This window comes from Mus musculus, chromosome 10, assembly GCF_000001635.26.
Source record: "Mus musculus strain C57BL/6J chromosome 10, GRCm38.p6 C57BL/6J".
NCBI lineage: Eukaryota > Metazoa > Chordata > Mammalia > Rodentia > Muridae > Mus > Mus musculus.
The window spans coordinates 108,040,838-108,316,749 of record NC_000076.6 but is presented as its reverse complement, the minus strand read 5'-3'; the positions used below and the strand labels follow the sequence as shown (position 1 = coordinate 108,316,749).

The window sequence follows — 275,912 nt, the reverse complement described above, 5'->3', positions numbered from 1 at the left end:
AGCACCTCACCGGCTAAGCTACCTCCCCTGGTCCCTTCCAGGATGCTTTTATCGGCAACTATTCTACTATAACTTCAGAGTATTAGAAACTAGTATTTCCAAAGCTTCTAGAAGGAAGTCTGACTCCATCTTCCAACAGAAATTGCTCCTAGTTTTAAGACAATATGTAAGCCGCATAAAGCAAGAGTGTATGGTCCTTTTCTCAAGGAATGCTGCGCCATTTTTTTCCCCTATGAATTGTCAAAATATCACTGCAAACTTAGTTATAAATCTGATTGGCTAGTTGCACATAATAGAATGGCGTTCCCATTGAGCAATGCAAGCTGGGGTGGGGAGAGGGAATCAGAGTAATAGAGGAAGAACTGACAGTTAGCTCAGCTTTTGTTTTGTACGGATTAAGGCAGGGACTTCCTTGTCACTCTGACTCAGGTAGGTTGAATCTGTGAATTGTCAGGGAGTCTTCTGGAAAAACTGGTCTGTTTTGGGATCTGGTGCCACTTTGATTTGGTTTGATCTGTTAAAACCCATAGCCAGGTCTCTCCGCTCAAAACACTGTCCTCAGAATTCCCAATCAAGCCACGTTGCTGTAGGTGAGTAGACAGAAGTGACGGCCCCACCTTCACAGAGCACTGCAGTTGTGGCTAGAGAAAAATCTAAGTTGAAAGACAGGGTAGTACCCAGCTCTGGAATGAAGTAAGAACTCACTGCAGGTGGGAGCTCGGAACAAGGAAAGACAAGATTCACCAGGAATGAAGAGACTCTTCAAGTAGACTCGACTGGCACGGAGTAGAGAAAGGGGACAGTGGAGCCCTTTAGAACCTGGCATTGAGGATGTGGTGAGGTCACAAGCTCCCGGGCTCCGGGGCAAGGTGTGAAAGAATTTTATCCCCTCCCTAAAATGTTCAACTCTGATGGTTTACTTCTTGGGCTTTTTCTGCCAATTAATTCTGCCTCAGAAGCTTCTGTAGTCTTCAATTCATTCTCTAAACCAGATTTGTTTTGTTTTTGCTTTGTTTGTTTGTTGGTGGTGGGTTTTGTTTCTCCTCCTCCTCCTCCTCCTCCTCCTCCTCCTCCTCCTCCTCCTCCTCCTTTCCTGGTCTCACTCTGACCTTTTTTTTTTTTTTAATTTATTTATTTTATATATGTGCGCACACTGTAGCTGTCTTCACACACACCAGAAGGGGGCATCTGTTCCCATTACAGATGGTTGGGAGCCACCATGTGGTTGCTGGGAATTGAACTCAGGACTTCTGGAACAGCAGTCAATGCTCTTAACCGCTGAGCCATTCTCCGACCCCTAGACTGGCCTTGAACTCACTTGCCTCTGCCTCCCAAGTGTGGGGATTAAAGGTGTGCGCCACCAACTTTTAAAAAGTGATTTATTTTTCTTTTAAGTGCATTGGTGTTTTGCCTGCTTGTATGTCTGTGTAAGAATGTCGAATCACCCGGAGCTGGTGATACAAAGAGTAGCGAGTGCCATGTGGGTGCTGGGAATTGAACCTAGGTCCTCTGGAAGAGCAGCCAGTGCTCTTAACTGTTGAGCCCTCCCTCCAGCCTCTTAAGACAGAAGGTTTTAAAGTTAGTTTTTCATGTGTTTTTTTTTTTAATGTTTTATAGGGTCTAATATTCAAAGCTACAGGGAGAAAGTGGGGGTGAGGGAATTCCACTCCTGATGGCCAGGTATGTTGTTGTGTTGCCTCACGTGAGACAACCTGTGGACCACTTTCCTGGGTGTTCTCTCAGCGAGTCTCTGGACGGCCCCACATGCGTGCGCTCAGACTTCATGTGTGTGTTTATGCACGGTACGCATCCATTTGTACACGAAGGATAGATTGCCACTGGACCTTCTTTCCTTCACTTTAATGTAGATTTTTGGAGCTCTTTCATCTAGATACATTCTGTATTCATCTGATACGCTCCTGTGTAGCACAAACACATGCCGGATACTCACCGGCACTAACGATGGAACACTGGATGAAATCCACAACATGTCTGCTTGCACAGAGCTTACATTCCAAGAGAGGGGTACAAAGAAGACTATCGGTAAACCATGAAATACGTGGACAAGCATCATATGGTGTCAAGGGAATTTCACTGATAAAAAGTTCACTTTATCGCTCCAAAACAGCTCACTGATGGACACCCATTGGTGATATAATTTTCAACCGCCAAGCATAGGAAGGGATTTGATACCATGCTACCCAGCCGCACACTAGCTTATCAGTCCTTAACCGGCCCAGACTCAAAATTCCCTGTCGAGAAAAATGGCCCTGAAATTGTGCAAAGACTTTCATTTTCATCCCCACAAATGCCTTAAAAATAATAGATGTTAAAACAATCTGTTGAGTGAGTGATTGTTAGGTAGTTAGCGTGCCCCGTGTGGTTTTCTATCAGTGAAATGTTGCAGCGTCTGCAGAGTAAATAAATGATGGTTTTAGTCAGTCTGGCACACACATCTTTTTTTTTTTTTTTTTTTTTTTTTAAAGTTCATGAATGTGGATAGTTTCAAAATGCCCTATTACTACCAAAATATCATGTTTATAAATTGCTAAAAAATTGGATTTATACTGAAACCCTATCAACCATTGTGGTTAAAATGTATTCAATCCTCTGCAATTTAATTTTTTTCCCTCCCTTTTAAAACATTGCAAAGGCAAAGCGAGCTTCTAAACCTGTTATTTATTAACAGCACACATGCTGAGCTAAGGACATTTCTAATGCCCCAAATTGCTGACTTTCGGATGTTTGGGCCTCTGACTCTTCTTTGAAGTCTCAGTGGAGGGGTAAAGAACTGAATGCATGTGACATTATATGCGCTACACGTGACAGCAGACGACACAGAGAAGCATCATCGGCTGGAAAAGACTATTCAGAACAATGCCTCTAGTTTGAGTCTCCAGCACTTTAGGTATTCATTGTATATGACCCATCCCAAAGAAAAGGGGCTTTCATTCTATGAACACAAATGATAGTGAGTCCTCAATTCGATTGGCCAACACTTAATAATAGACAATAAATGAACAAACTGAGAGAAGACCCCAGTTTAGAGTTTTGCCTTACCTACTATCTCTGAAGCTAAATTTGTAGGTTTCAATTATTGATGTCTTGACTAAGAAGAAATATTTCTCAACACCTGACATTTCCCCTTAAAACAAAAAAAAAGCATTCATATTTGCTTTCTTTCTTAACATCTTCAATGATTTAGGGAAACTTCAACACCATTAAGAAATAAGATGACAAAACACAGTAGAGTTTTATGAGTGGCACATCACATAGCTGGTCATTAATATTCACTTAAGGAAAGCACCTAAGTTCTCCCTTGAGTGGAAAAAGCTGGAGGAACACAGGACTTACCTAACATAGGACTTCTATAATCAATGGCAAGCAGGTGTCAAGCATTGTCTTGACTGGCATATTAGTGTTATTATTTTGGTGTATAGGTGTGTGTGTGTGTGTGTGTGTGTGTGTGTGTGTGTGTGTGTGTGTGTGAGAGAGAGAGAGAGAGAGAGAGGTTTGCCTATGTCCACGTGTGTGTGGGTGCACGTGAATGTGCCTGTAAGGAGGCCAGAACCAACTTCTGATGGCCCCTTGCTTCTGCTCACTGTAATCACAGAACCAGGAGCTGGCTAGTGTGACTAGCCTGGTCAATGATCCCCAGGGAGCCTCCAGTCACTTTCCCAATGCTGCGATTCTGAGTGTGCATCTCTACATTTAGCTTTTGCTTGTGTGCATAGGATCTGACCCCAGGGCCTTATACTTGTGTGGCCAGTACTTTACTGGAGTGAGCCATCGTCCCCTGATGCCCCCTACCCCTAGTCTCTTGTTTCTGTTTTGCATTAACAGTCTGAATCCATCTTGGGGGTGGGGGATCAAGCACTTGATAGTTCTGGAGGTCCATCGCTAAACTATTTTACCTGTTAGGCTTGCCACCCTGCTGCTGCAAATACTACTTGGTTCCACGGTCATTTTAGAAATAAAATCTAGCCCAGTGGGAAGGCCCACTGTGCTTAAAGAAATATGACTTCCATGTTCTAGACTTCATGAGGCAGTGGGTCTCATAATGAAACATGGAGTCCAAGGTTTTGTTTTGGGGTGTGTGTGTGTGTGTATGCATATATCTGTGTGTGTGTATGTGTGTGTGTGCATGTGTGTGCACATGTGTGTGTCTGTGTGAGTGTCTCTGTGAGTGCCTGTCTCTGTGTGTGTGTGTGTGTGTGTGTGTGTGTTTGAATTGAGTCTGTGTTTGTTTGTCTGTGTGTCTGTGTGTCTCTGTGTATCTGTATGTGTGCATGTGTATGTGTGTTTGTATGTGCATGTGTATGTCTGTGTGTTTGTGTGAGTGAGTGTGTGTATATGTGTATATGTGTGTCTCTGTGTGTGTGTATGTGTGTGTGTGTGTGTGCCTGTAGCCATCTAGAAGCCAGCAGAGGCTGTTTTCTCCCACTTTACAAGGCAATGACCAGTGTTCTGGGTTCTTGCTGGTTGCCGGGGAGAGCTTTATATTCAGTGTCTGTCAGTGGTGAAGATTTAGTAAAAGGAAATGGGAAAGCGAGGGAGAAAGGAAGCCACGGCAGCAGTTACGGGGCTCAGCTTAAAGGACCACATCCAAGTCCACTGCAGCAGCAGACTCAACGATCTGCCAGGTCAGACCTACTCCTCCTCCCTCTGCTCTCTCTAGGTTTTCTTCCAAATTCACATCTCATGGTATGCATCGCACTAAAATTTCAGAAGAAGGACTTTATCATCAGATTCAGAATCACCATCCTCCAGAGGGCGACCCTTATCTCCAGTTTCAGCTACTCCATAGAGGGGTCAGAGGGGTCAAATATTTTGACCACGATATGCAGTTAATAAACAAGTTATTTAACACCAATGTAAATAATGCTTACCCTAATTTTATAATATTTACATTATAATATTATACGATTTCTGTTATTAATCAATTCTCTCCTTTCCTGCTCCACCATACTCACTTAAAAACTGACAGCAGTGCCATGCCGAGTGGATTTCCTAACTCTCGGAGTTGTGAAACCCTTGATCCATATCTCTCAGACTTTCATATGCATGCAAATACCTGAGAAATTCTGCTTAATATGCACAGCCCGGGCTGAAGCATCTCTGTGGTAAAGCACAGTTGGGCAAACACAAGGCCTGGCCTTCAACCCCCAACATAAAACAAATGGCAACAATGAAATCCACCCCCCAAACACACAGTTGATGGCTTTCTCCATCTTTGTCTAAATCTGATTTGATTTTCTTCCTGGAAAATTGTTCATCTTGGGCTGGAGAGATGGCTCAGTGGTTAAGAGCACTGATTGCTCTTCCAAAGGTCCTGAGTTCAAATCCCAGCAACCACATGGTGGCTCACGACCATCTGTAATGGGATCTGATGCCCTCTTCTGGTGTGTCTGAAGACAGCTACAGTGTACTTACATATAATCAATCAATCAATCAATCAATCAATCAATCTTTGAGCCAGAGTGAGCAGGACCAGGGTGAGAAAGAAAAACAAAAAACAAAAGAAAATTGTTCAATCTCCCCCAAATTATGCTATACAAAAGGTATTTCATATGTGAATGATGTGCCTACAGAGAAAGAAAATAAAATATCAATACCAGCAGCAAAGGAGACAAACCATCAAACACACTATGCACTCAGGTTTGGGCATGTATTCAAACCATGAAAAAGATCTACCTAAAATCAATGAAATGTGTATTGATATCTCTTTGTATCTAGTCAGAATCCCAGGGGTTACAAGAGGCTGCTCTCTCCAACCCCATGAAACTCTCATACCTTCTTTTATTTTGAAAATTCATATTTATTCTAGCCAGGATAGCTTCATGGATGAGTAAGTCATCTTCCATATTAAAAAAAAAATTTTAGAAATCAGGGTTGGGTCCATAGTAGTCCTACACACCCCCATCACTACAGTCCTTCTGCTTCCTCCCCTGTTTAAACTTTTCCCTCCATAGTATACATCTTCTTTATTTTCCTTTTTACTATGTTCTACTATTTGCTCTCCCTACCATGATGGCCCTTTCTAATCTCCTGGTGTCCATGAGTGCTCTATTACAAAACAGAGGTTGAAGAGAGTAACACTGCATGGCTAGATAATGCTGATCCCAGAAGCAGTGTGTTAATAGACAAAACTTCAAGACCTAGGTGTGGGATATCTCTGGAGGAGTTGGTTAGGGTAGCCCCAGATAGCTCCCAAAAGAATACAGGCTCTTAGCTGTCCACCAGAGTTAGAGAATAATATCCTTTTACTGACGATAACATGCAGGTTGCAAGTTGCAGAGAATGTCACCTGGGACTGAGCTGGAAACTTCCCGTTGGCTAGCAGTCAAAGTCATAGAGGGTGCCGTGTAGGCTCCTGGAGGGTAAAAGATATCGTGGGTCTTACCTATCTGTGAACTCTGTGAACCACAAAAAGAAAAAGCAAGCTACCAGAAAAACAAACGTATACAGTTGTGCCATAATTGTTATGGGGATAACCACCTCTGGGTGTGAGGCTTATTCCATGGAAGGGAACCTGTGCCTGACACTGAGGAGGTTAGAGACCCATATTGGGTAGCTAAATTGTTACAACACAAAACTGTTTTGTAAATATGTATGCTGTCAAGTACTTTCTAAATATGTATGTTTAGTCCCATATGTATGTTTAGACCAGCGCTATTCTCAGCTTCATGCAGAGAAGAGTTTTGTTACGGACTCAGGGGCGTGTAAGGTGCTAAGAATCAGTGAGAGGCTAATACTTAGCCATAAACAAGATGTTTACAGCACCACCTCTAAGGCTGAGGGAACGTTGCAAAAGAGGGAGTAAGACACATGTAAGAGTACAGGAGAGATGGCTCAGTGGTTAAGAGCACTGACTGCTCTTCCTAGAGGTCCTGAGTTCAATTCCCAGCAACCACATGGTGGCTCACAACCATCTGTAATGGGATCTGATGCCCTATTCTGGTGTGGCTGAAGAGAGCAACAGTGTGCTCATATACATAAAATAAGTAAATCTTTTTATTAAAAAAAAAGACTCATGTAAGAGTTGGAAGATAGGGTGAAAGGCTGTGAAACATTGTCTTCTAGCCTTGATGAAACCATTGCAACCATGAACTGATAACTGGTTACTTACAATGGACCTGCACTGGGAAGGCCCTGTCAATAGTCATGGAAGTGGGTGGACTTGGAGGGTGTGGTGATTTGAATATGCTTGGCCCAGAGAGTGGCACTATTAGGAGGTGTGTCCTTGTTGCAGTAGGTGTGACACTGCTGAAGGAAGTGTGTCACTGTGGGGTGGACTTTGAGACCCTCCTCCTAGCTGCCTGAGAGAGAGATTCAGCTTTCTCCTCTTTGACTTCAGAACAAGATGTAGAACTCTCCGCTCCCCCAGTACCATGCCTGCCTACATGTTGCCATGCTTCCTGCCATGATGATAACTGGCTGAGCCTCTGAAACACTACTAGAAGTAAATGTTTCCCCTAGTTTGCTTCAGAAGAAACTCTAATAAACTCTAATCTCCTCTTCATAACTTCACCTTCCTTTGCATTATCATCTTTATTTCCTTTTCACCTAGTGTTGGGTGATAGTAACAGAACAACTTTCAGTAGTGGTTTCTCCTTTTCCTTTTTGGGTCCTGAATATATCACATTTACTTTGAGACTCAACTCAAACATTGCTCCTCCAAATATAACCTTTCTCTGATGTTCTTCACGCCCATTGCCTAAGGACCTAGTGCCTCTCTGTACTTAGCCGTCATTATGGTCTATAATTATCAATATGTCTTCACTGAGAAACTCCAAGTCAATGAATATATCCCGTACAGTGCCATTCCCTGACTGTACAGCATTATATAGTACCACATAAGGACCTGATACACAAGAAGGCCCTTAGCAAATGTTTGCCAAGTATATAAACAAGTCATGGCGATATGAAAAAGAACCACCCTTAATAAATATAAGACACATAAAGGTTATGAAATGTACATCACTTAAACTTTGAAGAACAAGTCATGGCCAAAAGCTAGTCTTGGTCTCTCTTATGTTCCTTAGCCCACGGCGTAAAGTTTAGTAGTGAGGTGTAAGGCCCCAGGGCAAGAAGCAATCAGTTAGTTGTTCTCCATGTACACTGTTCTTTAAATTCTTTTAAGGCCAACATAGATCTTTTTCTTTTTCATTTTTCATGTTATTGTATCCTAACATCTCACAGAGGGCCAGAATCGTGTGTATACTTAAGATACACTAGTCCTGGCTGTCCTGGATTCACTTTGTAAACCAGGCTGGCCTTGAACTCACAAAGATCCACCTACCTCTGCCTTTTAAGTGTTGGGATTAAAGGCATGCACCACTATATCTTGACTTACATTTCAACTCTAAACTGATCAGCTTCCAACCAGAATGCTCTTATGGGATGTCTTTTAAATAGGAAGAAAAGACCCAGCATATTTGCTAAGATACACCCGGGAATCTGAGGAGACATATAAACAGACTATGAACTACAAAAGACCAGACCTGAGCTTTTTTTTTTTTTTTCAACATATGAGAAGTGTTTATCTAGAAAGACACGGCTAGAGATCTGCCTGTGCAGGAGAGAAGAATGGATTGAAGGATGATATCAAGGCTGTCTGCTTGATTAATGGGAAGGGCAACATCGGCTATAGGAAAGGTGCTTTTCTATAACTGTAGAAATGGATACACCACCACGTAACACCTCACTGGGCAGGAATGCATTTGCCCCGAGGCTCAAGAGCTTGGCAGCTCTAAAGCCACATGAAGCATTTCATTGTCTTGTGATTCACCTTGCTGGCACAGCTTACATCGCAGGCAATTAAAGAGCAGCGCCTGTTTCCATACATCAGAGACACGGAGGAACACGGGAGGCAAGTGGCTGCCACCCGGAGGTCCCTTCCACAAGCACTGGCTTTGATTACAAAGGAATACATCCGCGCGGCAGAGTTATGCTTTCATTATTTGGTCTTATTTAGAACAGGGTTCCAATCCATAGCCTAGTTTATTGTACTTCAAGTCTCCCTTGTGAAATCAGCATAATATTGACCATTTACTACATCTGACCACGGGAGAGCAGCTGCCACGTGGTAAAAGGCTAAACCATATTTAACAATGGCCGTGGAGTTTCAGGCTGAAAGGCTAACCTTTACTACTTAGGATGAGACCAAGAGTCTGTTCTGCCCTCATCAGGAATTCTTGAAAAGTAATGATTGCTTTCCAAGCTGATCCTGACCGGTGGCTTCAGTTTGCTCTCTTTGGTAGGGAGAGACTATTATCTCAAAGAAGAGATTAAAAGGAACATAAATAAGACATATTTCTTTACTCATCCTACTGACTGCTAACCAAAAATCCGGTGCCTTTTATAAAACAAATGAACTGGTCTGAGAAAGAGGAAAGACAAGCAGAGCAGCCAGAGACTGTGGGAATCAAGGGATTATCCCAGCACCAGCAAAGTCCATTAAGTTTTCTTTTTATTTCATGTACTTCAGATTGTAGAGATGCCCGACATACACTAATTCCATTGGCACACACCAATGGATAAGGACATCTCAAGAAGACTGCTTCGTCTAACCAAAGGACTGGGAGACAAATAGCCTAGAAAGGAAGACCCTTTGGGGATCACGAAACACCGTAGGGGCAAAAACCGCCTCCAACTCCTATCCAAGCAAGAAAAAGATAAAAGTGGAGACAGGAATTCCATCTTCTTCAGGCTGAAGTGAAACACTTCAGAGCTCTCAATAACATAGTGTAAGAGAAATCTAGGCTGGGGCTAGGACTCATGATCCTCATTAGGCCGCAATGAGTTCCCTACCCCCAACACCCCATGACACTGAGGCTCTGGGCCTCCTCTGCCCATGGAAAGACAGGGGTGCCTGGCCCTCCACACTACGGTGGTGTTTAAGGAGACCTAGTAGGGCAGAGCAAGACTCTCACTAGTGCCTAGAGCACGAGGGCCTACAAGTAGCTGCTTTGAAATATTTGCCAGTTGGGGCTGGTGAGATGGCTCAGTGGGTTAGAGCACCCGACTGCTCTTCCGAAGGTCCAGAGTTCAAATCCCAGCAACCACATGGTGGCTCACAACCATCCGTAACAAGATCTGACCCCTTCTTCTGGAGTGTCTGAAGACAGCTACAATGTACTTACATATAATAAATAAATAAATAAATAAATAAATCTTTAAAAAAAAAAAAGAAATATTTGCCAGATCCTTCTAACCTATCTGACAGGTGAGGGCTGGCAGCTGTTGACTCTCTTTCTTTTTAGTTGAGATTCAGCTCTTCCCGGTTCTTAGTATGACTTAGTGTAATTGTGTTGTTGTTGTTGTTGTTGTTGTTGTTGGAATGAGGACTATTGGGTTATTAAGATTCTGCATCTGGGGGTTTGTCCTAGCTAGCTCTATCAGCACTGCACTTGCAAGGGAAGATGGGTAGTGCCAAACAATTCAATGAGCCATTGCAGACATACGAGAGAGAGAGGGGGGGGGGAGAGAGAGTGAGAGAGAGAGAGAGAGAGAAAACAAGAAAGTTTTGGTGAAAAAAATAGAAGATATGAGAAAAAAACAAATGGAAATTTTACAACAAAGTCCAATAGAATAACTTAAACAAACTCATTTCCCAACAGTTAAATGCAGATGATAAAACTGGAAATGGGAACAACAGAAAATGTCCAATCTAAATGGCAGGAAATGTAGACCAAAAAAATACGGACAGTGCCTTAGTAACCCAAGCAACCAAGGAAAAGAAAGATTTAGACCGGGTGGTGGTGGCACACCCTTTAATCCCAGCACTTGGGAGGCAGAGGCAGGCGGATTTCTGAGTTCGAGGCCAGCCTGGTCTACAAAGTGAGTTCCAGGACAGCCAGGGCTATACAGAGAAACCCTGTCTCAAAAAACCAAAAAACCAAAAAAAAAAAAAAAAAAGAAAGAAAGAAAGAAAGAAAGATTTTACATTTATGCATTCTGATTTCCAGAAGGAAAACATGAAAAATGAACAAACAAACAAAACTTCTTCTGCACAAACACCCCGCTTGCATCTAGATAGCTAAAGGTGACCCCAAGAAACCAGAGAGAAACTGCCAGTCTCCTCTCTTGTGAGGATGTGCAGAGACAAACATACAAAGAAAACCCCAGACATTCCTGTAAATCTCACTGAATTTTCCCAAGAGACGATCTTACATGTAGAAGATATCTGGAAGAGAGAAATCTAAACTAAATTAAATGTCAAAGTTAGGTAAAGTATGTCACAGACAGAAAATGGAGGATTGCAGACACATTAAGTAGTGGCGGGGATGGGCAGGAGTGGGGGTGGTATGGGGGGGGGGGCAATGGGGGTGAAGGAGGAGGAGGAGGGGCTGTGAGAAGGAAATGGGCCAAGCCCTCTACACAACATCTAAATTCTCTACATTCTGTTCAAAATTCTGCTGTAGGATCAAATCTACCAGCCTGGAATCTCGTTTAGAGAACTCACTAAAGCCCTGGCTGAGACGTGGCGCTTCCAGGAGGCTGTGAGGCAGCTGCACATTACAACAAGGCTAGGGAGAGAGGCAGCAAGGCTAGGGAGAGAGGAGACAGGAAACATGATGTAACCAAAGCTGCAGAAAGCGAACAGTGAAAGAGGAGAAAGCAGGGAGCAGTGGGAAGAACCAGAATCCTGTATATCTGGGCTGCAGAGATGGCTTAGTGGTTAAGAGCACCGACTGTTCTTCCAGGGGTCCTGAGTTCAATTCCCAGCAACCACATGGTAGCTCACAACCATCTGTGATGGGATCCGATGCCCTCTTCTGGTGTGTCTGAAGACAGCTACAGTGTACCCAAATGAATAAATAAATCTTTTAAAAGATATATCTGGAAAGGAAGAAAACAAAAACCAGTTTCCAGACCCCAAACCAAACCAACCAACCATAAAGCTCAGAGAAGCAGAAAGACAATGGAGACCAGAAGAGGACCCAGGCTGAGCCCCATTTCCCAGTGAGAGAGGATGGCGGTCAAAGCCAAAACTACAAGGTAAACCTGGAGAACGCGGCAGCCTTGGTGGTAACGCTATCAAAGCACAAGGAACCGAGCCCCCCATCAGTCCAATAAACAAAAACCTCAATAGGTAGATGAAATAATAAGGAGGAGTTAATACAAGGTTCAAGGTTGATTCATGTAGTCATAAAGAGAAAAATAAATTATGATCATACCATTAAGGACCACATTTAAGAGACCAAACCTACAATGCAAATTTCTGTTACAGAAAAAAAAAAAAAAGGAATTTAAAATACAGACTAAAGGCCTGGAAAATGTACTCACTAAGGTTACGGTCCCCTAATCTCTCAGCTCTAAGGAAAATAAAGGACGATCAAGCGGCAAGAGGCATGTAGAGCAGAAGGTCGGCACGACCAGAAGACTCACCTCCACACATCATCTAATGCTAAATGTGAAGCATGAAGAATGGAAGCTGGCGACAGCAGAGACCAGCCAGCTATGGGCTCAGCGCTCAGTCTCCACATTAGCCCGAAGGTGGGTCCCTCGCACCCTTTACAGTCCTCTTCTCTGGTGCTTAAACTTCTCACTAGTCTACTTCTAACCCTTGCTCTCTCTGTGGCTGTATCTTGTGACTGTCTTCCATTGGGCCACCATGGTATAGTGTCATTGGCTACTGACGTGTGTGTGTGTGTGTGTGTGTGTGTGTGTGTGTGTGGTTTCTTGTTTCCAACTCCCTAGCATGGCGTCCTCTCAAGACGGTGCCTGCCAAGTTACTTAGAAAGGCACTTATCATAACAGAAATAGACATCACTGCAAGAATACAGGAGGACATGGAGTCATGTATCTTAAGCCCAGAAAGAAAATAATTATTGGTGAAGATGAGTATATACAACATTAATCCTCAAAATAAAAGAGAAATAAAGACTGCCCATGTTAAGCATAGACCAAAAGAATTACAACCATTAAACCAGCATCGTAGAAGATACTTAAAACTGCACGTAGTAGCGGTAAAAATATGTACACAACCCAAATACAACAGCAGAGAAAAACCAAAGAGCCAGATGTGGCAGGGCGCGCGCCTTTAATCTCAGCACTCGGGAAGGAGAGGCAGGGGGAGCTCTAGGAGTTGGAGGCCAACTTGGTCTACACAGGGAGCTTCAGTCCTGCCATGGTTACGTAGATAGCGAGACCCTGTCTCAAAGGAAGACAGAAAGAAAGGCATCACATTACACAATAAACCTCACTAGAGAATAAGCAGACAGGGAACAGGAGACACTCAAATATTGCTAGTTCAGTAAGGCAGCAGGTCTGCGAGATGAACACATACCCCAGAAAGCACAGAGTGGGAGCGGAGAACCAATTCCTGAAAGAAGATGTTCTCTGACCTCCACAAGTGGATGTGTGTGTCTATGTGCATGAGTACTCCATATATATATATATCCGCATATCTGGGTCGGCTCGGTGGCATGCAGCCTGCCTGGCAGTCTGATGGAAGTCTTGGGTTTGATTCCCCAGGCTGCACATGGAAACAAAATCCTAAGAGCACACTCTGTATATGACAGTATGTGACATTCCTGAAATGACATGGCTGAAATGTAACAAATGAGTGATTCCCAGCGATAAGAGAATGCATAGAGAAAGAGGGAAATTCAGTGACTTGTGTGGGGTGGGGCTGTCTGTGTCTTGATTGTAGTCATCTTGCCCTGGGCTGCACGGTACCATGGGAGCAAACCAGAGCGATGCTGCCTGGGATTCTGCTGTGTTCCTTTCTGTCTCTGTGTCTGTCTGTCTGTCTGTCTCTCTGTGTCTCTCTGTCTCTCTGTCTCTCTCTCTCTCTCTCTCTTTCTTTCTTTCTTTCCTTCCTTCCTTCTCTTTCTTTCTTTCTTTCTTTCTTTCTTTCTTTCTTTCTTTCTTTCTTTCTTTCTTTCTTTCTCTCTCTGTTTCTCTCTGTCTCTCCAACATGTGACTGTAGAATTTCCTGAAAATAAAAAGTTTAGGGCTGGTGAGATGGCTCAGTGGGTAAGAGCACCCGACTGCTCTTCCGAAGGTCCGGAGTTCAAATCCCAGCAACCACATGGTGGCTCACAACCATCTGTAATGAGATCTGATTTCCTCTTCTGGAGTGTCTGAAGACAGCTACAGTGTACTTACATATAATAAATAAATAAATCTTTTAAAAAAAGTTTAGTTACAAGAAGTTTAGTTACAGAAGGTCTGAGTTCTGGTCAATGTCTAGGTGATTTATAGAAAGATATTTGTCCCTGTGTCTTGGAATTGGGCAAGAAAAGTTGGAAAGGGCTTAAACTCTAAGACCTAGTGCTACAGACTTAAACATGAAAGAGTCCTGGAACAGACAGCTCTCAGTAATCTTATGCTTCATTGGTCTCTAAATTACTATTATTATTGATTTGGCTGTAATTTGGTTTTTGAAATATGTTTTCCAGATATTGTCAGTGAGCATTATTTTTTTCTTTCTGTTTTCACTTTAATATTTACTCATTTTAATTAAAATTTTTGTGTGTTTTTGTATAGAGGTGTTCAGCATACATGTATGTCTGTATAACCTATTGTCCATGGAAACCAGAAGAAGAGGGCATTGGATTTTTTGGACTGGAGTTACAGACGGTTGCAAGCCACTGTCTTATGGGTGCTGGAAATCGTAATTGGGCCCTTGAAAGAGCAGCTAGTGCCATGCACTGCTGAGCCAGCTCTCCAGCACCTAATTTTTGAAAATATATATTTTAAATTAAAATATATCACTTCTCTCTTAGATTTTCTCCCTCCAACCCCTCCCAGTTGGAGGCTTCTTTTAATGACTGTTATATGTGTGTGTGTGTGTGTATATATACACACACACACACACATATATACACACACATATATGTCACATACTTATATATACATATACACATATGTACATGTATACACACAAACACATATATACACATATACACACATACACACATACATACACACACATACACACACACACATAAATGCGACTTGCTGGCTCTGTTTTTGTCTGTGTGTATATGTTCCCTGTTCTTCCAGGATCCAGCCCCATTTCCCTTCCTTATGCCATGTTTTCTTCTGACTCCATCTTACAATTCCGAAGCCTTCTGTAGGCTTCAGCAACAAAAGGTTTTGGTGTTTGTTTGTTTGTTTGTTTGTTTGTTTTTGTTTTTGTTTTTTTACTTAAGGGATTTAAAATCAACTCCTCTGATCCCAGTCTGTCATTTTTATTAACCAAGAAACAAAGAAAAGTGAATGCTGTGATTGATGGAGGATGCTGAGGCCCCGGGTTGTGGGTTCAGGATCAGAGCAAACGCACTTCATCCTCAGGCCCAGGCCCGTGGGTTCTCTCTTTTCCCTACTAGTCACAGTGTTTTATATTTTTATTGCTTTCCCAAGATTTTCAACCGTTAAGTATCTCCTTAAGTATCTAGTAATTTGCCAGAGCAGCACTCTTGACCGGTTGTGTCAGGCATATTATTATCCAATCTTAGTTGTCAGATGCGTGGAAAGTGTGGACTGGAACACGGTTTTTTTCTTTTTTCTTTTCAAGACAGGGTTTCTCTGTATATAGCCCTGGCTGTCCTATCCTCGAACTCAGAAATTCGCCTGCCTCTGCCTCCCAAGTGCTGAGATTAAAGGCGTGCGCCACCACCGCCCGGCTGGAACACGGATTTTTAACAGGTGGATACTGTGTGTGTGCGCGTGCGTGTGCGTGTGCGCGCGCAAGGAGCGTCTTTAAAAACTATAGTTTAACGCAGAGGCTGAAAAGGCCTGTTGGCGCCACCTTGTGGCGGGACTGAGAGCTATGCCCAGCAGTAATCTCTATATAATCAGGTCCTTATCATTTCCCTTTCACGGTGTTGGAGGTTTAAAAAAAAAAAAACAATACTTTTCTCTAATAAAGAGAAAGAGACTGACTGTTGGTTTAGCCACATCTTTATCTCTTTTCATTAAAATATTTCTTCTTGTCAGAAAAACAAAATAATTTCGCATACACAGAGCCTATGAGATGGCTCAGTAGATTAAACAATGCTTGCTGTACGTGTGACCTATGTTTGATATCTGGAACATGCATAAATATAGACAGAGAAAACAGATCCCACAAGGCTGTCTTCTGAACCTCCACACAAATGTGTCACCCGTCCTTCCCAACACACACACACACACACACCCCAATACACAAAACAAAAAAAAAGTTTTTTTTTTTTTAAAAACTGTATTTAAACCAAAATTATTTGTTACACTCAATTCTTAAACCAGACTAGCAAGCTCTTCCCTAGTACAATTCTGTATGGTTTCTGTAAAAATTAATCGCCAAGTTCCATGTGCTTAAAACTACCATCGTGTGTTGTTTTGTTTTGTTTTGTTTTTTTAAGAATAATTCACCTCTTTGATCTTGATTTTCTTACTGAATCAGTCACTATTCTGTGAAAGAATATTTGTGGTTATATTGTTTCCCTAATATGAAAATATCTGCAATTAGAATTAAGTGCGTAATTTAGTCCTTAGGAGGTTCTTAACTGTTTGAAGTTCCTTATGTAAGTGCATTTCTCTCAGTGAAGCAACCCTTGTCCTAACATCAAAGAAACGATCTGACCAGAGCAAACCTTTCACTCCCGCTTCTGAACACCTAAATACTCAATTACGTGCACACCCGCACCATCTGACGGCCGTGTTTCTCTCCTGAGGGGTCATGAAGGGTGTGAATCATAAAATGATTTGTTTGCTCAGGGTGTTATTAACTGTAGAAACTGCTGGACTTCTGAAGCGGCCCACTCATCAAGGCTCTTTCCCGAACGATTATGACAGCAATGACTAAGTACGCAAGTGCACAAGGGTGCAGACAGGGAAGGACAAGCTGTTGATCAGTCTATGCAGGGAACAGACAAGCTACAGAAAATGGCGTTTTGTTTTGTTTTGTTTTTCAAGACAGGGTTTCTCTGTATAGTCCTGGCTGTCCTGGAACTCACTTTGTAGACCAGGCTGGCCTGGAACTCAGAAATCTGCTTTTAATCCCAGCCCTCATGAGCGGAGGCATAGGGATCGATGCAAGTTGGAGGCCAGCTTGATCTACAGAGAAAGTTCCAGGACAGTCAAAGCTACACGGAAAAGCCCTGCCTTGAAAAACCAACCAACCAACCAATCAACCAACCAAAAACCAAAATACAGTCACAGAGAGGCATGCAGCAAATGACAGGAGGACAGAGAAAGGGGTCAGGAAAACAAGACACCATTATGGCCAAACAGAAGGTCTGGGGTGATGCTTGAACAGGTTGCACGAGCTTGGCTAAGCAAGAACTGGAAAATTACTTCAAGGGTCTAGTTAAACATTTCAACCCAGAGCTGATGACTAGGGTTTGATCTCTGAACCCACACTGGAGAGAGAACCGAGACTCTTGAAAGGTGTCCTCGGAATGCCACGCCCATGCCGAGCAAGCCTTGCCCCACCCTCATGTAAATCAATGGATAGCTGTGCTTCCAGTTGCTCCTCCCTTGTTTTGTTGTTCTTGTTTTGTTTGTTTGTTTTTGAGTCTCTCTCTCTCTCTCTCTCTCTCTCTCTCTCTCTCTCTCTCTCTTCCCCCCCCCCCCCCGCCACTATGTCTCACGATGTCATCCTGACAGTTCTGAAGCTCTCTATGTATCCCACGCTGACTTTCATCTGACAGCCGCCATCTGCTTTTGTCTTCCCAGTGTGGGAGTCAAAGTCAGGCACACAGTCACATGGCCGGCTCGTGCCTGAACTTTTAAACAATCAGCTAGAGGTGTGTTTTTCAGATTGGTGGGTCAAGAGTTACTATAAACACTTACGGATACAGCTCATGTCCAGTGGGGGTGGGATCAGAGACGAGATCGATGTGTACCACCCGTCATTCACGTCAGGAATATTAAGCTCTTCATGAAAATCTTCACCAAACGGCTTGAAGACCTGCCGGATCGGACAATTGAAACAACCTTCAGGATGGCTTTTGTTTTCGTTTTGCTTTTGTGAGACAGAGTCTCTCTAAATAGCCCTGGCTGTTCTGGAACTCACTTTGTAGACCAGGCTGTCCTCGAACTCCGAAATCTGCCTGCCTCTGCCTCCTCAGTGCTGAGATTAACGGTGTGCACCAACAAGCCAGGCTAGCCTCAGCATGCTTTTGTTCAACGTTCAAGAGACTAGAGGGCAGAAAGGGGGTTTGGGAGGAAATACACCTGATTTTCTGTTGATTTCTTGAAGCTTCAGTAAGGTGGACACCGTTCATCCCTGGCCGTTTTGGGTTTCCCTTAGGAGCTGGGGAGCCAGTCCAGGCCCGGTGCATGCTGGGCAAGCGCCGTTCGCTGTAGCTAGCCCGCTTCGTGGCGGATGTCTTGATGCCTTCAGCTTACAAGTTCCATGTCTTCCGCTGTAAAGTGGTGATGATCTCTGGTCTTTGAGAGAATTAAACCATATGCTGTGCACAGGGCGTTTACCAATGCCTGCCTGCCCGCCAGAAGGTTCCAAGTCCCTTTTTTCTTGATGATTCAACCTACCAGACATGCTTAGCGAAGCAACCAGCCCGGGCCTCAGACTTCGGTTTCCTAAGTTGCATAGACTTGCTTTAGCAAAAAAAGCCACAAGTGTTTTTTTTTTTTTTTTTTTTTTCTTTCCAAACAGCTTTCATACATAAAATTCCTAATACCCAGAGAATCTATTATTATGCCTAATTATAACAAGTCGATTTTGTGCCAGTCGTACATATTTTTAAAATCTAATAATTACAGGACAGTGAAGCTCATTGTTCCATTTCAACTGGAACTTGCGAATTTTCTTAGTTTGGGGCCAACATCAGAGAATTTTTCCTAAAGAGTAAGGGGCTATTAAATATGTAGTTACAAAAATAACCCTTCTATTTTTGGGCTCAACATCAAATGTGAAATGGGGGTTCTAAAGATATTTGTATATCAAGAATATATTCCTGCTACTATTAAAATTGGCAAAGATGGGAGGATACCGGAGGTACTTACTAATGAGTTTACTCAAGACTCAGTAACCTGGTGTTATGACTGTGCCACGTCAGGAAACATAAAGTGTGTTCATTAGCAAAAACGGGATCCATCAACTGTAGATCAGTGATTCTCAACCTGTGGGTCCTGACCCCATTGGGGTCAACTGACCTTTTCACAGGGGTCACTTATCAGATACCCTGCATATTAAATATTTGCAGTATGAGTCATAACAATAGCAAAAATTACAGCTATAAAGTAGCAACAAAATAAATTTGTGGTTGGGGGTCATCATACATGAGGAACTGTATTAAAGGGCTACAGAGAGCCACTGGTGTAGACTTATATGTCATATGCTTAGATATAAGTCATAATATAATATTATACTATTATACTCTTAGTATATAATATTATAATCTTATGTCGACATTTCTTGCTGATGGATGACCATTTCAACACGTGCTGATGAACTCAATAAAAATAAAAAGCGGCCCGGTGGTGGCGGCGCACGCCTTTAATCCCAGCACTTGGGAGGCAGAGGCAGGGGGATTTCTGAGTTCGAGGCCAGCCTGGTCTACAGAGTGAGTTCCAGTACAGCCAGGACTACACAGAGAAACCCTGTCTCAAAAAACCAAAAAAAAAACAAAACAAAACAAAAAAAATAATAATAATAATAATAACAATAAAAAAAAAGCTGGTCTAGTGGTAAGCGGTAAGTGCAGGTGTTTTTAAAAACATCACAATATACAAAGTAAAGTATAACCTAATTTCTTTAAAAAAACATTTAAAATGTGAAGTACTAGCTTTAGACACAACTAATACCTATGTATGCCTATTAAATGCATAGTGCTGCCATTTAAAATTTATTTCCCTCATTAAACTAAGTCATTAACAGATTTTTGTGGTTCCCCTCCCCACTCCCCACCCCGAAATTCTTTAAAAAAAAAAATTAAGCCCATCATTTTGGGCACTTTTTGTGTGCTTTCTGTGGGATTATATGACTGTTGATACATATCTAACATTTCTCTTACGTATTCAATCAGTAATGGGTGTTGTGGTGGTTGGAATAGGAATGCCCTGCTCCCCCAACCCCCAGAAGCTCATATATTCGAATGCTTAGGGCATGGCATTAGGAGGTGTGGTCTTGTTGGAGTGGACGTGGCCGTCTTGGAGGAAGTGCGTCACTAGGGGTGGGCTTAATGGTTTCAAAAGCTCAAGTTAGTTCCAGTGCTCTCTCTTCCTGCTGCCTGCCTATTCCGATGTAGAGATCTTGGCTACCTCTCCAGCACTTGGTCTGAGTGGTGTCACTTCACAACAACAGAACACCGACTAAGGAAATTTGGGGTTGCCTGTTTCTGATACGGTCACGGCAGTCGATGGATGAGTCAGGAGAAACACTCGGAAGGGTGCCGTGTTCCTCATGTGCAGCACGGTGACTGTGTTCTTACACCCCTCTCTGTCCCCGGCTCAGGGGACAAACAGTACGAGCCCAGAACTTCCAAAGGTTGCTGCAGTCCCCAGATCTGGATGTGCTGAGAGCTAAACCCCAGTTACAACCACTGGAGTGTGCAAGGGATTTCTGAGGCTGCAAAAATGTAGAGGGTTTTTTTGTTTTGTTTTGTTTTTTTAAATGTATTTTTATTTTTAACACCATGATACTTGCATACAACAGGCTGTGACCGCGTTCACCTCCCTCACGACTCATCTCTCTCATGCTCGCCCACCTATTCTGCCCTGTTAGCTCTCCACTTACAACAGTGTCCTTCCCTCAGGATCCCTTCCTCCCACCCCCTTCCCTCCAAGCCCCGTGCACGCTGTCATAGTTGTGTGTTCATGTTTGCTGTAACAAACTGTTACATTCAGAATGAAATACCCCAACATGCTCACTTCCATCATTTGGTTCCATAGTCTATTCTACCATGTTCTCCGGACCTCGGAAGGGGGGACACACAGATGTCTTGTTTGGGATGATGACTAATCTCAGCACTTGGCCCTCTTTAAGTTTTCCTCTTTGACCAATTTGCTCACTGCTCAAAAAAGCTTCTACTGCAAGACTTTGTTTCTTTCGCTGGGCGGTGGTGGCACACACCTTTAATCCCAGCACTTGGAAGGCAGAGGCAGGCAGATTTCTGAGTTCAAGGCCAGCCTGGTCTACAGAGTGAGTTCCAGGACAGCCAGGGCTACACAGAGAAACCCTGTCTTGTGTTTCTTTCACACTGTCTCATTAGCAGACAACCTCTCTGGTCTTAAAGGGGACCACCCACTAAAAGACTCTTGCCTCTGTCTCCCAAAAGCTAGGATTACAGGCTCTATCACCGCACCCAGTTTTACGAAGTGCTTGGGATGGATCCCAAGGTCTTGACTATGTTAGGCAAGCATGTCACGAAGTGAGCTACAGCTCTAGTCTCTTGATTTTCTTTTCATATCACCACGGCCAATATGGCATCCACATCTTTGTTAGCATTAGAACCCTTTGTCTAGCCTGTGAGTTTAGCTACCAAAAGTAGTGGCTTCCTCATGTCAGGAGTGGTGTCTACACATAGAAAGTTTGGGTTTCTATTGCTGTGAAGAGACACCATGGCCAAGGCACCTCTTATAAAGGAAAAAAATTGGGGCTGGCTTACAGTTAAGAGCTTTTATCTATTATCGTCATGGTGGGGAACACGGCAGCATGCAGGCAGACATGGTGCTCGAGAGGAGCTGAGCGGTCTCCACTTGGATTTGCAAGCAGCAGAAAGAGAAAGGGAGCCACTGAGCGTCTGAGACCTCAAACCCCATCCCCTGAGATGTACCCCTTCTCCAACAAAGCCACACCTACTCTGACCAGGCCACACCCATTCCGACCAGGCCACACCTCCTAATAGTGCCAATCCCTATGAACCTAGGGGGCCATTTGCATTCAAACCACCACAGAAGGTTTCAATTAAGTATGAGGAAAAGAAAGAAAGAGGCAAGGGGCCAGGGGAGGACTGTGAACACGGAGGCCAAGTCTGTGTAACCTGCCCTCATTGCTCAGTGTCTTTCCTTCACTAACAGGGATGTATTAAAACACTTAACCTGAGAGAAAAACCCAGGAAACCAAGAGATACTCATTAAATTAACAAATATCCAGCAACGACCTGTTTTGCCAGCTTCTGGAAAATGCACCCATGACCACCAGGACTGGTGTGTGCTCACAGAACTCAGAGTTGAGCAGGGAGAGAAGCACAGGTCAGTTAAGAGAGAAGAGATGGGCTTTATTAGAGGTTGGAATGCTCAGACAGATACCCGAGAGGTGAGTCAGGTATGTACAAAGGGAAAGGGAACAAGGAAACGAAGGGCGAAGGCAAGGAAAGAGAGCGAGGCAGCTTCCGGGGCTGGATCTCTAGATTCTGTCTTCTAGGTGCTTATAAATGAGGTGGCAAGACGCAATATGGGCATTTGAGGTCGTTTAAAAAAATTATGTAGGGGCTGGTGAGATGGCTCAGTGGGTAAGAGCACCCGACTGCTCTCCCAAAGGTCAGGAGTTCAAATCCCAGCAACCACATGGTGGCTCACAACCATCTGTAACAAGATCTGACGCCCTCTTCTGGTGTGTCTGAAGACAGCTACAGTGTACTTACATATAATAAATAAATAAATCTTTAAAAAAAAATTATGTAGCTCTGGGGAAAAGATCACCAGTTACACACGGAGACTGTCAATCTCATCTTAAAAAGGAGAGGAATGATCAGGAATGTGGCCTGACAGGGCCTGCGTGTCCTCAGGGAGCAGACAGGACGCAGTGAAGCACAAGGGAAAAGGCCGGTTGGGACTTGCAAACTGGTAGCTGCGGCCGTCTAATGAGGTAGACTCTTAAAACAAGGGGAGAGCGAGCGAGAAGGTTTGGTAACCAGTTTACAAAGAGGTCCTTGATAACAAACCTGAAGAATTCAGGCTTTATCTTGAAGATGATTTGGGGACAGTAAAAAATAGAAAGTGCCAGGAAAAGAACCTATTTCAAGAACGTGTACAAAGTACTGCACTCCCTCGTGATCATGAAGGCCGCGTAGGAAGGAAACATTTTGGGTGATAAAAAGAAAGCCTGGGGGCTGGTGAGATGGCTCAGTGGGTAAGAGCACCCGACTGCTCTTCCGAAGGTCCGGAGTTCAAATCCCAGCAACCACATGGTGGCTTAAAACCATCCGTAACAAGATCTGACTCCCTCTTCTGGTGTGTCTGAAGACAGCTACAGTGTACTTACATATAATAATAAATAAATCTTGAAAAAAAAAAAAAAAAAAAAAAAAGCCTGGACACACCTGGGCAGGGATGTTAGCGCTCACCAAGAAAGATGCCCAGCAAATGCGTTTGGAAGCAGCAGAGGCAGAATGTCTTGCATAGGAAGTGAAGACAGTAAACTGTGCAAGAGCAGAGCTTGGGATTTCTTTTTTCTTTTTTCTTTCTTTTGGTTTTTCAATACAGGATTTCTCTGTGTAGCCCTGGCTGTCCTGGAACTCACTCTGTAGACCAGGATGGCCTCGAACTCAGAAATCCGCCTGCTTCTGCCTCCCGAGTGCTGGGACTAAAGGTGCGCGCCACCACTTCCCCGGCGAGCTTGGGATTTCTTGTTTTACTTTACTTCTCTCCAGGCGACGCTCAAAAGATGCTCCAGAGACTTCAAGAGCTTCTGAGCTTCCTGCAGGCTGAGCTTTTCTAGGTCATTAGACGGAGGTATCTGGATGTGGTATATGTACGTGTGTGGAAGCGTTTCTGTGGGTGTCCGGGGAGACGAAAGGGGAACTCTGGGTACTCTCCTCCTTTGCCTTCCATCCCACGGGTTTTAGTGCTGGAGACAGGGCCATTTCACTGAACTAGGAGCTCATGGATTGTCTAGGCTGGTCAGCCACATGGATCCATCTCCATCCCTTTGCTCCTGGGGAGCAGTTGGCTCCGGTTCATGACCAGCCTATAGGTAGGTGCCCGGGATCCTAACTGGGGTCCTAATTCCTGTAGAGCAAGCGTGTTACCCCCTCCCCCACCTCCCAAACCTTCTCCTTGGTGAGCCTCTCAACTCATTAAACATCTCATTTGTTCATACACCAAGATTGTAGCATTTAGAATTACTCAGAACACAGTTCTTCTGAGTGTCCCCTTTGCTTTTCATAAGTAGCTTAGATAAACCAGTCACAATCTGTGTGGTGATGATGATGATGATGATGATGATGATAATAATAATAATGATGATGATAATAATAATAATAATAATAATAATAATAATAACAAATACTGTATCAATAGTAAACTGAATAGAGAGCTTTGCACAGAGGAAACGGTCAGTAAATATTTGTTACACAAAGGACTACAGTTTGCTGGTTCTTTACTGTAAAAAAGTAGAGCAGACTCTGGGTTTTCTGATTATAACATTCTTCCTATTGTTTCTAACTCTAATGTGCTTTCCTGACCAGTTATGGGAAAAAAGGGAGTGGGAAGACTCTCACCACAGGCATTAAGGAATGTCTCAGGATCTCCAGTGCATCCCATCTAGGCCCCGGGCTACCACACTGGAAAACACTGGAATGTGAAAGTCACCCATCTTGTGTGTTCCAGGGGTGGGGTTGAGGATGGCGGGTGGGGAGATATTTTAGAGCTACTGCCTTAAAAAAAAACCCACTCCCAAATTTCCACCCTACAACTTTATTCCTCTCCTTTTTTATGCCCCTTTCTGAATTTCCTCTAAATGTACACAGTAGTGGTATTTGCACACTAGAGTACTTTAATGTAATGCCAATTTGGAAATTTAAAGTAAAAGTACAAACAAAACACACTCAGCCCTCTTGGGTAGGTGAGTTTACGACAGAAAGAATTCAGCAGTCATCTGAGGCTAATTGCCTTTGTATAGGGCAGGGCTTGTTTCGTTCTAACGCCCCAACATCTCTCCACCCTTCTAATGATCCTGTGCCTGAACCAACAGCTGACCGGAAGATGACTCACTTCGTCACACAAATGCCTGTACCCATCCTACCATCTGGAAAGCTCTCTACTCTAGGCTAATCCTATCCACCAAAATACAGGGTTACGTTAAAAACTGACGACAAAAACCACAGAGGAAAAACGAAATAAAAAAATTACTACCGACAAAGCGACTCCTATTCTCCCATGCTTTTTCTCGTTTTCAAATTAATGGAGAAAACTGTAATTTTGTCTTTAATGGCATATCATGTGATCGTTGATAGATGTGCACATTGTGTAACGTGTCAGGAGACTTATCGTCTTCCCAAACACTGACCATTTTCTTGTGGCTGAAGTGTTCCTTACAGTCGTGTAAAGTCTACAGGACCCCCTTGCTTGCCCTTCTGTAACCAAGCACCAGCGTGGATCTTCCTTCCTATAGAACTCTACTCTTGCTACCTAGGGACCACGATCTTTTTCCTCACTGTTTTCTCTTCTACTTTCCATTTTTTCCTTTTAAAAAGATAGGTTTTGGGGCTGGTGAGATGGCTCAGTGGGTAAGAGCACTGACTGCTCTTCCAAAGGTCCTGAGTTCAAATCCCAGCAATCACATGGTGGCTCACAACCATCCATAATGAGAACTGACGCCCTCTTCTGGCGCATCTGAAAACAGCTACAGCAGCTCTGCTGAGCAAGCGGAGTTGACCAGAGCAAGTGGGGCTGATTGGAGTGAGCAGAGGTCTTAAAAATTCAATTCCCAACAACCACATGAAGGCTCACAACCATCTCTACAGCTACAGTGCACCCATATACATAAAAAAAAAAAATAGGTTTTTGTTTTTGTTTTTCAAGACAGGGTTTCTCTGTATAGGCGTGGCTGTCCTGGATCTCACTTTGTAGACCAGGCTGGCCTAGAACTCAGAAATCTGCCTGCCTCTGCCACCCAAGTGCTGGGATTAAAGGTGTGCGCCACCACCGCCCAGCTAAAAAGATAGGTTTACATTATAAAAAATAATACCAAGGTCTGGGTTACGGGACAGCGGCTCTGCATTTTATATGACACTAAATGCCCCCAGCTATAGATTCTGGACAGTATTGGAAAGAATAACTGAACTGGGTGTGGTGGCACACATCTTTAGTTCCAGTATTTAGGAGACAGGCTGGAGGATCTCTGAGTTTGAGGCCAGCCTTGTCAACAGATTGAGTTCCAGGAAAACCAGGGCTACACAGAGAACCACTGTCTCAAAAACCCAAAAGAGAGGTGTGTGTGTGTGTGTGTGTGTGTAGTCTCTTTATATGTCCTGCTGCTTCAAACTTCTGGACCCCATCATTCCTTCTGTCTCAACCCCTCAAATAGCCATGATTATAGGCACAAATATGCCAGTGCAGCTAGCCATGTAAATATGTTTGATGTGTCTTAAACGGGAGAGAAATGGGTGCTGGAGCCCTGCAGATGATCGTCTGGAGCTACGACCAATCTCACCCATTTACGCAAGGCAAGACAGTCATCCCCACTTCCTAGGTAGTCCAGAGCGGAAGAGACTGACAAGCGCGCACACGGGACGCACTTAGAGGTAAAGGATCTCTGGAGCGTGGGCCACAGTTTGTGATTCTATGAGAAAAACTTTCAGCCTCCTCTATAGTCACATGCCCAGTCTGAGTACATGAAAGTTCCAGTTGCTGCCAAGTCGCCGAGTTAGCCCACGTTTTCCTTCTTCTGCATCTGCAATACCTCGCTGTGGTTTTAGATTATATTTCATTACAATGAGCTTGGGCAGGAGTTATATGAGCCTTTGTAATATTTACCAGCCACTGAATTTTGTTTGGTAAGATGTTCCAGCAAATCTTATTTATTTATTTATTTATTTATTTATTTAATGTATGTAAGTACACTGTGGCTGTCTTCAGACACACCAGCAGAGGGCATCGGATCCCATTACTGATGGTTGTGAGCCACCATGTAGTTGTTGGGAATTGAATTTAGGAACTCTGGAAGAGCAGCCATCTCTCCAGCACCCAGCAAATTCTTAATATGTCATGACTACACTAATCAGTTATAGCTTTGCCAAGATCTCATCCTAATGATCTCAGTGGGTCATTGTTTTTTTTTTTTTTTTTTTCCTCCGTCGAAGAGAAGAGCCAATTCAAACTAAATTAAAGCATAAAGGCAGCTCTTGGGTGGGTTCACTGGTCCGAAGGAACAAGGCCGATAAGGTTGCCATGCAGATAGGGAGAGAGAGAGAGAGAGAGAGAGAGAGAGAGAGAGAGAGAGAGAGAGAGAGAGAGAGAGAGAGAGATTGAGAGAGAAAAGACAGGCAGATGGAGGGAAGTTAGGAAGGAGGGAGGGAGCGAAGGAAGGAAAAGCAAGCATGTGTGTGGGGTGAAGCAGGGTGGGGGGGTGGGGAGGGATAGAGGGAGGACCAAAATATCCAGATCATAGTGAACAGCCTCTGGTTGAGAGAAAGCCCAGCCTCTGGCCTAAACTGGAAAGTTCAGCATAGAGGGCAGAGTATGACCTGTAACTGGTAGGGACCGAGGGATCATGGGAGAACCTGGAGGCCAGGTCTGCGTTAGTCTGTTAAACAGGCCCCTTAACCTCTTGCCTGGGTCTGAATCCCAAAAAAACCTCCACGTTCATGAAGGATCCTCGCCTCGAGCGCTTCTCTTGTATTTTGACTTTAGAGTAACAAAAGCTGTGTGCTATATTTTATTTGAAATACTGAGGTTTTACTTTCCCATTTAACCACATAGTTTGTCAGAATTTATTTCTGCTTGTAAAATAATTCCGATAAGGGTCAGTAATGTTATTATTTCCCTTAGGTAATCCAAAGCCCTCAATCCTTTCTTTTTCCCCCCTCTATCGACTTCTGATGTTATATCCGTGCTTAGGTTCCTGGAAAAGTCTGGGTCCACCTTGGAGTCCTCTATCATTTACATAGTTTTCTAAATGGGGTGAATTCAAAATTTCTTTAAATAATCTTATTTTTAGATGTCTTGGCTGTATGTTTGTATGTGCAGCACATGCATGCAGTGTCTATGGAGACCAGAAGAGGACACTGATCCCCTGGGACTAGAGATGGGGTTGAGTGTCCATGTTGGTGCTGGGAATTGAACCTGTATCCTATGGAAGAGCAGCCAGTATTCTTAACCACTGAGCCATCACTCCTGCCTCAAAATTGCTCTAAGCACTATGATTTTGCAATTGTCAGCGTGAAGTTCTTAGGAGAAGACTTCACAGTATTATTCAAAACTGTTTTGAATAACTAAAGCAGTTAAGAAAAGTCTTGGCACTCTGCTCATGCATATATACTTTTTATCATAGAACTGAAATTCTTTACTTTGAGCTATAATATAGTCCCTGAATCTCATATATATATATATGTGTGTGTGTGTGTGTGTATGTATGTATGTATATATATATATACACATATATATGTATGTATGTATGTATATATGTACATATGTACATATACATGTATATACATATATTTAAAAAACTTTATTATTCTTCTTTATGGGTTCCTCCTCTTTCTGCTACCTAACATTTGAATCTCCTCTTTCCAAGATCTCAATCAGTCTTGGTCTCAAAATCTTTTACACACACACACACACACACACACACACACACAAATCAAACTCCCAATTTAAATCTCCAGTTTGGGACTGGAGAGATGGCTCTGCAGTTAAGAGCAATGACTGCTCTTCCAGAGGTCCAGAATTATTCAATTCCCAGCAACCACATGGTGGCTCACAGCCATCTGTAGTGGGATAAGCTGTCCTTTTCTGGTGTGTCTGAAGACAGTGACAGAGTAGTGTACTCACATATATGAAATAAATAAATAAACAAATAAATAAATAAAATTTAAAAAAATCTCCAGTTTGGGTTTGTATTGAACTCAGCATAAGGGTTTTGGTGTTTAATAAATTCAGCATTAACATGTTCAAAGCTTCCTGATTAAACTTGTTAAGTCTGTCTTAACAAATATGGTGAGCACACTTGAAGGGTTAAATCAGAGTGATTGGGTTTCTTTTCAACTATGCTCATACTAGCCATTCTTTGCCTGTTCCCTTTCCTGACTATAGCCTCCTCCTTTTGGGAGTTCATCGTTTTATTTGGATTTTCTGCTACTACCAAGCACAGAACTTCAATCCACTCTTGCTCAGAGTAGTGTGTTGACCAAGCTGTACACAGTTCCAAGAGATAACAAAACAAAGCCTGCCTCTGCCTCTCAAGTGCTGGGACTACAGGCGTGCGCCACCACACCGGGCTGATTTTTTTTTTTTTTTTTCATTAACTATATGAAGTGAGGAAGACCACCTGCAATGAGAGAATGAGGTCACTGAACAGAGAAGGGGGTGAAAGGCAGAGGTGACAGTCAGCAGATGGGATTTTGACCAAGGACAGAATGAATCTGAGTGTCCCAGCCACCCCTATCCCTGAAGCTTCACCTATAACTAACTTTACCATGTAATCTATATTATTATTTACTCCATAAGGTTGGTTCCTTCTATAGGAACCCACTGGAGTTGAGGGGATTAGCTGCACTGTGAGTTAATGAAGAAGGACCTTGAACTTCTCCAACCACATTCCAGAGACCAAGGTCTAGATCACTATTGTTTTGCAAATGAGGGAACGGATCCACCCTCAGCAGCTGGAGATGCCCTTTGCGCCTTCCGAATCACAGCCATTGACAATTTTTTCCCCTCCCTAATTCTTAGTTCCATTTCTAAGGATATAGATTTGAAACCTAAGGCCAGCAGGTCTTACATTTTAGCTTGCAATATGATCCTCTGGGAGTCTTGTTGAAGACTGTTAAGCTGTCTTTGTCTTTGGACCTGACAATGTGGATTCCTGACAAATTCCTACATAAAGCCGCTACTGTAGGTCTCCGGTGGGCATTTAGAGAACTAGCAGGTTCATATGCTAATAGGACCTATTTAAATATTTTGCATAAATATCTACACTAACCGGCATTGAAGAGAAAGGAAGATTGATCTCTCGGGTAGGGCAGTGACCCAAGGCAGCAGTTCTGAGAATGTCCTTGCTGGAGGCCAGGTACGCAACAATAGAGTTCCTCGTTATCACATCCCTTTGTCTGGAAGGCGTGACCAAAACTGAAAGGCTCCTGGTCCAGATAACAGGAATAATCAATTTACCTTCCTCCCCAATTTCTGCCATAAGACAGAACCCCTTAGCCTAGAGCCCAATCAATGGCGCCCAATCCCTGGAGACCAGCTCCTGCCATACTGGAGGAACATAGTCATCTCTCTCTTAAGGTCCCAGCTATGAATCTATAAATTAAAAACTGCCTTTCTGTTGTCGGTGGATCTCATTCTTTAAATTTTTGAGGAGACAAACCCCTCAAAGCCACTGATCAGAGTCCTTTTCCTGGCAGTTGAGTTTTTCCAGAAACATAACCCCACCCTCAACCATGGGCTAAGCTCAGCAATCCTAGTGAATCCTGTCACAAACCATGGCCGAGAAGAGGAATATTCTAGATGCAGACGAGAATCTACAGTGTGCTGTTCCCCAGTGTGATGCTCTTTACACAATTCAGGAAGCCTGAATCTCACCAGAAAGAAAGGGAGTTATTACAAATAAATCATTTCTCAATGCTTAATTTGCATATGGCCTTGATTTTAGGTTACTACCTCCCACATTGGGGGTCCTAAGATATTTCTTTTAGAGAAAACCTTCTCTCAGAGATACAAGACTGGCTACCGTTTGAGACATCAAATGTATGGGACAGCTGTCCAGCTGCCTATCTGTCCCAAAGGAAAAGACTTTGCATTTGTCTGCAGCAGTTCTTTACACTATCAGGGGCTACAGGATGTGATAGGATTGAATGCATGATGCTTAAACTATTGCCAATGACTGTCAACATTTAATATCTATATTACAGATCTTTTCTGGCGATTAACACTGCGCATCTACACCTTGTAACTGACTTTACTTTGGGACTCTCCATTCCTTTGGAGAAGAGACAAGTGACATCAGCATACAGTACACTTTAAACTAAGATCTCCGGAATAGCAGCATCCCCACCACCCAAGAATTTGATGGAAATACAAAGTCCACATCTGGGTTCCAATTGTCTGGGCAAGTTCGGTAGGAGCTCAAGAGAAAGCGCTTCTGCTAGGAGAAGGGCTAAGCTCTTGGGTGAAGATGGTGACCACACACACACACACACACACACACACACACACACACACACACACACACAGACAGACAGTGCTATCATCTTGGTTGGAACTGTGTCATACACACTTGGAAGCACACTGTTATCATCCAGCTTTTCAGAGCAGGAATAAGACATGATCTGAACATAGCTGATACAAAAATGCCCACAAGCAGCTAAGAAAATGGGTCAGTGGGTAAGAGCACGTATCACGCAAGCAAAACCTGAGTTTGGATCTCCGGTTCCCACGTAAAAAGCTGAACGTGCCTGTAACCCTAGCACTGGGCTAAACAGTGAGTGACAACTGTCTCAAAGCAGTAAGGGGGAGTCACAGAGGAAGACACTCACTTGATGTCCTGGCCCGGCCTCTGTATGTGCACATGCATGCACCGCACATATAAATCCACACAAAAAATAAAGCCCATGTAAAGTAGATTAATAAATCAATGAGAAGAGCTGCAAGACCTGGTAAGCTTCTTTTCTCCCTCTAATAATCAAGTTCTTCAGTCTTTGTAGTAGTGCTGGAGGCGTGCCCAGGGCCTCACACATGCCACTGGACAATGGCCCTAGCTTCTAATTTCTGATTGGCTGTTAGGATCGCTGAATTAAGTACCTACTAAGAGGCTTCCACTAGGTTTTCCTAGAAAATTACTCCTACCAACTCGCAACTCAACAATCTTATTAAAAACATCTTTACCTTTATATATTAATATATTTATATAATACATGTTATATATCTTTACATTATATATATTTACATATGGGCAGTGATGGCACACACCTTTAATTCCAGCACTTGGAAGGCAGAGGCAGGTGGATCTGAGTTCAAGGCCAGCCTGGTCTAGAGTGAACTCTGGTACAGCCAGAGCTACACAGAGAAACCTTGTCTTGAAAAAAGCCAAACCAAACCAAGCTAGCAAGCAAGCAAGCAAGCAAGCAAGCAAGCAAGCAAGCAAGCAACCTCCCCCATTGGCAAATTCACAAATCCTTAGGAAAATGTGAAGGCTTTCTGAGGAAACAGGCATGGCTGCAGGGTAAGCACAGCCTACTACGTAGTCCGTGTCTGGGTGGGAAGCTGCTATCCATTCTTACTGCCTCTCTGAGTGCAATGATTACTCCTCTGAGATAGATCACGAGTCTTACTGAAGGCAACCCCAACCACCAGCTCATCTTAACGCCTTAGTTTGTGATTTCTCTGCTGGAAATGGCTTTTCTCCCTGAAACTGGAACAGTTTAATTTGAATTAAATTCCTTGCAGTTTTAATTCTAGTTATATTCGCGGCAAGGCTCTTCTCTACTTTCCCCATCAATTACAAAACCTCTTATTGGGCCGTTTACTTCTGAAGTTAACCATACTTCTAAAACACCATGTGCTTCTCGATCTTCCTGTTTCCCATTTAGCCTTGGATGTATCCTCATCACACAGGCGAGTGCTTGGCCTGTAAGTAGTAACAAGAGATTATTGAATGGCTGAAACAAAGTCTGCAGGGCACACTTATTTTTATGTATGCCTTGCAGTTTGGGTGACAGAATCTGGGGTGTTGTACGTGCTAGGCCGGCATTCTACTATTGAGTTATACTCCCAGCTGGCAGTTTTAATTGAACAGCTTGTTTCATATACATTTAACATCATTTTTCAAACTCTAGATGCCACTGCAGAGGGTGTATAGCTCAGGGACAAAGCATTTAGTGCATGGGAAGTCCTTGATCGGCTCACGAATGCACAGACATCCACACAGGCCAGCCAAGATTTTTTTTCTCCCACAAAACATACATAACTGAATTATTTAGCTTCACTATTTCCTTAGAACATTTTGTCACCACCCTGTGTGTTTGTGCTTCTGGTTTTTCTTCCACCATGGGACCAGGGATCAAACTAAGCCACTTCCTTCTTAAAAGATCTAATCAAGGGACTATGCTAAATATTGACATTCAAGTCCTAGAAAAAAAATAGTGAAACCACCTTAAAAAAAATGTCAATGGTATGGAACATAGAAAACTACTAAACTATCATTTCCTCCTACCCCTTTCTGCTCTTGGCCTCAGTAAAGCAATGACCAGGTATCAGACAGTGCAGGGTAAGAATGAGGTGGGCGGGACTCAGGGTCCAGACAATGGAGAGCTCACAGGTAATGAAGGAGGCAAGCAGTTCCTATGGGACAGGCTGACTTGAAGGCTACCAAAATGACTTTTAGTTTAAGCAGCATTTTTTTTGATAAGCCAATTCCATCTATAAATTAATTAAAAATAGGACACGGAATAGCAATGAGTAATTACTTGTCTTTTGAGACAGGGCCTCACTGTGTAGTCTCGCCTGACCTGGAAGTCACTATATAGACAAGGTTGGCCTCAAACTCAAGAGATCTACCTGTCAGTGCCACCCCAGTGCTGGGATTGAAGGTGTGCACTGACAGGCAGGTTCTCTTTTGAGTTTGAAGAGTGGCAAACGATGATTAATAAAACACTACAGCCTGTTCTACCCACCATGCCAATTTGCATGTGACAGCTAGAAAAGTCCTTGTGTGTCTCTGATGACAGCAAGCTACTGGGGCTCATACAAACACTCACAGGTCAGGTTGGTGTCCTTGGAATCCTTTGGGACAGGTGTGGTAATATGGTTACAGGGTCTCTCTCCACTTTTCTGCAATGGTGCTCAAGGAAGTTCTCTGAAACCCGCCTCTTGCCATCTTTCTCTTACCAGTCTCAGAACAAAACAGATGTTCATGGTGTATTATCTCAAAATTCTCTCCCAATATATTCCAGTCAGAAAGAGTTGTATCAAACCTCCTAATACTACAAGATATCTAACACTGACATTTCTCAAGGGAGGCTAGGATCTGCATGTAGAGATGACTCAATTCAAAAATCCATTATGTCAAAGGTTTGCAAGCCAGCTCTCTTTAAGTCTTTTAAAGCTTTTAAAGTTTAGTTCAAATTTGACCCGCTTAAACTGCTTTATTTTTTATTAATTATAAACACAGGACCAAAGTTGTAAAAACTTAAGTGCATGTGTGTTCATGTATGTGCAATGTCTGTGTGTGGCCAGATGACCACCTTAAGTGTCACCCTCAAAAATGTCAAGTGCCTTCTTTGAGGCCTGAAGCTAACCGATTAGGCTAGACGGGCGGGCCAGTGAGCCCCAGGGCTCTCCCTGAAGTCCCCTCTCCAGCTCTGAGATAACAAGTGGCACCATATTTGGCCTTTTACGTGGGTTCTCAAGATAGAACGCAGGTGTTCCTGCCTGTGAGGCACTTTACCCTCTGAACATCTCTCTGGTCCACATTCTAACCGCTGAGGGACATTAAAGCACTAACCTGGACTATAGAGTTATCACAGTAGCTCTTTTCATTGTTGGACAGGGTAGCAATACACTTAAAATTAGGTTAATACACATTCTTTCAGGTGCACTATAACTACGCTAGAGCCCAAGTAAGACACATTTATTAAAAACTACGGGCTAGGTACAATCTGATCAGGAACGATCTGATCACAGTCCAAGAACCATGACAAAGTAGGCCAAAGGTCCTGATGTTGTCTAACACAGCCTCAGGGAGGCTGGTTTTGAGTCCTACAGTGTGTGTGTATGTGTGTCTCCTATGAGCTTATAGAAATGCTATTTTTCTTTTTATATATTTGGCATTCTACACACATGGTCACTGACAAGAAAACATACCACGACTATCAAAATTGCCCATCTTACCATGGAACGTTAGCTTCAACTGACAGCTGAAAAAAAATTCTTTTGGAAGACTATGAAAAGAATCTTGCCAGGTATGGTGGCGCACACCTTTAATCCCAGCACTCGGGAGGCAGAGGCGGGCGGATTTCTGAGTTCGAGGCCAGCCTGGTCTACAGAGTGAGTTCCAGGACAGCCAGGGCTACACAGAGAAACCCTGTCTTGAAAAAAAACAAAACCAAAAACAAACAAACAAACAAAAAAAAAAAATCAAGAATCTTTTTTTTCCCCTACACAGGAATATGAAATCTTTTACAAGCATTATTTACTTTTGGCCAAGTTCAGAATCTGCATCAAGGAATCAACTAGCTGTTTGAGTACTACACACATAAATCTACCACTCAAATGCTATAGGTTATCACATTACAGAAATAAAATTTAGCCCTTCTGGACTTTGGGTTCATACACACACACACACACACAGGCACACAGTTTTAGTACTTTGTAATCTGGTTATTTTGTAGGCACAAAATAGCAATGTAACATGTATTATTTACTCCAGAAAAGACACTGCCATTTACATGGAAATTAGGCAGAGATGCTTTCCAAAACCAAACAATTTAGTATGGTGATACTGGAAGAAAATAAGTAATATGTCATTCTAATCCTAGTATTTCTGCACAGTATTACTTATATGTATGTTATCCCTGCTGCACATCTGTATTCAGGAAACACTTACATAGCAGAAAACAGAGTCATAGAAAAGACTATCAGCTATCTTTTTTTTTTTTTTTTTTTTTTTAGATTTATTTATTTATTTATTATATGTAAGTACACTGTAGCTGTCCTCAGACACTCCAGAAGAGGGCGTCAGATCTCGTTACGGATGGTTGTGAGCCACCATGTGGTTGCTGGGATTTGAACTTCGGACCTTCGGAAGAGCAGTCGGGTGCTCTTACCCACTGAGCCATCTCACCAGCCCCGACTATCAGCTATCTTTTACCTTTGTAATAAGTTTTCTATGGGAAGACAGGTCTGGTGGACAGTTAATACCTGCTCCTAGCATTTGCTTTGTGTGCTACATATAAGGTCAAAGAAAGTCCACAGAGCTATGTGGCCTTTAGGAAAGAGGGACCTTCACAACCAAACACAAGGAGGAGCCAGGGAGACTCCACAGAGGGGAAGGAGGACTGTGGGAGCCAGATTGGTCAAGGACACCATGATGACTGAAATGAAAAACACAAGATCCTGTATGGGTCTGAGCTAGGTCCTCTGCATGTATGTGATGGTTGTGTGGCTTGGTGTTCTGTGGTATTTCCAACGTGGAAATCTTTCCTCTTACTGGGCTGCTTCACCCAGCCTTGATATGAGGATATGTAACTAGTCTTACTGCCAGGCCTCGCGCAGTGGATATGCCTGGGACCTCTGCTCCTTTTTTCTTTCTGGAAGGGAAACAGAAGAGGAGCTGACCTTGGGGAGAAGGGAGGAGGGAGAGACTGGGGGAAATGGAGAGAGGGGAAACTGACTGTCAGTTAATGTCAGTTTCAATTTATGAGAAAAGAATAAAAGTTAAAAAGAACGTAAAGCAAAGAGAAGAATCTGGCTTTCTGCACATTTTCTCTTGGCATCAGAAGCCATGGCTGTCTCAGGTAAGGAAGACTAGCCAGGAAGACTAAATGGCAATACAATGTATTTTCTCTCTTGCTTATCTGAGACAGGGCCTCCTGTCGTCTAGGCTGGCTTCAGGCCTGCTGTGTAGTTAAGAAAAACCTTGAACACTCGATGGACCTTCCAGCCTGTACTGTTCAGTTGCTCAGCTTGTAGGCACGTGCTTCCAGGCCCGGCCGTGGAAATAGAGTTTTGGGTAAAAGAAGCCCAGTGATGAGCGACCCCCACATCACTCTTCACGGGCATCTTCTCTGAGATGCGTCTGCAGATTCTCTCTCCCCTTCCCTTGGCTTTCAAGACAGTCGTATCTGAAATGTTTTTCTTCATTTTAAAAACAAGAGCAACCCAGACAATGCTGTGAACAAAAATACACAAAGTGCTGGAAATCCAGAGAAAAGAACATGGTTTACTTCAGGTTCCTGCCCAAAGGCCCACATGAGAAGTTAAAAGCGCAACTCAGCCACCTCGAGCTGTGCGGGTGGACTGAACCCTCGAGAAACCCAAGATGGAAAATAATGGTAGTGGAAAGGATTTAAAATTTCAGTGGAATAGTATCTTTGTGTATGTTCTTATGCCTGAGTCTAGAGCTAAGGAAAAAACCAGAAGTTTAGTTTTTAAACACTGCAAATGTTTATGGAAATGGAATCTCATGCTACAAAGCAACTATCTTGAATCTTAATTACCATTATTTTTGTCCACTTGGCATAAAAAAACTAGCTCTCAGATTCTGCATACAGACAGCTTTATGTAAAATACATAAACATTTGTCCAAATTGGTACACAGATTGCATAAATATGGCAGTTAAGTTCGCATTTACAGATGAGCATGTACATTGCTGTGCAAATTATCACAATATTACAATTTCAAAAATTATTCAAACTGTTATCCAAGTAAAGCATTTAGTGAAAAAATACCCATGCAGAATTTAAATATCTCAGAACAAGATTTAAACTGTTTTCATTAAAAGTTCACACATTTAAAATAGTTTTATTCATTTTATTTGTATATGTCAAAATACATTTTTATTTCCAAAATAGTGGGTTTTGCAACTAGTTTCATGCAGAAATAAGGTCTGCTCAGTCCTACCAATAAAGTCAATATAGCACAGTAGCTGTTCAACTTTAGATACAAAGAATAAATAACCTAAATACAAAACACTAAAATATTAGAAACACGCATTTACTCATTCTTCTCAGGCATCCAGACTTCACAGATACAAACCACAGCATGCCTAACTGTTGTGCACCCAGAACACGCTGCAGTCACTCACACTGATCAACTAGCCGCATAGTTTACCTCCTCACTAGACCGTGAAATACTCTGTTTTCAGACCCACCATTCATACAGTTCAAATATAACCAAAAATAAATCCTCACACCTATCCTTGTACCTTTAAAAGAATCCTGAGCTTGGTAGTAAGAGTATAACCTTATATCCTCATAAAACCAATCAAGAGAGAGGACTTAAATTCTACTTACCAAAACACCCTTTCCCATCCCCGAAGTAATCTAAAATAGGCAGTAGAACACAATGACCTTTTAAAATGGAAGGGTACAAATTCACATTTAATATAGTATACAATACACTCAATAATACAGTCAGCTACTATACGCTTTAAATGTACAATTTATTCGAATGGCTGAACTGTTCAATGGTTAAGGAGACAGTTATGTGCCAGGAAGATGTAATATATATATATTTTTTGCATGGTTTGATGAAAATATAAAAGTTATTTGTCCAAATAAAAGCCACTTTCATTATGGACTTCATTTTGCTTAGTTTTTTCCTTAAAAAAAGGCCACTGAAATGTATAAAAACGGTCTGAACATGGTGGTGGGATCAGAGTTGATGCCCCCTCACATGGCAATAACAGTGCACTTAACACCACTCACAGATTTAAGTCTGCAAAGGATCTCCTAGCACTACTGTGGCTAGCACAACAGTTTCAGACAGCACTCAGATAAATATAGGCGTGTGAAATGTGAAGCGATTCTCTACTTTGTAATCAGGTCTGACTACTACCGAATGAAAAAAAAAGCAAAGCAGTTTACAGTAGAAAAGCTTGGAAGGGGAGGTCCCATAAACCGCAGAATCTTTCAGGTCCTCCTGCCCACTGTGAGCGAGCTCTGCTCTAAAGACCTTTATGGAGTAGCCCACTGTGCACTGCAGACATCTGAATTAAGAAAATAGTCAAGCATGCCATGTGGTGGTCTAAAAATCAAAACAATACACTTATTTATATATACAGCGTCACTCAGTACCTGCTAAAATGAATGTGAAAAGTACAGCATCTAGCATCTTATACTACAATAAAAAACAAAAAGTGACAGATGAGGGCAGAAGATAGGACTGGAAAGATCAAATTTCAATGGACGTTAAAGCACTCATGTAAGAAATAAATGCGTATTGCACAAACAGTGACAGCAAGTGTCCCACCACAATTCAGTTCCAGGTGGGAGAGAACACGTCAGCCTAACACGTGACAAGACGCTCAGAAGAGCCAAGTTTTCTGTAAATGAGAAGGCTGTGAACATAGAGAGACTCTGACACATGAAGAGTTAGAAGGAAAAAAAAAATACAAACCCAAACTCAGATGGAAAGCAAACAATTTAAATATTGAGAAACTAGAAACTGTGGCACATCAAAAAGAAAAAAGAAAAAGAAAAAGAAAAAAAAAACCCAACAACAAAAAAACCTGTTGACTAACTGTCTTCTGTGAGAGCTGGAAGTTTTTGTTGACACAAAAGTATTTATATACAACTAAGGCTTACGGGTTAAATATCTGAGGCATATCTGGCCTTGAACACTTTCTTTATTTGCTGGAGCTGTAAACAAGTTTTCTCAGTCATTGAAAAAAAATCTTCTCAGCAGCTGCTTTAACATGAAACAATGGTCTTGATAACCAACGGGGTGGGCAGAAAATTAAACGAAACAAAACTCCTAGATAAGAGGGCGTTTGGCAGGATATCGGAAAATGACAGTCTCCCGTGAGTTCTTTCCTCCGGCGTCCAGTGACTGCCACTGTGGTCCACTGGGGAGTGTGCAAGTCCTGCTGCTTTGCTTCTCTGCCTCCTGTCCTACTTGGAAAGTTTGCTTATAACTCTGATCAAGGCTCCATTTTCATCCTTTAGCCTCTGGTTGTCTGCCTTTAAGTCTGGTAACATCTATGAGGAGACAAACAATACAAGGGAAGAGTTCCATTTCAGTACAAAGGACAAAGCGAGCTTCTGCACAAATGTCACAAAGTCACCACAAAACACATGACCAAGCTTTGTCAGTTAATGTGTTTCTAAAGCCTAAGACATATACCAGAAGGAGAAAACACTGCTTATAAGCTAATTAGTTTGATAAACGATGGGATGAAAGTTTAACTCTCAAAATTATCCGCTTGAGTCCACTAGACTACTGGATTTTGACTCGCAAGCATGTTGTATTAGAGCAGCCGTGAAATGGAGCCTGTTGTTAGGCAGAATTGTATCGTAAGCTCCTTCCCTAGCTCCTGACAGCACTAAGCCAGAGGACACTACCACTAAACAAAGACCCCAGCTTAACTACAAAAGCCAGGACTCCTTCTGAATATAATAGCATTTCTTAAAGAACTCATCTACAGGACCCAAGTCTGATGGCCTAATAGTGTCTGATCAAAGAGAGGCACGCATTAAATGGAAATCATCAATGTATATAGAGTAGTATATATTTAAAAAAAAACAATTCAATATTCTCTTGCTGCACAGACAAATTGAAGGCGAGGGTGATGTTAGAAACTACATTAACTTTCTACTGAGGGCAACTGAAACTATGCACTTTGGCAGACTGACTAGGAAATGAAATAGTTTTTATTTTGGACATTAAGATGTATTTTCCAGAAGTATTTAATTCTTTTTTTTTCTTTCTTTTTTTTTAGTTTTCAGAATGTCCTGTGACACTGGTATATTAGGGAGAGCAAAAATGGAACTTGCAACACTACTCATGCCAGCCACACCTACGAGAAGAGTGACCCCTACAGAGAGCCACACATAGTTCTCCCTGAGCTCAGTGTCCAGGGGTAATCCAGAGCCTCGAGGCTGCCATCGGGACTGTAACGGACAGTGAAGATAGGATGAACTGAGCACAAGTGACACTATTTTCTAAGGCAGACATAGTTGGCCCAATCTTTAGGTTAATTTGGATGTTACTTTGTATTTCATAAATGACAATAAATAGTAGATATATCTAAATTATGTTTGAAGCAAAAGAAATCTGAGTGGGCAGAGGAGTCTTAATTCCTAACCCAGTCCCTAATTTTACTGTGGTTTATCAGTTGTGATATACAATTAGTGATAATTTTAAAGTTCTGAGAAGCCATGCAGAGTTAAACAGTTATGTATGTGATAGTTCTACACACATGTATTAATTTGTAGTTGTGAGCTTTTACGAAAACACGCTTACTAACAGACACACCCGCCTGGTCTACCAAGGAGCAATGAAGAGACTATGAATTACAGGCTCACAGGCTGCAGATGCCTACAGAACCCTGAGCGCTTGGCTACCACTCTGGTCAAGGCCCTATTCTCAGCCAGCAGCCTCTCATTTAGCTCCCTCAGAGGCTCAATTTGGTTTATTTGGTGCAGGCTCTGCAGGAATCAGAACATAAAGAAATAAGAATAAAAAATAAGGAAATACTCAAAGGTACAATAAGAACAGATAGAATCATAGGAAATGAGCTAAAAAACTGAAAATTTAAAAGAATACTCCAACACATTTAGAACAGTAAACAATTTACTGCTAAAATTCCACATCAAGCTAGGCAATATATATCAAAATACAAGAGACTTGCTTCTATTTTTCAAAGCTAATTAAAAATAATGGTCTAATTACAAACTATTTCAGTGAAATGTTTAAAATTTGAAATTCTAATTTCATAAGCATAATTCTGAGGTGCTGATAAGGGTATCATTATCTTATACTATTAATTATGTGACATGTTATATATGTGTACACACACACACACACACACACACACACACACACACACACACACACACACACACAAAGTGATAACAGTTAATCAATTAACCACACCTTTTTATCCCTCTGCACTGTTCAACATTAAAAAAAAAAAAACCCCAAAACTCACAACCAGAGGTGAGTTTGATTCTTCTGTCTGTCACTCTCAGCTCATGATTTTACTTTAACCCCGAAGACTGAATGACCCTTTAGGGCTGGCTGGTCTACAACTGAGTTATATTCCCAGCCTCAGTATCTTTTTTTTAAAGGTTTCTTTTTAAAGGAGATTTTTATCTTTTCTTGTCCCCCTCTATGGTTTACCCTCAAAGAAATATTGAACTACAAAAGGAAATGTGCAACGCAAATCAACCTTACATCCTGTAACTATTTAAGTTTTTTATATCTGGATATTAGAAGCATCATACAAATTGGTTAGTAATTCCAAACCCATGATCACCATATGAAGTGACTCCCACCTTTAATCTCAGTACTTGGGAGGCAAAGGAGGATCTCTGTGAGTTCAAGGCCAGCAAGATCTATATAGTGAGGCACTGCCTTTAAAAACCAAACCAAACCAAACCCAACCCAACCCAACCCAACCCAACCCAACCCAAACCAAACCAAACCAAACCAAACCAAACCAAACCAAACCAAACCAAACCAAACCCACTGTCACACACAGATGGTGCTGGCTAGTTTCAGGAGATGAGATGACAAAACAGACATGAATGTTAAGGGAGTTTGTAGAGAAAAAAAGCAGGAAGAAGGTGGGGGATGATCGTAACCAGAATGAATTATATACAGGTATAAAACTGTCAAAAAATTAATATAAATTACACGACTGCACTGGCAAAATTACATCTTGCACTGGCAAGATGGCTCAGGGGGTAAAGGGTTTGCTCCACACCGGATGGCCTGAGTTCAACGCCCAGGACCTATATGGTGGGAGGGGAAGACCGACTCCTTCCTCTGACTCAACACTCACGCATGGCGTGCACATCCATACACATATAAACATAACACATAAACAAGTAAGTGGGAAACGTAACAAAAATGTTTTAGGTTTTAACTCCTCTTGTAGATTATTAAGAGCTGGGCTTAGGAAGATAAACCTGACCTAGAGAATTTACAAGTGACCGTCAGAACGGAGACCACGAACAGGAGGCTAGCAGTGCTTCACAGCACGGCTTACTTACTTTGAGCTCTTCTTCCATTTCAGATATTCTTCTTTCTAGAGCTCTTCGTTCCTAGAGCAATGAAGAGACCAGTAATTACTCAATTATACTCACACTGTCTTGTGTACTGTGACATGGTGACACTTGAGCATTAAACATAAAATCAAGAGCAGTGAACAAGAGATGTGATGCTGGTGCTGTGTAGGAGCTTTCCAGAACTGGGGAATAAGCTGCAGATCTTTGAAATTACTTCCCACAGGCTTTCATTAACGCTCTGTCTTTCTAGTAGGGTGTTATACAACATATCCAAATGGTTGTCTTTCTAGTTCAGATAAACTTAGGGATAGAGTAAGCCAATATCAAGGCTGAAGGCTATATAGAAAAGAACACGCACACACAAAGATGCACTTATACTACAGTGTCAGGAGCAGAGGAGCAAGAAGCAACCGTGCCTAAACTATGTGCGCTTTACACTTACAAACGATCTCAGAGACTCATCTCTTCTGCTCACAATGTTTACTGTGAGTTAGTTATTCAGTTTACTCTACAGCTATACAGATTTAGTCAGAGGTTGATACAGTGTGTAGCATTAATGCGGTGAATATAGGACAGCAACTACAACATTTATTTTTCAATTCATTTCAAAGAGTGGCAGGCAAAGCCAACACACAATGTATTATTGCAGTGTCCTGTTTTATTTTCCCTTATATGAGAAGCATTTGTAAAGTGTTAAGCGAAAGCAAGCAGCAGTCATGGATGAACTGTAAGACTGGTCAGGTCATACCGCCCAGAAGATACTGACTCTTGCCGGCCACCTTTCAGATACAAACCATTTACATTTAGTTTAACAGCACTGAAACTATCTCAATGACATTCTTTCCCAGATTAACAATTAATGTTAATATTTAGTAATGTCATACACTTATTATAATGTCAATGTGTTTAGAGCATGTGTTACTTTATTAAAGACCTTCTAGCTAAGAACATAACAATGACAAATTCACATAAACCACTGTCCTTCTCAAAACACCAGCAAAATAGCTTCATATTTGATCCTTACAACTTTGTAAAATATGTGTGTGTATATACAAAACACATACATACATACATATATATATATACATCTATCTATCTATCTATCTATCTATCTATCTATCTATCTATCTATCTATCTAAATCTTGTCTGGACTGATAAACAATACTCCAGCAAACCTCAATTTTACTAGGTATATTTAAGGTTTTAAGTCAATTAAAGGGTAAGCCTGGGACACTCTTTCCAATTGCCTATCCTACAAGCTCAAGGAAACTGTTAAAGGAAAAACCATACATGTAAACTGCTTAGCATCGAATCTGCCTTACACGTGGAGGACATCAAATACATGTTGGCCACCTCTAACATTAATCTGCATGCTAATTAAACCACCAAGGCCTTCTAAGCAGGAGTGCATGAGCTACTCTGTAATTATCTGCATTTGACAAGCAGCAACAAGGTCAGGTGAGAAGAGCAGAATATAAATGTATGCGCATCCCAACGACAGGCACGAAATTAGCAATTTTGTATACTCGACCATATCACTGATGTGTGTTCTTTCTTGTGCTTAAATTTGTTTAATAATCACTGACTTTGTAAGAAATACTCTTTAAAAAGTGTTGCTCTATTCTATTTCACAATATTTTCTATATCAACTATTTATACAGTTAGAAGAACTGATCTTAGTCACTCTATCTGTTTTAGGGATAAAATTCAGTGTTACATTTAAGTAGATATACAGCAATACAAACAATATCCAATAATATTATATTTAATAAAATACATGATTCTGAACTTTTAGCAACTACTAACTACATCAATCTTTAAAAAGGTGTCTAAATACTATTTATAAACTTTGCTAAAATTATAATAAAAGGCGAACTACTGTACAGAACAATTCAATAAATATCACAGATGTTGAATGTAGTATATTTTATTTTATTCTGTACCATTTTAGTATTTTTTGTGAAAAGTCAAGCTGGTAATTAAATAAAAATGTTGGGGAAGAACAATGCTTCCACATCAACTGCTTCTGCTACTTATTCTTTGACTTACGGAATGAACATCACGGTTCCTGTGATACACCTTGTTCTTCCACACCTGCAAGCCTAGCTGCCACTCACATGTGCTGCATTATATAGGTTCCTTTCAACATCTGGATCACTGTTAGTCTCACGTTTCAGACTATTGCTACGGTCGTGTCTGGACCCCGAGCAATGATAACAACTGAGAGAAGTACAAGTGCAGACCACAACCAACCAAAATATTGTAGAAAAAAGAAAGGGATAGAAGGACTTCCTCTATCAACATTTCCTCTTGTTTGGAATACCCAACTACCATCCTCAGAGACAAAACCAAATCTACTGCTGCTCATCCAAACACTACTAATTCAGGAAGATGGACACTTACCCTTTTTTCCATCTCCAATTGTGACCTGTCAGCAAATCGTTCTTGTCTCTGTAATAAAGAAATTAAGAAAACAGATGAACATGCAATAAAGATGAGGGATACAATGTAACTCTCCACTGAGATGTTGTAAAAAAGTAACAATTTTCAGGTGGCATAATCCATATTCAGGTGGTATAATAGGCAAATTTAAGTAAAGAGATAAAAATTTAAAAAGGGTATGTGCTGAAATGATAAAAGTGACGTTTAGGAACGGATGGTCATTTTACACAGAGTGTGAGAAGGAGCACCTTCAAGGGCATGACAAGTACCACAGCCTTCCCGCGCATGCTCACTGCCTTCCTAAGCCATCAGGAATAGCACATGTGACTGACCACATTCCAGCCCCCCAGCATAGGAGGCGGATTAGCAGGCTGGATGGCTCTGTAGGAAGCAGCTGGATGACAATGCCTCAGCCGGTCACTCTGAGATTTGCCTCTCTGACTTCAGAATCAGAAATCTGTATGTATCCACGACTGCAGAACACCACTTTTCTTTTCTTTCAGAGGCAGACTTAAACACACTTTGCACTACTGAGCTACATCTTCAATACCTGCAAGCCCCAGCTCTGAGGCATTTTCTATCAGCTCGGGACCTAAACTATGCAGAAGACCATGTCCAGCTAGTTATTTTACCAAGCAGGTCCAGACGGCATGAAAATTATTATCGATTTTCCTCTCCTACAGAGTTTGAGTAAGAAATAGGATTAATCAGAATTAAGCCGACCAGAAAAATGAGGTGACAAAAGGACACACAGAAAAGGAGGAACAGAGAGAGGTAAGCAAGGTCAGCAGTGAAAACCCGCCTCAACTGATTCACCATGCAACAGAGAGAGCGTCATCAGTCCAGGTAAACAGAGGTGGTGACTTTACTGAGAAAACAGGACCAAATCCCTAGAATTATAACAACATGTACCTGCTATATGCTCAAAGGCCTGGTACTTATGCAGCCTGAAGGGCATTTGAGTTATTTCAACACCATACTATGAAGTGTGCTACTGCTTTCTGTCTTCCTTTCTGTTTATCTTCACAATAAACCCTCTCAAAAGACTGCATGTTTTAAATGACTCTGGAATTTAGCACAGCATCTGTTGTGTGCAGACAATTGCTTTTTTCCCCCCCTTTTTTTGGTTTTTCGAGACAGGGTTTCTCTGTGTAGCCCTGGCTGTCCTGGAACTCACTCTGTAGACCAGGCTGGTCTCGAACTCAGAAATCCGCCTGCCTCTGCCTCCCAAGTGCTGGGATTAAAGGCGTGCGCCACCACGCCCGGCTTAATTCCAAGTTTCTAGGCACAAAAATCTGAGCTTTGTCATCTCTAAGCTGCTCCACAGAAAGAAGTCAGAAAAGAGTAGACATTATCAGGCATAGAAGAGCTTTCTAACGGGAGAGAGGGGGTAGAAGAGAGAGGGCGAGGGAGAAAGAGACACACAGAAAGAAGGGTGGGTCTGAGCTCCTTCAGAGGTCAGAAGAGGCTATCAGATACTGCACCTGGTATTTACAGATGTGCGTGAACTGAACTGTGAGACCTTCAGTATTAGGAACTGAATTTGGATCCCTAGATTAGCAGGAAATTTCCTTAATTGACGAGCTCTGATCACCTTTACTTGAACAACAGGAACTCTTTACAGCACATACTCTTTACAATTTTGAAAAAAGCTTTACATCTATGGGTGTTTTCTGCACATGTATGTCTGTGCCCAAAGGTCAGAAGAGCACATCAGATCTCATGGACTGGAGTCAGAGACCACTGTGAGCCACCATGTAGATTAGTATTTCTGAGCGTTCCAAATGCTGTATATATAACAGTTCCCATGTGGTAACCCTCACCCATAAAATTACTTTTGTTGTTACTTCACAACTGTAATTTGCTACTGTTATGAATTGTAATGTAATTATCTATGTTTTCTGATGGCTGTAGGTGACCCCTGTGAAAGGGTTATTTGAAGCCCCTCCAAAGGGGTTGCGACCCACAGGTTGAGAACCTCTGATATAGCTATTGGAACCCAAACCTGAGTCCTCTGGAAGAGTAGCCAGTGCTCTTACCTACTGAGCCATCTCTTCAGCCTCATATACTAATTATTATGAAGAAATATGGGAGGTTGCAGATGTATGCAGCTCTGACAGAGGACACTTAAGTGTCTTTAGGGTTCAATTTTTTGCATCACAAAAAACTTTTGAATTCTTTCTATATGACATTACTTCTGTATTCTTATATTCCAGAAATCAGCTAACTGTTAATAATGTTGATTCCCTTTTATTCCTAAATAAAGCATTATAAATAACAAATATACTCAGAACTAATATTACACAAAAATTAGATGTAAAGCTTTTAGGTCACCCTAAGTCACCCTGTTATCTGGAGAAAAAGGTACAAACCTGGGTAGCCTTTTCCAACTGCAACTTTAGATCCGTTAGTTCCATATTTGTATCATGTAGCTGTGCTTTTAGCTTTTCATTTTCAGCTAAAATTTGTTCATAAAGCTAGAAAAATTAATGAAGAACAGATTACTTTTGTTGTTATGCTGAAGAGACCTCAATGACTACAATATTAAAATGAAAAATTAATGTAGATGTTTACTATAAAGAATATGCTGACAACATATTCTAATTATTTAAATATATACAAGTTGCTTAGAAGTAACTTGCAAGTTTGAGGACAATAAATAGGAAGACTGTGTCTAAACAGCAATACATAGGAAGACTGTATCTAAACAAACAAAACATCAAATGAAAAGATAATGAAACAAAGGATGTGTGTGCATAGACTCATACTTCGTCCTTCCGAATGGCCCTTTTAAGCTCATTCCAGCAAGACAGACACAACAAATACAAAGCCATAGGTATTTTTTTCCCTCTCTAAGACATGGCTATTTATATGTTACCTACTATTAGCTGTTAGAAACTAATAAAAAATAAGTTATTTCAAAATATTGATTTCTTTATAAGCAAGTTTTTCAGAATACTGTTAAATTATAAATAGTATACACAAACACAATGTACAAAACACAAACTAAGTAACCCACACACCTTTTTGAAGTCAGTTGAGTCATCCTTTTCTAGCCTGCTACTGTAAGGTTTTCTGTCTTCTAAGTAACTGTATGAAGCAGAGCGACCCAGCAAGGAATCATACCGATCACTTGATGATGTGGAACTGCTGTCATACCTTCAAAAGTTGAGTTGAAAACAGAGACTTCATTATAGTCTTCTACAAATTATGTTAGTACACATTGATTATGTATCCATATCCTTGATATTCCCAGTTGATAAGTAATGGTCTCTGTAAGGTATTATCAATTTGTGATATATAATAAATGCAAAGTTATTCTTGCTTTCTACATACAAAAGGCAAAACTTTTCACATTATGCTAAATTATTTAACGTTTTAAATGACATTTTCATATTTTATCATGCTATAACAATTTATACCATGATTCACTACAGTCTAGCTGGCGACACCTTTCCTTTTTTGGTGGTATATAGTAATATTTAAAATTAGTGACATCTTAGATTTGATGAGATAATCAGTGAATTTTCTAAGTGTTACTAATGGGTTTGTCTTAAAAAGGAAGTGTGCTATCAGACCTGTGAATTCTTTTGTTATTTGGTTCAGTTCAAAGAATCATCAGTACATAAAATTTATTCTCAGTCTCACAAGGCCTTTGGTCACCAGCTGTGGGCAAGGGAAATGGACCAAGATTATAATCAAGGCTAGAGTGACTGTGAGCTAGATGATGTGAAAAATCCCTCCACTTAGCCATTTTCTTAAAGGAGAGGATGTTGAACACTAATTCAATATATTTCTGGCCAGGTGTGGATTTTCATGGGTCTCTGATGTTAACAGTGAGATTGTTAGTGATGAAATAAGAAAAGGAGCTCATTCGGGAACAAGCTTTGTTCACAGGAACTTATCATAATGACCATGAATTAAAAGTGACGCACGCCCCTAACACAGAAAACTAGCAACAGTGATTAGGTCATCATACTTCATTTTTAAAAAAATTGTGTATTTTCAAAAATTGCTCTTTTGTGTGTGTGTGTGTGTGTACATGCCACAACTGCATACATGCACAGGCAGAAGACAACTTGAGAGAGTTGGTTCCCCTTCCACCGTGTGGAATTGATTCAGCTCGTTAGGCTTGGTAGCAAGCACTTCAGCTGCTGAGCCATCTTGCCAGCCTAGGCCACCTACGATTTTTCAGATTTATACTGCCCATTTAATGCTATAAATCTACAAAATCATTAAGCACCCAGCAACATATTCTTTTATTAACAGTAAAAATGAGAAAAAAATATCAGGAAAAAGATTAAACATACCTGGAAACAGAATCCGTCTAGAAAGTAAAAAACAAAAACCAAAAAAGCATATTAAACTTTATTCTTTCATTAAACTGTTAACTGAGATTTATAGGAACAACTAAGGTAACAATGATGTTCACACTATTAAACTCATTCAGCATGCATGCTTACTCTTAGAATGCTCACTCTTAGGGAGACTTTAGAACACAGACTCACTTTATATTTTTGCATGTTTAAAACGATACAATCTCATCTGGAAACATTTCTGTTGAGTGTACTTACTGTTTAAACAGGAAACTAAAAGGACGAAGAACTATCCATTGCTTATAATCAGCAGGAGAAGGGGACAGCAGTACAAGTTTACTTTGTGACACTTTGAGGCAAGCACTTGATTCATTCTTATTTTTAAAGACATTACAATGAGGCAGCCAAATGGCTATGTTTTCTATAGAATAGTATATATACACTATTTGACATTCTAAACTCCTAGATTTATATTAAATATGACTATTTCCAGCACGTATCACTGATGTTCCTATCTTCCTATCAAGAAATGATTGCTAAGATAAATAATTGGGATTGTACTGGCTTTTTTTTTTTTTTTTTTTTTTTTTTTTGGCATGTCAACTTGACACAAGCTGGATCATCAGAGAGGAAGGAGCCTCATCAGGTGAGGAAATGCCTCCATGAAATCCAGCTGTAAGGCATTTTCTCAATTAGTGATCAAGGGGGGACGGTACAGTCCACTGTGGGTGGCGCCATCCCTGGTCTGGTAGTCCTGTGTTCTATAAGAAAGTAGACTGGGCAAGCCTGGGGGAGCAAGCCAGTAAGCAGCATCCCTTCCATGACCTCTGTATCAGCTTCTCTGCTTTAGTATCTGTCCTTCAATCATGAACAGTGCTGTGCAAGTGGAAGCTGAGTAAACCCTTTCCTCCCCAGCTAGCTCTTTGGTCATGGGTTTCACTGAAGCAACAGGAATCCTAAGACAGAGATGAATGTAGATGTTTGGGGGGGGGGGGGGAATTTAACTTCCTCCCTTATCACTTAATGTATAATTTTCCATAAAATAACCATTCAGAATTGGTTTGTTAAAACTCTTGAGTTTCAATATTTGTAATTTTCTACAAGTTCTAAAATTACTATGTTCCCCCAGAAATGTTTAATTTTTTTCAGACTAAAAAATGGTTTACTAAAGTCTGTTCAAATTTCCTTTGTAAAATTAATTTTGCCCTTGCTTTCATTTACTTATATTTTTATTTTATTGACTTAACTCTTCAGTTTCTAAAAAATTTAACAACTTTTAAAAAACCTTAAAATTTAAAGATATTAAATTCTATAAAATCCAGACAACTAAAATATGTACACGGCACACTTATTACTAGTTTTGCTGACTGAGTCTTGCAATCAAAAATCACTCCAATTCTATGTCTTTAAGAATCACGGTGTTACCATTAATTATGTTTTAAGCTAAATTGTAACTTCCAAACTCCATAAAATTGTAAAAATTGTAAATTATTTAAATGATGTAGAATACTAGTATTACGTACGTTTGCAATGTCGTGCGTGAGATTCAGCACACACACGACCACCTCCCCGCTGCTCCTCCCCGTCCTGGAGAGCACGAGCTGAGTTTGTTTCTCGAGTTGGACTTTGTTAGACTGCGCAAGTGCAACCACAATTATGTTTTTCTTTGTCTTGCTTACTTCATGTAGCATGACCTTAGTCCCTATTTAAACTTTCTCTAAAATAAAAATATCCTTTATAGCTTTTTGAGAAGTTGACATAAATAACTACAGTATGTGCGCTTCTGTGCCTCTCGTCCAGTCCCCCAGACCCTAGACAATGACTGGTAATGATTCTGTACATCAAACTGCCAGAAAAATCATAGGAACCTTTGCATATGCATTGACTTTCTCTATTTTCAATATTTTATTTTTACAAGCAATGTTGCAATGTATTTTCTATAAAGTTATCTTTATATATTTCATTTACAACCTTGGGAATAAATATCTAGAAGTGGAAATAATAAGCTTAAAAATCTCAACATTTTTTTCTTTAAAAAAGATGTATGCATGTATTATATAATAGTACTCTGTTGCTGCTCCAAACACAGCAGAAGAGGGCATCAGAGCCCATGGCTGTGAGCCACCATGTGGTTGCAGGGAATTGAACTCAGGAGCTCTGGAAGAGCAGCAGTCTTAACCTCTGAGCCATCTCTCCAGCCCTGAACATTTGAAGGCTTCTGATCTGTATCTTTAAATTAAAATCTGATACCAATGCTGCTGCTTTGTGTGTGTGATGGTAGTGGTGGGGTTCTCTTCTCCCACCCTTTGGGTTTTATGGATCAGGGTCAGGCTACCAGGCCCACGTGGCAAGCGAGTCCCTCTGCTCCACTTCTCTCCTCAGTACTAACTTTCTCATTGTGCTGGCTGTCTACTTGCTTGCCTAAGGAGCAAAAGAACTGGGTCAAAATAAGTATACTTGGGCCTAGAAGCAATGTCCATTCAGTCGCCTGAGCCAGGCAAAGAGCTGCTAGTTTACACTGCTTCATACTCTCGAGAGCCTAAGGCAATGCTTGCACGCACGCACGCACGCACGCACGCACGCACGCACGCACGCACGCACGCACGCACGCACGCACGCACGCACGCACGCACTCCAGCTGCTCACCTGCGTCTCTCTCTTGCTGGAGCCGTCCTCAGTGTCCGATTGCCGCTCTTGCTCATTTTCATCACTCTAAAGCACATTGTCAGATTGCGTTACAAAAACAAACACTCGAAAAACAACAACAACAACAAAAAACAAAACAAAAAACAAAGAAACCAGACACACTGAAAGCTTTATATATATTTTTTTTTAACTTTTGGAATTTAAAATGATTCTGCAAAAATTATACCATGAGAGGCAGGCGGATTTCTGAGTTCGAGGCCAGCCTGGTCTACAAAGTGAGTTCCAGGACAGCCAGGGCTACACAGAGAAACCCTGTCTCGAAAAACAAAAACAAAACAAAACAAAAAAAATTATACCATAAAGCTTTTATGTGTGTTCAAACCTTCCTATATTAAAATCTTTAAATCTATTTTAAATCAGAAGCTTTATTTTTTTTAAAGATTTATCTATCTATCTATCTATCTATCTATCTATCTATCTATCTATCTATCTATTTATTTAATGTATGTGGGTACACTGCAGCTGTACAGATGGTTGTGAGCCATCATGTGGTTGTTGGGAATTGAACACAGGACCTCTGTTCACTCCTGTCCAAAGATTAATTTTATATGTAAGTACACTGTAGCTGTCTTCAGACACACCAAAGAGGGCATCAGATCCCATTACAGATGGTTGTGAACCACCATGTGGTTGCTGGGATTTGAACTCAGGACCTTCAGAAGAGCAGTCTTAACCGCTGAGCCATCTTTCCAGCCCAAATTAGAAGTTTTAAAGGAAACAAACCAATTTGCTTTTTTCCCTGTTGGCTCCTTACCATTCATTCTCACTGAGGCATCATTCTCTCCCAGCTTTCAAAACTTTGTTGTTTAAAAAAATTTTTTTTTAAAGGTTTATTTATTTATTATGTAAGTACACCATAGCTGTCCTCAGACACTCCAGAAGAGGGTGACCCCTCTCCTCTTCTGGATCTCATTATGGATGGTTGTGAGCCACCATGTGGTTGCTGGGATTTGAACTCAGGACCTTCGGAAGAGCAGTCAGTGCTCTTAACCGCTGAGCCATCTCTCCAGCCCTTAAAAATTTTTTAATCTACTTTTAATTTCTGCCTGTACTTTGGAAGCTGGAAGTTATACTTTTGATATAAGGTTACTTTAGGATAAACGTGTATAATTTCCTAAACCTTTATTTCTGGTTTTATGAATCTAAAAGCAAAACCAAAAAATCAAAACCAGCCACATACATCCCTGACTATTGTCCTAATGTACTGTATAGCTCCCCCGCCCCAAAGGCAGACTTTGTTAAGGGTAAGAGCAACCTGTGGAGATGTGTAGGTTATTTCAACTGGGTGACTTTCAGTGGAGGAATATATACAGTTTACAGAGGAACATTTTTTATAGCATTTAAAAGAAATGTACTGCTAGATATAACAGCATAGGTGTACTTCAAAAACATAATACAGTTGTATACTCAAATGCGCTTACTCTTGAAAATAAGAATGACAAAAACTGAGAGAAAATATGACTTTGTACTGCCATTTTATGCTGTCATGAAACTATACACTTACTAATTATGTTTCTAGATAAACTTCATTTTTGGATTGAGACTCTACATCTATTAATAACAAAGCATTTATTTGCCTAGAATGTATAATGTAATCCTCATCTTGCCAAATAAATTACTAAAAATTAGAAAAACTACCAAGAAGCTACATTTAAAAATAATTTTGTTCCCTTAAAACTGTTATATTAATAACAGTTATAATATATATGTATTAATATTCACATTAACAGTGCCACCCCACATTATTCCATTTGCTAATAAATAACAATATTAGGGTTATAATCTGAGATCTAGAAAAAGAAATTTATTTACTTGTGGTACTGGGAATTAAGCCTACAACTTTGCACCCACTGGGCAAGTGAGGCCTATAACCCTATGTTGAAAATTTTCCTTTTCGCAGGATGACTGTAATCTTGCATTGTTTGAAAAAAACAGGTTCTTTTATGTACACTTATAACATAAAAATAAGATTAATGTACAACACGGAAAGCATTTTTCTTTGAAGGTCTATTAGCATTTTAAAATAATGTGTACACCATAACCAATAGCCATTTTAATTATTCCAAAATTGGAATAAAATTTCTGATTCAGGTAGTAAACACACACACACACACACACACACACACACACACACACACACATCTAGCTACTTGGTGACTGTGTTTATAAAGCATTAAAAACTCAATAGACTGCTGATTTAAACCATGTATCCTCTCAGCAATGTAAGGAATTGTGAGCAAGTACTTCTGGGAGGTAGTGTTTCTAAGAGGGCCTCACATCTTGTGTCCAGAAGGAGACTCCAGTAGACCGTCGCTTTTCTCTGGGTCGCCGTCGTTCTCTGATTGACTTAGGCTGTGACTTATCTTCCCCTTCTTTCTCCTCTTCTTTTTTCTCTCCCTCTATTTATGGATTACACAAACGGCATGATTGCAATTTATCCTGACAATGTTTTTACAAGCATACGTCAAAACAGCTCTAGAGCCGGCTGGATGGTGCAGTGGGAAAACAGAATGCTGCCAGGCCGGGGACCCACGCAGCGGAAGGACAGACTCTGACAAGGCACCTTCCGACCTCTGCAGGTGTGTCATCGCACTTACACACACATATGCCCCCGCCTAGCATGTACAAAATAAATAGTGCTCTAATTTTGTTAGCCTCTTTTGTAAAGCTTAGATTTCTTCAATTAAAATAATGTTTGTCCCCATCAGTACTCCTATATGTATATTTGGTATAAACTTGCATTTTAATTTCCCATTATGGCACACGTTTAATGATCATGAGAACAAATTATCTCTACATTCTTGGTGTTCAAAATAAACCATCCGTAGAGACATATTTGTTGTGTAGAAAATGGCTGATCGGCTGATGGGCAGGCAGGCTCGTCATTGTTAACAAGTTACTCGCAGAACTCCCGTGCAAGAGGAGAAAGCACACAGAAGCACACAATGGGCCATGTAGCAGTAGCCCTGTTGCAGCCTCCAGCCTCCACCATGTCTTCTAGCACCTCACTGCTATCCTAAGGGCAGATGCTTTCTTCTGAAAAGTTATCTTTCATTAAATGCAAATCAACATAAACACGTTAGTCTTAAGATGTCCGTTTCTCATCTGTAAATGGCCTCTGCACTGCAGGATTATGAGGACTTTGAATGTGCTAGCAATGCAGACAGGAACAGAACACTAACGACTGCACACTGTTTCTGCTCAGCACATCAGCTTACGATGGACGTCAGCTGCATTACTAATTAGAGAGACCGGCTCTCAGGATTACTGGAAAGAAAAGGTGGTTTCTTACCTCTCTCGTTTTCTTTGGCTAATCCCCGGGAGTAGGCAGAGGTTATACCTACAAGACTGTTTGGCCTGTTGAGCTGACTTGAGGCATAGAGTGTGCTGCCTAGAGTAGAGAGTGAGGACGACGACGGAGCGCTTGAACTTGAAGTTGACACAGGTCTATAACGTGTGTAAGTCTGGGAAGCATTAAAACCCATTTGAAATATTAAAGACACATAAAACACAAACTGATTTCAAAAGAACAATATCGTTCTCATCATGCCAAAGCTGTCAGACTCCAGCCTACGCCTCTCATGCACGCCACACTGCTTATGAGACCATACATCTCAGCACTGTGAGAACGCTAAGAGCCAAGCAGACCAGCTGTGCTGCCCACAGCATTACCTCATCGTATGTTCTTGAATACTTTTGTTTATATTCATCTTCTCTAGATGCTTCTGACTCCTTCTTTTCTTCTTGTTTCTCTTTATCCTGCTTTTCCTTTTCTTCTTTTTCTTTCTCTTCATTTTCTTGTTCTCTGGTTCTCGTAGAACGACTTCTTCCTATTGTTTTTTCAGCTTCCTGAAGATCAGTCAGTGTTACCCCCTGCACTCAAAAAAGGCACACATTGTGATGCCTATTAGTGGCCATTTAAAAAGAGCACTTTACAAGTTGACACAGCAAATATGAATGTTATTTTTACATAGTGAATCACATTCATTTTATGAATCACAATAATCATAGGAATTGGGGAAGTTATAATTATAGGTAAGAATCTGTATTCAAAAACTAACAAAATAGTAAGAGATGGAAAAATCTCAATACATGTATCTAATTTTAGAAGAGGAAGAGTCAATCTATAGAATTTAGATAATACACTATATGCATTCATTTTCACACATTAACTCGAGGTTTGACACAATCTTCAGTGTTCAGGTTGGACTCCTCAGAACAGGCTGGATGGGAAGTAGCTTAGGACCCAGCAACCACACCGCTTTACAGGCCAAGTCCAAACAGCTGAGCCCGTGCTACTGAGATCTCATGAGGAGGAAAGGCAGCCATCATAATCACAATGAAGAGTAGGAAGCGAGTTAGTAACTAGCCAGAGAGACACTTCTCACATCTCCCATCTGCTGTTTTCTATACTGAGCACTAGGCCTCTTCTCCATCATCACTACACATTCATAAGACTTTAATAATCATAAGGTACCATATGGCTGGGTGGCAGCGGCAGGGGGATCGTTTGAGGCCAGCCTGGTCTACAGAGTGAGAGTGAGTTCCAGTAGAGCCAGAGCTACACCGAAACCTTGTCTCAAAAACCAAAAAAAAAAAAAAAAGGGAAACCTTATAATACATGCTAACACCTATGAATATGTTCTGTGCCAAAAACCAAATTAGGAATAGGGGATTAAAAAAACAACATTCAAAGAGACAAAGGATACTGATTAGATGTAATGTGATACCTAAAGTATATACACAAAAGCTATAAGAGGATTACTACATCATCCTTATCTCTTCTGATTTTTCCCCCAGAGTGAAAATGAAAAACCCACTTATTAAGTATATGCTCTCTATATTGTACACATTAGATATACCTGTGTTGACCGTCTAGACTGTCTTGCTTGTCTAGATCTTGCTTTTCTTTGGGATTCAGACTCTTCGTCCCTAACAGGAGTGAGGTATGACCTACAGTAATAAATAAAAAACTGTTAGTTGGAGAGTCAATATTTATGAGTAGAAATACTTATCAATGTTTGTGATTAAAACAAGCAAGCACAGTTTTTAATGGGTTAAAAAAGTATCTTCAGAAAATGTTTGTACCTGGCTTTGAAACTCACTAATGCAATTATGACCATTCTCATTCAATCTTTATTTTATGTGTATAGGTGAATTATCTATATGTACGTCTATACTACTTGCCTGCCTGATGCTTACATGACCATTGGGTCCCTCTGGGAGGGCTATGAACCACCACGTGGGTGCTGGGAATTGCAACTGGGCCTGCAAGAAGAATAAGTGCTCCCAACCACTGAGTAAGCTTTTCAGCTCATTTCTTTCTGAACAGGAACCAGTTATACTTAGTATAGCATGTTGACTTCTCCCTTTCTATATTTAATGGTCTTAATTTTAAAGAAGCAATGAGAGGACTGAAGATTATGTTTTACTCCATTAAAAGAGATAAGAGATACAAGCACTTCATTGGCACAGAACCAATTCACAGGAACAGAGAGGTTGACTCCAACCTCTAAGAATCACCTCATTCCATGTTACCTCTCTAGTGGCCCACAAGTCCACTACTAGCGCTGCCCACTTAACAAGCCAAGTTCTGTTATTTTTTATTATATAAAAAAGGAAAGGAGGGCTGGACATGTGGTGGCCCATGTTCTTAATCCCAGCTCCTGCAAGGCAGAAGGAAGCATTTCTCTGTGTGTTTGAGACCAGCCTGGTCAACAGGGCTATGCAGAAAGAGGCTATTTCAAACAACCGAACCAAACCAAACCAAAAAACAAACAAACAAAAACTGGGAGTGAAGGTTTTATCTTTTCTATAACTAAAATATTTTTAAGTACATCTTCCTTCACAAACCTGACTCCAAATCCCTTATGACATCCATTTTGGCCTGTTTTGCTTTGCTGTAACAGTGTTAAATGACTTGTGCAAATGTCTGACTTAAAGTCTTTACTGTAAATGTCGGAATGTCTGCAATGACATGGGGACACTCTTCACAGTCCTATTACTATTTACAGTTAGAGTAGAAATCATAGTTTTGTCCACATTTTGAACAAAACCCTAGGAATTTCAAAAGGAGACGAAGCTTTGCCTCTAGTAGCCAGGGTTACTTGGGGTAGTTCCACCATGACCGCTTTTGTCACTGAACTCAGCTCTGTCTGAAGACATTACAGAATTCTCTACTTTCTCTGTAAGGGTTAGTGCACCCCCGCCGTGCTCTCCAAGACCAGTTATGGTCTAGCCAGCTTTCTTTACTTGAATGCTCCTCTTTACAGGGGCTCTGTCAGCTTTCCTGCTCACCTCAGCTTGTTAGTCACTGTTCTTTAACAAGCTCTGCAGTCAGCTGTGGGTTTTATGCTGTTTGTCTCTCTTCTACGAGCCCTTTAAACTCAGAGAATCTAGTAGCGCAGATTCACACTCCATCTGCAGTGGGTTCCCCCTCTAAATCCTTTAGAGGGCCTCAATTCCTTTCAAACATTGGGAATGTATTCATTACTGTCCATATTTCTGATTGTTTCTGAAGTCTGCTGAGACTAGAATATATGATTAATTGTTCTTAGCATCTGTTTTCTCAGATAAGTACTGGCAGATGACAAATTAATTTCTTACAGGGGCTTTCAATCTCGGCAGTTAGGGGAAACTTAGTTTGAACTAAGGTTAGGGTGAGAAGACTGCTTTCTTGTTGCTTCTGTGATTACAGAAACTGAGAGCAAGTCAATTAGGATGGGTCAAATATGGTCACTTTTTTTGGGACAGTGAGCAAATTTATAGAAGGGCAAAATTGTACCACAGCAGTTAATTTGACAAACTCACACAAACTCACCTTTTATTTCATAAGCCTGGATTATTTTTTAAATTCACTTCCAAATTTCCATGAATGTTAATTTCTCATAACTGTTTGTTAAGGAGATAAACTACCAGTTGAATGGCTTGTAAAATCTGTGCACTTTAATTTTATATGCAAAATATCTGTTTCCAATTAGTATAAAACCATGGCCTTTTAATCAATTCAATGTTTTTGTTTTAATTAGATTTATTCTACAAAGTTTTATTCATTAATTGAAACAGATTTACTTATAATGGTATTTTAATTTGTCAACCATACTCTATATTTAAAAAACTGAGTAACAGCCTTCTTATTTCACACTTAGCTTTTTTCCTTTCAGAGAAAATATATTTTTGTTTTGTTTTCTTTTAATAGAATTTTTCTATGTAGTCCAGACTGGCTTGGAAATCACTATTTAAATCCAGACTGGCCTTAATTTTGTGGCTTTTCTGTCTCAGCCTCCTGGGTGCTGGGATTACAGGATGATCCATCCTGTCTAGCCCGGAGGAAATATAAAAAGACAATGGAAGAGAATAACTATATAAAGCAATGGTTCCATGTAAAGACAGTATTACTGTAAGGTGCTCCTGTGCATTTCAAATGATGGTAAGTAACAAGCACTTTCTCTGAGATCATCTGCTATTATAGTCTACCATCTGATGGTAGTTTTTCTCTACTGTTAAAAAAACCTTTATTCATCAGGGGGCTAAAAGATGACTTATGGGTTAGAAAACTTGGTGTGTAAGCATGAGGGCCAGGGTTCAAATCCTTGGCTCCCACATAAAAGCTGGACATGGCCACACATGCTTACAACTCCAGCATTAAGAGTTGAGAGAGGCAGATCTTGGAAGACAGAGCGTGTTCACAGAAAAACTGTTAAGAAAGCATGCAGAAAGGTGTATGTGCACAAGTATGCATGCATCTACAAACACCACAGATATACTACACCCCACCCACCCACAAATAAACTAATAAAAAATTAAGGCATTGGAATTTTTAACTAAAAAGAAAGGAGGAATTCGATACAACCCTGATCAACGAAGACAACTGAATAGTGTGCTACATAACTTCATTAGATCTTAAAGTACCTAATAGGATAAAGAAATTTTTTCAGTCACAATTTATTATCTTTTTTTCCTAGCACTGATTACCAACCCTAGGACTGCACACCTGCCAGCAAGTAGTCCTTCCATCACTAAGCCAAACTCCTAACCCTGCCCACTATATATTTTTGCCACTGTGTATATATTTTAAGACAAAAAAATATGTATTTCAGATTCTCTGGTAGAATTTAATGAAAAGATAACCAGAAAAAGCAAACAATTTATAAAAATTTCCAGTTAACTATTTCATGTGGAAGAAAGTCCAGACACTAAAATTACTTTAGGTATTACTGAAAAAGGACAGACTCTCTAGAAATATGAAACAGAAACAAGGTTAAAAGACACAACCACGGAAGGCCTTCAGTAGACTCACTTCCAAGCCAGCCTTCAGTAGGAAGGTGTCTCAGAAATATAATACCTAGGAGTTTACAGCAAAGAGAGGTTCAGGGTGCAAGGCTAATATGAGACTGCTATTATCTCCTGTAATTTCTGTGAGAGTGGCCAGATGCACCTTCCCCAGCCCACAGCTGGGCAAGGCCCCACCCCGGGAATGGGATTTAAGCACAGGCAAGAGTAAAGAAAGCGGAGCATCCAGGAGACGACAGCACAGCAGACACACACAGTGAAGGAACTGCTATGTCTGCTGACTCTTACAAACCCTTGTGAGAATGGCACAGGGAATACAGGACTTAAGCCAGTGGTCAACATGGTGTTAATCATCTGTGCACCTCTCCAGACCTCTCCCATTGACGCAGATGATGTCGGTGGGTCTTTATCTGTCACCATACAGATGGTGACAGCCAAGGGGCAACTACTGCCAACACCCAGAGACAGATAAGAAATCTAGGAAGAGATTGGATGAGGCCCGAAGGCAGACAGGACTGCCAGGCAGCAGAAAACGTGGGAACTAGATGAAGGGTCTGAAAACCAAATGAAAAAACCTAGAAAGCCAGAGTGTAGTAGGCTCTGTAAATTCTCTATGAAGGAACCTGGCTTTACTTCCATGTCTTTAACCATAACTAGGATTCCACCCTAGTAACGATGCTGGTACACGGAGATGACTCTTTTAAAGCTTTTTTTGAAGGCAGTACTGAGTTCGAGGCCAGCCTGGTCTACAAAGTGAGTTCCAGGACAGCCAGGGCTACACAGAGAAACCCTGTCTCAAAAAACCAAAAAAAAAAAAAAAAAAAAAGGCAGAACTGTGATAGTGTTTAAGCAATACAGACTGTTTTCAGTTTTAACAGAAAAAAAGATAAACATTTTGTTTCTTATGCCACTAAAATAATCTTTGGTGAATGTAATAAAGATTATTTATTTATTTACTTATTCATTTTTAAGGATTTATTTATTTATTATATGTATGTACACTGTAGTTGTCTTCAGACACCCCAGAAGAGGGAGTCAGATCTTTTTATGGTTGGTTGTGAGCCACCATGTGGTTGCTGGGATTTGAACTCAGGATCTTCTGAAGAGCAGTCGGTGCTCTTAACGACTGAGCCATCTCTCTAGCCCAAAGATTATTTTTTTAATCTTTAATATCCTCCACTAAAATTAAGACTAATTTTTAAAAGCCATACCCTCCTCAATTCTCTTCTTAAATGCAATCAATAAACCTGAGTACTACAGCTGTCACGGAATACACAAGGCACTGGTTTTGAGCCTAGCTCTGACGGGGGAGGAAAGACGGGAGGAGAGAATCATATTTGATTCTAAAATAATTGCTGATTCTGAGGGGATATTCATTGCATGCTGTCACTGAGACTTTTGTTTAAATTAAAAGCATGGAATCTTAAGAGATAAAACGGAGTCTGGACCTTTCTTTCCAACTGCTGATTTATAAGTAATTAAGATACAAGTGTCTCGGGCCGGGGGGTTGGGGGGGTTGGGGAGTGGTGGCGCACGCCTTTAATCCCAGCACTTGGGAGGCAGAGGCAGGCGGATTTCTGAGTTCGAGGCCAGCCTGGTCTACAAAGTGAGTTCCACGACAGCCAGGGCTAAACAGAGAAACCCTGTCTCGAAAAAAAACAAAAAACCAAAAACAAACAAACAAACAAAAAAAACAAACAAAAAAAAGATAAGTGTCTCCAGTGTAACTCAATGGTAGACAGAAGCCCCTTGTTTGACCCCCAGTGAAGAAAAAGAGGAAGGAAGCAAAAGGAAGGACGAGGAGGGAGGAGGTAAGGAGCTGGAGGGGGAAAGAACTGGGAAGAAAGGGGAAGACAAAAAGAGTGAACCTGGGACTGATACCTGAAGCAATGGCTTTACCACTAAGCTACACGGCTAACCTTATATAATCTTACAATGAAAATTAAACACAAAACTGTTTAAAATACATCTATTTCCTTTGTAACAAGAACAATTAATCTTGGTATGTTGTAATATATTTTCTCCCAAGTCTTCACAACACATGTGCTCTCGAATGCGCACGCGCACACACACGCACACACACACACACACACACACACACACACACACACACACACACACAACACTAAGATAATTAACATCTAGGAAGACAGTTGTCTGGCTTTGCCTTTATTGACCCAGACATCAATTCTTTCAGAGATGACTAAAACGCCTAACTGCTAATAACTGCTAGCTGTGCCCATTTCCCTAGGCTGGAGTCAATACATGACATTTCATTTATTAGCCTATTAAGATGATTGGTCATTGTGGTGGTTTGAATGAGAATGCCTCTTAGGATCACATATTTTAACACTCCGTTCCCAGTTGGGAGAGCTGCGTGAGGGGGCTTTGCAAGTCTGCCCTTCTTGGAGGAAGTATGCCACTGGTGATGGGCTCTGAGATATTAAAGACCCTACCATTCCCAGCTCTTCCTCCTTCTTATGCTGCAGTTCAAGATGTAAGGAGCTCTCAGAATCACTCTCTAGCCACAGCTGCCTGCCGCCTTTACCCAGACATTTATGGACTCTAACGCTATGAACCTATAAGCAAAATCCCCTTAATCTTTTTTTAAAAAAGAATTATTATTTTTTTTTGTATGTGAGCACACTGTATAGATGGTTGTGAGCCACCATGTGGTTGCTGGGAATTGAATTCAGGACCTCTGGAAGGGCATCTTAACTGCTGAGCCATCCATCTCTCTGGCCCACCCCCTTCTTCTATAAAATGCCTTGGTCATGGTATTTTAGCACAGAAACAGAAAAGTAGTTACTAATACATATCACATTTCCAAGAATAACAAAACAAACAAGCAAAGAACACAAAATACCAGAAACTGGCCAAGCATATCAGCAGAAACTAGTACTGAGAGGACCTGTACACACCTGCGTCTCTCCCTGACCTCGGAAACAGTGCCAGCAGTAGTTGTAGTCAGGGTGGTGGTGGAAGGAGCTGCAGCATTTACAACAGTTGGAGCCACAGGAATGGTCACTGCAGTAGGAGCACTGTCCTTTTCTTTCTCAGTACTATCCTCAGCCCACAAACGATTTGAGGTACTATAGCATCATAAGCAGCAACACAAAAAGAGAAAAGGAAAACAGCTAAACAACGAAAGCCATTTCTAGAAGCTGAAAACAGGTGACCACAGGGATGGATTTTTTAAAAACACAAGATTAGTAATCAAACAGCTCACGCAGAGCTGCCAAAGAAATAAATTTTTATTTTAAGCAATATGATTTAAGACCTTAATATTTTTTCCCCAGACATGCATAATTGCTTGTTTTTTGTTTTTTTTTTGTTGTTGTTTTTTTGGTTTTTTTTGGAACCAATTTTTGCTTAAAAACAATTTTGACATGGTAAATAAAAAAATCCAGAGCCCACATTTGTCTACACAACGATGCATGCACGCACATAAGCACACAGTAGACCTGGACACAGACCGTCTCTGTGACTCACCTGCTCTGTGTGCCTGCGGAGGAGGAACCCGGGGGAGTCTTTGCAGCAGTGCTTGTGCTGGAAGGGAGGCTTCTCTGAAGCCCCGCTGCAGAGGTAACTGTTGGTGTTGATGTGGTGCTTGGAACACTACAACTAATCAAATCATCTTGTCTTCTACCAAAGGAGCAACTAAAGGAAAGAGGCATTTCTATGTAGGATGTGTCTGTATGTGGACGCTACATTCACTATCTCAGATATCACACAACTGCACACAGTAGAAAACAAACTGTGCTCCTCATCAGACCACCAGCTCCAGCACCAAGAGTTGGACCTACAATTGCTAGAGTATAGATTCATTTTACTGATTTGATGGTGTAGAATTTTATGCCTCCTCCTCCCAAAGCCTTCAATAACAGTCAACACTGAACATTTTCAGAATATGATAGACCAAAAATGGTCATGCCAAGCTGGTTCTAACAAAAATTGTGGAGTGGATTCATTCAAGGGAAATAAGGCATATGGCCCATCCGAAGAAAAGTTTTTTGCAATGGGTTAACTCCTCAGGAGCGACCCGTGTCTACGTGTATGTGTTCATATCTTATTCTTGCTTTCCACAAAGAAGTAGAACTCTCCTAGTCTCCATTATAACAGCATTAAGATTCTATGCTTTCATAGCTGAGTTGTAGTCCAAACAAATGTTCCAGATCATAGACAATAGCTAAATCGATTATGACAATATCCCATTTCAGACAATTTAGTCAATCATAAGAAGTTCCATTAAAAGTGCTAAAAGACATTTCATAATATTCCAAGTTTAATTAAATATATATGCAGAGGATAAGTTAGAATAAATCCACACCATCTTTATATTTACTGTGTCTCTAAATTAAATTTAGCACACAAAAAAGATGTAATATTTTAAAAAGATTTGCATAACTGATATTAAATCAGCGGCTATTTTTATAAGGACATAGAGAAGCCACTTATAAAGTACATCATACCTTCTATGGTAAGTGGATCCTTCATTGATCGAACTATTCTTTTTAAGATCATCTTCCCATTTTCTTCTTGTGTAAGAACTACTTGTTCGCAAACTTGAAGACTCTCTGTGGAAACAACAGCCTTCAGATTCTGGTAGGTAATTTTAGAAGAAGGATAAGAAAGGTATGTACTAGTGAAAAAGAGTAGATGTAAGGAAAATCCCATAGGGAAACTTCAGGATAGTTACCAAAAAGTGGGAGGAATTTTAGTTCTAGGAGTCAGTATATAATCCTAAATAAAAGCATTTAGAAGCATATTATTTATAAGACAAAATACTGTGATTCACAGCATAAGACAGATATGTAGGCATATATTATAAAATGACAAAAATATGTTGAGAGCCTATACAATATATAAAATGTTAGCTGAAAAAAATGAAGATACATAATTAGACACTAAAGCATGACTACAAATAAAAAGTTCTATAACACTTGAGAGTAAAAAAAAAGAAATTAAAAAAAAACAAAACAAAACCAAAAACACCCCAAAACCCAGACAGTGACCATGCAGTGTTTCCCTTTTCCTTCCATCCTCCCCTCCCCCCTCCTCCCCGCCTCTCTTTTTTTTTTTTTTTTTTTCAAGAGAGGGTTTCTCTGTGTGGCCCTGGCTGTTCCAGAACCCTGAGAGACCCCCCTGCTCCTGTCTCCTGAGTCTGGCTGGGTTCCCCTTTTGTATGTGTCTGAACCTATTTGTGTGTCGTCTGCTTTTGCTTTCCTTGCCATTCAGGAACACACTAAGCCTGCATGCTCTTGTCCCGCAGGACTGTGTACCTGGTGTTCTGCTGGTCCCGGACAGCCCTCTCTCTTCCTGAAAGCTCGCATCAGTCCTCACATCTAACACCAATGCGAACACTGCAGACTCTGCAGGGATGCACACAGCCGCCTCTCTGCACTCACCTGTTCTCCTTCTCTTCAATGTCAGATGTACTGGCTAGTCGTCTCGGGATTGTAGGGGTGACATACGCAAGTCTCGTTCCTTTGTTATCTTTCTCCTGACAACAGGAAAGTCATGAATGACAAAAGGTGCGATGAAAACATGAAGAGGCTTTAACACGTCTGTGACCGTGCAGTCCTTTCCCAGTTTAGCTCCTGAACTTTAATACTCATACAAGTCAGCGAGGTCCTCCAAAAGCAATGAACAACAGCTCAGCTCCGCCAGCTCCCTTTCCTGCCCCCCTAGGCTAAAGTTAGAAAATCACTTACTTCAGGAAAGGAAGAAAGATCCTTTATTAATGACTTTTTCTAAGGTTTGTATAAAGCTAATGTAGTAAGTTAAAATCCATTTATTTCTGTTGAAGACATAAAGTTCAAATGCAGTTCAACAAGGAGCCACTTACAACTCTGACAATCCATGCTTTCAAATATTAAGGTATTCTAAACAGACATTATCGAAATTGTATTACTGCGACGTGTGGCTGAGAGTATGTAGTGTTAGCGACACTTCCACACTGCCAATATACTTGGCAATAAAGTTATAAGAAAGCAAAGCATTAAAGTGAGTGGGAAAGAAACCTCATAGTAGAATGTCTAATATAAGGTAACATTCAAAAGAAAAATGTATTGAAAAAACTTAAGTAGCCCAATCACAGGCAATTCAGTAAGAGAACAATTTTGGTTGTACCTGTTTGATGCAATATAAACTCTTTCAAAATATAGTTAAATATAGTTAAAAGTCATTAAGACATACTTGTATAAGATAAAAAAGGTAGCTTGGCAATTGCAAATAATAATTGAATTTAACTTGATCATGCTTACATGCTAGAAAAAAAAATTGCGTTCCTTAACTCCGGGAAACTTACTCAATAATAAATAATATAAACCTGTTCATTCCCTAGAGCATTCTACTCAAAAAGCATGATTTGGAGGGCTGGAGAGATGGGTCGGTGGTTAAAAACATTCGATGCTCTTGCAGAGGAACTGGATTTGGTTCTTAGCACCCACACAGTGGGCCTACAACCATGTGTCGCTCCAGTCCCAGGAAATCCAACATCTTCTGACTTGTGTGAGTATCAGGCACGCATGCGGTGCACTTCCATACATACAGGCAAAACACTCACATGTATCAAATAAATAAATCTAAAAAAATATCAAGAAGTTTTAAAGGCTTAGTATCTCCTCAAATTTCTTGTTTTATGCAAGCACAACTGCTCTTCCAGGTACTCACAAGACAGGAAGGAGCATTCTATATTCTAGAGTCGGTGAGTGAAGCTGATACCCAGGATCTAATGGTGCTTACTAGAGCGTCTCTCTATTACCTTTTCTTTATTATCCAAAGAGGACGAGAGTCTCGGACTGGAAGCCGACCGCATCACCCCTGCAGTGTCTTTCTCCTTCTGGGCTTCTTTAGACGCACTGATTTCAGCCAGGGCACCGTAACTGCCAGTCTTTCGAAGCCCTAACCTCCAGGATGCAGGAGACTCATCTTTTCTTTCCTCTTCTTTGGGAGAAATTTTTGTAGTCGATATTGGAAACTGGTTTTTATTTCATAAAAGACAAAAACAAGTTACTAAAACCAATTATTCCTTAATTTAGAGATAATTAATTTCAGATAATGTCTAAAATTTTAAGTGATAGTTTTGGGAGAAAACACATTTACTAAGGTTAAGGTCGTAAGGCAAAAATCTAAACCTTAGAGAGTAAACAGATCGCCTTTCTAGAGGTTAGCTTTATAAACACACACTACACACTTCATATCACACAGAAGATGATGATGCAGATACAGAGAACAATGAGCACACTGTAAGGACTTGACCCATGCATCTTTGGAACCCACACTCATGAAGCTTGTTATGCCGTAACCCAGATACTTGCACTCTTGCACATAGAAGTGCCTCACCATGGATTTTTCGCCCTTACTGGGCACCAGCACAATGCCAGTTTTGCGCAAGCCCTGCCTCCATGATGCAGGATCTACTGACTCCACAGGCATGAGAGAAGCAATGAGATCAAACTAAAGCCAATTAAAATAAGAAGGGCAAGAGATACAGATTGAAAGTATGAAGACAGAAAAGGGAGGTGAAAAGAAAAAAAAAAAAAAATCAACCACACTTTTTTCCTATATTTCAACTTTATAATAAACTAACATCCAGTAGGAGTGTGGTGGCCCGACAATTGAAAGCCACTAAAACAAGTCCTAGTTTCCTCAAGAGGTAATTGGGAAGAATCTAATAAAGAAAATTCTTACCCAGTTAATGGCACACAGAGCAATATAGCACATGAGTGAAAAATTAGTACATATGGACTTTGTTTTCAGTGATTTACACACCCTAGGTGAAAATTTAATTTTCTAAGTAAACTTAATTTAGTAGTATTTTAAAATATTTTAACTTTAAATTTACTGTTTATTCTTCCTAATAAACATTAATCTGCAATTTTAGTTACAACATATTTTTATGCATAATTATTCTACTTCCCAGGGTTTTCACCAATATATTAGCTATCATGCTTAAAATACACTAGTTATTATCATTAAATAATTTACTTTATCAACTTCACCTTTCCAGTTCAAGAATTTTAATGCTCAATGCACAGAGAGAAGACTATATCAACTAAATATAACAAGGTATTGTTAATTAAAAAGAAAAATCTTTTGCATGCATGGTCAAAATCTGCTCAAACTGCAGGTTAGCAGATCTTTAGTGATAGTACCATGGTGCCAGGGACCACTTTTTTACAATATTTCTGGTAGCTTGTAATCATTTCCATCAAGAGTCTACTTAGTTCACATGACCCCAAATGCATCTGGAATTATTTCAGGATGTCAAACAAAGTAACAAGAATTGTACAGAAGGTATACTGTAATCTTACTGGAGTAGCTAGTACACATCCCAGTGCACAATCCTGTCTCTGCCTCTCTACTGCTGGATCATCAGAGTGTGTGCTGTTATGTTTGACCACAAGTAGCTATCTATGCATTTTGGCAACACGCATGCACACCAAGCTACACTCTGGGCTTTGCAAAACATTGATCATATGTAAATGAGCATCTTATGCTCTAATAAAAGTTTATTTAGGGGCAATGAAATCAAAATGTGTCAGAAAGTAGCATATTACGTATTTTCCCAAGTATTTAAAGATGTTAAAAACATTCTCTGCTTGTTTGCTATGTAAAAATAGGCATATTTTGTGAATTCCTGCTCCAACTGCATCTCCTGCAAACTGAAATGTTTTTCCACTGTGACTAAGCAGACAGCAGATACCATTTACGTGTGTAACATAGGCCAGCATGTAAGAGATGCCTGCTCCTATTTCTAAGCTAAGTTCTCATAACTCTGTATGAGTTATCTCAATATAACAATATTACAAGCACAAAAAAGAAATGCTACTATTGCTCTTTTAGACTTGACTAAACCAGAGCAGTAATAGCAATTTTAAAAATGACATCGCTATATTTTAGCAGTTGATTAACTCACTTTTGATAACCTCCCATTATATACATTAAGGATTTAGATCCAAGACCTGGTTCAAATATGTAAAAGTACCTTGCATTTTGATTGATACATGAAGAAATGTACTGAATACACTTAACTGTAATCCTCTGCTTGCACATTTTCTTCTTTTGCTTTTATAACAGGACACCCTATCTACACTTTCTTAGTCTTCAGACCACGTCTGGTTTTTTTTCTGGCTAACAACCTGCCTTTGCCTACTCTTTCAATTCAACTACTCCAAGAGTCTAGTCCCAGGTAGACTAGGCTACCTTTGTTTTTCTGCCAAGGATTGAAATTAGTTTCCTCTTTCAAACTAAATATTAAATTTATTAAACTTATTCTAAAATTTCCTATTCTCTACTCTAACCCAACCCTTAAATTACTAGCCTTAAGTCAGTCTATCTATCTATCTATCTATCTATCTATCTATCAGACTACTTACAATTGCATTTGGACCTTAAACTTAACATGTATCAATCACATACTTTGCCTTATAAACTTCACCAGCTCTATTACTAGTAACAGTGCTATTGTTATTTCCTCAATGTCCTGTGTGTCTTCACACTAATGTTCTTTTGACATTCTCTTTTATTGATAAGCCAGTGACCGTGTCTCTCACTGTCCTTCTGTGTTTTTAAGGCTCAAGGCTGTATCTTTTATCTCTAGTTGTATACCTATCATTGTGGGCAGTGTTTCCTCAGGACCTCATCCCCATCACCCGTCCTCACACAGGAACCTCCAGAGCAGCCTTACATAGAGAATGAACTCTCGCAGCACTGTTCGCACATTTACTGGGATTTCTTACAAGGAATAATTTATAAATTATTACTCTAAAAATGAAGGCATTCCATCATTTACTCCCATTTTCTGGTTTATTCTGTATATATGTACCATGACACTAAACTTCCTCTCCCTAGTAGACACCATGCCTGCATACTCACTGTTTCTCTTGTCAAGTTATGCAAACTTGGTAGCAAGGTGCTGGCTAGTCATCCCTTAATCTCTCTCAAATGCTTTCATTTCATGACTTAAAACCGAATGTAATTTCCTCACCTTTACATAGCTTTCTACACCAGGACCCTTATATGGCGGATGGTATATAACCCACAGCCTAAGTCAGTCTTCATATAATTAGTGTTCTGCTCAGCAAACTAAGTAGTCAGTGAACCAGAATAACCAACTCTGAGAAAATTCTCAATTTTTACTAGCTAGGAGACAAATATAATTCACACTTACTTGAAACTGTGAGTTGTTGGAATCCTAACAATACTTACTTTAACTAGAGAAAGTCGCAATTTATTATTAACTGACGATTTAAGGTCTAAAATCAAGCTGAATTTTTGTTGTTGTTTACCTTCAGCATGTGTGTGTGTGTGTGTGTGTGTGTGTGTGTGTGTGTGTGAAATACTGAGCATCATGCACACTGGGAAGAGCTCTGTTACTAGGCTACAGTCCTAGACCAAGCTGATGGTTTCCATCCTAAGATGCCCACAGATTATCAGCTGGGCATTACTCACAGGCTTTTTCTCTTTTAGTTTGGGTTTATAATTTAAGGCAAGCAAACTGAGCACATCTATCTTTAGCTAAATTAACCTTGTATACTAAAAGAATAGAAGTGACACGCAATGCTGTGTTATATGCGTCCATCTGGGATCTAGTCCTTGGAGTGAGTGCACCCAAATCCATAGTCTGGGCTCTGACAGACAAGGCTGGACAGCCTAAGATAACTCTGCTGAAAATCTTTAAGATGTACTTGTAAACTCACTCATAAGTAAATGTGAATTTGCTAAATCTCTCTTCATGTTTATAGAAAAAAGTGAAAAAACACTAAGTGCTAAATTAAAAGTGTTATGAAGTCTAAATATTGATATGTATACATACATATATATATGTATATATATATGTATATATATATATGTAAGCATATCATACTGTAAGACTCTTCTATCAGCAAAAATAATTCAGATTTTGAGTACCTAATGTCTTTAGTTTTGACATAATTGGTTATAAAATCTTAAGAATTTGAATTCAAAGAATGATCTTCAAAGAAGTCACATGATGGTTGAAATCTGAGAACAGAGATTTTCTAAATATACAAATTATAGAAGTAGACGTGTGTGTCTAGTTCAGTTTAATTACAGACTCATGCCTAAGATTTGCATGAAGCTTCTTTCTTTACAGGAGTAATATTATGCCATCCAGGTAACACAGATACAGATTACTTTCAGCTGGTGACTAAGTATCAGCTGAGAAGTGAGCTAAGTCCAAGGCTATACTCGAGAAGAAGATAACAGAACACAAGAAGTCTACTGCCAAATTTTTTCCTCTTTATGAAAGGGATTGCTGAGTCAAATTACCAAAGAGAGCTGGTTTCTTGCCCAGACATTAGCAGGGGCTTATGAGAACTTGAAATAAACCTAGGATCTTAATAGACAATAAATCAAGAGCTAAATGAAAGAGACACAAATTTAGTATTCTCGGAAAGAGTACATGACAGTTTTAGAAGTAAAATAGAATATAAATATAGTTCAGATAAACTTTCCTAGTAGTGGTTATAATGTGACAATAGTCTTCAAAACGCTGCAACTCTGTGAGATCATTTCATATCAAGCTATGTAATTACAGTCATGAGAACAAGAGTTCTAGAAGAGTAAAGAAGGCAACTCCTGTCAGAAGCTTTCTGATGTTCAAACTATGCACCAGTGACATCCATATATTTCTAGCATTGAAAATCTCTCTCTCTCTCTAAATCTTTAAACTTTTTCTTTTAATAGTCCAGACTTTTATTCCTCCGACTGTTGCACATCCCACTCCACCCCACCCCACGTCTTTTCTTAGGTTGAGCTTTATTTTTTTGCTAGTATAGGGGATTGAATCCAGGGTTTCATGACTCCTGGACAAATACTCTATTACTGAGTTACAGCCCCATACCTCAGAGTTTTAGGAGAGAGTTATACTGACTCTTCAGGTTTAAAAAAATCTCCTATAGTTACAATTAAAAAATTAAAACCACATTTTAACCAACTTGCATATGACAATACTGGGTAGAAACACAGTGGGGATGAAAGCAGAGCATGGTGGCGCACGCCTTTAATCCCAGCACTCAGGAGGCAGAGGCAGGGGGATTTCTGAGTTCGAGGCCAGCCTGGTCTACAAAGTGAGTTCCAGGACAGCCAGAAAAAAAGTCCAATCTCAAATCCCTTCAATCTAAACACTGCTAGATGTGCAACAGAGATACAACCACCAACACCACGTCCGATACTATTTGAAGCACAAACTGGAAGACCTGCACACATACATATATATTAATTAGCACAGATTAAATTACTGTTATGTAGATTATACAGTATGCACTATATCAAAGTTAACTCTCCTAAGCACCATTACTTTACCATGGAAGCAAGGGATAATGCATTTGTACCTAGGAGATACACACTGACACAGTCAGGATGAGGTTTAATGGTGGCCGCAATACATTTTTACATGTTCTGGAGAAAAACAATGCCTGCATATTCAGAGAGGCACAAGCCAGCTCACTAAAGGTAAGTCAGGCCACAGAGGAGAAAGCTTTGTGAAGAGACTGGAAGGCTAAGAAAAGCAAAGCAAACAGCTCCTCATCACCCGCTTGAGAAAGAGCAGCGCAGCACTGGGAAAAACCAGCTTTGGGGTAGAATGGAGGGGGATGGGGGAGCCAAAGGCAGCATTTGGGATTCCCTTCAAGCCGCTGTGCTCTATCTCTCAACCAAATTGTACAATAGTAACTCTATCTTTGTTCTGTTTGGTAGGAAAGACAACTAATTTGCCCAAAGTGAGAACAGCTAACCCAGGGAAAGGGCTGGCGTTCTAACACGATTTTACTGGTCTGAGAGAGGCATGTCAGGCACCTTGTATGAGATGGGGGAAAAAATCTAGATTCTTATTTTCCCCTGACTTGTGGGTCTCCACTGACTTTCTATGCTGTACTTTCTGGGGTGAGAAATTATCAGTATACACGTCTAGTTAAAAGAGACAAAGAATATAAAACTTAAATTTCTCAAAATAAAAGCCTAATGGAAATAAAAACTACCACAACCACCAATTTAAATACTATGAAGCTTTTTTGATTTCCTGCCATACTTTAGTAACTAACATTTATTAACTATTCATTATAATACCAAATTACTATCAATTGTAAAAGGCAAAAAAAAGTCACTATACCATGGCTCAGAGGTAATTCCAAATTAAGAGCAGAAAAATATGGTATGTTTTGACAACAACTATAAACATTGAGAACTATTTTATTCAGTGAGTACAAATGGCACTTAAGCAGAACACACGTATGTTTAACACCAGAATGTCGGCTTACCTTTTTAACAGGTGATGTAGGGGTCCCCTGGTTGGAAGACAGAGTAGGTGCTGTAACAGCTGCAGGGGCTGCCTGCGTGCTGGAAGTATGAGCATTGCTTACAGAAGCCATGGGCTTTGTCTTATCTATTCAAAACAAAACCAAAGTTATCAGTGAGATCCTACAGGATTTTGGTTTCTGTGGCTCTTATTACTTTTTGTAAATAGATTTAAAAAAAAATTATTTGTTTGAGTATATGTTCACATATGTAGAGGCCCAAAGCCAACACCATGCAAATTTCTCAGCAAATCTGAAGCCTACCAACTCTAGTTCCTTTAGCTAGCTAGTTTGTCCCAGGAATCTGCCTCTGCCTCCTGAAGCCGGGCATCCCAAGTACCCACCATGCCTGCCTGGCTTTTCTCCTATGGGCTGTGGAGCTCGAAATCCTAGTACTCTGACTTTTTTTGTTGTTGTTGTTTTGTTTTTCGAGACAGGGTTTCTCTGTGTAGCCCTGGCTGTCCTGGAACTCAGAAATCCGCCTGCCTCTGCCTCCCAAGTGCTGGGATCTGCTGAGCTATTTCTTCAGCCCAAGCAGAAGGTTTTAAAAGAGTTTTTAGAAATCTGCCTATGTATGCTAAACTTTTAATAACCTTAAAAACAAAACAAAACCCAAAACCCATTTGAGAACCTAACTTCTATAAACTAGAGGATGAAAGTCTAACTCACATTTCAACTTTGAATGCTTAGCAATATCAATAGAAACCCTACAATAGCTATGAATTTTCTAAGTATTGAGTAAGTAACTATTACTGAAGACCATTATTTCAAGAAACCTAAAAAAATACTTTTGACAATTAACTTACGGTCATGTCAATATGGCTAAGTGTTCCAAAGAATATGACTTTCTTGCTTCTAAGAAATTTAAAGTTAAATATGAACAATTTCATCTTTCTAGAAATAACCTACTCAGCTAATATGGTTGTCATTAAAAAAAAAAAAAAACCCTCTGTGCCTCTATTTCCAGCCCTGTTGTAGGCACTGAGGATAAATCAGTCAATGAAGGAAAGTATCAGCTATCTTAGCTGCATTGAGTTTCCTTTCTAGGACAAATGATGAACTCACATGCAACCATCCAGCTTGGTATGTAACTATCATCAATTCTAGGACTCTTGTCCCACAGCCCAGTTGCTATATAGTACTTTAGTACACTGTAGGAGTATATACAAATTGAACATCCACTTTAAACCCTCATCATTGCCTCTTTGGAAGGAAGGAAAGGAAAGCTAAGATACATGTTCAAGAAAACTGTATACAATATCTTCTTCATATTTTATTAAAATAAAAATTTGAAGTATGATTGAGCTTCAAGAACTATTACATGTGAAGTCTTAGAATATGAAATTTATTGTTTTATATACTTTGCAGTATCTTCAACTGTCTTAAAACAACAAGTTACTCCATAGCCCCTCAGGAAAGGCTTGTCTCAGCAGCCCTCCTCCTCTCCTTGGCCACCTTAGGGAAAATGTGAGACGTTTACAGAGCCAGCCTTCTAGGCTGGTGAATCACAGTGAACAGAAGATGTGCTCTTGAGCTGAGGGAAACCCGGACACTCTATCTGCGCCATCCTATAGGAGTCCCAGAACATTCTGAAGAGCCTCTGCACCTTCTTCAAGTCTAAACACACCACGGCAAGAAGCAGAGGAGCCCCAGCCTCCTGACAAGTCCACAGCAACAAATTTACAGGTTACCAATAGAGACGCAACAGGTATTATGAAGCAAACCTACACCAAAGCTTAAACCCGAAGCCTATTCTTATCTTACTCCCAACTACAAGCTCAGTACAACTACAATCAATGCACCCTTCCCATCTCACCTGTCTCTGCCTCTGACTCTGAATCGTCCTCCTCGTCCTCCTCACTGGAACAGCTCGACTCGTCCTTCTTGCCTTCTTCCTCCTCATCAGCCTTCTCATGCTCCAGAGACTCGATGCGAGATGCATTTTTCTCTGGCTCAATAATCAACGTTTCCTTGCTGCGATTTCAAACATGAAAGGTTCAATAGCATTAACCCGTTCATAACAGTGAGAAAACCTGCTTATAATTTACTCACTTTTTTCTTCTTTATAAACCCTTTTTAAAAAATTAGATATTTTCTTTATTTACATTTCAAATGTTATCCCCTTTTCTAGTTTCCCCTTGGAAACCCCCCTACCCCCTCTTCCCTTCCCCTGCTCCCCAACCCACCCACTCCCATTCCCAGCCCTGGCCTTCCCTACTTTACTCACTTTTTAAAAGCCTTCTGTGGTTGATTGTTTTCCATATTTGCTGTGGACTCGATCAGTGGAGATTTCTTATCCCGCTTCTCACTATGGAGCTTTATTCACAATTATGTGAAGAAACAGGAAGGGTGGCATGAAGTAGCAAAGTACAAAGTACAAGGAGAACAGAGTTTTAAAAAGTGGCATTATAAAAAGATCTAAATTTTAGCTGCAAAGGAAAAGCTTGAAAAACACTTGGCAATTTGTAAACAACACCACAACCCAGTAATTCTAACCAATAATAAAAAGAAAAGCTTAACCCGTCTAACTTCAGTTCACAAAGAAGTCAGCGCCCACTGACTACGTAAGGTGGGTGTTGACAGGAACTTATGTAGAATCCGTTTCCTAGTTATGAAGTTCCTTATTTGTTTGGGCCTGCTATTATAAACTCAGTTTACTATAACACCACTAAGCATGTTGTCTTAGGAAATTAGAAAAGCATGCTATAAATACTCAGTTTTTTAGAAAGCAAGACAGAGAAATAGGCAACCAATATTATGAGCGCCCAGCAGCAGCAGCCCGCATTCAAGCCCACTGTCATTGTGTTTGATTACGAAGGTAAGAAGTAAGAAACATTACCAGAACACCGAAAACGCTTGAAATTCAAAGCTATAGAGAACTCATTAATATAAGTATTTTTAGCAGTTAAACATACCAGAGTTTGTTTTTTTTGCAACTCTTCTAGATATCCCAAAATGTCTTCATCTGCTACATCAAAGGCTGTTTGGCCCTAGACAGGAAATGAGAAGTAGCCACAGTAAAAAGTCAATATACCATAAAATGACATCAACAATTCTTACTAATTACACAGCTATCTAGGTAAGTGTGCGTACACTCACACATTGCTGTTTGTGTAGGTATATATGCATGTGTATGAGTGTGCTCTATCTTACAGACAGGGTCTCTCGTAGGCCTGGAACTCACCAAGTAAGCTAGGCTAGGCCAGTGAACCCAACAGATCCACTTGCCTCTGCGCCCCGGCTCTGGAAATAAAAGCACAGGCTGCCACACTCAGCTTTTATATGAGTTCTGGGAATTGAACTTGGATCATAAGACTAGCAAGGCAAGCACTTCACTGACTTCAGGTATCTCTCCAGCCCCAAGAATCACGTTTGATGGAAGTTAAAAATGATAGACTATACAGGACTCCAAGGACACATGAGAAACGCATGTGAGTATGCCTTCCATATACTTTAGGACCAGAATGCGTGCATTGTTTTGAGAGTATCAACAGCTGCAACTCCCTTGCTACAATTTAGAAGTAAAATTTCACCACCCTCAAAAGAATAAGTGGATCCTTCTTGTACCATCTTCCATTCCACTTAAGCCACCTTGTATCTATCTATCTATATGCTGATCAAACACTTTACATGGATCAAACTGAACAACTCTCTGCTAGAACTCTTTGGGATAGGTTTCTTTTACCTCACATGCTGTGAGACTCATCTGTGTAATGACATGTATGACTACTTCACTCCCTTTTACTGGGAAACACAATTCCCTGCCTCGGCTCATTTTGCTAATGTAAATCATTTGCTTTGGCTTTCCGCCTAACGTAAGCACTGCTGCCGGCTAAGAGCAGGCCGCTCCTGCAGAGTGGTGACTGCCTAGAGCTCCAGGTCTAAGGGCTCTGCGGCCTACACTCAAGCGCACCTGCACTCAACTGCACACACAAATTACAATAATAAAGGCAAATGAAGCACCACCACGAACAAAACAATTCTGTTTGTGGGCTACTCCCACGTTCAAAGTGGACCGATGTGGTAACTCTAGGATTTGAGGCCTTTTGACTTGATTATCTTCTAAAACTTGACTAAAGATGTATGGATACGTGCAGGTGTACATGCACTGTGTGTGTGCATATGCAGCAACCGCAATGATCAGTTTTAAAATTACTTCAAAGGATCATTTGTCAGTCTACTTTTATTCCCCGTGGTAACAAAATTCCCCATTTCTGCCTTAAAAGCTAAGAATTAAATTGAGTTAAAAAAAAATCCTGTTATAAAACAACTGATCCAAATTTTAACGTAGTATGTTAATTTCAATTTTGTATTTCTGTACAATTCAAAAATTTTAGAAACTCTTCTAACTTAATGCAACTTTTATCTAAAATCATATTACAGACTCAAGATCATGCTCTTATGGTCAAATAACTCAATTACTCCTTAAAATTTACCAACTCGTACAAATAAAATACCACCCTGAACTTTTAAATTGTAATTACATTTTTGAAGCAGTTAAATAAGAAAGGGTTCTTTTAATAACCAAGGAATTTCTCTTTTAATAGTTAGAAACGGGGTTCCCTTACTAACCTTTCTTTTCATTTTCTCCTTTCATTAATGACTCTGCTTTGCAAACAGCAGCTCATAGAGAATGAAAACTCAAGTAAAATGTGGCCTATACACAGAGAAAAATTTCCAATGTAAACTGCACACCTCTACCACCCAGCCACACGTACCAATCACATAACCACGACTGTCATGCAATCTGAAAGACACTAAGAAGCGGAAGGAGACTGAACACTGTAACTCTCCCCACGGGCTCTGGCTTCACTACTGGGACGCAAGCACAGGAAAGCAGCTCAGTCAGGTAGAGCAGCTGGAAACAACCAAGGACGCAGTGATGAGACACTGGGAAGTAGGAGCTCGTGTCAAAGCAAGGGAACAGAACAAGCTGCTTGAACATCAGTTCAATATACCTACAAGTTAGCGAAGCCACAGATCTAGCAAGAACATGGCTTGATTTACTTCCCCCTCGCTGCAGTTTTTTCTCAGCTGTTTTAAATGAATTGCTTTTGCAGACCTAATTCTTTTAGTCTTTGGTGGAACTAGTAGTGAAGGCAGCTGGTACAGAACTGATGATGCTTTCCATCGTTCAGATGGAAAGCCCGAGTGTCTAGCTGATAGAGAACGGGGAACATGATCTAGCTCTGTACTGCTGGAGCCTTTAATTTGATTTCATAGCAAGAAACAACGAGGTCAGGCAGGGTCATAATGGAAAACAAACACCACTGCTCAGTAGTGGCAGAAACACTTAAACCTGCACAGCATCAAGCTAGTAACATATTCTAATCATTGTGCATTAACAGAAATTCCAATAAGAAAAGTATTATCCTTGATATTAAGGAAGAGACAATAGGTACATACTTGTAAAGAATTATTTTAATAAGCCAACAAAGCAAAATAAAAGCTTTTATATTTAAAATCAATATTAAGAGCTAAAATGATAATTTATAGTTTGCCAACAAGTTAAAAAGTTGAGAAAAAAAATTCTATTTACTTCTAGAACATCAACTTCCATGTAGGAGTTTTTATTGATTGTATAGAATTTATACATTTCTATATTAATATTATTTCCACATATCATATATTCCTTGTGTATGGTTTGAACATGCATGTTGGCGTGTGTGGAGGTCCTAACCTATGTTTCTGACTGTTAGTTAATTCACATAAATACTCATAGTACTTAAGAACATTTACTTTGTTTTCAAAGGTTTGGTTAAAAGAGTACTAACAAATGGGACATGTTGAGATGACTCAGAGGTTCAGACCACTGATTGCTCTGATGGGAAACAAGCTCAAATTTCAGAACTCTCATGGTGACTCAACTATCTACAGCTCCAGTTCCAGAAATTCCAACTACTTCTTCGGGCCTCCTTGTACTCTGTGCATACACGTGTACAGACAAACATGCAGCAGAGTACCCATGCATAGAAAATAAAGGTAATTCTTTAAAAGGCACTAACTAAAGAATGAAATGACATGATAAATTCATATAGTAGGCTTACACAATTGGCTCAAAATGAGTTTTTTCTACTTAAATATAAGATATGCCAAGTATGGGGGTTCACCTCTATAATCCTGGCAGTAGAAAGTCTATGGTAGAAGAGAGGTCAGCCTAGACACAGTGCGTGGAAGATAGTCTTGAGCTATTAGAGAAAACATTTTCTCAAAAAGAAAGAGGTTCTGGAATTGGTGTCACATGCCTTTAATCCCAGGATTTGGGAAGCAGAGACAGGCAGATCTCCATGAGTTCAAGGCCAGCCTGGTTTACACATTGAGTTCCAGGACAGCCATGCAGAAACCCTATTTAAAGTAGAGGAGGGGGAGACAAACAGATACACCATGACATACTATTTTTTTTTAATTAGGTATTTTCTTAATTTACATTTCCAGTGCTATCCCAAAAGTCCCCCATACTCTCCCCCCACTCCCCTACCCACCCACTCCCACTTCTTGGTCCTGGCGTTCCCCTGTACTGAGGCATATAAAGTTTGCACGACCAATAGGCCTCTCTTTCCAGTGATGGCCGACTAGGCCATCTTCTGATTCATATGCAGCTAGAGTCATGAGCTCAGGGGGGAGGGGGTGGGGGGGTGGAGTGGGGGGTGGGGGGGTGGATACTGGTTAGTTCATATCGTTGTTCCACCTATAGAGTTGCAGATCCCTTTAGCTCCTTAGGTACTTTCTCTAGCTCCTCCATTGGGGGCCCTGTGATCCATCCAATAGCTGACTGTGAGCATCCACTTCTGTGTTTGCTATTTTTAAGTCCAATCAGTAGAAATAAAGCAGACTGATTAGCGAGATGGTACTGTTGCAGGGGCTGGAGAGATGGCTCAGTGGTTAAGAGCACCAACTGCTCTTGCGAAGGTCCTGAGTTCACATCCCAGCAACAACATGGTGGCTCACAACCATCTGTAATGGAATCTGATGCCCTCTTCTGGTGTGCCTGAAGAACAGCTACAGTGTACTCACATACATAAAATAAATAACTCTTAAAAAAAAAAAAGTAAGTACTGTTGCCTTGCAGAGGCCCTGACTTCTGTTCCCAGCATCCACACGGTGGCTCACAACCATCTCTAACTCCAGTCCAGAAGACCTGACAACATTTTCTGACCTGTGCAGGCACCAGGCATGTGTGTGGTGTACATATATACATATATGCAGGCAAAACATTTATATATATATAAAATAAAATGAAAATCTAATAAGAAAAAATTAAGCAAAAAGAAAAAACAGAGAAGACAGTTTAACTCACAAAGGAAAGTTATGTAAATATTGAATTCTTTAATAAAAACTTTAAAACTATGATTAAATACAGTACAAAACATTTAGAATTCTATCTTATGTCTATTATAATGTTTTTAAAGTCTTACATTTTTAAAATAAATTATTTACGATAAGAGTTTGAATATTTTATAAAAGAAATATTGGTACAAATAAAAATAAACATTGTAGAGAAACAGAAAACTAAAGAAAACCCCTCACAGGGAGGCTTTAAGGAAATCATTCAGTACACAATCTCTGGGGAACTGGTGAGAGGGGAACATTAAATAATAGATCTGGAGAGGGTGGGACAGGACAGAACACGTGACACACTGATCTCAAAGTCATGTATAGAGAGCCATTAACCACATACAAGTTTATGCTGATTAAAGAAACTGCTCTAATACTAATAAGAAAACTCAATGTTATGAAATAAAATGATTTTATTTTCTTGTCTCCCAATGCATAATTATGAGTTATACCTAAGAAGAAAACAAATACAGGCCAAAGGCAAAATTAAATTATTTTTCTCATACAGATTATGTACTAAATATGTCTAAGGAGACCACCAATCCAGCCAGGGAAAGAAAATATGCTCATAATCAGAAGTTATATATTCTTTTTGGAAAACTATTTCAATCCATTAAAACAAAACAAAACAAAACAAAACAAACAAACAAACAAAAATCAAAAAAGCTCCTACCCCTCCCCTCTAGTGTTCTTGGAAAGTCACTGATACTAACTAAATCAACCAATTATCAGCACTAGCAATGTGAGTGAATAGGCAGTCTGTTAGGATACTGGAGGAAAGCTGAAATGCAGGCCAGAGTTCAGATGGTAATAGACAGAACACATACTTTAAGCTTTCAATTGTGAGTATGTGAAACCTGTTTACCAATATGGAGTAGAAGACTAACTAGCATTTCTGGTAAAAAGATACTGTTAGAAAGGGAAAAGTGATCCAAAAAATTTGGTAACTTAATTCTATAGAAATATGATGTATAGCACAGCATGTATTTCTTCCCTCATTTCCTTTATCCAATTATGGATCATAAAGTAAATAATTTACTCATTGAATTTTCTTATAAACGCTGAACCTCAATAATCTCTTTTCACTATCCACTGCCACTTAATCACTGTGTGCAGGCTATAAGAATATCTATCATAGCCAGGTGGGGTACTGAAAGCCTGTCATTTCAGTACTTGGGAGCTGGAAGCAAGAGAATCAATACAAACCTTAGCTACATATGGAAGGTAAGGTCAGCTTTGTATGAGACCCTGTCTCAAAACCAACCAACCAGCAAACAAGCCCAAGCCCTAAAGACTATCAGAAACACCCTGGTACACTGTTCTAGCTTCTACAGACGACAGCAAGCATTTACAGACACACATAGTTTCTTAATTTATGTATATCTAAAAATATAGTAGGTATGCAAGAACTCAAATGCTTTGCACAAGTATGATACTTGTACGATTACTCAAAGAATCCTAAACTCTGTTTTCTGCAGAACAGAACCATAAACAACTCATATGGAAGATAAAACTGCTTAAAAGTTAGTAAGTGAATTAATGATGGACAGTAGATAGAGATCACATGATTTATAATCTCTTACATGTGGCGTTTAAAGTATGTTTAAAAGGCCTACCACTTTGTTGACCGTCTCCATATCACACAGATTGTCCACTAAAATCCGACATGCTTCTTCTTTACCCCAATGAGCTGCAGCATGAAGAGGTGTCCAGCCATCATAATCTTTAATATTAACATCATAGCCTGCCTGTATTAAAAGTCTAAAGAAATTACAGTGAATTAGATAATCATTAAAATCTAGAAATTAACAAACATAGTCAGAAGCTTTCTACCATGCAATTTAACCACAATTTGCAGTTTAATTCTTTTGAGACTTCCAATTCCTCTGCCTCTTAATGAATTAACTCGGGCAAGTGGTAAGTAATCTACAGAAGACACTCTTGAGTCACTGCCACAAAAAGGAGGTTTTAATTAATTCCTAGTGATCCTAACTTATAGTTTGATATGACACCGATTAATTTTTGTTAGTATCACTTGCAAGTAAAAAATTTCATGGAAAAGCCCAGTTTTAAGCTTAAGCACAATGGATCAATGTATATATAAAGCTTATTTACTGCAAGAGCTATCTTTAGGTGTCCAGATAAAATATCATCTCAGGCCAGATGTGGCCTAGAAGTACACCAGAATCCAAGGGGCTTATTTTGTAAGACTCGGTGACTTTGCACTGGAAGAAATGGTTTATGGAAGCCTGGTGAACCTTTATGATCCGCTATCAAAAATTTCAAAAGAAAGATAATCTGACGGTTAGAAACAAACAAAGCAAGACACATATTTCAAGGGCATCGAGTCATAATTTTGCAGCAGTAGAAAGCAGATATCCACATCACTAACAAGCTATAAAATAGGAATAAATTTTAATACAATGCAAAGTTACATAAATCAGCATGCCCTTCTATCTGTATATGGCACCAACCTTTGTTTCACTCAAAAATTATGTTCTCATAATGAACCTATAAACTGCACATAGCACAGCCCACACACAGGCAAACAATGCTTTACATCAGAAATCTGGAACACTTTTACCTGACTGTCCAAGATGGTGAACTTGAGAAGGTCTTCTTACCTACAGGAGGTGGTAGTGACAGCTAATATATAGTCACCTCTATTTGTTTACCGTTAAGAAGTGAAGGTTGTGTGTGAATGCTCATATCTGTAATCACTGCACTTATGTGGCAGGGGCAGGATGACTGCTGCCAGCCTGGGTTACAGAGTCAGACTAGGTATAACAAGCCAAAGCATGAGACATAGAAATCAGCTTACTTATTAATATCTAGTCACAGCAGTTATTTACAAACCCAGCCTAGTAACAGAGCCATCCTAAGAACTTGATTTAATAAAAACTATTCTCTAGCTTAACTAGAGTACTACTGAATCCGTACATTCAGGCTCTGTCTATCTACATGTATTTGGTTGGTTTTGAGACTGTCTTTGTATATCTGACAAGCCAATGATGACCCTGCCTTCCGTTCTGTAGTGGAGGGAATGCAGGGATGTACCACTATGCCAGCTACTTTTATACACAGGATATCGGCACAAAAATAATCTTTATAATAATCCTATATGCTGCTTATACTACTGCCTGGTACCTGTCTACAGACTAGTATTTAAAAGCAATGATCTAAAGAACAGGCTAACAAACCCAGAGATTTATGTTAAAGCACATCTCCACTATTGTATGCATGACCTGAGATTTTATTAATAGAGCGGGAATAACACTAGACTATTAGATACTAAAAACATATCCTTATTAGGGACTATGAACTTTAATAATATTAATCTCCTGAGCAACACATACTTGGGAGGATATGTAGAGGGAAGACTTAAGCAGGAGTATACATCTTCTTCAACAAACACATTCTTTACATGTTCTATGAGGACACTTAGGAAAAAAGAAAGAAAACAAACCAAAATGAAAGAAAGAAAGAAGAAAGGACAAGAAGAGCACCTCCACTCAAGGAGTATCTGCGACGGAGAGAGTGAGAAGCAGCAGCCCTGCGGGCAGGGCTACGGAGTTACAACGCTGGAGAGGAGGAAAGGGCACCAAGATCAGCTGGAAGGAGCCGCGTAGGGAGGCAGGGAGGGGACGCACAAGACTCCACTCTACGCATTTTATTTGTCTAAGCACCAAACACACTCGAACACAAACACACACTGAGACACACAGAACACAGAAGGAGGACATTTTCTCAGGATGAACGTCAATAATTAGCTTTACTTTACCACGTTAACGACACTAGAGATTTTAATAATCCCATGAGATGTTTCATTACAAATCTAATATTTAAAAATGATACTTATTCTTCACTTGATTGTTATTTCATAATAATCCTAGCACTCTTTCTAAAATATAAAAGAAAATTTCTCACTTATGTTTTAATTGCTACAGAGCCTTCCAGGGAATTGTGTACCATGACTTATTAAGTCATTCTCCTCTTATTACTAGTTATGTAGCATACACCTTTATTCTTATGTGTGTAAGAAGATCTGTAAGAACACTATTAGAAGTAGATCTGCTGAGGTAAGGAGTATGTTATTTGGTTGGTAACTTACCATAGTCATATCACTTGTTAATGGAGTTGGGAAAATATGGAAAAGTTTTAGACTAGAAAGAAATAGGTTGGGATAAGAAGACTAATTAAAGCTCTTTACCACTAAGAGAGACCTGCATTACTGAAGGTGAAATTAAAATGGCCAGGCAATCTGGGAAGGGTTCCTTAGTTATTTGTATTGAGAGGAAGGCCCATCTAGGCACAAGCGTGTGCATGTGCACACTAACATAAAGGAACTCTGTTGCAAAGAAATTAGCTGATCACTGTACAGTGTCATATAGTCACAGATGTTTATGGATTAAAATTTAATATCATAGTGTACTGGCTAGTTTTGTGTCAACTTGACACAGCTGGAGTTATAGAGAAAGGAGCTTCAGTTGAGGAAATGCCTCCATGAGATCCAACTGTAAGGCATTTTCTCAATTAGTGATCAAGGGAGGAGGTCCCCTTGTGGGTGGTGTCCTCTCTGGGCTGGTAGTCTTGGGTTCTATAAGAGAGCAGGCTGAGCAAGCCAGGTGAGGCAAGCCAGTAAAGAACATCCCTCCACAGCCTCTGCATCAGCTCCTGCTCCCTGACCTGCTTGAGTTCCAGTCCTGACTTCCTTGGTGATGAACAGCAGTATGGAAGTGTAAGCCAAATTAACCCTTTCCTCCCCAACTTGCTTCTTGGTCATGATGTTTGTGCAGGAATAGAAACCCTGACTAAGACACATAGTATTAGCAATTTGAATTCTAGTGTTTTTATAATAAAAAAGCAAACTATTCACATATTGTTTTTATTCTCAACATGGGAACTGCCAATGACTCGAATAATTATCAGTGTGACAGGTAACATATAATGGTTTGTTGACACTTAAGTCCAGATTATGAGAAAACTGTAACTAAAACATACAAACCAAGAGAACAGAAATATCCAAAATTTGAGAAAGAACTTTAGAAACCAAATCAATTCTATTCAACATCGTCTTCCAAATAGTATCTGCACATATTTTAAGAAAAGGAGTAACAAAATTAAGAAAAATGAAGTATAGAAACTGTAAAAAGTAGTACGTACTTTAACACTTCTGTATAGCCTTTGGCGGCCGCCACGTGGAGTGCTGTGCCCCCGGACTTTGCATGCCGGACGTCACTGATGTGGCCGCTGTTTAACCACTGCCTCGCGTCTCTTAGCATTACCCGCTCCTCCTCTTTCCGAGCCGCTTCTATATCAACACCTTTGGAGGAAAAGCCATATAAACATTATTTTCATTTTCCTTACTGGAGAATATTCTTCTTCCCAGTTCTACACAGTGAAATAAGATTACCAAAAAATTAATGTTAAAAAAAAACCCTAACAAACCATGGTTTTAAAAAGAATAGTTGCTGATTATTTGTTTAATAAAGGAATGTGAATACAACAGATATTTCATTAGCCTTCTCAGTCAATTATTTAGCTTTTGATCCACAATATTATTTTGGTTATGGCTTATTTATTTATTTATTTTTTTGAGACAGGGCTTCTCTGAATAGCCCTGGCTGTCCTGGAACTCACTTTGTAGACCAGGCTGGCCTCGAACTCAGAAATCCGGCTGCCTCTGCCTCTGGAGTGCATGGCTTGTTTTTTAAGACAGGGTCTCACTGTGTAGCCTCTAACAGTCTGTACCTAGCTTTGTAAACCACGCTGGTCTTGAACTCAAGAGTTAACTTTAATGCTGAGATTAAATGCGTGATACCACATCAAGTGTGGTTATGCCTTCTGATTGCTCTAAGCACTTATTAAGGTGTAGCATCCTATGGTCAAAATAAAAAGGTTTTTGAAGAATTATATATAAATAATTCTCAAACATATATTTTACCAAATCTCTCTCTCTCTCTCTCTCTCTCTCTCACACACACACTCTCTCTCTCTCTCTCTCTCTCTCTCTCTCTCTCTCTCTCTCTCTCTCTCTCTCTCTCTCTCTCTCTCTCTCTCTCTCTCTCTCTCTCTCTCTCTCTCTCTCTCTCTCCTCTTGCTTGCTCTCGTGAATGCATCAGGCCCTAAACTGCTTTCTCTTTCTCTCTAGACACCTTTTCTTTTTTAGTAGGCATTTTCTTCATACAATCAGTACTGTCTAAGTCATAGAGAAATTATTTCATTTCAAAGTATTATAAGTACTGTCCTTGGCTAAGGTGATAAAAGCAGGAAAAATACAAAAATGAATAGAATTTTTTCTTTACAATTTTCAAAGAGCTCTATACTTTGAGGGGGAAATTTAATTATTAAAGATAATGGTGAAACTCCTAAATGATCTTATGTTTTCTTAAAGTTTTAATTAATGGTTATTTAATATATGACAGATATTACAATGTATTTATATGCTATTGTACTCCAGAAGACTGAGCTTATAAAAAGTAGATATATTTCCTTATTTGGTACCTCTACCATCTGGCAGGATATAGGAAATAATCTTAAACTTGGTAAGCTCAGATAAGCTTAAACAAGCTTGGTAAGAAAATAGTTTCTGAGTGAGTGAATAAATAAATGAGTAAAACATAACAAGCCTTTTATCCCCCTAGCCAGTATCTTTCTCACAATCCTTATTATATACCCAACTGTCCGGATGTGATCTTCCCATGCATCTCCCGCCCTCCCTCCTTTCCATCAGATATGTGCTAAGTGCCGATTGTGAGTCAGGTGCTTTATGAGGAGTGGGAGCTGCTTTTCTAAGGCAGAAAATGTTCTGTCTGTGAAGAAAACTGGAACAGGGCAAAGGTGACTGACATTAATGAGGAGGAGCTATTTTATTTGCTGGTAAGGAATAGTCTCTAATAAATGACATTAAAGCAAGAAATAAATCAAGGGATGCCACATCACTGTTTGGAAAAAAGGGAAGAAAGTACTCAGGCTCTGGGGTGGCAATCTACACAGGAGGCTCTGTTCACATGGAAGCCAGACTTTCTATAATGAAGACAGTGAGCTGCATGACCCAGTCTATGTTAATTTACAAGTTCACTTAAGCTGAACAGGGAAGGTATGGAATGGCTGGAGGCTATTACTGTAACTCAACCAGGATAGGGTATTTAACTAGAGGAGGAGGAGGAGGAGGAGGAGGAGGAAGAGGAGGAGGAGGAGGAGGAAAGGCAGTGAAGGGTTCATTCTGGTTGCCTCATGGCAGAGCAACAGAATCTGCTATTAGTTTGAACACAGATTTGAATTCAGATACAGAAGAAAAAGATGTCACACATACACAAAATAATAAAATATATTTAAGAAAGAAATGATTTTAATTGGTGCTAGGGCCAAATAAAATTGTGTAGGCTTTACTTTTAAACCTAGTGATAGGTTAGCATCATGGCCGTGGGGGAGATTTATTTTTAAAGACCTGGTTCTATTTTAGTCATTTTGTAAGTTAATTTTATATGTATAAGTGTCCTTCCTAATAGAAACCCAGTTAGAGATACAGAAAACCATGAGAAGAAATACTGTAGTGCAACACTGCGCCATGCGCACCTCAAGCTCAGTGAGGAAAGCCGACCAACTGCCTGGAACTCGCTTGCTGCTTGCTGCCTGTCTTCCATTTCCAGTGTCACTGTTATCCAGCTCCTTGGCAGTCACTGCCCCTTTACTGCACGCCTAGTCCCCATTCATTAGCTAAAAGACGCGGAGGTGCCATCTCCTAGACTGTTGTCTGACAGTTCCTATCACTAGCTCCCTTTACACTGTACTTTGATCATTAACTCATTCCTTCCTTCTGGTTCAACCCCTCACTACTGCCAAACTGAAATAGCCCAGATCTGATGATTTCCTCTTAAACTGTATCAGTGTGTGACTATCTCCTATGAGACACAGGTACACGTCTGTTAGGTAGCAGATGAAAGCCTTAGGTCTAGACTTGCATTTTTACTTCATCTCTAGTCTCCCTCCTCTACCTCAGTCGGTGTGAACAATCTGGCCTCCAACTAGGTTCCCAGGTGTACCGTGCTCCCTCTAAGCGATTATCTCCTGCACAAATCAGATCTTTATTTCGATTGCCTAGGAAATGACCACTTCCCAGGATATACCTGTTTTTAGAATCTCTTCTTCTTTTACTAAGTCAAAGCATTCAGATTCATTTTAGTGTTCATCTAGCTCTATGGCTAGCTTTACAAATCGACCACTCCCTTGCTCCTCAGCAATTTCCTCAGAATTGAGAATCCAGGAGGCTGAGGAGATACACCAGCAGAAACTCTCAGCACAATTCTCAAGATCCGTGTCCAGTTTTACAGGGGCAAACAGCTGCTCAGGGAAGAGACTGAAAAGTTGTGAGAGGCAAGTCCAGGGGGCCAATGGAGATACCTGTGAAGGGTGCACACTGCCCCCAAAATTCAGCTTTCTTAAGTGTCACCCTTGTTAGGACAGGCTTCTCAGTGATAAAGTGCCCTTGAGTCATTCCTGTTCCTGTTAGCAACCCCTCAGCCATGCTCCTGTTAGCAAGGCCAATAGAAGCTCCCTGGCTCACTGGCTGGTCACTGTGCAGTTCTTTCTTTGGTCTGACAGGGGCTTCCTTTCTGTAGTGAGTAGATATGTGTGTGCTGCATCTCCCTGTGAATACATTTCTCACTCAACATCTCTTCTGCCTCCAAATCTTGCCAAAACAATCCAAGGTTAAGGTCCGCTGTGGAGGGAACCTTATGTAATATCTTAAGGAAAGACAGAAAAGAAAACCCCTTCCTATGTTTTTATGTACGTGGGTGCTGTGCCTGATTGACTGTACGTGTACCACCTGTGTGGTAGGTGGCGATGGAAGTCAGAAGAGGGTGATGGAGCCTAAGAACTGGAGTTCCAGATAGATGGGAGCCACCACGTGGATCCTGGGAACTGAACGCAGGCCTCCGGAAGAACATCCAGTGTTCTTCTTAACCACTGAGCAGTCTGTCCAGATCTCGCTGCCCTTATTCTTAAAAAATACTTTAAATGTAACTTATGTTTAGGTCATCAACATTTAAACCAAATCTATGAATAAGCCATGCAACTTAGGAGACCTGTTTGCAAATTTCAGAGCTTTGACAAGCTGACTAGTGATGCTGGGAAAGCCATACTTTCTTTGGCTATCAGTTCGAAAGGATAAGGACTAGAAATGAACCCAGGCTGAACTGGGATTCACTAGCTGGAGGGGAAAGCAATGCATGCTATGCTTCAGATTCATGACATGAGGTAACCACAGCACCTAACTCACAGGGTTATTCTGAAAGCCAATTCTGAAAGCCACTCGCCAGGTTTTAGACCAGGAATAAACACAAAGAAGCTGGCAAAAGCAACAGTTCTAAAACCCTGACTCTGCTTTTCTTTTATTGCCTTAGCAGTTAAGAGAAACAAAATCTTATCTATGTAACTGGCCCTTCCCTCATCTGTCCAAGTAGAAGATAAATTTAGTAGGATATATTAAAGTGATTAGACTAACAGCGGTCACAGCAAGCTAAAGGTAGTGAAGTTACACAAGAATGCAACCAAGCCTCTCAAGCAGAATAAGATAGCTAACATTAAAAAACTGATCTTTGCTGGCTGGTGGTGGTGCACATATTTAATCCCAGTAGTTGGGAGGCACTCTAAATTCGAGGACAGCCAGGACTACACAGAGAAACCCTGTCTCAAAACAAAACAGACTCAACCAGACCCAACCAACCAACCAACCAACCAACCAACCAACCAACGAAACAACTGACTAGTCAACAAAACAAACCAATCCCATCTGTAAACTTCACTGAAAAAAGAACAAAATTACACGAAATATGAAGCAGAAATTCTTTTAGCGTGTGTTTAATCATTACTAGTTTTGAAGACAATTTACTTGAGCACTATTATTTATTATTCAAATACAGTAGCTTAAGATGGCACAAGGCTACACTCTGAAGGGTGAGACAGGATCGTATGTGTAAGAATGTAACGCCAGACTGGGCTACATACCAAGTGAGATACAGGCCAGCATGAGCTATAACAAGATCCCATCTTATAGCATTAAGAAGTTCAAGAACTACCTAACAACTTGAGGTGGGGCCAGGGAGAGGCTCAGCTGTTAAAGTGGTACTCGGTAATCCTAGCTGGAAGGGCAGAGACAAATGAGTCCCTTGTTCTTCACAGCCAGTCAGCCTAGCTAACCTTTTTGGCCAGCTCAGGCCAACCAAACACCCTGCCTTAAAAATGACTGACAGTACTGGCAGTGAGGGGGATGTAAAAGTGAGTAAGTAAAAAGAACAAAATAAAATTAAATTAAATTAAAAGAAAGAAATGATTGACAGTGCCTGAGGTGTTACACGTGAGGATATGCATGCTCGTACCACACACACATTTTTTTTTAAAAAGATTTATTATTATATCTAAGTACACTGTAGCTGTCTCCAGATGCACCAGAAGAGGGTGTCAGATCTCATTACGGGTGGTTGTGAGCCACCACGTGGTTGCTGGGATTTGAACTCAGGACCTTTGGAAGAGCAGTCGGTGCTTTTAACAACTGAGCCATCTCTCCAGCCCCCCCCCCCATTTAATATTTTTAAGTTTTGTGTATAAGAATTCTGATACCAAGGTAATTTGCGCAAGTTACGGTGGTATACATCTATAATGTCATTGCTCAAGAGTCCGAGGGAGAAGAATGCTGAATTTGAGGTCAGCTTGGGATATAGGGCAAGAGACTAGAGGCATGAAGAGATAATTCAAGAAAGTTTATCTGATAGAGGTATGTTTAAGGTGTTTTATTAGACATTATTAAAACCTAAGATTCAACTATAATTTTGTTTCTTTAGAATTGTTATTTTATATAAACATAGTATTACCACTGTAAGAATAAAATGAGCACCAAAAATTACTTTCTTGGACATATTCTAAATAAAACACAGTATGTTACAATGGCAGAATGTAAACTGTGCATATATCTGTGTAAGTGTAAGCTGTGCGCACACATGTGCATGCACATGTACCCATGGAAGCAGCTGCAGTTACCGTAGCTCAGAGATGCCTGGTGTGGGTGACGGGAACAGACTCTGGTTCTCCAGATGAGGACTTTAACCTGCTGAGTCATCTCAAATTCAATGTACCTTTTCACAGTTTGGAGCAGACCTATAGCATTATCAGTTCTGCCTGCACCTTGGCCAGCAACCAAGCTTCAGTTCCTCATCTGTACAATGGGGTTAGCAGGAACTATAAACAAACACCCCAGAGCAGGTGAGGATGAAATGAAAGCATGTGCAGAACGTCCTGCAGCCAACTTCTGCACCGGCAGGGGTTCATGGCTCTGCATGGTCACTGTTAGCTTCTCTGTTCCTTTCCTTTGCCATCTCAAGACCTGTTCCCAGAATTCCTCATGCATCTTCCAGCTCTAGAGCCACCGTGACATCTCTCAGTACCATCAGGGTACCACACACCTTTACCTACACGTCCTGGAGCGTACTACAAACCTAGTGGATGCCAAAGGAAACCGATAATAGTCCCAGCATCAGTTCCACTGCCGAGCTCACTAGCAGTGTCAGTAGTGTTACCAGTTGTCTGTAGTAACTGCTAACGAATGTTAAACAAACAACAACATGAAAAGACTTACTTTATTTAAAGAATTATCACTGTTTGGCAGAAAATAACAGTTTTCCATCTGAATTCTCCTCATGGCAAAATGGACAATGAAGTCATTTTTGCTTGGCTGCATACTGTAGCCCACACATGGAATCCCAGTACTCACGAGTCAGAGGAAGGGCTGTGAGCTGAGGCCACTTGAGCTACAAAGTGAGGCCTTCTCTCAAAAAAGCAAAACCAAACCAGAACGGTTATTTATTACACATCTCTTCATTCAGATTCCTCAGCTCGAGAAAACCACATGATGGAAATACTCATGCAGAGCACAGACACCTACAGCCTTTCTGTGTGCTCCAGCTTTTGTTTTTGTTTTTGTTTTGTTTTTGGTTTTTTGAGACAGGGTTTCTCTGTATAGCCCTGGCTGTCCTGGAACTCACTCTGTAGACCAGGCTGTCCTCAAACTCAGAAATCCACCTGCCTCTGCCTCCCAAGTGCTGGGATTACAGGCATGTGCTACCACTGCCTGGCTATTTTTTATTAGATATTTTCTTTACTTACATTTGAAATGTTATCCCCTTCCCTAGTTTCCCCTCCGAAAATCCCCTATCCCCTCCCCTGCTTCCTAACCCACCCACTCCCACTTCCTGGCCCTGGCATTCCCCTGTACTGGGGCACAGAACCTTCACAGGACCAATGGCCTCTCCTCCCACTGATGACCAACTAGACCATCCTCTGCTACATATGCAGCAGAGCCACGAGTCTCTCCATGTGTTTTCTTTGATTGGTGGTTTAGTATCAGGAGCTCTGAGGGTACTGGTTAGTTCATATTGTTGTTCCTCACATGGGGCTGGAAACCCCTTCAGCTCCTTGGGCACTTACTCTACCTCTTTCATTGGGGACCCAACTTGTAAGAAGGACAAATGCTCCATTATGTTCACAGATGCCTTATTTATAATAGCCAGAAGCTGGAAAGAACCCAGATGTTCATCAACAGAGGAATGGATACAGAAAATGTGGTACATTTACACAATGGAGTACTACGCAGCTATTAAAAACAATGAATTTATGAAATTCTTAGACAAATGGATGGATCTGGAGGATATCATGCTGAGTGAGGTAACCCAATCACAAAAGAACACATGATATGCACTCACTGCTAAGAGGATATTAGCTCAGAAGCTCAGAATACCCAAGATACAATTTGCAAAACACATGACACTCAAGAAGGAAGACTAAAGTGAGAATACTTCGATCCTTCTTAGAAGGAAAACAAAATACCCATGGAAGGAGTTACAGAGACAAAGTTTGGAGCAAAGACGGAAGGAAGGACCATCCAGAGATTGCCTCACCTGAGAATCCATCCCATAAACAACCACTGAACCTAGACACTAGGGCAGATGCCAACAAGAGCTTGCTGACAGGAGCCTTATATAGCTGTCTCCTGAGGGGCTTTGCCATATATATACACACACACACATACACATATACATGCATATATATATATATGGATTTTATTTAGCTGTACTGAGGAGTAAAATTAGGAAAATTACAGGAAAATAGGCAGATCTGGAAATTATATTAAGCTTTGAGATATCTTCAGAAGGGCAAATACTATATGATGTCTCTCCTATGTGGATCGTAGCCTAAGTTTTACATGTTTACAAGCATGGTATGTACAGGTATGGGTCACGACATTCTAGGAGGGAGAAAGGCATTTATGGAAGGAGTCTGGGGAAGGTAATGGAATAAAGGATGAGAAGGTGGGAAGTGCAGGAGATGTAAGTGTGTGGGGACTCAAGACAACGTGTATAGGACTGCCTATAGAAGGCATGCTATGAAACCACTGCTTTGTACTTTACTTCAGATATATTCCTCAGTTTTAATGGCTGTCCCTTATTTTCTTCTTTTTTTTTTTTGAAGCTCCAGAGAAACATTTATTTACATAGCAATAATTAATATTGTAAGGGACCTTATCTATTAATTCAGGAAGGTCACCTAAGGACTTTTCTAGATAATACTTTATTAGCCGAATAATTAATTTTTTGTCCATTTTTTATTAGGTATTTAGCTCATTTACATTTCCAATGCTATACCAAAAGTCCCCCATACCCACCCACCCCTACTCCCCTACCCACCCACTCCCCCTTTTTGGCCCTGGCGTTCCCCTGTACTGGGGCATATAAAGTTTGCAAGTCCAATGGGCCTCTTTCCAGTGATGGCCGACTAGGCCATCTTTTGATACATATGCAGCTAGAGACAAGAGCTCCGGGGTACTGCTTAGTTCATATTGTTGTTCCACCTATAGGGTTGCAGTTCCCTTTAGTTCCTTGGGTGCTTTCTCTAGTTCCTCCATTGGGGGCCCTGTGGTCCATTCAATAGCTGACTGTGAGCACCCTCTTCTGTGTTTGCTAGGCCCTGGCATAGTCTCACAAGAGACAGCTATATCTGGGTCCTTTCAGCAAAATCTTGCTAGTGTATGCAATGGTGTCAGCGTTTGGAAGCTGATCCTGGGATGGATCTCTGGATATGCAATCACTAGATGGTCCATCCTTTCGTCACACTTCCAAATTTTGTCTCTGTAACTACTTCCATGGGTGTTTTGTTTCCTACTCTAAGAAGAGGCAAAGTGTCCACACTTTGGTCTTCGTTCTCTTGAGTTTAATGTGTTTAGCAAATTATATCTTATATCTTGGGGTATCTTAAGTTTCTGGGCTAATATCCACTTATCAGTGAGTACATATTGTGAGAGTTCCTTTGTGATTGGGTTACCTCACTCAGGATGATGCCCTCCAGGTCCATCCATTTGCCTAGGAATTTCATAAATTCATTCTTTTTAATAGCTGAGTAGTACTCCATTGTGTAAATGTACCACATTTTCTGTATCCATTCCTCTGTTGAGGGACATCTGGGTTCTTTCCAGCTTCTGGCTATTATAAATAAGGCTGCTATGAACATAGTGGAGCATGTGTCCTTCTTACCGGTTGGGACATTTTCTGGATATATGCCCAGAAGAGGTATTGCTGGATCTTCCGGTAGTACTATGTCCAATTTTCTGAGGAACCGCCAGACTGATTTCCAGAGTGGTTGTACAAACTTGCAATCCCACCCACAATGGAGGAGTGTTCCTCTTTCTCCACATCCTCGCCAGTATCTGCTGTCACCTGAATTTTTCATCTTAGCCATTCTGACTGGTGTGAGGTGGAATCTCAGGGTTGTTTTGACTTGCATTTCCCTGATGATTAAGGATGTTGAACATTTTTTTCAGGTGCTTCTCTGCCATTCGGTATTCCTCGGGTGAGAAATCTTTGTTCAATTCTGAGCCCCATTTTTTAATGGGGTTATTTGATTTTATGGAGTCTACCTTCTTAAGTTCTTTATATATATTGGATATTAATTAGTCCCCTGTCCGATTTGGGATAGGTAAAGATCCTTTCCCAATCTGTTGGTGGTCTTTTTGTCTTATTGACGGTGTCTTTTGCCTTGCAGAAGCTTTGCAATTTTATGAGGTCCCATTTATCGATTCTTGATCTTACAGCACAAGCCATTGCTGTTCTATTCAGGAATTTTTCCCCTGTACCCATATCTTCGAGGCTTTTCCCTACTTTCTCCTCTATAAGTTTCAGTGTCTTTGGTTTTATGTGGAGTTCCTTAATCTGCTTAGATTTGACCTTAGTACAAGGAGATAGAAATGGATCAATTCGCATTCTTCTACATGATAACCGCTAGTTGTACCAGCACCATTTGTTGAAAATGCTGTCTTTTTTCCACTTGATGGTTTTAGCTCCCTTGTCAAAGATCAAGTGACCATAGGTGTGTGGGTTCATCTCTGGGTCTTCAATTCTGTTCCATTGGTCAACTTGTCTGTCGCTATACCAGTACCATGCAGTTTTTATCACAATTGCTCTGTAGTACAGCTTTAGATCGGGCATGGTGATTCCACCAGAGGTTCTTTTATCCTTGAGAAGAGTTTTTGCTATCCTAGGTTTTTTGTTATTCCAGATGAATCTGCCGATTGCCCTTTCTAATTTGTTGAAGAATTGAGTTGGAATTTTGATGGGGATTGCATTGAATCTGTAGATTGCTTTTGGCAAGATAGCCATTTTTTACTATATTGATCCTCCCAATCCATGAGCATGGGAGATCTTTCCATCTTCTGAGATCTTCTTTAATTTCTTTCTTCAGAGACATGAAGTTCTTGTCATAAAGATCTTTCACTTCCTTAGAGTCACGCCTTGGTATTTTATATTATTTGTGGCTATTGAGAAGGGTGTTGTTTCCCTAATTTCTTTCTCAGCCTGTTTGTCCTTTGTGTAGAGAAAGGCCATTGACTTGTTTGAGTTAATTTTATATCCAGATACTTCACTGAAACTGTTCATCAGGCTTAGGAGTTCTCTGGTGGAATTTTAGGGTCACTTATATATACTATCACATCATCTGCAAAAAGTGATATTTTGACTTCTTCCTTTCCAGTTTGTATCCCCTTGATCTCCTTTTGTTGTCTAATTGCTCTGGCTAGGACTTCAAGTACAATGTTGAATAGGTAGGGAGAGAGTGGACAGCCTTGTGTAGTCCCTGATTTTAGTGGAATTGCTTTAAGCTTCTCACCATTTACTTTGATGCTGGCTACTGGTTTGCTGTAGATTGCTTTTATCATGTTTAGGTATGGGCCTTGAATTCCTGATCTTTCCAAGACTTTTATCATGAATGGGTGTTGGATTTTGTCAAATGCTTTCTCAGCATCTAACGAGATGATCATGTGGTTTTTGTCTTTGAGTTTGTTTCTATACTGGATTACGTTGATGGATTTCCGTATATTGAACCATCCCTGCATCCCTGGGATGAAACCTACTTGGTCAGGATGGATGATTGTTTTGATGTGTTCTTGGATTCGGTTAGCAAGAACTTTATTGAGGATTTTTGCATCAATATTCATAAGGGATATTGGTCTGAAGTTCTCTATCTTTGTGGGGTCTTTTTGTGGTTTAGGTATCAGAGTAATTGTGGCTTCATAGAATGAGTTGGGTAGAGTACCTTCTGTTTCTATTTTGTGGAATAGTTTGTGAAGAACTGGGATTAGATCTTCTTTGAAGGTCTGATAGAACTCTGCACTAAACCCATCTGGTCCTGGGCTTTTTTTGGTTGGGAGACTATTAATGACTGCTTCTATTTCTTTGGGGGATATCGGGCTGTTTAGATCATTAACCTGATCTTGATTCAACTTTGGTACCTGGTATCTGTCTAGAAACTTCTCCATTTCATCCAGGTTCTCCAGTTTTGTTGAGTATAGCCTTTTGTAGAAGGATCTGATGGTGTTTTGGATTTCTTCAGGATCTGTTGTTATGTCTCCCTTTTCATTTCTGATTTTGTTAATTAGAATGCTTTCCCTGTGCCCTCTAGTGAGTCTGGCTAAGGGTTTGTCTATCTTGTTGATTTTCTCAAAGAACCAGCTCCTCGATTGGTTGATTCTCTGAATAGTTCTTCTTGTTTCCACTTGGTTGATTTCGCCCCTGAGTTTGATTATTTCCTACGGTCTACTCCTCTTGGGTGAATTTGCTTCCTTTTGTTCTAGAGCTTTTAGGTGTGTTGTCAAGCTGCTAATGTATGCTCTCTCTAGTTTCTTTTTGGAGGCACTCAGAGCTATGAGTTTTCCTCTTAGAAATGCTTTCATTGTGTCCCGTAAGTTTGGGTATGAAGTGGCTTCATTTTCGTTGAACTCTAAGAAGTCCTTAATTTCTTTCTTTATTCCTTCCTTGACCAAGTTATCATTGAGAAGAGTGTTGTTCAGTTTCCACGTGAATGTTGGCTTTCTATTATTTATTTTGTTATTGAAGATCAGCCTTAGTGCATGGTGATCTGATAGGATGCATGGGACAATTTTAATATTTTTGAATCTGTTGAGGCCTGTTTTATGACCTATTATATGGTCAATTTTGGAGAAGGTACCATGAAGTGCTGAGAAGAAGGTATAACCTTTTGTTTTAGGAAAAAATGTTCTGTAGACATCTGTCAGATCCATTTGTTTTCATAACTTCTGTTAGTTTCACTGTGTCACTGTTTAGTTTCTGTTTCCATGATCTGTCCATTGGTGAAAGTGGTTTGTTGAAGTCTCCCACTATTATTGTGTGAGGTGCAATGTGTGCTTTGAGATTTATTAAAGTTTCTTTAATGAATGTGGCTGCCCTTGTATTTGGAGCATATATATTCAGAATTGATAGTTTCTCTTGGAGGATTTTACCTTTGATGAGTATGAAGTGCCTCTCCTTGTCTTTTTTGATGACTTTGGGTTGGAAGTCAATTTTATCAGATATTAGGATGGCTACTCCAGCTTGTTTCTTCATACCATTTGCTTGGAAAATTGTTTTCCAGCCTTTCATTCTGAGGTAGTGTCTATCTTTTTCTCTGAGATGAGTTTCCTGTAAGCAGCAAAATGTTGGGTCTTGTTTGTGTAGCCAGTTTGTTAGTCTATGTCTTTTTATTGGGGAGTTGAGACCATTGATATTAAGAGATATTAAAAAAAGTAATTGTTGGTTACTCTTATTTTTGTTTTTAAAGTTGGCATTTTGTTTTTGTGGCTGTCTTCTTTTAGGTTTGTTGAGGGATTACCTTCTTGTTTTTTTCTAGGGCGAGGTTCCTGTCCTTGTATTGGTTTTTTTCTGTTATTAACCTTTGAAGGGCTGGATTCGTGGAAAGGTAATGTGTGATTTTGGTTTTGTCGTGGAATACTTTGGTTATTCCATCTATGGTAATTGAGAGTTTGGCTGGGTATAGTAGCCTTGGCTGGAATTTGTGTTCTCTTAGTGTCTGTATAACATCTGTCCAGGCTCTTCTGGCTTTCATAGTCTCTGGTGAAAAATTTGGTGTAATTCTGATTGGCTTGCCTTTATAAGTTACTTGACCTTTTTCCCTTACTGCTTTTAGTATTCTATCTTTATTTAGTGCATTTGTTGTTCTGATTATTATGTGTCGGGAGGAAATTTCTTTTCTGGTCCAGTCTATTTGGAGTTCTGTATGCTTCTTGTATGTTCATGGGCATCTCTTTCTTTAGATTTGGGAAGTTTTCTTCTATAATTTTGTTGAAGATATTTGCTGGTCCTTTGAGTTGAAAATCTTCATTCTCATCCACCCCTATTATCCGTAGGTTTGGTCTTCTCATTGTGTCCTGGATTTCCTGGATGTTTTGAGTTAGGATCTTTTTGCATTTTCCATTTTCTTTGATTGTTGTGCCGATGTTCTCTATGGAATCTTCTGCACCTGAGATTCTCTCTTCCATCTCTTGTATTCTGTTGCTGATGCTCAAATCTATGGTTCCAGATTTCTTTCCTAGGGTTTCTATCTCCAGTGTTGCCTCACTTTGAGTTTTCTTTATTGTGTCTACTTCCCTTTTTAGGTCTAGTATGGTTTTGTTCATTTCCATCACCTGTTTGTATGTTTTTTCCTCTTTTTCTGTAAGGACTTCTACCTGTTTGATTGTGTTTTCCTGTTTTTCTTTAAGGACTTGTAACTCTTTAGCAGTGTTCTCCTGTATTTCTTTAAGTGAGTTATTGAAGTCCTTCTTGATGTCCTCTACCATCATCATGAGATATGCTTTTAAATCTGGGTCTAGGTTTTCGGGTGTGTTGGGGTGCCCTGGACTGGGCGAAGTGGGAGTGCTGGGTTCTGATGATGGTGAGTGGTCTTGGTTCCTGTTAGTAAGATTCCTACGTTTACCTTTCGCCATCTGGTAATCTCTGGAGTTAGTTGTTATAGTTGACTCTGTTTAGAGATTGTTTTTTTGTGATTCTGTTACCGTCTATCAGCAGACCTGGGAGACAGACTCTCTCCTCTGAGTTTCAGTGCTCAGAGCACTCTCTGCTGGCAAGCTCTCTTACAGGGAAGGTGCACAGATATCTTGTGTTTGGACCTCCTCCTGGCCGAAGAAGAAGGCCCAAAACAGGACCTTTCCCAGAAGCTGTGTTGCTTTGGCAGGTCCCAGAAGCTGTCAGCTTCTGTGGTGCACACTCTCACCTGTGCAGACTAAGTTCCTAAGTTTGGCAGAGGCCCGGATTCAAGGTGGTGCCCGCTGCTCCTGAGGCTGAGGCCTTCTGAGCCAGGCGGACACCTGTCCTCTGGTCGGGATGGTGGCTGGCTGTCTGAGGCCCGAAAAGGGTGCTGCCTCAGAGGCTCTGTGGCTCCGCCTGTCCCAGAAGCTGTCCGGTTCTGTGGTGCACCCTCTCACCTGTTCAGACTAATTTCCTAACTGGTTGGGACGGTTGCCAGCTCTGTCCCTCATTTTCAATAAACCAGTAGTCACACAATTTCTCTTATTCTGAGGACCAAGAAGATTCCATTTCTCTTGACTTACCTAGTTTCTATTCCTTTATAATCTTTATCTTCTACTTCCTGATGAAGCATACTTCAGCATAAGCCAACTCTTTAAAACAACATCCCTTATCTTTTCTCAATTATTTAACTTTAGTATAACAGTTTTGATAAAACCTGTATGATCATTGCCTAAATGTGGAAACCATACAAAGTAATTTTATAAATACATATTTTACATTTAAAAAATGTAAATATTTTATTATGGCAAAACACACATAGCAAAAGTTCCCTCTTAAACACGCGTCTGTCTTTTGTTTTGCAGTGGTGAGAACAGAGACTGGAATGTTTGATATACTAAGTGAATACTCTATCCCTGACTGCACTTCCGTTCTCTTTTTGGACTAAAATTATTATTTTTAAATTCAAGCACACCTGACACAAGGCAGACATTTTGTGTAGGACTGAGATAGTTTTAATAGATACACATGTTTACGGAGGCATAATCGCAGTCAAGCTAGAGAACAATGCTGCTACAGACATGGGGACACACACATTTATCTTTAGGGACTTTCTTTTGTTTTTGGACCTATTTCCAGAAGCAGAATTACAGTATTATATATGTGTTTTAAACCTTCCATCACGAGACACATCATTTTGTATACAGTTCAGTATTCTTAGAAAATCCAGTGGTGCACCTGTTACTAGAATCAAGTCTATAGATAATCCTCATGACACCTGAGGCAGCTCTGTACCCATGAGCAACCACTCCCTTAGACAGAGATACCTCTAACTGTGTATCTCCCTTGTACCTCTCTCCAAACTCACATATTCAACTACCTGAATGTCAAACAGGCGCAGCAAAATTAACATGCTCGTCTGCTGCAGCTTTGAACACATCAAGCTCCTCCCCACCCTGTGCTCCTTGCTTCCTCCACCAAGAATTCTCTCTTGCCAGATCATGGCTCATTTTCTACCCTCTATCATATCTCAGGGCACACCTCCTATATTAGTAGGTGTTTACAGCCATCTTGTTCATATGTACAAGACGACACATCTATCTGGTATGTATTCTGACCTTTTACCTGCTACTCCACTCTAAAGCTATTCTATATATTACTATGGCCCATGTTTTATGATATACACTCATTTTAAAAACACTATAATAAAGATGGAGAGAGGAATTACTTTTTTCAAGTAGAATCTTATACATACAGTTGTTAAAACAACTCTAAAATTTATTTAATTATGACTGTCATGCAATGGCAACAAATACCTTTCCCAGGAATGTCATGGATGATATTCTGAAATAGTTCTGTACACATTCCCTTTATATTGCTTTTTTTATTACCTTGCCGATTAACCTCATTTTGAAGTAGCTCTTCCATCGCCTCCTCCTCTGCAATATCTAAAGGTGTGTCTCCTTCACTGTTGACAGCTCCTACATGTGCTCCTTGACCAATCAAAAACCTGCAAAATGAAAAGGCTGGTTAAAGGAGTATCTCTGAAGTGAAACATGCATCCAATGAATAAAGTTCTTATGTCATAACAACAACGGCAACAAAAATAAATATACACATTATTTAAATGTATAAAATTATCACAGAAATTTAAAATTTCTACTTCTTAAGTTTAGTACACACTTGCTTTACTAATAAAGTGTCAAGTTTTAATATTAGAAAGCCTTCCCAGCACAGCATCATTGGAGTGCTCACCATCACCTCCGCTGAGACTTCCACTTTCCCATTTGTTCTGCTTTTCTAACTGAGCTTCATGCTCCTGTCACCAGTCATATGGAAGGTGGGTTTTATTTTGTTGGGCATTTTCCCTTGAGAGAGTCTTACTATGTGACTGACCTTGAACCATGAATCTAGCCTCACCTACCCAGTTACTAAAATTTGAAGTATATTCCGCTATGATGAAGAAAAGGTTTGATATTTATTAATAAGCAATAATAGTTACTGTTAGTAAATAATAATCTGGAGTAGAACTCAGTAAGCTCATAAAAAGTCAGCTGATGCAGATTAATTAAGGGAGGTGAAGAAAAGAGGATCACTGCAAGTTCAAGGCCAGCTTGGGCTAAAATGAGACACTGTATTAAAATAATTAAAAAGAACAGAGTTGGCTAGTCAAGAGCTGGTACTGCTCTCATAGAGGACTAGAGTTTGGTTCCTAGCTCCAATTTTAGGAAGCTCAAAACCATGTAACTAGGGAGCTCCAAGAGAGCTAATGCTCTCTTCTGGACTTAAAGGGTACCAGTGCTTAGTATCTACTCCTGGGAAAGAAAAGATTAAAATAAAATAAACACTGATGGCTGGTGAGATGGCTCAAGGCTAAAAACACTATCTGTCTTCCAGAGCAGCCAGCCCCCATATCCATAGGAACTCTAGTTCTAGGGGAATCAGTGACCTCTTCTGGCCTCCACTCATGTAGTGCAAAGATATAACACAAAGAAAATACCCATATAAATATTTTTTTAGTCTTAAAAAAGAAAAATATATATGTAAGGCTAATTACTATTTTAAAATTTATAGCTGTCACCAAGATAAGCACTACAATGGCACCTAACATGTTAGAACAAACAAACGTAACTAGGATAAATCTATTAGTTTTCTATTATTTTGGTAAATGGATTCTAATATTTACAACTGTATATTTTATGCAACAAAAACTTATTTTTAAGAAAATACAGAAGTCCTTAAACTTGCCAAGGGAATCTAGATGTAAAAAGATTATTATTTTCCTTGTATCAAATGCATACTTCCTAGAATTCTTTATTTATCATTATCACTCATGTCACCATCCAACTTAAAATTCTGAACAGCTCAACTAGCAAGGATGAATGTCCTCCAATGCTTTACCCTTGCCTTCTTACACAACCTCATTCTTCTTGCAGCATACTTTTGCTTTTTTCATATATAAATAGCCCTTTTTTCTGTTTTCAACTAATTTAACTTATTGTTTCTCACTACATATAAATAAATACTCACTAAGTTTTTTTGATAATGTGCTAGGGCCATGAGCATTCTAGGTTATTGTCCTATTTTCTCAGGCGCAGTGCCAGGAGCCTTAAAAAAAATACATGTGTACGTTGGGAGAGGGGAAAACCATTCGTCTTACACCTTCCATTACTATAATGTTCCTTACCATCCTCCCCTACATATAACCACTATCAACAATATGCAAAAATCTTTCAGTACTTTTGTTATGAATCTATGTGTATGTAAACATTTATACACAGCTACTTCTGTAAAACAAAATTAATGAAACTATTCTAAGTGAAAGGGAATGTAAGATCGTGTCTCCATTTAATACTACCCTTTTAATGAGCATGCTCTTGAATGGGCACTTGATATTACCAATCTTCCCACTATTGCCAACATGGAGATACAATCCCTTGTCTTTGCTTTGATTTGTATTCCTAATTATATAGGAGGCTAAAAGTTGGCATTTGTATTGACCCTTCTGTGAAATGCTCTATTTACATATTTTCCTTGTATTTTTAAGGTTGTCAATAATTTAAAAATTACATTAGTCTGATATATGTCAGCAATAACAATAAAACCTTGTCGTAAAGAAATAAGCAATAGCAACAAACCGTGAAGCTGTGTTAAGTCTTAGAATGATGTGTTATTTAAAGAATAAGTTGAATATTCCTTATCCAAAATGATTTGGATTAGAAGTGGTTTTGAATTACATACTTTGGGAGTTTGAAAACGTTTGCATTATATCTAAGAAGGTATTATGACAATGCACATAAGGCTAAACACAGAACTCATCACTGACTCACAAATCCCATGGCTTTAGCATGGCTATTCAGAGACCTGGACCTGAACACAAGGTCAGTGTGAACTCTGTACCTGGTTCAGAGTTTTTTTTTTTTCCTTTGTAAAGAGAATTATTTTGGATTTTAGATTTGGAGTGTTCTACCTGTAGTAAGAAATCTGACTGGCAATAAAGAAAAGATTATCTGATGACTGTGTAAGTACCAACAACAAAATGAACAAACTATCACCAGAGGGTAAAAGAGAATAAAAGGCACCAGCATTGTATAGCATAAAGTATTATCTAGAGAAATGGGGACCAAAGACATTTTCTTAGAGTAACTGAAAAGACCAATCATCCTCTTAAACCTTTTTTTTTTTTTTTTTGGTTTTTCGAGACAGGGTTTCTCTGTGTAGCCCTGGCTGTCCTGGAACTCACTCTGTAGACCTCGAACTCAGAAATCCACCTGCCTCTACCTCCCAAGTGCTGGGATTAAAGGCATGCACACCACTGTTCGGCCCTCTTAAACCTATATCACACGTATACACATTAATAGCCATAGAAAAAAATGAAGACTATGTACATGTGGTTAACAGGAACTACGCCTAAGAGGGACATGTAGGAAGGATCCATATTGGTTGCTTTGAGTATTGATGAGGAAAGTTTTTTGTTATACAGGCTTTCTGATATTTATCTTTTAACGTGACAGTCAGTGTACCTGATATTTTTAAAGTAAATACATCCCAAACTTTTTTAATGGAAATTCTATAAAGAGATTATATTTGAATTCAGGTATTTTTTTTAGTTCCATATCTTTAAAGAATGTAACTGAAAACTAAGAAAGTATTTTCTTAAATATTGAAAAAAGATGAGTCTAAAGCAGAAAATACGAAGGTAGAGTGAGAAACTGTGTTTTGTTTCAAGATAGCAAGAAAATCAACTTGCTAGGCAAATTTCAATCAAACAAATAAGAATACTTATGTTAAAAATGCTTCTGTTGGAGTGTTAGAAGTCACTCAAAGGACATAAAGACTAAAAATAAAGTGGTATAACTGAAGTGTTTGAAGAGTGAGCTTTATGAAACAAAAATTCCCATCAAAACCAAACAGTCAAAGCACACAAGCATGCTGGAAGGAAACTAATGAACCTAGTGAAAGTCAAGTTCCATAGCTGCCAGAATCAGTAGGCCCAAGGCTAAGTGAAAAGTCCAGGGTAGGAGGTAGATATGCTCGCATTCAGCACGCTCGATAAAACTAGATAGGATTCTAGGCTAGAACTATCATTTACAACTATAAATACTTACAATGAGTCTCGTGGCATTAATTTTGATTATGATTTAAAAGTTGGCCGGGCAGAGGAAAGTGCTACTCTTTATGTTTTACAGAATTTGAGTTTGGCTCTCAACTGTAATACCTGTTTGACATTCATTAGTTTCATATTCTCTCTCTCTCTCTCTTTCTCTCTCTCACACACACACACACACACACACACACACACACACACACACACACACACACACACATTAAAGTCTCTGGTTAGTTTCAGTGGTAGCTATAGTGATCCCAACTTCTGTATCCTAAGACTTTTGTAGATATCATCAATGCTGAATCCTAGCAGAGCTAAAGTGAGCCAATGGACAAGATCAAGCTAAGCTGTAACACTCTTCCATACAGAGGACAACAGTGAAAAGTCCTTTCAGATAAAAATAAGCCTACATTTAAAATGTACTGTTTCAATGAGCAAAGAATACACTGAGTTAGTTACAAGGATGACATATGAGACTTGAAATCCAGTATGTATATTATAAAATTCTATTCTATCTGCTACTGTACCTCTCACTGGGACCTCAAAGGAGATCAACAAAATCAACTTTCTAAACCTAAATAAACTTAACCTTAATTCCCCCAATTATAAACGCAAGAGGGAGGCACAATCTTGTTTTGGCTTTAAGTGCAAACTTGAAAAGCCAGACTATCTTGACTCAAAACACTAGCTGTCACTTCCTACATGTGACTTCTTTCTGACTCGTTTTCCTTACTTATTAAGTAAAATTTATCAATACAAGGATATTATTATTCATCAGAATCTAAATTTCATAGCTCAGAAAAAATAATATAGATTAAGTTACATATTCACAAACTTGGGGCAACATTCTATTAAAACTCAATAGTATTTCTATAAACAGCAAATGTACAGTTATGTGGGATGAGGAAAGGCTGCACCATTTGTGGCCATGTTTTATTATATCCAAGGTCTATACCAAAGTTGTGAATTTTATTTTCCTTGGAATTTCAGGGATTTGGGACTGTGAATGAGGCAACTATAGGATAGTGAAAATGAATTTTCATGTGATGATAAAGCCAACAGAAATTATGTTAAAGCGTTGAAAATAGAGAAACGGCCGACACACAGTGAACACTGGGCAAATGTCGGCCATTATTATCACCATGACAACCACCTCTGAGTTTCCTTTCTACTTTCCTATGGGGGGGGGGGGCAGTGAGTCATTCTTATCACTTCCAATCTCACTGGCCTGCCCTAGTTAATTGTTCCTCCTCCCTAGTCTGTCAAAGACAGTATCCCTAACAAATTGGACTAAATACGTACCCTACTGAAGGACAAATTCATACAGCATAGAAATCTCTGCATGCTGTACCTGATACTTTCCATAATCTAGTGTCTTTAAGAAAGCATAAGTCCAAACATCTACCAGCCCTTATATCAATACAATCAAGACCAGCATTTACATGGTAATCTCCCCCAACCGACAGTGGACCATAAGATACAATACATTTATAAAACCTCATGTCCTTCCACACCAAATAGATAATTTATAAAAATTTACTCATCTTGTAGTGAAGATCAAACCTTTTCTTTGCATGTTTCTAGTATGGTGCTTTTCTTAAAACAAAACAAAACAACAATAACAAAAACCAAAACCAAAACAAACAACCCCCACAAAAAAACCTCAAAACCCCACACCTGTAATGCTTTAGCTATGCATTCAAAGCAGATATTTCAAATTACCAAGCAAAGCCATCACTACACATAATCCAGTTTTGTCTTTGTTCAATTCACATCTCCTAGTTGTTTCACCAACACCTGCGTGAGCTGCAGTAGGACTTGCCTTTGGGTCTTTCCCAAGTATTCGACTTAGTTACTGTAGCATCATCCCATTTCATGCATGTTTCACCTATCTGGGACTGTCCCAACTAAATTACATAATACAAACAGGCTTTAACTGGCTAAGAATATAGAACTAACTTTTGATAAGTTGGCAATCCACCTGAGCATGGGGTTTGCCCTGGAGTGTGGTTGATATACAAGTGACAGTTTATGGGAGAAAACTGATTTTCCCCTTTGCCAGCTGGAATCAACTGCATGGCTTCTTGGTTAGGGGTGGGACCCCATGTTCACTTCCCCTCAGGGCTATGACTCCATCTAGATTAAATCTGTGTAGGATTTGAATGTCTCTCATGCCCTGAGGTAGTTGGATGATATACAAAAACTTTAATGTCATTTTTATTGACTTTTTTCCCTTTAGCATTTATTAGTGTTTTGCTTATTTATTTTTGCTTTTGTGTGAATTTTTGTGTTTTCTGAGAAAGAGAGAGAACATAAGGATGAAATTATGCAGTTGTTTGAGTAGGAAGCCGGGAAGGTCCTAGGAGTAAGGGGAGAAAAGCATGATTAAAATATATTGCATAATTTTTAAAACTAAAACTAAAAAGTTTAAATATAGCATTATTTTTTAGACAGAAGAAATAAGCAGACCAAAAAAGGACGATACCTACCTGGTCTAAAGGCTCAACAAGGAGACCATAATAGATACAAAATTGCCTAGAGAAGGGGTCAAAGATGGAGCCAGAAAGTTATGAGTGATGAATGGCAGACAGATACTCTTATAGGTCACTTATCTTTCTACCCCGACTGAACACAGAACGAATGCACTAGAGGCTCTGAATAAGACTGTGGTATTCCCTGCATACATGTAGCTGATGTGCAGCTTGGTCTTCATGTGGGTCCCAAACAACTGGTGCAGGGGCTATCCCAAAAGCTGTTTCCTAAATGTGGACTATGTTCTTCTAGCTGGGCTGCCTTGTCTGGCCTCAGTGGGGAGGAAGCACCTAGCCTCCCAGAGATTTGAAGTGCCAGGATCAGGAGGGGGACAGCAGGGGCCTCACCTGCTTTGAGGAAAAGGGGAGAGGGATTGCAGGAGGGGCGTAGTGAGCGGGGTGTGAAGTGAATAAGTAATGTTCCCCAGCTAGAGCTATTGTGTAGAATCCTGCCTGCTACACTGAGCAAAACACGAGAGAAAGATGACAGCTTGGCAGGAACTGTACTACCCAGGAGACAGCAACAGTGCTCCGGACTAGAGAAACAGGAGGAGGTAAAAGTAGTTAGACAGTGGACATACTTTGGTGGTGAAGCTACAAAAATCTTTAAGATTTTCGTAGATGTTATGGATAAAAGTTCTAAAGTCCTAAAGAACCAAGCCATAACTGAACCACCACAAATCTCTAAAAGTCATAGCCAAGCCCTTAGTGATCAAGTGAGAAAGGAGCTTCTTCCATAATACAGGGTAAACTGTTCATACTAGAAACTTAGTGCTACTCAAGATAAAAGCATTTCTTAAGCATTTACACTGGAAGCTTTAAAAAGGAATATAGTAATAAAACTAGACAACTAAAACATTAAATCACAAAGTATTTTTAAATAACCACAGAAATCCCTATATTCTCACGAATTAAAAGAAGGCAAGTGTCAAGGCTAAGGGTAAAATTATCTAACTAAACGATGTTCACCGGCTAGTTAAGTGGGACAGATACAACTGCGACATATATGGCCATATACACCAACAGAACAAGCATCTAATCTACTCTATATCTAAATATGAGCAACTTCTACAACTTTTAATTGTCACTTTTTAAAGTAGAGAGTGGAGGAGAATTTGTGACATTCTGTCACTTATGCATAAAGGGAGGATTACTTATTTTCACTGATATAAGAGGATATCAAGAAAAAAATTTATAAATGGATATCCATAGTGTATAGGAGGAAATTATGTGGTAGGACACTCATTGATATTAGAACTCGGTACTTTATCTAAATAATAAAATTACAACGAAAAATAATGTAAAAGTAAACTTAAACAAAGAACCAAACGGCCCTATCTACTTGACAGTACCTCCACGAGCAAAGGAGTGCTTCAGCTGGAAAAGGTGCAAGAACACACACAGGCTGAGGGTGGAGACTTTGGGGCCAGCCAGGCTATGTAGCAAGTACTAAGCCAGCCTAGGTGATACAATAAAATTTATCTCAAAAACAGAACAAAAAGCCATTCAATGAATTCACAATTAGAATACCATAAAGACAGAAAGACAATACCCAAAAGAAACACTGTTACCAGTGGTGGACACTCGGTCTAATGTATGTGTAATACATGACAAAGTTCATTAGGAATGATGTGTTATTTTGATCCCATAATGCCTGGCAATGAAGAAAGGGCTAAAGATTAACACCTCTACTGATTATGAACTGAGAAACTACCAATCCAGTAGTAATGTATACTCTCAGAACACATTACAAAAGAACAGGGCTTCTTCAAGAATTGTGGTATAATTTGCTAACCAATTAAGGGCAACTGACAAGAGGCTGCCATCAGCACATCAAATATGTTCAAATGTATGAGCTTCAAAAGTTGCTTAACTTGAAAAACACTTAGTCCTTGCTGAAGGGTTCTCAGGGGACCACTCATTATGTTTAAAAAAAAAAATCAATATAGGTTCTTTTCAGCTCCTGACAATTATAAATAAGGCTGCTATGAACATAGTGGAGCATGTGTCCTTATTACAAGTTGGAGCATCTTCTGGGTATATGCCCAGGAGTGGTACAGCTGGGTCCTCAGGTAGTAATGTGTCCAATTAACTGAGAAACTGCCAAACTGATTTTCCAGAGTGGCTGTACCAGCTTGTAACCCCACCAGCAATGGAGGAGTGTTCCTCTTTCTCCACATCCTTGCCAGCATCTGTTGTCACCTGAGTTCTTGGTTTTAGCCATTCTGTGTGTGAGGTGGAATCTCAGGGTTGTTTTGATTTGCATTTCCCTGATGACTAAAGATGTTGAACATTTCTTTAGGTGCTTCTAGTCCATTCGATATGCCTCAGTTGAGAATTCTTTTTTTAAATTAATTAATTAGTTAATTAATTAATTTATTTTCTAGACAAGGTTTCTCTGTATAGCCCTGGCTGTCCTGAAACTCACTCTGTAGACCAGGCTAGCCTCGAACTCAGAAATCTGCCCGCCTCTGCCTCCCGAGTGCTGGGATTAAAGGCGTGCGCCTTCTTTGCTTAACTCTGTACCCCATTTTTAAAAAAGGGTTATTTGGTTCTCTGGAGTCTAACTTCTAATATCCAGTATATATCGGACAGAGGTGTCAGATGTAGGAATGGTAAAGATCTTTTGCCAATCTGTTGGTTGTCCTTTTGTCCTCTTGACAATATCCTTTGCAAAATTATGAGGTCCCATTTGTCGTTTCTTGATCTTAGAGCATAAGCCATTGGCATTCTGTTCAGGAATTTCCCCCTGTGCCCATGTGTTCGAGGCTCTTCCCCACTTTTTCCTCTATAAGTTTCAGTGTATCTGGTTTTATGTGGAAGTCCTTGATCCACTTGGACTTGGGCTTTGTACAAGGAGATAGGAATGGGTCGATTTGCATTTTTCTATATGCTGACCACCAGTTGAACCGGCACTATTTGTTAAAATGCTGTCCTTCAACAGAGGAATGGATACAGAAACTGTGGTACATTTACACGATGGAGTACTACTCAGCTATTAAAAAAGATGAATTCATGAAATTCGTAGGTAAATGGATAAAACTAGATAATGTAATCCTGAGTGAGGTAACCCAATCCCAAAAGAACATTCATGATATACACTCACTGATAAGTGGATATTAGCTCAAAAGCTCCAAATAACCAGGATACAATTCACAGACCACATGAAGCTCAAGAAGAAGGAAGACCAAAGTGTGGGTGACTCGGTCCTTCTTAGAAGAACAAAATACTCACAGGAACAAATATGGAGATCAAGTGTTGAGCAGAGACTGAAGGAAAGGTTACCCAGAGACTGTCCCACCTGGGGATTCACCCATATTCAGTTACCAAACCCAGACACTATTTTGGATGCCAAGAAGTGCAGGCTGAAAGGATCCTGATATGGCTGTCTCCTGAGAGGTCCTGCCAGAGCCTTACATATACAGAGGTGGATATTTGCAGCCAAATATTGGACTGAGCACCAGCACTCTATTGGGTCCCCAATAAAGGAGTTAGAAAAAGGACTGAAGGAGTTGGAGGGGTTTGCAGCCCTACAGGAAGAACAGCAATATCAACCAACCAGACTCCCCAGAGCTCCCAGGGACTAAGCCATCAACAAAGGAGTACCCATGGCTCCAGCTGCATATGTAGCAGAGAATGACCTTGTCATGCATCAATTGGAGGAGAGGTCCTTGGTCCTATGAAGGCTTGATGCCCCAGTGTAGGGGAATTGAGGGTGGGGAGGTAGGAGTGGGTGGGTGCAGGAACACCCTCATAGAAGCAGGGGTAGGGAGGATGTGATAGCATATTTCCAGGAGAGAGGGGAACTGGGAAAGGGGATAACATTTGAAATGTAAGTAAAGAAAATATTCCAATAAAAAATCAATATGGGAGCACAGTAGCCACAGAGAGGAAATAAATGAGGCCTAAGTAGAAAACATCAAGATGACACAGTTCTAAAATTAAAGAGATACCCAATACTCCACCAGAAGGCTCTTAGATTCGATAAAAACTATCAGCAAGATAGCAAAATATAAAAATCAACATAAAAGACCAACAACATTACTATACTTCAATAGCAAATATTTAAGAAAGCAAAAATACTTCTTCATAACTGCCTCCAAAAATAACCCCAAGCAAACAAACAAACAAAAACTCTAACTGTAATATACTAGACCCACTGAAGGCAGTGAGAGGATTCCACAACAGCAACTGTAAAACAGTCAGACAAACTCTAACTACAATACACCAAACCTACCGAAGGCAGTGAAAGGATACTACAATAGAAATTGTAAAACAGTCAGGAAGAAAACAGACAGACATCAGAAGATGGAGAGATCTGCCATGCTCATAAACTAGAAACATGTCATGCTGCCTAGCCTTAGGTTAACTTGACACAAACTAGAGTTACCTGAAAGGAGGAAGCTTCAATTGAGAAAATGCCTCCCTAAGATCCAGGCATAAGGCCTTTTCTCAATTAGTGACTGATGAAGGGAGACCCATCTATTGTGGGTAGTGCTATCCTTGGGCTGATGGTCCTAGGTTCTGTAAGAAATCAGGCTGAGCAAGCCAGTAAACAACATCTGTTCATGGCATCTGTACCAGTGCCTACCTACAGGTTTCTACCCTGCTTGACTTCCTGCCTGCCCTGACTCCCTTTGGTGGTGAACAGCAATATGGAAGTTGAGTAAACCCTTTCCTCCACAGCTTGCTTTTTGGTCATGGTGTTTTGTTGCAGCCATAGAATCCCTAAGACAAGTGTATTATTATAGAAAAGGACACACTACCAAAACAACCTATAGATTATACACAACTCATCAAAATTCCAGGGTTATTCTTTATAATTATAATAATAATACCCTTAATATACATATAGAAGCACAAAATGCTTGCTCGTCAAAGCAATGCTGAGCAAAAACAAAATGCTGGAGTAATGTATTAGCATACCCTACTGCAATTATATTACAGAGTACACCAGCACAAAACAGACACAGAGGTCAGTAGAACAGAGGAGTCAAGCCAAATGTAACCACCCGATTTTGAAAAATACTCCAAAACATAAACATTGAAAACAACCTCTTCAACAAACAGTGGCCATGGTGAAATTGTACAGCCACCCATATAACAGAATGAAACTGGGTCCCTATTTCTCACCCTGTGTAAAGACCAAATGGGCGCAGATCAAAGATCTGCCTAAGTAAAAGAGAAAACACTTAACAAATGGGAATAGGCTCAGATTTCCTGAACAGGACCCCAATCTCTCATAAAATAATACCAACAACTGACAAATGGAATTCCATTAAACTACAAAAGCTTGTGTTTAGCAAAGGAAATCATCAAGCGACAGCCTATGTAACAGGAGAAAAAAGTTGTTAGCTTTCATTTTTGACATAATTAGTATCTAGGCCACAAGGATTAAAAAAAGAACTATACAAGAAATCAAACAATCAGTACATGGGTTAGTGAAAACAGAAGACAGTTCCCAGAAGATGAAGTATAAATGGCCAGGAAACATTGAAAATGTTATTTTCACTAGCCATCAGAGAAATGCCAATCACAATCACAGTGAGAGTCTATCTCATCCCAGTGATGATGGCAGTCATTAAGAAAACAGTAACAGCAAATCACGGTGAGGATGTGACAAAAGAGAACCCTGATATGCTGCTGTTCAGAATGTAAACTAGCATAGCCACTAAGCTCTCATATCCATAGGGGTATGGATCTAGCACATACCCCTGCTATACCAAAAACTACAAGTCACCTGCGTTGGCTGGTTTTTATATTAACTTGACACAAGTCAGGGCATCTAGAAAGAGGAAACTTCAATTGAGAAAATGCTTTCATTAGACTGGCCTGCCTGAAGGCATCCCAGTGCAGCATTTTCTTAATTAGCGGATGATGGGGAGGGCGCAGCCTATTGTGGGTAGCACCACCCCAGGCAGGTGGTCCTGGGTTGTATAGGAAAGCAGACTGCACAAGCTAAGAGTGAGCAGTACTCCTCCACTGCCCCTGTTTTAGTTCCTATCTCCAGGTTCCTGCCTTTAGTTTCCTCAATGATGAAGTGTGACCTAAGACTTGTAAGCTGAAAAAGTCCTTGCTTTTCGTCAAGTTAGTGTTTTATGACAACAACAGAACCCTAACTAATACACCAATGTACCAATATGATACTGGCACATAGATGTTTATTGTAGTACTGTTTACAATAGCCAATTTAAATAGTCCAAGTTATGGACTCCACCTAGGTGTCAATCAACAGAGGAATAGACAAAGAATGTAATTAATATATACAATGGATTCTTTTTTAGCCATAAAGAAGTGACTTCTGTAAAATATGAAGAAGGTAATTTTTATTCTTAACCCTTTTTAAATTAAGCTCTTAAGATGTGGCTGCATAAGTCATAATTCTGGAACTATGGTAATCTTTTACATGTAACTAAAAACATACCAAATGACTCAGCAGGTTTATGACTCAATCAAATCTATGCAAGGAAATTATATAGAACTGTTATTGCTTTTTCAGTCTCAAAAGCTGTATTTTAAAAAGTACAAGCATTAGCATTTGAAGAAAGAGGTTGAGTTTCATTTTACCAGAGGAAACAAAAAGATAACTATCAAAAGATAATACACGCCACGGATTTCTTATGTGCCATACTGTACTGTGTGTACCAGTATTTCTTATGTGCCATACTGTACTGTGTGTACCAGTATTTCTTATGTGCCATACTGTACTGTGTGTACCAGTATTTCTTATGTGCCATACTGTACTGTGTGTACCAGGTCACCCTAGTTAAGCCTCACAACAGTCCTATTATCCCATCTTAGAGAAGAGAAAACTGAAACTAGAAGACTGAGCCTGCCCAAATCACAACTCGCAGGAATTGGCGAGGAAGCACTTGTAATCCATATTAGCTGACTCAAAGCCTAAGTACCTAACTTTTACATTATTTTTGAAGAAAAAGTAACAGTTAGCATGCCAGGCATGGTGGCGCATGCCTTTAATCCCAGCACTTAGGAAGCAGAGGCAGGTAGACCTCCATGAGTTCAAGGCCAGCCTGGTCTATAAAAGCGAGTCCAGGACAGCCAGAGCATTGTTACCATAGAGAAACCCGTCTCAAAACAAACAAACAAACAAACAAAAGTTATTGAATTTTTCTATGAACTGATCTAAGTAGCAGAGGTACTTAGTAGATGTCTAAGCACAAAAAAAGTAAGGACGTAATTTGTAATTTTGGATAGCCAGTATTTGCAATAGCAGACAACTTCTCATCAGGTGGTACTGAGGAGATAGTTCAATGTAGTGGCTGACTCATAATTCTGATCCCAAAACTCAAGTTTAAAAAGGCAAGTTCGGGGATATAGAGCACTGGGGATATAGAGCACTGGGGATACAGAGCACTGGGGATATAGAGCACTGGGGATACAGAGCACTGGGGATATAGAGCACTGGGGATATAGAGCACTGGGGATATAGAGCACTGGGGATACGGAGCACTGGGGATACGGAGCACTGGGGATATAGAGCACTGGGGATACAGAGCACTGGGGATATAGAGCACTGGGGATACAGAGCACTGGGGATATAGAGCACTGGGGATATAGAGCACTGGGGATACAGAGCACTGGGGATATAGAGCACTGGGGATATAGAGCACTGGGGATACAGAGCACTGGGGATATAGAGCACTGGGGATATGGAGCACTGGGGATATGGAGCACTGGGGATACAGAGCACTGGGGATATAGAGCACTGGGGATATGGAGCACTGGGGATACAGAGCACTGGGGATACAGAGCACTGGGGATATAGAGCACTGGGGATATAGAGCACTGGGGATATGGAGCACTGGGGATACAGAGCACTGGGGATATAGAGCTGGGTCATCCTCATCACTCTGTGGCCAACCATGTCCTCTACTCACCAACTTCCAGACTAGTGAGATGCCTCAAAACCATGGTGGAAAGCATCTGATAAACCCCACAAGTTGTTCTCTGTCCTCCACATACATACACACACATGCACACACCGCCCCCGGCTTCCTCAGTTTATAGATTAAAACATAAACTGAAGCCTCTAATAGATGCAGAGCAGTTAGTGGCAAACACAGCAGAAAGTTGAAGTCATATAGATCTTCTAGGCCTAGCTATTACACTGTATCATACCCATGGAGAAAACGGAAAGTATAGGGAGATAACACAATGAAGGTTTACTAAAAGTTATTTACAATAGCCCCCTCTTTTTTCTTTTTTAAAGATTTATTTATTATATGTAAGTACACTGTAGCTGTCTTCAGTCACCCCAGAAGAGGGCATCAGATCTCATTACGGACGGTTGTGAGTCATCATGTGGTTGCTGGGATTTGAACTCAGGACCTTCGGTCAGTGCTCTTAACCACTGGGCCATCTCTCCAGCCATTTAACTGCTGAGCCTTAACTGAAGCTTCCTGTTCTGTAGTTTCAAAGCTGCTGTCAAGCACGGTGTACACAGTAACTGGTCTTTTCCTTTCTTACTTTGTCATGTAACTTTTATGAAAGCATATTATAAAATGTTCTACTATCACAATTCGTGTTCATTTTATTGTGCTTATGTTATCCTAACTAGTATTTGATAATCTCTGATATAAGAAATAGATTATACAATAACATACATAGTAATAAAAACTAATTTAATGAAAATACATTCAATGTGTCTACATTCCCCCATTAAATGTTTGAACAAAGTACTCATACATAAAAGGCAGTTGGGAATACAGTCATTCTCAATAAATATTCTCTAATATATACTTCCAGAAAATGCTCTTAAGAAAACCAATTGGAGAATTATGTATAACTCTCTCTATAGTCCCTAGAGCAACACAACTCAGTTAAGAACTATTTCTTTCCTCTGATATTTCATGATTATATAGGTGTGCACAAGACTGTTAAATACTAATCCTGCATAGTTCAACAAGACTATAGCCATCTCAAAAGAAAATATGGAGAATGTATACATTACTGATTTTAACAGAAAATTCAAAAGGCCACAGCAGTGAGCAATTCAGTATCTGTGTAAGAATTACTTGTTTGCTTTTCTGGGAAGAATTTTCAAGAATTAAGGTAATATGATTAATCATTAACAAGGATTGGGTTTTGTTTTGTGACAGTGTTTCTCTGTGTAGTCTTGGCTGTTCTGGAACTCCCTCTGTAGACCAGAACTCAGAGATTCATCTGCCTCTGCCTCCTGAGTGCTTGTGCCACCATTGCCTGGCCATTAAACAGGAGTTTTATAGAATCTATTTTTAATATTAGCGTAAAACTGAAACACAGAACTGGCTTACTCTGCAATATCGAGATATCCACAGGAAGCAGCTGCATGGAGTGGTATCCAGCCTTCATTGTCAGGTTGATTGATATTTGCTCCATTTTCTACCAGAAACTTCACCATATCAACATTGTCATCAATGCAAGCCTGAAAAGAAATTAGAAAGCATGACTAGAAAAAATTTGAATAATTTGATTGTCATCAATAGAATAAAATTCTTGTTTATGTATCTTTAAATATATTCTATATAAATTAATCTGTAGCAATCATGATTGTGCAGCCATCAAACAAGACAATGATACTGTATTTTAAGAGTCCCTCCTTCAATACATGTAGTAGTACTGCAGGTGACTAATCTTTATGTGAACCCAACCAGAAAAACTACTATAATTCACTACAATGGAACAGAACACCACCACCAAGCCATGCACGCTGGCACACGCCTGTTGACCTAGCATTGGGAAGATAAAGGTAAGTGGGTACCAACAAGGTTGAGGCCAGCCTCGTCTACACAGTGAATTCAAGATCTGGCTCAACAACAACAAAAAGGCAAATATACTTAACAACCAACATAATATAACTAAGCAGTTATATTAATATCATTACTATAGCAGTGATTTCCAAAAAGTGGTCTATTAGAAAATTAGGGAAGGGGGTTAGGGATCCAAGATCCTTTTAGGAAATTAACAAAAATATCTTCAAAATAGTATCAATATATTACTCTTCCTTGTACTTTATTGACAAGTACATTTGGAAATGCAAAAGTGATAGTGATAAAAACATGTGTACCATAGGCACCAGCCAAGGCAGTGGTGAATACAAGTTACCTCTAGTAACAGGCATCGCACTGACCAGTAAGGACTCACGGTATATTTTTGAAGCTGCTCTTAATAATAACTGTCCTTGATAAGGCAGTAAAAAATGTAAATTATATAGAATCTCAACTCCTGAATACATGTTTATCTAATATTCTATGGAATAAAATAAGAAGTACAGATTAAAGTCCTTTTCCAGACAGGACAGGTATCTGGAGGAGAAGCATTTATACCAATGATAACTCGCTACTTTTCCAATGAGTATTAATTACTTTACCAAAATGATGAGCTGGAATGAGTATATGGTGAATTTGATTTCTAGCAATCCACTTTTTTGAAAATTAACATAATTAGTCTTTCACTTCATGAATACCAATTAATATCAATTAGACATCCAAGTACCACTCCACCCAGGCACACCCTAGGCTCCAGCCTACAAGGATAATGGAGTACCATCAATAGCGTCAGGGATTGGTTCTTGCCCATGGAATGGGTCCTAACCTGGGCCAGTCATTGGCTGGCCATTCCCTCCACCTCTGTTCCATCCCTGTTCTGTACATCTTGCAGGAAGGGCACATCCTGGGACAAAGGTTTTGTGGGTGGGTTGCTGTCCCCATCCTTCCACTGGGAGTCTTGCCTTGCCATAGACAGTGGTCACTTCAGGCATTAATCCAATAGGATAGAAAAATGGGGAATAAACTTAAACTCACTGGTACAGGAGACAACTTTCTGAACAGAATAGCTTGAGCACTAAGATTAATAAATGGGACCTCATGAAACTGAAAAGCTTCTGTAAGGCAAGGACACTGGCAACAGGACAAAATAACAGCCTACACATTGGGAAAAACTCCTCACCAACCCTACATCTGATATATTTTGGAGATATCTATCTATCTATCTAAACTACAACTATAACTCAATAAGTTAGACAATCCAATTAAGACATGGCATACAGAGCGAGACAGAGAAGTCTCAGCAGAGGAATCTCTAAAGGCCAAGAAGCAACTAAGATGGTGGGAGTGCAAACTTGCACATCCACTTTGGAAATCAATTTGGTAGTTTCTCAGAAAATTGACAATAGCTCTACCTGAAGACCCAGCTATACCACTCCTGGGCATATACCCAAAAGATGCTCTACCATCCTACAAAGGCAATTGCTCAACTATGTTCATAGCAGCTTTATCCATAATAGCCAGAAACTGGAAACAACCCAGATAGATGTCCCTCAACGGAAGAATGGACACAACTATTATAGTTTTGTTTGACACTTTAAATCCTCATTTCTAATATATGAGTCTGCAAATATTAGTACAATCTCACTGACTCTTCAAAATGTCTTAAGCGTAAGGAAGGAAGTCTGAGAGGCTGGAGAGGGCTCCGAGGTTGAGAGTGTTCCTGCTGTTCTCACTGAGAAGCCAGGTTCAGTTTTCAGTACCCACATATTGAGGCTCACAATCATCTGAAACTCCAGTTCCAGGGAATCCAAAGCTCTCTTGCAGCCTCTGAAGGCACCAGGTCCACACACGGCACACACATATACATAGAGGCAGGCACTTGTACAAGTTAGCAGCGTGAGATGACCTGTACTTATAGTCTTGACACTGGAGAACAGAACGATAAGAGGATCACGAATAAAGCCAACCAGTGCTACAAAGGGAGATTCTAGCCAGTTCTTCACCAGTGTCTGCTCATACTTAGGAAAAGAAACAATTTTCTGGGAATGAAAATAGAACAGCAGAATGACTGAAATGGGAAAAGAAAAAAAAAATAGATCTGAAACCAATAAAACACAAAGTGCTTCTTTTCTAAGCTGTTTGTAAGTAAACTTTATTATTGCTGACATCAACATAATTTCATAGTTGCCTTGTGCTCAAAATGACCAACGAAAGCATATATATCCTATATTTCACCATGAATATTTTTCCCACTGCGTTTTGAGCAGAATCATGGGGTTTCAGTGTCCCTAATGCTGGTATCTAACATTTTATCTCTTGAGATGTTATCTGCTGATGCAGACAGTGGAGAGCACCATTACACAACATTACATATTCCTAGGCTCCTGGCTTGGGTACGCACCACCTCTAATAGGCTGTAACTGTAACGGCGCTCCTATATCACAACCACTAAGTTAAGTGTCATTTTGTTTTGCTACTTATGTAAAATGACAGATCAGTTAGATATGATGCAAAATGACAGATCAGTTAGATATGATGCACTTAGCAGAAATGTGGAGAACTTTTTAGTTCATCAATCCAAGTTGATACTCGAGAACCATGAATGAGTCTCTGTAACTAACATACTAAGTCCAAGTTTGCAACCAGTTTAGGGATGACTGATAATTAGATATAATGAGCTAGTCCTATATGGGAGAACTTCACAAATATGTGGCACTTCAAAAGTGAGTCTTTCCTTAAATGTCCATTTTTGATTAAGTAATTACGCGTGCATGCATGCATTCATACATGTGTGTATCTGTATGACTCTCTGTGTATATACCTGCAGAGGCCAGAAAACAGCATCAGATGCCCCGGAGCTGGGGTTATAAGCTGTCGAGAGCTGCCTAATAAGGGTGATGGAAAACTCTAGTTCCATGTGAGAGCAGCAGGCATCCCTAACTGTTCAACAATCTCTCCAGCGCCTAAGCAATGACAACAAATCAGTTTCAAGGATTTTCTAGTGGGGGATGGGAATCGACTACAAGCCTCACACATGCTAGGGTTAGGGTTAGGCACTGAGCTCCAAGTACCAGCAAATGTCTGCTTTTTTTTTTTTTTTTTTTAAGATTTATTTATTTATTATATGCAAGTACACTGTAGCTGTCCTCAGACACTCCAGAAGAGGGAGTCAGATCTCGTTACGGATGGTTGTGAGCCACCATGTGGTTGCTGGGATTTGAACTCCTGACCTTTGGAAGAGCAGTCGGGTGCTCTTACCCACTGAGCCATCTCACCAGCCCAAATGTCTGCTTTTTAATAGGACCTTTTCTGGTCTCCATTTAAAAGTAGCAAATTCCTGCCCTACCATTTTACTCAACGCCATTTATTCCAGGGGACGTGGCTCAGCTGGTGAAGGGCTGCCCGGCTGCACCAGCATGTGAGCCTGAGCTTGCGTCCTTACTCCTGTGAGAAGCCAGCACACAGGTATGCACCTGGACCACACTAGCCAGCAAGTGGAGGCAGGAAGATCCGGGGACTGAGAACAATGGGCAGCTCACCGAGATCTTGTCTTAAGGAAGGAGCAACAGAGAAGACAGACAGACGGCACCAGACCTCAACCTCTGACTTCAACACACACCTACAGCCATCGTCCACAGTCATATGGGCACTGTATCTTAATACTTCAAGTCAAAGGATGAGGCTGACATTTACATAGCACTAAAGTTCCCAATCATGTTAAAATTCATATATATCCACGACTCCCTTCTCTGTTTTATATATAATACTTCAGAATATATTCTGAACACAAGAGACCATAAATATTTTGTAGCAGTTATTATTAATTTAAACTTGTAGAGGTTTTTGTTTTGTTTTATGGGCACTGGTTAAAGGTAGCAAAATTATAAATTTGAGGGCCACAGCTATGTAAAATATAGGACACAGCTATTAAAATAAAGAAGTGATAGAAAACTTTATCATGCTAGGAAGTACTTTACAGAATGCTATTTGAAAAGAACTAATGACCCATGTTGACTTACTGGAGATATTCTAACATAATATTCAAATTCCTAAAAAATCTTCACTTTTTCAAACTTTGTTAATTTCCATTCTGATTATCACCAATACCAAATATGAATCCACTTAACAAATGTTTATAATACAAACACAATTATGGTTTTACAAATAAATCAATCAAATAAGAAATAGCTCTTTATAAAAGGATACACTATACTCCTTCAGTGACAATGGCTCAATTTAACAGTGCCGAGAAGCACAAGGAAAATACAGAGCTTTAAAGCAGGCATGTCACACACAATCCCATCAGCATCTCAGATGATCACCAGGAACAGCATAAAGACGAGAGGCTCTCTCTATCTCTACCTCTCTTCATGCTTTCATTCATTTCATTCTAGACAGCAGCAGCAAATAACAAGGGTGCAACTAAATTAAGAAAATTTAATTTACTTTAAAAAAGACAAAAGAAAAAGGAAGCAGGTCTCACTTTGTAGCCTGGTAGGTCTGAAACTTCCTATGTGGACCAAGCAGGCCTGACTAAACTCAGGGGCCCACATACCTTAAATGCTGGAATTAAAGGCTTATGTTGAAACCCTGAATAAAAAACTAAACAAAACTAAACTAAACTAAACAAAAACTATAAAGGTTAATGACAAGACTACAGGGCAAGAAAAGCCACTCATGGGGATGAAAATTAGAGTTTCACGGTGCAGATTGAAGGGGAATATGATTAATTCTGAGTATATGAGCTCAGATATCTGGACACCTATCTAGCTTGCAAACTTTTAGGTTTGGCAATAAAAATGAGCTAAAAATAACAGATAGGAAATTACCTAAACTGAGGTAATTCTTTAAAATAATGGAATAATTTAAAATTTAAAATAATAAAACAAATGATTTAGTCTTAATTAAAATAAATGAACAAACAATTAAAATAATGGAACTTGAAATAATTGAAGAAAAAAGTAATCAAAAAACCATAAGCAGAGGAGAGACTAAACTACAATCAGCATATTCAACTTATAATAAAGACATCTGTCATGTTTTATTCAGTTAGTAAAGCAAAATATTTTAAAAATAAACATAAAGAACTTGTAAATGAACACCTATCACACACTAAAATTAACCTGAACTAAAATCTAAATGTCTCAATAAACTTCTCTACAATTAGAGAAGCCATTTGGGACAGAATCTCATTTTCCTACAGGAGAGACCATACAGCTGAGTTTAAAGTAAAACTAACTGGGTAACATCCTTGTATGTAACAATTATCTGAGGCAGATACCGCAAAGGTACAGTTAACACTTTTTTATAAATTTTTTTTTTGGTGAAAAAGATTTATTTTCAAAGTTTCTCCATTTAATGAAGGCTACTTAAAAAAAACACTACCACACAGGAAATATCTATTCTACAATAAATGAAGCTCTGACATTTTAAAACATGTGTATGTTTAACTCAATACAATATAAAAAATAGCAGCATAAATATATAAAGTAATTAAGGCTAAAAATCTGTTTATCCTTTTATTCTATTCATAAGTTAAAATGTTTTAACATGAAGTAATGCTAAAAGCATTATCACAAACTTGTATTATATCTGCATTTCAAATTCAGGGTGTAAATTGTTCAAAGTGTTGCCCTGAGCATTTAAAAACTACACATAAGAAACTGCCAAGGCATTCTCATAAAAATATTGTTGCTAGAAGAACCAAGAGCTAACACATGCAGCACATTAAGAGACACATGACTTGCAGACTTAAAATATTTTACTAAATTTGGTCAGTTATTGAGCCATACAAGGTAAGAAACAGAATGAATCAAATATATTTCCAAAATCTTAATAGACATGGCTTAAGTTTTTACTGACTGCACACCCAGTGAGTGTAATTACCAACAGTGAGTGGCTATGGAGACATCACCACCCTTTTAATTCCAGAGCCAGGCAGTGCAACAAACTCACGTACCTGTGATTTCTGCACTCACTGTCTTACACGTGTGCATGGGAGAAGTTGGAAAGTTTGAAAGCAGAGTTACATAAAGAGGCTACAGAAAAAGGTCAAAGCTCTAAAGACAAATTTTGTATTGAACCTGTTTAACTTTGATAATCACTAAATTGTATTGCTAAAATAGGTCAAAACCAATGTGTTTAGCAACCACATAGTTTAATGAGGTAAAAATCACAATTACAAAAACAACAGTATTTGAAATAAACTCTAATACTGTTAAATTCCTTTTTACTATATACTAAGATATTAAATCCTCCCGTTAAAATTTTCATTTTTTATATTTAAATTCAATAAAACCATTTCCATCTTTAAATTATAAAATGATATTAAGAGTGGAAAATTGCCAAATTTCTTTTAGTACCACTAAAAGAATGATTTCTAAGGGGATGGGGAGGTTTTAAGTGGTATATTAAGAGCACCTTAGAGATTCCAAACCTCCTTCAAACAGACTCCTATAAGTTTAGTCATGCAAATTATGAGGGAAAAAGCAAAGCAACTGGAAAATAGTAGTTGCATATGAACGTAATTATAGCAATTTAGCATTAAAATTTAATTACCAGCAATAATTAAAATGCTTATGCCTAATCATTAGTACCAGTTAGTGGCATGTAAAAAGACAATGTGAAAACAAAAACTCTGTATGAGTCTTATAAAGAACAAAGCCCTACTGATAGAAACAGCAGTCTGGGGGTATGCTAGGAACCAGTCCATATACCCGTGTGACACACAGTCTGTTTCAAGAGGAACTGAAATGTCATTGTCCAAGTCACGGTTTCACTCTATTTTAAAGTACAGTGAGACATTTCAAAAGAGGAACTGTGAGTTAGCCAACAAGGTCTCCAAGCAGTGTTCTTATGTTAGCACTAAGCACCCGTGGTCTTCCACCGAGGATTGACAAATGAGCCAGCGTGGGAATCTAGAGAGGCCATCGCTACATCTAACTATGAAGGCAAGGGGAGCTCTGCACTGCTGAAAGCTTAAGGTTCCTCAGCTTCTCTCTGTCCAGCCCTTTAGGAGGTGCATGGAATAAAAACCCTGCCCTTTAAAGGCCAGACAGCCAAACGATACAATGATCAGGACAGTAAGTCCCAAACAGCCACCAGAACGATGAAGTCAAAAGAAACGCCTTGTTCAGAAAAGGGAAAGTTCAGCTTACATCCCCTAGAAACCACCGGAGTGCCTGTCAAAGACAAGACACTATAGATGTGTTAGTGGAAGGAACCAGAGACGGCAAATACAGACTATTTAAAAAACAAACAAACTGATAAGAACGTTTTACAAAGCAAAACCCAAGTTTCTATGAAAAAAGTAATTTAGGCACTGCTCAAACATTCACTCAGTACTATCTGAATAAGAATACCTCAACACTGGAAGCAACAAATATCCAAAGATTAAAACATGTTCAAATCCAACTTAGTTTTCTTCCCTTTATTGATAAGGATGTAGAAAGCTGGAGTTGAAGCTAAATTTTCAGAGGATAGGTAACTTTCATTTCCAGAATTAGTAAGGAAACACCATTTCTTCAGAAACTTAAAATTCTTAGAACTATGAAATGAATCAAATTTCAGAATTATTCTCTCACTAATAAATTTTCTAATTTTGCACTCTGTACAAGTCAAAGCATGCATTTTGTAGAGCTGAAGACTAGCACTAGAGGGCACATTCTCCTTGTTTTCCTTACTGCTTAGAGGAAGGTCCACAAGTACATAATAAACACAAGAAGTGAATCACACTAAAACACTAACCTCCTTAATAAGTAGGTACTAAAGACCTAGTGTGTAAATATGTACATAAAATTATGTTCAGTACTATCTGAAAATCTCAAACATGTTGTTTTACTATAGCTTCATATATTCACAAAACCTACTATGCAATTTATGAGAAATAACAGACACGTCAGTATGTGATTAGAGCTGTGTTAAAGCAAACTGATGGTACAGAACAAATCTTACCCCAGGTCTCAGTACTACTGGACTGTGCAGAAGGCAGGAAGCAAACACAAGTAGCCATTTCTTTGATGAAACTGATTTTAGTATTCACGATTACAAACTCAGCTACAAGAATTTACTAAGTCAACTTACCAATGAGAAAACAACATTAGTTTCAGGGGAGGAAATAAAAGTGTCTACCATTTTATTCTCAAGCAATCAAAAGAAAAAATAAAACAGGCTACAGAAAAATATGCAGTCTAGTGACACAAGTCCTATCAAGGCCAAGGTGGAACTACAGAGCGTGTTCTAGACCAGGGTGAGTAAGCTTTAAAAGCCTGTCTCAGAAAGAGAACCGAGAATACAACTCAGTGGTAGAATGAACACTTGGCCTCGCATTCATTAAGCCCTGGTTTCAGTTCTTAACATAGCCAAAATTATGCATTGAGATTCAATTCTAGGCATAGATTTGACAAATGAACATAAGTCTGAATACATACCAAATGATTAACTAACAAACATCTTTAAATCACTGAACTGTTTTCAAAAATGTCTTCTGTTTACTGAGAACATAAAAGTTCTTATAGCTTTCAAAACATGTAAATCATAGATCTTTAATCATCTAATAGCTTCTAAATGCTCTTCAATGTTCAGCAGACCATAGGAAGCACAGTTTCCCCCCAATTCAACAGTTATCAAGTGTCCACTGTGGCCACAGTGTTGCCTGCTAGGAATCCAATGGTGAAGAACACAAGCTAGATTTCTGAACTCAGGAAGAAACAAATGCAAAATAAAAAGAGCTACTGTAAATTATATGGACTAAAATATTAACCTAGATTTAGGGGCACAAGGTGAGGGTGAAACAAAATCTTTCACAATGGTCCCAGCATTTCCACCTTAAGGACTTCTTAAATCTATTAAAAAAAAAAAAAACTCACTGGATTTATAAACTCCGATACCTGTGGTAACTGATTGAGAGGAACAGATGAGATGACAAGGCATAAACAGCATATTTAAAACATACTCAGTCAAGATTGTATCACAGTCCACTGAACATCTTCAAAATAGAAACACGTAAGAACAGGGGCTGGAGGGATGACTCAGGGGTTAGGAGCACTGACTGCTATTCCAGAGGACCCAAGTTTGATACCAGAACTTACATGGCAGCTGGCAACTGGCTGCCATTAGAGTTCTAGGACCCCTTTAGGCACTAGACACATACATGGTGTACAGACATATGTGTATCCCACAATAATCATACATATAAAAACCACAACAAAAGGAATCAGAAGCATTATCTTAAAGAAAAGGAAATAAATAGACCAAATGTAGTGTTCTATGCAAACAAAGAGAATGAAAAGAAAACTAACCCAAGCCTTTCAGGAGGCTGGAGGCTTCCTAGCGGCAGAGTTGAAGCCACTCTTTACTTTCAGGAGGCTGGAGGCTTCCTAGCGGCAGAGTTGAAGCCACTCTTTACTGAGCCTTCCTTCCAAACAAACACCAACCTTTCCACAGCGCTTCTGACTAGGCTAGAAGCTGTTCTGAGTACTTCACAGGGTATAAGGACTTTATCCCCATAGCACCCAATATTTAAGAACTATTATCATTATGATCACGTAATAGCTGATACCTAGCAGGACTGAGATTGAAACTCACAAGTCTGGTTCTACTACCTGTGTCTCTAACCAATAGGATATACAACTGACTAAACATTTGTTGCAGCACAAGGCACAATAATACCCCTGAACAGTGTGGTCTATGAAAACTTCAAATGAATATGCCCTACCTTGACAGGGCAGTTCACTCTAGAAACATATTCTTTCATGCTCACAAATGTGCAAAACAGGCATGCACAAAATTACCCATGAAAACCTGGTAAGTTTCAATACCTTTAAATAGTTAATTTACAGACTGTTATAGCTTGTGTCATCTTGATAAAGACCTAAACAAACCTGGTGTCTTAGTCAGGGTTTCTATCCCTGCACAAACATCATGACCAAGAAGCAAGTTGGGGAGGAAAGGGTTTATTCAGCTTACACTTCCATACTGCTGTTCATCACCAAAGGAAGTCAGGACTGGAACTCAAGCAGGTCAGGGAGCAGGAGCTGATGCAGAGGCCATGGAGGGATGTTACTTACTGGCTTGCCTCCTCTGGCTTGCTCAGCCTGCTCTCTTATGGAACCAACACTACCAGCCCAGAGATGGTCCCACCCACAAGGGGCCTTTCCCCCTTGATCACTAATTGAGAAAATGCCTTACAGCTGGATCTCATGGAGGCATTTCCTCAACTGAAGCTCCTTTCTCTGTGGTAACTCCAGCTGTGTCAAGTTGACACAAAACTAGCCAGTACACCTGGGAAGAGAATCTCAGTTGAGGAATTACCGCCGTCCAAATGCTCTGTAGGTATCGTCTTGGGCGCTAATTGATGTGGGAGGGCATTATGGACCATTCCTAGGTGTAGGATGTACCAAAGAAAAGAAAAGTAAGAGCAAGACAGTAAGCAGCATTCCTCCAAGGACTTTAGATCAGTTCATGTCCCCAGGTTTCTGCCTTGGATTCCCCTTCAGCCATGGACTTGCTCTGTAAGGCAAGTAAGCCTGCTCCTCCAAGTTGCTTTTGGTCATAGCGTTTCTCACAAATGACGGAGAATCAAACTAGAACATATCTGTCATCAATGAAGAACTAATTTATGGAGTAATTTAAAATAAATTCAGACATATTACCAAGTGAAAATCATAAGTATAAACATGAGTAAAGTTTCTAACCAGTGTTAAAGATAAAACCAAAATACTATATGTCTCTATCTATCTATCTATCTATCTATCTATCTATCTATCTATCTATCTATCTATAAAACATGTAAGTTATGTCTGAAAGAATAATATGACACAGTAGGATATGGCTAGACCAACTGCAGACCACACAAGGTGGTGGGAACTGTCACAGAAGGAAGGCTTTAGGGTAATATATACAAGAGGGCTAATGACTTCCACCCTGTTTCTGTTTTCTTCAGCAACTTCAAGGTGAAGAAAACAAGTGAGCTACAATGATTTGTCATACAGAGAACTATGATGAAAAGTTTGTGGCACATACCCTAGGTCTCACAGCTTGGGAGATGCACGAGAGAGACACCACTGGCTACACAATGAATCTCAGGTCAACCTGGGCTATATGAGACTGTCTCAAAAATTCAAAAGATGAACTGGAAAACTATATACCCTATGTTTTTGCTGATTTATTTTCCTTGAATTATTTGCCTAGCATTTAGTACAATTCTATTCTAAGCCTAACTATATCTGAGAGTTCTTGAGTCTGAAGTCCAAGACCAAGGCCTGGCCAGATTCAGTAACTGGTGAGGACCTGATGTCTCCCTAATACATGACATTTTTCTAGCTGTATCTTCATATTCTGGGACGACAAATAAACCCCTTTAGAACTCTTTATTGTCAAAATGTATCCTGTTACAATGTTTATTTAGTATATCTTCTTACTATTATAGGAAATTAGTTTGTTAATAAAGAAATTGGCATGGCTGGGAACATAGCCTGTTATCCTATCATTTGGGAGATGGAAGCAGAAAGATCAGGCACTCAAGTCATCCCTAGTTACATAACAAGTCTAAAACAAGCCTGGGCCTGTTACAATGAGGAAAGACAAGTTATAAAGAAAATAACACCTAAGATTTAATTATCTCTTTATTCTTTATTGTCTTTGGCAAAATAAATGCTTTTTTGTTTAAAACAGAATGTGTGGTATACATACTTCTTAATTAAAACATACCAAAATGTTTCTGTAGAAAGATTTTGAAATGTTTCCTGATAGCAATTATAGATAATATTTAATGGTAACTACTGTTGCATTTTAGTATCAATCATAGAATTTGGATCAATGCTGAAAAATGGTTACAACACATAAGAACACTTACAAATGAATTCCAAAACATCACTTTTCAGAAACTTATCTGTATTACTATAAAGTAAATGACTATTGACAACTCTGAATCTCTGAATCAGATAATAATGAATTAAAATTTTATAATGTCATAAAAAATTTCAATGTGAGGGGAGAAACCTTTGCATACAAATTTTACACTGACTACACAGAAGTTATTTTATCTAACTACAAATTCAATGATTACATAAATTCAAATATAGTTTGCCTAGTTGGGGAGAATTCTCCCACTAAAAGTTTTAACACATGTACAGGTTTCTTTGTTAGAAAGCAAGCATTATAAAGCTTTGCTAAAATAACTAAAGTTCTTAGACAAAACAAAGCTAGCGCTGGAAACACAACAGAAGGACATTCTTAGGTTCTGCTAAGGTTTGGCTATGGCTGGAGTATTTCCTCAAGAGTTCATGTGTGAGCCTGGTCCTCAGTGCTGCAGCGCCTTTTAACAAGGTGTGATGACTGGAGGAGCTCCTGAGAGAGATTAAGGTAATTCTCTCTCCTAACTGGAGGTCCAAGAGAGAGACAAGTTCAACTACAAAGAAGGAAGGGAAAAAAAGAACTGCTACCAAGAATTCCAATCTTTTCAGTCCTCAGAATGAACTAGTTAGAACATGCCAACATCTCTGGAGGAAGACAAAGGACGTACACTCTTGGACTTCACTAGGTAATGGTTAAGAGACTAGTATACCCTTTAAATTGCTCAGTTAGACCTCAGCATTTGTCTTTAACGTCTTCTACAGCTTGAACAAATACCCCTGGGACTGAATGACTGTTTTCTGTAACATGAACACCCCTGTCCTAAAACACTACCAACAGTGATTTACTCACTTGTATCTATCTGCTTTCTCTACCCTTTCCCCCCTTGTTGTCCTCTACCATACTATGAACACTCAAAATCAAGGGCCCTTCTTTAGTTGTCATTATACTGATAATGACAACTAGTTGTCTCTGGAGTCTATTGGACTTTAATCAGACACTGAATAGGAGGAGCCTGCAGGATGATGCTGCAGCTCTACCAGTAGCTGTGTAAGCTGGCAATCTTTGCTACTTGTAACTCACCGTGATCATGGAAATTCTATTTGAGTGTGTCATAGACTTGCTATGAGAGCTGGGCTAATTTATAGTCTTTAGTTTAACACAGAGAGAATAGCTTCCCTTTTCCTAAGTGGAACTGTGAACTAATACTAAGAATTTCACAATATTAATTTGCCTTAATGGTATAACTGAGTGACAGATACTAAGAACCACTCAGAGAACGTATTCATGCTCGCCATCTTTTCCTGTGTGCTCTACTCAGAATGCAGCAGCATCACTACACAAAGACTCCCAGGCAGCAACTTCATTGTTCAGCTTTGTCAATACTGTACCATCAAAAATTTCCATATTTCCTAGGTATGAGACACACAGATACAATATACCCTCCTTTTTTACAACATGACAAAAGAACCTAAACTGCTTTGCGGTTTTATTTTTTAAATCAAATTATATAACCAATGCCACGGACCATTTGTTAATGTTAGTGTTCTAGCATAAAAATACTTCCACAAAAGGAATTCCTTCCCCCAGAAAGACGACTTCTAATGCAGCACATAAGGTTCTGAGTAACTCGGCTACTGTGGTAATAAAGGCAGCCAAGAAGAGAACACTGAAGACAAAGTAAAAGCCAGCCTGCGTTTTGTTTGTTTTTTTTCTTTTTGGAGTGGTGCCTTGCATTTTACTGAAAGTCTGAAAGCTGAGTCTTGACCATATAAGGTTCTGGGATTCCCAAGGAAGAAAAAGCAGGGGGTTAAAGGCAAACTTGAAAGCCTTAAAATACACGAACATAGGTGCCGAATTACCACAAGAGCGAATTACCTACCACAAGACAGCCTGGATTTTTTATTACGTATTTCTCACAATCCCAGCAATGTTACTGAAAACAAGCAAACAAACAAAGCAAGCTCACAATGAATGTATAAAGCCTAGTACAGACAGATTAGGTTCAGTTTCCTCTGTTTACCTAGCATTGATCTTCCATTCTAGTTTATAGCGCTTAATTTACCAAACATTTTTTTAAAAAATGGAGCCTTAAGTAACAGTACATAGGTATGGGTGAGGTCCTTGTGCTTAAACAATGTGAAAATTCTTTTTCAGTTCTATAGTAATCTTTCCCGCCCCTCACTTTATATTTAATATTTTACATAAAGTTTCGAACCCTGGAAGAAAGTTTTTAGAGGAACTACAGCCTATAAAATCTAAAGGAGATAACCAAGGAATATAAAAACTGACTTCTGGAAAAAAAGAAAAAAAAAACAAATCTAATAAACGTCGTTACCCTTCCTTTCTTTACAAGAACGGGACTTAGAAACCCACATGAAGCTATCTTTCCAGCTGATTTCAGAAGCCCTATGGGAGAAGTACTCACACAATGAACACCTTCCCACTATTCCCTCTCTCCCTCTACAGCCCAGACTAAGCATCCTCCTGCCTCAGCCACACGTGAGCTAGGATCACAGGCATGTCCACCCTTCCCGGTAACAACTGCATTATTATTTTATTACTTACAAATCTACAGGTAGCTTACCTTTCACGTACACGAGGACAAACAGAGGGATGTAAAAGAGGCCGGTTTACAAATGTTAGTTATGTATACAGCTCAACAACGCTAGCTCTAATACACATGAAAGTATCAGATGCAGCTCTTCACGCTGACATAAAAGCATACGCATATGCAGGTGAGCTGAGCACTTCTCTTTCTTTAATGTTGCTTCTAATAAGGCATGTTTTCCCCAGAAAAGTTCTTTAAAAATACCAAAATCAGCTTGCTCCTTTTTTTCCTCTTTTTACTTTACCACACTGCTCTATCGTGTGTAACTTTTCAATAATTATTGGCCGTTAACCATTTCCTTAGGCACTCTATGACTGACCTACAAAGACAAATTGTAAATGATGTTATAAACAGGAAGGAGGATAAGCCTTCTTTAATATGGCAACTGCCACATTTCTTAGCAGGAGTTTAGAAAACTGGCAACAGTTTAAGCAGTAATGGGACATCTAGGAAATACAATTTAAAGCTTAAAAAATAAAATAGCAAAGGTTAAAAAAAGAACTCCTTAAAGGGGGAGGAAAATAGCAGTATGTCAGGTACTGAACACTTAATATTGTCAAATGGCCATGAGTTGAAAAAATAGCAAATTACTAGAAAGAAGTAAATTAATATATAGGAGAAGGCAAGAGGGAAGTTGTAATTCACTTTATAAACCATGCTAAAGAACCCCAAATTTAGTCTCCACAACAGATATTTTTCAATTATGAATAAAATAGGGATCTCTGAAAAAAACCTCTTTAAAATTGGCTGAAATTATATTATTTGAATAATGCTAACATAAACTTAGTACACATGCTTTAAGCAAAATACAAATGAAAATTAACCATGTTATCACTTTACCTGTAAAGGGGTCAGCTGGTGGTATCATTCTAAGAACCAGCCCTCCTCACTACAAACTTGACATTTTTAACTAAAGCCACCCTTGGCCTTCTTTGTCTATCACAGTAAATGTATTCTTCAATATTCCCTAACAAAAGCAAATGCATAGATCTTAAATGGTCATTTATTTGCCCACCTGACCAACTGTGTTCATATATTTTCCTTCCCCAAACCTCAATTAGTAAAACAAACACTTTGAAGTGGAAATTAGGAGAAAAAGATGTCTGAAGAATGCCTCTGAATGTTCATGTTTATGAGTAGGTGGTAGGTGATGTCCTCCTCTGCATTCCACTGGCACCAGGCACACAAAACACACACAGAAAATAAGAAGAATAAATCCCTAAAATAAGCCTATTGTCTTGTTCTCTTGGGTAAATATAAAAACTTGAATTCTGCACAGTGTATGTACATTGACTCTCATAAGAAACTCCCTAACATTTTCCTAAAGTCACTGTACCAATTTACAACTTCATCCGCAGAGCTCTTCCAGCCCTCCACTCACCAATGTCTGACAGAGGTTGGTCACGTTCGCCTTTCTGACTAGGTTATACTCTTCCGGTGGACACAGCAGGTGGGCACTGTGTGTGGTACACCTCTCAGGCCTCTCTGTGTGCTGTTGCTTATGCACAGACCACATTAGCCATTCCTTCCACCATTTACAGCAGAGAGTTTTGTAAATCAAGCAAACTGTCAGTTGAACTGAAATATTTAGCAAAATGTTTTTACTCTTTCTGAGTAAGCTGGGGGTAGGGTTTCCCATAAGAAATATCTATGAACTAAGGCTACAGATGATAAAGGTTTAGCAACTACCTAGTAATTTTATCTTATTCTTTTTTGATCCCTTTCCCCATTCTGATTTTTCACAATGGTGCCATGTCATACCTATCTATCTATCTATCTATCTATCTATCTATCTATATTATAAAGGCATGAGGAAACAGAATATATGTGTACACAAGATGTCCAGGATTTTTGTCTGTTTTGGTTATTGATGACTCTAAGTGCTTACTACAATTTGAGTAAACATACACAATTTCAAAAATGCACTGTCAGCAGATGGCAGTGTATTTAAATCCTGAATAATAGTCTTACAAGCCCAGTTTTCAAAGGCCCAAGCATAATGTTCACAAATCTATCGTAGATAAGAGAATTAGGTCCCTGCCCATGATTCAGAAATGGTTTTCAGACGGAATCTGCACAACCTCTAATGATTCACCTTAGGGACATGGCTTCCGGGTGAGTATACTCTGAATTTTAACAGAATGTGAGTATTTCTAAATAATGAGCAAGGCCATACAAAATAGGCTTAAACATCATAGATATTATATGCCACAGTACAGGGCTGCCTGCCTACTAAAACTTCGTAGTCTCTCTACTCATCTGGCTATCTATCTGCACATCTGTGCACGTGAGCAGCCAGACCAAGAAGGGATGGAGATGTATGACTGTTACCTACAAAAAAGTCCCTGCCAGAAATATATACAAAGGAAAATTAAAATGTCTTTTGGTAAAATGACTCCCAACTGGGGACTGGAGAGGCTGCTCAGCAGTTAAGAGCACTCATTCTTATCCAGCACCAACATGGAGTCGCACAAAGATCTGTCTCCAGTTCCAGAGCATCTGAGGCTTCTTCTGACCTCCACAAGTACCAGGCATGCACATGGTACACATACATACACATAGGAAAAACACTCACATGTATGTATGTATGTATGTATGCTATATAAAATAAGATATTTTTACACATATGTAAAAAATTTAAGATCTAATTTTAAAAAGTTTAAAAAATTACCTTGATCATTAACATCAGGCCAATCCTTTCCTTAATTTTAGAATAATTTTTTTCAACAGTAACATAACTAAAAAATAATATTGAACTTTAGAGCTATCTTCAAAGTTGGGGGCAAGAGGGGAATTTAGATGTCCAGAGGCTTTTAGCCAACACTAACATCAAATCAGGGGCTGGAGAGATGGCTCAGTGGAAAAGAATGCTTGTTCCCTTCCAGAGGACCTGAGTTCAGTCCCCATACTCATGTCAGGTGGGCTCATAACTGACTGGAACTCTAGCCACAGCCTATCCAACATTCTCGTGTGGTATCCATAGGCTTATCTGATGTGCTGTGTGTGCACGCGCATGTGTGTGTGTCTCCATGCGTGTGTCTGTGTGCATGTGCACACACGAAATTAAAACAAAAATTAAATCATATATTGTTTTGTTTAGAGAAGATAAAGGCATTGATAAATAAAGCACTTGCTTGAGAGCATAAGCACACCTCCTCCATGACGTACTCCTACTAAGGATACACTTCATTTCATTTTATTACTGTATGTACAAGTATGTATTCTTTAAATACTGGAAGACTAATATAACTTAGAGTTGTATGGCTTGATACAACTTTCACAGCATTTCTAATGGAGCGAACCTAAAAGGAAACCAGACTACTACTGGCTACAGTAAATTTCTGAAAGAACAGAATATTTTTTATAAAAACATGTCCAAAGGGCTGGAGAAATGCTCACTGGTTAAGAGCACTAGCTGTTCTTCCAGAAGGCTGGGTTTGATTCCCAGCACCACATGGCAGCTCACACATGGCAGCTCACACATGGCAGCTCACACGTGGCAGCTCACACATGGTAGCTCCCAAGCGCCTGTCACTCCAGTTCTCCTGCATCTGCAGGCACCAGATGCTCACATGCTGCACAGACATACATGTAAGCAAAATGCTCATAAATAGAAAATAAAGATGAAACAATCTGAATAGCTTTTACAATAGTTACAATACTAACACATGATTGGTTTTTCCAATAAAAGGCTTCCTCCAAACAATATCTCTTCAGAGTGATTAAAAAAATTGCCTTTCCTGAAAATTCATTTCTATTTCCAGCAAGTAACAGCTAAAGCTACATAATTAATTATTTCCTATCTTTGAAGAGCATATTACTTGTACTGCTATAAGCATCTTTAATCACTACCTTATCTAGTTTAGGCTTTAGTTCCACTTTATTCCAAAATAGGAAAAGAACAGTTAATAATAGAAAAAAAACTTAGTGAATTTTAAAATTTTTTTATTTTTTGCTGCAACTCAGAACTGCTTTTCTTGCTGGATTTTGTTTTCATCTCCCTGTCATCCCCAGTCACGTAAAATGTAGAAGTTCTAAACTTGGAGTCAGAGTATCCAAAAAAACAAACAAGCTTTTAGTAATGGAAAACCTGACAGACCATGAGAGCAAACAGAAGAGCAGGTGTATAAGCCCATGCATTGGAAACCAAGTCAGACAGGAGCTTTTGCTAAAGCTCACATACTTCCTGATATACGCATCGAAAAAGAACGTCGCAGGCCCACAGAGTGCCAGCATTAAGGAAATGAGAGCAAGGGCTAATGTTATAAAAATTAACTGTGAACCAAGAAGATCCCTATTTCCTACCCAGTGCCACCTAATGTCCTAAGTAAGATGTTCCAGAGCAGCAGAGGCAAAGCTGGGCCTTCTGAGGCCTCTGGTTCCTTCAGCAGTCTCTTGAACTAGCTGGCTTTTTCAGTTTCAAGAGATAACGGGCCAACTAGATTCTCTCGGGCCTATCAACTGTCCTATAATTAAGCCCCAGAGATTCCTGAGGCACGAAAGTGATAGGATCTGGTTCAAACAGTTGAAAGTCACTTCAGAAAAGTGTTTAAGCACTATATCCAAGTTCATCTCTGAGCTCTGCAACACAGCACTCACAACTGTACCTCACTTTGTTCACCGCAATAAACAATCCTTACACAAGCCTAAAAGAAGCTGTTACACATTGAAACACAGATGCAGCTATACATTTCCACAGTCAAGAATCTAAGAACCTGCTATAATCAAAAACTTGACAACCTGAACTAAGACCATTTTCAATGCCACATTTGTTAATACAAGAGGGTAAGAATATCTTTTTAAACTATTAAATGTATTTATCATGGGTGCTGTTAAGAAGAAAACTTCATAGGATAGGAAAAGGGCCTATATGAGTTGTCTATGAAGACTGTGCTCAGAGCTCACTAGTGATCCAGTTTAGTTAAGCAATGAGTTCTGGGTTTAAGGAAAGAGTACCTCAAAAAATAAGATGGAATTAAGTAAAGGCAAAGCCAATGTTAGCCTGTCTCTGCACATGTTTGCTTCTCATGTCTGTCAATGATTTCAACCTACATTTGGCAACTTGGAAATGTAGTTTTACAACATACCATCATCTTTCATCTTATTGTTTAAAACTCATTTCTGCAGGCTTTTAAGTGTTCTTGAGCTGTGTTGATTAAAATGCTAGCTAACACAGGGTCAAGAGTGAAAACCACAGAGACACAGAACTATCAAAAACTAACATAGTGGCAGCTAGTTATCCAGGTGCTAGCTACCATCTGGTCCTGGCTGACGTCTGTGACAGACCTGTGGCATGTTAACAACAAAGGCAATATGAACTTAACCAAGTCCTACTAGTGTGAAATCATACTTAGTTGGCAATATTTCTCTCCTTTGAACTTACAAACGTTGTCAAAAAAAGGAAGAGGACAGACCAGCGGTTTGGCTCAGTGGGTCAAGTTGCTTACACCGAAGCTGAAACTCACTCTGGGAACTCACAAAATGGAAAAAGAGAACCAACAAGCTGTCCTCTAATATCCAAAAATACACTATGCGCGTGCACAACACACACACACACACACAACACACACACACACACACACACACAAAGTCTTTTTGAAAAGGTCAACAAACTTGTTGAAAAGAAACTCAATAGGGCATCTAGGAACCAGTACAATATCCTCCAGAATGATCTGGGACACAATGGATACTTGAGTTTTACCAGTCTTCTACAATAAATGTACATACTGTACATGCAAATGTCATACTATTGCCTTCTTCCTATCTTCTTCTAATTTATAACTTTTAAAAATTACCTGGCAATTTTATAATACATGTATTGAAGTTCACCATTTTTACCCTTTATTGCCCTCTGTCACTCTTCTTGCTGAAACACTTCTCCGGAGACCTTCACCCTATTTTCCTATCTTTTTTTAGTGCAACCCATTGGGTTTAATTAGTGGTTACTTGCATGAGCATAAATGGGCTTATCTATTAAAGCACAGGCAATCACTAGAAAGAGAATGGCAACCCTTCGCCCCATCAACCACTAACCACTCAGCTAACTTGGAGAGGGGGTGGGGTCTCATAAACCTCTTCTAATTTGTAAGTTTCAACATTATTCTTCAACAGTCTGGGTGTGTGGTGTACACAGGTTGGTAGAGAATGTCTTCTTCAATAGTTAATAGCTCTCTGCCTTATTTTTGAGACCCCCATTGTTTCTGGGAACCTGGCTGACTAGTAACTCTAGGGATTCCCTTGTCTCTACCTCCCATGCTGGGGCTGAAGACACTCGCTGCCACACTGAGCCTTTTACTGCCTCTTCTGTAGGCTCTAAGGATCGGAACTCAGGACCTGAACTCAGGACCTGAACTCAACAAGCATTTTCTTTCAGCAGATTCAAAAATGTTTTCCAACAATTCACATTATGCTGAGCTTTAATGTCACTTATAGTTTTTAGAGACCTGTGGCTATTTTCCTAATCAATTCTTAAAATGGTTATTCATTACCAAATTCTTATATTTATAGTTTGCAAAGCAATAGCATTCACTGTATAAAAACTGCTTTACAGACTTTTTCTTTTGTCTACATCTCTTCCGCTAGTATTGTCCAAAATTCTAACATCAAATGATATCTTTTAAATTCAGTATCCTCTGAAAATTATCTGCCTTTTTAGTAATCAACTTGTCTTTGAACTTTCTGAGTTCATCAGCCAAGAGCAACAAAATATACATTATTTCCATCTTAAAAAAAAAAAAAAAAAAAGAGACAGGGGGATTTCTGAGTTCGAGGCCAAGGGTCTACAAAGTGAGTTCCAGGACAGCCAGGGCTATACAGAGAAACCCTGTCTCAACAAAACAAAACAAAACAAAACAAAACAACAACAAAAAAAACCCTTCAAAGCTCACCCATCTTGCCTATCAAACTGCCAATCCTATCCTCATGAAACAGAAGGGTAAAAAATATAATACAGAAATAAGCATGTACCCTTTAACACCAACCCCTTAACAAACTAGCAAACTGATAGTCACCAACTGTGTCCAAGTATCTATATTTAACCCTTAAAATATTACCAGAAGTAGCCATTTAAGTATTTCCCCCTTGTCTGAACAGAATTTTAATACTTTGCTAGTAAAACTCTCAGAGATGACATAATTGTAAAAATGTCTATTTTAGTCAGTGTTAACAGCTAAAATAATATCCACATTTGGTCCTACACAAATGCTTTGCCTCCACATGGTATAATACAACACATTATTATTATTATTACTACTACTACTATTATTAAATCTTTTTTTTTTTACAGTTCAGTCTTAATCCCCTTCCCAGTCCACCCTCTAACTGTTCCTCATCCCATACCTCCTCTCCCGTCTCCAAGAAGATGTCCCCACCCCACCAAACCTCCACACTCCCTGGGGCCTCAAGTCTTTTGCGGGTTTGATGTGTCTTCTCTTACTGAGAAGAGACCAGGCAGTCCTCTGCTGTAACAGTCTTTTAAGTAGTCTTTTTATACTAAAGTATTTCGAGAAAGGATACTTTCAAATCATCAGTTCATTTCACACATGAGACACAGACACACACACACCTACCTCCCAAAGAAGATTAAACATCAAGATAAGTGGAAAAGAGAAAACATTATATTAGAATTCAATACATGGCAACTACTTCCTGTGGTCACTCCAATCACTCACTACTCTTCCACACTCTGTATGTCGCTCCTCACATCCCTCAGAACACCTGCCCCCCACACCTCCCAGCAATCATAAAATATCCCAAAACTGAAATGTACAAGAAAACTTGAGGGGAGAGGAGAGACAGACAGAGAATTTATTTTAGGCATATGAATTCTTGTGTTTTTTTCTATAACTTCATATACTGTTTTATTTGGTCATCAAATTTTAGCTCACAGAACCGACTGGTTCAACTCCCTGCTCCCCATCCAAATTCAACATATCATTAGGGACATGGGTGCTACTCATCTCTACTAGCACAAAAGCCACACATCCTCTGAACACTTTCCAGAGTCAATGCTCCATCAGTCATTCTTGCACAGTGCTCTGTTAGCTAAGCAGTAGCAGGGCATGGAGCCTTCCTTTACAAAGAGCCACATGGGAATGCACAGCACACAAGTCTTTGCTTCCACTCTTTCACGTTGTTCTGCTGCTTTTCATGTTCACTAACTCCTTGTCTTAACTATATCTTTAGCTAATCTGTTTTCTAACCCAACTGCTACTAAGCTTGCCAGCAAGTCAGTTCTTGCAGACTACTCTGCTTTGAATTGTATCCCCTGCCTCTGGCTTATCCTTTTCTCAGTGCACTGTCCACACTGCAGCAAAGGCGATTTTTTTAAGTGAAAAAAAAAATGTGATTATCTCATTTATACAGATAAAAAAATAAAAGTCTTTCAGCACTTCTGCTCAGCACCAGGGCTCTCTCTCTTTATATGCTATTCTCCGAGGTAGTCTCCCAAACATCTCTCTCATCCACCCCGACTTGGGGTAACTGAAGTCCCTGACTCTAGTGTGGGCTTGTCAGTGTGTGGAAATGCTTCCACAGGACTGTAGAACGACCCCTTCAGGTCACTAGACATAAGGAGAGACTTACGACTGCCTGGATGTTTGCCTATACACTCTAGCGGACAGCAAGCTAGAAAGGCAACATTGACTATCTTGCTTGCTATAAAAGCTACACTGAATAATGCCAAGGTTACCATAAGGTTTGGGACAGCCAATGTTCCAATTTCTAGTAGTAAATAAACAATTTCTGCTCTAAAAACCTAAGTTTACTTGGATATAATGCATATAACATATATGTCTGCCTACTGGAGACACTTAACATAATGAAATCTTACAGCATGTGGTCTCTCGTGACTGGTTTCTTTCATTCAGCAGTTTTAGATATTTATTTAGTATTTACCAGTATCCTATTCACTTTATTGCTGAAGAATAGGCTTCTGATTGTAGTAACAAAATAAACCCCTTTATCCATTTACTAGCTGATAAAGATTTGTATTCTACGTTTTGGCTATTGTGAGTACCACTGCTCTAAATACTGACAGGTAGGGTTTTATGTGGACATGCTTGCAGATATATCAAAAGATATATATGTAGTGCAGAATTGCTAGGCCATATGCAGAAATGAGATTGTTTAAAGAGTTGGGCTGCTGAGATGGCTCAGTGGGAACCCATACAAGCCTGATGACTTGAGTCTGATTCCCTCAAACCACAGTAGGCAAGAGCTGACTGACTCCAGTCTTTGCACACATTCTTTCTCTCTCTCTCTCTCTCGCACACACAAATTAAAAATTTAATAACTAAAAAGTGGCTACATGGCTTACATTCCTGCCAACAGTGTAGCACGGTTCCAACTTACATTATCTAGGCAGCATGTCCTTTCTTTATTACAGCCATCCTAAAGGCTGTGAAATGGGTATCTCCCTGTGGTTTTAACTTGCGTTTTCCTGAAGCCTAAGCAACTTCTACTTGGTTGAACACATAAGAGTACTATTGGAATCTGTTTTATTTTAAAAAAAGAAAAGAAAAGAAATGTATCTCTGAGCACTTACTAGTGTCTGGAACTGTGCTAGCAGGTTTTATGTCAACTTAACACGAGCTGGTGGCATTTGGGAAGAACTCTTAACTGAGGAAATGCCTCTATACGACTGGTCAATAGGCAAGTCTGTAGTACATTTTCTTAATCAATGGTAAGTGTGGGAGGGCCCAAGGCATTGTGGGTGGTGTCACCTCTGGGCACGTGATCCTAGGTGCTGTAAGAAAGCTGACTGAGCAGCAAGTCAGAAGGAGCAGTTATTTCTCCGTGGCTTCTGCTTCAGTTTCTGCTTCCAGGTTCCTGCCCTGGCTGTCACTGATGATAAGAAAGAAAGAAAGAAAGAAAGAAAGAAAGGACGGACAGATTTTCAGAACATAGTTGGAACTACAGCAATGAATGAAACAAGAAAAATAGACAAAATAGTCTTAGAAACACTCATCCCTAATTAGAAAAGTGGATCAGAAAGAAAATGAACAAGAACTCTGAGAACAAACCAGAGGAAACAGGTTCAAAAGTGGTTAAGATATAAATTAATAAGTTATTTATCATTCAAATAGGTGTTTTTGTTTGTTTGTTTTGTTTTTAATTTTGGGCCAAGTCCTTTTTTGAAAAAAAAAAAAATCTAACCCTGTATGTTTTCAGTTACTGAACTATTATCATTTGTTAACAAATGCCAATCAAAAGCACACTGGACACTGGATAAGAGATTAGTAAAGTGTCAAATACAAGATGATTGAAATATTTGTTGCATGGAGTTGCCTTCTAATTTAAATGGGTAACGGCATTATACCAATGCAGATCATGTTAACATTTTTAACAACATATATTTCAAATTAAATCTTTTTAAAAATGATGTACCTCTTTTTAGGTGAATTAATTATTAGTTCCACATGTGGGCCTGGGACCTGCAGACGTCAGAAGAGGGCACTGATCTCTGGGACTGGATTTACAGACAGCTGTGCACTGCCATGTAGGTCCTGAGAACTGCACCCTGATGCTCTGGAAGAGTAGCCATCTCCTCAGTCCCCTGGAATTAAATCTATGTAAAGAGGTGACTCAGGCATGTGGCTGTGGGTAAAGGCACTTGCCATGCAAATGTGAGGTTTGAGTCAGAGTCCTCAGAACCCAGATAAAAGCCAGATACGTAACATGAACCTCTGAAATACCACTGCTCCCAAGAGGATCTGGCAGGCAGAGACAAGAGAATCCCTGGAACCTCACCGGCAGTCAGTAGAAAAGCAAGAGTTGCCACCGCAAACAAAGTGGAAGGCAAGCATGGACACCCAGAGCTGTCTTATGACTTCTACACCTACATTTGGGTACACACACTCCAAAAAGAAAAAAGAAAAGTGGGCAAGAAATAATTCTTCTGTCTCTTCCAACTACTTCTCTGAGTGAACCCCATGAATTGTACACATTCACAGAGTAATAAAACAATAACATAGTTTTCCTATGGGTGACGGCTGGAGGATGACCTCACCCATGGTTTTACAGATGTGTCAGCAGCAGCCTGGTCAAGGTCAGCTTTCCACAGTCCATACGCTACAAGCTTTACTGAAAAGTGTCCTCTATAAACAAGTACAAAAGCAACATAGCATTTTGAGCAAAACATAAAACTTTGATAACATCTTTTTTAGAAGCAATTCAACGAATATAAGAGTTAAGATGAACAAAGTATAGTATTTTCTTTCATACCATACCATGAAAAAGTGGAAATGATACTAAACGTTCATCAATTTAGAAAAATAAATTCAGATTCATATAGCCAATAAAGGTAAACTGTGTATTAATGCTGATTAACAAAGATGTGCAATTTTTAAAATAGGTTATATACCAAAAACCTAAGGATGATCCCATTTATGATAATCACATACTCATATTAACGTGAGTTTACTAGACTAGCTTGAAGAGGTAGAATGTTTAGCACTAAACATCTATTTTTTTCTATGCTGTTTTAATTACCTATAGCTTCTTCTCATGTCTAAGATAAATGCAGTGAGCTTAGACGTTTTAATGTGAAAAATGATGGCTGAAAAGATTAAGTTGTAATAGGCATTTTTAAAGGAAAAGACAGAAGCTACATTTTTGTTTAGACTTCCCAATGTACTTTGGAAGGATACAGAAACACGTCTTCTCTTTAAAAATGTTAAGAAAATATAGCATCCAAATCTGGGTACACAAGCATCAAAACTTTGTTTAGGAACAAAAACATATACGCAAATATTCAAACTGTCAGGTGCAACAGTGACTTGTTGCATGGAAAACCTAGGACACAGATAAGAGAGTATAGTAGATTCATTATACATTCTGAAACAATCTACATCCAGTGGGGGAAACTGTGCTAAGAGTTAACTAAACTCTGAGGGCCTCTTTATGATCCTGTTCTAATTTAAAATAAGCTTAGTAGTCTGCACCACAAGACAGAACGCATGCCTGGCTTCACTAACAGGTCCAGGAATCCATGGATGGATATCAGGACACAGGCCGCAGGGAAGAACCCAATATTATTATCCTGCTAAATGGAAATAGAATTAAACAACTCCCTAAGTTCTTATCTCTTCAACTCTTTGTTTTGCAATGATGGCAATCAATCTAGAAACCCACTAGTCAAGTGCAGGGATAAGAGGCTATGGTAGGACATCTCTATCAGACTTCCTCCTCCCAAGGCTCAGAAGAGAGAAAGCAGTGCTTTCATGACCTGATAGGACGGCTGCCCACAAGAACTCACGGAAGCTACCTACATGCATACTGGCAGCACTAAGTGGGCTTGGTGGATTTAGCAAACAAAATACATGAACTTGGGATGGGACAGGGATAGCAGGATGAGAGAAGCAGGGAGGAGGGTAGGGGGTGCATTTGACCAAAACACCTTATGTGCATGTATAAAATTCTCAAGCAGTAACAATTTTAAAATAAGTTTTGTAGAAAATATGTAGTTACTGATACCATTATTATCACAATCTAATTCACCAGATACAACTTCAAATGATCAACATTTTACAATGTAACTTTCGTGACTATGCTTCACTACAGAGGATATGCATAAAAATGTTCTAGAACTGATGCCCCACAAGTTCAATAAATGTTTCTAAGTACAGATGTTTCCCTCTAAAACAATTTTGAAGGATATATGTGTGTGCATATGTAATTTCAACATAAGAGTGATTTGTAAATGTGTATGTAAACATGTGTATTAGTTTGTGAAGAAATAAGAAGGCATAAATTCACACCTCATCAAATTCAATCTCCTTTTATTATCAAATACTGCAGAAAGTTAACAGTTTGTGCAATCTTAAATTCTTTTAGGAGACTGTGTTAAACCAAAGAGCAATCAGGTCAATATGAAGTAATATTCAAGCTAAGGCTTTCTATTAGGTAAGACTCTGTCCACTGACTCTCGCTTTCTCAAGCACACAACACATGTAAATAGATTAAAAAGGTGACAGCTGAGAGAGAAATGCTTTCACTGCTTTGCATGGTTTCTAGTGAATGTCATTTCAGAAATGCCTATATGACACATGACAACGTGGAATGTCTCCACCCATGAAAGAACATTTGAGTCAGCCAAGCATGGAGGGCAGTAATACAGAAGCGAAGCCTGCCTTTTTATGGCTAGCCAGCTCAACAATGAAAAGATAAGCACCCAAAATACTAGTGAGGTCAGAAAATTCTGGCATATGAGGATCCATAATGAAAACATTCAGAAAAGACTCTGTAATTAGAACCACTACAATGTATATATTACTTTTATTGCTATGCTACCAAGAAATCCTTTCCTAAATGAATACAAAAGATTTGTTAAAAGATACTCATTTTTAAAATAGATGACATCAACTTGACAAACTCCACGTGTATTGGTGATCAGTGGTATATTCCACTCCTAAAGTAAATCTAAAGTACAGATATTGCACTGTGATAATGGATACTTAAACATAAGTTGTTGGTATGTGCTTTTCTGACACTTTTTTTTAGACAAGAGCTCACACTGTAGCTCCAACTGTAATGGAACACACTATGTAGACCAGACTAGCCCTCAAACTCACAGAGCTGGGCCTGCTTCTGCTTCCCAAGTGCTGGGATTAAAGGTGTATGTCACTATACCTTGCCTCTGATACATTTTTAATGCTGTAAATCTTGATAGAGTTGTCAACACAACTTATCAGTTCATTTTCTTTGAACTCTGTTAAAATTACAATATTCAGTTTTTTTTTTTAAATTAAGACACTGCACCTACTGAAATAAAATTCAAAGAAAAATTAAGAGAAAGAATCAATTCAGAAAACGATGTTAAGGAATTTTCTATTCTGTCTGAAGATAAGATATACTTCTAATAGCAGGTAGTCTATAAATGCTAAACATATGGTATAGAATGTACAGAGAATCAGTGTTCTTCAGTGGTCAAAACTTCACACTCTGTGCTTTGAGCAGTGCCTTAATAAAAATAATCTGGGAAACACTTCCCAGAGGATAACAACAAGCACAAAGACTTATGGAAACATGTAAATATGGAACCAATGGTTCCCAATGTCTTTCACCAACCAACCTCTGAATCCCTTTAGATAAGCTTCTTCTTGTTTCCTATTATGTATCCAAGAGACGCAGTGCCTAAACTCGGATATAGAATGCCACCATCTGTACTCTACCATGCCCTACTAAAAGCGGGACACGGGGCAGTGTTATGGGCTCTGCTCATCCTTAGCTGCAACTGTACCTTCACCAAAGCACAAAGAGCATCTGTCGCCAATCTTGATAATTTTATAGACTGGCATGGGAATCTCAACTGCCCTTTATTTTGATGCTACCTCCTTACTTTATGAAATGCTACCAGATGATCAAACTACTTGTTTTAAATGTGCTGATGGAGCAAAACAAAAATACAGATTTTGTTCTTTTAGTGACTGAGATAAATATGTTCATATAAATAAGAGAATCAATTATGAGCCATAAGTAAATCACATTTTACATTTTTATCAAAATGAAAAAATCCTTTCATCTTTTTCAAATTAAGACCAGAATTATAACTCAGTTACACTTTGTAATTCATGGAATGAAAATACAGCTTAATATTCTTGTTAATAAGAGGCTCCCAACTAGAGTCAAGAATGATCAACAACTTACAAGCTCATTTTACCAGCTCAGAAAACACTTTAGATAATATTATTAGTATTTTGATTGCTCTGTTTACAAATATCAATGATCATTGTACACAAAACAAATTGAATTACTTATGCTGCACAGTGTTGACAAGTTGAGATTATTTGTTCTTCTGAACCAGGACCTCACTATGTAGTCCTGAAACTCAGAGATCCACCTGCCTCTGCCTCCCAGAGGGCTAAGGTTAAAGATAGGCCTGCGTCCATGCCCAGCTGAGATCGTCTTCTTTAACATTTCAAATATGAGCTTCCTATAGTTTATAGCCAAGCACCGAATGTGCACTTAGGTATAAAAATCACAGTAAATAAATACATAGCAAATGTAGTGATATAAACTGTCCCTAGTAGAAAAATGAAAATGAAAGCTAGATTCTATATTCTGAAAAAAAAAGGAATATTTTTGTAGTAATTTCCTTTGTAAATAAAACAAAACAAAATCAAGTATGCTTTATTTAATGGTCAGAAAAAAATCTTAGCACTTCGTAAAATTTAGGATAATTTTGAATTCTAGAATAATTTAAACATATTACTATTGGATTTTAATTATCATAAAAAAATCTCAAGTATTAGTTAAAACAAAAATAGATTAAGAAAAAAATCTGTTCGTGCTTTTTCATTTAGCTGATTGACAGGGAAAATCCTCAAATAGTAATCATCAATACAATCACCAAAATATTTAAAATTGCTTTTCTTCTTCAGGCTTAAGTTAGGGTACCAGGCACGGTGGCATGCCATTACTCGCAGCACTCAGGAGGCAGAAACAGGAGAATCTCTGAGTTTGAGGCCAGCCTTATCTACATGGTGAGCTCCAGGGCAGCTAGGACTACATAAAAGGCTGTGGGCTGGGGACCGAAGCTAACGCTTGGGCTCTGCACGCAGACTGCTTTAGAACTGCCATTCACTGTAATTCACTGTGATTGTGGAAAGCGATCCTTTCAGAAGAAAGGTATAAGAAAAGATGGCTATGTGTAAACAGACTCCAAAGCAACGAAAGCAGCACCTTTAGGACGTGCCAGGAAATAACACTCTATAGTAGGAATAAGATGTCCGTATGCCTAATAAAGGTTTCTAAAAGCCATTTATTCAGAATCCTTTAGATTTTGAAACATGTTTTCTCTTACTGACCAGAGCATGGGAAACACGGGAAGAGAAGGATGGCCCACGTTTCCTGTGGGCGACCCAGTGCTGCTTCTACCTGGCTCTGAGAAAATGCTCAGTCACAGCTTGCAATCACACTGAAGCTAAAGCTCATGAAAGACAGTCTTGGTTATGACACTTCAAAGTCAGACCACAGAAGTGCTGCCAGGAAGCACGGGGCCAGCAAGTGCAGGGAAGCCGATCTATCTAAGCATTGCAGTGCAGTGCTCTGCAGAGCAGCACACCCCATATATGGCTACACTACCAATTTATTGTGAAGGAAGGGACCAGTGTGGCCTTGGAGATTTGTTTAATAAATTTAAAAATGGATTCTGGGTGATTTCAATAAAAAGTTCTTCTATGAGCCATTATTAGCATGAAGTATCACAGCTTTTCTAAAGGAAAGGTATACAGAAAAACAATTTCATGTACATTTTTAACACTAAGTTTAATACTTTTATAATTAATCTAATAGGTACTTCTAAAACTGTAACATCTAATGACAAAAATAAAAGAGGTAAAAGTTAAAAACTGAAAATGCATTCAGTTTAAAAAAGACTGCTCATAGATAGCACTTGAATTATTCTGCAACAAGGAACTCGAAATCAACTGCTTTTGATGTCTAATGCTTTGCTTCTTAAGGAAAAACTACACTACACTATTCCTACATTTTACAAAGAGGCTTTCAATGAGTCCCTTACAAGTTTATGCAACTTTTATTTAAGAGCACAATGATTTAATATTAAGCTTATCTGCAAGTCTGTCTAGTTGGAAACGGGGTGGGGGGTATTACTGTAAAATTACAAAAGAACACTGACCATTTAACCTTGGATTTCACTACAGAATCTACCTCAGGTTCTTATGAAGTTGTTAACTGAATGCATTTTCTAGCACTTAACCAAAACTAGACGCGGATTTAGGACTTTTTAATAGAAGGGGACGCTACTTAGAAATACTTTACCAATTAAAAGAAATGTACTTAACATCTACTTCCAAGTTTTTCATTTGTTTCATAAAAAGACAGGTTCTATAATATTGGACCAGTATTCTAAATATCTGGACGTGCAGTCTTCAAATATGTATACAAATAACCATGAAACTTATTTATAAAAAGGAAATAAAACAATTCAGTAAAAATGTTAGTGTGTCAGGACCCCCTGGAGACATAAATATATAGGAGGATGGTCCTGGCTCTTCTAGTTTGGAATGTGAGCTTCTAGACACTATTAGAAGTGTTTTTAAACAAGGCCGGCCGGAGCATGAGTACGCTGAGTACTGAGAACCCAGAGGAGCGCAGTCTCGCTACCTCAGCTATACAGGTTCAAAGCGGTTGGCAGTTGGATGGAACCTTACAGGAAACTGAGCTGGTAAAGAAAGTAAGGGTATTTTAGTGGAGGGAAAGAAACAACTAAAAGCATAGAAATAGAAAAGTAAAGATCTAGATTCAACGTCACCAATCCCACAGCCATGAAGCATAAGCTAATGACGGGGAGTTTTAAACCTACACTGAGGAGAGGCACAACACAGGAGTGCTAAGATCTTTCTAAAATCCATACGCATCTCAGACTGAAACATACATGCATGCATACATGCACATAGAAAGATGGAAAGACAAATTGTTAGTATAATGCCAGGATAAAAATATAACTGCTTGGAACAGGTTGATAATCAAAGTAGCAAAGAAAAGAAGTAATACAAAGGTAGTCCTGAAGAAAAGCCAGGCGTCTGAGTGGACATACATTCACAGGGACAGTGAGTGAAGGAACTGAAATCCTTAACTTCATCTTGACATTGACAACATTATTAACAGAATAGAGGGGTCAATGAAAAGACAGTGCTCAGTATCTCTACTGAGTTTGAGTTGGAACTGTAGGGTGAAATTCATGATGGTTTAAAACTAAAGCTGAATATTACAATGACATAAAAAGATTCTATTCATTCTCAAGACAAGAAAAACAGTTAATAGACGATTAAAAAAGATTATGAAACTCAGTTACAATTACAAAAAAAATTTCTGAACAGTAAAGATTCCTTAAAGAAATGTTTTGTGAAAACAAAGAAGCTTTAACCTATAGCCACAGGGACTACATCTGCACATACACCACTACTTAAAGATATATACTTTTAGCTAAAGATTACATTATATCATTATAATACATTTTAAATTAGTAAGTTGGTTGCTGTAGAAGAATGGGAATTGAAAATTGACTTGAAAACCATTGGCACGGAGGAAAAAGTTAAGACTGTATATAAAAAAGCTAAACTCCAACATGCCACTCTTGCATTTTAGGCATGCCAGTAAGGACCAGCCAAAGGCATTCTATCCATAACCCTACAAATCTTGACAGTGTTTACACAGCATGCTAAAATGCAGGCATAATCACATGCTATAAGTAAAAGTCTACCGGTGAGTAACTGCCAACTAGCAAAACTGAAATAGCCCTCCAGACCTTAGGTTTAGAAAGTCAGAGAGCGGCCCGGTATCCTACACTTGGAAGAGGAGGAAGAGCAGTCTGGAGACCAAGACCCACGTTTGCTTTCTCTCCATATGGATGGCATTTCTATGTGGGAGGGATGAAGAGCAGAAGCTGGGAAGTAGTTTCACTAACCAACTAACCAACAACCCTTTAAGTACAGACCACCTGCGTTTCAAATGTAAGGAAAATAGCAGGGTGCTAAGTGGGATGTGAAGGACCAAAGCTTTTGACCTGTGAACCAGAGGCTATTCTACCCAACAAAAGGTGAGTGAATAAATATGTAAACAGACTAAAGAAAAATTAGACTGGTAAAAGACTTTCGATATTTTGTGATCTTTTGACAGAATTAAAATATTTAAGGACCAGTCACCAAGTCAGTCTTTTTATTGTCAGCTAAAGAAGACAAGTGCTGATTGTCACTGGAGAGACTCTGAAAAGCTTAAGATCCCATGAAGAGGAGCACAGGGGTTCCACTTCTCACATCTCACTAACTGGTGTGTCCCTAATTCGCTCAAAGTGAAGTCCTTACCTTCACAGTCATAATGGAAAACAAGTATGAGAAAAGGAGAGCAATACAGAAAACACAAACATTTCAATGCTGCCTTTGTTTGTTTTGTTTTCCTGAGACAGGGTTTCTCTGTATAGACCTGGCTACTGGAACTCACTCTGTAGATCTAGCTGGCCTCTGTCTCCTAAGTGTTGGGATTAAAGGCATGCGCCACCACTGCCCGGCTCAATGCTGCGTTTTAAAAATCAGTTACTTAACATAGATTGGTGTTTTGCCTGCATGTATGTTTTTGAGGGTATTGGATCCTCTGCAACTGGAGTTACAGGACAGTTGTGAGCTGCCATGTGGGTACTGGGAATTGAACTTAGGACCTCTCCAAGGACAGCCACTGCTCTTGACCACTAAGCAATCTCTCCAGCCCCACAATGCTTCATCTTTTAGGGACTTTGGCTTCTTTGATTTAAGGAACGTGCTCCACACCAACTGCAAATAAAAATGCTTTATACAAATGGCATAAACTTAGAAACATCTCCTGTCAACTCAAACAAAATATGCAGTCATAGAGACTATACCTACATTCACTAAACCACTGAATTCAGTTAATCAAGAAGATATCATTAAGTCTGGCTTCTTTAAATAAGTAAAAACTGTTAAACACAAGCCTTTAAAAGCCAATTTCTTGTCTTTTCAACTATCTAAACTAGTACTGCAACATTAAAAAAAAATGTTAGACATTGTCTTCTTCCTCTAAGCCAGTACAATTCTCCAAAGGGAATAAACTTCACACTTCTACTTAGTTTTAGAAAACATGCTGATATAAACCACTATCCAATTATTCTGACATATAGTTAAGTGTGTCTCAGAACCAATTTCTCATTTAAACTTGCCAAGGACATGTGAAAAAAGAAGATTATTTTTTTAATGTTATATGATAAAAATTTTTAATGCTGAAGGTGATTTCCTTCTCAAAACCATGTTTCCAGATCTAGATTTATAATGTGCCTTAAGCTGTAAGCAAATGAACTTTGCATTACATTAGAGAACCACCCTATATTTTCCTTTGGTGCCATTCTAAATTCCAGATCTGTCCTGCAGATTGTCAGGCACTTCAGCCCTTCCAGTCAGCTTTGTAAACAAAGGCTACGCCAAGCTTGATATGTGAATTTGATTAAATAAAACTTTAAATGGTCATCACTTATTAAAGCAGGAAACAATAAAAGGAAAATGCCTCCATACCATGTCTTTTTAAAAGGTATAAAGTTAACAGGCACAAAATAATAAAGTTTAGGTACAAAGTGCGGAGCCTTAGGTTTCAACCTCTGTTTTTAACCACACTATTATTCAAAATAGAGCTATGCTCTCCCACACAACCAAGAGGAGTCTGAGGGGAGCGGGAAAATTCTTTTTCACTGTAAATTTCCTAGTAATTCCAAGTTTCTTAATATGAAAATAGAAAGAATCTGTCGTGGCATCTATTACCAGCACTTTAAACTTGCTTTTCAAGCAGAACTCTAAGGGTTCTGTTGCTTTTGGCTTGTTAAAGGCAAAGCAACATTATCTCTGGATTGCCAATAGTTTCTCCTTATTTGGCTAACATTGAGAGATCCCAATCGGACTACTATAAAACTTTAACATGCACAAAGCATCCATTTTGAGAAAAGGTTGTGATTAGCTTTGGTTTTTTTTTTTTCTCTCCCCCTCCCCACCACCACCACCAAAAAATAAAAAAATAATAATAATAAAGTTTGGCAACTGTCTTTGAGGAGTACACAGTGTTTATTCCCATCTTCCCTAGCCCCGGTGTGCACTCCAGGAGCCAGGACTCAGGGATCTGTGACTGCGACCAACTTCGAGTACAGGAACCCATAGACTCCAGTTACGAGGTGGGCAAGCCCACTCGGGAAGACTTCCCTTATCAGATTCACTACCAATCCCCTCTCTTTCAGCCACTCCGGATTAGCTAATTACACCCCGTTTCCCCCTCCCCAGTGACCAAGAGTAATAAAGGAGAAAACAGGAAATCGTTCGCTCGGGGCACCCGGCTTTAAGGGTTCGGGCTTTAAGGGTTCGGGATCACTAATATCATCATCCTCATTTGTAATCAAGTCCTAAAAATGTACACCAACACCAATGCCCACCTCCAGGCCAGTGGGCTCCATCTGCCCCAAGAGTCCCTGTTAGTGGATTTTTTTTTTTCAACAACCCTCCCCGCCCCACGGTCTATCACTGACACCGGGCCTCGGCACAACCCATTACTCTCCGGCTCGGCTTGACCCAGACTACCAGACCCAGACACATGTCCACAAATGGCCCTGGAGGCCCCCAAGAGGACCACAGTCCATTCTGCCCCGCGCCCAGGAACATCGGCCGGGTCCCCCCCCAAACTGCACAGGCTGCGGGCGAGCGGCTCTGGAGGGGGGCCCGGAGCCCCGCGCCCCAGCCAGCCTCCCGCGACGGAGCCGCCCCCTCACCCGCAAGCAGGGAGTCTCCCGCCACCCCCCGGCCTCAGCCCCGGCCCCGGGCGCGAGCACCACAGCGGGCCCCGGGGTTCCGGGGTCCGGATGAGGGGACGCCGGGCACACAGACCTGGTGCAGGGCGGTGAGTCCGTCCACATTGGCGTAATTGATGTCGGCGCCGCGGTGCAGCAGCTTGAGGACCTCGTCCGTGTCGCCGCTGGAGCAGGCGGCGAGGAAGACGGCGCCATCGTCGAACTTCACCTTGGTCTTCTGGCGCTTCACCACGGGCGGCTCGAGGTCCGTCTCGGAGCCGATCCAGCGCTTCAGCTGCTCGTTCCGCTTCTGCTTCGCGTCCGCCATCTTCATCCCCTCTCCAGCCGCCGGCTCCTCTTATCGCGAGCTGGGGCGGGGGGGAAGGGGGCGGCGGCGGCGAGGGGACGCCGCCGGGGGGAGTATGCGACCGCGTCGGCGACAGAAAGAGAGAGAGAGAGAGAGAGAGGGGCCGGAGCGGAGCGGAGCCGCGAGCCGGGGAGGAGACGCTCGAGACTTCCAGTATCCCACAGAGCACTGGGGCGAGCCCGGCCGAGCGGGCCTCTCTTCCTACCACAGACGCCCTCCCGCCCCCGGCACGGCCGCCCGCCCGTCAGTCCGTCAGCCGCGGCCCGGCTGAGCGTAACTTCGCGAGATCGCGGCCGGGGAGGCGCCCTGCGGCCCAGTGCGCATGCGCGCTCCCGCCTCGGCCTGGGCCTCGGCTTCGGCCCGGCCCAGGAAGAGCTCGGGGGCCGAGCGCTGGCGGGGGCGCTACCGGAGGGAAGCGGGTGTGGCTCTGGCAGCCGGGGGCTGGGCCGCTCCTGGAAGGGAGGAGGCCGGGAAGGAAGGTTGTCTCGTCCGGCGGGACCGAGAGCTCTAGAGGCAGCCGGGTCGGGCGGCGAGGCGGGACCGGGCTGACCTGCCTGCCTCCTCCCGGGCTCGGCGGGCCGCGCGAGGCGTCTGCCCGGGGCGGAGGGTTTTCCTATTGGCTGCGTGATTTGAATGGAGAGGACACGGGTCGTGCATTAGGTGCTTGTGGGGGTTGCTCTTCCCGAGGAACTCGGGGGGAAACCCGGGCGATCCTGATGAGAGCGTTTTAAAAGTGGGGTCGGAGTCGTCTCCACGGCCCCGGTGGCATTGACCGAGGTGATCGCCTACTGGCAGGGGATGGTGACCTGCGGTTAATTGCAGTGGCTTCCTGCAAACACCCACTGCAGAAATGTCTTTCCTCTTAGGCTTGCTCAGTATTGTTGTTTTGTTTTTCCCCCGTCTTTAAGCCTGTTTTGATTTCTTCTTCCTCCATCGCTTTTCGGCCTGGGTGGCACTGCCCATGAGGGCTAGTTCAGCCTTGTTAACTGCTCCTGACCTTTTAAGGGATTTACGGTTTCAGCTCCATTGCTTTCTATGGAGTAAAGACCCGGCTGCGTCTAGAATTCAAAAGGAATGTGGACGAAGGCAGTTACTTCGACTGATATTTATCCAGTACATGTCTAAAAAGTCGTGACTTCCTAGGCTCTGAAAATACAGTAAATACGATTTATTTGAGCCCATTTCTTAAATTCTTGTGTTGCAAAGAACATCATAAGGAGATTTTAGCTTTGCCTTTTCTAAACACTCTCCCGTCCCATACACTTTAGATCTATAATGTCATAAAACCCTACCACTGGTCCTTTTTGGGAATCCTGTAGACTGTGAACCCCCCCACCCCCAAAGAAAATAGTTGCCTTGCCCCTAACCGCCTCCCAGTGCTGGGAATACAGCAGTGAAAAGTTATTTTCTTACTCTTCAGCATGTTGCCTTTCTGGTAGATTAGAATAACTGAGTAAAATATGCTGGGGGAACCACCTTATAGAACTGAATATTCTGAATTTCAATGTTAGGAATAGTAATAAAATCCAAGCTAAGATAAAACTACTTCCTTGAAACACAAAACGAGTGTGCCACACATGAAATACATCTATATCTTCATAAAATGTATTGAGGATCATACCACTAGACCTCTGCACAACAATGAGAACAGTGGTGTTTGGTACTGAATCATCATCATCATCTTCTTCTTCTTCTTCTTCTTCTTCTTCTTCTTCTTCTTCTTCTTCTTCTTCTTCTTCTTCCTCCTCCTCCTCCTCCTCCTCCTCCTCCTCCTCCTCCTCCTCCTCCTCCTCCTCCTCCTCCTCCTCCTCCTCCTCTTCTTCTTCTCTCTCTCTCTCTCTCTCTCTCTCTCTCTCTCTCTCTCTCTCTTTCTCTCTCTCTCTCTCTTTCTTTTCCAGATACGGTTTCTCCATGTAGATCTGGCTGTCCTGGAACCCACTTTGTAGACTTCAAACTCAGAAATTGGCCTGCCTCTGCCTCCCAAGTGCTGGGATTAAATCTGTGTGCTACCACCATGGAGCAGGGTCATGAATTTTCTTAACGTGAAACTATAAAATCCCTATGCACAGAATATGGCCCTCCCAATCAAAGAAAAGAATTGAGTATACTCTTACCAGCTCTCCTATCTACCTAGAGAAAACTGACTTTTCCTTGTTTTCTGAGAACATTCTGTCTATTTATTTGCTATTAAAAGTGCTCTTGAAATACACATTCATTGGAATTTCACATTTTCATTTGGGCAAGAGGACTGCAGTGGGAGATATGCCATTTCTAACTCAAGCACTTCTTTCAGGACATAAAAATAATACAAAAACAAGACAATAGTTCATTAACAAAACATAGTTAATTCCAATTCCCAAAAGCTATCAATTAAAAACAAAATAGAAACCTCAAACCTTGGGCTGTTAGCTTGTCCAGACTTCATTTGAATTTAGCTTTTTATTCTCCATAACTGTTAAGGTCAGACAGCTCTTCCTGTTGCCACCTGTACCAGCTCTGTCTTTTTAGAATTATGTATATATATATAACATAACATGAAAGATCTATAGTTCATTCAGAAATAAGCACAACACTTTATTAGAACATATAGAAAGCCACCATTTCATATTATGTTAATTACTGAGTGGTCTAAGCCGAAGTTGAAGAAATACAAATATGTCCATTTCCTAATGACTTGTATGTAAGTTAGAGTGCGGGGATTTTAGTTCCTTTAAGGCAGATGGACTCTTAAGGTGGAAGCACGTGTGTTTTAGAACCTGAATAAATGTTTACAGTGGGCTAATATAAAATATTTAGTCCCACTGATGGTGAAAGAATTGGCCAGATTCAACAGTGAACCATCTGAGCTTGCTTTGGACTCATCTGTAGCTCTGGGTCATGGCATCTCAAATCTTTTGCCTCTGAACAAGGTCAGTCTCTCTCCTCAGCCAGAGATGCCTTGTACTCCTCTAGGATGATTAGCTGTCTTCTAACTTTCCAGGTCAAGGTTTTCTTCAAGACAGGGTTTCTCTGTATAGCCCTGGCTGTCCTGGAACTCACTGTGTAGACCAAGCAGGCCTCGAACTCAGAAATCCGCCTGCCCCCGCCTCCCAATGCTGAGACTAAAGGCTGCGCCACCACCGCCTGGCCTCAGGTGAAGGTTTATGCCACATCAGGCTCTATCCCAAAGGCCTAACCTTAGCACACTGCACGTAGTCACTTCCATTTCCGTGAACCGACTACACCCGCTCCCCCACACCTGGAAGCACCAGGAGGATCTGGCAGCTATACAGAATGTAGGTGCACTCCTGAGAAGACAGTGACACGCCGCCGGCACCGGTGACTTCCAGCCTGTCTCACGGCCAGGATTAGAAAGTAGGTAGCCCTTGAGATCAGTAATTAATGGTCTCACGGTGCGCTTATCACTTCTTTCCAGAGTCAAGAGCCAGAAGTACTACTGATGCTTCATTTAATCTTTTTAGAACTTACATAGATTTATTTTAAAGGAAACATGCTGCTCTGGTAAGTAGAAAACATTTCCTGCAGTCATAAATGAAAGAAGACCATGAAAAACTGTATTATTCTAATGAGGTCACCTGTCAAGAATTTGAGCTCCAACAGTCAATACTTCCTCTTAATTTATAAATAAAAAAATTATTAAGGGTTGGATATGCTAGCATAAAGCTAAGATTTGTGTAATTAGAAAGACTAAAGGACCTTGATGAGAGTAACTTTATTCTTGTGAATTCAGTTCTTAATGGTGCATCTAGCTAAAATTACTTCCTACACCACATATCTGCCTGCCCAGTACCTTGGAAAACTGGCTTCAACTACCATTTATAACAGTGATGATTAGAGAAGGTTATAGAAAGGACTTCATAGCATGCATCCCTGCCCATTTCAGAGTATTGAGGCAGCCACTGGAAGAAAAAGTTATCTGAAAGTACTTATGTGCTCTGGGAGAAAAGCTAACACATTTCACAACCAACGGTTGGTTTTGAGACAGGGTTTCACTGTGTAGCTCTCTATCTTGGGACTCACTCCGTAGACCAGTCCGGCCTCTAATCCACAGAGATCTACCTGCCTGTGCCTCCCAAGTGCTAGGATGAAGGTTGTGACCCTCTATGCCTGACTTGAGCTATTCTAACTAAATCCCAGGAAAAGCTTCTAAATTCCCCAGGGTAAGATCAAAACTGTGCAATGATAGCAGACACAGCATCTACTTTAAGGAGACTTACTAGTCTCAGTTTTGGTAGGTGTGACTAACACTACTGCGTTCTGTCGTTCAAGATTAAGGATACAGCATGGAGGAAAAGGGAAAGGTTCGGGGTTTTGTTTTCTTGAGTTTGCTCCCTTCCCTTACTCAAACAGAGCAACTCTACTTCCTTGCCTCTGGGCACTTTTGTGGGGAGAATGCAGAAGTGGCTTTCAAAACTATTTCCTTCTTAGTTTGATGTGGCCATCTCCAAATTTCCATTTAATAACAAGTTGGGGCCATTAATCTGGTTGCAATTAGCATATGACATGGTTAGAAACCTATTGAAAATACATTTGTGTGCTATTAGATTTCAATCAAAATAACATTTTCTAAATTTGTTTTCCTTGCCTTACAAAATATTATGGGTTGTTATTTTTAGTTAGGATGGAGAAGAAGAAAAGAAAAAACAAGCAGAGGGATTTTATCTAAGCCATCTTTGGTGGTTGTCATGGTGGGGGCAAGTTTTCATGGAGAATAAAGTTTCTTGTGTAGACCAGTTAAAATGAAAGAGAAGTCTGTGGGTCTCTTGAACTGTAAAGATTCTGTTCATACCTGGAGGTACCTCCTGATTGTTACACGTCAAAGCAGATTGCTTTCTTCAGAGAGACTGGGATGTAAAAGCCTGAGACTCCCAGACATTCTAGTGCTATAAAGAGAGAGAGAGAGAGAGAGAGAGAGAGAGAGAGAGAGAGAGAGAGAGAGAGAGCGCAAAAGTTTGGTGGATTAGGGTCAGCCCATTGTAATTGACCCATTGTCTTTAAATCTAGGTTCCTGAATTCAGGAATGAATAAAATAAAGTACTCTGCCACCCATATGCTTACATTCGAGGAGTCCAAAGCAATGTCCCATGCACTACAGAGCCACCAGTAAGAAGCTAACACTGCAGAAGAGAACAATAGAAAATGAACCACTTTACAGACAGCCACCGACTGGAGCAGTTTTCCTTTTATTGTGGCCACAGACTGAGAAGCAATTCAGAGTATACAGGAGTAGCTCTACAGGAAGGCTTTGGGAAGGTAATGCTAACGAACTAGTCATTGGAGTAGAGATTGGCCAAGCACAAACATGATGGTAGATGTGAGGGGAGGGGGCATGGCTCACATAAAAGCATTAAAAGAACAGTCAGTGTCAGCATACACAGCAATGAAAGTCGTCCCAGGATCCAAAGCAGAGTAGCCTGGCGTGTGTATGTGTGTGTGTGTGTGTGTGTGTGTGTGTGTGTGTGTGTGTGTGTGTGTGTTTAAACAGCCCTGGGTAAAATATAGAGAAAACATTTATTTATGGAACTCTTTTCTTTCATGTTAAGCATGCTTACAGTGACTCATGCTTGCTATTAGTAAAATTAATCATCGGCATAAGCTGAGAATATATTTGTTAATAAGGCTTAAAGTATGACCCCTCTTATTCTAAAAGAAAACTTTCAAAGACTGAAAAGTCATCAATTATGCTTGTATACTTGAATGGGTGTTGCTTTTTTCTGTTTGGAAGTCTGGCATGGTAACTGACGTTCCCACAGAAAGCTAATGGATGATAGTGGTGTCTCTTCCCCCTTCCTCCTCTTCCTCCTCTTCCTCCTCCTCCTCCTCTTTGCTCTTTTCTCCATTCTGATAAAATCTTAGAACATTAGAAATGTCCTGTTGGATTGTCTCATTTGTACTACAGCCAAATGCTTTGCCTGGACTCAGTGACTCAAAGGTTCTTTCAAACTTACAGGGTACATTTATTCCTCTCATGCCATCATAATTTAAAGATAATGAATAACCGAGAACTCGGAACACCCTGCTAAGGCATGATGGTGACTTATGATTAGAAATTATTTGCTCATAACTATTTGAGGACTCTGGACTGTCACGTAAGCTGGGAGACATGGCAAAGTATGCCTGTAATTCTAGCACTTGGGGGGCTGAGGCAGGAAGACCATAAATTCTAGGGCAGCATGGATTGTACCTAGGAAGAGTACCTATCACAAAATCACAGCAAAAAATAGTACTATTGTAGGCTGAAGGTGTAGCTGAGCAGTATAACACTTGCTTAGACTGTCAGGATCTGGGCTTAATCTCCCATCAGTTTAAAAAAAAAAAGAACAATAAAAACTGTATCTTATGACGGGGTGGGAGGAGAATGGGGGATAGATAGAAATGAACTTCTAATACACATGCACACCCATGCACACACTACACATGCACACTGCAACGCATAGTAGACATCTGCTTTTTGTTTCTCTAAATCCCACCTGTCTGGCACCACTTCTCCTTTCTATTAATAGCGTATATGTCCGCTTGCACAGAATCCAGTGATGCTCCTCGGGGTTCTTTGGCCAGCGTGCACATGAGCTAAAAGGGGTTCTCCATTGCAAATACAGACACCGATGCTGCCTGTCTGTATCCATTTTCTGCTGCTATGTAAAACATGACCTCAGAGGTAAGGGCTTAACAGTACACAGAATTTAAACTCATAGTTTCCCTGTGCCAGGAGCGCAGGATACATCACGAGCATCCTCTGCTCCGCATCAGAGGAGGCTGAAAGCAGGATGCTGAGAATGCCAGTGCATTCTCTCTGGAGCTTTGGTCCAAGCCCACTGGCTGTTGGTATTCTGTTTCCTGTAGAACTGCAGCCCTATTTTCTTGCTGGCTGTCAGCCACAAGCTGTTCCCAAGGCCTTGTTGTATGGCCTTCTGCATCAGACAGCTAACAGAATGACGTCTATCCTCCCAGACAATGCTTCGGGAAGGATCCAGTCTCAGTTTTTAAGAGCCCTTCCTTGTGAATTCACGTCCGTCTGAGAGGAGCCCCCTCCCCCTTTTAGTACACGGAAACTTTATCAGTTGGCGGCAGTAGAGGTGTTATGCACGGCCTCGTGCATTCTAGACAGTCAGTCGTGATAACACAGTTCCCTCCTCGACCCAGTCACGCCGAGCCACTTTGAAGTGTCTAGCTGAGCTGCAGCGCAGCGAGCGCAGTAACGTTTGGTGCATCCATTGCCAGCGTCTGGTCACAGACATCGCTCACCTTGCCATGTGGGAATTCAATACACTGAATAGAATGCTATTCCCATCCCCTCCAGTACTAAGCAACCATAACTCTCTGTCTCTGTGAGATTGACTACTGAGTACCTGATAAAAAGAATTGCATAGTAGCTGCCCTTTTTGAGTAGTTTATTTCCCTTAGCCTAATGTCTCCAATTGTCTCCATATTATAGGATGTGCCATAATTTCCTCCTGCCTATGGATATGGGTATGGATATGGGTATGGATATGGGGATGGGGATGGATATGGGGATGGGTATGGGTATGGATATGGGTATGGATATGTGTATGTGTATGGGGATGGGGATGCATATGCATATGGGTATGGATATGGGTATGGATATGTGTATGTGTATGGGGATGGATATGCATATGGGTATGGATATGGGTATGGATATGTGTATGTGTATGGGGATGCATATGCATATGGGTATGAATATGGGTATGGATATGGGTATGGATATGTGTATGTGTATGGGGATGGGGATGCATATGCATATGGGTATGGATATGGGTATGGATATGTGTATGTGTATGGGGATGGATATGTATATGGGTATGGATATGGGTATGGATATGTGTATGTGTATGGGGATGCATATGGGTATGGATATGGGTATGGGTATGGATGGACCATGTTTGACTTTATTCTTTTACCCACTAATAATTGTTAGATTGCTTCTACATTTAAGCCACTGTTATAAATACTTGTGAGTATAAATATCTATTTGAGTCTCTGATCTCACTTCTTTGGTATATACACACAGGAGTGGGATTTCTGGATCATATGACTATTCCAGCTTTAATTTGTAAAAGGTCACCATACTATTTTCTGCTCAAAACCATTTTACACTCCCACCATTCAAAATATTTTACTTTTTTTTTTTTTTTTTTAGTTCTCAAGATAGGAGCCAGGGCTTCATGCGTGCTTGACAAGTTCTGTACCACTGAGTACATCTTCAGTCCAAGAAAACATTTTTTAATAACTAAGAATCAGCAGGTTTGGAACATTAATTGTATCAACCAAAATTCTTTCCTTTGTGTTGTGTCGTATGTAACCTTACTCTGGGGTTGGAACCCTTTACATTCACAGTCCCTCCTATCCTCAGGTGGAGAGGATTATGTGTGGTATATACACCAGAAATAAGAACTTTAGGCATCAACTTTGAATTCTATTTACTGTACTTTTATAGGCAAAAATATTTATGTAAAGGATAATGACTGGCTTCAGAGTTAGTGGGAAGGCTGCTAATTAGCCAACCATACTCAGTAGAAAATGTGGGGAAGATAATATCACACAGATCACCTCGTGTGAAAACTCAGGAGTGGCATTGCTGATATCGCTGTCGATGCTGCCCAAGGTAGAAAACAACAACAAACCGAAAACAGCAACGACAAAAACCCCACTCTAACAAGCCCCGACTCTAGAGCCCAAAGCTTCCTGACTTTCTAGTCTTCACCTTTAAGCAAAGCCTTCATCTTGTCTCTGCGTTGTTCTGTGTGACCAATAGGTACAATGAATATAATAATCTGTTACTTCCAAGATGAAGAAACAAAAACCACTGACCTCAGACTTGGATCTCTATCACGTTGGTGAATCACTGTCCCTGGGAGGATTCAGCTGGCTCATTTGAAGGCACTTGGGCAGCTTTATAGAGAAGCCCACAGTGATGAGACACTAATGCCTCCAAGTGTGTGAGCCTCCTTAAAAGCAGATTACTTAGCCCCAGCTAAGCCTTCAGGTAAATGATTACAGCTCAGACTGATAAACATGTTTCTTTTTGTCTGTCTGTCTGTCTGTCTGTCTGTCTGTCTGTCTCTAGGAGTGTTAAAGATGAACACAGGGTAAAGGTTTGTCATAGCAAAACTGCCACTACTTGGTCACCTGCAGATTGTTGTTTCCAGTGTAGCAGATGAAGCTTGCTAGCCCTCCCATTGTGGCTACCAACAACAAACAACAGCCGCTTTACCTTTCTTTCCAACCCTTTCTCCAATCTAAAGTCGTCAGCATGGATTACAGTTCAAGGCCAAGTGAAGAAAGAATCCCTGGCCCAGCAGAGCATCAATAATGGGTGCCATTGTCCTTCCAAAACCCCTGAAATCATGGGTATTTCCTCAAAATGTCAGGCTACAAAGGCAAACAAATTACATACCTCTATCCAATCCAACTGGATTGACAATCTTTTTTAGCATTATCAAAATCAGTTTCTACCTTGGGGTCTCTACTGCTTGATTTTTTTCTTACCCTCCCTCCACCTACATACACTATTTTGGGAGCTACCAATTCTTCCAATATATTCAGTTTTGCTAATGTCCAGAGACGGTTTCTATGATGGGAGCAAAAGACATCTAGTAAGCTCCAAATGCCCAAAAGGTTTTCCCCTTAACTTTGTCTGTAGCCAAATACTCTGCATTTTGGCATCAATACCCATATCTTTCTATTCTTTAGGTATTAATTAAGAGAGGTTTAGGCCATTTATTTACTTATTCATATAGCAAATTACTTCTAAACATTTTTTTCATAAGTCAAATCTTACACTGGCTTCAAAAATACATGGTATTATCTTTTCAGAATGACTCAAAATATGGACATTTCCCTCAAATGTTAGGTAAGAAACAAGAAACAACTCAATCTAAATAAGTAAGATTAACTTAAAGTTTTATCAATATAAACATTCATTTTGTGTAATCAATGTCTAGTGAACAACTTGATTCCTGTGGTAGAGCATAGCACCATCATTAATAGTAACCTTCATGAAGTACTTTGGTATTATGTAGGGTACATTTCTTTCTAAGATGAAAATCCAGAGCCCAGTAACATTTTATATCAAATACATCTTTCAAAAAATATAAAGAATAGAGGAACATATTAAATATTGCCAAAAAATTAATCAGACACTCTTGAAATGTAATCACTTAAGACAGTTTGGCCTGCTGTGTTAGTAAAAAACCATGTTGTAAAAATTTTATTTATTTTTACTTTATGTACATTGGTATTTTGCCAGCATGCTCATCTGTGTGAAGGTCTCAGATCCTCTGGAGATGGAATTACAGACAGTGGTGAGCTGCCATGTGAGTCTGAGACTTAAACCTTGGTCCTCTGGAGGAGCAGCCAGTGTTCTTAACCACCGAGCCATCAGTCCAGCCCCAAGTTTTTGTTTGTCCTGTAACTCACTCTGTAGATCGGGCTGGTATCAAACTCACAGAAATCTGCCTGCCTCTGCCTCCTGAGTGTTGGGAGTAAAGGTATGCACCACCATTGCCCAGATAATTTTTTTTTCATTTTAAAAATTTTTTGAGATTATAATATAATTTTATCGTTTCCTCCCTCCATTTCTCCTCCAACCTTTCCTATAAACAACACCCTCTTCCTCAGCTCTCATTAAGATTTATGGCCTCTTTCCTTTAATTGTTGTTGTTGGTGCTGAGGTGTGTTCCTATGTACATGCAACTTGCTCAGTTTGTATAATGTTACTTGTATGTGCAGTTTTCAGGACTGACCATTCAGTAGTGGATAAACATTTGGTACACTCTTCCCTGGGAAAGACTACCTCGTCTTCTCTCAGAATTCCTTAATACATGTAGTTCTTTGTCTAGGATTGGGTGTCATGAGCTTTTCCATGAGAACACATCTATTGGTGTTGTCCTTCTTCAGGTCATTTGAAGACAATAATGTTGATGAGTGTTTTGGGGTGTAGCCTCTCTAATATTTTTAGGAGACACAATCTCACAGCAAACTTCTTCTTTCTCTGGCTCTTACAAGCTTTCCATCTTAAGTTTTCAAAGGAGGGAAGCACCCAATAGTCCTACCCAGATGAGGAACTTATAACCACAATAATGACCAGTGTAGCACAGTAATCCAAAGGGTGCGATAGTGGTGCACATGCATTGGTGGTAACCAACAGCTCTCTAACTGGACCTATGGCCAGCTCAGCAAGAGGAAAATTATCCTCGAACTGGACATTTAGCCAACTTCCTGCGGCTAGTGAGATTACCAGTCTTGGAGGAGAACCTATAACCATTAATTTACTGAACCAGAATAATCTCTAGCTACATTCAAAATATTTATCCTTATACTCACAAATAAGCATGGTTTTTACCTCTTACGAAGAAACTTCTGTTTTTTAACAGATGGGAAACCATCACTGAAAAACCACAACTGATCAATTATAATAATAATTATTATTACTAATGAACACAACCTATATAAAAAAATAACAAAATTGCCCATGTACATTTTGATAGGCTCCGGTATGACATTAGTTCTGATTATTGGAGAAATTTAGAAACTGGTTGCATTCTAAGATGCTATAAAAGATTTTGTTATTTGTGTTCAAAGACATGGCAATAATGTGATCATGTCGGGATTTAACTGGATGCTTTTGTGGCTTTGTAATGGTGTTGACAAATTCTTTTCAGATGTCAAAAATAAATAATACACGCTTGAGTAATATGAAGCAAAATTGGCAATGTTTGAATTTCTGAGTAGGTAGCAGGTATTTCCATATTTACGATTCTTTTGATTTTTCGGTTTGAACTTCCTCTATCCCCAGGGCAGAGAACAACCACAAGGTTTTATACATTAGGTGAAGTACCTATCTTTGAGCCCCTGAAATTTGTTTTTCTTTTCCCTCTTTTGTGTGTGTGTGTGTGTGTGTGTGTGTGTGTGTGTGAGTATGTGTATGCATGTGTGTTTGCATATGTGTAATTAGTTTTGCATGGGCAGGTGCTTGTATACATGTGTGCCATATGGGTATTATTTCCTTTTCTAAAGCTGGGGTAAAATATCAAACAAAAATCAAGTTAAGGGCCAGGAATGGTGGCCCACACATGTAATCCCAACACTTGGGAGGCAAAGACAAGCAGATCTCTGTGAATTATGAGTTCAAGACCAGCCTGGTCTGCACAGCAAGTTTCAGACCAAAGTCACATATGAGAGCCCATCTGAAAAGGGGGGTGGGACAAGCTAAGGGTGAAAGGGTTCATTGTTCCAGATGGATGGCCATGGTTGCCTTTGAGTTCCAAAGAGGTATCAAGTTGACGTAACCTGGGTTATCGGAGTGAATCTTACAAGGGTGGGGGAGGTATACCTTTATCAGATTAGCCTCTGGCCATGTCTGTGGAGCATTTGCTTGACTGATAATTGATTTAGAAGGGCTCAAGCAACTATGGGTGATACCATCCCTAGTCAGGATGACCTGGACCATTAAAAACAAACAAACAAACAAAAAACAAAAGCCGTAGTTGAATGTGAAAGCAGAAGCAAGCCAGTAAGCAGCATTCCTCCATTATTTCTGCTTGAAGCTTCTGGCTTGGCTTCCCTTGATAATGGACTATAACGTGTAGGATGACACAGACCCTTGCATCCCCATGTCGCTTGTGGTCACGGTGTTTATCACAGCCCAGAGAAACAAACTATAACAGAGGAGAAAGCATATTAGCAGTCCGGGAAAGCATGGCAGCAGGAAATCTCCGAGGCGTTCTCTTTCCAAAGGTTGGAGGTGTAGTCTCGACAACAGAAAACGGTTCCTACTATTCCAGCGTAGAGCTGGAGGGTTCTCTAAGGACACTAAGCATTTAACACTTCAGGCCTCTTCTCCGGCATGTGACTAGACTGCAATCTTAAGCTTCATGGTGCTCTCTTCCTTTCCAACCTTCACAGTTTTGTTTTGTTTTTTTCCCCCTGCACTATCTATTGCTCCTTTTCACTCCAGCCCTGCACAAGTGCAACCAGTAATCAGGGTCCCACAGACTCAGTGCCATGCTTGCTCGGAATTCATCTCACCAAAGAAATTTGCCCACTGCTTTTTAATTCAGCCAAAGTGAGTTCTCAGGACATGGAGAGAATCTAGCCAGGTTCTTGGCCAAACTAATCCTATGAGCTGCCCTTGTTTCTGGTCTCACCCTGTTCCCCTCTGTAGCCTCACACAGTATGTGTCTATTAGCCACGTTTTCCTCAGAATTTTCCCTCTTCCAAGTTCCCACTTGAATGGCCTATTAAGCTCTGCTTCTAGCACTTAACTCCTTTTCTTGCCCAAAGTTGCAGAGTCTGCCCCCACCCTAAAAAGTAGTCTGAAGGTATAAAAGCTCCTTGATGGGATTGTTCACGGCACACCCTACTCTTGGTACCAATTCCTGCACCAGTATCTTCCTGTTGCTATTATAAAGTACTCTGAAAAAAATCAAGGTGAGGAAGAAAGGACTTATTTTGGTTCATTGTGTGTGTGTGTGTGTGTGTGTGTGTGTGTGTGTGAGAGAGAGAGAGAGAGAGAGAGAGAGAGAGAGAGAGAGAGAGAGAAAGAGAAAGAGAGAGAGAGAGAGCCCATCATGTTAAGGAAGGCACGTTGCTAGAAGATCTTGGTTTTCATCCACATATCACAAGCAGAGAGAGAGAAGGTACAGGAGGTGAGGTGGGGCTATAAAATCTCAAAGCCTACCTCCCAGTGTATACTTGCTCCACCAAAGTGCAATAGGTTCCTGGACCTCCTATAGGTTCCTGGACATCCCCCAGACGGCACCACAACCTTATGACCAAGTATTCAAAACACTAGCTTATGGGAGACTTTCCTCTCCCAAACCACCACACCAGTTTTGTAGTTTTTGTTTTTGAGGCAAGGTTTCTCAACCAATCCTAGAGCTCCCCATCTTTCTCTGGGGTTCCTTGTTGTTACCCTCAGATGTTGGCATTATAGGTGGATTGCCACATCCATTCTGCACTTACATATGTGTTCTATAGATTTGAACTCTGGTCCCCTTGCTTTTGAAACAAGTCTACTAGCCTCTAAGCTGTGTTTCCAGCCCCTCTACCCTAGCATGAAATTTTAATGTGAAAATAACCAGGGTGGGGGCAGGACATTTTGTGGAGACTGTGCTATACCTTCCCAATGGTGCATGTTGTAGCCTAAGACCTTTTTGAAATGTAGGTAAAGTTAATTTTAGTAATCAAAGTGATTACTGAATGTGGAACACTACTGTTACATAGTAGGGAGGCTAAATAATGATGCTAAATAATGTATAGTGTACTGGGATTCTCCAAACAACCACGAATCAACTTTCTCCAAACGCCAGTGCCCCCCCTCCCCGCCCCCCACCGATAATTTATGGGCCCTACTGCGAAATTTTCTCTCATTCTAATCCTTTTTGACTCTACAGCAATCATAGACACTGGACTTATCAGGATAAACACAGATATTGCTGCAAACTGTAAAGGATATCTGTTCGTATTTCGGCATGACTGTAGTCCCTTTTATGACGTGTTCATCTTCCATGAAGTGAGAAGAAGCCGCAGTCTTTCGGTTCTCCTCCCAACTCTGTCATTGTCTTTGGAAGCCTCTAATAGCACTCAGTCCACGTCTTACCTCCACGGTTTCAATCCCATCTGTCTGACCCTCTTCTTCGCTGTGTAGTTTTCTCAGATCCCCACTTCAAGTTCATGTATAACATCTGCGTTCCGCACTTATATACGCCACTGTGAGTTAGACTCGGCATCTTTCGGGATACACCCTCCCTTTCCCCGTCTCCGTTTGGGATAATGCTTTCAAGTCCCACTGGAGAGCCATCTATTCCAGGGAAAGGACAGAGAAGGAAATGTAGGGAAGGAAAGCGGCTTCAGCAGGAGCGTCACACCTTAGTGCGCTCATTTATCGTGAGGGAATTGGCTGGGGTGTTTGGAGAATGTCTTATGCCTGCCTACAAATGGACGTAAAACACAAAATCCAGTGAAACACCCCTTTGAAGTGAAAACGAGAGAACAGCAACACACGTGGTGTTTGGGAGAAAGGACTGGCAAGAGCGATGTTTGGGGAGGTGGGTAAGAGATAGGTTAAGTTTTTTGTTTGTTTTCGTTTTTTGCCATATTTAGTAGTTTGAATTTAATTCTGTCAGGTCATCGTTCACTCATTGATTATGTCCTGGCTCCAGGACTGTTTTGTTTGGCTCACACTATGCTAAAAATATCGAACTAATTATTAACACTTACAGTCAGGAATTGTATTTACTTCTTTTGACTAGGATCAAGTGTAAAGTCGAAATCTCACATAAAAATCAGAACGTTTTCCCCACCCCTCCCAAATTTATGAACTCATCTTTAATTATTATTGTTACATGTATAGACATAAACATATGCACACACATGCTCTACTGAGTCCATGGAATTCTCAAAAAGGAAGGAAGGAAGGAAGGAAGGAAGGAAGGAAGGAAGGAAGGAAGGAAGGAAGGAAAAGAAAGATTATTTAAATTAAAAAAAAAACAGAGAAATGAGAACTTTTAGTGTCCCTTAAAGAGCGGGAGTTCTGAGTGCTTTGCCCACGTTTACAGCCTCCGCTGTAACACCTGCAAAAGCTCCTCTCTGATCTGCTTTATTTCACTGTCACTCAGACCATCTGTGCCACTGCAGTGGGCTTTGGCGATCACAGTTTTGATTTTAGCCATTTAAGATGCCTTAGCAGGAGAGTTCTATCACCCAATATCTGCTTCAAAAAGATCCCTTTGGAAGAAAAATAGAGGCTAAATTCTGGGAAATAAGAGGAAAAAAAAATACTCTAAAGAAAGGAATCTGAAAATCCCATAGCAACAATAGACAGTGCCTGGGAAAGGGGAGGAAGTTCGTGACACCATTTACCCTTCTACAGCACTGGGTGGATTGTAGGCGGCAAGACTGTGGCTGTCCTGGGACGATAGTGGGAAACAGCCTTAGCTCTGGTCAAGGGCAGTGCAGACAGACAGAGGCAAGAAATCAATTAAGCTTAAGGGATAATGGTTGCAAAAGCGGCAAAGGATGGGTAATCGTTTCTGAGTGGATGATAGATGGCGGGTTCTGACTTTGTCAAAAAGCTTCATTTTTCACACCGCCTCTGAACAGGTCATTTCTGGATTTGTCATGGTTCATTAGTCGGACTCTCACACTTGCTAGTAACTAAAACCCAGAGTTCTTGAGAAAAACCCTTAAGATCCAATTAAATGTGAAGTAAAAAGGAAGTTTAAGAAAAAGTTTGTGCTTGCTAGGAGCATGGTTCTCGTGTTTGGTAGAAACGTAGTTTTTGAAAAACAGGCCTTGTAAAACTGCTGTGTTGCTTGTTTCTTTGTTTTTTTGTTTTTTGATGCTTTTGAGAAGGGTTTTTCTGAGAAGTCCCGGCTGTCCTGGAAAACTCTCTGTAGGCCAGGCTGGCCTTGAACTCAGAGATTCACAAGCCTTTGCCTCCGTCATGCTGGGATTAAAGGCGTGCGCCACCACGCCGGGCAATGCTGCTTGTTTTAAGAATGCTGGGCTGAGCTTGTATCATGAGGAGAGAGACTCTGAAAGAGGCTCAATTTGAGAAATTTCTCCAGGACAAGTTACCTGATTTTCACTAATTCACACGAATTTTCAAATTATAAAAGCTTTCTGTTTCCCTGAGCATTCTCCATGTCTGCTAGCCTCCATTTTATTTTTTTCATTTAAAAAATTGTTCCATTTGCCTTTTAGTCACTAACGGAGTAAGTTGTCTTCTACTCCCTTTAGACAATTACAGTTTTTAAAAACATGACATTCATTCAAATATCCAATTTTATCACAATTACATGTACATATCTTTCCTTTGACTCATAATGGTTCATTTCACACACACACACACACACACACACACACACACACACAGAGAGAGAGAGAGAGAGAGAGAGAGAGAGAGAGAGAGACGTTTAAAGGAACAGAGTCTATAGAACATATGTATATTACAAAGCAGACTAACTGGATTGGCTTATGTGATAGTGTTGGGTTGTCCAACAGTGGCCATCTATGTGCTCGAGATGCCTGGAACCCAATAGCTGCTCAGTCCTCAAGGCTGGAAGGATTTCCCAAGAGCCTCTTGTCTTTAGTCCACAGTGGAGGAGTGTGGCTTCTAAGGTCAGCAAAGGAATGTGACACACAGTGGACATGCTCATCAGCAACTGAAGCCTGCTTGGACTTCTTTCTAATGGGCACAACCAAGGCTAACCATTGAGGGGGCGTGCACAGACACTCAGACACACAGACACAGACACAGACACAGACACACACATTCTCTCTCTCTCTCTCTCTCTCTCTCTCTCTCTCTCTCTAGTTGTACAGGACTTTGTTTTTGTTTTAATTCTTAAAACTTACTTTCAAAGTGATTCCTTTGAATGCCACTCTTCTGACCTTATTTTTCTCACCATAAGTAAAATGATATAGCCCTGTCATTCTTTTCATGTCTACTTAGTAACTAAGTACCTTTCCCAGAGTCTAACAATAAAAAGCTCTATGCTTTATTAAAACTTGAAAAATGAAAAATTACTAAAAGGGTATAGAGTTATATTTGCCATATATATGTGTACATATACACATATATATGTAAAATATGAAAAATTGAGGTTATAAGTGAGAATGACTGTTTTGTAACTGTGTGTTGATTCTTTATGAACTTCGCATGTTGTACCCCAGTTCCACTCATCTTCCTGTCACTTCCTTTCTCCCCTCCACCCTTGCAACCCTCCCCCCCCCCCAAACCAAAGAGAATAAGGTAAGGTAAAATTTAAAAAGAGAAAGGTTTTGTCATAGAAGCTGTAGTGTGCCACACAATATTCCCTTTTTTGCCATATGCCTTTACTTGCAAATATTCATTGCAGTGAGTCATTGGTCTGTTTCAAGGCCTCTGGATTCTGCTACACTGTCTATACAAGGACTCCTCTCTGCTATCCTGGTGTTGCCCTGTGTCATGGAGATCCTGCAGCTTTGGATCTGCAGGACTGGCCCATTTCACGTGCTCCAGCAGATCATAGATGGGGTAGATATTGGGGGGTCAGCCAACTCTGAGCCCTGGATCTGGGCCTGGGAGGTTGCTGAGTTGATCAGCCTGCTGACTCTCCTGGGCCCCTACCACCAGGGAGAACACTCCAGCACTGCTCCAGCTAGCTCATCTCGTGCAGCAGTTGACAAGGCCAGGGTCAGCTCTCCCAATTTCATGTCCTTGGGGTGGCTCACCAGCGCCTTCCTCACCAGGGCCAGCTCTGCTGTGCTGCCCAGGTGAGGTGCAGGGGGGACATCTATCCTCACCCACGAGGGATGGGACCAGCTCTCCCACCCTGGAGACCTGGCCAGTTTTAAGGTAGACAGGCAAGGTATTTATGGAAAGTAACTGATTTCTAATTTTTTATTTTTTATTTTTGCTATAGTTAAGCACAAACCTTTGCATGGATAAAACTCTCTCTTGAGACAAGATCACTATGTAGACCAGGCTAGCCTCCAACTCATAGAATTTGGTCTCCCTCTGCCTCTTGAGGATTAAAGGCACATAGCACCATGCCTGCCTTTCCTCCCTTTCTCTTTCTGAAGATTGATTTTGACTTACTTATCTTCCTATTGTGTCTGTGTGCCTGTGAATATGTGCCACACATGGGTTAGGAGGTAGGAAGAGAGCATCAGATCCCATGGATCTAGAATTACAGGGGCTTTGAGCTACCTGACATGGGTGCTAGGAACTAAATTCCAGTTCTCCAGGAAGAGCAAAATATGCTCTTAATAGCTGAGCTTTCTCCCCAGACTCCACTTAATCTCTTCGAAAACCACAAGCAGTGCTCTGGTCCCCCAGGAAAAGGACTGTCAGTCACCATGACATCAGAGCAATTGGTTCTGATAGAAAGGAAAGCATGAAAACCTGTCCCCATGGCACAGTTCTTGTATCTTTACAGCCATCCTTTTTTTTTTTTTTTTTTTTTTTTTTTTTTTTTTTACATCTAAACTGTGGTACTCCCTTTGAGTTGTTTTATCTCCAAACATCTATCACAGTTAAACACGACTTCATTTCTAGGTTTGGCTGTTGATAGAGTGTAGCTTTTCATTTGTAAGGATTTCTCTCATGTTCCCCAAGTTAATGCCGAAGACAAATATTTCCTATTGCTTGGACAGGAGAGACGAAAGAATAAAATGGATGAAGAATAAGCGTTATATCTTGGTTGTGGTGATAATTATATGGTGGCTTTGAATAAGAATGGCCTTCATAGGCTCACGTATTTGAATGCTTAGGGAGTAGCATCATTTGAAATCATTAGGAGGTGTGGCCTTGTTGGAGCAGGTATGACCTTGTTTGGGGGTAGCTGTAGCCTTGGTAGAGTGGTGGGTTTTGGAATTTCAAATGATTAAGCCAAGCCCTGTGTCTGCAGATCCACACATTGAACTCTGAGCTACTTCTCCAGCACTATGTCTACCTGCGTGCCACCATGCTTCCCACCATGCTGGTAATGGACTAAACCTCTGAACTCTATGCCAGCCCCCATTAAATGCTTTCTTTTGTAAGAATTGCAGAGGTTATGTCTCTTCACAGCACTAGCACATTCACCAAGACAGCAGTAAAGTTTATAAATCTACAACTTAAAAATAAAAACCCACCTTAAATGTACTGTGATTAAAGTGTACTTATTTAACAAACAAGGCAAGGCTAGTCCACTTAAAGTTCTAAGACGTCAATGTACTAGGAAGCATGAATGATGCCTCTCACATTATTATGTTAAATATATGATACTAAATAATAATCCTCAGGACAACCCAGTTTTGCTTCTCTTTTCCAAAATTTTGATCAAACTGTTACATAGTAAGTTCAGAATTGAATTCTGATTAAGAACATGGTTGGATTAAGAAATATGGAGGAGCTCTTTTCTGCGATGCCTCCTGGTCAGGTCCAGATGAAGTTGAGTCTCTCCTTCCCAGCCACTGGCTGCCAGAAAAATCACTGAAGTAGATGGTGAATGCAAACATCATATGTTTTATGAGAAGTTCCTGGCCACAGACATTGCTGCTGAAGCTCCGGGTGAAGAGTGGAAGGGTTATGTGTGCTGAGAACGACAAACACACAGTACTCCTATGAAGCCAGGTCTTGGCCAATGGCAGAGTGTGCCAGCTATTGACTTAGGGGCGTTCGTCGTATAGATCAAGGAGAAATGGAGAGAGGACATACAAGTCTGCTTGGGGTGTATTGTATTGTGGGTGCCAATCTGTCTCAACTTGGTAAGTGCTGAGAGAGAAAAATGGGGGAGTAGGGATGGGTAGGGCAGGGGGCTCTCTTTGGACTGACATACACTACTGTACCTCAGAAGTTGTGGTTCCAGAGAGCTAGCAGAGTAAGTAAACCTCAGTTCTCAAAAGGAGGTGATGTCCGTCAACGTGCTATCAGAGAGCCCTTTAACTAAGAAGGTAAGAGACCTAGGACCAGCGTCCCTAACATTCAGTGTCTTGTCATTTCATGTGTCCCTTAGCTCAAACTCTGAAACATTTGCTCCAAGGAAGCAACATACTGTGAAAAATGAGGAAGAGGCTGTAGACCTTTGATCGAGAGGATGAAGAAAGCCAGAGAAAACCACCAGGCTAGGAGGTCTATATAGATACTGTCCTTTCTGAGAGGTTCAATTTCGAAGTCTGAGTCCAGTCAAAAATACATTTCTATCATTGACAAGTAAAGGATCAGACTTTGGGAAATAAAAAAGACATGTGGAGGAAGTATGAGAGAAGCATACTCCTGCGTGTGTTTGCAAAGCCATTTCCAGAGATCAGATTATGAGGCCTCTGACCTAACAAGGGGATTGGTTCAATGATGAATTCAAACATTGAATAGATTATTGGGAAGTGATATTGCCAGGCAGGAGCAGTTAGGTCACTGATAGTGCATCCTTGAGGGCTACATTGTTCCCTGACTCCCTTCTTGGTCTCTGCTTCCTACCTACAATGAGGTGAGCTTATCCACTACCATGATCTATTGCCTCACTTCAGGCCTAGAAACACAGAGCCAAGTGATCATGGACTGAAGTCTCCACTCTGTTCCCTGGTTGTCATGAACAAGCTATCCTGTTCCACCACACCTTTCTTACGTTGTGCAGATCCTCTAAAACCATGAGTTAAAATAAGTAAGTCTCCCCTCTGAATTGTTTTCAGGGATTTTTGTTGTTGTTGTTGTTTTGTTTTGTTTTGTCACAGTGATACAAGAGTAACTCACACTTAAAGTATAGATAACCACCACCTTCTTCCATGGTCCCTCATATGATTCTCAACTCCTTGTGTTTACATCATTGTAGATCACTCATGGCCATTAAAAAGCCTATCTACATAAACAGTAGAAGGTCAAGGGTACACAGAGTTATTTCCACACAGTTATTTCCTAGCCTAAGCCATAAAAGCAGTAGAGTTTCGATTCTGCGTTTTCAGGATTTCATCATTACTATAGGGCAAGTGGTTCTTAAGCTTCCTCATGCTATGACTCTTTAATATAGTTCCTTATATTGTGGTGATCCCCAACCATAAAATTATTTACCATTGGAAATATGAGTTTTCTAATTGTCACAATCTGTGGGGGTAAGAATCAGTAATAAAAAGTAACGATTGTCAGGTTGTAACTAATCTCAAGCAGTCCTATGAAGATGCCCACAAACCAAGGAATGGCTTAACATTAGAGGGCACTATTATAAGATATTACAGCCCAAGAAAAGTCTTTGTGTGCCTTGTATGTTGATTGTCACTAAACAGAACTAGAGTTGGAGTCATCTATCTGTCTTGTTCATAAAGTTCTGAGCTGTAGACATGATGGGATTAGAAATGCTTAGCATAGCTTTCAGCTGCTAAGTGTTAACATGAATAATTGTTGTGTAACAATTGACCAATATTTATTTGTTTTCCTGAAATGCACTCAGACTCAAGTATTATAGGTTATACTACCTTGACAGAATTTTAAGATCAATATGTGAGCATATTGCAATACATAAAATCATATACAATATGCTTTCTGGTACATAAAAAGTGATCAATTGGTGTGATGGCTTGGGAATATTTACAAAATAAGAACCTGTTTATTTGTGGAGCCAAGTCTTAAAACAGCCAGAGGCAAATGATTATAAAAATAGATAAAAACCTCATAGAAATCATATTCAAGAGATTTTTATCAAGGCCCTTAGGAATTAGAAATTTGTAAAGAGGTATGTTAGCTTTCTATTATTATAGCAAAAATATTTCGAGACAACCACCTCACAAAGTTGAAAAAGCTTATTTTGGCTTACATTTTAGAGAACTCAATTTATGAACCACTGGTCCTGCTGCTTTGGGTCTGGGGCAAGGCAATACAGCACGACAGGAAGGATGTGGTAGAGTAAGTGGCTTGGGTCACTGAGGCTGGGTGTAAAGAAAGAAGGGGTAGGATGCCTGTGAAGAGGACGGTGGCACCATACCCCTCAAACACACCTTGGTCAGACCCTCAGTGATCAGACTCTCCATTGACAGCCCACTGCTTATGGATTACACTTCTTCCCAATAACTCAAGGAGGAGTGTCTTAGTTAGGGTTTCCATTGCTATAAAGACACACAATGACCAAGGCAACTCTTAAAAGGACAACATTTAATTGGGGCTAGCTGGCAGGTCCAGAGGTTTAGTCCATTATCACGGCAAGAAGGGTGGCAGCATCCAGGCAGGCATGGTGTTGGAGATGCTGAGAGTTCTCCATCTTGTTCTGCAGGCAACCAGAAGAATGTCTTCCTTGTGACTAGGAGGAGAGTCTCAAAGCCCACCCCATAGTGACAGTGAGGTCACATCTAACAGTACTAATCCCTATGGGCCAAGCATATTCAAACCACCACATGTAGACTAAGCTTTCAACACTCAGGCCTTTGAAGAACATTTCATATTCAAATAATGGGGTAAGTGGTATCCCCATATACCATCTTTTTATTTTTTGTTTCTATATTGCTACAACCATCTCTATGCTTCTATATCTTGTCTTCCTTCTCCCTGTAACCTTTTATGTTGCTCTCTCCTTCTGTGTTGCTTTTTCCCTACCCCAACTCCTGTTGACTTTTCTTGCATTCCTCTCTCTCCTTCCCTGTCCCTCATCTTTTCCAGCATCTTCCTATTTCTCTTCTTGTCCTTCATCCCCTCAACTCCCCATTTGCCTTTCACCTTCTTCCCCTCTGTGATGGTTTGAATAAAAATGTTCCCCATAGATCCATAGGGAGTGGCACTATTGGGGGTTGTGGCTTCTGGAGGAAGTGTGTCACTAGGAGGTGGACTTTAAGATCTCAGATGCTCAAGCCTGGCCAGTGTGTCACTGTCGCTTCCTGGAGCCTTTGAATACAGATGTATAGCTCTCAGCTGACTCTCCAGCACCATGCCTGACTTTGTGCCACCATGTTTCCCACCTTGATAAGAATGGACTAAAACTCTGAACTGTAACCCGACCATAATTAAATACTTTCTTCATAAGCGTTGCCATGGTCACATTTTTCTTCACAGCAATAGAAACCCTAAGACACCCCCTTTCTCTCACTTTCTCTCCTTATCTCTTATTTCTTTTTTTAATCATTATTTCTCAGCCATCTCTCCTCTTTATATTATCTCTGTGTTTTCTTTACTCTTATTCTTCTCATTTCCTTTACCTCCCAACTTTAATCTTGGCCTTCGATAATCTTTATCTTCACCTTGGCTGAATTTAAAATCACCTAAGAAATCGGTAATTTTATACCTCTAGATGCATCGGTGAGGGTATTTCCCTAGAGAATTGACTGAGAGGAATGACTCAACCCAAATGTGGGTGGTACCATCCCATGGACCAGGGTTCTGAACAGAACAGAAGGTCAAAAGGAGCTAGGCAACAGAGTGTCTGAATTTCCCTTTCTTTTCCTCTTGACCTACCCTGACTTGAAATACTCGGCTGTGTCAGGCCCTCCCCATCATGATGGAACAAACATAATTGTAAGCCAAATTAAGTCTTTCTTAAGATTGTTTCTTCCTCGTGTTTTGTCCTAGCTACAAGAAAAGTAACAAATCCACCTGCCATCTATTTTAACTCTCGTCTGAACTGACCTTAAAAGTTCACTGGGTTTGATTCTAATGGGTTTACAAACTGGCAGATCATAGCTGAGTTTGGCTTGCACATGTGTTTTTCTTGATTTAATCTACGCTTCTCCAAATGTCAAGTGTCTGTCATAAATTTGCAACAAGGAATCACAGATTACATCAAGCAAAATATTCTTATGCCCTTTAGTGGTGATTTTTTTCTTACCGTGTAGATTTGTCTCATAGTGGGTATCTATTATAGCACATTTGAAGAGAATATAAAATCGTATTTAGATATTTAAGAACAAAGGGACACATTTTACAAATATTTTAGTAGAATGTATTTTAAAAGATAATATCTAGAGGCTTGAGAGAAGGCCTTAGAGGTTAAGAACACTCAGGAAGAGGACACGGGTTCCGTTTGCAGTACCATATTAGGCAGCTAGCTATTGCCTGTAACTCCAGATCCAGGGGACCTGACTCCTTCTTCTGACCTCTTCAGGTACCTGTAGACACATGGCATAAACACACACACACTCATGAAGCCACATGCATGCACACATGTACACACACACACACACACACACACATACACACACACACACTGACAAATTTTGACATTTAAAAGTAAGCTCTAGACAGTCAAAGAACTTAGATATGAGGAATGTCACACCAACTGTCAGATGGTTTTTAATGAAAAATTTAAAGGCCAGTGCCTTTACCATTGGTTGTTTCAAGCTACGTAAACTGCATTGTACCAACATCATCCTAGACACAGCCATGGAACTGTGCAATGAGTAGGTAAGAGTCAAACTTCCTCCTCTCCATCAGCACCACACTCTCTACTGGTTGATGGTAATAGATCCCTGAGCTTTTGTTCTCCATCTAAGGCAGATTGTTTCCCCTATTCTCCTGTACAGTGAAGCATCATATTCCTCGCAGTTCACGTGCTGGGCAAGTGCTGATGATTAACTGATGTTGTATCTGGGAGACTGTCAAACATCCCTTTTCATATGTGGAACATCCACGCACACTACAAAAAAACCTCAGAGCAACACCCATAAATCAACCCCATTCCTGAAATACCTACTACTGTCATTATTACTAGCTTTTGTTTTCCATTTACAAATTAGTTTCATTGCAAAATTATAAGGAAATAATCACAAGAGAAAATAATGTCTCTTATGATACACTACTCAGATCTGCTAACATCATCATATTCAAATTACATTTAATATATCTTTAAATGATGATGACACATCACTTAAAAGTTTTCAGCTTTTGTATGTAGTTGACAAAAAGCCCTTGTCTACAATTCATTTTATAACTTGACTCTTTGTTATATGCATTGTTAGTTTATCAACGACAATGGGGTGACTTAACATAGCCATCCAACTCACATAGTTACATGGTCTGTATGATGTGAGACCTATTAATAAATTTTGCCTGTAGAAGAGTGTTGGGAACTGTGACCTCCATGTTGTTCCTTTGACCTCTACAAGTTGCTCTTCTAACAGCAGAGTCACTTGTAAGCTTTCCCCTTTAATCAATTTCTCTCTTCACTCTCCATCTGTCACCCTGACAACCACGGCTCTGTTGATGCTTCTGTAACTACAGCTATTTTACCACACGGGAGTGAGATCATATAGAACTTATCTTTCTGTGCCCATTAGTTAGATTTAGAATATGGCGCTTCATCATGAATGGCAGGATACCCTTCTTTTATGAGTCTAAATAATATTCCACCCTGTAGGCACACATCACATTCTTTCATCTGTCTACTTCATTCTTGAACATTTTGGTGTCTGCACATTTTTCCTTTGCAAATAATGATAGGAGGAGTATGGAAATACTTACTTCATTTCATTTGTATATATACGTGGGTGGGGAATCTTTGGATCCCATGGCAGCTCCATTTTTAATTTTTCAGAGAAGTTTCATACTATTTTCTAAAATGGCTGCCCCAATTTCTAGTCCCACAAATTATGTGCAAGTCTCTCATTTTCTCCAACATGGTATCTTGTCTTTTTTTATTCCGGGTATGTTAATGGATATGAAATAATATTATGGTTTACTTTGCATTTCCCTGATGACTAGTGATTGTTTTTTTTTTACAACCTGCCCATATACTTGCTGACAATTCAAGTATTCATTTTTGGAGGAATGTGCAGCCATCTTGAAATTGTGCAACCATCTTTAGAAATTTGGATTGTTTATGTTCTTGGAAACTGGGTTTTCTATTATATTTTAGATCTTAACCTATGATGTATCCAATTTGTGTTTTCTTTGTTTGATATATTTTTATTTTGATGGGGTTTATCTGTGTAGCACTGGATGTCCCAAAACTTGATCCGTAGACCAGGCTGGCCTTGAATTTACAGAGATCTACACCCAACTAATATATACAATTTGTATATATTTTAAGTACGAGGGATTGAACCAAGGCTTTAAGCATGAAAGGCAAATACTGTACCATTGAGTTACATTTCAGCCCTTGCTTTTTTTTTTCTTTTTTCTTTTTTCTTTTTCTTTTTTTTCTTTTTTGAGACAAACTCTGGCTCTAGCATTTAGGTTATCTTTGAGTTTGTTGTACAACCCAGGCTTGCTCTGTAGCAGCAGGCTCCCAGGCCAGCACTTTTCTTTTTGCCCTTGAGTGTCTACTTGACTTTCGGAGAAAGGATTTTGGTAAATTTATATTCAGACAAATTCATGAGCTTTTGAGATTTTTTTTTAAAATAAATCAGCCCATGCAATAAAGTTCAGACAGGGGTTCAGAGAATGCATAGCATTTGGTGTTTCACATATGGAGATGAAGTTTCACTGTTTTCTCTGCTTCGTAAAGACTTTGTTTTCTCATTAGAAATGAGAAAATCTCGGAGTTGTCCTGAAGGTTAAGCAAGTGACGATAATGTACCTGTCAGTAGTAAGCAGTAACAAGTGACAGAACATCCTGGTAATTATAATTCTGCCACGCTCCCATCCTGTCCACATTCATACTGCAGAGCTATCATGATGCCCAAACTCAACACGCTAACAGTGGCCATCGCATTGGATACTTTTCCTTACTGGGATCACCACAACCCAATATAATGAATTACAGGCTTATTTCTGCCTCACAGACTGAAGGTGCAGTCCACCGTGTCAGAGAAGACATGGCAGTAGGGACCGCTCACTCACATTGGAGTAGGTCACGTAGCAGAGAGAGATGAATGCTTGCTTTTAATCAGCTTTCTTCTTCCCCCTCTTGTTTTAGTCTGGGACATCAGACCATGGGACAGTTTCACCATGTTCGGGATGCTCTTCTCTCCTTAGTCAAACATCTCTGGAAATACCTCACAAGTCTGTCTCTTAGGTGATTCTAAAGCCAGTCAGGTTGACAGTGCAAATTAAATCTAACAGCCATTTAGCTTTGCTCTATATGAAGTGAAAACTTTAAATACTCTTGCGTATAATCCCATAAATACATAAAGTCACACTGGTGTTCCTGATTGTTAGAAGAAAGTGCAGATCATTAAAAAAAAAAGGCAAACCGAGGATAGTTTATATAAACTATAAGTCTGTTTAGTAGCTGTAAGTAAACAAACAAAAAAAAGAATTGGTAATGTTCTTTGAGGGGAGGTATTTTGTTATATAAGTAAAATAGTGTCTTTCCATTTGTTTGTTACTAGTAAGGTATTGTATACATTTACGACTTCTGCATAACTTGTTCAAGGAACTTAGAGAGTGTTCTCCTGAATCTCGTTCTACAGAGATCTGTGTTTTACTCAAAACTAAAGACAAAGTTTGGCAGCCTAGATTTTTAAAGTGCAGTGTGAGTCACTGTGGCTTTCTCACCATGTAAATTATTTTTATTTGAAAATCTGGATAAAAGAAAAGTGAGAATAAATCAACCCTGGCCTGGAGGTCACTTACATTTTAATTTTAAACTGAACATCGAAAGCAATGTTACATTTGAACTAAGACAGTGTAAAGTAATGTTTTAGAGACCCTGGGGCAGCTTCAATCTAACTCAACTGATAAATATTAACCGCATATTATGAGTTCAGTATTGAGTTGGAACACAAAGATGAATTTAATGTGGCTGTTGATGCTGGGGGGAGTTTTGTATAATTTAATACTAGTCCCTGAATAGACGGGGAAAGAAATTAACAGCCCTGAGAGATGCAGTAGCTTTCCCACAGTTAGCAGATAAGGAAGTAGAGCCAAGATGAGAACATTTCTAGTTTGGTATTCCTTGCATAGCTCAATACTCCCTGCTCTGAAGTTTTACAAAAGATACAGTTTTTACGTTGGCCAGAGCTGTTGTGCCGGGGCTATCCCAACAAAGCAGGTCGGAAACATTTCCATGAGAGTCAGCATCTCAAAATAGCTGCTGGTCACTGCAGCTTTGTTCCCAACTCAGGAAGAATGAAAGAAATTCTAATTATACAACTGGCAATGGACAGTGGTCCCTCTCAGCACGCCTTTGAGTGCTTGCTATGTGCCTGTTGTGTGTTATACCCCAGGAATATAAAGTAGACCACAGACATTCCTATCCTCAAGAAACGAATGATCTGGTGGAGGAAATAAACCTGGAGGGCAGCATTTTCATAACGGTGTACAGCTCTGGCCAGTGCCTAAGGAAATCCGTTCTAATTCTCCTTTTAAAAAATCACGATTTGTTAATTTCTTCTTATTTGAAAATGCTTTGACCGGCATATAAAAATTTCCAAACCCAAATTCGATATTCCTTTAAGAAGTCTCTGCGGTTGGCATATGCAAAAGAAACTGGCAAAAAGAAGAAACATTCAATGCTCGGAGCCCAAACCTCAGCGCAGAGGAATACATTACACAGAGCTGTAGCTCTAGGATAGCAGCCATTTCTGCATTCACTTAGGCTGAAGTGGCCTTAGACAAAAGCTTTCCCTCACCCCCAAATTTACCCTTGAGACTTTTAGATATGGTCCCATGGAAGAAAAGGAAGTGAGAAGGGGGGGGGGGAAGGGAGTTGGGGAGAGGGAATTGGAGGGACAGGGAGTTGGGGGGGGGGAGAGGGAGTTGAAGGGAGAGAATATGAACAAGCTTGCTGATTTGTAAGCTTGTCATTCTGGACTAACTCCAGTCATCATTCTCCAGTGGCTTGGAAGGAAGTGAAGGGAAGAGAGTCCTGACCTCTGAGAGTGTCGCACGTGGGAATCTTACCCATTGAATAGGGCCGAATCAGTGACGTCAGACATATGCCGCTCTTCCTCAATGCCGACTTTGGTACCCTTACATTAGGCATTTATCTCACACTAATATGCATTTTCCTTCTTGATGCCTAATAACTCCTCTCTCTCTCTCTCTCTCTCTCTCTCTCTCTCTCTCTCTCTCTCTCTCTCTCTCTCTCTCTCTTTTGGTTTTTCGAGACAGGGTTTCTCTGTATAGCCCTGGCTGTCCTGGAACTCACTTTGTAGACCAGGCTGGCCTCAAACTCAGAAATCCGCCTGCCTCTGCCTCTCGAGTGCTGGGATTAAAGGAGTGTGCCACCACTCCCAGCGCCTGATAACTCTCTTGAGGAAAAAAATAAAAAGTCATACTTAAACCTTGTTTATATCATTTTTTTCTTCTCTAATGTCATCAAAGTTAATTTGATGGCTTTCAATAATGGTATAAATCATTACTTTAAGTACAAGTTCTACAGCTGTTACTAGCAGCTCAAGAAGTTGTGCCCAACCTTAAATGTACGTTCTTAATTGGCTCTCCTGAGTCAACAGCGATGCTGACTACCCCACAAAGCTTTACTTATTCTGAGATGGGTCAGGGGAAGGGAAACATGTATTTTGCATGAATATTTACCTTCACTTCTATTGTTAACCCATTTTAAAAAATCATTTGTCCTGTTTGCCTCTGAATGACACAAGAAATAGACAGCCTGACAGAAATATGATGGCTATCTCAGGAGGAGACATACATACAGGAAAAAGTATCAACTTTGATCTGTAATCTTATCTTCCCATAAACATGATCCCAGCAGTCCATAATACATGGTGTTTGCTTTTTTAGCTTATCACTTGTAGTGACACCGGGCACACGAGTTTTTGTAAGTCAGACTTCAATGGTGGTTCCATGAAAAAAAAAAAAAACATTTATTCACCCCTTCCAGATTATAATTGCTAGGAAAGTTTATCTTCTGATGTCGGTACTCAGTTCAGTTCTGTACAAATCAACTGTGTACGTTTATGTGTTGGGCCCTATGCCAGGAGCTGAGAACACAAAGATAGCAAAAACACAGCCCCAGTTCCTTTCCTGCTGCCTATAATTCAGTGCGTAAGAGTGGACAGACTAGTTAGCTCTGATAACGTACTGAAGGATGATAGAAGGACCAAGAGGACTACAGTGCTGAGGGAGGACAGAGAATGGAAACATAATTGAAAAACATGTTACTTTCATATGTATAGTGCGTGTGTGTGTGTGTGTGTGTGTGTGTGTGTGTGTGTGTGTGTATGTGTGTTTCTGGGTTTGTGCATGTGAATGAGGGTGCAAGTAGGGCCCAGAGGCATCAGATCCTCTTGGAGCTAGAGCTACTGGCAGTCCTGAGTCATGCCATGTGGGTTCTGGGAGTCGAATTCAAGTCCTCTGTAAGACCAGAAGGAGCTCTTAAAGGATGAGACATCTCTCTAGGCCCTGAAGTGTAATTATCTCCTAGGTGAAAGAGCAGGGCTGGAGGTGAGAAACTCTTCATATGGTTCCCATGACAGCCCCCAGTGTCGGTTGTCATGGAGACCTGCTTATGTTGAATGGCGCTCAATTCTCTAGTTTTTGTGAATTACACCCGTTGGTAGCTTCCCGAGATAGAGTACACAAAAGTCAAGTTCTGAAACTGCCTATTTAAAATACCTTTATTCTGTTGTGGCCACGATTGGTTAGTTTGGCAGAGTATTTCGTTCTCTATTGACAGCCATTTTTGAGGGGAGGGGGGAATGTTGAAGGTATTTTCATGTTAGCATCCGGCTTCTTGTTTGTTGTAGCCAAGTCCAAAGTTGTACCTTTATCCCTTAAATCTGGCCTTTTTTTTCTCTTTCCAAAAGCTTTTCATTTTCCTTCGAAGCTTGATTATTTGATGATGGGTATCTAGACTGAGTACTTCATAGAGTCTTCAAACCTCACGGGTGTGGCTGATGCCATGTGTTTCCTTCTAAGTAGGTCATGATGGATATGAGGCCATTAGGGTACCAACTGAAGATATAGGAATGTTGGGACTCTAAGCAAAAGCCAGTGATGATGCACGCACGCACGCACGCACGCACGCACGCACGGAGAATTGGGCAGACAAACAAAGCTAGACGCGGTATCGATATCAAGTCAACAAATCCAACTTGGGAGAAGTTTGACTTACAATTAGGATCCTGGCTTTGGGAGGACTGGATTTGTCACATAGATGATTTGAGTGACAGTGGTCCCAATGACCATCCCAAGGTTGTAATTCTCAGTAGAGAGCTAGGAGATATCAGTAGTTTTCTGGACATCCCAATAACTTTTATTCACTTTTAAGGAAATGTGAGAACGCCTACTTCAGTGGGTTCTGGAGATGCAACTATAAATATATTTTTTTCTAAAAGCCTGAAAAATCTCTCCATTGACGTAGTGTAGTTTATTAAGTAGCCGGAAGATAAATCATTGTATGAAGAAGTGGAACTGTTTAAATTAGTTCAGAAGCCTCTTCTATATATTTATGACTCCTCAGAAAAGGTGCCAAAAATACAAAATAAAAATTTTATGAAAGAAATATTTTACCAATGGCACTTCCTAGTGTCCCGATTGGGGCGACTGAATCTCCCTCTAGAAGATCTAGGCTTCTTTAAGGAAATGGACGATTCCAAGAGTGAGGCAGTTAGGTAAAAATAGCGCCTGTGGTACCTTGTGCCAGCAAGCAAAGCATGAAAATTCACAGACGTTGGAACCAGCTTCAAGCAGTTTCCACTGACCATTTTTGGAACAAATTAAGTATCTGTAAAGAGTAAATGAATGATCATAAAACATTTGCTAAATAAAATTCCACGAGTTCCAAAGTAGGGAGAGAGCAAGGAGGGAGCAAGAGAGGGAGAGGGAGAGGGAGAGAGGAAGGGAAGACGAATTTATAGTGACATTTTATTCTGAAAATAAAAAGGACATTGTTTGATCATGACATCTTTGAAACAACTGTTAAAACCAGTTAATGTATAGAATTCCCCTTTATTCTTTTTAACAAAAGAATTGCAGTTCATTAATATGGAAGAGGTCAAAGAATTAGGAAATAGCATCATGTCGGTTCAGCTGATGAAGTCCGATTCTGGCAAAGATTATCATCAGGAGGCACAAATTTTGGTGGGAAAACTGATAGGGGGTAGGGGATTCATACAGTGTCTTCAACCTCACCCCAGAGGTTATCTGTTAATTGCAAATGGGGGAAAATCTTTCCTTTTCAATGGAGATAGGCTACCACTTAAGATAGAGATTAAAACCAGTGTCACTGGCAAACAATCAAATACCTTGTGGCTGCTAGCACAGTCACTCAGTTACAGTATCAGCATGGTACCGTTCTTGCCAAAAATAGTTAACCTAATCTAATCAGACTCGTAAATCTGATCCTGCATTTACAGGAGGGAGGAGGATTTAAAACCAGACCAAACCAAACTAAACCAACCAAACCAACCAAACCAAACCAAACCAACCAAACCAACCAAACCAACCCAAACCAACCAAACCAATCAAACCAAACCAAACCAAACCAACCAAACCAATCAAACCAAACCAAACCAAACCAGACCAAACCAAACCAAACCAAACCAAACCAAACCAAACCAAACCAAACCAAACCAAACCGAGAGTCCCATAAAACCAAAACCAAACCAAAAACCGAACAAACCCAAAACCAAGCCAAATGACAGGAGGAGGGGACAGCAGAGGAGCAACTCTGATATCAACAGGAAACGGCAAAGGCAGTTTAAACCTGAGAACTACTGAGGCCTACCTAGAACTGGGGGCTCTTTTTATGAATAAAGGAAGAGCTGGTTCTTGACTAAATATGGGCATTCTGGTGGCTGGATGCCTCTCATCCCCCCTGTTGGCTGCATTAAACTTTCCATGAATGTGTGTTTCCTCTTTGCAGTGCAGGTAAGTTAATCTCCAGCATTGTTCAAACAAACAAACAAACAAACAAACAAACAAACAAACAAACCCCAGTTCCTATTCACACTCCTAACTGTATACAGCACTTTGTAAATCACCCCCTTTAAGCTATTTTTAAGTGGAAGCAAAAGAGGGAGACATTTGCATCATTCCTTGTGGGGAAAGTGGAGAGCAGAGAGCATCTTGGGCTTTCCTGGTACTGGAAGAGAAAGTTGGGGGGGGGGGGGAGTTGGCATAGCAGCTATGAGGAGTCTTCTTTAAGCTCCTGCCTTTGGAGCTGGCTGCTGAGCAACACTGCCATGCGTAAACTGCTTTTGCCTCTGTCGACTTTACCCTTGAGGCTTCTGAAATTCACTCCAGTTTCTCCCTCTTTTTAGACTGCACCATTTCCTTCCTTATTGGTTGGCACAATTCCTTCTGTTACATAATAAGTAGATTTTCTTGTAGAGTTTGAAGAAGTCCATTTATTTTTTACTTTTCTCCTTTCTGGCAAACACTAGAGAGCTAAACCTGTCTAGCCTCTGTAGTGGGTTGAAGATCTAGGCAAGAGGTAGGGCTTAAAAGTGGTAAGTTTCTTGCCTTGGTGAATAGAACACTTTATAATCCCATAATAATACTTACTCTTTTGATCTAGGCCAGTGGTTCTCGATTTGTTGTTGAGGAATAACTTGGAAACTGGGCAACAATGCAAATTTGGTGGTGCTGACAACCAACTGGAGCTTAGACATCTAATTTAAAAACCATCCAGGTGCTTCCTTTTGCACATTAATATTCTGGAAACACTCTACCCACTGGGAGTTCCCAAATTCTTTTATCAAACTTCTGGGTACCATGATACACAAAGTAGTAAAACAAAACAAAACAAAACAAAACAAAACAAAACAAACCTCCAGCCATTTAATATATTTGTAGAATGCCTAGGAAGAGTACTATACAGAGAACAGTCTTGCTTTCCCTGCTATTGTGAGTCCCCATGTTAAAGTTTGTAGATAAAAGACTGTGACATTAACCACAGGGAGGGGGATAAAGAAAAGTCGTATACATACACAGCAAGGTGTGCTTCAGCTACAGAGAATGGTACCTTGTCACCTGCAGTCAAATGATGGGAAGTGCAACGAGCCGCATACAGAGAGTAGAATAGTGTACTCCATTTATGTGGAAACTCGGAGGTCACTAGGGACTGAAGTATGCAGTGGCTGGGGAAGGAGGATGGAAAGGTAGACAGACATGTATTATCACAGTGAGCCCAACAACTCATACAACTAATAGTATTAGTAGTAATTATTAAATAGTGTGTGGACCACACTAACGAACGGAGACAGAATTGACAAATTTTTTATAGAAAAGAAGAACAGCTCCTGGTATACTTGGAGACAGTATGTTTTTACACTTATAACATAAAAAGGAAGCCTTTTATGTCTATACTGAATATAGAGTTAATTAAGGACATTGGGAAATGGTACAAATATAGAGTTAATAAAGAGATGGTACAAGGGAGGGTAGGAGAATGGAGTGAGATGGTCTCTTTTTGAAGGAAGTTTTTATGCGTCCTTGGCATCAACAGCACCATCTGCCTTTAGCTTCTTGACCGGGCCAGTTGGAATTCTCAGCCATAGACCAAGTTCCACACAGAGAATGGAGAACTTACTCATGTGCTGTGGCCAAGGTGTATCCTCTGTGTCACAACCTGCTGCATCAGTTCCAGATGGGATGGGTGGGAGGCAAAGGGTTGGATGCCATTTCTCATTTATCATTATTGCTGGGCAATCAATAATCAATAGCAATTTTTCTATAGCCTTTTCTCTAAATTTTTCATTAGCAGAGATATTTTAAAATCTCAAACTGGAGAAAGAACATAATATTTTTTCTTATTGTTGCGTATTTTTGAGAAAGAGTCTCCTATAGCCTAGGATGACCTTAATCTTGCCACGTAGCTAAGGATATTAAAATTCCTATTCCCCACTCTCAGAACATAATTCCTTGAGAGTAGTTGATAGTGTACAATTGCATAATGATGATGATTTTAATAGTAAATGACATACAGAATGCTTCATTTGATAAAATTGTTTCATTAAATATTTATTATCAGCATAAGCTCTCCTACCCACATTAAACAGGCCTGGAAGATACTTTCAAAACCTTGAGATTAATGAGTTATATTCTCAGGAGGAGATACAAATTAAATGCCCTTCAGACTATAGCAGGCTGTGTCCACTAACACTTGCAGGAAATATCACAATGCTTCCATGAAGGACCTTTCCTAACTCAGCCTCAGGCAGCTGCCCCAAGGTAAAACTTGAACAGTATGAGTATGGTCTGTCTTGCAGCAGATTGTTTTGTGCAGTTCCTGAGTGTGAAGTTATCGTTTAAAAAGGACACATGCTGAAATCATCCCAGGCCACTTTCTCTCCTGGGTCTGTTTGAATAAATAAGAGAAATGTATAGAAGATACAAAGCACCGACTATCAGTGGGCATGAAGGCTTGTTCTTGTTATATTTCATCACCTTTAACACTAAAAATGTCTCCTCCATTGCTTCAGTGAAATCTTCGAAGGATCGCTAAAACAACAACAACAATAACAACAACAACCACAACAACACAATCTCTTCTGAAAAAAAATGTACATATGTGTGAATTTCTATAAACTGATGGCCCAGTACCTTGGTCTTATGCTACCTCTGTGGATGCTTTATAGATGATAATGTTATTCAACAGCTGTCATTAAGATGTTGTACTAAACCAGGTGGTGGGGGTGCATACCTTAAATCTCAGTGCTCAGGAGGCAGAAGCAGTCAGATCTTAAATTTGAGGCCAGCCTAGTCACATAGTCCAGGACAGCCAGGACTACACCGAGAAACCCTGTCTCGAAAAACAAAACAAAAAAAAAGAAAAAAATAATAAAGATGTTGTACTAATACTGGGACAAATAGTTATAGGAAATGTATTTTCAAATTTTTATTTTAAAACACATTAATAATCCTTTGAGTAGAAGGACTTCATATTTTTACATTTAAAGTAACCAACAAAACCACATTTTTCTTTTCATGTAAAAGGTCATAAGTCACAAAGAATGTCTCTGAAGACAGTAAGAAAGCATGCCTTTTCTAAAACTACAATAGAAGGAAAAAAAGAAAAAGAAAAGAAGTGTTCGCCATGAAATCCAGGAACTGCAGGAGCCTGGAAGGCAATACAAACAACCAGGCAGTGTATGGTAGTGTGGAGATCATGTCTCACCTGCGTACGATGATTCCTGGAGCTGGAAGCAATGGCCCTCAGCTCAGCTGTACCCTTACAGGAGTCCCATAGGGTTAGGTATTTGGACTGTTCATAGAATCTCCAAATCTAGATGAAAGAAAAAAGAAAGAAAGAAAAGGAGAGTGAGAGAGAGAGAGAGAGGGAGGGAGAGAGAGAGAGAAAAAAGAAAGAAAGAAAGGAAGGAAGGAAGGAAGAAAGAAGGGAAGGAAGGAAGGAAGAAAGAAAACCAACAGAAAACCATCACATTATTGAATCTTGGGAATTTCTTGCAAACACTGTCAAACCAAATATGTCTGGGGTTTCCCAGCTGCTAGTCTTCATTTGTAATCCCAACTGTGCCTATCACCTTTCTTGACCACAAAAAATGGTAAATGCCAGATACAATTGTATCAAATACATGAGGAAAAACTCACTACTATTCAACATGGTGAATAAATTAATAAAATATGCATTTCATGGGTGAAGGCTACTCCAGTGCACTTGCCAACTGGCATATGACATGTGAACCTGTTTCCACATGTCACACGAATAAGATAGGAGTGTTAATATGCTGACTCAACACCCAGTGAATCAGTGCTAAGAGTCTCAATCTCTGTTTCTGTCTCTCTCCCTCCTCCTCCCCCACTCCTTCTCTCCCCTCCCATCCCCCCTCTCTCCCCTTCCCCTCCCCTCCCTTCCCTCTCTCCTCCTCTTCCCTTCTCCCCCTCCTTCTTTCCCTCTCCCTATCTCTCTCTGTCTCTCACTGGGTAATATGAATCAATAGAAGTCACTGTGTAATTGTATTTCTGGGAGTCCAGAGTTCACATCCTTACAGATTAGCTCTAATATGGCTATAATCTAGTATGCATGTCTAGGAAACAATATGTAAACATGAAGTGGTTTCCAGGGCTTATTAGATTATGTCATTTGAAAGTGAACAAAATGATACCTTTATCGTCCTTAGCCTCATTAAGCTTTTATTACATTAACATACAATATGGATCATCGTAAGTAGTCCTTGCTGTGTCTGAATGAGTTTGTTTCAATGAGTTACAGAAATTCATGTTGAGGAAAATGTGAAAATTATTTGACTTTTCTTGTTTTCAAATTTTATTAACTATTATAGTGTGTATATGCTAGATGTGTGTGAACAGCAGAGAGCAGAGGAGAACTGTCAAGAGTTGGCTACCTCCTTAAGCCGTGGGCTCCTGGGATCGAACTCTGGTTATCAGACTTGTGTGGCTAACCATAGGTACTTTTATTCACTGAGCCATGTCTAGAGCCTAAGTTTTACTTCTTTCTGTTCATGTTTAGACTTGGCATTCTCTTGGTTGCCTGTTAAATGTTTTAGAGGTCGTGTTTTAGAGGTTTTACAACTTTTTTTTCCCTTTTTTATTAGATATTTTCTTTGTTTACATTTCAAATGTCCCCTTTCTTAGTTTCTGCTCTGAAAATTCCCTATCCCCTTCCCTGTCCCCTGCTCCCCAACCCACCCACTCCTGCTTCCTGGCCCTGGCATTCCCCTACACTGGGGCATAGAACCTTCACAGGTCCAAGGGCCTCTCCTCCCATTGATGAACGACTATGTCATCCTCTGCTACATATGCAGCTAGAGCCATGAGTCCCTCCACGTCTTTTCTGTGATTGGTGGTTTAGTCCGACAGAGCTCTGGGGGTACTGGTTGGTTCATATTGTTGTTCCTCCTATGGGGCAGAAAACTCCTTCAGCTCCTTGGGTCCTTTCTCTATCTCCTCCATTGGGGACCCTGTACTTTGTCCAATAGATGGCTGTGAGCATCAACTTCTGTATTTGTCAGGCACTGGTAGAGCCTTTTAGGAGACAGCTCTATCAGGGTCCTGTCAGCAAGCTTTTGTTGGCATCTCAATAGTGTTTGGGTTTGATGGTTGTTTAAGGGATGGATCCCTGGGTAGGGCAGTCTCTGGATGGTCATTCCTTCAATATCTTCTCTGAACTTTGTCTCTGTAACTTCTTCTTCCATGGGTATTTTGTTCCCCCTTCTAAGAAGGATCGTAGTATCCATACTTTGGTCTTCCTTCTTCTTGAGTTACATGTGTTTTGCAAATTTTATCTTGGGTATTCTGAGCTTCTGGGCTAATATCCACTTATCAGTGAGTGCATATCATGTGTGTTCTTTTGTGACTGGGTTACCTCACTTAGGATGATATCCTCCAGATCCATCCATTTGCCTAAGAATTTCATAAATTCATTGTTTTTTATAGCTGAGTAGGACTCCATTGTGTAAATGTACCACATTTTCTGTATCCATTTCTCTGTTGAGGGACATCTGGGTTCTTTCCAGCTTTTGGCTATTATAAATAAGGCTGCTATGAACATAGTGGAGCATGTGTCCTTCTTACCAGTTGGAACATATTCTGGGTATATGCTCAGGAGAGGTATTGCTGGATCTTCCAGTAGTACTATGTCCAATTTTCTGCAGATCCACCAGACTGATTTCCAGAGTGGTTGTACAAGCTTGCAATCCCACCAACAATGGAGGAGTGTTCCTCTTTCTCCACATCCTCAGCAGCATCTGCTGTCACCTGAATTTTTGATCTTAGCCATTCTGACTGGTGTGAGGTGGAATCTCAGGGTTGTTTTGATTTGCATTTCCCTGATGATTAAGGGTGTTGAACATTTTTATTTTTCAGGTGCTTCTCAGCCATTCGGTATTCCTCAGTTGAGCATTCTTTGTTTAGCTCTGTTCCCCATTTTTAAATAGGGTTATTTGGTTTTCTGGAGTCTAACTTCTTGAGTTCTTAGTATGTATTGGATATTAGCCCCCTATCGGATTTAGGATTGGTAAAGATCTTTTCCCAATCTGTTGGTTGCCTTTTTATTTTATTGACAGTGTCCTTTGCCTTACAGAAGCTGTGCAATTTTATGAGGTCCCATTTGTTGATTCTTGATCTTACAGCACAAGCCATTGCTGTTCTGTTCGAGAATTTTTCCCCTATGCCCACCCATATCTTCGAGGCTTTTCTCTACTTTCTCCTCTGTAAGTTTCAGTGTCTCTGGTTTTATGTGGAGTTCTTTGATCCTCCTAGACTTGAGCTTTGTACAAGGAGATAGGAATGGATCAATTCTCATTCTTCTACATGATAACCGCCAGTTGAGCCAGCACCATTTGTTGAAAATGCTGTCTTTTTTCCCACTAGATGGGTTTAGCTCCTTTGTCAAAGATCAAGTGACCATAGGTTTGTGGGTTCATTTCTGGGTCTTCAATTCTATTCCAGTGATCTACCTGTCACTGTACCAGTACCATGCAGGTTTTTTTTTTTTTTTAATCACAATTGCTCTGTAGTACAGCTTGAGATCAGGGATGGTGATTCTACCAGAGGTTCTTTTATTGTTGAGAATAGTTTTTGCTATTCTAGGTTTTTTGTTATTCCAGATGAATTTGCAAATTGCCCTTTCTAACTCTGAGAAGAATTGAGTTGGAATTTTGAGGGGGTTACGTTGAATCTATAGATTGTTTTCAGCAAGATAGCCATTTTTACTATATTAATTCTTCCAATCCATGAGCATGGGAGATCTTTCCATCTTCTGAGATCTTCCTCAATTTCTTTCTTCAGAGACTTGACTCCCAAAATTCCACCAGAGATCTCTTAAACCTGATAAAGAACTTCAGTGAAGTAGCTGGATATAAAATTAACTCAAGCCAGGTGTGGTGGCACATGCCTTTAATCCCAGAACTCGGGAGGCAGAGGCAGGTGGATTTCTGAGTTTGAGGCCAGCCTGGTCTACAGAGTGAGTTCCAGGACAGCCAGGGCTATACAGAGAAAACCTGTCTTGAAAAACAAAAACAAAAACAAACAAACAAACACACAAAACCAAAAAATTAACTCAAACAAATCAGTGGCCTTCTTGGTTGCCTGTTAATTGTTTTAGAGGTTGTGAATTTTTTTACAACTTTCTTTAAAAAAAGGGGGAGTGTTTACTTTTGTGTTTCTTATCTATATGTATGTGTGTTTGTATGTCCCATGTGTGGGGGTGTCCTCAGAGACCATAGTGGGCTGTTAGATCCCTTGGAGTCACAGGGGTTTGTGAGCCACTGACATGTATCTTGGGAAATATATATGGCTCCTTTTGAAGAACAGCAAATGACAGTTATCCACAGAGCCATCTCTCAAGCTCCTAAAGAAAATTTTTAACATTTAAGTGTCACACATAGAAACATGCATGCATCACTAGATAAAATAATAGATTCTTGTTGAGAAAATCGTGCATTATTTTTTATATACAAGACTTTAACATCTAACTGTATACATGTGTAAATGTGTGTGAGCACACACTCATGTTCATGTGAGTGTGAGTGTGTATGTATAAATGTACATATGTTTGTGGTCAGAAGTCACTGTTGGGTAATTTGTTAAGTCCTTCTCTATATCATATGAAGTAAGGTAGAGTCTTACTTGAATCTAGAGCTCACTCATGTGACTAGCCTAGCTTACTCTAGGAGTCTCAGCCTCCCAACAGTTGGATTATAGGTGGTCTATCCAAGTGTGCTACCTACTGAACCAGCTCCCTACCCGCTAAAGTTTAAAGTCTTTTGAAATAACTGGGTTGCTTGTTTCTAGTTGCAAATATACAAAATATTTCTATGAATTAGTATTAGTTCTGACTTGTACATGTAATTTTTTTTATCCTTCCTACTCCCACATCTGATTAAACTTCAGATTGCTCATTTCTGCAACATATACCTCACCTAAAAAAATTTTTTTTATCACATAGCACCCAGCACCTAAGCAAGGTCATCAGGATTACATCTAAAGTATTCATTGGAGTTACAAGGTGAACATCCTCTAATATGACAACTTGTGAAGATAAAAATATCACCTTGAAAGGCGTATTAGTCATGGCACCTAAAATATATAAACAACATAGCTGCTTTTACCTCTTAAAAGTGATAAAATGTCTGTATTTTCGAATGAACGTTCTTGCAAAGAAGGGTAAAGAGGTGACACACGAAGCTCATTAAAAGTGGAGTCTGTCATAGTCTCATGTAAGCAGTTTTACTCCAGTGTATACACCTATAATCACATTATGTAATGCCTCTTGTCTGAAGAGCTAAAGCAGGTCATATATCACAATCAAAACAAGGATAAACAAGCACGGTAACCTAGAAACATGATTAAAATGTTCACTATGTTACATAATCAAAGCACTTAAGTAGGTGATCTAAAGTGGTTGCATGTGAGTATGCCCCTCGGTCCATAAGTTTAGAATAAAGTTTGCTGCCTGCCCATGGCAAGAATGCTGTGGTATTTTCTTGGAACTTCTGATTGATTCCTTCCACAGGTTAGATTATTACAATAGCTTGCCCTTAGTACCCAAAGACCCTCGGCTTTCTTCCAACATGAAGATGGTATAGAGGAAGCTCTCTGTAATCATGGTGGAGGGGACCAACTGAGTTTGGGGCGCTTTCCTTCATCTTCAAAGATATAATATGCACATTACAGAATCACAGGCCATTGCATCTTCAAACTGCTGGTGAAAGTGTATCGTATAGACTCAGCAAAAACATTTCAATAAAGTACAGTTTTCTTGCTGGGTGCGATGATGAATCCAAACCTCTGGGTAACTGAGGCAGGAGGATCTTGAATTCCAGGCTAGGTAAAATGGTGTTAGAAAAGTTGAAATTTCTCTACCCTATTCTGATCCATTATATCTGGCATTTATTTCTAATTCAGAATAAGTTCTAATTGATCACACTGCACATGCCAAGGTGTAACGGTTCACACAATGGCCCCAATGTGAGAAACAGGAAATGATGTTTTCAGTATGGCATGTGACTAACCAGGAGTTGGAAGTGGTCACCAAGTCTTGCTGTGCTAAGGGAATAAGTGCGGTATGATTTGGTCAGTATCTAGACAGTGGGACAAGCATGCAAAGCAATGTTCCAGTGTGGTGTTGAAAACATCATATTAGAAGTTGTTACAGAATACTATCAGGATACAGATTTATGTAGACTATGGGTTTTAGGAGTCTGTATCTTAATCCAGAGAATTCAGGTAAGGGCGACTGAAGTGCTCTGCACAAAGACCCACGATGAAAGTGTGGGTCCTGCCAACAGCTTGAGGGAAGGGGAAGGAGGCAGGCAAAGTGTAGGATGTATAATAGGCAAGATCAGGTAATTGACTAGATAAGAGGCAGGAGTGGATGGAACAAATATGTATGACATGTAAACATATGTATATATGTGATAGATTTCTAGCTTAATTGGAGGTTCTGTTCACCTTCACTTGTGAGAAGTTCCTCATCAGACAGAGGGCCAAGTGGGAAACTGAAGGTGGAGTGCCCGTGGTGTATCTTTACAGAGATCTTCACACAATCTTAAAACATTTACTTATGTTTATTTCTTAGTGTGGAACTTGGGGTGGGGCCCATGTTACACTGTGTATGTGAAAGCCAGAAGAGGAGAGTCTTGTCTCCCCACCTTGTTTATAAGGCAAGGTCTCTTTTGCTATTTCTGAAGCTTTACAGATATAGTGGATTCTTTGGTCTACCTCTCCTATGCAGCTGTGGGGCTGCTCTGGGGTTGGGATTTACAGACATCACATCTGGATTTCTTTTTCTTTTTCTTTTTCTTTTTCTTTTTCTTTTTCTTTTTCTTTTTCTTTTTCTTTTCCTTTTCCTTTTCCTTTTCCTTTTCCTTTTTCTTTTTCTTTTTCTTTCTTTTTCTTTTTAATCTTGCTGGCCTCATCCTACAGTTTAATACAGAGTCTGAACTTTCATTAGAGGGTTAAGTGCCTTTTATAGATAATGCATGTGTTCCTGTGATGACTCCCTGAACTACCGCATCTAACATTTTGAATACTCCTACATGCTCTGATTCAAGCTTCAAATGCTACCTCATCCTTGATTTCAGCGAAGCCAACCATGTTTGCATTCGGGGAAGTGTATAAGAACCGACTCTCTGCCTGGAAGCTGCAGCTGCTTTGACTGCTTGCTCTCAGTAGCAGTTTCTATTCATGTTGGCTCATGGCTGAAGCTCACTTCTTGGTACCCAAGCTCTCCCATTGTGCATTGCCGTCTCCCATCAGAGCTCCCTGACTGCACACTTGGGGCTTGCCAGGAGATGACCTGACTTGGCAAAGCTGGGTCAAGCCTGGGCTCCTAATTCTTTGTGGTGAGCGTTTACTGTTTATGTGTCTCAGAGCTCACCCTTCTTCTAGGAAATAACGGCATTGCGTTTTCCTTTGGTGGGTCCCTCCTTCCCATTCAGCACCGTTGGTGGCTCTGAAGCAGCTGCAGCTGCATTCTCTACTAGGCTGTGCTCCATATAACAGTCAGTTATTATACAGTCAGTGCTCCATATAACCTCAGCGTCTCAGTGCTGATTACCGGCTCAAAAATGATGCCGTTCAAGTGGAAGCCTTGTAGTATTCAGTATGCTTTATGCTTCCCCAAATTCATGTGCTTTGAAAGATTCCTCTCTGTTTCTGTCTCCCACCCCCCTTTTTCCTTTGGTTGAAGATGTAGCTTGGGGAGGTGCTATTGACCTGAAAATTAAGTCATCTTCAGGAAAAGGCAGGGAGACCACATCCTCCCTGCATGCCTATCTAAACCGCTGGGGTTTTCAAATTGAGTTGTTTTGGTATAAGAATTTTTTTTCTAGTTCTTGATGCCCCTTTACTGACAAAATAAGCATACATTGTCAGGATTGGTCAGGAGTTGTTGACATGGTAGAGTACAAATTAGAGGCAAAAGTCTTTGCCCTTGTGCAGTTCACATTGATTGGAGGACATCCTCAGATTTCCTTAACAGTACTTAATGCCTGCCAGGACTTTGCTCAGTTCTTAGTGACAAATACTTCTGACCCTGGGCTTTGCTTACCAGGTCATTCACAGTTTCCACCCCGAGCATGTGTACACTGTTGCTCTCTTCAGACACACATGAAGAGGGCATCTGATCCCACTACATGGCTGTGAGCCACCATGTGGTTGCTGGGAATTGGACTCAGGACCTCTGGAAGAGCAGTCAGTGCTCTTAAACCACTGAACTATCTCTCCAGCCTGAGAGCTTTGTATTTTCCAGGCATCAATTTTGTTCACTCAATTATCTTGCCAGATCAGAATCTCGGGTGCTACTGATCTTCTCTAAGTTGTCTGACCAACATTACCTCAGACCTAGTTTTAGGCAATTAATTAACTAATTATGTTGATGTTTTGTTTTGTGTGCTGATTTTCACATGCCATAGAAATAGGGACTATGAAATATTTTTACAAGTCAGGTGGTGGTGAGAAGGGAGGTGGGGGCTGTGGAGAGAGAGAGACAGCTAAGGGCTCATCTCAATGCTGTCACTCACAGCAGCATCCAGAGGGAGAGGCTCAGAGAGAATGATGCTGGTCGAAACAAGCAGGGTGATCTTTCATCGTCCTTCTCACCTTTCTTCCTTTAGTTATTTGAAATGTAGTCATTAAACCATTTTTTAGAACTAGTGTAGAAGATGAACTGCAGTGTGCAGAGGACCACAAAATCCTTGCCTCTATGAAACTTGTACTCTAAGGGAGTAAGGCATGGAATTCTGAGCCCTCGTGTATAAGCCTATCAAGAATGAGGGGTGGGCATGGTTACGTAATCTCTCCAAAACCAGAGGAAGGGCCGAGAGAAGAGCCAGTGTGTGTGTGATGCTAAGCCCATGTGTGTGGCAGAAGAAACTGAGTAGGTCGGAGGTACGCAGTGTTGAGCGTGAACTAGTGGATGACATTTGGCGGATGTTCCTTTAAATACAAGCTGAGTGCATTCTGAAATAGAATGCTGGGAACCAGAAAAAGAACCCAGGCAGTTTTCAAGTGAGATGAAGATTTAAAGAAGAAAATTACATCAGGGGCTGGGGTCAGTGGTTCAGTTCACATGGTGGTTCACAAACACTGGGGACTCCAGTTCCAGGGGATCTGATGGTTACCTCTAACCTCTGCAGGCACTAAGCAAACATGTGGTGAACGTACATATATGCAAGCAGACATGCTTTCATACTCACAGAACAAGTAAATACATCTTACAAGATACTTCAAAGGTTGGAGTTTTCCCTGAGTGATTGTTATGATAGTGTTTTGGGAGAAAATTTAAAAGCCTGTTCTTCTCACACATCATTGCATATCTTTTGATAAGTAGAATGTAAAAATGATCAGGATATACATATGCACACACATGTATGCATGTACATACATACATACACACACATGTAAAAGTGATCAGGATATACATATGCACACACATGTATGCATGCACATACATATATACATACATACACACACATGTGCACACACATGCAGACCCTACAGACTACTTTTTTTAATCTAGGGGAAATGAATGGTGTGGTGATAGTCAGCCAAGCTCAGGATTGCTTGGTAAAACCCCCCTCAGCAGCGATTCCATCTCATTAGGACTTTTAAACTTGAAAGTCTAGAGTTGGAATTTCAGAATCTCCATTTTCAGAAGACTTCCTAGTCGTATTCAGACCCAGTGAGATTTGCAACTGCTTGCTGTGGATGTCTGCTGGTGACCTGTATCTATTCTGGAAGTAAATCTGTCACGCTATGGACAGCCTTCCTTCAGTAGGTCAGATTTCTTAGTCTGATCTGGCCATAGAGGATGTTTATATTGAGGCTGTAATCTTCAGCCAGAAGTAGGATGGTGTGTTGAAGCTAAGGGACAGCGATAGGGTTGTAGAGTTAACCTCGTTCTTCTCTTGATAGTGTCTTATGTAGCCTAGACTGTGAACTCCTGATGTTGTATAGCTGGCCCTTCTGTCTCTACTTTCCAAGTGCTGAGATTAGAGGTGTGTACTGCCACACCCAGATGATTAACCTTGATTTTTAATCTTCTTGGCTTGTTGGCCCAATAAGAAGTTTCACCCACACCGTCCAGTATCTGCTAAGAGGACCTAATACAGGTGAGGAGACATTCTTGCCATGCCCTTAATCTGCATCCTCATTGGGTTGGGCCTAGACCTCAGCCACATAATCACCACTTGATCAGGGCTGTTTCAACTGCAACAAAAGTAATTCAAATTATTTCGATTTTAAAAGGTTATTGGTTCAGATCACTAACCGGTATGGCAGGTGAATTTCCAGGCATATTAGTAATCATGAAAGATGCATAGACGCTGGAGGTGGGAAAACTTCAGGGATGACTTTATGGTTAAAGGTGATTGTTTAGTTTGCTTTAGTAAAATACTCTGACACTACCCCGCAAAAAAATTGGGAAGGAAAAAGTTTATTTGGCTTACATTTCTAGGTCACATTCCATCACTGAGGGGAATCAGGGCAGGAGCTGCAGCAGAAACCATGGAAGAACATTGCGTACTGGGTATCTCTTTCACTTGCTCAGCTAGCTTTTTTAGATGGCGCAGAACCAGCAGCCTAAGGATGGTGATGCCCTTGGCCCTCCCCCATCAGTCATCAGTCATGGACTCTCTCACAGACAACCACAAGCTAGACTGACAGCAGCAAAATCCTTCAGCTGAGATTCCTTCTTCCCATGTGAGGCTAGCTAGGTCCTGGAGGCCTGGACTAGTTGAAATGGAGCCAGCGGGACTCACTACTAGAAGCATCATTGTGGGATCTGCCCAAGCTGAGGCACAGACATGAAAGAGGGGGAGGGGGGTCTGCATTCAAAGGAAGATAAAGGAGACAAGGAGCGAGTAAAAAAGAGATTGCAAGTAAGGGGCATGATTAGTGCACAGGAAGATGCCAAAGGCCCACAGCAGACTCGGTGATTTCAGTGCAGTGTTTTTCTTTTTTTTTTTTCTGGCTAGATTCCTTCCTTTCACTTGTTTCACTTTTGTTTGTTTCTTTCTTCATTCATTTATCGATTTGTCTATGTATGTGTGTCTGAATCTATCTATCTATCTATCTATCTATCTATCTATCTATCTATCTATCTATCATCTCTCTGTGTGTGTAAGGATAGGTGGACATGTGCTACATCATATGTGTGGAAGTCAGGGGACAGCTTGTGGAAGTCTGTTCTCTCCTTCTACCATGTGGATCCTGGGAGTTGACTGAACCCATCTTGTCAGGCTGGGCGATAAGTACCTTTACCCACTGAGCCATATCCCTAGCCCCAAGATTATCCCTTTAAATTTCCTAAAAGGCTACCAAGCAGCAAACAAAACCTCAGTCCTCAGGGCTTGTACTCTGTTGGAAGGAGCACAGTGCAGGCGTGGTACTAGCCCTAGCCTGAAGAGTACTGCGATGCTCCTGGGGGTTGGGGGGGGGGCGCGGGGGAGGGGGCGGGCGAGCAGGAGCTAGGGCAGGGTACAGACAGCAGGAAAGTTTTCTTTTGTTTAACTTACATTCTTTTTCATACAATACATTTTGATTATATTCTTTCCCCCCTGCCAATGCTAACTCCTCCCAGATCTTCTCTACACACACAATTTTGAACTCCCCTCTCTCCTTTCTCCCCCCCTCTCATTCTCTTGCTCTGTGTGAAAAAAAAAAAAACCTTCCAAAAGTAAAAATCAAAACATACAAATAACAAACAACCCAATGAGACAAAACAAAAAAACAAAAACAAAAACAAAACAAAACAAAACAAAAAACCAAAAAAAAAAAAAAAAAGAAAAAACAACAACAACAACAAAAAAAAAAAAACCAAAGCAAAACAAAGCATGCAGAAAAAAAAAATGTAGTTCATTTTGTGTTGGCCAACTACTCCTTGGGATGGAACCTGCCCTTGACTGACATGAGTTGCTATACTCAGTGTCACTCCATTAGAGAAAAATGATTTTCTCTTTCACAGCAGGTATCACTAGTGTGCAAGTAGTTTTTTTGTTCGCTTGTTTGTTTGTTTTTGTTAGGAGTGGGACTTTCTGTCCATGTCCCCTTCTCAGCGCTGGGATACTGGGTAGCTTGAACCATTGCCTGTCCTGTGTATGCTATACAGTCTTTGTGAGTTCATCTATGTATCAGCTCTGTTAAGTCCAGAAGACACTGTTTCCTTGGGATCCATCATCCCTGGCTCTTAGAGTTTTCCTTCCCTGTCTTCAGCATAGATCCCTGGGTACCGAGGGGAGGACAGTAGAAAAGTATTACATCTGAATGAGCCCAAGCAGAAAGCTCAAGGACAAGCTTTGCGGGTCTAGCTAAGGGCAAGTGCCGTCTGCCGTCTGCGCATGCTCCATGTGCCCGGGGTCCTCAGGAGGGCAGTCAGTAGTTCAAGAAAGGGGTGGACTGCAGGACAGGCCTGGGGGGGTGGGGGTGGGGGGGGAGACTCTTCCAGCTCTGAGATAGGGCTCGGGATCAGATGATGATTCCCTTCTGATCCTTCTAAAACACCAGCTCTTTGTGTTCAAGGTCCAGAGGGCAGAAAAGGAATGAATCAGAGATAGGCTCTGAGAGGCCAGGGTGAGTAAGGCGGAGATAACAGAGCTCAGGCTCCGGCTGAACTGAATCGCACAGTGCAGCCACGCCCTGTTCGCACTGCATTTCTGTCTTTAAACTGCAAGTCTTCGCGGAATGGGAGCGAGGGGTCATGCAGCCTCCCTGTAAGAATTCCCTTCAGATCTCTTAGCACTTTCTGCTGAGATGGAGAACAGGGAGGATTGGCACACAGGGGTATGAGATCAGAGAATTACGCAGCTGATACTTTGTTTAAATTCCCACATTTCCCCCTCCCCTTACGGGATCGGGGAACATTTCTTCCATTAAAAAAAAAAAAAAAAGGCTGACATTCCTTGATGCTGCCTTCCCTGATTTGTTCTTTATTTGAATTGGAATTATCTGTTAGGGTCAATAATTGTATAACTTAAAGACACAGGAGACATTGTGTAATGACTGTGTAATGTCGTTTTCCTGCATGTTAAAGTAAAAATTTCTGCAAAAAGTCACTACTTAAAGGATGGATAGCCCGATAGTTGTTGTTTTTTTCTCTCCTATACTTTCATTGTTGAATGAAAATATATTTTATCTTCTTTCTCCTTCCTCCTCCTCCTCCTCCTCCTCCCCCTCCTCCTTTTTGGTTTTTCGAGACAGGGTTTCTCTGTGTATAGCCCTGGCTGTCCTGGAACTCACTCTGTAGACCAGGCTGGCCTCGAACTCAGAAATCCGCCTGCCTCTGCCTCCCAAGTGCTGGGATTAAAGGTGTGCACCACCATGCCCCGCTTGCTTTCTTTCTTTCTTTCTTCCTTTCTTTCTTTCTTCCTTTCTTCCTTTCTTCCTTTCTTCCTTTCTTCCTTTCTTCCTTTCTTCCTTTCTTCCTTCCTTCCTTCCTTCCTTCCTTCCTTCCTTTCTTTCTTTCTTTTCTTTCTTTCTTTTTCTTTCTCTCTCTCCTTCCTTCCTTTCTTTCTTTCTTTCTTTCTTTCTTTCTTTCTTTCTTTCTTTCTTTCCTTCTTTTTTGAGATAGAATTTTGCTATGTAGCCTTGACCTATCCTGGAACTTGCTCTGTAGACCACTGTAATCCTGGCTGGCCTTGAACTCAGAGATGTGTCTGCTTATGCCTCTGTCTCCCTAGTGCTGGGATTAAAGGTGTACACCCCCACTGCCCAGCCAACGTAATAACTCTCTATGGGAAAACATCTGATTCTGGAGTAGGATGAGAAAGTGAATGACCACATTTAGATTTGTGGTTTGCAGAAAAGAAGAGTAGACTAGAGTAGAATGAAACCAAGTATTTTGAGAACTTGGACATTCTTTGAAATTATCACTGATTTTAAACATGTAATTGGAAGAGTTTTGGTCAAGTTTAAAGTTTGTCTTCTGAATTTTACATGAAAATTTAGGCAAGTCTTTCTTTTTAGCTTTTGATCATTCTTGTTTTTTAAAGAGCCATTTGATGATGGTGATGAAGATGAAGATGATGATGATGGAAGGAGGCTGTCACACATTGGGTTACAGCACTTTGGGAAAGCTGGCCTGCCATTTGTTTTATATATCATTCCATGCCTCTATCTATTCCTAAAGAAATAGAAAGGGTCTTGGGATCCAGTGTATTTACATACATATGTGTAGGACCAAGTAATATGTCTTCCTTTTTTATTTTTTCTTGTCTCCTCTGTTCTTCTTCGTTTCCCTCTGTTTCATTAAAGTGCACGGTCCTGACCCACTGAGATGATTTTATCACCCATTTTAAAGCCACAACCTGTATTTAGAAAAGGAAACACCGTATTGAAAAACAGTTATTTTGGATTGAGAACTACACATGATCTATTAATCAGTGAGGGGATGTGAGTGGGTATAAAGAGAAGCCAGGGATTATTTAGGGGCCATTTCTAAACTAGGGCGATCCCCTATCTAGCCATACACAGACTTGTTCTACTTGCACAAGTCTAGGTTTTAGTGGCCACAGAGAAGAGAGAATTAAGCGAGAGCAAAGTTCCTTTCTGCATTTGCCTGTGAAACTCAATCATTAGTCCAAAGTTCACCACAAGCCTTCCTGGTCTAATGACGTAAAATAAGTCCACACACGGCCCAGAAATGAATTATTGGAGTGGATCTCTTGTTGAAATCTCTCAGAAGAAATACTGCATATTAAAAGTCATTTTGCCTGAGATAACAGGGATGTGTTGAAGGAGTTAAGGGCATTGACTGTACAATCTCTGACCTTGACTGCATAATCTCTGACCTTCATTTTTGAGTCTCTTCACCTTGGTGTAAGCTTCAGGAAGATGGGACCAAATCCACAGTTTAGTGTCCCCATGTCTCTGACAAGGGCTCAAGGAAGTCCAACTCCTGCTGCTCCTTATTTTTTGTTGTACTATCCCAGGTACCAAATATTCCACTCTTCTGTGGATGAGGGGGCCCCGATGTGTCTGTCTTCATCTCCTGGATTCATCTCCAATCAGTACCACGTGGCGTTCTTTTCTGCAGCCTCCTGACACTTACAGGAAAGATTCCCAAGGGACTCGAGTCTATTTTTACTCCCCACCCCCGTGTCTAATCTGGTATCTTGTTCTGGAAATGATTCTGAATTACCATTGTGTTCATCTGAAAACTTCTGGTTGTTTTCATGGTTGCCATTTTGTGCGAAGGAGTCAGAGACTGATTTACACAATGAGAGCTTGTACCTTCGTGGCCTCTCTTAAGTGACAAAGAAATTGGAAAGAATGGTTCTGTCTCTTCAAATTTTAATTTGAGATAGCATCAGGTATTTTAGTTCCAGAGGACTTTGTTATGTAACTGAAACACTGAAACTGTTTCATCTCGGTGAGAAATTAAGTAACCTGCACACCTTTTAATTATGTACATTTTACCTTATGCCATAAAGCAGTTTTTAATAAAGACTAAACGGTAAGAAGGAAAGAAAGGGGGAAAAGATAGGAAGAAGGAAGATACTTCATGCTTTCCCAGCGAGTTCTCTACCCAAGGAATCTGAAGGCTATTTATTCAAATACTGAAGTAGCTAGAAATCAACTGAACTAATATTGACATATGACAAATTTCATTTGGCCACACACTCTGTCAGAAGAAAAAAAAGGTTATTTTTCTTTAAATTAATTTATTCTCTCATACACTGCATCCTGACCACAGCTTCCCTTCCTTTCCCCACCCCCTCCCCACCTCCTCCCTCTCTATCAGCTCCTCCTGTTTCCCTTCAGAATAGGTTAGGCCTCCTAGGGGGGGTATCAACCAAACATGGCCTATCAAGTTGCAAGATTGCACATATCCCTCCCCCATATTAAGACTGGATGGGGCAACCCAGTAGGAGGACAAGGGTCCCCAAAGCAGGCAAAAACATCAGAAACAGTCACCACTTTTTTCTTTTTCATGAAGTTGATTATATTTGGAGAATGATACTTCAACCTACCTTACACTGATAAGTTAAATTGGTACCGGCAAGTAGAAGCATTCTGGTTCCATTTCCCTGAAAGGACAAATGCCATTAAAAAGTTCTACAGTGTCCTTTGTGGGTGTGGTGACTGTTGTGATCTTTGTGCGGCTCCAGAAAGACCACACCAGGCCAAACAGTTCCATGTGAGGTTTATTGAGAGAGAAAAGGGCAAGGTGGTGGCAGAAAGTGAAGGGGGAGAGGGGAAGGAGGGAGGGAGAGGGAGAGGGAGGGAGAGAGAGAGAGAGAGAGAGAGAGAGAGAGAGAGAGAGAGAGAGAGAGAGAGAGAGAGAGGTCTTCCTTTTTATATATGGATAGTGATGTAGCCACAGGTAAAGGTGGGAGGTGAACCAAGTAGATTCTGGGAATATGGTGGCTGTTGCCTTGCCAACAGATGTGTGGGTTGCATTGTCGCCTATATGCGATGTCACAGGTTTCAGAGGTCCTGATACCAACAGTGACAGTATTGGGCCCATCTTTTCCTGTAAACTTAGCAACATTTGTAGCCTTGCACACAAATATTTTCTTCTGCGTCTGGGTCTTAACAGAAGAATCAGTAGTGAAGGGCTAAATGTGGACTGAAATGAGAGATGGAGCAGGCCAAGCTACTACTGAATTGCTGTAAATGCCTCACTGTGAATGGCATTTTGTTTTTGTTTTCTGTTTGTTTTCTTTAAAAGTTCCTTAAAATTTATTTTCACACAGTATATTTCAATCATGTTTTTTTTTCTCCTCAAACTCCTCCCAGATTCTCCCCGTTGAAATAATAATTAATAAATCCTGGCAGTGGGTCCATTACTCATAACCTCAATGGTTTATGTTCCTGAATGAAAGACACACACACACACACACACACACACACCGTTTATATTTCAATATGCCTTAAACAACACAGTAGCTGGGCCACTGCCTAATCTCCATGAGGTTAATTCTGAGTAATTGCTTACTAACTGTCTTAGTCAGGGTTTCTATTCCTATACAAACATCATGACCAAGAAGCAAGTTGGGGAGGAAAGGGTTTATTCAGCTTACACTTTCCACACTGCTGTTCATCACCAAGGAAGTCAGGACTGGAACTCAAGCAGGTCAGGAAGCAGGAGCTGATGCAGAAGCCATGGAGGGATGTTACTTACTGGCTTGCCTCCCCTGGCTTGCTCAGCCTGCTCTCTTATGGAATCAAGACTACCAGCCCAGAGATGGCATCACCCACAAGGGGCCCTTCCCCCTTGATCACTAATTGAGAAAATGCCTTACAGCTGGATCTCATGGAGCCATTTCCTCAACTGAAGCTCCTTTCTCTGTGATAACTCCAGCTGTGTCAAGTTGACACAAAACTAGCCAGTACACTAACTCCATGTGCTATCTTGGCTGTGGTGGACCCAGTTGGACGCCCTCTGAGCTACGCCCTCTGAGCTGTGCACTCCTGGCTCCTTCACATGGTGGCCATGCCTCTCTGTCCTGCACTCTTCTCAGGCATGTCGTCTCTCCTTTCTTCCCTACTCTCCTGGCCTGGCAGATCTCCTTTTCCCTCTTTCCTGGTCCCAAGCCTGGGAAATCCTAAAATTGCACCTGTGTCGGTCCTCCCCAGCTATTGGCTGTTGGCATCTTTATTTACCAATCAGAACCAACTAGGGGCAGGTTCCTAGAAGCTGTGTGCAGACTCCTCTGCAGTTTTTTTTTGGGGGGGGGAGCATAATTAGCATTCATAATACAAGCAGCTACACTCCCCATCTCTGTACCCACTTAGCTTCAAGCCCTTTATCTTTCAAAGGAAAAAAAATAAGAAAAATGTTAAAATAAAACAAAAGGCTCACCAAAAAACCCCATGAGGTCTCTCTCTCTCTCTCTCTCTCTTTCTTTGTTGGTCAACCACTTTTGGGTATGGGACCTGCGCTGAAGTGTGGTTGATATACCCAGTGTCATTCTGTTTCTGTTAGGATTACTATTGCTGTGATGAAACACCATGACCAAAGTAATTTATTTCACCTTAAACTTCCCGGTAACAATCCATTCCTGTGGGGAGTCAAAGCCGGAACTCAAACTCAAACAGGGGAGGATCCTGTAGGCTGGAGCTGATGCAGAGGCCATGGAGGAGTTCTGCTTACTGGCTTGGTCCTTATGGCTAGCTTACCCTGCTTACTATAGAAACAACCTAACCAGGAAAGGCACTACGTACAATGGAGCATTAATCAATCATATCTTACAGCTGGATCTTATGGAGGCATTTCCTTGACTGAGGTTCCCTCCTTCCAGATAACTCTAGCTTGTGTCAAGCAAAGTATTAAGGAGTCAGCACACATTTCCTTGGAGGAAACGGATTCCCCCTTTCCCACCATGTATCAATTGCAAACAGCTTCTTGGTTAGGGAAGGGGCTTTGTGTCTCTTTTCCATTCTCCTCTCTTGGATTTTGTCAGGTTTGAACCTGTGAAAGCCATGTGTGTATTGCCACACTCTCTGTGAGTTCACATGTGTATCAGACCTGTTTTATTTGGTGACTTTTTTTTTTTTCTGGAGATATTTACCATCCCTGGCTCTCACAATTTTTCTACATTCTCTTCAGCATAGATCCCTGAGCCTTGAGCAGAGGGTTTTGTTAACACATCCCAATTAGAACTGAGTGCTCTAAAGTTTCTCATTCTCTGCATACTGTCCAATTATGACTGTCTGTTAATTCCCACCTAGTGCAAGCAGGAGCTTCTCTGATGAGGACTGAGCGATACACTGGTCCATACAGCAATATGTCACATCAAGTGTTACTCTGTTGCTATGTTCTGCAATAGAATAATAACAACAGGCTTTCCTTTAGGCCCATGGTATATCTTGTCTCAGGCTCTTGGCTACTTTATCAGTGTTGAGCATGGGTTTCATTTCATAGAGTGGTCCTTAAGTCCAAGAAAAAGTGGTTGGTTACACCCACAACAGCTGTACCGCCGTTGTGCTTCTATATCTTGCAGGCAGATCATTGTTGTCATTTGTAGGGTTTGTAGCCCACTGATACTGATGGCTACCTTTCTCATTGGTAGCATATAGAGTACCTTCCAGCCACCACAAATACTAGTCAGTAGGCAGAAAGCTTCTAGTTAGGCACTAGCTCCACTTCTCAGTATTCAATGACATAAGTGTTACTCTTAGAACTAGGGTCTTATCATGGAGTGGAGAGCAGCCAATAGCCTTGGCAATAGCCTATGGTGTTTTGAGAGGTATTCACGGAACTCCCTTGGTCAATTATTCCACAAAACGAAACCCATTTCCCGGCACTGGGGAGGATTTTACTTGATGAGTGAGACAGGAGACAGGATTAAGGAGGCAGTGCCAGGAGGGACAACTAACACTAAAGGCTTTGTGAAAAATGATAGGAAAACCTACCACTGTAGAAGCTTCCTAAAACACACACACACACACACACACACACACACACAGACACACACACACACACACGAAAGGAATTTAAGTGTAGTCATCAAGCAATGGAGCAGACAATGTTCCAGCTAGACATTTTTTTTTTTTTCGTTTTTTGAGACAGGGTTTCTCTGTGTAGCCCTGGCTGTCTTGGAACGCACTCTGTAGAGCAGGCTGGCCTCGAACTCAGAAATCTGCCTGCCTCTGCCTCCTGAGTGCTGGGATTAAAGGTGTGCGCCACCATGCCTGGCTTCTAGCTAGACATCTTATACACAAAGGTTTTGAGAGAGGAAAGAGGTGCCTTCTAGACCATTCTGTCTTGCATGTTGTGCAACCTCAGCTAATGAATCCATTAGGTGCTCCTTTTATCTTCCATGACCATCCCTCCCAGTCTTGCACGGCATCCTCAAGGCTCTCTGACTGGCTGCTCTCTCTTATAAGCCCCCGGTGATATCTTTTGCCATCTCGAATCTGTGTGATGCCTGGAGCGTGCATGCGGTGGTCAACAACTTCCTCATGGTCATCCATGGCTTTGTTGGCTTTGGACATATGGCCTCTCTCGCATATCAAGCAAGACCTTTACCCGCCTTTAACAATTACGTGGGCCATTTAGAGCATTCTGTAGGTAAAAACACTTGCCATGAAGCTCTGAGAGCATCAGTTAATTTCCCGGACCCCATATTGTGGAAGGAGAGAACGAACTGTTTAACTTTGTCCTCTAGTCTCCAAACACATACAGTGGTGCTCATGTGCTTACCCTACTTTCATACAGAATAAAAATAAATAAAAAGTAATGTAGAACACTTATTATTGAATATCTATTATGTGAGAGATTCTCTTAGATTCTGGGAAGAATCTCATTAGACATATACCCTATTGACAATTTATGGCTTAGAACAAGTATTAGTAAACTATGAATCCAGCCCATTATCTGACTTTTAATGTCTATGTCTCTGTCTGTCTGTCTGTCTCTGTCTCTGTCTCTGTCTCTGTCTCTGTCTCTGTCTCTCTCTCTCTCTCTCTCTCTGTGTTCCCAGTGCATAGGATATTAACCCTGGGTACTACTGTTAATAAGCATGTAGTCTATCATTGAGCCAAACCATAGCCCTTTAATATGAAGTTGTATTGAAACATATTATATTTATTCATTTATGTATTGCCTATGGTTGATTTTATGCTATAAAGATAGGTCCATGTAGTTGCAACAGAGACTGTGTAGCATTAAAAGCCCCAAATAGTCACTATTGCACCTTTTCAAAATCCTGTATCCCTGGCCTAGAAGTGTCCTTTTTGAAATATATGTCATGAAGGATTATTTTTAAAGTATTCTAAAACATCTAGTATGGACAGATACTTTTATAGATGATAATGAAAACAAGTTACTGGCTAAACAGAATCAAAGTAGCAAACACTCAAAGAATGAGCCCAGATAACTGTGCCAAACTGTTGTAAAAGTTTCTAAACACAATCTTAGTTTCTGTATTTATCTCCCGGTGGGTGAGTGATAGTTTGCAGACCAGAATTGGCCAGTATGATACTTTGAATAGTGTTAGCACAGACGTGATGACAGAAGCCAATCAAATAACAACACAAATAAAAATTCTCTGTCAAATATTATTAAGAGTTGAGCTAAAGTGAAAGAAGGCTTTGGTGTTGGGTGACCAAGATGAGATTTTTCTGAAGAATGAACCTCTGAGTTTAGTTTAAAGAGTGAGTGTAGCTGGAGCCAGGCATATAGGTTTGTAGTCCCAGCTCGCTGGGAAGTCAGCGTGGAAGATTGTTAAGTTTGTAGCCCTTTGTACTATACAAGAGACCTCATCCCAATAAACAATAGTGATAAAGGTATCTGTGGGGTCCGGGAGCTGCGGAGCGGCGAGAGCAGGCCTGGAGCAAGATTGAGGTTGAGGTCCATACAAACCCTGGAAGTCTTGTCTTGAGATGGGCAGGAGTAGGATAGTTAATCCCCTGCCCCAGACCTCCGGGTCCCAGAATGAGTCGAGTCGTCCTTTGTCCCACCTTTGCTCCTACCTTTGACTCTGACCTCCAGGAGGTCACGAAGCCCGGTAGCCACTTTAAACTTTCAGGTTCTGCTGGACACGGCCTTATAAGGAGAGAGGCAGCTTCAGTGAGAAACCTTGTTTTACGAGATAACAAAGGCGATTTAAACCTTTGGGGGCTGGATAGGGGCTCTTGGGGGTGAGTGTACATCCTTAGCTAGGGCCAGGATGCTGGGCATGGCTCAGCCAATCATGTACATTCACCCCCAAAGCTGCCTCTTGAGCGTCTGAATGGCGGGGAAGCAGATTTTGAATGGCAGGTGTTAATATTCATAATTAAATGTAAATTGAGCAATGAGTGTATTTTGTTGGACTATCATAATGGCACGAGGGTACCCCTGAGGTGGGAAAGGTTTATTCCCATCCACTGGGACCTCCGCTCTTCTTTTATGCGTTTTACCTGCAATAATCCCAACAATCACATAAGGCCATTGTTGTTTCAGTCATGCCACATTTAAGTAGGCAATCAATCAACTCACACATTTTATCACCGATTTGGACACAGTAGCTGTTCACAACCACTCGGGTTAAGTGGTAGACGTGGCGCTGAACTCCAGGTATTTGATGCCCTGGTCGGTGCTTTCATCTACAGTGTTAGACTCTCGTTTTCATGCCAGTAATTTGTGATTTTAGCCCTATAGGCATATGCCGCTAGTTCTTAACAACTTTGACTTCTTTGTCACGATAAGGACATATACTTACTTCGTGTTTTTATATTTTTAGCAATTTTCACTGAGCAAATGAATATCAGACCTGATATTCAATGCATTTTACTTCAAAGCCATTTGCAACTTCTCATAGGAGGAAATATATATATATATATATATATATATATATATATATATATATATGTGTGTGTGTGTGTGTGTGTGTGTGTGTGTGTGTGTGTATGTATATGTGTGTGTGTATAATGTCACACACACAACACACATGTACACATGTACAACACACACAAAAACAACACAACAAACACATTAAATGAATACAAAGTATTAGAATGAATGAGTGAATGAAAAGAATTAGACTTATGTATGAGTTATGAAAATTCCAAGCAACTCTTGCTTGAAGATTTAAACTTGTGTCTCTGTGATATAAAACTGCAGTTAGACATGCAGCTCAGAACTCTGTTCTGTGAAGCCAAAAAAGACCCTCAGGCTTCTGAGGTCAACATCAAATCATCTGTGATCCAAGAAGCAGGTCTAGGCTCACTCTGCTTTCTTTTCTAGTGTTGCAGTAATAAAGCGACACAAAGGGAAGGGTTTGCAACAGTCATTCATTGTCTCACAGTTCTGCAGGCCACAAGTTCAAATCCAGGTGCCTGATGGCCATGCTTGCTTGGAAGCCTGTTGGTGGCCATACTTCCTTGCTGTTCACTGGCATAGCTTTGTGCCCCTTGGCTTGCAAATTTGTCATTCAGATATCTGCCTATGTGACCGTATGTTCTGTTTCCTCATAACCTCCCCTTTGTGTCTGCCCATGGGTCTTCAAATGACATGATTCCTCTACACAGTTTCCCCTCCTATTTTCAGCCAGGGCTCATCAAAATGACCTTCTCTAAACTTGGAGAACTCTGTAAAGGATCCATGTCCAAATTCATAGGCAGACAGTAACACTTAGGTCCTCATTATTTGTCTTTTAGGGTCAGGTGACAAGTTTAACTCACAACAGTTTCCAACATCATGCTTAATACTAAAACTTGCAGAAGTGGGCAAGAAAGATCAGGTCTCACTGTTTGTAAGGATACTTTATTTTTGGGGGGGGTGGGGGTTTGAGACAGGGTTTCTCTGTATAGCCCTGGCTGTCCTGGAACTCACTTTGTAGACCAGGCTGGCCTTGAACTCAGAAATCCACCTGCCTCTGCCTCCCGTGCGCCACCACACTGGGCTGTAAGGACACTTTCTAAACATCATGCAGAAAATCCTTCATAGATTGGACGTAGCTTGGTGCAAAGACTTTGTGCTCAGCTAAATTGGAAGCTCTAACACAAAGAACAAAATGGATCTGTATCGAATAACGAAAGTAGAGCCTGCAATATGGCCTTAAATTGAAATTAAGAGTTAATACTCAGGAAACAGTCTCTGAACAGTCTCTGAGAGCAGCACATGACCTGATGAAGTAAACTGCAGGTGCAGTGAACTTTGAGGTTACGCTGAGCGATGCCTTTGGCTTTACATAGAAAGCCCAGTATTTGCAACACACAGTGTAGCAAACAGAGCCTGCTGGTTATCCTCCGATGTCCAAGCTCCACTTTTCTATGTGGTTGTCTTTTGTTGCTGGAGCAAGTGGCCATCCAACAAGTGACACTTCCAAGACTGTGAATTTCTGAACGAGTCTGTTCTGGCACCCCAGGGTCATGTCCTTGGGTCCAGATGCTCATCATGTTTCATATCTCTTCTCCCCTCTTTTTACCTAGTGGACATGATGCTCAACCTTCTCTTATAAGGGTGGTGACCTAGGCCAGCAGAGGAATAAGGTGATGGAGCCTGGCTCCCCAGTGTCATGGACCACCTGCGTCAGCACACTTCTGCCTTCATGGATCGCTATGTAACACAACTCAGGGTTACCTGGAACTTTGATAGAGGAACTGAGTTTGCAAGCTAAAGCACAGATTTTGTTACTTAGCTTAAGTGGGCATTGGCTGAGGTGTCAGGTCGAGGGCAAGAGGTCATCATTATCATATGGAAAGCTACCTGTCATTCTTATACAGTGACAAATTACTCTCCACAACGACTGGGAAAGCAGATTAAATGCTGATGGCTCAGGGCCAAAACTTTAAGGGAAAAGGTTAAAGGAAATGTTGGCATGTTTCAGTCGCTGCTTCTTTCACCAGACTTTCCAAAACTGGTAAGGGCTGCAGGGAGTCCGTTCACAAAGACTGGAGACAGTGTTTCCCTAAGGGAGGCCTTTTCTATCAACAGCTAGCAATCTAAGTTGATAAATCCAGCAATTCCAGGCCATCGGAGGCTTGAAAGAATCAACTGATTCTTCAGGCCAAACTCCAGTCGTGATAACATGTATCGTGACAACACGCAGCTGGAAGCCACAAGGATGATGAGGTTGTTAGAGCTCCTTGTTAATGTCTGTGGACCGCTTTGCAAGCACATCCACATGATAGTAAGAATGGCTTTAGATTTTCTTCAGTAGCCAAGAAAAGCATGTTCAAAAGTTCTAAGTTTTTACCATTGGAATAATATAAATAAAACAAGCTTTCTTACTCTGCAAGGGTAGCTTTAAAGTAACTTCATCTACCCAAAGATTCCCAAAATAAAGGATCCTTGGGTTATATGAAGACTTCCCAGCAGGCACATGGACACATAAAATTTGAATGGTATCAGTAGAATGGTTTGTTCATGCTTATGCTTGCTTTTCTTTCTTTCTCTCTCTCTCTCTCTCTATCTCTCTTTCTTTCTTTCTTTCTTTCTTTCTTTCTTTCTTTCTTTCTTTCTTTCTGAATTATTTATTCATTCTACAGGTATCAAGACACTGTAGCTGTCTTCAGCCACACCAGAAGAGAGTATCGGATCCATTACAGATGATTGTGAGTTGCCATGAGGTTGCTGGGATTTGAACTCAGGACCTCTGAAAGAACAGTCAGCATTCTTAACCTCCGAGCCATCTCTCCACTCTGCTCATTCTTTCTAAACACTAATAAGAACATTTCTGTGATCAAGAGCCTTGGATGTCCCCTTCCCTGTGTGTCCTTTCACTATTCTCCTCCTTCCACCTGACTACAGAAGGTCAAAGGTCACAGCGCCAGCTTCGATTTTTATCATACAGCACATGCATCATTCTTTCGAGCATCTGCAGTAACTAGAGACCCGTAATAATGCACACTAGATGGCTTGTAATGAAACAAGACCATGTGGCCAGAGGCAAGAGTCATCAAATTGCAATTTATATGAATTGTTCTACACGATGTTGAAAGCACCAGATTAATATTACTCAATGTAAACTCAGGTAAAGGAATGGCAGAGGAAATTTGAATTCAAAAAGTAAAACAGCTTGCTGGTAAAACTTTGTTCACATTTTATTTTATTTTATTTTATTTTATTTTTTGAAAGGATATAAATTGTTTATTCCCCACCCCTGAGTAAATATTCCCACAATAGATTGTGAATTTATTTGTTAAACCTATTGTAACTTATGGTATTAACATTTATAAAATGTTAGAATGATCAAAAGACAGAAATAGTTTTAATACAGAAGAATTTATATAGAGATTAGGACGGAAATTTCCAAAATGAGAAGAACAAAAAGCCTCCAAAGACTTTGGAAGTACTGAGGGAATAAATGAGGTATATAAGGCACTGAGAGTATGAAGTTTATGGGAAATACGTATGGGATTAAAGTCTCTGGCCTCAGATCAACATTTATGAGAAAATGGCTGTAATCTAAGTTAATTCTATCCTGTGTCCAGTCTACATTGAGGAGAGTCAAAATGCAAGAATGATTCCCTCAGAGCTCCCAAGGGAAGTCACACTCAGTCCAAGCAAGGATATCAAGTAATGTTCAGACAGAGGGAAAACAGTACAAAGAAAAGCTTGAAGGTACAGATATTTTTCAGGAGATTAAGTTATAACCTAGACATGTAATTTTGATAGTCCTTAAAAGATTGTAAACAGAAGTTGAGTTTGTTAAATATACAACCTTAAGCAGGCATGTATAAAGTATGATCACTTTCAAAATGCAATGTGTCTCTTTAGCGATTGAAGGGACAAGAGTCCTCAAAAATTATGTTTGATCATATGAAATGTTATTTGGGAAATCAATTCTCACTCTCAATTCTCTTTGTCACACATAGATGCATCTCAATATCCCACATGAACGAAAAGACCTTGGCTTATTTCAACACGCCACGGTCTATAGACAGCTGAACAAACTCATTAAATACTGAGGTCAAATCTAAAAGCTATATTCACCAAATATAGAACACCATCTCATTATCAAAGAGTACTTCTCACTAATAGACTGTGTCCTTCATTACACTCATCATGCAGGCCGACTGATTTTGTTCACGTTTTAAGGGATATTTATTAAACTGTGAGACACCATGACACACTGCAGCTTCTATAGCAAGATTTTGTTTTGCTTTGTTTTGTTTTGTGGGTGGCCATGAGGGGATGGGGAGATGGGTAGGGCTGGGGTGCATGATGTGAAATTCCCAAGGAATACAAAATTTTAATTGAAAGAAGAATGTACATCATCATGTCAAATGACACGATTTGTTTTCATTGGCATTGTTTTCCTTTCTCTTGATCCACTGGAAAGAGTGGCAGGCATGACTTGTTTTTTAAATGTTCAATGTGATTCTAGTTTTCATTTCGGGGTGTCAGGGATTGAACCTAGGATATGAACTTTTCTCATATCAGGTGAGGACCCTACCACTGAGCGACATTCGCAGTCTCATAGTTTTTTTTTTTTTTTTTTTTTTTTGATTTTGCAGGTTCTAAGGCCTGATCTGTTAAAGGATAGATGGAAAAATAATAGCTTTTATTGCTGTAGTCAACAAATGCGTGCTTCTGCCTCTAAGAGCCAAACCAATGCAGCCTAGTGGAGAAGTGGGGAGGAGTCTAAGAAGGGTTTTTTGATTCCTTGTGCTTCCCCATTCTTTCTCCAAGGCTTGACTCCGCACCATGTGGCTCCTTGTCTGTCATGAGTTTGACTTCCGTGTAGGCTTAAACAACATGGCTGGCTTCCTTTTCTTCTCCCTTCTTCAAAGCTGCTGACAGCACCATCTTTTCTGCCTCAGGAGTTTTGCTTTTAAACTTGTACAAAATTGTCTTTCAGCTTAAAAACCAAAACCAAAATCAAAAACAAAATAAAAATAAAACAAAACAAAAAAACAAGTGGAACAAAACAATCACAATATCTATTATTATTATTATTATTATTTTGATCTTGGGATTTGAACCAGAGCCTCGTACTCTAACAGTATCATTAAGCTAGAGCCACAGTCCATATTTTAAAAATTAATTCAGAAGGAAGACAGAGTCTCAGAAAAGGATGACAGTGGAAGAAGCACTCATCACAATTTAAACGTTACTAAAAGGTGTCAGAAGTGAGCAACATGTCTTACTTTTTTTTCAATTTTTTATTAGATATTTTCTTCATTTGCATTTCAAATGCTATCCCGAAAGTCCCCTATATCCGCCCCCCCCTTCCCCTACCCACCTACTCCCACTTTTTGGCCCTGGTGTTCCCCTGTACTGGGGCATATAAAGTTTGCAAGACCAAGGGGCCTCTCTTCCCAATGATGGCCAACTAGGCCATCTTCTGCTACATATGCAGCTAGAGACACGAGCTCTGGGGGTACTGGTTAGTTCATATTGTTGTTTCACCTATAGGGTTGTGGGTCCCTTCAGCTCCTTGGGTACTTTCTCTGGCTCCTTCATTGGGGACCCTGTGTTAGAATAGGGAACAAAATACTCATGGAAGAAGTTATAGAGACAAAGTTTTGAGCTAAGACAAAAGGATGGACCATCCAGAGACTGCCCCACCTGGGGATCCATCCCATAGTCAGCCACCAAACGCAGACACTATTGCATATGCCAGCAAGATTTTGCTGAAAGGACCCTGATATAGCTGTCTCTTGTGAGGCTATGCCAGTGCCTGGCAAATACAGAAGTGGATGCAACATGTCTTTCTTACTACAAGCTCTATCTATGCTGCACTGGCTATTGTGGAACACACAAGTAAACCAGGTAGGCAATCCTTGAATTCACAGAGATCCTACCGTGTCAGCCTTTCAAGAGCTGGGATTGAAGGTGTGCACCATCATGCCTGATACCTCCTTTCAAACTTATTGTTTAAAGCTAGCATGCAAAAAAATGAGTATTGTTATGAGATTTTCACACATGGATACTGTACTTTGTTTATATTTAATCTCTATTGTCCCCCTAACCCCATCATCACACCTCTCATGGCTCCCCATCTCTCAATAAACTCTTTCCCCTCTGTGTTCACACCATTTATTCCACACTGGAATTGCATTTTTGCCACTATTTAAATTATGTGAAAACAAATTTATAACTAAGTGGAAAATATTTGAGAGAGTCCTTATAGAATCTTATTTTTTCTTTAATTGTATACTCAGTCAAAAATCTTCAGATCACCTTCGTGTTATGGCAAGTAGATTACCTTGTGTCAATGCTTAGTTTGAGAGTTATGGGACATCTACTCTTACCCGCGTTCGCCCAACTGGCCAGGAAGAACGACGCTGCTACAGGATCCTTCTGCACACATTTATTCAGTCCTGTTTCTTCTTTCTCTATATATCTCCCTTGTTTATATCTCCCTTGTTTTTATATCTCCCTTGTTTTTATATCTCCCTTGTTTTTATATCTCCCTTGTTTTTATATCTCCCTTGTTTTTATATCTCCCCCTTGTTTTTATATCTCCCCCGAACCCTGGGCCTCTCACTCTTTTATACTCTCAGTTCCCATCCACGCACAGCAGGCCACGCCACCTCACCAGGCACGCAGCTTCAGCTAATCAGGGCAGCAGGGGCAAATCTCCATCAAATTGGATTCACCGGTATCCTGGTACACCTGTGCAGCACTCAAGATGTTTGTGTCTTATATGAGGAAGTCAGGTGCAAGTCATATGACTTAGCTACAGTCCCTGGCGCCTTTGGGACTGCCGCCACACCCGCTCCCCACAATTCCCCCTTTTTTCTTTTTTGGCAGAGAGAATGTCTGTAGATAGCCCCCCGCAGCCATGCCCCTTACCCGTCCTTGGGTGACAAACAGCATTGGTTTGATCCCTGTCTTAGGTTGGTGACATGCCCAGGGAGTCTTATCACTGACTACCTCTCTATCATGCCAAGCCACACCTGGGGAGATTGTGTTTTGCTTGCGGCAGGTGCATCAAAAGGCCAGGATGTTAATTAACCTATGACCAGATCTTAATTGCTGCAAGCAAGCCTCATGGGTGAAGGTAGAGGTCTGATCCCCAGTGTGCAAGCATAGGGGCCCTACACAAAACCATCCCTTAGGCTCATCACCCAGAGAGGTCTTGGCCAGCTCCCGTGTCGTTTTTCCTGAGGGAAGGGAACTAGGACACTGAACCTTCATGCAATCAGACGTGCCTTCCACAGGATGCCAACAGCAAGCTATCCTCTGTGCAGTGCTTAGCCTCGCACCCCACGGCATAACGCAGCATAATTTCTTTTAGAGCGGCAAACCGAATCTGAGGAGATTGTCCCACCTCCACTGCAGCAAAAGCCTACGCTACCATGGCGAAAGTGCGGGCCGCACACTCTGCACCTAACACATGTGCCAAACACAAAACACACACACACTATAACAAGCATACATCCCAGGGCTCTCATCCCCACTCATCTTCCCTGAAGCAAGGGATAGATAGCCAGAGGGGCTATCTCTTTAAGGGAAATTCAGGGATCAAAAAGCATGGAAAAATTTGAATGTCATGTCGAGCTGGTATCGGCTTCTGGAATACCGAAAGGATCTCTCATCTCGGCTCCATCCTTTGTGCTTGTGGGATCATCCACCACATCCACAGGGGCAACTGGATCAGGATCCTCATTCTTGCAGCGTCTCACCAATCTCTCCGGCACCCAAAGAGGTTCCATCTGGTCCTGTGGAAACACACAAACAGACCCTCTCGCCCACGTCAACACCTGATCTGGTCGATCCCCAGGGGGGATGGGCACAATACCTCGTGGTGATGAGACCATAACCTCAATCACCTGTGTGTCCATCTGGGGAGTCAATATGAGAGTCAAGTTTTCATTAGCTTCCCCTCTGTTGGGCAATGATTTCCATGCCCTTATAGCAATCTGATTCACCTGCTCAAACACCTGCAGTGGATATCCTGTTTGTTGTTGTGCAAATCGACCTTGACCAAGCAGCATATCTCTATCCCATGCAAATTTAGCTTGATCAGTGAAAATAGGACATCCCAGCAAGGAGAATCTATCCTCTTTCCAGACCTCCGGACAGAAGGTCTGCCCATAGATGGCTGACGAGGAGGCATAGGGAGGGGGAGCAAAAGCTAATTCGCCTTCCTCCTCTGCCTCAACTCTTTTATTTTGTCCTTTCTGTCCACCTGATAACACTGTGTCTCCTTTCTTTTTCCTTTTTCTTTTTAAGCCCTTCTCCTTTTCCGACATAATTTCTTGTTGCTTTATAAGGATTTTCTGACCTGTCTTGACTACCTTTACACACAATTTCAAACAGTAACAGAGTCCATATATCAGAACAAACAAGACCAAAACTATCAGACCTACCCACAAAGGGTCAATGGAAGAAAAAAGCATAACTACACAGCGAGGATCTATTGATCACTACACTGAGGTTATCATAGTTCCTTAACTTGTCCCCAAACCAGGAACCTTAACTTGTCCCAAAACCAGGAACCTTTCGTTACCTTGTGCCTGCTTCCTGGCAACTTTATGCTCGCCTCTATTTTATCCGAGGTCCTTCCCAAACTTCTGGGGTCGCAAGTTTCACTCACCGTGAACTTACCCTGCCGGCAACCACTGACTGCTGAAAGTTCTGAACTCGGCGGGGGAGTCGGCGCCCACTCTCAACCAGCAAGAACGACGCAACCACCAGTCCTTCTAACAGCAGTTTATTCAGTCCTCATCTTTCTTCTTTCTCTTCATCAGTACCGTTCCCCAGCTGAAGAGTTCTGAATCCACGCCAGATCCTTCTCAACAGTCTGTTTTACGGGAACCTTTATTAACCCCTTCTTCCCCGTTATGCAGTTCTGAATCCTCCCTGTAGCAGGGGGTCTTCGCTCGTGCCTGAAGATGTTTCTTTTCCCGGGTTTTTTCTTCCCGGATTTTCTCGTCCCAGGTCTTCTCGTCCTGGGTTTTCTCGTCCCGGGTCTTCTCGTCCCAGGTCTTCTCGTCCCAGGTCTTCTCGTCTCGGGTTCTTTCTTCCCGGGTTTCCGGCACCAACTCTTACCCGCGTTCGCCCAACTGGCCAGGAAGAACGACGCTGCTACAGGATCCTTCTGCACACATTTATTCAGTCCTGTTTCTTCTTTCTCTATATATCTCCCTTGTTTATATCTCCCTTGTTTTTATATCTCCCTTGTTTTTATATCTCCCTTGTTTTTATATCTCCCTTGTTTTTATATCTCCCCCTTGTTTTTATATCTCCCCCTTGTTTTTATATCTCCCCCGAACCCTGGGCCTCTCACTCTTTTATACTCTCAGTTCCCATCCACGCACAGCAGGCCACGCCACCTCACCAGGCACGCAGCTTCAGCTAATCAGGGCAGCAGGGGCAAATCTCCATCAAATTGGATTCACCGGTATCCTGGTACACCTGTGCAGCACTCAAGATGTTTGTGTCTTATATGAGGAAGTCAGGTGCAAGTCATATGACTTAGCTACAGTCCCTGGCGCCTTTGGGACTGCCGCCACACCCGCTCCCCACAATCTACTGCTCCTGAGCTAATAATGCCTGTGATTAGAATTGCTGGTAACTCTGGATGCTGTACATTGTCTAGGGAGCCAAAAAGAAATCAGCAGAGGTTGTCTGCAAGAAGTGTTGGGTGGTTAAGCTTTGGATTTGGGTATAAGTGATGAGCTCTTCAGTTTAAATATTAATGGAACATTAGGTTTGAGGTAAAGAACCCCTCAGGAGGCAGTAACAATGTATATTTGTCTTCTTTTTTCCTTCTGAAAAAGGTTGAAACTATTCTTTGTTATTTTTTTCTATGTCTGATGTGGTTACAAGGAGATAATCTTGTTGATACCAAGTTATTCCACATGATTCTCCTGTATCCAAAGCAAATACTAGTTTCCAGTATTTTGTATTCTTCAAATAGGATTGTGCAGGTTCCAGTTATGAAGGGTATTAATTCTGCGATAGCTAGAAGGCTTGGCAAGAGATTTCCAACAAAGCATGGTACACCTTATTAGGTATTAAAACACCTTATTAGGTGCTTTACTTAAAAAAAAAGTAACTGGAAAAAACAAGCCAATGGAATGTTTTGAAAACATTTTATCTTGATTTTCTAATAAGGAAAAAAAATTAAACTTGATTTTATGAAGATGGGCATTGGGTTTTATGTTAACAGAACTGTAGTTTTTTTTTTTTTCTAACTGACACTTCAGTATCATTCAAACTAATTGCTCCTATTAAAACCCGCTACGAAAATTACTAATAAACTATGGTGCAGTTTATCTCCAAATGGGTATATTGATTTTGATATTTCTTTAAAATTTCTGTTGAAATAAGAGTGGCAAAACCTGCATTTATTTTATTGGTGAATTTGAATCTATCCAGGTACAAAGTCATTGTGAATATTCTTTAAATTTTTTTTTCCAAATAATTCTGACATATTAGTTGGCTTGAGGGATACATCAGCCCCAGCATTCCGTGTGATACCTAAAGGGCTCTCAACTCATACTCTGTGTACCTGTCACAGCTCCATTCTTAGGGAGGCAGATTTTCTAAACCAGGAAATCCCCTGCCCTCGGGTCTAACCTTCACTTTCATTTTATAAGTAAAGCTAGTACCAGCTATTTCTGGAATCCTAAAACTCAGAGGAATCTTTGCATTGCTCAGCCATTCAGTAACTTCCCTTCTCCATCCCCTCTTCCTACTGAACTGAGACAGAGACTTTTACATCTTGCATGTCTATACTTAGAAACCATCTTTGCCTTAGCACCTGTTGCTTATCGTGGATTGGAAAGCCATTGTTATTTGAGCTCTCTGATCCCTGCCATTCACGGTCTCTATAAAGAAAATTCCAAAAGGATCACATTTGCTCCAAAATAATTACAAAACTCCTCCACAAGGACTAACTTTTCTGGGGGTGGGGGTGGGGTGGATCAGAAGGTGTCATGCAAGTTTCTAAAGCAGTAGAGCAGTCAAGAGCCCTACCCAGCTATAGCACCTATAAACCACAATGATGACCAGCATTACATGAGAATCCTATGCAGTGGCACACATATCTTGGTGGTAACCGACAGCTCTCTAACTGGACTTGAGACCTGTTCAATAAGAGGAAAATCAGGCTTGGCATTGGAAACCTAGTCAACTACCCACAGCTAGTGAAGTCATGCTTCTTAGAGGAGAAACAACAGCTACCACTCTACTAAACCAGCCCAACCCATAATTCCATTCTAAATATTTATCCTTATAACCACAGAGAGGTGCCATCTTCACCCATCATTGAGGAAACTCACTTTGCAATAGGCAGAGACCATGAGCAACTAAGGAATGCTGTGAGTAGAACTAGTCTCCTATTTCTTTAAATGCAACAAGGGCTTCCATGGCCTCCACACACACCAAAGCCAAGGGCCAGTCCTAGCCAGAACAAGTGGTCCCCATTATACAGCACCATTGAAGACCACATCCATTGGATGATCAGAGTCAAATAGTCAGCCCTAAAAACACGCACACAAGTAACGTTATGCAGACTGGGCAGGTTGTATCTATTTGTTTAGGAGTGTGTGTGTGTGTGTGTGTGTGTGTGTGTGTGTGTGTATGCATGCAGTAACAATTAATGTGGAAAATGAGGCTATGATTTTAAAAGAAGCAAAGAGGGTTTGGATGGAGGGAAGGGAAGGGAGAAAATGATGCAAGTAGAGTATAACTTTAAAAAATCATTTAAAAATGTTGTAATGCAGGAAAATAACAGAAGTATGAAAGAGTGCCTCAGAGGATACTGCCTTCCCATGCCTGACTGCCCTATTCCTCATAGGACAAGAAGTTTATGGAGGAAAGATATGTTTTTCCACATCCCAGAGACCCTTCTACCTGTGTTCTGGCTCTAGAGGCCATGGAATTCTCCATTCAGTGTGCCTATCTTTCCAGGGCTGCTCCTCCCTTCTTTCCTGACAGTTTCATAGGTGTGGCCATCAGCTCCCATAGGATAGTTGTATATTAGGACTGTGGGTAGATGTGACTTTGGTGTCCCTATATATGCAATCAGTGGCCTATAGTTGTACTTGGTAGAAAGGGGAAAAGGCCACCTATCACCTATCTTTCAAAAACCACTTGTAACATAGAGTTCTGAAGAGTATTGAGCATTAATTTTTCATTCATTACTTCTCAAGTGATTAGAGAGTTTATTTCAAAATTTCTGTACATCATAGTTCTAGAACAATCTCTAGATATGGATAATTGTGTAGTGTTTGGATCTTTCAATACAATGGACAGATACTTTCAAACGAGTCATCCATTATTCTTTTCCACTCAAAATGGCCCAAAGTGAATTATTGCTATTATTATTTCATCTCTTCTGCTTGGTGATATTTACTTTTAAAATATTCCTATTGGGACACAAATTAGAAGTTTGTAAATCCAATCCCTTTTGCTTTTCAATTGTTCAAACTAGCTTGTAGGTCACTCAATAACCCAAATGAACGCACCTTTTAGAAATAAAAAGATAAAAATGATCAAAACTTGTGCATGCAATGTCCTGCTGTGTAAAATAGATATAGAGGCACTGTACAAAGGGAACCACTTGCTCTGGCTAGGACTGGATCTTGATTTTGATGCACGTAGAGGAAGTAGAGGTATGTGCTGCATTTAGAGAAGTGTGTGTGTGTGTGTGTGTGTGTGTGTGTGTGTGTGTGTATCTGTGCACTCACACCATGGTGTTTGTAGAGGTATGGTGTGTATATACTCACACCATGGTGTGTGTAGAGGTATGTGTGTGTGTGCTCACACCATGGTGTGTGTAGAAGTCTGCATGTGTGTATATATACTCACTTACACACTCATAGTGCATGTAGAGGAGAGAAGATACTCAAGTCAGTTCTCTCCTTCTTCCATATGGTTCTTGGGCATCAAGCTTGGTGGCAAATGACCTTGCCTGCTGAGCTATTATCTCACCACCTCCCAATACCCTTTCTGACATGGATTTGTAGTAACATAATCAGTTAACATATTTATTCTTTTGTCGTTTTGAAATAATTTATATAAGAAAGAAATTACCTGTTCTGTAAAATTTTGGGAGCACACATGGGAAACCACTTGTAAGTAGGTTCTTTTTTTCCCCCTTTAGTTTAACTTGAGACAGTTTTTACTTGTTTTAAATTGCTCCATGGTTATGACATATTCCTGTTTTATTATATATAAGTATACTGTAGCCATCTTCAGACACCCTAGGAGAGGGCATCAGATCTCATTATGGATGGTTGTGAGCCACCATGTGGTTGCTGGGATTGGAACTCAGGCCCTTCGGAAGAGCAGTCAGTGCTTTTAACTGCAGAGCCATTTCTCCAGTCCCATATTCCTGTTTTCTATTTTAACTCCAAATTTATTATTTATGTCTAGATTTTAGGATTTACTGGCATATACTTTTTCTCAATAGTTTCTGATCTCTGCTGTAATTCTTTTATTTTGTGTCATTGAAAAAGGGTGGGCTATACTTTTCCAAGTGCAGGAAGAAAATCAGTAAGCGCAGGATGCAGGGCCCTCTGTGATCACTGTGGTCGTGGGACCTGCTTTTGAGGGATGAATACTGAGTCAAAATCTCTGCTGCTGGCGAGAGTCCGAAATGCATCTTCTGGTGCACCGTCCTCTGTTTTAGTGTTCCCCAAGGTACTGCTCAAGAAAACTGCCCCCACCCACCAAAGAACCAGATAGTAGGTACTTTAGGCTTCTGCAGGCCTTACGTTCTCTCTTGCAGCGGTATAACTCTGCCGCTGTATTGCAGTAGCCACCGGCAAGCACAGGCAAACACAACTTAGCCCCTGAGTCTGCTTTTACGGACCCGGAGATCTGTATTCCGTGTACTTTTCACATGCAACAGAATATTCTTCTTCCAAAAGAAGTCTTGACTCTTTAAAAACAAAACAAAACAAAAAAAAGCAGTCTTAGCTCCCAGGTCAGACAAAGTCTGGCAATGGGCCAATTTGTCCCACAGTCCAGAGTTTCAATTCCTTTTCAGTTGGAAACCACTTCAAAAACCTGGTTCCCAGAGGGAGGTAAAATGGAGCAAGGCCCCTGACTGACCCACAAAGGATATCCGGTGTTTGGGGGGGTGGGGGTGGAAAAAGAAAATTTGTTATTTTAAGCCACTACAGTTGCTTTCTAAATTACACCCTAACCCAGCTTAATCTAACACACCAATTCTGCTTTAAAATGATAAGGCGATAACAAATAATGAGAAGACATAAGTCGGTGGGATGAAAGGAAAGGGGAGGGGTGCTGAGGGCCGGCCAGGAGTTGAGACTGATAGTTTGAGAGCTCATTAAAATTCTGACACTTCATCTGTCTCTCTCTCTGAAAACCGTTATCTTTAAACCCTGAACATGTACCTACTTACATGGCTAATAACGTAATTATTCCTCTCTTGAGGACCTCAGAATGTTGATAGCGACCATAAGAAGTTAGGGCAGGATTTTAACATAGATCTGCAAACCTGCGTCAGAAAGTCAGCCAGGCCAAAATAAGGAGCTCTGTTAAGACATTCCATCAACAAAAATATCTCTTCTCTCTCTGCCATGGCAACTCCAAAATAGTAAAGAATATGCAATATGCTGTATCCTTGTTTGAACCAGGATGCTGACACTCAACGCAGCCAGCAAGTGTCTATTTTGGTGGCAAAGACAGGGCCATCGCTGAAGAGAGATTGGTCTGATCCCAGAGTATTTGTGAACACGATCATTTGTTAGTGACAGAATTGAGAGACAGGCAGTGTCCTTCTGCCGTTGGGCTCAGGACTGTGCGTTTATCCTGGGTATCTGGAACTGCTGGAGCCTTGATGTGTACACAGTTGGTAGTTGTTAAATAACCTTCCCACGCCCAACTCCCTAGATGGGCCAGAGCAGGAAAGAGAAGAGATGGCGGTGCCTAGAGTCGCACTGGTCAGAAAGCCTCTTGCCCTAGAAATGTCGGCGGGGAAACGGTCCTTATTTGATCATTTCTGGGGAGAGGGAAACGAAAATAAGTTGTGTGCAGAATCTCTCTCTAACTCCCTCGGGGCAGCTGAGTGGGAGAAAGAGACTCTTTGGAAAACTTACAGTTTATTCTTACCAAACAATGTCAGCTCTAAGAAGTGGAAAACATTTGGAGAAAGCGCAGTCATGAAAAGCATTATTGTGTGAAGTTCAGACTCTCGGGGGAAGAAAAGGTGTTCTGTTTAAAAAAAGAAAAAAGAAAAGAAAAGAAAGAAAAAAGTTCAGACTTCGCTTCTTGCCTTGGAAATCCTCTGGGCTACGGGATGATTTGTTTGAAGGTGGCACTTAAATATTTAAATGTAGCAGGCCCTATGTGTTTGGTTTCTTTGTTTAACTGGCGCATACTTTCCCAGCTATGTAGTGACTCCTGTGAAGTGTGCGGCTGTTCTATATTTATGTGCTTCAGCTCTCCAGAGAATTTGGATTCTGGCCTTACGTGTGTCCTGTGCTGTTCCTTTACAGCAGCAGGCACAGGTCCTCATAGATGGGGGTGTATGTATAGTTTTATTTTAAATACGTGAGTATATAGTGTATGTGTGAGGGAATGTTTGTGTGTGTGCATGCACATACATGTGCATGCACGTGGATGTCAGAGGTCAACCTCAGGTATCCTCTCTATCACTATCTATCTACTATCTATCTATCTATCTATCTATCTATCTATCTATCTATCTATCTATCATGTATGTATCTTTCTATCTACCTATTATCTATCTACCTACCTATTATCTATCTATCTATCTACCTACCTATCTATCATCTGCCTGTCTATCTATCTATCTATCTATCTATCTATCTATCTATCTATCTATCACCTGCCTACCTATCATCTATTATCTATCTATCTATCTATCTATCTATCTATCTATCTACCTATTATCTATCTATCTACCTATCTATCTATCATCTGCCCGTCTATCTATCTATCTATCTATCTATCTATCTATCTATCTATCTTTCTATCTATCTATCTATCATCTATTATCTATCTATCTATCTATCTATCTATCTATCTATCTATCTATCATCTATTATCTATCTATCTATCTATCTATCTATCTATCTATCTATCTATCATCTATGTATCTTTCTATCTACCTATTATCTATCTACCTACCTATTATCTATCTATCTATCTACCTACCTATCTATCATCTGCCTGTCTGTCTATCTATCTATCTATCTATCTATCTATCTATCTATCTATCTATCTATCTATCACCTGCCTACCTATCATCTATTATCTATCTATCTATCTATCTATCTATCTATCTATCTATCTACCTATTATCTATCTATCTACCTATCTATCTATCATCTGCCTGTCTATCTATCTATCTATCTATCTATCTATCTATCTATCTATCTTTCTATCTATCTATCTATCATCTATTATCTATCTATCTATCTATCTATCTATCTATCTATCTATCTATCTATCATCTATTATCTATCTATCTATCTATCTATCTATCTATCTATCTATCTATCTATCATGTATGTATCTTTCTATCTACCTATTATCTATCTACCTACCTATTATCTATCTATCTATCTACCTACCTATCTATCATCTGCCTGTCTATCTATCTATCTATCTATCTATCTATCTATCATCTATCATCTATCTATCAACTATCTACTGTCTATCATCTGTATATCTATCTATCTATCTATCTATCTATCTATCTATCTATCTATGTATCTATCATCTGTCTATTTATTGACATGGTTTCTCACTGAACCTGGAACTCAACAGTTGGTTAAACTGGCTCGTCAATGAACTCCTGTATATCTATCTATCTATCTATCTATCTATCTATCTATCTATCTATTTATTTATCTATCTATCTATCTATCTATCTATCTATCTATCTATCTATCTATAGATACTCCTTTGTCTCTGCCCCTACCACCAGACACCCAGTGCTAAAGTAATGATGTGGACCATCATGTTTGGCTGTACATGCATAGTGGAGATATAAACTCATGTCACTACATGTTCATGCTTGCAAAACCAGGACTTTATATGCAAGACAGAGCCATCTCCCTAACTCCAAATGTATTAATATTATATTTCCAAAGTCCACCTTTATTGATGCCTGATTAAAAACAACAAAAAAATATAATTAGCTGTTTGTACAAATTCAGAGATTTCAGAGAATTTCAAGTGTCATCTCTGTCTTTTTATTTTGTTTTTAAATGTGAATATTCGGTGGCTGCTGGGCAAATCTAATTATTTAAGCAACAATCCCTTAAGTATATGGGTTCTTTGGGCAAGGCCAGTACGTTATCGGACGCAACAATTGTCAGTCAGTGACATGACATAGCCATGAAAAAAAGGATTTAAAAACAGCTAGCTGATTTTTGTTTCAGAAACAATGAAAAAATGTTTTTTGAAGAGAAAAGTCCTTAGTGTTATCTTCCCCTCCCCTCCCCCAGTGAATGGTTTTATACAGAAATGGGCTGTTGTCTAACAAGGGTTTGGCTACCCAGGCTCCCTGTTGAACAAACACATTATTCTAAAGCCAAGAGAGGGACATGTGGATTCCATGGTCGGACATGACATTACTGCATACAGGGAGCCTCTCCCTGGGGTGGGTCATTATTAGATGGAGGTCAGCAACAAGAATTTGGCCTTGAGGAAATCAGGACTTGATGAGGAAGCAGAGAATCTGAAAGGGTGTGCTTTCTGCTACCACCCAACCTCTGGGAGGATTGTCTATGCTTTAGAGAAAGTGGTCCTCACTCCTGGGAATTGGAGCCCAGGGAAAAAGCAAATGAAAGAATTTAAACAAGACAAAATGAAAGGGAACAACAAAAAACCAAATCAGCATGAGAGACAAGAGAGAGCAATAAAGGTTTGACTCAGTAAAGCACATGCTGGTAATACTCTGACTAGATAGGATTTTTAAATCTTGCTTATGTTCTTAAGATACAGGAGTTGTGTGGCTCTAACTAGGAGGCTGTGTAGATCTCAGAGCCCATAAGTAGGCTCTTAGGCTTCTATGTATTCCACAGGAGACCACTGATCTGAAAGATTCTGGGTTGTGTCTCCAAATGATTAACTTGAAAGAACCTGCTTCCTAAAAGCCTGCCTGTTTTCTGCTGCAGCTATGGCTATGACCCAAAGTTTAGAGTAGACAACTACTGCTGGCTGAACCATGGCTCCATTGAGCTATTGAAGCCTGAATCATGGGTCTTTAGAGTGTGTAGGGTAGAGGAAGGGGCCTTTAAAGAGATGATTATGTTAAAATGAGGCTTCTAGATTTTAAGACTGTCAGGTAAAAAAACAAACAATAGCACTCCTCTACAAGACAGGCACACATAAAACCACAGGTCAGCAGCAGTGAACATCATACAGTATATTTTGATCCTAGTCACTCCCTACTCCTCCTTCAGTCATTCCTAGATCCATTTGCACCTCCCTACACCCCCAACCTTGTGTCCTCTATTTTTAAAAATAGCACACTGGGCTTAATCTGTGCTTCCAGTATACTACTGGGTATGGGTCATACACTTGTGAATGTACTTAGGGCCAAACCTTTAATGAAAACCGACTCCCAAGTAAATGGGAGGAAGAGAACGAACAGGAGGGAGAGGGGAGTGGGTAGGTGAGAGGATTGTCACAGGGCATTGGATATTCGTAAGAAGTGGTCAAAAACTTTAAAAAGCAGGTATGTAATACTTCCTTTCAAATTGTTTACCAGAGCTGTCCTGCCAAGAACAATATAGGCTATTGCAATTGCTCTTGGTTCTCCACAAAAATTTGATGGTGAGACCCCCGTTGCTCGAGACACTACACACCTTGGTCACAAACATGGACGGAGAAGTGAAGCAGAAAGCTTCTTCCCTCTTACTGGCTTGCATACTGCTAGAAGGGGGTGGTCACCAACGGTTTTACCTAGCCCTGAACCCTGTGAACTCCAAGAATAACTAGTGTGGCCACATATTCCCATGGGTGAAATAATAGCAGGAATATTGTGAAAGAAATCAACCTCTTTCTGACTGTATTTAAGGCCTGCTCCACAAGAGAAAGCAGGTGCCTGGTACTGTAACTCTGGCCAAAAGCCAACGGTCAAAGCATTCATAGGCCTCAGGGGTGAGCCTACTACTATTGTTCTATTAAATGGATATCAAATTGTTCTTTAATTTGGGGCCTTCATACTTAGAGATTAGTGTAGCTCTTAGATCTCATCAGAGAAGTTTCTCTGTGAAGTGAGTGGTAATTAACACAGAGACTCACAATTGGTCAAAACACAGAGAGGGTCAGTGGAATGCTAGGTCACAAATGGGACTTGTATATTATACCTACTTCCAAGGCCCAGGGACATCATGAGAGAGGGGTGGAAATATTCTAACATCCATAAGTCACGGGGGACCACTGTTCAATGGTGACTTTGGGACATGACAGGATCCCTGTACTCACGAGCTCATGGCACCTGTGATTGTATGCACGAGACCTGCACAAGATCAAGCCACTTGCCATTCTAGCGCTGGGAAGAAAGGGATTCATGTGTTCTCACCCCGAGTATCTATGGACAGTTATGGTTTCTACAGAAGGAAAAGTTAATTTTCTTTAAAGATGTGGCCCTCAGAAAGTCCATGAGTAGACCAGTAGTATATAGAAAGCACAAATTTGACTCAGTGTGTTATTAAAATAATAGAGGACACAGGGCTGGGGGTGCAGGGAGGTTCCCATGGATCTGGGAGGGATTGAGGGAGGGGAGGGAGTGACTAGGATCAAAATATATTGTATGAAGTTCTCAAAGAATTAATAAAAATATACTAAAAAAAGGGTGGGGGTTTGGATAATACAGCGATGAAGAGTATTTGCTGTTCTAGAAGACCCAGGCTCAGTTCTCAGAACCCTTATTAGGTGGTTCACAACCACCTTTAACTCCAGCTCTAGGGGAAGCCAATGTCCCTGACCTCTAAAGACACACACACCGAAAATAAAAAAAAAAAATCCATAAACAATTTTTTTAAAAAGAAAACAATCTTTACTATAATTACAAGAGAAATAAATCAATACTTTAAATTTAAATATTCGTCTTTCTGAGAGTCTGGCTCCCAGATTCCACTTACTCTATGCTAGCATCAATGCCGTTCTGGTGTTCTTAGGGTCAGGTTAATCATGTTTCTGATCCCAACAACTGAGAGGCTGAAGATAGGTCAGTTTTCTGACACTGACTTTGAGCCATGTTACCAAGTCAAGGTCAGGATGGCTACACAGCTAGACACAGACTCAAGGGGTAGGGGTGGGGGGAAAGACATCCTAAAGGAAAATGGGTAGTGTTTACTGTGATGGTTTGTATATGCTCAGCCCAGGGAGTGGCACTATTGGAAGTTGTGGCCCTGTTGGAGCAAGGTGTGGCCTTGTTGGAGTAGGTGTGTCACTGTGGGCATGGACTTTAAGACTCTCATCCTAGCTGCCTGGAAGCCAGGATTCTGCTAGCAGCCTTCAGATGACTATGGAGAACTCTCAACTCTGCCTGCACTATGCCTGCCTGGATGCTGCCCTACTCCTCCTTTGATAATAATGGACTGAACCTCTGAACCTGTAAGCCAGTCCCAATTATATGTTGTCCTTATAAGATTTGCCTTGGTCATGCTGTCTGTCACAGCAGTAAAACCCTAACTAAGACATTTATGATAAAAATGTTAACAATACTTGTACATTTTAGCTTCACTGGGCTATAGATATATTTTTGCATTTTAAATATACAGGGGAAAAATACACACAGGTTACAAAATTTTCTGTGATTACACAGGTCAAAACCTTCAACTAGTCTATTATATTTTTCTTTTAAGATTTACCTTTGTGTAGTCATAGTAAGAGAGGGATTGGTTAAGACAGTGCTCTGGGAAAAGTTATCTTATCTCAGTGGACATAAAGTGAAATCAGAAGATGGGCATGCCAGGAACAGTCTGAAGGGGTTAGGGCGTCCTTGTTCAAAGCTGTGTCTGGAGCAGTAACCCAAAGTCAGAGGATTGTCTAAAGCTAAAGTTATCACCCCTAGAGCACTAGATAGATGCTTCTGAGCCACGTGTTAGAAACCTAGGGGTCACTGGGGTGGTCCTATATTAAGACAAGATGGCATTGGCCGAGTGGTCAAATCTCAGAGTTGCATGAAAGGAACCATGCTCCAAAGTAAATCCCAGTTCATACTGGTTACAAAGGATGAGTTTATGTCACGATCATACTATTACTCAGAAATATGTTAAGGGGGCAGGAGAGATGGCTTAGCTGCAAATATATTAAGAAACGTAATTAACTTTTCTATGATTGACATTCACATCCTTTTTGAAAGCATTTGTTACACGTAGGGTTGAAACGCCTCGTGTGGTGTCACCAAGGCTTTAATCCAAGCTTGTAGTCAATGTCCAACACCATTTGTGAGGCTGAATGCTGCAGTGTGAGAGATCTGAAGTATGACAGTTGGCCTGGGATATTTTAAGGGACTCATCGAGGAAGGTGCAATAACTTAACCTGGTCCTCTTTATCAGTCCTATAAGGCTGTCTGGTGGTTAATTAAGCTGTCTGGTGGTTAATTAAGCTGTCTGGTGGTTTTGGGGAAGACATGTTTGATTGGTAGTGATCTTCTTCTCCCTTGGACCCTCTCTCTGCCTTCCCCAAATTCAGCAACGACCCCACAGGCTCTGCACATCGTGGAACCCCAGAAGCTCAGACTCTTCCTGCTGCCTTGAGTGGTATCATTTGCCATCTCTCTGTCTTCTGCCTTGGATTTAGTTTTGAGTCATACAATCCCAGGGCTCTCTCAGACTCACAGGGTCCAAGTCTTTTCCTTCCATTTTCTGAGCTCCTCTCTCCTCCCCGCTCCTTCCCTCCTCTTCTTTTCCTGTCATACTCATTCTCAAGTCTGACTTCCAGTGAGAACCATAAACATTGCATAACTGATGGTCTCACAGATATATTATAAACACCATGTGTTTATGAATTTAGTCCAGAGTTCCTGCTCCCTAGCTTTGTTTGGGCATTGTTAGGTAAAATTGGATATTCCTAGAGTGTACAACATGGAGTTGTGAGATGACTGCTGTGTTCAAGCTAATTAACACATCTTCTAATCTACATCATTAACTTGGTTTGGGAGCATTCAAGATTCAGTTGGAACCTTTCTTTTCTTTTTTCTTTTTTTAAGATATTTTCTTTACTTACATTTCAAATGTTAACCCCTTTTCTAGTTTCCTCTCTGAAAATCCCTTGTCCACTTCACCTTTGTCCTGTTCCCCAACCCACCCACTCTGGCTTTTTGGCCCAGGCATTCTCCTATTCTGGGGCATAGAACCTTCACAAGACTAAGGGCCTCTCCTCCCATTGATGACCAACTAGGCCATTCTCTGCTACATATTCAGCTAGAGACACGAGTCCCACCATGTGTTTTCTTTGATTGGTGGTTTAGTCCCGGGAACTCTGGGGGTACTGGTTAGTTCATATTGATGTTCCTCCTATGGGGCTTCAGACCCCTTCAGCTCCTTGGGTCCTTTCTCTAGCTCCTTCATTGGGGACCCTGTGCTCCATCCAACGGATGACTGTGAGAGCATCCACTTTTATTTTTTTTATTTTATTTTTTTTTTTGGTTTTTCGAGACAGGGTTTCTCTGTATAGTCTTGGCTGTCCTGGAACTCACTTTGTAGACCAGGCTGGCCTCGAACTCAGAAATCTGCCTGTCTCTGCCTCCCAAGTTGGAACCTTTCAAGTGCACAGTATATTCTATTCACCACTGTCCACACTTAGTACCCAGAACTCATTGGCCTACCGATTGGAGGTCTAGACATTTGAACAACATCATCTCATTTACTCCTCCCCTAGCTACCTCGTGACTACTACTGGATAGCCTGCTTCTATAAAAATTTGACATTTTTAATTTTAATTTTATTTTTTTTCAATTTTTAAGATTCTAGGGCTGAGTGTGGTGGTGAATGTCTGCAGTCCCAGTACTTGGATGGCAGAGGGAATATCATTGCTGCAAGTTTGAAGCTAGGCTGCTCTGCATAGTGAGATATCATTTCAAAAGGGGATGGAAGGGGAGACTAAGGTCACCCAGGGGCTTCGTTCTTATTCTGTCTTATTTCTCCTAGCATAATGCCCATAATGTCCTTTTAGAGTAACCTATCTGACAGATATCAAGATTTTATTCTACTAAAAGCTAAGTTTTACTGTTTATGAGTGTTCATGTCTATGTGTGTGTGGTGTATGAATGTGAACATTTCTGTATTTGTACACAATTGTGTGTGTTGATATGTGTGTGTGCATGCATGCATGTGTGTGTGTGTGTGTGTGTGTGTGTGAGAGAGAGAGAGAGAGAGAGAGAGAGAGTAGAGGCCAGAGGTCAATATTGAGTGTCTTCTTCAATTATTCTCTACCTAGTTTATCTGCTGTAAACTAGCATAGCTACATCTGCTCTCTTTTCACTTCAATTTGCATGGCATTTTTTTCTGTCCTTTCCTTTGAGATTCTGCTTTTCAGCTGAAGAAGGGCTTGCTTCTTTAAAGAGAAAACCTACTCAGTCACTCTGTGTTTTGATGGAAGAATTTAATCCATTTACATTTAAAGGAATTACTGGTATGTACCAACTTGACATTTGTTACTTATTTTCTGGAGTTTTTTATATTTGTCTTGCTATTTTCTCCCCCCTTGCTACCATTGTTTATAATTTATCATTATTATTACTATTGATGCCTTTATTCCTTCCTCTTTTGCCTATGAGGCCTATGAAAACTATAACTATTTTAGTCTATCAGAATTTGATGATCACTTTGCATACAACAACCATTTTTATTCTTCTCTCATTTTACAATTTTTATGTCACAATTTGAATCTTTTATGTTGCACATCAATTGACACATTTTTGATATTTATGTCTTCTATTACTACACATACTTTAACATTATTTATAAAATTTACATTATTAGACTATTCCAGATTTTATTACACTTTTATTTTTACCAGTAAATTTTATACCTTGTAGCTTAGAATTGGTTTCTTTCTGGTTTAACTTGAAAAACTGCCTTTAGAATTTCTTATAAGGCTAGGTGTGGTTCTCTCTCTCTCTCTCTCTCTCTCTCTCTCTCTCTCTCTCTCTCTGTGTGTGTGTGTGTGTATGCATGGTTATCTTTTTCTCCTCCAGCACTATAAATATAGCCTATGTCTCTTTCTTGGCCTGTGGAGTTTGTAATGAGAAAGTCACTGACAACCTGATGCATGGTTTTGTTTGTTTGTTTTTTTTTTAATGTGATGATTTATTTTTCTCTTGTTGTTTTCAAAGTCTTTTCTGACTTTTGTCAGTGTGGTTGTGTGTCCCAGTGAAGTCCTAACTTAAGGACTTTAGAGTTTTGTGTACATAGATGTTTTCAGTTTCCATTTCGTGCTCTTATTGAGACTCTCAAAGTGCAGTTGTTAGTTTTGGTCTTGAATTTCAACAAGTCTCATGGACCTTTTCAATTCCTTTACATTGTTTTCTCCTCTCATTATATAATTTCAACTGACCTGCTTTTGACTTCGTGATCTTTCTTCCTCTTGATCACATCACATTGTTGGAACTCTGTTGGACTTTCCATCTAACCCACTGAGTTACTCTGATGTACAATTTGGTTTGGTTGCTTTTCAGGATTTATATCTCTATGTTGATATTAATTTTGTTGTCCATATATTATTATCTACCTGTGTTTCTTTCTGGATTGTTTTCTATCTAGAAAGTTTGTTGAGCTCTTACTGATTGGCTGTTGGTTACTTGAACTCTGTCCATTTCCTGTGGTGATATAATGCTTGTTTGTTTCTTTGTGGTCTATGTAGTCTTGCATAGTTTTCTGTACATTTAACAGAGAATATTTCTTCCTGCCTTAACAGACTTGTTTCAGTAGGCACAGATCTTTTCCTTGCCTGCTACTTTGGTGATGGCACTGTCTCCAGGATTGTTATTCATTAGCGGTTGAGACAGACCATGTGGCTTTTCCTGATTCTTAATCTGGATGGATTCATGGTTGGAAGACCCATTAATCAGGGCTGTGATTTTGTAAAATGTTGAAGTGTACAGGACTACTTCTGAAATAAAGGCTAGAAGGGAATGGAAAAGAGCAAGCAGCAGGTTGAGGGAAAGGAAAAGAAGAAAAATGCCAAGAGGAAGTGGAAGAGATAAAATAAAAACAACTTAAATTAGCAATTAAGTACATAAAATTATGTAAGGGTAGGAGTAATAAAAGATAAAAATTAAAAATAGCAATAAAAACTTAAAAATTCTAAAAAGCTGAAATCACAGGATGTAGAGAAGAGCTGTAAAAAGAGAGGTGAAAGACTGGAGGACTCTCAGTGTTCTGTCTTTTCCTTTTCTCCAGGCTGGTTTGCTGGGGGCTGCAGGGCTGTATTTACTCTTGGTAACTTCTCTTACCTGCATACCAGCAGCCAATGCTGGCTCCACGAAGCTTTGCTTCCCAAAGGCTGATAAATCCCCCCTTGCTCCAGAGGCATCCTGTCTGTGGATCTAGGCACTTGGGACAACGTCCAAACAGTGGATATCCTCAGTAGCATGGGAGAAAGCGGTACCCAAGCAAAGCAATGAGTTTTGCACTGGGGGGACCCGAGTCTAGGCCGTGAAGCAAAATGCTGGCTGTGGGTTTCAGTGCCTTCAGGTTTCACGTGCTACAGGGAGAAAGCTGTGGAAATTGAGGGAGCCATTGCACTCAGACTCAAAGCTCTCAGCCCCTGACCTGCATCTGCACAGTGTGCATGGAGGAACCTTCAGAAAGCAAGTGAATGGCTGAGCTCTGAGGTCATGGAGATCTCAATCCCTGAAGTAAGTTGCAAGTGGTAGGGGTCCCCTTGGAGGCAAGGGCTATCAGTTATTATTCTCTCTATAACCTCAACAATTTGCTTCTTAGTGGGTCCTTGTAGGATCTTCCTTTACTCTATGTGGGCCTCTTAGCTCCACCTCAGAGGGAGTAAGAGGGTGCTTATGGGTCTCTGACCTATTATTCTTAATTTCAGATTCTTAGAATACGTGTTTGTGTGTGTGTGTATGGATGTAGCTGCGTGTGTGAATGTATGTACCTGTGTGTGTATGTGTGTGAGTGTACATGTATATGTGTGTATGTGTGTGAATGTATGTGTGTGTATGTGGGTATGAATGTAGCTGCAAGTATGTGTGAATGTACCTGTATGTGTGTGAGTGTACATGTATGCGTGTGTGACTGTACCTTTACGTGTGTGTGGGTATGAATGTACCTGCATGTGTGTGAACATACCTATATGTGTTTGAATGTACCAGTATGTATGTGCATGCATGTGAGTGTACATGTATGTGTGTGTGAATGAACATGTGTGTGTGTGTGTGTGTGTGTGTGTGTGTGTGTGTGTGTGTGTGAATGTACCTGTATATGTGTATGTATGTACATCTGAAAGGTAGAGGAAGCACTCAGGTGCTCTGTACCTTATTTTTTTGAGACAGAGTATCTCATTTGCTTGGAGTTCAATGACTAGGCTTGTGAGCCCCTCAGGATCCACCTGTTTCTCACGTTGAAATGACATGCTACCTCACCTGACTTTTTATGTGGGCAGTGCAGATTGAGCACAGCCCTCCATGCTTGCACGACAGGCACCCCGCTGAATGAGTTACTGCTCAGGCTTTAGAGGAAACTTCTCCTCTGGAGTTTTGCCCAAAACTTCATTATTTGAGCTCATACTATATACAAGGACCCAAATGGGAGATCTAGTTCCTCTTAGTCTCTGCATATTGTATTTAAAAATGAATTGTACTGACAAAAGGTTTAGTATAATAAAGTTTAGTTGGAGCTGGGTGAGCAAGCTTCTGGCTCCTTAGCTGTTCATGTATACATCTGGGTAGTATTTTTTAAGTCACTTTTAGACTCTGGTGTCCTGTAGAAGTCTACAGAGCATCTTAAACATGGGAGTTATTACAAAATTCTGAGGCTCCAAAGAACACATTATTGAAAGCCATATCTGTGCTTCATAGAAATATGCAAAAAATTATTTATCAATTAATTAATAAAAAGATTTGCTCTCTCAAGGTCTTGGTCTAGGTCTTGCCTTTCCTAGTCATATGGTCATGTATCTGTGCTTGCCCTGAATGTCAGTTATCTTTGCCTTCTTTCTTAAAGTCTGGTTCTTTGATATTTCTCATCAGCTCAGGTACATCTAGAAGTCATCAGACACAGTCACATCTTTGAAATTCTTGGGGGATGTTGGTGCTGGGACTATTCAGACTCTCCGGGGAGAATTTCTGATAGGACCAGCATGAGAATCAGATGTTCACCTCTCAGCCAATTAGCTGTCTGCCAAGGAGGAATGACATGTCTCATAAAAAGCTGGGGTTTGGAAGAAGCAGCTCTCAGAGAAGAGGGGGGTTGGCAGAGCACCCAAAAATGAGCTGGTGACAAGCACCATGACAGATTGCCCAGCTGAGTTCAAATTCAGAATGTGGTTGCTGAGGACGGATTTAGAAAAACACTTTACAGCAAAGGCCCCCTTCCCCTCCCCCTCCGACTCTCTGTCTCTCTGTCTCCCTTTGTCTCTCTGTCTCTGTCTCTGTCTCTGTCTCTGTCTCTGTCTCTGTCTCTCTCTCTCTCTGTGTGTCTGTCTTTACCACTGTTGTCTTCTGTTACTTTTTGTTCTCCTTTGCACTGACATAAAAGGCCGAAGGGCTGCAAATCTCTGCAAGAAGCCCACTCACACACAGCTAAAGCTCTACCAAGAAAAATTTAAGTATCCCTGTCACACATACCCTCCTCAATCCAGAGACTTTTCTTTCAAAGTTTGTATTCTTCCAGGGCTCAGTTTCCTTAGTCAGAATATTTTCTAAGCCCCAGTTCTGGGACACACTCCTGTTCTTAGAGCCATGTTTGGTGTCTAGATTAGTGTTGTTGAAGTCTGCTTTCTATAATGTAGATCTCTCTCTCTCTCTTTCTCTTTCTCTTTCTCTCTCTTTCTCTCTCTCTCTCTCTCTCTCTCTCTCTCTCTCTCTCTCTCTCACACACACACACACACAGAGAAGCTTCAATGGAATGTATTTTTAACCTTGTGGAATAAAATCTCTTAAGCTTGCGCCTCATGGCTTTCTTAGAAAACACATTACTGTCCCTGACTCTTGAACACAAAGATGATGGTGTAGAGAAGCTCTGAGGAAAGACTGCAAAGCAGAGGACTTGAATTGTATGGCCACATTGAGCCTAATGCACCATGAAGTGTAAGTTATTGTTTTGAGACTACATTATGTGGCTCCAGGATTCTGAAATAAGGATGCAGAAAACAATGGAAAGAAAACCTGTTAAGTAACAGTGCCTCTCATCAAAGCCAACCATTCTTAAATGGTTTTTATATCGAGTTGAGAAGAGGATGGTACAGTTTTATTGTTACAATCACAGCACTGTTTAAAAAAAAATGTCCGGAAACCAAATCAGATCCAACATGTTGCCTAGCAACTAGAAGAAACAAATAACTTTGTTTCTTAAGCTGACATTAAAATACTACCCAAGATTCCTAAAAATACCTGCGTTGGAGTTCAGCTCTCAGCTAATCTTCTTATTCTCAAACACGCTTTCCCCACTTAGAACACGGGATGTTAAAAGCCCAGAGACTCACTTTAGTAAGGGTATTAAGTGCTAATCTTGTAAAGGGACCTCCCCCCCTTCCCTTATTTGAAGTAACCTCCACCGTTGGCTATTCTACAGTCACAAATCAAGTGCCCCTAAACAGAGATAAACTCCGTGGATCTTGGGGTCTGGAACGTAACTGTAGAGGAAGTGTATATAGCCCCAGAGGTGCTAATGCCATAGGGAGCGAGGACTTCCAAGGCATTTTACAAGTGAGTTCCCACCGACTGGGCTCTCATCCTGAGAAACGAGTTTCTGTGGCAAGGAATGGTGTCTGTTTATAGCTCCATCACCCGAGCTGTGTCCTCAGAGCAGGATTATAAAAAGTTATGTCTTCAACATCAGGGCCTTGCCTAAATAGGAAGTCTGGAAATTACCTGAACAAAGACTTGGCTCTGTGGCTGGCCGAGGGCAGTTAGTTTATATTCTGGCTAGCAACACCATCCTAAGTCTGTCTGTCTGCCTGTCTTTATTTATTTATTTATTTATTTATTTATTTATTTATTTAAATTTAAACATATATTTCAGAAAATGCTCACTATCCCATCAAAGGAAAATTACAGAGTGTTGATATTCCAGGTGAAGAAAGCTGTAACCACCCTAGAAACAATAGGTGGCCTGCATTTAAATCTAGACAAATACTAAGGATGCCCGAATAGTGCCTGAACTTTCATTAGTCCTACGTGGCTACAGCTGCCTTTCAGTCAGCCTCCACTTAAAGCAGATGTCCATTGAGATCTTTCTAAATAAGAAGAGTTCATGGACAGAAAGTTTAGGGACCTGCTCCAGGTCACAGATAGAAAGTGGCCGAACCGGCTTTAAACCTCGTGTACACCAGTGCCAAGGGTCTTGCTCTTAACCACGTGAGGTCAATGTGCTTCCTTTGAGTTCATTATTCGTGACTGCCCTGGAGTCATAGTTTTTTGTCCTGTTAGGTTGTGAAAGATTCAAGAGATAAACAGATCTATTGGAAACCAAACTTCCAGTAAATTCCCTTGAATTTAATTAATGTTTGTATGCCCGAATGTGAGCTGAGGCAGTTCAGTGGTTGGGTCCTTACTCAGCATGTGTGGTGAGGCACTGGATCCATAGCTAACACACCCAGCTGGGGAGGTAGCTCGGTTGGCAGAGCGCTTGCCCAGTGTGTTGGCTGGTTTTGTGTGTCAACTTGACACAAGCTGGAGTTACCACAGAGAAAGGAACCTCCCTTGAGGAAATGCCTCAGTAAGGCATTTTCTCAGTTAGTGATCAAGGCAGGAGGGCCCAGCCCCTTGTGGGTGGTGCCATCCCTGGGCTGGTAGTCTTGGGCTCTATAAGAAAGCGAGCTGAGCAAGCCAGGGGAAGAAGCCAGTAAGGAACATCCCTCCATGACCTCTGCATCAGCTCCTGCTTTCTGACCTCCTTGAGTTCCAGTCCTGACTTCCTTTGGTGAGGAACAGCAGTATGGAAGTGTAAGCTGAATAAACCCTTTCCTCCCCAACTTGCTTCTTGGTCATGATGTTTGTGCAGGAATAGAAACCCTAAGATACCCCGCATGCTGGAAGCTCTGAGTTGATCCCCAGAGCAGCATAAACCAGATGTAGTGGCCCACATCTGCAATCCCAGTATGCAGGAAGTAAATGTGGGCAGACTAGAAGCTAAAGGTTATTTCCAGCTGTAAGTAGTGTCTGAGGCTAGCCTGGGCTACACAAGACCATGTCTCAAAACGCCAAAGAGAAAAAACAAATGTTAACACATAAGAAAATGAATACATGCATGCTCTATTGTAGCCTTATCTTAGTTTTTGTCTGTTTACAAAAATGATTTTTAAAATAACCTTCACATGGTTTTCCACAGTCTGAAGCATGAACTTGTGGGGACGAACCTTGAGATGTAATTGAGATGGCTCAACGATGACATGTCCTACTGATGTGTTTTGTGCATGACTCGCTTTACGTAGTGCAGACACAGCTCAGGTTCATGGTGCTTGTAATGATTAAGGTGACAGAAACCACAATGGTGTCCTGTTTAAGTGACGTGGATTTAATTTTACGAACAAAAGACTGTCTTTGTGCGGCCCAGGTGTCACTGGCATCTCAGATGATATTATCATGTCCATATCTGAGTTTATGTGTACTCCTTCACTTTGAAATCCACCTCATGCTTTTACTTAAATTAGAAATGCTCTGTGGGTTTTGGAAACGGTTTGTGACAGTATTTGGTTTCATTGTTGATCACTACATATATTGTCTACAAAATAAATAATAATTTTATTACCTGTCAACCTCAATCCAGAGCCTTAAATATAAATGTTCAACATAATGTTGTTGAATGAGTAGATATACTTTATATAAAACCCCATAGCCAACTACTTTTGGCAGTTAACACCTTTCACTATGAGTTGATTTTGCCACCGTCTCCTTGTAGCCACACAGAAGCCTCAGGAATCACAGTGATCCTATGGTACCCATCGTGCCTTGCAAGACTCTGATCACATCACTTAATCTATATAATAAACAAGTGAGATTGGTATAATGGGACTGTTTTATAGGTGAGGGCCCAGATGAAGAAAGAGGATAGGGAACTGTCCATGACCATATAACTTATTCATACTAGAAGCTAGGCTGTCTGACTCAGACACTTACAGGGTATAGTTCATAGCTTCCATAGGGCCAATGGAGAACCAAGAGGCAACAGGTTGCTTTCCCCCCTCCCCCCTCTCTTCTAGGCTCATATTCCCTGCCATGCCTGCTCTGATGCCATACCTTACTTCCAAGAAGAAACAAATCTTGGGTGACTATGTTACTCACCTTTATGTGCTGATAACAAGAGCTATAGACTGCATGGCTTGTTTAAACAATGACGTTATTTCTCATAGTCCTGGAGGCTGGAAGGTCAAGATCAGAGTGCAAACAGGGCTAGATTCTGGTGAACTTTCTCTTAGGATTCAGGGTGCTGGGTGCTTAATGTATTCCCACATAGCAGAAGAGTTTTAAGAACCTTCTAGAGTCCTTTGGGTAAGGTCACAAATCCCACCATGATCCTGTCTATCCAAAGACCAGATTTCAACATATGAATTTACCTGGGATATAAATATTCCATCCATTGCAACAACCATGTTCTTATTGTATAGATAGAGAACTTCTGAGAATAAAAGGCAATTTGATAGACAATTGTAAGCATGTATCACACTGTCCTGAAATTTGAGATGTAGGGTCACATGTCTCTCTGTCTCTATTTCTGCCTGTCTGTGTGTCTATCTGCCGATCTGACTCTCTCTGTCTCTCTGTATGTGGGTGTTGGTGTGGGTGTATGTTTTGGGATCGCAGAGTTGGCAGTTTCATCAGACTCTATTGAAAAACATTAATCTGGATCCAGGAGTCTGCTATAAAGAAAGAGGTATATCTATCTCTCTGTGCTTTCATGTTCTCTACAAGGGCATATGGGTAAATCTGTGAGATGATCTTGGAATGTATGTCTGGCCAAAGAGTGTGAATATTTGTAGCTATGATAGGCATTTCAAAATCACACTCCAGAGAGTTTAGCCAATACCTTTCCTTCCTTACATACATGAGAACGCTTGTTCCCAATATATTTGCCAACAGATTGTGCAATAAACACTTTGGCTCCTTGCCTATCTGATAGATGAAAAATGAGATTTCAGTGTGGTGCTTATTTGCATTTCTCTCATTTCATTTCCTTTTTGATGAATCGTTTATTTGTAATATTTTCCACTTTCCCCCCTGGTTGGATGGATGGCTTTGCTGTGTGAATAGTTTCATCCCTTACTTGATTTCTTTTATGATACGAGTTAAAAGCACATTTTCCAAATCTATCATTTGTCTTTATACTTTGCGGACATTGCTTTTCATTTGCAGGATTTTTTCTTTCACATAGCTCATACCTGTTTTTATGTTTTCTATTATGTCTTTAGGTTTTGAATCCTGCATAGAAAGTATCCGATAACATATTATTATATGTTGCTTTTGAAAATATTTGTTTTTATTTATGTGTATGTATGTATATCCTGAGTGTGTCCTGTGTCCCCAGAGGCCAGAAGAGGATGTCTGGTTCCCAGAGCTGAAGTTACAGGTAGCTGCGAACATCATCCTGGCGTGGGTACCAGGACACAAACTCGGGATCTCTGAAATGTAGTAAGTGTTCTTAACCACCGAGCAGTTTCTCCAGATCCAAGGTTCTACACCCACCATGGTTCCTTTTGTAATGTTTAACATTTCATTTCTTGTACTTTGCTATGGGTCCATTTGAAATCTGGCTTGCACAAAGATGTCACAGATAGAGAAAATTTGTTTTGCAGATCACAAATAACTAGTTTCCAAATACCACTTACAAATCCATCTTTCCTTCACAATTTATAACTGCCATTCTTCATTGAATCCCGGTAGGTATTTGGGCCCATTTCTAAGCTTTTTGTAGGGATATTGTACATATTATGCTCCACTCGGTTCCTTCTTCAGTCATGTGTAGGTACAGATTGAATTGTAGCTTTGTAATAAGTTTTAAATATCTATTAAGTCTAATTTTACCTCTCCTTTTCGGAATTGTCCTAATGTATTTTTTCTCTGTTTAATTGCTTGACAGTTTCATCCATTTATATAATGAATTTTACTCATTTTTCACTACCTCACTTCCTTCTCTCATTCCTGTCCATCTCCCACCTGCATCCTGCCACCTCACAAGTTCCCGCCTCTCATGTCTTCTTTCGGTTTGAGGCCCATTGGGTTCAATTCCAGCTACTTGCCCAAGTGTGGGTGGGAAGTTATTCAATGGAACGAGAGCACTTTATCGGGGTTACACTGAAGAAAGAGATACCCCTCCCCCAACAAGCACTGGCACAGTCCCTTTGGGAGAGGTGGGGCCTCATGGCACCTCCCTCATCCATGATGAAATCTCCAGGAGCCCAATCTTATGCAGGCTGTGTGCAGTTAAACACTGCTGCACGTAGTCTGTGTGTGCAACAGCTTCATTGTGGATAGAAGACATCTTTCTGTGACACAGCTCACCATTTTTGGTTATTACCTTCTTTTTGTCCCTTCTGTCATGTTCTCTGAGTCTTGGGTAGTGTGTTCTAGCTGTCAGAGTTGGGCTGAGCATTCCCCCATAACTTTTTATTGGACTTTGGCTAGGTATGATTTTTTTTTTGCAAGAATTGAGTTTTTAAAGTCATGTGTTAAACATTGTGGGTTGGTAAAAACCGGGATGATAGAAAGGGCCTATGGCCGGTGGGGGGTGGGGGTGGGGGCTGTAGTTGGGGTTAGGGTAGGGGTTGGGAATTAGGGTTGGGGATTGGGGCTGGGGTGGGGGAATAGAGCACATCAGTCTTGTGATTTTTATATATTTATTTTATATGTAAAATTTGGAAATAGCTTGCTTAATATAAAAAAATCCTGTGGTTGCGTAAATGAGATCATGTTAATTATATAAATTATAATTGAGATAATTATTATTCATTGTATTGTATGTAGATTTAAACTTGGGCACTAAGAGCTGGAGGGAAGCAGGGATGGTGATGTATACATTGAATCCTAGCACTTGGGAGGCAGAGGTGGATGTAGTTCAAGGCCAGCCTGGTCTACACAGAAAGCTCCAGGACAGCCAGAGATATAGAAAGACCTTGTCTCAAAAGCAAAAACCAAAAAAAAGAACAAACAAACAAACAAGCAGAAAGAGCTCTCAGGAGAGACAAAGGACAGTAGTGCATCTCCTAGAGTGGGGGAGGGCTTTCCAGGAAAGTCACTGTTCCGTGCACCTTGACTCAAGGACATGCCTTTCTGCCTTCCCCGCGTCTTCTTCCGTTGTTTTATACAATACTTCAAACATTTTCTCCACGAATATTTTACAAATTTTGCTATGTTCATTTCTTAGAATCTTGCCTTTTAATCCTACCGAACATGGGCTTTTCAAACCCAAAACTATGCTATCAAGAGGGCTGAGTGGTCTAATGTATCAAAACTATGCTATCAAGAGGGCTGAGTGGTCTAATGTATCAGGTTCAAATCCCAAAGAGAGAGTTCTCTCTCCAAGGAACCCCTCTCCCAACCACCCAGGTTGTTCTGTGCAGAGCTGAATATTCACACGCACAGCTTTAGACAAAGGTCCAATGAGATAGTCAGGCACACACATTGGTCCATTGCCTCTGGGCCCTTCTATTCGTTTAGAGGGTCTCCATTGTATTAGGAAGAGTCATTTTTTTTTGTTGTTGTTTTGTTTTTGTTTTTGTTTTTAAAGCCAGCCTGTTAAGTCACAGGGATTCCAACCTAAATTCCTTTGCTTTGGTTCTACTACTTCATTCTTGAAATATCAGACACAGCTGGATAATTCTAATCTCTTTAAGAAAAGCAAAGGAAATAGAGAAAGTTGGAAAAAAGAAACTAAGCTAAACTAAAGAACCCAAAATTCACCGCTCGCTGTCTGGCCCCTCCGTCCCGGTGGAGAACTAGAAAGCCACTTCTCTCTGAGATGGAACCGTGTTGGACTCAGAATGCATTTTTCTCAACTCAAGTAAGGAGCCTGTGTTCTCCTTTGGTAGCAACCGAGTTTTGCTTCCGTAGTTATACACTGAAGTAAAAGCAGTGTCGTGTTTCGACCACAGGCCTATCTTCTTCCCTAGAATTATGTTGCTAACACGATTTTGCCAGTCTCTTCAGTAATCTCTTCCTGGCTTCCTTACATAAATTCTACCTTTCTTAGTGACCGAGCTGACAGTGCTCTTTGAGACGAAACAGTGTTGGTGCATAGCCGGCAGACACGGGGCAGTCGGCTGGCACAACAAGGCTGTACTCACGTAAATTTATCCCGATTGAGTTGGGCTTGGTTTGGTTTTTGCCCCAAATGAACTTTTTTTTTATAGTATTTGAGGAAAAATTTCTTCAATCGGAAAAATAAAAAAATAAAAAATAAAAAAAAAGAAAACAAAACGGGGAGGTTCCTACCCTTGTTATTCAAAACGTTTATTCTGATCGTGTCATTGATGGTAATTTTGGAGAGTCATTTCTGCGCCTCGAGACAAGTTTTGCCCGTTTTCTTTGACAGCCCAAAGTGTTCAAGATGGGAACTTCTCTAAACAAATGGCTTAATGTGAAAATGATTTTAAATGTTTGGAAATTCCACGTTGTCTGTGTGGAGGGGAACGTGTCATTCTGTTAGGCAGCGGAGGCTGTTGCCTGGGCTGAGTGCATACCAGTGTCTTGTAACGGAAACATTAACAGTACAAAAGTTAGAGGTGCTTTTAAGATGTGATTTCCTAGCTAAACAGTGCCATCGGAGGCCGTGGAAGTCAGACAGGCCTGCATGTGAACCTGGCTTCACCGTATACAAAGGTCACGAACTTGTGTGTTTGCCTTAATCTCTCTAGACCTCACGTTCATCAATCATTAACGCAAACACATTCTCTCTTTGTGAATGTTAACTTTGCCAAACTAGCTGAGGCACAAAACCACCTAAGAGCTGTAAGAACAGCAGAGACAATATTTAAGCTTAAAAAAAAAATGACTGTTGTAAGAATGCGCTAAGAAATGTCTGAAAACCTGAGATGGACTGAATTTAACCACAGAGTCAGAACTCTGGGACGTGCTCCTATTATCCCAGACCCTCAAGACTCCTGGCTCAAGCTTAGGAGTTCTAGGTCAACCTGGGCAACATTGTAAGACTCACGTTAAAAACTTAGCAAGGTGATAGGGTGATGTTTCAGTTGGTTAAAGAACTTGCCAGGCCACCGTGAGCCCCTGAGTTCGAATCCCAAGGTTTCATGTAAAATGCTAGGTGTGACAGTGCACACTTGCAATCCCAGTGCAGGAGATGCAGATACAGATAGATCCCTAGAGCTTGTTGACCACCCAACTTACCCTAATCTATGAGCTCCAGGTTCTGTTAGGGATCCTATCTCAAGAAAGAAGGTAGAAAGAGATTGGGGAAGACACCCAACATTGTCTTCTGCCTACCACATGCATGTACACTTGTGCCTGCACACATGTATACACATGCACACACATATTACTACATCCATCCATGTACACATAAGGAAAACAAAGCAAAGCAAAGCAAACCAAAAACCAAAGCAAAAGATGTTCAACAGGCAATTTTATTTCACTATGTGGAGCTGGAGTAGCAACCAAGTTCCCAGTGGGGACCCCTGTGAGCGAAGGCTTTGAGTAAGATATAAATAAAAGGTGAACAACGGCAAACACTGACAATCTCCCTCAAATCGTTGCTATAAACACAAGTTCTCACACAAGACTTTCTAATTATACAAAAATACATCACAATGATATGAGTTCAGTCCGTTTCCCAAGGAGATTACTACCTCGTTGGCTTTGTGTGTGGGGGACTCATGATACGCAAACATTGAGCAACAAAACTCAGCTTTGCAGCCAACCAGATTTTGTACTAATTGGACCAACCAAACAAGAAGGGTTCTTGCTCAGATTTTGGGGTGACCTACTTCTTCTTCCTGTTGGAGACCTCTGTCTGTCCCCTTCTTCATTCCCTTCTCTTGGAGTAACAGCACTTTCCCAGTTAGTTGTAGGAGGGATTTGTAATTCTTGTCTCCAGACTTGCTCTGTATATTTTCCCCGAGTTCATTGTCTTCTGGGGATGGCCAGGTGGCCCGGGTTACACCAACATGCGACTTTACCCTTCACAGGGATTCATCATAAGCTGAAGAATGTCCAGTCTGATGGCACGATGCCCTGCTTTCCAGTGCTGCTGACATGTAGCTTTGAGTCAGGCTCTGGTCACGCTCTGTCAGAGCCTGACGTTTAAGTGCTCCTGTCCTCCAGGCCTTACCTCACTTGGCTATTTTAGTCCTGAGGATGATGACCGCATGTGCCATTGAAGTCTAAGTCAGGTCCCTCTCTGTAGCAAACTCCAGCCCAGAGCCCATACATCAGAACCACAAAAGGATTAGATGAGAAGAACCGAAATAATCAACATATTGATAATCCCTTTCTCCTTTTATAGTTAGCCGTGTGGTGTAGTGTTTCCACCTTTTGGATTTATGACTTCGGGTAGGTGACTTAATTTTGCTGTCCCACCCTCTGTAAATTGGGGATAGGATATTATACTCCTTACTTAAGAGACAGTTATAGGGGTAATAGAAAGGAACAGTGTGAGGGAGAAAATTTCCCTATGGTCAAATTCTCCCTCTCTCATTTGCTCTCACTCAGCAGACAGTGGCTCCTCCATCTGTGTAGCAGAGTACTCACTCAGCTGATAGGAGATTGTCCATCTTATATGGTAGTCCTGTTTTAAACCTTTTGGCAGAACTCCATGCTGTGATGGTGGGGGTGTGCATTCATGCATGTGTGTGGGTGCGCATGTGTGTGTTTCCACACAAATTTTAGATTTTTTTTCTGTCGACTTTTGTTAAAATTATCTTTGGGGATTGGTTCAATTGCTCAGTGGATAAAGACACTTGTAGTGTGAGCTTGGTGATCCAAGTTTCATCCCCAGAGCCTATGTAAAGGTGGATGAGGGAACTGAGTAAACACACAGACACACAGACACACACACACACACACACACACACACACACACACACACACAAAACACACACACACAAAACTCATACGAAATAGTAGCAATACAATATCATTGGGGCTTCACTGAATCTGCAGAACTCTTCTAATACTGTGATAATTCCAATAACATTGATACATGAATATAGAGTCTCTTTTCATTTTGGGAGGGGTGTATCTTGAATTTTTTTAATGTTTATAGCTTTAATTATTTAAATATTAATATATTACATGTTGACTAAAATTTTTCCTGGGTATTTTATTTTTAAGAACTATTAAAAATGCTGTCTTATTTCCGTTTCAAATAATTTTCTGTGCTATTGGATTTTATATGCTGTGTTCTGTATCCTGCAGCATCACTGCATTCATTTTTGGTTGTAATTGTCTTTTGGCAGAGTCTTTGAGATTTTCTTTATCTGTAATTACACTATCTCCCAGTTGTGACAGCTTGATTCTTCTTTGCCTCTTTCAATAGTTGTTCTTGCCTGCCTGCCTGTTTGCCTTTTGTCTCCCTTCATTCTTTCCTTCGTTCCTTCTTTTTCCTTTCCTTTCCTTTCCTTTCCTTTCCTTTCCTTTCCTTTCCTTTCCCTTCCCTTTCCCTTTCCCTTTCCCTTTCCCTTTCCCTTTCCCTTTCCCTTTCCCTTTCCCTTTCCCTTTCCCTTTCCCCCTTTTCCCTTTTCCCTTTTCCCTTTTCCCTTTTCCCTTTTCCCTTTTCCCTTTCCCCTTTCCCCTTTCCCCTTTCCCCTTTCTTTCTTCTTTCCCCTTCTTTCCCCTTCTTTCCCCTTCTTTCCCCTTCTTTCCCCTTCTTTCCCTTTTCCCTTTTCCCTTTTCCCTTTTCCCCTTTCCCCTTTCCCTTTTCCCTTTTCCCTTTTCCCTTTTCCCTTTTCCCTTTTCCCTTTTCCCCCTTCCCCCTTCTTCCCCCTTCCCCTTCCCTTCCCTTCCCTTCCCTTCCCTTCCCTTCCCTTCCCTTCCCTTCCCTTCCCTTCCCTTCCCTTCCTTTCCTTCTTTTCTTTCTTCTGACTCTAGTACTGTGCTGAATAAGAGTGATGACAGTGAAAAGCCTTCTCTTTTTCCAGACCTTAGTGAGAAAGCTTTTGGTATTTCCTGACTCATTATGTGTAAACAGTTGCCTTATTATATATAGCACTTTTTATGTTTAAGCATTCCACCTGTGCCTTTTTTGTACCTAATTATAGGTTATTAAGAAGATGTTAAATTTCATCAAATTATTTTCTGCATTGATTGATACATTCATATGGTTTCAGTCCTTCGTTGTGTTGATGGGGCATATCACAGTGGTTGATTTGATTCTGTGGCATAGTCTTTATGCTTTTGAAAATGCCTTTTCAACCTCTGACCTGAGAGTGCACAGCGCTGAAAGACTTAACATGTAGTGTAGGTTTCTGTGGCTGCTGTATTTGTGCTATTTTTTTCCTTAGCAATATCACCATGGTTACTCTTTGAATCTAAGGTGTGCCAGAGACCTGGGATGCGGGAGGCTCCTGGGAGTCTATGAGGGTGACTCCAGTTGAGACTCCCAGCAGTGAGGGATACGAGCCTGAAGTGGTTACCTCCTGAAGCCAGGTAGGACTCCTAGTGGAGGAATAAGGACACCAACCCACCCACAAATCCTTAGACCTTCAACCCCAAACTTTGTAGTGCTTACAAGAATTTCAGGGACAAAGGAGGAGCAGAGGTTGAGGAAATGGCCAAACAAAGTAGCTATTTTAGCAATTATAAAAGTTTGCTCTTCACAGTGTGGAGTCTGGGAAGTCCAAGATCAAGGTTATGACTAGACTTGGTATCTGGTAAGAACCTGTTTCCTGATTGCCTTCTTGCTGTAAGATGGAGAGGATAAAACATTGGAGGTCTCATTTAAAATGTTTTTAATGTTTTGTTACCATATGGCAATTACGCTCAGCAATGGACTTCCTTGTGATGTTTTCATATGCAGTCATGGATTTCAGTCATGTTCACCCACCCGTTACCTACCTCCATGTTGCTCTCATTCCCACAAATCCACTTCCACTTCACAACACATTTTTTTTTTTTTTTGGTGAGCCAATGGCATTCATTAATAAGATCTCTCACAGAGCATGCATTTTAAAAGACTTTTTTATTTTTTATTTTTGATGTACACTACACTGGGGCTCTGCCCACAAATATACCTGTGCACCGTGCACATGCCAGGTGCCCGAGAACTCTAGATGAAGGTGTCAGCTCACCCTAGACTGGAGGTACAGATTGCTGCGAGCTGCCCTGGGGGTGGGGGTGGGGGGTGGACGGGGTGCTGGGACTTGAACCTCGGTCCTCTGGAAGAGCCGGTCCTTTGAATCACTGAGTCATCTCTCTAGCCTCACAGGAACATGAGTAGAAATTTGTTTACAGGAGCATGTGTGCCATATCAATAAATACTTCATAGAAGAAAATCTCTCCCCTCCCTCAGGGATGGTTGAGGTCCCATTAGCACCTCCCCTCCCATAACAGAATGCTGATGGGCCCAATCTTTTTATTTATCTGTTTTTACATATTCCCCTCTCCATCTCCCCAACTCCTTCTGTTACCGATTTCTATTCTCCCATCCCTTTGTGCCCACCCAAATTTGAGATTACTTTTCTCTCCCCTGCCTTGGAATCCAGTTTGTGTTGCTCAGCTATTCCTGGGAGCACTATCTGCTTTTGGATGTGGTCAACTCATCAAGGGGACACATCAGTCTACAACAGCCATCAAATGCCAACAGCTCTCCAGTTAGTGGTAGGATTTTGTTGCCACCTCTCCATCTCTAGGATGGGAATCGCCCCCCCCCCCCCCCCCCCCGGCTGGAGTTTGTTCGGGTCTTGCGCATGCTGTCATGGTAACTGGGAGTTCATGTGTCATTGTCCTGTTCTGTTTGGAAAACACGGTTTCCTTGATGTTATCAGGCACTTACAGCTCTGCAGTCTTTCCACCCCCTCTTCCGTATAGACCTCCGAGCCTTGAGGGAAGAGCCGTGATATGAACGTTCCATTAGAGCTGAGCACTCCACAGTCTTTTATTGTCCTCTGTGATGGACACAATCTTACGGAGATCTCATGCAGGTAATTACAGATGCTGGGAGTTCAAGAGTGCAACAGCCATGCGGTGCCTGCAAGTCACTGTCCTGTATGTGGGCGACCACCTTCCTCTGGCTTTTGTAGAGTCTCCACCCTTTCCTCTGTGATGTTTCCAGAGCCTTGGGAGGGGTTTTGTAGACGTGTTGCTTATGTCTGGGCCTTCAGCAGTCATTTATTCCCTGTGCTTTGACCAATTATCAGTCTCTACAATCATCACTGATCATCATTTAAGCTTCTCTGATCAAAGCTGACAGCCATGCTAATTAAGGACCATAAATATAGTTATTTAGAAGGCCGTTTGACAGACACAGCATGTCTATTTAGCAATACAGCAGCAGGGGCTCTGTCACCCAGGGCCTAGGACATTCTCAGCCACTGGCTTCCGACCAGGTTTAGAGTACCAATTGTGAATGTCCTCCTGTGGGATAGGCATCAAATACAACTGGGAAGTGGCCTGTTAGCCCTGGAACAGACTCGGCATGGTTTCGGCAGGAGGCTCATCTTTCCTGAATGACTGGTAGAGCTGGGCACAGTTCTCCCTCAGAAGCCTGCACAGTGAGAGCTAGCCAGCTGGGATGAAGCCTCCAGTCCAGTCCCAGCTTGGTTTCTCTGAGTCTTACAATCAGAGCATGTGGCGAGCTCAGCAATAAGGTCTGACCAACTGTCCTGGAAAACAACCAACCGCAGGAGCAATGCAACTGTATCATTTGTGTGTGTGTGTGTGTGTGTGTGTGTGTGTGTGTGTGTGTGTGTCTGTGTGTGCTCAGATGACTCCTCTGCCAATGGCTTGTAGGGTGTAACCCAGTCCTAGCCCTGAGGTTTCCACTCAGTGAAGCATGGCTTCTGGGAGCAGCTTTATTTACCCAGAAGGACATATCACTTCAGTCTTTATTATTATTATTATTATTATTATTATTTAGATTACAATGCACCAGAATACTGTATGCCATTTTCACTGCTCATTAGTTTTAGTTGCTCCACTACTCATTCCTTCTCTTCTTCATCTCTCTGCTTCCCTCTTTGCTTAATCCTTCCTATTCCATGTATTCTTTCTTCCAGTTAACGCCCTGCTTTAAGAATCCCCCTTTCCCCCACAGTCCCCTACTTACTCTTCTAGGCTTTACTTGCTGATTCTAACATAGATGCACATAAAGAAAAGTTAGGAGGTAACATATTCAAATGTATATGTCTGTTTTATCTTGGGTTACATAATTAATATATTTCAATCTAATAATTTCCTGCAAATTTACATATACTTTTATAAAAAAGGGATATGTATTTATATACAATATATATAAATTTAATATATACATATATATACTTAATTTTCATTATTCACTTTCTTTTCTTGCTATTGTGAAGAGAGAGGCAATAAACATGCGTGTACAAGCACCTCTGTGGTTTCATATAGTCCTTACAAATATTATAGTATATAATTATCATAAAAACCATTTAAGACAAATGGCATTTATTTTCTAGTTTTCTAGATTTGTATGACAAGCCACAAGCTGGTTTAGAGGCAAAAACAAGTGCACCAAAATAAGATTATATGGACTAAACAGATTGTATTTATGTCTTTAGGAACACACATGCGTATATATAACGGCCCTTGGCAAATAAGCACACTATGAATTTTAAAAAGAGCAAGGAGGAATAAATGGGAGGTCTTGGAGGGAGGAAGGGGAAATGATGTAATTATAACCTCAAAAAATGAAAAGAATAAAGAAAGAAACTGGCAGAACTAGAGTAGGAACCATCGAAGCCTATGATCTTAACAACTTTGTCAGGCACATTGCTGTGCCGTCATCCTGTCAGTAGAGGGGTGTCTCTATGAGGCAGATCATTGAACTGTAATTTTCTATATTTAGATTTCCTCTATACAACAGACATGTGTTGAAAATGTCAAGGAAAGCACAGAATTATTTTGCCTGCTCTGGTATGTTCCCACCACCATTCCTGTGTTGGCTTCCTCACCCCAATGGTAGTGGTCCAGCTGCGAGGCTTCTGCTGGTTCCAAGTGCAGAGCACTCGTGGATGATGTCAGGACTTTTATGAAAGAGACCTCAGGCATATGCCCCACGGACTCTATGTCTTTGCACCCCATTTTCAGAGTGCTTTAGACTAAGTGGATTTCATTAAATTCATTTCAGAACCAGTATATTTAATTACAGTATTTTTACTATGTCCTTTCTCATGCACTTTCTAAGGAGAGCATTCTGAGCAGTCTTTAACTTGGCCACATTCCATTTTCTCTATTATCCTATAAATCATATCCTACGGCTCTCCTATTTTATTTCCTTCTGTCACTTCACATAACATCATGTCTTTAAATTAAATTAAATATATATGAGAATATTTTCTATGTTATGTTTTCCAGTGAATTATTATTGAGGCTTAGGAATATATGTCACTTTTTATATACCGTTTTTTAATCCTCAAGTCTTTGGATTCTTAAAATTCTGGTAGATGAATATAGTGATTCTTGAGTCTTCTGACTTGACAGCTTTAACTTCTACAAAAACTGTCAGTGTTTCTAATATTTATAGCAAAAATTATTGACTTGAATTCATTCACATTACACTGAAAATTCCAACAGGAAGCAGTTGTGGCCATCGTTGTCTTTCTGGTTGTCAGTTAAAGAAATGATTTCTCAAATTCACCACTGAGTCACTTTATAAAGTGACAACTTTATCCATAGATGACATGACTACTTGGAGACACTGCTGCTGTTGCTCAGGCAAGCTCTCAGACTGATTGGCTCCAGAGATTCCCCTTCTGTCGCCCGAGCATCAGGACTATGCTGCCTATGTCTGTGAGGCAGTGCTCTGAAGGGTTAAGGCCTAGGAGTAGGCCAGTCTGTCTTGCTTTCAACCCTAGCTCTGTCACTCACACTGTGTTACACGAGGCAAATAATCTCTCCCTCAGTTTCCTCATTTTTAATAAGGGATGACAGCACTTACATAATGGGCTTTTAGCAGAAATATTGAGTCAATGCATACAAAATCCTAAAAACACAAAAAACCAACAATCAACCAACCAACCAAAAAGCCAAACAGGTATGCTACATGCATGCTATGAGTTCTTTTTATTGTAAAAAAACTGATACACAAACATTAAATTTCTTCTGAAATATCTCATTTTAATCAACATTGCAATATTATGATATTATGTTATGTTATAAACATAATCACATTATAGCCTTTAAATTCTTTTTTTTTAATTAGTTATTTTGCTTATTCATTTTACAATCCTGATTCCAGGCTTCCTCCTTCTTCACCTCCCAGTCCCACCTTCACATCCTCCCCTCCTCAGAAAAGGGGAGGCCCCCATGGGTAGCATCTCTCTTTGGAACATCAAGTCACAGGAGGACTAGGCACGTTCTCTCCCACTGATGCCAGCCAGACAAAGCAGCCCAGGTAGGGGAAAGGGATCCAAAGGCAGGTAACAAAGTCAGAGTCAGTCCCTGCTTCAATTGTTAGGGAACCCACATGAAGACCAAGCTACACATCTGCTACTACGTGTAGGGGGCCTAGTTCCAGCCCGTGCATGCTCTTTGGTTAGTGATTCAGTCCCTGTGAGTTTCCATGGGCCCAGGTTAGTTGACTCTATAGGTCTTCTTGTGCTGTCTTTGACCCTCCAGCTCCATTAAGTCTTCCTCCCCCTCTTCCTATGACTCTCTAAGACTCTGCCTAATGTTTGACTGTGAATATCTGTATCTGTTTCTCTCAGCTACTGGATGAAGCCTATCAGAAGACAGTTATGCTAGATTCCTGTCTGCAAGCATAGCAGGGATCATTAATTGTGCCATGTTCCTCTTCCGTGGGATGGGTCTCAAGTTGGGCCAGATATCGGTTGGTCATTCCCTCAATATCTGCTCTAGCTTTATCACTAAACATCTTTTAGGCAGTACAAATTTTGAGTCTAAAGTTTTGTGGAAGTGTTGATGTCCCCCTCCCTCTACTACAAGTCTTGTCTGGGTACAGGAGGTGGCCACTTCAGGCTCCATATCACTCTGCTGTTAGGAGTCTCAGCTAGGGTCACCACCATAAACTCCTGGGAGCCTCTCCCACCCCAGGTCTCAGGCCCATGCCAGAGGTGATCCCTACTGATTTCTATTCTCTCTCCCAACGCTTTATCCCCACCCCTAACCCCGTGCTCTCCCCACATATGAGCCTTTAAATTCTTCAAGTAAGTCATGCACAATTATGAGTTTTAAAAACATTTAGTTATTTTCTTTTGTTTTTTTTTTTTTTCTTGTTTTTTGAGACAGGATTTCTCTGTGTAGTTCTAGCTGTCCTGGAACTCACTCTGTAGACCAGGCTGGCTGCAAACTCAGAAATCCACCTGCCTCTGCCTCCCAAGTGCTGGGATTAAAGGTGTGCACGACCAGGCCCGGGAGTTATTTTCTATTCCGTATTGTATGAAAGTTCTAAGACAACCAAGCAAGAAGAGTAAACAAAAGGACTGTAAATTAGCAAAGAAGAGGTACAATTATATGCAAAGTAACAGTATTATATACAGAAATGATAAGGCAGGCACACACACACACACACACACACACACACACACAACCTCATAGGGTTAGTAAGTCAACATCAAATTCTGCAATGTTGAAGACTTCAGGAATCAATATATGAAATTGATTGTGTTCCTACACACCAACATTAAAGAATCAAGGCTTTGCCAGAGCACCTGGGGGAGCCATCCTGGTTCCTGGATCCCGCCAAGAGTAGTATGCACAGGTGAGAGTGTGGACTACAGAAGCTAACAGCTTCTGGGACATGCAGAAGCCACAGAGCTTCTGAGGCAGACTCCTTTTTGGGCTCCAGATATCCGGGCACTTTCCCTGCCAGAGGAGAGACAGCTATAACAACTAACTCTAGAGATTACCAGATGGCGAAAGGCAAACGTAAGAATATTACTAAGAGAAACCAAGAACACTCACCATCATCAGAACCCACCACTCCCACCTCAGCCAGGCCTGGGAACCCCAACACACCCAAAAAGCTAGAACTGGATTTAAAAGCATATCTCATGATGATGGTAGAGGACATCAAGAAGGACTTTAATAACTCACTTAAAGATATACAGGAGAACACTGCTAAAGAGTTACAAGTCCTTAAAGAAAAACAGGAAAACACATCCAAACAGGTGATGGAAATGAACAAACCATACCAGACCTAAAAAGGGAAGTAGACACAATAAAGAAAACAAAAAGTGAGGCAACGCTGGAGATAGAAACCCTAGGAAAGAAATCTGGAACCATAGATGCAAGCATCAGCAACAGAATACAAGAGATGGAAGAGAGAATCTCAGGTGCAGAAGATTCCATAGAGAACATCAGCATAGGAATCAAAGAAAATGCAAAATGCAAAAAGATCCTAACTCAAAACATCCAGGAAATCCAGGACACAATGAGAAGACCAAACCTACGGATAATAGGAGTAGATGAGACTGAAGATTCTCAACTTGAAGGGCCAGCAAATATCTTCAACAAAATTATAGAAGAAAACTTCCCAAACCTAAAGAAAGAGATGCCCATGAACATACAAGAAGCCTACAGAACTCCAAATAGACTGGACCAGAAAAGAAATTCCTCCTGACACATAATAATCAGAACAACAAATGCACTAAATAAAGATAGAATGATAAAAGCAGTAAGGGAAAAAGGTCAAGTAACATATAAAGGCAGGCCTATCAGAATTACACCAGACTCTTCACCAGAGACTATGAAAGCCAGAAGAGCCTGGACAGATGTTATACAGACACTCAGAGAACACAAATGCCAGTACAGGCTACTATACCCAGCCAAACTTTCAATTACCATAGGTGGAGAAACCAAAGTATTCCATGACAAAACCAAATTCACACATTATCTTTCCACAAATCCAGCCCTTCAAAGGATAATAACAGAAAAAAAACCAATACAAGGATGGAAACCACACCTAGAAAAAGCAAGAAAGTAATCATTCAACAAACCTAAAAGAAGACAGCCACAAGAACAGAATGCCAACTCCAACAACAAAAATAAAAGGAAGCAACAATTACTTTTCCTTAATATCTCTTAATATCAATGGACTCAATTTCCCAATAAAAAGACATAGACTAACAGACTGGCTACACAAACAGGACCCAACATTTTGCTGCTTACAGGAAACCCATCTCAGGAAAAAAGACAGACACTATCTCAGAATGGATATCTCAGGCTGGAAAACAATTTTGTAAGCAAAGAGTCTGAAGAAACAAGCTGGAGTATCCATTCTAATATCTAATAAAATTGACTTCCAACCCAAAGTTATCAAAAAAAGACAAGGAGGGACACTTCATACTTATCAAAGGTAAAATCTTCCAAGAGGAACTCTCAATTCTGAATATCTATGCTCCAAATGCAAGGGCAGCCACATTCATTAAAGAAACTTTAGGAAAGCTCAAAGCACACATTGCACCTCATACAATAATAGTGGGAGACTTCAACACACCACTTTCATCAATGGACAGATCCTTAGAAACAGAAACCAAACATGGACACAGTGAAACTAACAGAAGTTATGAAACAAATGGATTTAACAGATATCCACAGAACATTTTATCCTAAAACAATAGGATATACCTTCTTCTCAGCACCTCATGGTACCTTCTCCAAATTTGATCATATAATTGGTCACAAAACAGGCCTCAACAGATACAAGAATATTGAAATTGTCTCATGCAACCTATCAGATCACCATGGGCTAAGGCTGATCTTCGATAACAATATAAATAATAGAAAGCCAACATTCACGTGGAAACTGAACAACACTCTTCTCAATGATAACTTGGTCAAGGAAGGAATAAAGAAAGAAATTAGAGACTTTTTAGAGTTTAATGAAAATGAAGCCACAACATACCCAAACTTATGGGACACAATGAAAGCATTTCTAAGAGGGAAACTCATAGCTCTGAGTGCCTCCAAAAAGAAACTAGAGAGAGCACACACTAGCAGCTTGAAAACACACCTAAAAGCTCTAGAACAAAAGGAAGCAAATTCACCCAAGAGGAGTAGACAACAGGAAATAATCAAACTCAGGCACGAAATCAACCAAGTGGAAACAAGAAGAATTGTTCAAAGAATCAACCAAATGAGGAGCTGGTTATTTGAGAAAATCAACAAGATAGATAAACCCTTAGCCAGACTCACTATAGGGCACAGGGACAGCCTCCTAACTAATAAAATTAGAAATGAAAAGGGGGACATAACAACAGATCCTGAAGAAATCCAAAACACCATCAGATCCGTCTATAAAAGGCTATACTCAACAAAACTGGAAAACCTGGATAAAATGGACAAATTTTTAGACAGATACTAGGTACCAAAGTTAAATCAGGATCAGGTTAATGATCTAAACAGTCATATATCCCTTAAAGAAATGGAAGCAGTCATTAACAGTCTCCCAACCCCAAAAAGCCCAGGACCAGATGGGTTTAGTGCAGAGTTCTACCAGACCTTCAAAGAAGATCTAATTCCAGTTCTTCACAAACTATTCCACAAAATAGAACCAGAAGGTACTCTTCCTAATTCATTCTATGAAGCCACAATTACTCTGATACCTAAACCACAGAAAGACCCAACAAAGATAGAGAACTTCAGACCAATTTGCCTTATGAATATTGATGCAAAAATACTCAATAAAATTCTCGCTAACCGCATCCAAGAACACATCAAAACAATCATCCATCCTACCAAGTAGGTTTCATTCCAGTGATGCAGGGATGGTTTAATATACGGAAATCCATCAACTATATAAACAAACTCAAAGACAAAAACCACAAGATCATTTAGTTAGATGCAGAGAAAGCATTTGACAAAATGCAACACCCATTCATGATAAAAGTCTTGGAAAGATCAGGAATTCAAGACCCATACCTAAACATGTTAAAAGCAATCTACAGCAAACCAGTAGCCAACATCAAAGTAAATGGAGAGAAGCTGGAAGCAATCCCACTAAAATCAGGGACTAGACAAGGCTGTCCACTCCCTACCTATTCAACATTGTACTTGAAGTCCTAGCCAGAGCAATTCAACAACAAAAGGAGATCAAGGGGATACAAATTGGAAAGGAAGAAGTCAAAATATCACTTTTTGTAGATGATATGATAGTATATATAAGTGATCCTAAAAATTCCACCAGAGAACTCCTAAACCTGATAAACAGCTTCAGTGAAGTAGCTGGATATAAAATTAATTCAAACAAGTTAATGGCCTTTCTCTACACAAAGGATAAACAGGCTGAGAAAGAAATTATGGAAACAACATCTTTTTTAATAGTCATAAATAATATAAAATACCTTGGCATGACTCTAAGGAAGTGAAAGATCTGTATGATAAGATCTTCAAGTCTCTGAAGTAAGAAATTAAAGAAGACCTCAGAAGATGGAAAGATCTCCCATGCTCATGGATTGGCAGGATCAATATAGTAAAAATGGATATCTTGCCAAAACTAATCTACAGATACAATGCAATCCCCATCAAAATTCCATCTCAATTCTTCATCAAATTAGAAAGGGCAATCTGCAAATTCATCTGGAATAACAAAAAACCTAGGATAGCAAAAACTCTTCTCAAGGATAAAAGAACCTCTGGTGGAATCACCATGCCTGACCTAAAGCTGTACTACAGAGCAATTGTTATAAAAACTGCATGGTACTTGTATAGACAGAGAAGTAGATCAATGGAATACAATTGAAGACCCAGAAATGAACCCACACACCTATGGTCACTTGATCTTTGACAAGGGAGCTAAAACCATCCAGTGGAAAAAGACAGCGTTTTCAACAAATGGTGCTGGCACAAGTGGTGGTTATCATGGAGAAGAATGCAAATTGTTCCATTCCTTTCTCCTTGTATTAAGGTCAAATCTAAGTGGATCAAGGAACTCCACATAAAACCAGAGACAGTGAAACTTATAGAGGAGAAAGTGGAGGAAAGTCTCGAAGATATGGGCACAGGGAAAAATTCTTGAATAGAACAGCAATGGCTTGTGCTGTAAAATCAAGAATCAACAAATGGGACCTCATAAAATTGCAAAGCTTCTGTAACGCAAAGAAACCATTAATAAGACAAAAAGGCCACCAACAGACTGGGAAAGGATCTTTACCTATCCTAAATCAGATAGGGGACTAATATCCAATATATATAAAGAACTCAAGAAGGTGGACTCCAGAAAATCAAATAAACCCATTAAAAAATGGGGCTCAGAGCTAAACAAAGAATTCTCCCCTGAGGAATACCGAATGGCTGAGAAGCACCTGAAAAAATGCTCAGCATCCTTAATCATCAGGGAAATGCAAGTCAAAACAACCCTGAGATTCCACCTCACACCAGTCAGAATGGCTAAGACCAAAAATTCAGGTGACAGCAGATGCTGGTGAGGATGTGGAGAAAGAGGAACACTCCTCCATTGTTGGTGGGATTGCAAGCTTGTACAACCACTCTGGAAATCAGTCTGGTGGTTCCTCAGAAAATTGGACATAGTACTACTGGAGGACCCTGCAATACCTCTCCTGGGCATATATCCAGAAGATGTTCCAACTGGTAAGAGGGACCCATGCTCCACTATGTTCATAGCAGCCTTATTTATAATAGCCAGAAGCTGGAAAGAACCCAGATGCCCCTCAACAGAGGAATGGATACAGAAAATGTGGTACATTTACACAATGGAGTACTACTCAGCTTTTAAAAAGAATGAATTTATGAAATTCCTAGGCAAATGGATGGACCTGGAGGGCATCATCCTGAGTGAGGTAACCCAATCACAAAGAACTCACATGATATGTACTCACTGATAAGTGGATATTAGCCCAGAATCTTAGAATACCCAAGATATAAGATACAATTTGCAAAATACATGAAACTCAAGAAGAACGAAGATCAAAGTGTGTACACTTTGCCCCTTCTTAGAATTGGGAACAAAACACCCATGGAAGGAGTTACAGAGACAAAGTTTAGAGCTGAGACAAAAGGATGGACCATCTAGAGACTGCCATATCCGGGGATCCATCACATAATCACCCTCCAAAAGCTGACACCATTGCATATATTAGCAAGATTTTGCTGAAAGACCCTGATATATGTGTTTCTTGTGAAGCTATGCCAGTGCCTAGCAAATACAGAAGTAGATGCTCACAGTCAGCTATTGGATGGATCACGGGGCCCCCAATGAATGAGCTAGAGAATGTACCCAAGGAGCTAAAGGTATGTGCATCCCTATAGGTGGAACAACCAGATGAACTCACCATTACCCCCTGGAGCTCTTGTCTCTAGCTGCATATGAATCAGAAGATGGCCTAGTTGGCCATCAGTGGAAAGAGAGGCCCATTGGTCTTGCAAATTTTATATGCCTCAGTACAGGGGAACGGCAGGGTCAAGAAGTGAGAGTGGGTGGGTAGGGGAGTTGGTGCGGGGGAGGGTATGGGGGACTTTTGAGATAGCATTGGAAATGTAAATGAAGAAAATACCTAATTAAAAATGCAAAAAAAAGAATCAAAAGGGAAGTTAGAATATAACTCAATTGACAATAAGCACAAATAGCAAAGTAAAACACATTTCGTGACTACATTTATATTAAATTTTCAGGATGGGAAAAAAAATCAAATAGGCAGTAGGTAGATGAGGCCTTTTGAGAGCTTGGGAATCCAGCTGGTAAGTAAGGGTTGCATTACTGGGCTGATGAAAGTGCTCTCCAGATTGTGTGGGTTGAACAGCTTTGCAAAATCAGTTAAAAAAAACACTTTACATTCTGAAGTGATGAGTTTTGTGGCCTATGAGTAGCATTTCCCTTCAAATGATAGAGGGTTTCTGATCCTTTCATTTTGTCACCTTCTTGTCACATGTTTGTGCAGGTGCCCATCCTGAGCTTCACTTTTCTACTCTTAGGCTATTTTCAGTTTTGTTCCAGAACACAGATAATCTGACTTTCTTTGAAAGTATATTTACTTTAAGAAACATTCAGTGGTATACACGCATGATTTTGCTGCTTATACAATTTGAAGGGAAATTTACATGCTAGCGAGACAGATTTTCCCATAAAGCATTCCATATCAAATCCCACATTTGATGCTAGAACATAAGAGAATCCTAATGGTTTTCAAGATTGATATTCTGATTTTATAATCATCAAGGCAAAGGAGCACATTTCACATAGATACATGATGCAAAGGGGCAGAAAATATTCAGGGCCATTTGAGAAATTGTTGGAAATTCTGTTTTAAACCTAATCCAACATTGTATTTTAATTATTATTTTTTTAAGCAAACCTCAGGTCAGAAACTGGAAGAACATTTAACAAAAGTCAAACTTTTAAATATAATACAATAAAAAGACACCAATTTGATACTTAAGGAAGAATGGTGGTAGGAAAATATTTAAAGTCTTTTTTCTTAGTTATACCATGATGGTTCTAATTATATGACTACATTTCTATAAAATAGATGATGTTGTATATTCAGTAAAAGCATTGCGATTTATCATCTCTTGTCTTGAATCTTAGATGTTAGATGAAAGATTCCATACATCTGAGCCACAGACCATGCTGAAGTCCAGCTGGCATGCACCTGGCTAGCTTTGAAAGTACTGAAGAATGCTGGGTAAGCTACTGGAGAAGAAAAGTAACCATCAATTATATGCGTGAATGCTGTGAGCTCCAACAATGACTGGCCAGGTACAACATGCCCACTGGCACAATAGTGGCACAAACGGCATAGGGACAACCAAACACTTCCAGATTGAACTCAAGTCCCACTCCACAAGGTGAAACTTACACTTGGCACCCTTATTGGGCTAAGAACCTATGGTTAGACAGTTCATAGGTGCTAGGTGATAACCTATTGTTATGCTGCTAAACGAACACAGCATTAAATTGGCTTCTAATGATTTATTGTTAAACCTATAGAGCAATGCATACTTTAACCCTCATCTGTAAAGCTTCTGTTTGCAATAGATGGTGATGAACACAGAGACTCATAACTCTCTCATAGAGAATAGGAGATGGCGAAATGCTCAGTCCTAAAGAGAAAATGTTTTCTGCACTATCCCTCCAAGTCTCCGGGATTATTTTGGAAGAAGAGGTGGAAAGAGTGTAAGAGCAAGAGACAGTGGATGACTCCAAGGATACAGTGTCTTCTGGACACAGCAGGGCAGCTGCATGAGTGAACTTCAAGTGGTTGAGGTTGCATATACAAGGTCTGTGTAAGTCCAAGCTGGATCAAACCTCAGCATGCACATGAAAACTGGACACACAATCTCATTCTTAACTGTGGGCAATTGTTAGCCCCTGGGAAATGGAGCAACAATGTTTGCTAAGAGTGTATGCACTGATCAGATGACTACGGTCCAATAGAAGACCACATCTCCAAGAATACTTAAGCAGTCCAAATCAGTCTTGAGGGATTTTTTGTTTAAGCCCATGAAGTGGGGTGTTTCAGTAAGACAAGGAGATCTCGGAAGCATCAGGGAAGAATACATCAAAATACATTTTAGGGAATGCTTGAAGAGAGTAGTGGGTGTGGAAAATTCATCAACACTAAAAAGTTCCACCCCAAACTACTCCAAAATCAAAGTCATAATAGATCTGAGGTATGCATGGCAGCAGAACCCATGTTGCTTTGTGTTGACTCCCTGTAGCCTTGGTTCTGAACACTCACTGTGCATACCTTGCACTGTGTATTCTACTAGGCTGTCCCATGCCAATAACTAGTCTGGCCTTCATTATTATGTAGAACATAAAAACATAAAAAAGAACTTGTTTGTTCCAATTTCACTTTTGCGTGAATTTCTATTCCCTGCCCCCCCCACTCACTTAAGGCTACAACTCCAGAAAATTCTCCCTCTTTATGATATCCTTCTCTTTATTTACTCCAGTGAATGTTCAAGCATGGTACAGTATCTTTCCTGGTAAAGTCTCCTCCTGTAACCTCTAACCCTTCTTCAGCTATTGCCAAATTTCTTTGCTTCTCATAGCAAAACTTATTACACAAATTATTACTGACCAGTGGCTTCCTGTCTTCCTTCTACTCTCTTTGGGTTACACTTTAATTAAGGCTTTTCCTTATCTGCTTGTTAAAGCCACCAGTTAACCTGTATGCTATTAAGTTCTAATGATCAGTTCTCTGTGGTCATCTGACTTGAACCATGAGAAGCATTGGGCACAGGTGACAGTCCTTTTCTTGAAATACTTGCTTCAGTCTCTTTTCCATGGGACTTGACCATCTTGGCTCTTCTTCCTTACTCAATCATGGCTACACTTCCCTTTGGACCCCGTTTTCCATTGTATTAATTTACTATTATGGTGTTAAGATATGGATATACATTTATCAGCTTAGCACAGCTCACATATATGATCTCATGATCTCTGTGCATGCATAATATGGGCATGGATTCACTGGGCCTTTGACTTAAGGTCACATGTGGATACCAGCAAAGAATGGACTGGGCTGCTCTCTCATCTGGAGGCTCAGATGGAGATCGTTCCACTTCCAAACTCCTGTTGGTGTGTGACTAAGAATCTTGTTTTAATTGTCACTCTTGGATCCCAGTTCCTTGCCAAGAAGACTTCAAACCTGATTGCCTACTATATCAAGACCATGAGGAAAACCTCTGATTGAAAGACATGCTAGTGGTTTCCCTTTTCCTGGCTTTTACTCTGGCTTCCTGGCCAATGGGCTGCCTTCAATGACTAAGGGCTGTAGATCCAAATGACCGGAATCTCAATTAGTGATCTCTCTGTTGTTAGTAACTCCTTCTTCCCCTGAACTCTTTGAACTGTCCACTTTTGGGGGAGTGCTTTACTTAATTATCACTTTAAATTTTGCCACACTCTTTAAATAGGCACTTTATACATTCTCAAATCACATGCCTGGAGCAGCTACTTAACTGACTCATGAGTCTGTACACACTCCTCTTTCTGACGTCATGTAGCCTGGTGGATTTAAACTGCGTTGTTCTACATCTTACCTTTTTCTCCACACCCTTGTCCCTCTCCTTGAATTCCTACTAGATGTTTCTCCTTGATTATCTTCTACATACTTCATATTTAATAAGTCTCAAAATTTCAACTCAAATTCTTACCTTCTCTACTGGCTTGTTTTGTGTGTCAACTTGACACAAGCTGGAGTTATCACAGAGAAAGGAGCCTCCCTTGAGGAAATGCCTCCATAAGATCCAGTTGTAAGGGCATTTCTCAATTAGTGATCAAGAGGGGAGGGCCCATTGTGATGGGTGCTCTCCCACCCTGGCATCCTTTTCATATAGTCCTGGGTTCTATAAGAAAGCAAGCTAAGCAAGCCAGTAAGCAGCACCCTCCATGGCCTCTGCATCAGCTCCTACCTCCAAGTTCCTGCCTTGTGTAAGTTCTTGTCCTGACTTCTTTGGTGATGAACAGCAATGTGGAGGTATAAGTTGAATAAACCCTTTCCTCCCCAACTTGCTTCTTGGTCATGATGTTTTGTGCAGGAATACAAACCCTGATTAAGACACCTTCCAAACCTAACCTGTCTATATACATTCCAGTCTTTGTTAGTATCAGTGTCATTCTAGCAGCTAGGAGGGCCAGATGAAGTCATTTTTTACTCCCATCTTCTCACACTGTCAGAGCCAACAACAATCTTGTTATCCTGACTTCATATTCAGGCTGTGGTCACTTTTCCTACTGTCCACTGGTTTTTCCTTACCTACCCTTTACCTTCTCTGTTCTGAGTCATTTAATTTCTCCAGGAGGCTTTTAATTTGTCTCCTTGCTGCTGCTTCTTCTGCTCCTCCTCTTTCTTCTTCTTCTCCGTGTCTTCCTTCCTCCCCCCTCCTGACTTTTTCTAGGAGCATCTCAATCTCTAAGCCTCATAACATTTGTCTTCTCCTCAATGTTACCCCTAGTGTCTTCTCACCACACTGAGAGCATAAGGCAAAGATTGTAAAGATGGTGAAACTACAAAGGTAGAAAGTAGAATGTTAGTTATCAAAGGCTGGGAAGCTGAGGAATGTGTGGTCAGTTGAGTTGTTGACCAAGGAACACAGAGTTAAATAGGAGAAATAAAGGTAAAATTATGTTGTAGGGGGCTGGAGATTTAAGATCATTGGCTGCTCTTGTAAAAGACCTAGGTTTCGTTCCTAACATGGACATGTCAGCTTAAAACCATACAAAGCTCTAGTTCCAGGAGAACTGATGATTCCTACAGGCATACCATGAACATGATGTACATACATAGATGCAGGCAAAACCATTTATACACATGAAATTAAAAAAATACATCTTTAGAAAAAAAGAATTATTTTGTATAACATGGTGGTTATAATAGAGTTTATTCTTTAAAATGCCAGGAGAGTTCACATCAAGTATGTTAACAGAAAGTGGTGACTATTGGAGACAGTGTCTTTGTTAATTTGCTGTATATGACAGTCTCATAATGTATATAAGAGCCCAAATATTATATTGCTTATGACAATAATGTTATCTGTCAATTAAGGGCATAAACGGCTCCTGAAGTTGGTCCATCTGTGGAGCTCTGGCTTTCACTCTGGCCTCTCTTTGGCTCACTTCTCTTCCATCACACGAATCTCTGGCCATTCTTTGAACCTACCATACGTATTGCCACTTTCAGACCTTTGAACTTCTTGTGCCATTTGCCTGTCTAAGTGGCTTCCTTATATGTTCCATTCTCATGGGGTCTTCTGATTCATCACTCAACTCAGTGCCTTTCCTTACATTTCTGCTTTATTTTCTCCTTAGACTGGTTTATTTTTGTTCCCTATGTTTATCCTCTGACATATTGTTAATTTATTTTTCTATTTGTGACTTGGTTCCCATGCTGGCTCCTTCTTAGTCAGCTAAATACAACCTTAGTAGGATACAAACAGTTTGGTTGTCCATTTTTCTCCCAGTACCTTGTCTGCTAACTGCCTTATAAAAGGTACACAAAATATAGTTGTTGAAGACATAATTAGACAAATAAAAATCATTGTATCATTAAGGCATTATCATTTTCAAAATTGGCTTCAGGGGACAACTTTATACACTTTGGGAGTGGGAACCCCAGTTGAGGAATTGCCTCATCAGACTGGCCTGTGGACATTTCTGAGGAGGAACCTTCTTTTTTTTTTTAATATAAAATGTTTTTAATTGTTTTTGAAAACATTTAAAAAACAATTTGAGCACTTTTAATTAAAAAAGAACTGAAATGCTACTGTGCGATGCTCAACTACTGTAATCTCAGCAGGTACAACAGACAACAAAGCACCAGGGTCTGACTCTGCACTAAAGGAAACACACAACAGGGCTTGCTTTTGTCACCACTGGTGTAGTAAGCACACTGTAGTACAAGACTGTTATCTGAACTTCAGATGCACTGCACAAACCACGCTCCTTCTTTCTCAGTTCAAAAGTCAGTGCTTATTGCAATTATGTGCAAAATTATTTACTTCATGAAGTCTTATCATGATAAAACAGTATGCAAAAATGTTTTAAACGTCAAAACAATGAAAGAAATCCCAAGAAAAGAACATATTCAACAACTAAGCAGAATTAGTAAACATTAAAAAAGCAAAATAACCTGTGAATAACTATGCTCACCTGGTTAACACAGAGCCAGTTTCAATACAGCCAAGAGGGAAAAAAAGTGGTTACAGGATTACCTAGTACTGTACAAGATAAGTCAAGAACACTCATGCACATTTTGTGGTCATGTATTAACATGGTGAAGCAAACTAAACTTAACTCTTCCTGCTGTAATATTCTCGTGTAAGAGAATAAGAAATAGAAATATCTCACCCAAGATATAAGATACAATTTCCTAAACACATGAAACTCAAGAAAAATGAAGACTGAAGTGTGAACACTATGCCCCTCCTTAGAAGAGGGAACAAAACACCCTTGGAAGGAGTTACAGAGACAAAGTTTGGAGCTGAGATAAAAGGATGGACCATGTAGACACTAGCATATCCGGGGATCCATCCCATAATCAGCTTCCAAATGCTGACACCATTGCATACACTAGCAAGATTATGCTGAAAGGACCCTGATATAGCTGTCTCTTGTCAGAGTATGCCTGGGCCTAGCAAACATAGAAGTGGATGCTCACAGTCGGCTATTGGATGGATCACATGGCCCCCAATGAAGGAGCTAGAGAAAGTACCAAAGAAGCTAAAGGGATCTGCAACCCTATAGGTGGAACAACATTATGAACTAACCAGTACCCCGGAGCTCTTGACTCTAGCTGCATATGCATCAAAAGATGGCCTAGTCGGCCATCACTGGAAAGAGAGGCCCATTGGACACGCAAACTTTATATGCCCCAGTACAGGGGAACGCCAGGGCCATAAAAGGGGAGTGGGTGGGTAGGGGAGAGGGGGTGGGTGGCTATGGGGGACTTTTGGTATAGCATTGCAAATGTAAATGAGCGAAATACCTAATAAAAAATGGAAAAAAAAAGGAAAAAAAAAGAAATAGAAATATCTCATTGATATCAGTGCACATTGCTACATAAGACAATTTCATCTGTCACTTTGATGATATTTTGTCTTTTCATAATGAAACACGTTTAAAAATTTTAATCTGTGGACTGTACTGGTTGCATTTATCTTAAGAGATGTGCCTACCACAGGTTCAACAAATTTAGTGCAATATATGAACCCCAAAAAGTTTGCTGGACGAATTCAGCCAAATTTAAAGAGTTTGCTGCAATACTGTACAGGGGGAAGGGGGTAAAAATCCTCCAGTCTCTAGACTTTTTTTTTTTTTATCAAAAAAAGATTTCCATTATTTTTATATTAGTAGGAAGCTAACAATGTAAACAAGGGATTAGAATGGCCTCAAAGTCAAGGAGGAATCCTCTTGATTGCTAATAAGTGTAGGGGGGCCCATCTCACTATAGATGGTTTTATCCCTGGACAGATGGGCCTGAGTTACATAAAAAAGGTAGTGGAACATAAGCCTGGAAGCAATCCAGTAATCAGCCTTCCTCCATGGTCTCTGCTTCAGTTTCTGCCTTTAGGTTCCTGCTTGAGCTCTTGCTCTGGCTTCCATTGGTGACGGGTGTCTTAGTCAGGGTTTCTATTTCTGCACAAACATCATGACCAAGAAGCAAGTTGGGGAGGAAAGGGTTTATTCAGCTTACATTTCCATACTGCTGTTCATCACCAAGGAAGTCAGGACTGGAACTCAAGCAGATCAGGAAGCCTGAGCTGATGCAGAGGCCATGGAGGGATGTTACTTACTGGCTTGCTTCCTCTGGTTTGCTCAGATTGCTCTCTTATAGAGACTACCAAGACTACCAGCCCAGAGAAGGCACCACTCACAATGGGCCATCCCTCCTTGATCACTAATTGAGAAAATGCCCCACAGCTGGATCTCATGGAGGCACTTCCCCAACTAAAGCTCCTTTCTCTGTGATAACTCCAGCCTGTGTCAAGTTGACACACAAAACCAACCAGTACAATGGGCTATAACTTATGAGTTGAAATAAGCCTTTTCCTCTCCCAGGTTGGTTTTGGTAACTTAGCACTGCAACAGAAAGTGAAATAGAAACAGCGATGTAAGTTTTGTAAGCAATAGCTATTAAGCCTATAGCATGGCTTTGGAGCACCTGTCCCATATTCATAAATAGAGTCAATATATTAATGGTACTCCTGGTCTTATGGTAGTATTGTTCTCCTCATTGCTCAGGTCCAACATTGCCTAATAAACCACACCCCTAGCAGCAAGTGGATGGCTGTTTAGGCTCCCTCTGTGTTTACAGAAGTGTCAATCCAGCTGCAACTGCGGGCTGGCTGCCTAGTTCTGGCCACTAGCCTCTTTTTACTGCCTTGGCTCTGTGTTCTGTTTGTGGTTCATAGAGATATTTATCTTGATTTTGTACCCGCTAATGTCACAATACTTTTATCTTCTTTATATAGTTCTAATTATGGCAGAGTGCTTGGAACAGAGAGGGTGTGGCAATTTATGAATTCACTAAGCTCTTTTGGTTAGAAGTCACCATACATTTCCTAAGCAGCATTTGAATGGTTGCCATATTGAAACCCTAGGAGACAGTGCATAAAAATTTCAGATTTACAGTTTATCTTGAAAATTGGTAACATCTGGCAAAGGAGGCCTGTGTTTCTGTATGTGACATCTGCTTGGAGGTGAGTTAGCTCTGAGGGAGGCAGTGGGTCGTGTCCTCTACCACTTGCCAAGTTCTCATACTGCATACTTTCCTGAACCTGACAGGATGACTTCACTTTGCTGCCTTATCTGTGTGACCCCTGTAGGTATTTTAAATTGTGGTCCCTATTTTGAGTACATCATGAGCTAAAGCATCAGACAATTTATTAAGAGGTTAAAAATAAAACTTGTGAGACAAAAAGCTTAGTCCTCGCTTTGAACAGGAGGGAGGGAGGGATGGAGAGAGAGAGAGAGAGAGAGAGAGAGAGAGAGAGAGAGAGAGAGACAGAGAGAGAGAGAGAGACAGAGACAGAGAGAGAGAGACAGAGAGAGAAAGAAGAGGGGAGGGAGAGAAGACAAGAAACAGAATCAGAACGAGAGAGACAGGAAAAGAGAGAATGAGAGAAGGGAGAAGGAGGAATGAGGGAGGGGGATGGAGGAGAGGATCCAGAGATGGAAACAGGGAAGCATGTGTGAGTGTGTGAGAGAGAGAAAGGGGTAGAGGGAGACATCAGGGAAAGAGGGAAAGAGAGAGGGGGAGGAAAGGACAGAGGGAGGGAGGGAGAGAAGGAGAAAGGGGAGAGAGAGAGAGAGAGAGAGAGAGAGAGAGAGAGAGAGAGAATATGATGTTCTGTTTAGTTCCGTTTATCATCACTGCTATTATTTTTTTCCTCTTTATGAGTACAAAGCTTCAAACACTACCAAACCTGCACTTTTCCCATTTTAGGTGAGAATATGCCATTAAGAAATGTTTCCCTCATAAAAAATGTCATATGAAACTTTATATCGAGGGTCCCCCGGAATAGAGTGAGGCGTTTTGCACAGAGAGGAGCTGGGCCCTGAGTTTGCATTTTCTTGTCAAGGTAAATCTACCTCATCAAGAGAGAGTTGACTCACTTGATGCTGCTGATGAATTTCTCATCGTCAATGGCACTGTGACAATCTGATGTTTTTAAGACTCAGGGCTCTAGGGGTAAATAGCTCCTTCTGTACATTGGCTACTAATGCTTCATGATAAATAGTGACTTCTGTCCAATAACATATCAGTTTTGGGGGGATAAGGATGGAATAGACAGTAGTCAGAGCCAGACACCTTTCAGTTTGTATGTTTTGTGCAGCATCAGGAAATCCCTGTTTCTTTTTTCACCCTGCTGGTATGTCACGATGGCAGAAATGACCATGTCCCTCATTTATATAATTGTAATGTTAGAAAGCGACTGTTGGATAACCAGGACATGCTCTTAGGCTTGTGATATTCGTCCTCTGGACAGAGACATCAGGCTTGCATAGGGAGTTTACACAGTGCTGTTTAGCATGTCCTGAATTTTTACCTGACCTAGAGCCTTCTTCTGCCATGACTTTCTACTTGGGTAGCTTTTTACACTTCCCTGTACCAGGGTAAGGTAATGCCATTCATTTTATTCTGCATTGTCATCGTAAGTGGTGCTGTGTTACATAAAAGTACATTCCCACATACATTACACACAGAGACCATATGTTTGAAGGTGTGGTTGTACCTATTGTTCTGATTCGTGGCAACTTACTCCATATGATATTTAAAATGCTTTTTCCAAAAGGGGAACACCACCACAGAGTTACTGGTTTCTAAGACCAACCCACTGCATGGGAGATGTTTCAAGAAAATGAAACATCAAGCAGAATTAAAGTTGAACCATCAAACACGGTGAATCTCTAATAACACGGCTTTTGACCGGATTTTCTGTTGACTACAAGTTCCAGGGGTCCATTCAATACAAGAAAAAGGAAAAAAAAACCTACTTTTGTTACTTATTTAGGAACTAAAAGCTGAATTACAATGTTTTGAGAAAGTTTGGCTTGATGACAGAAACACATTAGGTTTTTTTGTTTGCTTATTTTGTCTTTTTAATCCTTCTATATTACTGGATCCAGAGGAAACTGAATGTTTTTTTTTTTTTTTTTTTTTTTTTTTTTTTTGAGCCATGGAGACTTGTGCTTCTCTTACATGCGGACTTAGCGTCTTTCTTCCCCGAAGTTCTGACAGTGTTCCTTCCTCTGCCTTACTATTATCGTGTGTTTAAAGTCCTAGCCCTCTGATCTCTTTTTCCCATCTGTCACTTTACAGATCAGCTTAGCTTGCTCTCCTGAGCTTCCAGGATGCACTGGAAGTTTATGATGAGATTCTAATTGCAGTAGTTATTTTTTAAAAAAAGTCCAGCTATTTCTGTGTGTGTTCCTACTCTCTCTATTGTAGATTACTGCTGTTATTACTGAATTAGAGTCTAGTTGACCAAGAGAGCAAGGCATATCCTTTGTTTAGACTTTCTTAGGTATCCAGGACAGGGCACGTAATGTGCTTGTGATATTGGCAACTATATGATAGATTGTGTAGTTAATGGAATTTATTTAGCCCTGCTCAGAATTAATCTACCGCAGCTCTAGGGACCCAAGAGAGACCTCCTCATCTCTCTCTTCTCTCCTCAAATTTAGCACTGTGTTTGATCTTATTTGAACTTCTAATTTCTAACTCCTATTAAGTTTGATATGTAGCCAGCACTATCAGTATTTCTCAAGAACTTGTTAC

General features: G+C 40.5%; 1 protein-coding gene and 1 long non-coding RNA gene across 8 annotated transcripts; one reads left to right on the top strand and one right to left on the bottom strand.

Moving 5' to 3' along the window:
• Positions 1-36,764: 36,764 nt before the first annotated feature.
• On the bottom strand, positions 36,765-154,658 carry Ppp1r12a (protein phosphatase 1, regulatory subunit 12A). Of its 5 annotated transcripts, none has more exons than NM_027892.3 (26): positions 154,114-154,652; positions 117,787-117,917; positions 102,244-102,362; positions 86,154-86,313; positions 82,607-82,751; positions 76,571-76,645; positions 75,883-75,971; positions 75,472-75,629; positions 73,620-73,744; positions 67,100-67,315; positions 65,742-65,836; positions 64,806-64,910; positions 63,826-63,993; positions 63,255-63,425; positions 56,904-56,994; positions 55,714-55,914; positions 55,334-55,505; positions 54,319-54,440; positions 51,982-52,047; positions 49,330-49,346; positions 48,043-48,178; positions 47,392-47,496; positions 44,981-45,028; positions 43,325-43,355; positions 42,562-42,612; positions 36,765-39,543 (listed from the first exon to the last, which is right to left on the bottom strand). In NM_027892.3, exons 1-25 carry the CDS (start codon positions 154,348-154,350, stop codon positions 42,581-42,583), a joined length of 3,015 nt encoding a protein of 1,004 aa, NP_082168.1. In that variant the 5' UTR covers positions 154,351-154,652; the 3' UTR covers positions 36,765-39,543; positions 42,562-42,580. The 5 variants fall into 5 exon arrangements, with proteins under 5 accessions (NP_082168.1, NP_001355665.1, NP_001355666.1 ...); XM_006513327.4 differs by having other exon boundaries at positions 37,099-39,543; positions 43,343-43,355; positions 154,114-154,658; NM_001368736.1 differs by lacking the exon at positions 43,325-43,355.
• A 1,654-nt stretch (positions 154,659-156,312) lies between these two features.
• Gm40754 lies at positions 156,313-166,255 on the top strand. 3 transcript variants are annotated; one of them, XR_872014.2, is made up of 4 exons: positions 156,313-161,041; positions 161,819-161,853; positions 162,542-163,387; positions 164,651-166,255. It is a non-coding gene; the product is annotated as a predicted gene, 40754 (long non-coding RNA). The 3 variants fall into 3 exon arrangements; XR_872013.3 differs by having other exon boundaries at positions 156,313-161,853; positions 162,542-162,645; positions 163,157-163,387; XR_872012.2 differs by having other exon boundaries at positions 156,313-161,853.
• Positions 166,256-275,912: the final 109,657 nt, after the last annotated feature.

What these genes read in the sequence shown, in the direction of transcription:
- Ppp1r12a (NM_001368736.1), bottom strand. Translation starts at nt 154,350, where the DNA reads ATGAAGATGGCGGACGCGAAGCAGAAGCGGAACGAGCAGCTGAAGCGC. An exon ending in TGCAAAAAAAACAAACTCTG is followed by an intron (nt 75,972 to 76,570) that starts GTATGTTTAACT and finishes TTGTGAATAAAG; the next exon opens with CTCCATAGTGAGAAGCGGGA. An exon ending in AGAGTCAGAGGCAGAGACAG is followed by an intron (nt 73,745 to 75,471) that starts GTGAGATGGGAA and finishes TGTTTTGAATAG; the next exon opens with ATAAGACAAAGCCCATGGCT.